At 28.4% G+C, this 288,358-nt stretch overlaps 5 protein-coding genes across 12 annotated transcripts; 3 read left to right on the top strand and 2 right to left on the bottom strand.

Moving 5' to 3' along the window:
• The first annotated feature begins 625 nt into the window (after positions 1-625).
• Positions 626-26,007, top strand: LOC148234253 (cell adhesion molecule DSCAML1-like). The gene is made up of 13 exons (XM_088187901.1): positions 626-837; positions 9,568-9,681; positions 9,762-9,968; positions 14,087-14,238; positions 15,497-15,641; positions 15,749-15,879; positions 16,512-16,671; positions 18,658-18,809; positions 19,336-19,558; positions 20,976-21,197; positions 22,940-23,173; positions 23,875-24,074; positions 24,680-26,007. The coding sequence occupies exons 1-13, from the start codon at positions 627-629 to the stop codon at positions 24,893-24,895; spliced, it is 2,367 nt and encodes a 788-aa protein (XP_088044027.1). The 5' UTR covers position 626; the 3' UTR covers positions 24,896-26,007.
• An 11,352-nt stretch (positions 26,008-37,359) lies between these two features.
• On the bottom strand, positions 37,360-47,730 carry LOC148234252 (uncharacterized). Its single transcript, XM_088188385.1, has 6 exons — positions 47,577-47,730; positions 47,250-47,462; positions 42,522-42,645; positions 40,980-41,104; positions 40,672-40,868; positions 37,360-37,674 (listed from the first exon to the last, which is right to left on the bottom strand). Exons 2-6 carry the CDS (start codon positions 47,452-47,454, stop codon positions 37,360-37,362), a joined length of 966 nt encoding a protein of 321 aa, XP_088044511.1. The 5' UTR covers positions 47,455-47,462; positions 47,577-47,730.
• Positions 47,731-55,970: 8,240 nt separating this feature from the next.
• Glut1 (Glucose transporter 1) lies at positions 55,971-121,467 on the top strand. 7 transcript variants are annotated; one of them, XM_088187945.1, is made up of 18 exons: positions 73,098-73,494; positions 75,679-75,748; positions 75,956-76,040; positions 76,292-76,396; positions 91,584-91,680; positions 100,983-101,148; positions 104,924-105,061; positions 105,129-105,224; positions 105,293-105,453; positions 105,515-105,639; positions 106,721-106,891; positions 107,005-107,141; positions 107,329-107,487; positions 109,202-109,414; positions 112,946-113,170; positions 113,370-113,509; positions 115,470-115,579; positions 121,065-121,467. In XM_088187945.1, the coding sequence occupies exons 4-18, from the start codon at positions 76,309-76,311 to the stop codon at positions 121,169-121,171; spliced, it is 2,133 nt and encodes a 710-aa protein (XP_088044071.1). In that variant the 5' UTR covers positions 73,098-73,494; positions 75,679-75,748; positions 75,956-76,040; positions 76,292-76,308; the 3' UTR covers positions 121,172-121,467. The 7 variants fall into 7 exon arrangements, with proteins under 7 accessions (XP_088044072.1, XP_088044071.1, XP_088044073.1 ...); XM_088187946.1 differs by lacking the exons at positions 73,098-73,494; positions 75,956-76,040 and adding an exon at positions 55,971-56,020; XM_088187947.1 differs by lacking the exon at positions 75,679-75,748.
• A 7,997-nt stretch (positions 121,468-129,464) lies between these two features.
• Positions 129,465-139,839, top strand: LOC148234250 (spermine oxidase). Of its 2 annotated transcripts, XM_088187883.1 has the most exons (11): positions 129,465-129,587; positions 131,596-131,766; positions 131,847-132,074; positions 132,206-132,425; positions 133,147-133,328; positions 133,396-133,770; positions 134,377-134,616; positions 136,522-137,521; positions 137,722-137,915; positions 138,518-138,763; positions 139,427-139,839. In XM_088187883.1, exons 1-11 carry the CDS (start codon positions 129,544-129,546, stop codon positions 139,449-139,451), a joined length of 2,925 nt encoding a protein of 974 aa, XP_088044009.1. In that variant the 5' UTR covers positions 129,465-129,543; the 3' UTR covers positions 139,452-139,839. The 2 variants fall into 2 exon arrangements, with proteins under 2 accessions (XP_088044009.1, XP_088044011.1); XM_088187885.1 differs by lacking the exons at positions 136,522-137,521; positions 137,722-137,915; positions 138,518-138,763; positions 139,427-139,839 and adding an exon at positions 135,072-135,202.
• Positions 139,840-143,552: 3,713 nt separating this feature from the next.
• mfr (ferlin family C2 domain-containing myoferlin misfire) lies at positions 143,553-271,372 on the bottom strand. The gene is made up of 27 exons (XM_088188164.1): positions 271,226-271,372; positions 248,903-248,984; positions 243,188-243,249; positions 224,877-225,065; positions 217,893-218,161; positions 208,637-208,879; positions 200,393-200,582; positions 198,504-198,566; positions 192,424-192,508; positions 189,486-189,642; positions 186,833-187,019; positions 178,760-178,946; positions 176,552-176,675; positions 167,637-167,899; positions 164,242-164,417; positions 161,776-161,952; positions 161,438-161,554; positions 158,061-158,213; positions 156,214-156,414; positions 151,151-152,569; positions 150,040-150,174; positions 148,335-148,777; positions 147,270-147,571; positions 145,509-145,707; positions 144,442-144,680; positions 144,029-144,308; positions 143,553-143,865 (listed from the first exon to the last, which is right to left on the bottom strand). The coding sequence occupies exons 2-27, from the start codon at positions 248,970-248,972 to the stop codon at positions 143,685-143,687; spliced, it is 6,111 nt and encodes a 2,036-aa protein (XP_088044290.1). The 5' UTR covers positions 248,973-248,984; positions 271,226-271,372; the 3' UTR covers positions 143,553-143,684.
• Positions 271,373-288,358: the final 16,986 nt, after the last annotated feature.

Here is a 288,358-nt window from a genome sequence, read left to right as displayed (position 1 = left end):
TGCGAGTTGCACGCGTCATCTGTGAATCTTTGAGGCTTTTTTCTGAACGTGCTTTTTCAGCAGCAGGCTGCTTAGGAACCAAAATCAGATCAAGGCTAAATGATAAAACACTTGATGCTTTGATGTTACTTCGTGAGTTTTATTCAAAATAATGTTTTCAATTAATTGTGTCTATGAATGTACATAAGTATGTACATACATTGTCAAAAGTTCATTTTTTTTCTTCTCAAATAAATATATAAGACCTTCCTTTTTTTATTTTTATTATTTTATTTTCTATTTTAAGTCCAAGACTAAAATTATACGTACTTTATACATTGTACGTCATAAAAAACAGATGTAAAAATATATTGTATTATTAATTTTAAATTATTTTTATCGATAAAATAACATGAAAATTATCCAGGGACTGGTCCCGGGATCCCGGGATCGGCTAATTGCAATACCGAAATCCCGGGATCAAAATTTTGGCCCGGGATTGGAATCCCTAATTCCCATTGATTTATTATTTAAATAACACGATTTGTGTTTTCATGCTATTCATATTTATTTGTATGTAGATATTAATTTATTATTAAGGTGTTGACTAATGAATATTATTAAATTTCAGTTATGACAGTAGAGATATGACAAAGCCGCCGGCACAATGGTACGATCGAGATATGCTAGGTGAAGAAATTTCTTCCATGGGAGATAGCAATGGATTTGGATTAGATGCTGGACCAGCAGCTTTGGTCCTTGATCCACTTCGTCCTAAGCATGCAGGAGAGTTTCGTTGCCGGGTAGACTATAGGGCAGCGCCTACTAGAAATTCTAGGATATTCGTCACAGTCATAGGTATTTATGTGTGAAATTTTATACAATTGCTATTTAAAACCAGCATACCCAAATATACTTGGGTTCAATTTTGATCATTAGTGATTACTATTTCGATACATATCATTTTGACGAATCATCACAAAAAAGGTTTTCCTAAATTTTCCTAATCTCACAGATAAATATCGTGATTAATAATTTAAATCGAGCTAGGTCGTAAAAATATCTAATACTTAGTTATTTAAAGAGATTTTCTATACATGTATAAGAAAAAAAATGTTAATAATTTTATATATTTTTAACTTAAATAATATCACTTTATACTAAATTTTTTTAAGCACACTTTTAAAATATGAAAATATATTTATTATTATTTTCAAGCTGAAGTGTGCATATTTAATAACGTAGCACAGTACTTGAGTTAGGTTGGAATAAGGCAGTTTATTACCTACTATCAATTTCTTAAACAAGACGGTATCTATTATTTTATTGCAAAAAATATTTAATTATTTTTAAAAACGTTATTGAATTGCAGAGACAAAAATGTGGCATCTACTATAAAACAGACTATAATAAAAATATGTACACACATAATTCAATACATTCATGTTTAAATAAACTTGATAAATATACTAACATGTATTTGATTCAGTCTACACTTTAAAACCACACATGAAACCATCAACGAAATGTAAAATAATAAACTTATTTTGTCATTTTGACAATCGTAGAAAAATAAAAAAAATATACACTGATATAACAAACCCAATCTTCATCTGCTTTTGTAGAATGATAACTAAGTAAGATTATAATATTTAGTAGTTAAGACTATGTCGTATGTATAGGCTTATACTTATGTATATATTTTTATGATGTAGGGCCTTCAATGAAATACTGTAGTAATCTAAGAATCGATGTTTAACAGGAAAATAAAAAATATCAAACCCACACACCTAACTCAAAAACTATTTACCAAGGGTATAATATATATCTATATAAACAGTATTTTATCAGGGCTGCAATATACACACACACATATGTATATATATATATATATAAAATACACAATAATTTTTATAGTAGATATGATCCTAAAGTGTTCTGTAAATTTAATTATAAAGGAGCTTTTATGCATTGCTGTTACAAAAACTTAAAAACAACTATTACAGAAATCTTATTTCAACCTCTTGCCATTGTTGTATCATCTGTTTTATGTGATATCAGCATTTAAAAATCATTCGGTTTATTTTCAGGTCACACTGTTACATGTTTATACATACTTACATGGACATGCTAACCAACATACACATAACATAAAAATACGAACTTGCGATACGACATTTTTAGACCCTCATGATTTTATCACAAGGGAGCAATTAGGAATTGATATACATGTTTTTATTAAATACATACAAGAAAAATGTGTAGCAATATATACATACGTATGTTTTAATAATAATTAGACATCAATGTAATGTATTTATATTTTCATAATATTTAGAATGAGTTATTAATATATTGCTATATAATAGAAAAACTCACTCATAATAAAATGCATCATATTAATTTCATTAAAATATTGTATAATTGAAACAATTATTTTTAAAGAATACGCATGTTTATGTATTGCTGACAATCAATTCAATACTTACAATTCAAATACGTGCCAGTAAAAGATCGATACACGCAATATAATTATAAAATTAACAGGATACAGGAAGGCTATACAAAGCTATGAAGTACAACAACGCATCAAGCTTTGTCATTGTTATAATAAAACAATAAGAATGCAGCATTTTTATATATATACGTACATATTTCAAAAGGGTCAATCTGAGGCTCAAAAATTAGAATTGGAAGAATGGAAATTATGTACTTGAGGTCGGTGCAAATACTGCCATATGCATACACAATTAAAATCATAAGTACTATCAAGCGAGCATTTAAAGAGGATTTACATGACCTCCAACGTACAATCGTAATGGACTGAAAATATAAATAACGTGAACATTAATTAGAGATGTAGTTATGGATTATTATTTCAAACAATTTATCAGCAGCTAACATCACTGCAGCTGGTCTAGTTTATTAATATTAATAAAATTATTGATATCAGTCAGTCTTTTTCTTTGCTATTTCAACGTTTACACTGCTAGTAAATAAATTAAATCGTATAGTCAAGACGTAATGGATGTAGGCAATTTTTCGCAATTAAATTTATGATCCGATGCGGGCTGAAGGTAAAGGCACCCACTCACACACACGCACGAGTCCGTTACTGGAGCTGTTATTCTACAGCATCGCAGATACATTGGATTAACGGGCTCACGTAATCCAGATCACACACATACACACAGACCATCCATAGTTGGCCGCGTGAGTTATGTCCGCCATTGCGATGATGGATGAGGCGCAACTTTTTCAATTTGGGCATCTCGTGTCCGAAACGCGGATTAAGCCGATTGTTACGTCGATTTATGACACATGGATGCCGGGGCGCCTGCGGTACTCTCCCACCCCCAGTCGCCCCTTATTTATTGCGCCGGCCCTGAGCGGGCGCAACTCCTGCGAGAGCCCATCGCCGAATTCTTTCCTTGGGCCGTATTTCTTGTTTTACGACCCGCCGCCGTCGTTTCGCCCTTTCATTCGCGGCGACAAATTGCCATTAACTATATGGAGGCAATTCCTAAGTTTCGCCCCTAACCTGACTCTGCTGTCATACTCCGGAGAGCCTGGAGTCGGCTTGTCCATCACGGGATAACGACGCGCTCCGTTATAACATCATTGCGATGGTTCTATGGCAGGGATGGTGAACCTATGCCAAGTCTAAAAAATATAAGCACAAAATGCAAAAACACATATTGCTTTAGAGACAGAAACAAATATTTCGAGGGTTCTAGATAATTTGAACGTGTGCCATTTTAAAACCTTGAGAATCGTAGGCGAGCTACAAAATATATTTTAACAGGTAGTGATTAGTGGCGTGCTGTCATTAAACTAGAGAGACTAGGCTTATAAAATGTTTATGAAACTTAATTTGACAGTTGTGAAACGTCACCTAATGAAAATTCTAAAACTAATTAAAGTTTTAAAACTTTATTTAGATTAAGTCTAAAATACAAACTTAGTCAACTCTCAGCGATAAAAAATTTAGACAGACGTCGCATCTCGCAAATTTTGTATTGTTTATCTACCCTTAGATAATAAACTGTTTTAAAAATAGTATAGCTATACTTACCGATTTATATTACTATGAACTTCTGATATAAAAGGGCTGATCAAAGTATATTTAAACTTAATTTTGCTCAATAGGAGGACGCAAAAATAATTATCACTTCTCAGAAGTAAAAAATTCACGCCAAAAGCAATAAAATTGTGTCGGCGCCGATCTTATTTTATAGTTTAATATCGAAGTACAGACAAACTATTGAGCAACTTGTGTTCTCTTATAGATTAAAATTTAGATGAAGGCTGTCAATTTTTTCCTTGTGCTTCCTTTCGTGTTTCGTTTCATGTTATACTCTTTTAAAATATCTATATATTCACAATATATGAGACAGCATTTTTACCCATTGTGTTGTATGAAAAAATAATCGCTCTTTTTACCACATTAATCGCTCTTATTACCACAAAGATTTTACCACATTAGAAATACTTTTAGCTCGCGGGACATCTATTGCCGACCCCTGTTCTAGGTCTTTAACCCTTTCACCGCGGATGGCTTCTATAGAAGTCATCAAGAAAATCGCCAATACTCATTGGGCACCTACATGTGCTATAAACCTTTGAGCCTAATAATATAGTTATTTAGTATAATGAAAGGCGGTAAATCACTTGAATTTATTGAACCATAACATTAAGGTGCTTTACATATATTAACAAATGGCGCGCAAAAATATTAACCGCGATAAAAGGGTTAAAATAATATATTTTAATTTGTCTCTAAATATTATTTTTTTTGCTTAGATTTAATTTATAAAAGGTTTTCAATCTTATCCTTTTAATTGTAACAAATATTGATTTATTTTTTATCTTATTATTTTATTGTATATAAAAAATACCAAATCTATAAAATGGGTAAAAACCGGTACCGTAAATTTATTATGATGTATATTTGTTCCTCTATTTATATTGGTAAAATAAATATGACGGACTCGACAATATTGGAGAATTTTAATCTAGATATTTTATTAAAGGTCAATCATATGAACTACACAAAGGTTTGCCAGTGAAAAACTGTAAAGGGGCATTAAAACTATTAATTTTTGTACCACAACTAGCGGCCTGCAAATTGTAGTAAAAAAATAATAAAAACTGTAGAGGCAAAAAATACTCGGACTGCAAACAAAAAAGGGTGTTCCCTACATTCATCGTCGATTGCAAATTTGATAGATCGAGTTTGAAAGTTTGTTTTTTTATTACATACGAACAGTTTTTACATTAATTATTGATTGAATATTGTTAATAAATCCAATTAGAAGATTGATTTAAAAATATATAATGCTGTGTATTTTAAGAAATATATATTAACATAATTGCTTGCAATATGAGATCGACGTCTTCTAAATAATTTAAAAAATAATATTATTTTAAAATTACAGACAGAAAAAATGTGGTTTCTTATTATAATAATGCGCAGAAACGTATGCCAATTTAATCCTTACACAAATTTAAATAATTAATTAGAATGGTATCCAATACTCACCATATTCTCTTAAATTGATTTATAAATTATATTCCCAATGAAAACCATCTGAGCAACCTATTTCTGACAATTTTTTAAGCTAGTAATCCATAACAAACCTTATCGAATATCTATTCGAAATATGTATATATGACGTGTAGTTGCATTTCTGCAACATGAGATTTTGTCAATGTTTTAGTAAAGTATAGAAGTTAGTAACAGTGAAACTGGTGGTACAAAACCCATGCTGTTCCACAGTTGTGGTACATATTTGACTCAAAATACTACATCAATGATTTAAATGACCTGTACTACAGCTTTTCTTCGTAGTTCCTTCAAGACCTGTCGAGTGATTGTCATAAGCTGGTGCTTTATTTGGGTTAATATCGGATCTTATCATTTTTTGTACTTCTTTGACTGTGGCTGTAGAAATTATTATTTGTGTCTTGTGGTGAAGCATTGGTGAGCGATTTCTAGTTTTATTCTCCTGGGTTGGGTGTGAAAATGTCAACTAAGTAATCTGCGTAGATATCAGCTTTACTTTGATTTTCTTTGATCCATTTTCCCTGCATACCTTTGAGTATCGGTGGTTGTAGAATGGGACGTTTGATCGATTTCGTAGCTTTCCAAAGCGAGTAATCTGTGCAACGTTAAGTCGACAGTTCGCTTTTAACTGATTTTGCTTTGATATTTCAGATTTATTCATTAGGATTTAGGATAGCATGATTTCACGTCGTTTTGTGGATTGGCACTCGTGTTTGCTGCCATATTTTTCTAGCTTTTTTTTTCTTAGATGAGGTTAATAATTTCACGCGGGTAGTTATTAGCATGGAGCTTTCTTATAATTACGTGTTTAATTAATTTGATTCGGTTTCAACTTGCTCTAAGATTTCAATTGCTGTGTTCAGATCGATTTCTTGTGATAGTTCCATCTTGAAACTTGTCCAGTCTGTTCTAATGAATCTTGAAACTTGTCCAATCTATATATCATACCTAATATATAGGTCAAATATATAATAAATCATATACTCAACACTCTCGTTTATATGCTTTTCTTTAAAGCACATAAGTAATAATTCCATGATAACTAATACTTTCAGCATATATTGTATATCAGTAGACATTTATATTTTAACTTGTTCGTCAATATCCAAAAATATTTTTTTTATGTATGACGGTTGAACGAGTCATGTGATTACCGTTAATGTGCCTATATCCGTTTGTCATTTACAATGTCGTTACGGCCAAGTACGGAAATAAAATATATTTTAGATTGGCTCAAGCGATAAAGCATTACGACAAGAAATTGGTATATGAAAAAAAAACAATTCGGCGGAAAAAAATAATTGTCTTCAATTATTACATTCCATGCAAACGTATTTCCACGCGTTTTCGGTATTCCGATTTTCCCAATTTATTTGAGGCGTTCAAAAGAAAGCCTTCCGTTTGTGATGTGAAAGTTATTTTTAATCAAAAAAAATCTTAATTGTGTTTTTTTTATATACATACATATATTATTCTTTTTAATTTTAAATCTAAAATTTGCCTTTTACTATTAAAAAACGCGTTAATTAAAAAACATCTATAGCATCAATGTGCTCTGCGGTAAAGTGTACTAAAATCTTGTTCGATTTATATATTTTCCGTGTTTATAATTATTTTTTTCACAATTACCTTTTTCGATAACATAAATTAACTTGAACGTACATATTTATATTATAACGTTTTTTTAATATTAAACCAACCTCTTGTTGTTGAACTCTAATATTAAATGATGATTAAAAATATTATATTAAAACTTAAATCTTCTTATGAAAAAGCTGAAAAAAGATATTTTTTCTTAAAAAAAAGATACAGAGTTAACGTAAATATTTATAAAAACAAGCATTTAAAATATGTGGATTACGCCAAAAACGTAGAAACAAGGTCAACCGTAAAAAGTTAACAGCTAAATTTCACAATTCGAACTTCTCGGATATTGTAATGTTTTCCCTCTCTTATTAACTATTTAGATAACCCATGTCAATATTAAAGTTTCCTTTTGCGGTTCGCGCGTCCCAAAATACGGCGCAAGATAAACAAACAAATTAATTATTCAAGACAAATGTGCGGAGGCATTGATATGAACTAATGGAAATAAAATCTGTTTGATGTGGCTTTAATACTAAACTTTGTTGAATATTATCATAAGAAAATATATTTTAATAATATGCCTAAAAATACAGATAGGGGCAAAAAATACTGTTAAATTATTAATTACAATTTGAGTAATAGGTTCATATTATTTAGAGGTTTCATAAATTATTTTATAAAGGATCATAACGTTTTATTATTTTATTTTTATTTTTAAATACAACACTTTTTAACATTTAGGTGCTTAGCATATTACAATATAGATCGGTAATATAAAATTAACTACAATGCTAACTTATTATATCTTAAGGATTTTACAATACACCTCAGTTCTGTAAACGTGCTCCTATTTTAAAACACACACTCACAATTTTTTTAAATACGAATAGTACAAAACCTAAAAATATTCTTATACATAAATGAATAATAAAAAATACACGTTTATTTTTAAAGTTCTAATATCACTGATAGCTTAATAAAATATTTTGCGAAATAGTGACACTACATTTTTATTAAATAGATTCATTGCTCGCACTGCTACAGCTTTACTAGGATGTTGCTTTTTCACAAAATTTTGCAGATATCATTTGAAGTGAGTTCTCAGATTCTTTCTCATCTCCTCTGTAGCCATGTGCTGTTGCTCGCGATCCAGATCTATTAGTTTTTCGGAGCTCAGCTCCTTACTATATTTCTTCACCAACTCTTGAATATTGTACTTATTCACTTTTTTCTCAAGAACATAATTTCATCGATTGCTTCCGTTCGTAATCAAACCCGTCAAAGCAATTAGGTCACAGTTTTCCCCGAAGCTTAATTATGGGTTGTCTTGATCACCTTACCCCATTTTTATCGATCATATCGTAACATTTCACGATTTAGAAATGATTTTTCTAAGAATCTCTGAAGCTAAAATTTGTTTTTTCATTCACTTAGAAGAATTGCTAAAATATTAATTTAGTGTAAAGCTTTTTGAAGTTTAAATGTATTGTGTATTGGGAGGAATAAACTTAATCTGAATGAACTCGAATTACTTCAGTACTCCTCGAACTCTAGAGGATAACCAGGAGCATAATCCATGACCAACAAGAATTTTTTTAATGGGTATGTCTTCACTGCAAAAATAATCATCGGCTCAGTTGAGAAGAAGTGTCGCAATACCTACTGCTCGTATTGCTCAAAATTACGAGAAAAAATATATTTCGTAATGTAAAACACTAATAAACCAAGTTACTCGTAATCCGAAATTATTTTTAATATATATATAAACAACTTTTCAAACGTACACATATTTTTAAGCATTTTCACAATGTACTGAGGAGCATAACGTATAAAAAAAAACAATGCAACCTTTTGAAGACAATTAATTATTATTACTTGGTTGAAGAATGATTAATGAATAATTATCTTGAATATGAAGCATAAAAAAAATGATATCACTCATTAATTTAAAAATATTAATTATTCAGATATGTTTTATTGTGTTGTAATTACATAACTTACATTTGTTGGCTTGGTACGTCATCAATGTCGATATTATAAATGGTAAAACATAATTCCATATTGATGCCATTTCTATCAGAACCCACGTTAAAAATTCTGTTTGTAAGGCTTTAATAATACTAAAAAAAGTATTCTTGTTTGAATGCTATTCGAATATATTGTAGATATATTAGTACATTAGCAGCACGTAAAGTGTTGTATTATATATTTTGTTCTATTTTATTACGCTTATAAGAAAACATTTATACTATTGTTATAATTATTTCTACATATTTAAATTAAATTCACTATTTTTTTATTAGATATTTTTATATTTTATTAAAATACCAATTTTTATGTAATTTTTCAAAAGCTCTTATAACAATAAACTACATTAGTTTAGTAAGAATGAGACTATTATTTTTATACTTTTTTAAAGATTTTTTTTCTTTCAGTGCCTCCTCAGAAACCATTGATCTTCGACGAGCGTGGTAGAGAGGTCCAATTCGACCGTGCCGGACCCTACCCCGAAGGTTCGGATCTTCGTTTGACTTGCATGGTGTCAGAAGGTAAGCTGTTGAATATTCAATACATATTCATTCATTCCGTGTTTGCCGTTCAACGTTTCGCAATTTATTATTTACAAAAGGAATACCCACGCCGACGGTGGAGTGGTGGCGGGACGACATCCTCATCGATTCTTCAGACATGACTAGCGCCTATCCGAGGGTTAAAGCCAACCAACTAGTCATACAAAACCTCCAGAGACACTATAGAGGAGCGACGTACGTGTGCAAAGCTTCTAACACCAATCTATTGCCGCCGATATCAAGCTCCGTCACAATAGACATGTATCGTGAGTATTATTTACATACAAGCATTTATATATATATGTAAAGTGTTGGGAAATTCGTAAAATCAATGCTTCAAAAAATTTAGCGCTTGAAATTGTTAACATCAAATTGAGACTAGCAAGGTTTCGATAAAGTTTATCCGATAGAAACATCTATAGTAAAATAAATGTTATCCTAGTGTATAATCGATGGCAAAATAATAATATTACTATTAAAATTTAAGAATTTTTATATAAAGAAAAAGTTTTAACTTAAAACTAACAACTGGACTATACAATAAACAGTCTACTCTCGATTATATTATATTTGCTCTTGCTCGGTAGAAAGAGCACGTATAATTTAAAAACACAAATAATCTAAGCTATCAATTTTTTATTTGGTTTTAAAACTTGTGTAATATATTTACAACACAGATTATCAATTTTATTATATGGTATCAAAATCTGTGACTCTCGTTTGCTTTTAATAATCTCCATAATTTACGAATATCAATACAAATCTCTTTAATAGTTATTAAATATAGTTAGTTATATTCAAATCACCTTGGGTCGATGTAGTCCAGTAAAGTTGCGATTTCATACCGTCTTGTGACTAATTTAATTGTTAGTATCTTCTTTACTTGTGACAATAAAAACCATAGCCGTATCATTTAAGCTAGGCATTCTGATTTCTAGATGATTTTTATTTCTCGTGAAATGAGAATGCGCGACTTCACTTCCCATATTTCTCAAAAATTCTCGAGATATTTCGATTATTAAAAATATGTATGTATTACATTGTATATAGTAGATAAATTTACCGTTATCGTTTTTTCCTTTTTTTCAATTTAAGCATATCAATCTTATTATTATTATTGTATGTAATTGAAATATAAAACAAATGGAAGAAACTGAAAAGTACAATATTTATAATTTATTATTATTAAATATATATAAATTAATATTAGATATATTTTAATATGTTATTCTTAAAATAACCCTTTAAAAAACACATGCCATCTAAAGTAGAATCAGACATTTTACTGGAAAAATTCTTCTCGTTTTCACTGAAAATTATTTGTTATTTTACAATATATAAAATATTTATTTATTAATCCGTAAGATGTTGGTTTTCTTACACTACTCTCTATAAGGCTGAAATATTTATTTTTTATCTAATTGTTAAGCCAATGATAAATTTTCAATTTATTCGATGGATTCTATAGATTTTATTGATTCAATAAAGTCGCAATGGTCTTTAGAACGTATCGAACCATTAAATAATCTGCGAATAATTTAATTTCTTATTTTACATATTTCTACTTTTGAAGAATAACTAAAGAAGAATTTTTTTTATGATTGATTTTAAAACTCTGGATTCTGCAAATATGTAATTAATAATGACCGTTAAACATTTGAGCTTAGCTAAGATATGATATTTTCCAATTATATATTTTTTTTCAAGCGCCTTAAATTATATAACTTTTTATTTAATTGTGTTAATTTATATATTTTTTTATTTAATAAATTAAAAAATATCACACGTTAAACTTCTAGCTCGCGCAAAAAACCAGAAGTTTGGAATAAATGTCAAAATTTCACCTTTACGCTCAAAATATACACGTAACGTTTTTTTTAATAGCATATGTATTTTGTACCTTTATTTGAGATGTGGAAAGACTTGAAGTTATATCAATTATAATTCTTCTTTCGTGCAGAAGTTTTCGAGTAGTTTCTTTGTGAAATAGGCGAAGAGCTGCAACATTATATATTCTTACAAAATATAATGTATAAAATCACTCACAATATCGAATTATTAAGTATGATGGCATTTTATAATTTAAAATACCACAATGCGGGTGTTTGTAAAACTGTAAAAAAACTCATTTTTCACCTAAATTCTAGGATCTAAATGCATGTTTTTAAATTCTATTTTTCTGTCATCAGGCAACTTCAATGAAGTACTTAGACGCTATTAAAGGCCAAAAAACTTGTTTATTTTAAACGTAAAGATAACATTTGTAGTTTTTGGTATTTTTTCCAATCTTTAGGCTCTTAACGTATGATTTTTTCAATTTTTTTCCGTTGATGGGCATTTTTTTAGCCCGAAATAATTGGAATTCGATGCTTAAAAAAATGTTTTTTGACCCACCCTAGTATGTAGTCGGTCGCTCGTATAAAATTGTGTTCTCCGATTACTGTAAAGTCAAATAAGTAAAAGCAAAACATAAAACGTATCCCGTGAATTATGTTTCGAGTGAAAACTCCCCACGAGTTCCCATGGGAGAGCGGCGTGTTATATTCACTAATTCAAAACCTGCTCTTCGTTTTGCGAAATATATTAATGCATAAAACATGGCAATGTGTGAAATTGCAATATGTATAAATCTCACCGCAATCAAAAAAAATGGTATTCCTTCAGCATAATAAAAAATGTATACGTGCCGTGAAAAAAATCTGTAGTGTATGTAATATTCTCGCGTGGATGCACATAAGCAACGGAAGAATATGTCGAATATTTTTCAAAACGAATTGTGAGATGGTAAAATAGTGTAGTCAATCCGATACCAATGAAGCTGGAGATCACTAAATTAATTCTTTTACAGTATTTAATATTATATATTTAAAGAAGTATCATAGTTTTTTATCTTCATAACTAGTTTTATATAATATTTGTATAGATACATTTTTTTATTAATAAACTATTAAGATTTAATAATTATATATTTTTTTTCATATCTAGATTTTTTTATCAAATTTATATGTTCGGTAATGATAATTATTTTTAAATCATTGTATACCGTCGAATTGCGAACAAACCACGGAGTATTTTACGCGATTTTTACCGAAATATTTTGGTAAATCTGAAGTTTCATTGGGTCTTCATATTGCTTTATAAATTATTAATTTATTTTTAATTAGCTATACGTTTCTACAGTAAAGAAACGAATTTAATTTATATCTAATTATTTTATTCCTTATTTTATGGTAGCTTACCAATCTACAATATATGTTCATTATACAATATAATTTTAGCGTATTCGTGGACAGAGACAGTTTTTATTCTTTCTATGGGAAAACACTACTGCGACTCAGAATTAACAGTGCCTAGTTATTTGTCAAACCATTTTAAAATTATCTATCGCTCTATGGGAATATTTATAAAAGCATAAACAAGCTATAGCTTCAGCGAACATAGCAGTAATATCGTTCATATTCGGTTTAGTTGGGAAGTCGCTCGTAAATATTATATATAAAAAGATAAGACCCTTAAATTCAACATTGGGGGTGCCAGAAGATAATTACTAAGCATCATATAGTGTATAATAAGTTTACTAAATAAGCATAAAAATTTGTATCCGTAATATTGTTTGAAACATGTTAGATGTAAAGTCGATCGTAAAAATTGTAAATATCATGACTCCTAAAATTAAACATTGGGACACGCCAGAAACATTTAACATCAAACATTCTACAGTTCATTAAGTAACTAAGGGTACATAAAAAATACTATAACGCCTTTGTATATGCTGTTAAAAGTGAAAAAAGAGAAAGTTTTTTATGTTAAAATAATAGTCAGGCAAATTATTAAATAATTTTTAAAAACATTACTATCGGTAAGTCCGAAGAATTAATTAGTAACTTATAACAAAAATATGCTTTAATTTTCTTGGTTAAATTGAAATTTATTAGGTTCTTAGAAACTGTGAGTATTCTAATTTTTGTTAATTCTAAAAAGTCCTAATTGTTTTTATGTCAGCTTATTCGCAGTGTAATATTTTTGGCGTATTCCAAAATAAATTGTCTTAGAGTTTAATATCGTTTAATTTATTTACTCATGTTTAATATATATTTATTAACATTTAACTAAAAATAGATTATTTCTATAAATAACATTTAATTAGAAATTAATATTGTAACTGAAGTGTTGACATGGAAAATTGAGTATTTCGTAAAAGAAAATCAAGTAAATCGAGTTCCTTGTTTTAATATTTTAATTTACCTGACAAAGTGCGAGTGGTCGCATGCATTTCAGTGTAGACAAAATAGCTTTAATTAGCTGTATTTTAAGCTATTGTGTCTCAAAATCTTTATGTAAAACTGCTGTATTACAAATTTATATATTTTCTGCTTATTTACAGTACGTCCAACTTCATTGACTATCCTGAATGACAACACACCACTTTCTTCCGGTCGTCGTCACGAGATGAACTGTGAAGTAGTAGGTTCTGACCCTCCGAGCAAAGTCGAATGGTGGTTAGGCGACATGGAACTCAAAGATTTTACGCAGAAGGTGAGGAAGGTTATATTAAAAAAACCCTAGTGACTTACGCGTTAATAACGCAATACACATGTTGTCATCTTTGTTGTTTTCCTAAAGGTACTTACGATTTTAATGGATTAAGAAGCCTTTGTCGTACCATGCTAATTAAGAATCGTTTAACTACCTAATAGGTTATAGCATGCGCGAAAACGCTAACATTAATCCATTTGTAGCAAGAACTACGAACAAATTTATTCACCCACGTACCCGTAATTACTTTTTATTACTTTAAAATCATATTATTTCAAGTAATAAAAATTGGATACGGACTATATAAAATATACATATATGTATATATATTTTGAGCATATATAAGGAGTGCTCGTAGAGTAAAATTATAAGGCTAATACAGATGAAAGCGATTATATGCTAGGTTAACAACATTAGTGGAAATATGGCACAGTTAATTTATAATAGTTGCTTAGAGATTAATTAGTATGCGTGAAAAAAAAACTTTTAATAAAAATATAGTTGTTTTTTCATGACTAATTATTTTTTAAAATCAATAAAAAAATATTGTAGTAGGCGTTGAATGAGCAATTAACTTTTGAAGTGTCTAAACTCTGCGCTTTGGGTGCCAAAAATGAGCCGATACAATACATCTTTGATGTATGACACAAAATACTTATTTTATTTATTTTATATATATTTTAAATATTGTCAAAGTCAGTCACAAAATTAAATGTTTAGGAAATATTTTCTCATTAATTTATCTTTACTTAAAAATTTAATAGTTCCATGAATATAAAAATTAAGGAAATAAAATATAATTTTATTTTTTATTATTTCAAATCGTGTAAGAGAGACAGTATTTTTTATATATTTTAAATTATTGTAAAATAAAATAAAATCTATGTTTTAAAAGGGCAATTCTTCGATATATTAAATATGTTACATTATATGTTTTTATTTACTATATAATTATCTGTTTAAATATATTTTAATAAATAAAATCTTATTCTATATTTTATTTATTAAAATATTCTTATTGTTGTAACTAAACTAATATAAATATATTTAAATATAATAAATATATTATTTTATTTTGGTAGTCATTAATTTGCGGTATATATTCACCGTTAATGATGAGAAGAATTACCGTTTTACTGTTTTGTAAATAGAGGTAATTTGTAACTCTTAAGTACGTACCTATACACATGCGTACATATATCGAAGCGTGTCGTTATTACTCATGATGAGCCACAAAGTTAAATTTTACTAATTCCAGGACTTAGACGGAGGTAATTTCACCATTTCAACTGTGTATTTTACACCGAAAAGAGAAGACGACGGCAAAATGCTCACTTGTCGCGCTAGAAACATACACATTGAAGACGAACACATGGAGTCTTCAATACAAATAGACGTTAACTGTGAGTATTTAACTCGAGGAACAAACGGTTCAAAAGCAATTAACATAATCGGTATACTCAAAGCGAATAAATGTGCCGCGTGATAACGTTGCGTTTATTTTTTACAGATGCTCCCAAAGTTAAATTATATTTAGGAAGCAATCTAAACCCCGATGATATAGAAGAAGGAGACGATGTATATTTTGAATGCAAAGTCATATCGAATCCTGCGGCATACAAAGTCGTTTGGAAGCATAACGTGAGTATATGTTTATTATGGTCTGTTCAAATCTTACAATATCTTAAATACACCCAATTATAAAAGCAGGGTGAGGTTTCGTTTACTACTCAGATGTAAATAAGTATTAATGATCGACTGAATCTTTTGTTTCTGTTATGACGAATTACTAATTCAACTAAAACTTAAGACAATTCTAATTATATTATTTCTCTGCTGTAGTTTGTGTAAAATATTGATTTTTATATTCCACATTACATACATTATAATTATAAGACTCGTGCTTACTATTTTACTTTAGCCAAAGTAAAGTTGAGTGATTTTCCTTGACAATCTTTAAAACACATATTTATTATATTTATTTCCCTAAATAAAATTCAGAGGAGTTGACCAAAAATAAATTTTATTTACATAACCGTAATAAGAAAAAAATTTAAAAGTTGCTCAAGGCGAGTTAATCTTTAACTTTATTTAACTGTCTTAAAGTTTTATAAATTGTATTTTTTAAAAGTAAGTATATAAGAGTATTACAAAACGTTTTCAATGGAATGTTTTAAAATGTATTAATTAAAAATAGTATAATAGCTAAAAATATCCTTCATTAGTAAAATAATATTTATTAAATAAATTTATTATTTATATTATTGTTTCAGAATGAGGTTATTCTTCATAATCAAAAAGCCGGAATTATAACAAGCTCTAGTCATTTGGCCTTGCAAAATATTGTCAAAGGTCAAGCTGGTAATTATTCTTGTTTTGCATCAAACGTTGAAGGCGATGGTCAAAGCAACTGTGTAGATTTAAAAGTTATGTGTAAGTATGACATTTAATTCGCAATTACATTTTTATACCTTATAAAAATGATATATGAGATAATTAATATGTATTACATAACAGCTACTTTAGATATGTTAGTTGTTATATTAGTTGATAGGTTTCTGTAAGACATAAAACTCAAGGTAATGCCTGCACTACACTCTATGGAAGTTGGCCAAGGTTGCCCAAAGACGGAGAATATAGTGGGTTACTTCGGTCGAGTTTGGTTCTGCCCGCTTTAAGATCTCTCGGAAGTTGTCCGAGGTTACCGAGAACGGGAGGTAGAGTGGGGGTAGCTCAATCGACTTGGCCAGCTTCGAGCGCTTCTGAACATTGTCGGCAAACGGACCGAAGTCTAAGGAACCGAAGTCGGAGCTGCTCTTTCGAGCGCAAGTGAGAGAAATAATGATATGGTTTTTTGCAAACTCAGATAGAACAAGTAACTCGGTTCAATTTCAGTATGCGCGTAGGCGTCCTATGGTCAACACGCATGTCGAGCGCTTCATCGTAGTCACGTCGTCAAGTTATAATATCACATGCTAATCGGGGACTTCAACAGACTTACTGACATTTTTTAATATTTTAAGGCACCAGAAGGGATTTATTATATTATTTTAATAGATATCGTTAATATATTTTTTTTGATATAAAATTAAATATTTAAAAAATAATTAGTGGTACTTGATTTTACTAAAAAAAATTATCTAGAATATCCTTATGTATTTTCTTAGATCGGTTTATATAAATGTCACACCATAACGAATTTTTATTTAGAATCGATGGCGACAAATTCTGGGATAGTCACAGATGTAGTGCTCGTATTCTAAAGTATCATTTTTATGCCTTATGGCATTTTGCAAAAGCCGACAAAGATTTTGCGTAAATTGAATATTTACGACCGAAAAGTGTTCACTGATATTGTATTGGTGAGTGCCCACACAAACTTTTATAATTATCAGTACCGTAATTTTATTAATATGACGATTAAAAAATTGCGATTATTTGGCACATTTTTCGATCGCGCGCAAATATTCCAGCTGTACGTGACAGCAGCCGTCGTGCGGACGTCGTTAACTTCCAGAAAGTGTACTGCAGGCATAAGAAAATTTAAGATTTTGAGGCCAGACGGGTGTGACTTTGTAGCAAAATAGACGCTAGAAAAGCTATTTCCAGATTATTTTATAAATACATATAAATTATCATATATATAGTGATATTAATGTGCCGCTATTAGGCGGTAAAGTTGAAATGGCAGTCGGAGAGTTTTCGCTGGCGTGTCGAGTTGTATTATTGTCGACTGTGATTTCGATGAGCATCTGTGATCTGTCGTTAAGTGTTTTCGTTATGCTCTCTGAACAATCCACTTATGTCTCTCTTGACAATACAATACCCTTATTATTTTTGCTACTATGATTGAATGGCGTCTCTCACTCTATGACCAAGTGTAACATATTTTATAATGATGGTTAGAGACACCTTTAGCGAATTGTAGATGAGGATGTTTGCTGGGCTATTGGATCGTTTTTATGACACACATAAGAAATATGTTTACACAATAAAATAAAAACCAAACGGTAGAAAAACAGTAGTATTAAGCCCGGGGTAAAATATATTGTCTAGCGTGCATTTTTAACAAAAAAATAGTAGTTTTTCAACGGTACTTATAGCGGATGTGATAATAAGTGGTCCATGCAATATTTTTCATTATTATCACAATTATTTTATTATAATATCTCTCTTTCAGTACTGTGTATGGACCCATTTGAAAAACGGGTTGATTTATATTTTTGTTCGTTTAAAATGATTGTTAAAATGGCTTTTAAATTATGAAAAATTATACAGGTACAAAATAATCTTAACATATAACATATAACCTTAATACCATCGATAAGTCGTTTTTTATATTTTAATAATTTTTTTGTTATTTAACATTATTTTTTATATATTTTCCATTTAACTAAAATTTTAATTTCATATATTTAGATAAACCATTGTGTCGTTCCGACCAGAAGAGAATTTATGGTCTTGCCCGTGGTGAGAAAGCGTCGATTTACTGCTCTGTAGAGGCCTACCCACCACCTAAGTCTTTCAGGTGGTCTTTCAATAATACAGCTGAGACCAGAGAACTACAAGAGGTAAAGTATACAAACAAATTATTTAAAGATACAAAAAACTATTTGAATATGTGTTTTTTCAATAAAATACTTTATGTATTTATTTAGTTTTAATAAGAAAAATAAAATATTAGTATTGCACTAAAATAGTAAATAAATAGTATATACCTGGCACAGCTAACGTAGAAATGGCAATTAAAACTTGTAACTTACTGTTCAACTATTTAATTATTTAATTATATAAGGTAGAAACAGTTAATATTAACACTACAATAAAAAATGTATGGGGGCTTTCCACAGAACTACGCCATAAAATTTGCCTGTCAGTGAGCTTAAATCTATTATAGTTTTTTTACTAATCCAAAGAAGTGTTTTATCTTTATAAGATTTGAAATAAAATAAATATAAATAGCAACTGTTGATATTTTTTTTTTACGAATCGAATTATTGAATTGTACACTTTTATCTGGTTAAGTCTAAAAAAAGCTTAATAACATTTGATATGATATTTTAGTAATATTCTAAGTTAATAATTTTAAATCCATAGCCTCATCTGGAGGAGCAGGACGGACAATATACGTCAATGTTAAACTACACACCTATGTCCGAGATGGACTACGGTACAATACTATGCTGGGCTTTCAATCTAGCTGGAAGACAACTGGAACCGTGTGTCTTTCACGTGATTGCTGGTGGAAAACCTGATCCTCCATACAATTGCACGTTACACAACCAAACGACAGAATCTTTGGATGTGGACTGCCAAGAAGGTAAACACGTTTGACCGTCAAACCAGTACGTAAGACAATTGGAAATTTATGATATTTAAACATCTTCACTAACTTAAATATTATAATAGCTATTATTATAAGCAATTGCTACATACTAAGGAATACGGCCTTATTAAAATCTCAGTAATTATACTGTAAAAATAAAGACAAATTAAATAACACAAGATAAATATTGGGTATATAAATATAATTCATTTTCAGTATCATATACACAAAACTACGTGCATATTTAAGCTTATACATTTTAAATATAGACACTATTAATTATTGAAAAAGCTTATTTTTAAAAATGTTCACTTTATTCAGAATCAACATTTTTGGTTGTTTTATCTTATTTTTACTTATTTTAAAATAAAAATGTAAAATTAAATTTAGCAAATCAAATTCATATATTAAATAATATTTTTAAAGTATATTTAGGTCAAAATAATAACAATCTATTTTATTATTAAACAATTTTAAAGTTTATTATATCACTTGCCATTTTTTCTGGTTATTTAAAATGTAATTTCAGAAAACTCAACTTTTGAATTACCTTAATTAGGATTATTATTATTACCTTAAATAAAAATTATGCTTTGTGGTTTTATCAGCATTTTTAAAAAAATAAAATTAAACGAGATACGAAATTATATATTTTAAGTTCACAATACTAAGTTAAAAGTTTTATTTAATTTTGCAACCGATAAAATATGTTACAAAAATAAATAATATTTTTTCTATAAAAACTTTAAAAAAAAGTTAAGAATAGTTTTTTTCACAAAGCAGGAATATGCTTAAGGCATTTATATGATCAGCTTAGTTAATTACAAAACAAATTTAAATCCTCTTTGCATTAAAACTAACTAATTAAAAGTTAGGTCTCGAGCTTATAAAAAGTTTGATCACTTGATTTTATATAATATAAATATTATATATTATATTATAAGTATGCCACACTTTTTATAAAAAAATATTTTTACTGTAGTGATGACGGCCTAATATTTAAAAATAATCATAAATTTCCAATAGTTAATTATGGCAAAATTTAATATTTTAAGTGTATAATTTTATTTTTTAACAAAACATGATATCAGCAAAGAGGCCTCCTGGTGTTATTTTGTTCATTAATAAATATATACACTTTAAAATAAAATAGAATAATTATTTTAGTATTAATATTACATATAGATTTTCTAAAAAACATAAAATACATTACATAAGACTTTGGCTATTATTTCTTCTTCAATTTTTGGCGAATTATTAAAAAATAAAAAGTTGCTAGCGATTTTTTTTATATAATTATTGACTTGCTGCGCTCTCTTATATAGTTAAAGCGATGTTGTAACAATATTGTGTTAATTATTTAATGAACTAATTAAAAATATACGTCCATTATGAACTTCTAAATTCTCAGGTTTCGACGGTGGTCAAATTCAAATTTTCATATTGGAAGTTTACGATCAGCAAACCAACGTTTTACAAGCAAATATATCCTCACCGATATCCCATTTTGTCGTAAATGGTCTGATGTCAGGAAAAAGTCTAGTAATGTCGATATATGCAGCTAACACGAGAGGAAGAAGCGAAGCTGCAAACCTCGAGGGCTTTACGCTAAAAAAGGCAGATAAGCAAACTGGTAAGTTCTTATAAAATAATGTATCCCTTTTGAAATTCATTATAAATACGCATATAGACTTTGAGACTTATCAACAAATTTAATAGCTAAAATTATATTTTGGCACAATACAAAACAACGCCCGGACAAAATTGCGTATTGATGTAAGCGCGTATGCCAAATATTCATTAGACAAAAGCGCGTAAGGAATTAAAATAGTCTTTAATAATATTACAAATATACTTATTATATATTTTTTTAAGATTTAAAAAAAATTAACACCTAAAAAAAGTAGTAAAATGTTTTGATGCTACAGGGTTGAAGTACTAAAATAAAAAAAATAATTGAAATAAAAAAAATTTTAGTTATGTCAAAAATTAAAATGCAAATAGTTCCACAGAGTGTAACCATTCAAAAAAGTTAAGTTTAAAGATACATAATATTTTTAAAACTAAAATAACTGCATAAATAAATTAATTAAATAGTACAAAAATCTAAAATATTGTTTATTTTAGGTAATCCGGAAATGAATGTCGTTTTTTTAACAGTTAGTCGTGCTTTGACTATTGATACTAGAGCATAGTTTCTTAACCTTTTTACATCCACGGACCACCAAAAAAATCAAAAAATGTTTTGCGGACCATCAACATTAAAATAAAATAATAAATATTTAAATAATTGATTTTTTTATTCAAAACAAATAATTTTGCAACACAGTATGCTATTATAACCATATTTAAGTATATTAAACCAGTCAGTAACAAGAAATATAATTTAAAAATCCATAAAATACAGCATAAAATTCGATCATAAAAATCTTCGCGGACCACCAGTGGTCCGCGGACCACCGGTTAAGAAACTATGTACTAGAGTACAATTTTCGTTAAATCTGTATTGGTACATAATTTGACTCTGGTTAAATAAGCTATAGAGTATTTGATTAATATTAAAACATATTACCATCTAGTTTGTTTATAATTTTATACTAAAAAGAAAGCTTGGCATCTAAAGGGTTAACCCGTAAATATAAATATAAATTAATAATAAAAGTAAATAAAATTCTTTATACAAAATTTTTATCTTTTACCTACTTTACTCTTTGTATATGATGCGTATTGTATTTATTACGCTTTTTATGTACTAATTTAATTGTCCTTATTTTGTCTAAATGTTTATTTATGTACTTAATTTCATGTTAAAAAGGTTTTGTATTACTTAACTAAATACACTTTATGGTATTTTAAAATTTCAATTTTCTCAAAATTTTTAACTAATAATTAAAATATTTTTTTAAATATAAAATTTTAGACCTGTAATAATATTTAAACCATAAATTTATCATAACATTTCTTTAATTTTTTTAACTTTTATCGCGTATTTGAGTCAGTTATTAATTGCAAAAAATAAGTTTTGTATTCTAATTAACGCCAAAATAGAATTTTTTTGATTTTTTAACTCTTGGCGCGCCTTTGCCCAGTACACTTTTGTCAGTGCGCTCTTTTGGCTGCTTAGTTTTGTCTGTGCGCTTTTATCGTATTGGCGTCAAAATCGATACAAATAAATGAAAATCCGTATGTGCATATTATTGTCTTTGGTGTCTATTTCTATAAGTATATACTAATTAAAAATAAAATGTTTAGGAGATTTTTGCATAATATATCACTACTTTAAAAATATATATTCGTATAATTTTACTAATTAAAACATTTAGCAATAAGTGTATCATTGTTCAACAGTCTTTTTTAATAATAATATTGTTTCAGGAAAAAAATCATCGTTTGAACTCAAGCCGTTTTTATTTATAATTGCCGGCGTAACTTTGACGATTATAATAATTTCATCAATGGCTATAATCATAGTTAAATTAAATAAAATATCGCATTCTTCTAACGAAGCTTTGCAGCCAACGACCAAGAACAAAAGGGAGATGCCGATGAATAGTGAGACTGAAAGTATATACGGTGATAAAAACCCTGATGTCATCAGATTCAATAAGGGTAAATTTGTTTTAAGCTCATAATGACAAAGATCACATTTTATAGCTTATCTTTTTTTTCGTAAACTTTATTTACATTGTTAAAAATATTATTTTATATGCAAAAATATATATTTTATTTAATATTCAACAATAAAGAGCAACTTGCTTGTTTTATTGCTTAAAAAGTATTACAATATTGCTATATATTACTTTAATACATATATACAATAACAGATACAATAAGTAGGGCAAGACTTTTATACTTAATATATATTTATTTTAGATGCTTCTTGAACTTTACTATAAATACTCATGTGTTATACATACATACTGAAAAAATAAATTCAGTTGTATAACAATATTTATTGTACAATAATAATACTAATAAACAATAATTTAAAAGTTAATTTCAAATAAATAATAATTTCCGTATGATAGTTACTTTAAAAGCAATGTTAAAAAATATGCTTCTTGTTTTTAATAATTTAAACTGATTTAGGGGTTGTTAAAAATTTCTAAAAATTATTTATTTTTCATATTTATCATGATATTAAAATTAATGTATCCTTTAACCAGAACTGTAGAAAATTTATAATTATAATTTTGTATATTATTTTTTATAACTAATTTTCTTTTAATTTATATTTTATCCTCTTCTTCATCAACACATCCGAACACATCGTCGGAACATTATTCTACGCCGATTTCTACCGCATGAAGGTACGTTTCATCGTGAACCTGAATTTCTAGAATCGGACTATCAACTCGGAGGGCCTAACGGAGAGCAAATGACTGAAAACGAATGGCCAATGCCGCAAATAGTCACAACTCCAAGCAACCACTGTGTTGCCACTCATTCTCCGAGTGTTTCTCAAGGCTCGAGAATAGTACAAGGACAACAACAGTTTTGCATAAATAATGTGAGTATACTTATTTGTCTAAAAGGCTATCTATTTAATCATGTCTTCTAAATCCTACAAATCCTAAAGTCGTAAGTTTTACGGCCGTAATATAGGGCAAAAATAGAACATAACTATGCTTTGTATAGTTGAATACAAACATATATCTATTCTATCCTTTTACTACCGATCAGCCAATGCAAGGCCTTGTCTTATAAGACAATGCTACTCGTACGTTGTCAGTTGCAAAACCTCAGTCCTCACACTTTACTACAAACAGCTAAAGATAAGTACTTGCCAGCACCATTGAAAGTTGTTTAACGGAATTAATCAAATCTATCTAATATCTATCCTGCAAGACATTTTATATAAACTGCAAACAAAAAATCTGAAAAAATTGTTTTTATGCATATAAGACCATATATGTTCATTAAAAAGTTAATAATTAATAATAGTAACTAACTGCTAACAATAAAAATGCAATTTCGGTCAGTCTAAATTAAAATCTCTATGATATATAATAATAATGCAATAATATACAGCAAATTCTAGTCTTTCAAAGGCAAAAACTATTTTATTTTCCGTAAAAGTAATATAAGGTAATTAAAATTGACTTTCTGTTTTAGATTGAAGAGTTGCCGTTTGACGAGTTTAGCATGAATCAACAAATGAACTATTTACTGGAATCTCAGAACATCAACATCGGCGTATCTCCGCCGACATATAGTAGAATGGACTATGGTAGAAATATAAACTATACATTGCCAATGAAACCAATAAGGGAAATCGTAACAGTACGCACACCCCTAATGTTAAATAATCAACAAGAGAGTTGTGTTTAAATAATTTATATAGCTAATAAATACATATGAATATACTTATATTATCAAAAAAATACTGATAGGTAAATATTTCAATTTATAATATAACACCACACATACATACACACACACCCATACACATACAAATATAAATATATAATCATATATGTACATAAATGCTACGCTAAATCAGTAATTGACCTATTGCACAAAATAGACAAAATATCTACCGATTACGTTTCATAAAATATTCGTAGTAAATAATAGTTAATATTTAAACTAGATAGGCTACTACTGTAAATGGAAACATACTAAATACAGCAAATATCTTAATGAAGTTTTATTAAAAGTATATTACAAAAATATTTAATTTAAATACCATAAAAACAGAACAGAAATATACATATGTATGTTGTACCTAAGATATAATTAGTCCTTTATCCAAATTAACCTAAAATTAGTTATATACAGTTTTTAATAATAAGACTTATTTAAAATAATTTATAAAGTAGTTTAATAAATCATATTACCACTATGAAAACAAGGTCACGTGTTACAGTAGAATAAATACATATATTGTATATGATAAATGTTTTTGTTTATATGGTAAAATGGACATAGGATCATAAATCTCTTAGGTACAGAAATATGTATCATTTTTAGTGTGAAATATTTTTACATATGATAATTTATTCGGTAGATATTTTGCTTATAACCTAATATATCGAAACAGATATCTCTTGATTCATTATATATTTAAAATAAAATTTAAACTGGTGGAATTTTAAAACTGTATATACCACTTGTATACACACAAAACTTTATCAAATAATAGATAATATAATTGATAATTTCGAGAATGTAAAAAATCTTATTTTAATAAAAAATAAAATTAAACAGCATCATGTTATGATGTGATGCAAATATCATAAATTATTGTTATTTTTAAAATTTATTAAAATATCAAGAACAAAATTATCAATGGTACCAGGTAAACCACATATCATTGCTTATTAAATTTTCACAAAAATATCATTGGTGTTGTAAGAAAAATATAAGAGAACAATTTATATTTGAACCATTTATTATAATATTCTCGTTAAAATATGTAGGTGTTTTTTATGTTTAATTAGGATCCAAATAAAGTAAAGTATATCAGTGAATATTAAATAGTATATACAAACTAATAATTTTATACAAATTATTCACATATAAAAATTGTTAAATCTATGTATAATATATTCTTTTTAAATCAGTATCAAAGAAAAACTGTAATATTTAAAATATGGTAACAACTTATTAATTCGTTACATAAATCAATGTTTTAAAATCGTGTAATAGTTACAGACGGTATTTATTAGTAAATGATAAAATAAATTAGTATGTAACTATTTTTTCATATCGTAAGCGAAAATCAAAATATATCGATAACTAAATACATTCTTAATAAAATTATTTACAAATACATACATATTTCGGACAATAATAATGTTGGTATATGTACTGATATATCTATGTATGTATCATATATATTATAATTTTTTTAATGGATTAATATTTGAATTATATATCGACAAATCATTTACAAACCAGCAAGCTTGTATATGTGGGCAGATCCAAAGATATTTTTATATTTCATGTACGAAATATAAAGAAAGTATTATACCATGAGATTTCAGTCAAAATGTACCTATCTTGCATATCCAAATCATTAACTAGGTACTCATTTAAAAAAATAAAGATTAATACACTTACATATATCATATTATTACCTACTATGTGTTTATTAATATAAAACTGAAATAAGAGCCAAAGTTTTTAAGTACTCTTTACATATTATATTTTATATGTGTATGTTACACTGTATTGTTTAATTATATGAAAATTTAATAATAATCATGACTGTCTCATCTTAACAAACATTATATCTGACCAGCTGTGTTTAGCCTATTCTCGAAAAATCGTCAAAATTTTTGTGAAATTATACATATGTGTTTATTATGTGTTCATTAATGTTTTTAACAAAAAAGTCATTGTATATTTGTATATTATAATCACTAATTTTTCGTCGATTACTATTAAAGGTTATATATTATATGTATTTTAAAATTTTGAAGGCGAATAAATTAATTGAAATTGTAGATATGAAAAACAGGGTTTTTTGAAAAATTAAGAAACACTTATAATATATAAATATGGTATAAATGAAAATATAATTAAATCATAGATATATTATATAATAAATGGTACTTTATTACACATATGATGTGTATGCTTGTGTGATTTTATTTAAAAATATATACTTACCTAAAAATATTCAATACGAATATAAATATGGATATAATTAATGATGAATGTTTGAATGTGTAAAATATAAAAATCTCTCAAAAGATGTTTATCATTGGTATTTAACATATTTCTTAAAGTTATCTTTGCTTATTGATAAGACAATATAGAATAACAATTTCAAGTTAGAAAATGTATACAGAATTAAAGACTGTATAAAGCGTTATGTAAAAAACAACAATTTGTCGAGTTGTAAAAGAAGCGAAAAATGAGTATTATTATGAAATGTTCAATTTCTTAAATGATTTCTTAATATTGTATATCAATGTTAATCTTTTCGTTTCACGAATGTTCGAGCAAAAGATGTATTTTAATAGTCTTTTATAAATAATGTAACAATTACGCGTGTATGAATACATATATGTTGAAAACAAATACACGCGCCGATTTTAAATAGATGTATTATTCAAATGGATGTTGAAATTAATCAAATATAATTTAATGTTGTACACCACTCTCACAGTACATTAATCTAAAAAATAAATAAATCTCAAACCATGACACATGGATAGTTTTATTTCCAAGTACCATAAACTTGTTACTAATAATACTGATTCAAGAATCAGTCGTTCTAAAACAAAATGTCATAATTAATGCTATTAAAAGTTGTAAATATGCTGGTGAAAAATGTAGTGATTATATTACTTAATTATAAATAGGTAGGGTATTATTTTATTTTTCCAATCTATTATAGCTGGGGCTTAATAAAAAAATATGTTTGATTAAAGCTTATGAAGAAAGTGATCAACGAAAGGAACAAGTGGACAAATATACTGATATTACTACAAAACAACAACTGTTGTAAGGAACAGTTCTCTTACATTAGTACCTTATATACCTAACGTTAACGGACAATTTATTATCAAGGATGAAGAATAATTGAAAAAATTTAGTATTTACATATCTGAACTAAACTTTTCTAATAACAATACAATAATAAACAATAAAAAGAGAATGTCTTGAATACAAAGAGATATATTTGAAGAAGAACTGCTAGTTTGTTTGCCTATCATAAGACTCAGAATATAAGAAAAATGTAAAAATAAACAACGTTTGGATTCTCATTAAATTATATGATTTAAATTATTTGTAATAAATACCGATAACTTTCTTTGTACAATAATAAAATAATATGAATTTTCTTGCATATAATATATCGTTAGTAAATTTGTACCTTTGTACATAAATATATCGAAATGGTTATAAGATAGTCATATGTTTTCAGGGTTTCTCACTTAAACTAAACTGCTTTGCTGCACTTTACTCAGAAAAAAATCGGAGACACTGTATTATAAGGTTAAGCTAGTTAAAATAAATTTAAATGCTATATAAAAAATTGTTACATTGAATTTACTTTGAACAGTCGTAATAGTGCTCTTTAATCTATTTCCAAAAAGAGCTATAGTATGTAAATTATAGTGAAACAAATTATAAAATCTATGTATTATATATATTTTAATAGTAAGAAGTGTAAAGTCAAAACTTACCGTTTATTCACTTTTTTCAGTTACAACAGGTATAATACAAATTATAGAAAAATATAAAATTTATATTTTTTTGGTAATTTGTTTGAATCCGAAACATTTTTTTTATTACTCTTGACAATTTATTTAATTTTAAATGTTTAAAGGTATATTATAATTTAAAAAAAATCACTTTAATGTTTTGACTATACAATATTCTCAATACCTGTTTATATGTTACTTTTCATATTTCTTATTTTTAAAATTTTACAATTAGTGTTAAAATAAAAATAAAAGGTTTTAAATATATAAATATATATTTTTTAAATAATAATACTTTTCTTTAATATTATTTTATTAAATGAACAATACTATCTTAAAAAATTAATAAACTTTTAAATAAAATATTTATTTTTACAGCATTACATTGTTTACATGTAACCAAAATTAGTTAGCCAAAAATGGTAAATATTAATGATAATATATTATGGTCTGATTCTTGGCTATAATAATTTTCATGGCAATCACTAGATGTCTTTTATAACTTACGGCATAGACGGCTTCTATAAATTATGTCACATGTTTAGGGGGAGAAGGTCAGCGGAATTGTAACAATGTGAAAAAACAGGGATTCGTCACAATGAAATCATAACATAAGAGGGTAAGGAAGGGGGATAAAAATTAACAAAAAACCTGTGGCATAATTTATGGAAGCTCTAATAATAACATTACTTCGATTTTAATTCTTTGAGCAAAGGCTTGTGTGTATTTTATTAACTCTTTATTAACCGTTTCTTTTATTGTTTCTTACGTAAAATTGTACCATTCTATATTTATTGCGAAAACAAACTCAGTAACATTTTGCTTATATCACGAAGGGTGTTTTGCATATTACGTTAACGAAATATAATAAATTCACCGTTACAAATATTTATTTTAAAGTATAAAGCAACCACTGTATTACAGAAAATATTGTAAAAAACAGACATGTTAATCGAATATAATGTTTAGAAAAGAATTCATGACGGAGTAAATAAGTATTAACTGGGTAAGTAAATCAGACAAACATAGTGATATAAATAATTTTCAACTAGTATGTGTAACAATTTTTCAATTGAGGCAGTTTTCTTAATAATAACGCATCTTAACCCGTTCAATGGTGTAACGCCTTATGAACAACGCTATTCTGAATTTTTCGCGTAGTCTGAAATATGTAGCATATTTTACTCATATTGCGAAGTTTTTTCGAAGAGCTTTTGTTCAGCCAGCGCTATTTTTGCATGCTCGTTTTTGTCGTAGCGCGCTTACGATCGCGCGGTTTTGTCCTGCGCGCTTTTATTATGAGGCCATATTTAGAATGAGAATTTTAAAATTGCTTCGGCTAAGCACAAGAACCACATCAATATTGCAAACAACGTTTCAAAATCTATATAATTTCTGCCATTATCATCAGTCGGATTCAGCAAATAAACCAATATTCATATAATCACGATTGGAGGGACTAACTAATATTTCTAAATAATAAAAAAGCCAGTTCGACTTGTGATAATGCGTTTTAACCATCCAAAAATATATTTTCTTTAAAATGGGACACCACCGTGAGAAACCTTTTAACAAGTTAAATCACAAAGTACACTTAAATCAGAAAGCCTTTATCTATCTATATATTCCATTGAAACGGTCGTTCCTAATCTGCTCTAGCGGCCAACAGCAATTTGTTTAAAAAAAACTTGCGACTATAATATAATTGTTCGTCCTACCAAAAACGGTGCTATGAATACGAGCAACCAAGAATCATTTCGTTAGAGAAGTCTTTAGAGCAGTGAACGCCAAGGCTTTCAATTTTAACACACACACATACAAGACGACGCTATCATTCAATATCTTCACGTCTGACGTCTCGTCCAAATCCATTCCTCTCGCCCATAGTACGCCAAATGGCGCTTTAAAAGCAATCCAGAAGAAAGCCAAGGATAAATATTCTCAAAAAATATATTTTCAAACCCACCCAGACTTAAAATTAAAAACACCATAATTCTTTAGTCAACCCAAGTCAAATACCCTAGCCTTACCTTAGACAAAAAAAATACCTGGGGGGGGGGGGCACATCGCAAACATGGCGAGAAAAGCTTCAGCCGCCTACGGAGCCCTAAACCCACTCATAGGACGACGTAGTGTCCTCAGTCTAAAAAACAAAATGTTGCTATACAAAGCCATCATCAGAACAATTCTCACATACGCTTCCCCTATATGGGGCACATCAGCCTTAACCCACATTAAAAAGATGCAAGTATGTTAAAACAAGATCATACGCACCATGGTTCATACGGAACGAACAAAGATGGATAACAACACTATCAAGCAATTAACGGACCTAGACCCAGACACCATCCCCCACAAACACAAACGCCCACAAGGTATCCTAACCCGCCAACTACCAATCACTTTCCCATCCATTACCGTATTACCAGCCCAACCCCATTTATAATCAAACAGGCAATTATCAGACAGATAAAGGTGTAAAAAGAAAAACAACCTAGGAACACCAAAAAACATCAGGATCAAAGATCAAGGAGCGGGACTTCATATTCACGTCTGCCGTGTCTCCTGAGTAACGTAGTATCTGGGTCGCTACAATTCAATAAAGAGATACTATGTATACACAAATCATATATTGTAAAAATAATTGAAATAATAACAATCAATGAATAAAAAGATAAACACAATAAACAGAATATTAAAAGAAACAATAATTTTGTATTTTTAAAAATATTTATATTTTTTTCTTATTATCTTTCAGACTTTTGACAAGTGTAACATACTATCGCAATTTCTCGACGGCACTCATGGAACTGTTGCACTTGGTACACCTGTTGATAAACCTCCTATTCACTCTCCTATAGTAGCTTAAGGTCGGAAGGGTGTATTCCGAAAGGTCTATATTTGTAACCCAGAAGCCGCGAGGTTGAACCACGGCAGAAAACTCGAATTTTGATTTATAGAGATGTGCTTTTATTAAAATCCGGACATAGTTGTAACGTGGCTTCTATTGATTATAAATTATAATACACGTAGTAGTTTATATTTAATTATATATATGTCACATATTCTCAGACTTTCAGTATGGCGGTAAAAACACGTCGAATTGAATTACCCAGTTGGTACAGATTTACTCCGTTGTAACGCATTATAATACAACGGAAGATAAGTAAAAAAATAAAACAAAAAAGTTTACATTATTCAAAGCAATGCTTATTAGTTACACATCATAGAAAGAAAAAGGTTTTTATGTGATATGTTAAATATTTACTATATTGCCGAAATAGAGATTTTAAGAAAAATAATATTTATAAAAAATATTGTTTTTTTTTTTTGATCTTCATAGACATCAGTGAATTGATTGTGATTATTTTCTTCAGAAAATGATTTTGAGAGTTAATATACAATCCTTTTGTGAGGGACTTAGAAATAGCGAGGTGGATTCCGTGAACGATGCTCAATTGGTGTTCTGGTGTGACATGTTTTCCAACGCGTAACATGACGCTTATAATGTCTGTTACACTACAAACTATATCATTACTAAATAAAATACGGTGTTTATTTAGGCTTATCTTAAGTAATTTTATACAAGCAACAAGCTTTTAAACATTTGTACAGTAATATAAAAATAAAATAACCAAAAGTAGGACTATTATATTTAAGTTCAAATCAACAGCATGGTTTTTGTGTATCAAGATTAGTAGCAACAAATCTGCTCTCTTTTTTGATTTTTCTGACAAAAATCTCAATATTTGCTAAAGTTTCCCATGCTTTTTTTTTAAAAAAATTGAATATGTTAGGATTTTAATACAAAATGATCATACTTTACAAATCGTTGTCAATATGTTTATTATGAGCAACAGAAATTGTCAGAATAAATTGTCACATCAGGAATTTTTTAATATTCTAAAATTTGCCTAATAATGTTTTTTTGCATTTATTATTGATATTAATTAGGTTATTTACAATTCCAAATTCTTACTTAACGCCATTGATTTTAAATTATTACTTAAAATAGATTCCATCCTGGATTAAAATAACTTCAATGAAAATATGAAAACCTATCTACGTGGTTACCCGCTAATGGATTACCTACATTTTCCATCAATAAATGTCATTCACTTATATATACAAGAGCTAAAACTCTACTTTAAAATTCAATTATAAAATTGTTAACTTGTTAATTGGTAAGTTGTTTTTATATCAACAGTCATTAGTTCTATCTGGCGGACATTAATACATCTCGACAATCAAATATTCTCAAAGTTATTTAAATTTTCAAGACATACTTGCTACATCCGACGAACATTATTCGATAAATTCTCATTGAGCAAATGACTTAGAATGCTAAGCGATATTTTTGCTTATCATAAAGCTGTGGTGCATGCTTTTTTAAATACAATGAACGACGTAACAATTTAATGCGAAGATTGGCGTTCTTGAACTATGAGACTATCAATATTGACGTTGGTATCACTTAGCTCATTGGCTGCTATACAACGATGTATCGTTGCTCATCATTATATAAAATAATTGCTAACAAAGATCGCTGTTGACGTCATGATGCTCGAAAAAGTAAATAAATATAACTTGTTATTTCGTTAATATTACAATGGCAAGTAACAGGGATAGAAATATGATTTTTTTTAAAAAACACGGTAGCATGCAAGGATAATCACATATAATTTTCGTCAATTAACCTTGTCAAAAAATTTTAATTTATTGAATTTCATCCTTTAAAAAATCTGCTCACACATTTATGTGCTGCCGAATAGGTAAATGCTTTTTCTTGACAATGCGAGTAATATTGTATATTTTTATTCTACCTAATAAAAATTAAAACAATGTAATTAAATTGTGATTCTAGTACTAAATACAAATGTTTCATTGGTATTTTTTCAGGAACATTATTTATATCATCATCATATTGTGAATTAGGAGTCATTGTTTTGGAACTCGACAAACCTTGTATCAAATTGTTTTAATTGTGTCATTAGTTCATATTTATAAAAATATCATAAAATATTTTCATAAGTCGTAACGTAAGAAAATATTAAAAAATTTTTGCTCTCTTATCTGACTTTTCAACAATCCTAATTTATTACGAAAAGCTTTGACATATCCATATTCATGAAGTAATTGTTCTTGTTTTTGCAATTTAAGATTTATATCGCTCATGTATTCGGTAATGCTAAATCACACACCTAATCATTACCTTTTCTTGGCTAATTGTGTTTCTTTTTATATCTATAAAATCTGTAATGTCTTGTCTATGTTCCTTGTCTGTTAAATTTGTTTTGTAGTTGTCCATCAATTTTGTGTTTCTTCAAGCTGTATTCTTTGTTTATGGATACTGATTCATCGCACAGGAAACATACTGGCAAACCTTTATTCAGAATAAAATAATAATCATATATCAACTTCGCTGAGGGCCAGAGGTTGCCCATATGTGTGTAATAGATCGTCGTATGCCAAACGTGGGTCCAAAGTTAATGAAATTCGATTGCAAAAAAATGATACAGAAGTGCTCAGCAATTCACAAAAAAAAATATAAACCTGCTGGGTTCGTAATTGGTGTTTTAAACGCAGCTAATATTATTAAATGGGATGTTCACTATCAGAGGAACTGTAAAATTTGCTCGTTTGACAAAATATCGGCATATCGGTTATTATTTGCAGGAAGTCTCCCTTTTTAAAAGCTCTCAACTGATTAAATTGCGGCGTTATTGAAATACAATTTGATAGTAAATGCAAGCATACACATGCAAATGCTTGTGATATTAAATCAATTATATCATACGGTGAGCGGTTGTTCAATACACAAACTAAATCAAACTAGTTCCAGTGTTTCAATTAAGATTATTACGTTAACAAATAACATAATATTTTAAGTGTTATGAGTCAAATTAATTTTACAGCGACCTTAATGGTTTAAATAAAAAAGTTATATTTATATAATTTAGGCAAAAAGTTGTGTATGCGTTATTATAAAATTATCAGGATTATTTTGAAAATTAGGAATCAGTGATTAATAAAAAACGCAAGGCAATTCAACACATATATTGTTACTATTTAAATTAAGTACATTGCATAACATAACATTCAATACAATAATACATATAACTAATATCTTTATAACTACGTTGTAAATATTGATATATAAATATATAACTACAACACACATATATGTTGTAATACATCATCTTCGCGATGAATTAAATTACAGGAAAAAAAATATATAATACATAACGGCTAAGAGACGAGCGCAGAGTCAAACAAATACCACTTTATATCTCCAAAAATTAAAATTGTAGCTTTAATTACAGTAAGAAATTTTTTTCTTGATACGTTTTGATAATTAAATTACAGATATGATATAAATTTGTTTTCCCAAAAAACCTAGCATACATAGATATTTTACACAATATAAATATTTTTTTTCTTAAAACAGTGGTGTTCGAAACCACTAAAGCACATTTAGAAGCTCATTCGTATTTTTATAAACATTGATATAATTATCAATTGAATTACCTATCCAAAGTATATTGGAATTTAATACACATATTACATAGAATTATTTCATTATTAAAATTGGTACCAGTAATACCTTTTTAGTGATAAAGTACATTCAATAATTTGATTTAAATACATATTAGAGACATATACGCTTTTAAATCATTGTATATAGAGTAGATAATATATTTGTATTAACTATAAATCCACATGTATAAATACATAAATATATTTAGTTTTTTTTGAAGTACTATTTGCCCAATAACGTTATTATCACAGTTCGCTACAGTCGGCTCTTATCATTCTTTCCAGTGAGTATACACTGCGTACTTATCATAGTATCGTATACTATAATTGGCTTTAATATTTTAATTAGAAATTTCATATAAAGATGTTTTTTAAGTAAGATTTCCTGCGGTTTTTAATTAAACTGGAATTAAAAATAACCACTTTATTGTTAAAATTATACTATATAATTATATATTGGTTTATGTTATTAAGTTTTGCAACGTATGTATATTAGACCGATCTCGTATTAGAAGTTATAAAACAGAGTAGTGCGATAGTGGGGTAAAATATATTGAAGGTCAATGGTAAAATATGTCATATGAACAATGTAAGACGAATTTTTTTTTTCGGGTTATATATTATTATTTTATTTTTCAATCTTTGAATATAAAAATGTAATGAAAAAAATATACTAAGGTAAGATTTTTTTCTTTTATATATTCAGAGAGAAATAATTTCGATCCTTTTTTTATTTTCTTTAAACAATACTTTCCCGTGGTGTATTTTAGTTCTACGGCTTCATATTTGTTATCACGGTGGATAGATAAACCTTCAGTATTATTCGTGATTTATTTAACATAATAATATAGTGGGCAATGGTCAAGCTGACGAATAAAATTAATTTAAAAAAGATTTATATTATTCAGATGTATTATATTATTAGAATTATGGATATTAAATACTTTAGCACTTAAACTACTCTCAGCCATTTCCTTATAAAGTAACGGTTTTTCTTTATTCTCTATATTCTCTCTCCTTTATTTTTAAAAAGTATATAAAAATATTTGATATACTTTTAAAAGAGATTCACTTTTTACGTCTAAACCACTGTTTACCGTATTTTTCCTAAATATTTATTTACCCTTTTTAATATTTAATTTAATTTAGCAATATAATTTTACTCGGAAAAACCGATTTACACTTAAATTTTTTTTTGGAATTTATTTCTTTAGCAAGAAATACTTATTAAAGTAGTTTTAAAAGGTAATTACCCTTAATAATTGTAGAATATATCTTTTTATTTATCATATGCCCAGCATTTTATCAAATCAATCAAACTTATTTATAATATTTTAATTTTTCTATAAATTGAAGAAAGACATACTAAGTCATAAATTAAATATATATGTTTATATTTTAATGTGAATTACTCTTACCGTTAGCTGACCGTCACCCACTTTCGGTCACCCAATTGACCTGTCACGAGCTACTATTTTTATTACACGTACGCTGGATCCCTAATTCTCTGTATAAATTTGAAATTTAAGATTGTATAGAACTTTCATGGATATAAATTATGAATACGAGATTAATCATTATACAACATCTATTAAAATTTAAGTGATAGTTTTTTTTTATATTTAAAAGGATATATGGTTAGGAAACATATATAGCAATAAGTTAATATTAAACAACAACTGCATTAATACATATATGTAATTATATGAATGCCCTTAATATTAATTAACTAACATAATTGTTAACAATACTAGAAGTATTACGAAATGTTTTAATTTTAATACTTGCATTCAGTGACGTTTTTAGTGTTAATATACTTGCTATTTTTAGTGACACTATTTAATAAGTTGCTTAAGCTCATCAACACCATACAATTATTCATTAAAATAAAGTTACTCGGGATATTCGGAATGTTAAGATACAAGGCCAATAAAGCTGGATGCGATTTTTTATTAGGGTTCGCATGACGTGTCAAAGTCTATCAGACACAATATGTCTAGTATCTTAAATTATCGAATATCCCTCGTTAATACATATATGATTTATATTTTGCTTCAAATCTGGCGCATTGGTTAATTCATTTTAGGTTCTTGGTGTTTAGAAAAACACGGTCTCCATGATTTCATCAGACTCTGAAGACTCTGGAGACAAGTCATTTTGCGCCATAGGCACCATTGGAAAATCTGTCTGCAGTTCGATGTTTTTAAATCTAGCAGGGTTTTTCAAGGAGTTGCGCAAACCCGGTCTGCGTCCATAAACATTAAAATTAGAAGTACTGGGCTCGAATACGTCAGGAATATATCCGCTGTGGTCCGTGCTAAGAGTACTGAATGTACACATTGGCAGTCCTGGTAAACGGTTAAGTTCCTGGAAGTAAATACGACGTTCCATTTCGGGTGCCGGGCCTAAATTCTGTGGGTAAAAACAAATTATAAAACACAGTTTTACGACTTTAATTTAAAAACATTTAACAATTATAATTTTTCTGAGTTACGATTAAATTGACATGCAAAAGAACATAATAAAATAATAATTGGTAGTGTTAGTAGGTATAAAACATAAAATGTCAGAAACAATAATAAGAAATATGTGGAAAAATGCTACAGATAAAATAGTTACTAAATTATTACAAGACTTTAATAGCTATATACAATATAAATGTATAGTAAATTAGTCCATAACAAAAAATTACAAACACAAATTGTATATATTGACCAGATTATTGCGCAAACAGAAATTGCGAACACAAAAATTGCGAGTTCTATAATTACACAAACACACACACACACATGCACAAACAAATACACACGCGCGCACACACATTATATTATTTTTTAAATTAACGTGTGGTTTTATGTTCTTGTTGATATGTTGTTGAACAAATAGCAAATCACTAGATCGAATCTAAGACCACGCAACTAAAAAGTCAGCAGCGACTGAGATAAGGTCCAGATGATCAAAACATCGGCAAATGAGATGCGAGAAAGAAAAGGCGCGATACGCAAGCCCTCGCATCTCAAAATGCTATTAAATAAATTCGTTAAATTATATTCTTTTAAATTAAAGTTAATAATCAATAAGAAAATATATTTTATATAAAAATATTTGAAAAAAAATAGTGGAATTACTTGGCGTATGAAATGCGCGTGCGTTTTTATTATTTAACTAAGGGACAAAAGCGATAGTATTGGTAGAACCATTATGTAGAGTACACAATAAAATTGATAATGTATTCAATTGAGTACCATATAAATTAAGCAAAAATAATCTCAAGGAATGAATTACACAGAAATAATTTCACCAGTCAATAAAATTCAGCTTAGAAACGGAAAAAAGTTATACGGAATATATCGATAGTTGTAAGTGTAAATTTTCGAGCTCTACCTTTTGGTGAAAATGACAACAATGTAATTGAAATAAACATGCTTAAAAAGTCTCCAAAATAACAAACATTAAACTACTAACTTGAGATATTGTTTTATTTTACAATTGCAATTTTACACTTTTAACTATCGATATGATTAATTTAAAGTATCTTAAAAGTAAATTTTAATAAAACACATGTTAATCATATGCGCATAACTTATTTGATATCGCATTTGATTAATATAATAAATTAATAAATAGAAGCAAAAGTAAATAATAATATACTTAGGTAACAAAAATTGCGTCCGGAATATTCTTTTCGCATACATATGTATAATAAAAATCATATTTATATGTTTATGGATCGTTAATATGGCATATATAAAAAAATTTACATTTTTACAAAGCCGTTCGTAAACATTCCTATTTTTGTATCATATTTGGGAATTATTACTTAATAGTGGGCTTTTGGATGCTGAAATCCGTTTCGAGAAATAACTATGTATTTTATCTAATAAATAATATAATTAAATTAAGTATGTACAATTGAAAGAAAAAATATCATTAGCGATTATTATGTCGAAAATAATTTACCGCAATTTACTAAATTATACACATATTGATCAACGTTACAATACGAGTAATTTCAAAGCTATAAATAATAAGTATAGTACTTATAAGCACATATTATGTACTGTGAACTAATCAAACCATTATTTGCTAAAGACATCTTTTTTTAATGTTGTTTTGTATATTAATGCGTAACCTTACATTATCATAAATGCTTTATATAATTTGTAAATGTATGTCTAGGTATATTCCCGAAAGCTTTGCTGCAAAAGATTACTACTGGTATAAACAGGGCATCTTTTACTTTATTGAAGCAATAATGCGACCTTGATTTGCTTTTAGAAATCTGTTAATATAATCTTTGATGCAAATTGAGCATACATAATAATACATTCGTGAAATTGGTGTAAGACCGAGTGATCTCAGATAATATTGAACAAGTTGGCAAAAAAGTAAATTACAATAAGTGAATGCAACACAATGCAAATATGAAGGAAAATCAGACAAGTCAAATAAATAAACGAGAAATAACTGGCGATTCGTCGTAAAATTTTTATGGTGTGTCTGGTGTATAATCTAATGATATATTATCATTATATTATATACATACTGATGGTTATAATTTTGCATAAAGTATTTTTTCGCTAATGCAAAAAACTATTAGCAACTAGGGCATATACATAATTAATAATGAATTATAGAAAAAAATACCAAGAATTGTTTCTCTCCTAGCTTGAATGTTTTAAACGTATTTTATAAATCTTACAGTCTGCTTTAATTAAAAAGTCTAGGTTACTTATCTACTCAATGCAATTTTTCTGGATATTTAATTTTTCATAATAACGCTTAGTCGCCAATTTACCAGTAGAGAACATTAAAACTTATTTGGCAACGTTGCGGCAATTTGTTAGTAATATTTTGTGAAACTGCCCAAAAATGAATACACACATTGTTTAATTGAATTTTTATTTGTGACACAAGTATTATTGTTAGTGTAATAGATAATTATATAGAAAAAAGCTTCCGACATTTGGACAAATATAAACGGGCTGGAAGAGATAATTAGCAATTTATAAAACAATTTATAAATATTAACAATCCGTAAAAATGTAAGTACCAAAAATATGATTTTTATTATATGCAGCAAAGAATTTCCTGTTGTGATTATGTTATCTTATTATCTAGCTTTGCAATATAAAAATACTCCTTTGAATTTATGAACTACAATACAATAAAACACAATTTGTTTGATTCTATAAAATAATAAGAGTAATCGAATACTCACTATTATTAAATCAATTTAATGCGCGTTATTATTTGGATGAAATTAAAAGTTATTAAATTAGTTAAATTAAAAATCATAATTTAAAGAGCAACGTAAGATAAACACAAGCAAACAGAAAGTATATATTACACACAATACATAATAACATGTAACAATTAAATTGGTTTATATTTAAAAAAATACTTTACTTCTTCTAAGATTAGCATGTGGGTAGTCATAGATAGTCCTATGCCCAATACTGCCATGCAGAAGGCAGAAAGTGCATAATAGAAAGCCAGTCCAAACTTATAAGAACCATAAACTAAGATTCCTGCTAACATATTATCTCTATAAGTTTCAGATAACATATATAAAAATAATAATATTCCGACTCCTAATAGGGTTCCTGAAAAGCGATTACATATTAGTAAAACAGCGTTTTATAAAACATATCTCAGATTAGAAACAATGTGAGATAAATGTTATTTAATTTGATATAATAGTTTGGATAATTCACCGGAAAATACAAAGAAGGCACAAGCAAACATCATGTGGTTTTTGCGATTACAATAGCCGCCGATCGCGAAGAAGGTAGCAATGCCTAAGAATACTAATCCAATGCTTCCCACTGGTAATATTGCTCTTAAAAAATATAAAAAAATTCATATTTTAATTATTGTTTTTATAAAAAAAAACACTAATTATATTAGGACCCTTAGCGTTTAATTTTTAATATATAGTTTTGTGTTTTCTGATATATAATACAAAAGCTTCAAAATATTTTTTATATGTATGTAAAGACTTCGAGTTTGTAACCAATGAGAATTTATTAATATTTAGCGGTTTTTTATGACTTTTTTTATGATTATTATTAGCTGCAATACCCAGTAAAGTTTTAAAAAAAAAATTTAATTTCTATTATGAATTTAACATACTTTATCATCATAATCTTACTATGTGTGTAAGCAATTCGTGGAAAAAAGGATTTTATAAATATTATCGAAGAACGGCTTTTGCATACTAAGTCTAATGTAACGAAGAATATTTGAGAGAATGCAGTAATATGTGACAATAGTACATTTTTAATATAAAACAACTAAGTAAATACGAAACAGAATATTGCTAAAATGTGATAAAAAGAACTACATGTCGTAAAAGTATTAAAATCATAGCTATAAAAATACTAAATAATATGCTTAGGTTTAAATAAATAATTTATCAAGATTCCAAAAGAAACTGACAATTACAAAGCACACTTTCAAATGAAATGTATAGCAATTCTGGTAATCTGTTAATGGCGTAAAGTAAATTATTTTTACATAAAAATTACTGCATAAATCAAATTGCTCTACGTCAAGCTAACCGCATTACAACGTTTTTTAAATAAGAAATATCGGAAGACAGGTTCGACATAAAAATATTAAAAACCGTAACCATGCAGAGGCGCATTCAACAGTATGTTTCTAACAAAAAGTTTTAATGCCCATAACTAACGCAATTTTCCAAGTCGTCCAAAAATAGACAAGGGAGCTTTTCAAAATATTTTGGAATTTTAAAATCACTTCGCCTCAGAGAAAATAACTAATTAATTCAATATGCTAGTTGGATTATTCTTAATATAGTTTTGCTGATATGAAATTATTTACGTTGATTTTTATACTCGTTACATTTAAGATTAACTTCACTACAACTATAATCTATATACAGATTTTTAAACGCAAAGGGTTGAATATTTAACATGTTAATTTCATATATTGTCAATATTGTAAAAAATATCAAAAGCTAACACATTATTTCTTGAATATATACAAAATCATCTAATTGAAATAACAAGACGTATAAAAAATATTAAAACTGTACAACTTGCCATTATTACTTATTTATAATAGGCCAAATCTTAAAATAAATTTCTTTCGCTTCATATACAATGTTCACAAAAGTAATAAACAATAATATAACTTGCATACTGGTTTATTTTAGTCTAACAAGTATAAATACGAATGGTCTGACAAACGCACGCAATAGTTAAAAATGGTAATACAAAAAAAATAGTTCTTACCTCATATTGATGACTATTTTAGGGATGAGATGTAGATTTGTCCACATTTCCGAAAATTGAACATTTTGCACAGTCCACGTCTTGTATGACAAAGGAAGACAATCTAAACTCTTTTTGAAGTAGTCTGAAATAATTTAATAAATAATACGAGCTAACTTAATTCATATTTGCTTGCAAATTGTTAGTAACAATTAATTCGTCTTAAAATATTTTTTACTGTAGGTAAAGTAAATTTTAGTTTTGTTTCCCCAAACTAATACAATGGTTCAGGGTATAATACAAAAAAATCCTGCAGCTAAAATTAATAATAAGGAAATTGAAATTCGTTTTTTAGGATCGCAAATTAAACGAATCTTGATTTTACTTGACATGTATAAGTGCATATAAAAGAAAATGTAAAAAAAAATATCCACAAATTGATTTTGTAAAAAAATTACTTAGAGATCTTTTGTTAAAATATTATTAACTATTGCAATATTAAATAAGTGCAATTAGAAACTTAATTTATATATATATATATATATATATATATATATATATATATATATATATATATATATATATATATATATATATATATTATTTATAATCAGAGTGACTTTATCAAATACTTTCATAACTTCACAGGTACTCTAAATAAATATTTATCTTACTGTAAAAATCGACCACTTAAAATAGAACAACCATTCAAATTTGTAATCCTTTATGTGATCCTTTGGCATCATTATATGCATAATATTATAAATACATTAGTGGCTGCCTGCAATGCTCTTATGATATTTAATGACTCTTTAATTGAATACTACGAAAACTTAAGTTGTTTGCTACTTTGTACAGAAGTACTTTAAATGTTAAAGGACTTATTAACTTTGCTAACTATTAAAATTGCAATCTGTTGTAAATATATGGATTGAATTTATTATTTCTTAAAATATATCATTTTTTTTCTCACTTTATCTGGCAAGCCCTATTAGTAGCTTGACTTTCGTTATTATTTTGCTTAAGATTGTCTTTAGATTTACTTCACAGTATTCTAACGATGCGATGCGCCGTATCAAAACATCTCGTGATAAAAGCGCGCCGTCAAAAAGCACACAAATAATAAAAAAGTCTGAAATATATATTTTAAATTCTTATTCTTTATTATTATATTTATATGATTTTTTTATAAGTTCATCTGGTAATTGTATTTTTAAATCGTCAATAAAATTTATATGTAAATTATATTATCATATTTATTGATTAATTACCATTGTATAAATTTGTTCTGATTTTTTAATTTTTTAAACTGTTTGTATACAATTAGTACATATTGTAAAAAAGATTTGTGTTATTAAATTAAAATACTTATGTACTTAATTTATCTCTAATCAAAACTAAAGTTTATTTTTTTATTCTTTAATATTTTTAATTTCGATACCTCAAAATAATAATAGTAATAGTAACAATATCAATATTTTTAATGTTATAATCACTACTTGTTTATCGTGTATTATAAATATATGTATGTTACTTGCATTTATTTGTTAAAATTTCATTAATATCAGTATAAGATACATTTCAATTACGTTTCCTTGACGGCTCGCTTTTATAAATATTGTATAAAAACCTATATATTGTAAGAATAAAAATACATACGTTTAAAATAAGACGCAAAAGTTAGTTTATAACAATTTATAGCTTAAAGATGAAATTAAAACTGTAAAAAAAGACAAATAGTAAATACAAAAACCTTACACAAAGCACATTTAATAAATATACATCAGTTAATTATTAAACATTTTACGCTTTTTTTTACTTGAAAATAAAATATTTACTTACCTATAGACATGTAGCTTTTAAAAATCAATTTATGTCTCTAAAGCAAAATGTGCTTAAGCATTTTATGTTTATAGTTAAATTAAGGTTTTGTCATATATACCGCTTCTAAAAATCAGTAGATTAGTATTGCTTTCACGTAATACTCTTATAGTATTTTTGGTATGATTATATTCTTTAATTAGTGGTATTAGAATTCTGTCATTAAAAAAGCTTAAAAAGTTTTGGTGGTATTTGAATTCCATTATAAGAGATGTGTTATATATTATTTCTATAATGCTTTAATTGAATTGTTGGTGTTAATCTATACAAGGCCAACTATTTAAAAAGCATAATAAATATATGGTAAATTATGGTTTGAGGATCGCAATTGCAACAAGTTCTTCAAATTTCATAAAGTTTTTGAACGTTAGTATAGGAAGGTGTATTATATATTATTTGTATCTTGAATATTAAAAAAATGAACCAATATTTATTATTTAAAGAGTTCATTATTAAACGAAACAACCTTAGACCTCTCAGGTATGAATTTGTATATATTGTAGTTTAAGCCGTCGGTATCGAATGGTTTTTATTATTTTTTAAATAAATGGGTTTTTAAGCCTAATAATTTTTTTATGCATTATACCCTATGTTGAGACAAGAATTTGTAAAAATATTGCACGCTACTATATACTTCATATATAAGAAAAGTGGCAACGTCACAAATAAGCGCGGACAAATGGGCGTGCGTCAAAAAAGCGCTGAATTATAAGCGCTACGTCATAAGAGCGTTCATCAAAGTAGCGCTGTAACAAAATAACGTACGTCAAATGTGCAGACAGTCATAAGAGCTCTTGTCAAAAGAGAGCGCGTCACAAGAGCGCAAAAATATTTTGAGAAAATCAAGTAATGAATATTTTAGTATTTTATGTGCCAAAGCGTAATGACAATTAAAATGATTAGTCAATAAAAATAATATTATTCATTAATTATTACGTACATACGAAAGTTTGGCTTTCTATCCCCATACGTATAGTATACATATATTTTGTATTAAAAAGAAACACTGATTTTGAATTTATCATTAGATTTGTTTTGAAATGTTTCATTAAATTGTAATAATTATCGACTCGACAATAAATGCGTACAGTTATAGGGCAGGCATATGGCTCGTCAGATTTTTTTTTCATTTATTTTAAACAACTAGACTTTATCATGAATGGCGAAAACAAGCGCAATATAAATTATAAACGCTCTTGTAACGCAGCGCTTATTATGCAGCGCTCATATGACGGCGCTCATATGACGACGCTCTTTTGACCGGCCGCCAAAAAAAGTAGTTAATAGAATATAAGTATCCGGGTTTCGCAAAACCAAACATATATGTATTTGGCAGAATTTTGCATATACATATGTAGTATAAAAAAGCTTAAAAAAAATTAATATTTTATATTGTGACTATAATTTAAAATATAGTTTATGAGTAAAAAATATTTTTAATATGAATATATTAAATTTAACGAGATACCGGTTATTATTAATTGGTAATTTAGTAATATAATTAAGCCACATTTAAATGTAATAATGGTTCACCTAAAACCGATAATGCATACAGAAATCAAATAAGCTTCGTTCCAGGAACGCTCAGAAATTTATTGTGATTAATAATAAATACATTTTATTGTGATTAATAATAAATACATTTTAAACTTGCATAACCTAAGATCAACTGTACCCAAATGGCGCATGTTTCAGAATTGTTAAGAGCAATATATCGATTGAGTTTTTCAGAGAGGGGTTATAAAAAAATATATTTATGCAACCATTGTAAAGCCAAAAAAAAGCCCAATGAATTAAATATAATTATAGCCCAAAAATAAATTAAGCAAAATAAAAGCAATTAGATTGTGTAATATTAAATACAAAAATAGCACCATATAAACACAATACTTCTAATTTTATGTTTTCTTTACTGCAGCTATAATCAGTTTCATTATTACGGTTTTAGAAAAGTATAACAACATCTTGATTGGCTTATAGAAATAAAAAACATTTTTTTTATAAAAATGTCCGCCGACATGTATTTATATAATATAAATCAACAAAAATGGTGCTCCAAAAATATTTTCTTCGTAGCAAATATATTTTAAAAATAACTTATACAAATAGGTAGGAAAAACAATTTTATACCTATTGTATAATATAATATATTATCTTAGAATTTTATTAACGAGTCTACGTTCTAAATAAATCATAGCATGTTTTTATTTAAGTAAAACTGTGTTGTCTTATGAAAAATATGAAATATTTTCAAAGCCAAAATTTTGTGATATGTAATAAGAAAATACTTCCATTGTGATAGTTATATTAATCCGTGAACTATAATTCGTCATTGAAATAAAAATTACATTGATTAGGATTAAGAGCTTAATTATAAAATTCATTACAATTAATAACATAAATAACCGAATCCCGGATTTTATTGTTAACATATTGCCTGTATATTTACGGCTAAAGCAATATTTGCCTTTAAATATATAACAGATTATGATACAATCTAAATCTGAGATTAAATAATTAAAATAACATTTTATGTTTACGAAAACTTTTCGAAGTGCAGTCATGAAAATTATCATAATTACACTAGTTTTGCATTTATTGAATTTGCTGAATATTATCGACAGCCGTAAGTTTACATTGCGTAGCGCCTAGAAGTTATATTAAATTTGTATTGAATTTCAGTTGATCTTCGTATATCTTATTTTATGATAAAATATTGCTATTAAAAAATATTTTTTTATTTTTTCTCATCATAGAATATGCATCATAATTATAAAAAACTAAGTCTAGTAATTTACACTAATAGCATAAAAATCATAAAATCGCATAACTAACGTTATGTATATTAAAAAAATAATTGTAACTCACAGTTGTTGGTGTCGTTGTTCGGGTGGTTAACAGGACAGATGTTGGATGCGCCGATGCTAAACGAAACGATTTTCGTTTTTTGGTTGAACAGAGTAACCCTTTCCCTGCACTGGATCCAGTTGCTAGATCCGAAGAGAGACAGAGACACGAACGTGATGGCAAAAAGTCCTGAGACAATAGCCGCCCTCGATAAAGTTTTAGTCATTTTCAAATCTGTTGATGTTACAAAAAAATAATACTTTAATACATAGTTTGGTAACTCTCTAATAATTATAATAGTATATATAGATAGATACTACATAGTAAAAATGATTTGAAACGCAATACCTGATATGATCACGGCAGAGAGAACTTCGAAACTTGAAAGCTTTGCGTCCAAGCTCGACGAGAACCTAGATCATACTGCTGGGAACTCCGCCGCTGTGTATGGAAATATTACAAGTTTGAAAACTGAATAGATATAGTAGGGGGTGAATTTCCCTCTGCGCAGGACGTAACACATAGGAAAAATCATATGATATATGTATATAAAAGGTTTGTGTTTTCATTTATAATTTTAAATACAATAATTATAAATATTGTTAAATAAATATCAGCGGTTTTAAAATAGACGGCGCGAGCTAATTTAAAGGAACCTGTAATACTTCATAATAAATTCATTCCTGATATTTTCAAAACTTAAAATGTTTTTTAACTGTTCATAAAAAATACACTTATAATAAATATACTGATCCTGAAGTAAATGAGAATAAAACAAGAAAATAAAAATTAAACCAAGGAATACGAGATATCCTATTTATCATTAGGATTCGTAGGTATTATGATAAATAGCTTCGTATAACCAATATCTTTAATCTGTACCAAAGTTTTAGCTAGAGAAACTTATTAGCTATAAAACATGTAAATTCAAATATTAATAAAAACTAAATGACTTTAACAAATAAAAACGAACGTGCAAAAACAGAGCTCTTTTCCTATTAAATGCATATATTATTTATAATTATATACATTTCTTACAGAATCGCGAAATATAAAAAATACACATTCAAAATATGAAAAGATTGCTTTGCCAGCAGCTATTGATTTATTTTTAATACTGTTGCACGAATCAAATGAAATACAGTTGTGACTTATACCTCTTGCTGGTATCTGAAGATCCTTGCGAGCAATTAGTTTCTCGACTGCTTACTCCGAAATTCGCAATACAATTAAATGAGGTAGCATATATAGTTTAAGCTGCTTATTTAATATTTGCATATGTTTAATATGTACAGAAAATAGTATACACGAAGATAGAATATGTATGTAAATTTGCAACCCGATTTCAGAAAAGTACGTGTCTACTGAAATTTTAAAAATAATTTATTATTTTTTATGAGAACGACATAAAGTGGAATAACTGCATTAAATTTATAGTCAACATTAGGACACGCAGCAGATACTTAAACAATATTTAAAAATACTGGATCTGGATGCACTGCGCGCTACACAGAGCAGCTATTTTGTCAAAAAATGTTGGAAATATTTAAGAACAAAATACACGCCATTTTAATACTATTATAAAGTACATTGGATATCACGTGCAATAGTGACCTAAAAAGCTTTCGAACTTAATGGACAAATTGCGATTTGATTTTATGAAAATCGCAAATTTTTTAGTTTTCTTAATTTATTGTTTTTATCAGTAGTTTTTTATATAGACAGGCTGTCACTGAATGAAAATAACTGAGAATGATGATGATGAAAGTTAGAATTAATATGTCTATTTGTATTTGGTTTATTTTCTACGTACGTCTGACAGTACTTTCAAGATAAATTTGAGACGCCCTAGATGATGAACCCCTATGTTTGAGTATTTAGCGAATTTCAATATGTAACTTAGCTTTTGGAGATGGGAGGGATTGTGTGTCGCACATTAATTTTTTTATTGATTTTGCCGTAATGTTGGCGTCATCATTTAGAGCAAAATCTCGATCTTATTTCGGCTGAAGCAGATCTTATAATGCTACCAAAGCGTTCTGGAAATTCATTAACAACAATAAACATAGAAATGCGATCAAATTTTTTTTTATAAAATGAACTACGCGAAACCAATTTTAAATACTTGTTTACCGGTTTTGAAGTAAGTCAAATTTCAATCACTTAAAAATCATTTCAAAAAATTAATGTACTCGTAACACTAACAAGTTACACGAGGATTATAAAATCTGCGACTATAAAATCTACGTCAGTCGAAATAAGATCACCCTAGATGATGTCCCTAACATCGGATTGCGAAACATCGTCAAAGAGGATGAGAGAACAGCCGCAATACGCGACTTCTCAAATCTCTTAAAGCTGAGTAACGTGTTGAAATCCGTTTAAAATTCAACTAATAATAAATATCAATACATCAATACTTTTACCGTATTGTAATTACCCTGCCGAAACAAAATTGGATATGCTAATAAATTTATGTATAACTACTGATGGTATGACAATCACGGAAACGTTTTTGCCGATTTATTTACAAAATATAATGGACTTTTATTGCATCATACATCAGCAGATCTAAGTGAATATGCAGGTTTTAGGTCAACCAAATATATTGTAAGCCTTGAAATAAAAATAGGTAAAATTATACCCGCTCTCCATTTAAATAAATAAACATGTCTGGCATTGGTGTGTCATACATCTCTATCTACTAAATGATGTCGCCGTAATGTGTTAATAACCTATTTTTATAATCACAATAACAATGTTAACAGGTTTGTGTTATTGAGGTAGACAAGTGAGTATCACACGTCAACTAGCGTTATTACAATACTTTGAGTAGAACCCACTCGCTCAGTAAACATCTAATAAAGAAAATATCATTGGAGATAATTCTTAATAATAATCGGTATTTTCTTTGTTTTCATACTTTACTACACTTGATTAGTTGCAAGACATATTTATAATTAAAATGTGGTATCTGCTAATTAAAATCATGAAGTAAGAAAATTGCAATATCACAAGGGTTAATTGAACCAGAAAGTTATACATACATAAATTAATTAATGGCTTTAAACGCAAACCGTGCTAATAACTCGCTGCAGAAAAATACTTATAATATTATTTATTAAAATACATTTTTAAGCAAATTTACTACTTAAAATAAAAAATAGGATTCAAACATTAATAATTTAGTTTCATCATATACGATTGGAAAACCTCTGTTTCTTATAAATTGTACCAAGCTATGGTTGTGTTTGAAATACAAAAGCCACTCATCCAGATCGTAAAATTTTTATAAAAAAACAGACATACGAGACAAATTCATGCAAAGTTTACGTAATAAGCAAATTGTAACAAACAACGATCGAAGTCTTTAAAAATAAAAAAAAAATAGCAAATGATATATCTATAGTTTGTCAAAAAGATTGTGTAGTAAAATATTAGCACCTGTCAAAACACAAAGCACATTGCCTACAAAATGTATCATTGATCAAAATGTTGTTAAATATATCGATTATAAAAATCTAATATCGACTTTAAAGATTTCAATGGATGCATTGTCTCTTTATGAATTATAAAAAGGCATTCATAGTATTTAAAACTAGAATTATACGATTGATTGGAATACCAGAATAACGGTGTTCGGTGTATTGATATTAAAGCCCTCGGTGGAAGGCAGCAGCAGGTTTAAGTATCACATTAATATGATGCTATATTAAGACCTCTATAGACAGCTGTACAATTTAAACGTAAGTAAACTAGAAATAATCCAATCTAATTTTTAAATATTTTACAAATAAATTAAACGACATGAAAAATAAAATAAATAGTTGCTTTTTAACAACAATGTAAGAAAACAAAACTTAAAAATTAGCATTGAATTAAACAATGTTTTAAATTTAAACTTTTTACTAAACCATAAAATATTTTCGTGTTTTGTATTTGACTAAGAATCCAGATGGCAGTAGTATAACGATATCAGTTTCAGCTTAAGTCCCTACTGATTTAAAAGTTTAAAATATAAATTATATACACAAACCAAAGTTCTGTTGTATATTATTTATAGGTTTTTTATAGCATATGCATGGTTATTTAGATTCTATATAGTATATGCATATTTCAAATATTTTGAAATTGAATAGCACCATCTTACGAATTTGACATATACACAAATTTAATCATTTATTTCTCCGCCAGTTTTTTTTTTTAATTTCATTAGCAGAACATATATTTAATGAAGAAACAAATACTAAAGTAAAAACTACAAGAAGAAGGAAACACATAAATTTAAAAAGATAAAAATTAGCAAAGATATTTTGTGCTATATTGTATATATTTCTACATGAAATATTGAATAGTTCATGACGTAGTTGCAACTTGCTACTCTTATCTACTACTCAGCTAAACTTAATCTGACAATTGAAAATGGAAGTCTACTTGGCTGCTAAAGTTCAATTGCCTAAATATCTTATTTTGGACTAAATCATAGTCGTACTGACTTGATGAAGTATTTAATAAATTAAACTTTAATTCAAGTCAGCGAGATATTTTTTTGTGTCACGTAAGTTTTTATGTGTGTATTATTCATTTTCGATATGTACATACGTTATAAAACACAATTATAATCCATAAATTCTGATTATTTAAAATTAAATATACATACTACATATGCAAACAGATAATAAAATACAAACCGATACAGCTGAAAGTCTTACGATAAAGACTAAACATAGGCAAAACGTTAGTAAAAGAAATCTCCCATCTCTAAAAGCTCAGTAGTGTGATGTGTGTAGACTCGCACATTACAGTACTAAGCTTACGCCGTAGAGAACCTTACACAAAGTCATTTTGTAAATCACTCAATAAATTTCGCAAACAACCAGCTGCGTGAAAAATTATGTTGACTCTCTTCTAGGACAAATAAAATAATATTTTTAGTCAACATGCCTAAAGAATATCTAATTTAATGTTTTGTTGCAGCAAAACAATGTTTTGATTCAATCTGATCATTAAACAATTTTAACGATCTAAAACCTGCCTTATTTGCTTTCAAGGATCTATTATCGAGATAATAAGATGCAATAATTTCAAGTGCAAAAAAAATGTATTGTCGTCATGGAGACTACGTCTAAAAATATATCCTTGTCTACCTCTTTGATTAAATAACCTATATTATGATTTTTGCAAAAAACATATAATATTACGATATATGTTACACTAAACTAAAATTAAACACTAAGGAATAACCTTATACATCATAATCCACATGAGATAATTGTGTCATATTATATTAATTTATTTTCACACAATTGCGGTAACGATATATTGTTTACCGACCCTTATCACATTTACAAGACAAATAAAATAAAAATTATAATCATAAGTATTCTCTAATACAATTTAACAAACAATATAGAAGACACATGAACATAACAGATCAATAATAATATAAAAAGCTTCTCTTAATACATTTGTTGCCAACCTTTTCAATCTTAATATCTTATTTACTTAAAAAATAAAAAAAGCATGATAAATAGATTTTGCTAATAAGCTGCTATTTTACGTAACTGGTATTTTAAGTCTAAATGTTGGGCGCGCAGTATAACGTCTTATATTTAATATTTTTATTAAAAGGCTTAAGTATTTTATAATTACTACTTTAGTTATATCTGTAGCTCTTTGTAGCCTATATTAAATAAATCGATGTGCAATGCTAGCGTATTAAGGAGTCGGATGACGATAGCCCAAGGCGAGTCAGCTAATGCAGACGTCCTGGCTCCAATGGACATCGGAAGAAGACGCGATCGAGATTCTAGATCAAATAATTCAGCAAACCGTGTTACAACGCTTCTAACCAAAAAAGTATTTGGTTATTCGGGAATTCTTAATAATATATTTCAATTTAAGAATGCTGCAAACTAAATCGTCATAGAGGACATTAATAACTGACGAATCATCAAAGTGAAACGGGTTCCTCATAACAAAATCACATAATATGGCATATATCGACACTAAATTAAGATGGAATCTTATCTTCATAGAAAATTTTATTCACTATGAAAATTTTTTGACAATTGGCCACTATATGTTACAAACTGTGTACGATCGCTCAAATAAATCAAGAATAACCGAGATTTAGAAAATTTGAAACTAATAACAAATGACAAACCTTGTCGAAGGCCTTTTCAAAATTCGTATATATGATGTTTATTTATATTCGCACATCAGAAGATTATGTCACTATTTTGGTGAAAACCATGAGGTTAGTAACAGTGAAACAATCGGAATGAAACTCATGCTGTTGATCTTACAAAATTTGTCGAAAGCAATTAAAGTTTCAGTATTAAAATTTCAGAAATCAACAAACTATACTTAGAGAAGACAAATATAAAATTAGCACACTTTCATGAATAACATTTTAATAAAAAATCACTTTAATTATTCTTAAGCTATATTTTAAGATCCACTAATTAAATTGAAATAAAATAAATCTTCCAAATGTATAATTATAGTTTCTACTACACAAATAAGATAAAACTTATAAATAAAAATAAATTGTTGTAAGTTATAACTTATTATATAAACCCAACCAAAAATTAAAATTAAAATCGTTATCATACGCATTTAATCAATAGATAATTGAAAAATATCAATAGAAAAACCTAATGCTTAATACTAGAATACATATTATTCGTGCATTGGTGCATTTTTGGTGAATGCGTTTGCGAGCTACTTCCGAACAGTCTTTTCAACAATTCCTTTCCTCAATCCCAACGACTCCAAACTCAGATAACAACGAATCGTAAATACACACACCGAGATGATGATCGATCATTTCACAATTTCTGACCTTCAGTATGATTTTACAAAATTAGCAGGTTCTTATTTCATTCCAAGTTATATGCTTAAAAATCCGCTATTGTTTGTTATATGTATGTACCCATCTTTGAAAACAAATACTTTCCTTAATGAATAGAAAATTACGAAAGCAACTCCCATACAAAGCTAGATAAAGTTTATCTATTGTATTATATAGTATCGAATTCAGCCGGCAATTTTAGTAAGTTATTTAAGGGTAATACTCAGATCTCAGATATGCAAGACATTCAGGCGCTGTCTTCGTCCCACCTTCTTGTGTTTTTTTACACTGGATGGTGTGGTCGAGATTATTCATAAAATTTTCGCTGACTATAAAAATACTGATTTGAAGGATTTCAAGAGTTTAATCGAGTCCCGTATAGTGGTAAATTATGCCTCAACAGACACTAAAACAATTGACGACGATATTAATTTTTTAACAACTGGAATCAAATAGGCTAAAATAATGTATGTATCGACGCGTAAAAATATTCATTAAATAAAAATAAAATAGAAAAGCAGTGACAAAAAACTAAATCTATGCAATTAAAATTTTTAATAAGCAAACTAACTAATGATATTCGCGATAAATTGCTTAAAACTAAACACAGAAATTCCATGGGTAAAAACAAGAAATATCATAGCTGACATGGACCAGAGCAAGGTATAAATGTTAGCTGACTTTTTTATTTTTTTCCCCTAAAATTATAACCAACAACGTTTTATTTTATATTTTTTATCAAATTGCAATTATTAAAAAATTATAAGCATGAAGATAGTTAGCAAATAGTAAGATGTATGGTGTATATATCAAATAATATACAAATTAGCGCTTATGAGAACAGAAGTATTAGACAACTCTCCAAAAGGCACAGCTATCTGAATTTTTAAGCATATGTAGGATAGTATTAATTTGTTTTAATACTGTAACTTTTAGTTCGTTTAAGAATTCTGGTCTACCCATAATTTAATGTAATGGTTTTTGTGATTTTTTTTATGTATTTTGTATATATGTATTATTTTTTTCTTTGTGCTGTAAAGCCCTGCACAAGTATTAAAACAAATATAGTGCATATAATACTATAGGTGTTTAAGTATTATAAATAAAATGTTACGAATCTAATGATATTTACTGAAATTGAATAAGAATAAGATATTTAATGATGCTATGCAAATACAAAACCTCAAATACGCATGTTAATAAAGCACGCAAATACATACATATGAACGCGCAGTTTTACCAGCATTTCATCTATATGCAATAAGCATTGCCTGATGAATTATAGCCCCGATGCTGAAATTTAAAAGGTTAACTTGATACGCGTGTTTGTACATATGTTTGTTCTGCTACACGTTATGCATACAGCGCAAATGCAGATAGGGGGAACGGGTTCTACATCTGCAGTATAATATAATCGGTATAATCCTGTTTACAATTTTTATGCAGCCAGCAAAATATAAATATTAAAAATATAAACTAGAAATTACATTTATTATTTACACAAGAGAGTTCTTCAAAAGGTTAATGCATATAAGCTTCAACGTGTATTCATAAAGTACACGGAAAGTCTCTTTCCGCGATTTCGATTTTTGTCGTTTGCCGACGTTTCGATCACAGATGTTGATCTTGTGTTTTGAATAAACTCGAGATGCGAGTAGAAAGAGGCTCAAATCTTAAACAGCTAAGTAACGTGTGAAATAAATTCAAAAACAAAGTTTTCACGGAAAAATCACATAAAAATGTCACCGACCTAATTGCCACACAGTTAAAAATACACATTAATGAATGACTCATCAGGGGCAAATGGACAATTAATTATAGTTATTAATATTGCCCGACCGAAACGAGTATATATGACAAGATCAAATACTAGAGCGGCAGTTACGGATAATTCGTGATCATGGCTGGAAAATCACAGCCGAAATATAGAAAGAAAGTAAGTGAAAATCGCGATGAATCCCGAGATTTCAAATATATGTAAATAGATATAATAATATATATGTATGTATTTATATATAAAAGATCATAATCACCATGACGGTAATAAATATTGTACTAAAAACACACACATAAAGATAATTATTACCGATATATATTACCGTCAAGTTTGTTATGATATTTTTTTCTTTATTGAATAGTTAAAAGACATTTTAATTAACCGTATCAGATTTCCTTTACTTATAATAATATACTGCTTGTCTATTGATTAATAAGATACAATACATAGTGAAATTGAAGCTGGCTCTTTTACAAATATTACTTATACATTTCATACGTTATACACATTGTGTTAATAGGCGGTGAGAAATTTTAGGATAATTCAATAAAAAAAAATCAATACAAAAAAAGGATACTTATTTTAAGAAATTTGATTAAGATGTTACATTCACGACAACATATATGTAAGCAAAACATAACACACCAACTACTAGCGAGTTATTCACAACACCATATAACCAACAAACGTCTGAACTCGGCCGCGTTATTAGAATAACTAGAATAAGAAACCCCATGAATTGTACTGTTGGAATCATCGAATTATTAATTTTGGTATTCTTATAACTGTATGATATTACAACGTAGCTTGTGTAGATTGTGTAACAAATATATTATTTTATATTTGTTTATAAATATTATTTATGCGGCTGTTAATATATAATACATAGCTAAACGTTGCCGTGGAGATAATTTCTAAAGATACCACTCAATCTCACCGCGTACGGACACAACAGCAGATAAATAAAGACTAGATACTAATATTTACATACAAACACATAATCAGACAAATACATAATAACACACATTTGTAAATATTTACTAATTGTGTTGCTACCGAAATAAGCATTAATAAAAAGAAAATAAGATACATGTTATGATTAAGGACCGACTGAAACTCCCATTTCTGTGTATGTATATAAATCGGCAGCCGGTCAAAAAAACGTGCGTCAAATGAGCGCCGTCATATGAACGCTGCATTATAAGCGCTGCGTCATAAGAGCGTTTACCAAAGTAGCGCTGTAACAAAATAGCGTAATACTACCCTTTTTAGAATGGATGAAGCACGAAATTCACAAAAAAAAGTTTTATCGTAATCGCAAAACATTTAGGTCTCTAGTAATAACACATTAAAACTGAATATCAGACTAATAAAAAAAGTATTTAAGAAAAATTATTAAAATTTATATTGCGCTTGTTTTTGCCATTCACAATAAAGTGTAGTTGTCTAAAATAAATAAAAAAAAGGTCTGGCAGGCCATATACCTGCCCTATAATTGTACGCATTCATTGCAAGTCGAGTCGATAATTATTTGGCAATTTAATGAAACATTACAGAACAAATCTAATGATAAATTCAAAATCAGTGCTTCATTTTAGTAAGAATATATGTAGATCGTACGTATGCGGATGGGGAGCAATACCTTCGTATGTACGTAATAATTAATAAATAATGATGTTTTCATTGGCTAATCATTTTAATCGTCTTTACGCTCTGGCACATAAAACACTAATTTTACCGCCTATATCTCGTGATTTTTTTCTTTTTATATTTCTCACAATATTCATATTCTTTGTATACCTAATTCCTAAAATATTTATTACTTCATTTTCTCCAAGTATTTTTGCGCTTTTATGACGTGTTTTCTTTTGTCAAACGCTCATATGACTGTCTGCGCATTTGACGCACGCTATTTTGTTACAGCGCTACTTTGGTAAACGTTCTTATGACGCAGCGCTTATAAAGCAGCGCTCTTTTGACGCACGCCTATTTGTCCGCGCAAATTTGTGACGTTGCCATATAAATCTATATATACATACATTTATTTATATATGTATAAAAAAAATAATATTAAACATCAGTAAAAAAATGTTCGATAGTTCTCAGAAAAAAGGGATGAGATATTTTTAAACAATGTGTTACAAACATTTTTGACACAGATTTTGCCCGAGGGATGACTTGGGTTGCTCGTGCGGACACGAACGACAAAATTAGTTTCTCCTCCAAGAGAGGTAGCCGAAGTCGTATGTTACTCTAACCATCAAAAGTACCACCTCCATAATGAAAATTAGGACCTCGCACATCATGAAAGGGCGGCAAAAGCAGGTCCCTTAGAGAGCAACACGAGAACACGACATCACAATAACATTGCCAACTACTTTACTATCACTCAGCCGACAATCATAACTCGACATACCAGAAAATACTCCTTGACTTCTAAGAGTCGTATTCCAATACTATGCTAAAATTATAAATGTACAAAATTGTAATTTTTTCTGACGTCAATCGGAGAGCAAAGTCACACCCCTTCAGCATGTAGTTTTTTGATACCCATTTTATAAATAGAAAATACTTTTATGCAGTTACAAAGATGGCGTCTTGAGAACGGAGCAAAAATACGTTTAAGAATAGCAGCGGTACTGACTTAGCAATCTTAAAAATTTAATAGGGAATCAAATCAGGCCCTAAAGAACTTAGAAATCTTTAACTTCTCAAAGCGCTCAGTTTCTTTGATGGTCAATACTGAATACTAAGTACAAGAATAAAGAATCAGCTGAACGAAAGGCGAAAAAGATTTCTCGTACACAGAACGGAAATATTGCGCGCAACCTGTAACATTATGTTTAGAACTGTTCAAAGTTTTTTATGGAAGCTCATAACTTTCAGCATCAACCGAGTAGCGCGATTAGTGTTAATGAATTTCCAGAACGCTTTAGAATTATTTATAATTTAGTCTTAGCTTTTGAGCATATTTTGAGAGATGAATACAATAGTTCCACACTTCTTAGCCACCAACGTCCAGACACCAGTCCAAACCCCAACTCAATTACTCAGCAGCATTAAATTTCACTGCTACTTCAATCGCCAATACAAAAACCCACCCCCGCCTAGAGACGAGATTGCCGATCTCTACTAAAAATCATTTCCGCAAACCCTGGCACCGCTATGGTGACCTAACGGACAAAATTGAAAGAAAATAATCATCAAGAAAGCGTTTCGAGAGTTTCACAATTAACAATTAGATTCAAAACTCAATTCTCTGGCCACTGAAGATAACTTTTTATGGAAACTGGCCGATTCGCTCAAGAAGTCATTTTCCAACATAGGACTAGTAGACTTTCTTTAAGAGAAATTCTCTCCCAACCTTGCCCACAGTAGCGTGTTCATAGAAACGGTAAAATATTTTTTTTACATATTAAAATTAACGCATATATGCTCCGCCAAACTATTAAGTTGAAATATCATCAAGTGATTTCTGCGGAAGCCATCAGCTAGACATTACATTTTCCTAAGAAGGGTGTGAATGACAACCTTTCGATATTTGTTAACATAAAGACGTTACATCGTCATCAAGAACATGACATCAACACTCACGAAACATGACGTCATCACATACAATTTTACGCATGTTAATAATATTACTGACTTTTGGAAGTATAATTTAATTGCTATTCTTAACGAAACACTTATTAAAAACCAATAAATATTTGTTAAAATCGATGCATTGATACAATTTTAATGACTTAAAAAATCACTAAAATATTTACATTGTATCAAAAGATACACACTTTTAACAGCTTACCGCCCGGGGTTTTTTTGCCGAGCTTTGCTTGGTTGCCGGGTGATTTTGCAGAATAATGGCAAACAATTATATTTTTTAGTTAATTCTCTATGACTTGTAAACCAATTATGATAGTTGATTTAAATTTATTATGGAGCTTCCTTATGATTTTTCGCATAAATATATAATATTAAGACATACCTTTTGAAAATTCATGTTAGAGTATATGACCCACTTCGAATTAGGGAATTCCACACAGTATGCACTTTACAATCGAATGAATGCAGTATATTTAGTCACTTGTGAACTATCGACCGAAACGTATCGCGAAAATTGTTCTACTCTCAGTGATATTTTGTGATTGTGTTTTTAAAAAAAAAGAAAGACTGCAGTGAATTTGATCCAACAAGCGATATTTAAGATTTTAAATGTATTCTAGGGGAACAAGTTCTTCCCAATAATAGTAAACGCATCAGACAAGTGGCTAATGTATTTAATGGCGATGATATGTTCGAAATAATAGTTTCGAAAACAAATTAATATCATCGGCAAACATCTCACAAATACAAAATATATAAAAAAAACGCACAATGGTAGTAGTTTAGTTTACTTATTATAATAGTTCATAAGCTTAACAAACCCCATAATCAAGACGCCGATATTTCGAATAACTTTTAACTTTTTTGTATTTCGTTAAAAAGCAACAATTTAAAATAGTACAGATAGGCTGGCGAAAAAAAAACAATTTTTGATTATTATTTAGGAAAATTCAATTATGTTTACAAGTCAAAGAAAAACCTTTCTCTGGATGAGGGAATGATTCCAAGGTTGGGTAGACTTACTTTTCATGTATTCAGTCCTCAACCAAATATGGAATGTTGAATAGAATGGTTTGCGAATCAGATACCGGTTGTATTTGTAATTTAAAAATATACACCGGATATGCAGGAAGATTAGTAAACACGGCGATGAAAATACTAAACCAATTATCTGGACAACTGGCACCGGGTTTATGCTGACAATTTTTAAAATAGCGTTTTACTCGCAAAATATTTATTTTTACGAAAAAGTGTACTTTGCGGAACAATCCGGAAAAATAGAATCTCAAAACTAAAAAAATTTAGGCTTTTATAGATAAAACATGGCAAAGAAGGTAAAACGCTTATCCAAATTTAGAAAACAAATAAGAAAAGAGATTTCAGAATGATATCTACCTTTTATAACAGCCAAATGATAGACACGGGAAAAAAATCAGAACAATATATGAGCCTCAATGTATAATGGACTGTAATAAATATATGAGGTGATGCTCGCATCAATCAATACATAGTTACGTATTATTTTGAAAAACAATAGAATAAACAAAAAATATTGTTTTTTTATTTATTTCAATGCGCATTGTTTTATTCGTTCAGTGTCTATCAAAATTTGAAACGTAACAGCAAAATTAAATTCAGAGATTTTCTTTTGAGTAAGGCTGAACTATGGATGCAGAATTCAGTAGAATCTATCGATTCTGAAGACATTTCACCATCTTGCCGTACTTGTGCTGTCGATCCACCAGAAAGACTTTTGGATAAGCTGAAAAATAAAAAGTGTAACGTGGAATAAAGAAAGATACACTGCACGTGGAATAAGGAAAGATACAGCATGAATGTGCAGAAGTTGTGAAATTCCTCTTATTATTGACGAATAGGTAGCAAAAAATATTGAAATATTGCAGATAAAAAAGTGTAAATAATAAAAGTAAATATAAATAGAGATATAATGTGGTTTATAAGTATCCGTGACAGTTGAAACAGAAACAGGACGCCGAAAAATTTGGTGAGTGCAAATTATATTACATTATAAACGGATATTTTTAATAAATCGTTCATCCAAAAAATTATAGAAGCATTACATTGAACATACATATTATTAAATTATAAATAACTGGTTTATAACCATTGCAACCGTTTTCAATTTACACAAAATATTAGAATGAAAAATACATATATATTAATTCTTGATTTTATTCCTCAGAGATTCTTTTGAGTGCAATGATATTTTTTTTCAATTATTTCAAAATACGCTGATAATTAATCTGAATTGTAGCTTTTTTTCTGGTTTCTTGATCTGTGAATTATTGCGTTTTTCCAAGTGGTGTGGAAATTTCAAAATAACAAACACCCGGTAAAAATGTTCGTAAGTTAATGGATGATATATTTTGGAAGTTCTTTGATTACTGTTGTATTTTATTTATCTTCATTTTTTTTACCAATCGTAAAAAATTTACTTTTTAATTTTGCAATCACATACAGAATTTTAGGTTGAAAAACTTTGTTAATTGATATATTATCAACTAGGATGTTTCGATTTCTTTTGATTATAGTGGTTCTATGTTTACCTAGCCTGACAGTTTGTCCCTGAAATTTATTTTTGTTAAAGACGTGTAAAATAAAATAATATTTTTTATATGAAATAAATGATTATGTTTTATACATTGAATGAAAAAAAAATATGTAGCCCAATATGGCGACGTCTCATTACATTTAGTCGCAATGGGATAAGATGACACTTTTTAAAAAAATTTTAAGTAAATAATAATTTATTTTTTATTTGATAGTACGTAGAAATCGAATACTACTATTTCTGATTATAATATAAAGGCAAACTTGATAGTATCTTAGTATTTTTTTAATAAAAAAAAACGTATGACGCAGGACTCATGCCTGAGTTAACGGCCACTAAACAGTGTTCTTTCAAGACTCTTATACAAGTCCTCGGGCGTTAAGCTGTTAAGTAATCAATGTTCACAATAAAGTGTTTATGTTTTGTCTATTTTGGTAAAATGTCTCTTTTGGTGAAATTCCAGTCGCCTATTCGGCAAACAAACATTTATTTGAGACTAGCTTAGTAATTCTCTGAAGTTAAAAATGTGTCTAGTTTTTATAACGTAATACGCGAAACATCGATTTGAAATATTTTCTTAGTGTCGTTGTTTGAATTCTGATTTTGTTTGAAATTTATACTGCTGATGAACACATAGCAAATTAAAAAAATATATGAGAGCAATTTTCTGTGTGAGCAATACTCCCTAAGTGCAATTTTCCGTGAAAGCAATAGTCACTGAGTGCAATTGTCCGTGAAAGCAATTATCCTGAGAGCAATTGTCCCGAGAAAAATTTTCACCGAACCATAATTTGGCATTGTATACCTACCATGCTGCATCTTAAATACTTTTTTTCAAATACGCCATTGCGTCCTCCAATTGCTTTGTTGTTTTTAACGGGATATTATAGCTATTTTAATAATTTAATTTCTGCACAAATATTTTCCAGTTTGTTCTTTTACTGTGCGAAATTGGTGCGTTAGGTTTTTTATTCAAACTATAAATCAGTGTATTAGAATAAAGGAATGATTAGATAAAAGGTCAAAATTCGATTGAGCCTTAAAGAAAAAATCAGGGATTCCTTTAACTACACCAAAGTCAATTAAGTATGTTTTTTCTGCGGTATGAAGGTCAGTATGTAAGCTCACCTGTTGTTATTGCTTTTAAAGTATTTTATTGGAGTGATAGGTATAATTGTCGGCCTGTAAGGGTGGGGGTTTGTGAATGCGAACCCCAACAAGGATGTTTGGCGTTAACGTCACCTCCGACGAGAATTCTATTTCCCAGTGTCTTGAGAAAATCTGCATATTGTTTTTGCTTTATTTGGTGTTTGGGAGAACTATATATAGCTGTTAAATTTATTGGCCTTATGCTGTTTTCGAAATTGACATTGGTGGCTTAAAGAAAATATTTATCCTATTTTTGTTCGCCGTAGTGTTTTAAAGAAGTTTTTATTATAAAAGCAGTTTCTTATAAAAAACTGCGCAGTGACTGTTTTACTAAATATTGCCCCGTGGAACGCCAACGGTGTATCACAACACAGACAAGAAATAAAAAAAAATCTGGATACTGCATTTATACTACAACATACCCAGACGGAACTGTACATATTAACAAAGCAGCAATACTTAAAACAATTATTAACATTATGAAGAATAAAATTTTTAAGAAAAATAATAAAAGGTAATTAACGTCAAAATTCAAGATCGTTATTCGCCATTAACGCTTTTGCCGTATATTGTCCCCCAAAATACAACAAGAAAAAATAAAACTATTAATTTTTCTGTAGAAAATATGTTCTGGAGGGTATTAAATTGCCAAAAATCCTCTTTAACTCTTAGGAGGAGTTTTGACAATACAAAATATTTGTACGAAGCGGCAGTGAAAAATTAGTTGAGGTGTATATTCACAGGATAAGCAACACACTGGCCAACCGATAAAAAAAAACTACCTGAATGGATTGACTTGAACATTGTAAAAACATAGATGTAAAACAAATTTTAGCTGAATCATGTTTCGAGCTAGCATCAGATCATTCGCCGATACTAGTAAAATTTCAAACGAATTAAATCCACAAACAAGAAACTCGGACTTTATATAATCATAAAACTAATTGGGATTTGTTCAGAAAAAACTTGATTAAATTATCGAATTAAACAATCACTTAAATAGTAAAATAAATAAAACAAATATAGCGTATTTCATGGAAGTAAACAATTGCAAGCGAATTACGACCGTGCATTACCTCGAAAGAAACGATGAATCATCGGGTTGCAAAGATAATTTTCCCATACCTATGACAGAAAGCAAACAATTATAGCATGCATATATTTGCGAGCTAACCAACACACCTATACTAAGGAAATGTTAAATGATAAAGATTGAATTTTCGAGCTTCAATATCCTTCTGACAGAGAAACAAATAAAAATATCGTGTGTCTAACTGAGTCAAAAAATCGCACAAGAATATCACGGAAACTATTTTGCCTCTTTAATCAAAGAAGCGCATTACTTTGGATCCTTCGACTGCAAAATCCGCTTGCCTGCACCGACGAAGAGCGTGATTTTAAGCGAGTCGGGTATATAGCCGCAGTTCTTTGCCTCGACACAGCATTAACGTTATGTTTGTATGCATAAAAGCCTTTAAAAGTAAACTTAAAATTTTTAAGCGAGATGTAAATATTATATATATTTTTATATATTTATATTAAGACGATTTTATTTATTATATTATTTGTATTAAGTATTTTGTTTGAGTAAAAACGTATTTTGAGAAGGCAAGCACCTGTGCAAAATTAAATGGAGTCAATGACAATAAAGTACCAGCATAATTTATACTCGTTAGTTGAGCAGTTCGGCGAATGATTTAATCAATTTAGACTCCTGGAACAGACAAATATGTGTCCGAATGTAGTTGTCTACAGTATTTTGAAATTAAATAGTTTTCAAAAGATGAAATTTGATAATTATGAAATACAACTCAATGAAGCGTAAGACGGCATCTGAGTTCAAGAAATTGTCGACTTAATGTTCAATGAAATTTTCTTAAGATGTCTAATGGTCTTAATAATCTAGAAAGAAATCGTTTGCAGAATAAATAAAGAATACATTTTAAGTGCTTAGATTACCAGAAACTTTTGCATCTTGAAAAAAATAGCGATGGCTTTACTTACAATTTTTAACTCTACATACTTTTGTAAGACTGTATTCTTGGCTATAAATAATAGTACAACCAATAAAAACAGAAACCGACTAACGTTCATAAAATATTAACCTTTAATTACAATGCAATGCAGCAACAACAAAAAATGTCATCAATGTAAATAAATATTCGTTTATTCTTTAAATAATAAATACATCAAAAACTATTTTACAAGATATATGGATATGGACTTTAGTTGAGAAACAAAGTGCAAAAAATGAACATGGACATCATATCACATGGCTAAAACTGGCAAAAGCCACATTGGAGAAACCTTGATAATGTGCCTGGATATACCAGATAAATTAAAAACACTAACCCTGAGTGATACTACCGTTAGGAGAAGAATTTATGAAATGGCAACTAACGTTGAAAGAAAGCTTGCTACTATTCTACAGAACACTTCATTTTCTATACAACTGGATGAGTCTATTAATGTGGATAATAATTTTCTACTGATGGTCTTTGTACGGCACTTATACGGCACGGATAATATTCATGAACTGCAAGAAGAAATGTTATTCACTGTGAATTTAATTATTGACACAAAAGAATTAATATTTAATATTGTGAAATTATACTTTGAAAAAAATATTATATCATTAACCAATGGCATGTGCTACTGATGGAGCACCATCAATGATTAAATGATATTGTGGATTCACTGGACAATCATTTTATGTGTCCATTGTGTGGTACACAAACAATATCTTGTGGCTAAGAATTTAAATGCAAGTCTACACTCATCGTTTACTATTATAACTGAGACGGTTATTAAGATTTAATCTTATTTTTAAAATAACAATTTTGTGCGAGGACAATGATGAACAATTTATAAGGCTACTTTTACGCACAAAAATTCGTTGGCTCTCTAAAGGTGCATGCCTGTCTCGCTTTGTAGCATTATATGACAATATCATGCAGTTTTTAAAGGAAAATCACGAGGAAGATATCTACCAACAATTGAAAACAGTTAAGCATGATGCTTTTTATTTAGCAGATATTTTTAAATGATTTAATGAATATAACTTGCAGCTTCAAGCTGCCACTTATTATTTGTAAAAATAATGTGTCCTTGTTTATCGAAAAACTTGATCTTCTCCATCGTAACCTTCTGAAGAGAGAATTTTATCAATTTCCCGAACCATTATATATAAAGAAAGATATAACATAAGAAGAAGACGAAAGGTTTAGTTGGCATATAAGCTAGAGTATCCAATTACTTGAACCATTAACTACTCGAGTATCGAATATTAAAATTTTAAAATACTCGAGTACTCGAGTACTCTTGAGTATTTATCAAATGTACCAAAATATCTATTATTCAAATTCGTGCACATATAAATAAATAAATAAAAGACTTATAGTAATTTTTACATTTATTTTAACTTTAAGAACATATTTTTTAAAAACAATAATGCATTAAATGTCTCGAATTTAATATTACTGCGAAGTTTTGTTTTTATTATTCCCGTTGTGGAAAAAACCCTTTCCGTTGCTGATAGTCTTATTGTCATCAATGCGTTGAATAAGGCTTCTTTTTATTATTATTATTATTTTATTAATTTATTTAGCTTAATAGCTAATCTTTACATCTAACAAATTTAGTAAACATATATAAAAATATATAAAAAATACATAACAGAAAGATAAAATAAAAATATACAATAATAAAGTCTTAATATTATAATTTATTTCTATATGTACGAAGGTGCTTTTTTATTCCATTTATGAAACCCGTTATATTATTATAGATATCAAATTTTTTGAACTCTCTTTTTATGTTCTCTTCATTCTTTCCCTTCTTTGCTTTTCCCTTATTTCCTTCGACTATTGACAAAATAGCATTTTTTTATTCTTCTTGAATTGATTTGTTTTCTAATAATATATAATCTTCTACTTCCTCTGATTCGTGCAAAGAATTTAAATCTATATCCTTCGAATATGTATTTGGGTGAATCCCCTTTCTCTCTATAGCTAAACGGTTTGCAAAGAACTGATTTTACTTTAAATGCCTTTAAAATACACAATTGTTTTGGTTTATATTTTTAGCTGAAAGATCAGTATAAAAAAATTACAACACTCTACAACTACATAGTCATAAAACCTAAAATGTTTTTTTTTTGATATTTCATATTGTTCGTTGTCATAAATTAGATAAATCGGGACTGTCGGACACAAAACACAAAAGAAATTTCTCCGTCGTACTCACTAGCATAGCTGACGACCGAAACTATGTGAAAAAAGTATTACCTGATAGTAACCGCTCTAGCTCGGGACTTCGGGCATAAACGTCAATTAAAAATAATTTATCATATCATTAACCATTAGATAGTACTGGATTACTGATAATCTCAAGATTGTCAGATTAGTAAGATTCTATTGTATTTTTTTCTATCCTGCTATAAGGAAATTCCAACATATTTTTTGTGAGTAAATATTATCTCCCGTCAGATAATACTGGCTTACTGGAAATACCGAATCTCAGTGACACATTATTTTAGAAAGTGGGAATTATTTCGAGTTATTATTTTTGAATTATTAGCACGATACACATAAAAACTTATGGATGAGAATTAAGTTTAAGTTATACTATCGTGTGAAGTGCATCTGGTTTTCGTGTGCTCGAGTGAATATTCGAAAAATATTACGAACCGTTTATAAAACATAGTTTTTTAGTTAGATACGAGTGTAGAATCTACGTGAAAATAATTACAGTTTATGTTATTTAATATAGTGTTAAATATATATAGATATTCCAAGTGACAATGAAAATTATAGTGATAGTGATTCAGACTCCTCTGTTCATGAAAGAAATCGTCCACATGCTATGATGCTCATGAACAATGAGGAAGATGAACAAGAAAAATATTTAGAAGACACTTTACAAGACACAAAACTTTATTGAAGATGACTTGTTTCCCGTTATTGCAGAAGAAACGAATAGACACCATAATCAACACATCAACAGATACAAACTGCAAATAAAATCTAAAAAATGGGTGGATGTAACGGTACCAGAATTAAAAAATTGGTTTGAGTTGATATTGCTAATGGGCCTGGTAAAAAAAGGCTCATTACACCTGTATTAGACAATAAATCCACTAATAGGAACCTTGATATTTACAAAAACCATGAGTAGAAATAGGTTTTATCAAATATTACGTTACCTGCGTTTTTCCAATAATGAAAATGTTCCTGATAATGTAGGATTACTGTTCAAAGTACAAAAAATAATTGATTATTTCTCCGAAAGATTAAAAAATATGTACAAACCAAGCCAAAACATATCTCTGTATGAGGGTATGATCCCATGGTGTGGAAGATTAAATTTTCACGTATACAACCCCAGTAAGCTCACAAAGTACGGTATAGAGATAAGAATGGTATGTGAATTAGTGTCAGGATACATATCGAAATTTAAAATATATTCAGGACCTGGAATTTCGTTACAAGATTCAATATCACATCTAACATCAGACAATAAATACAAATGGCATCATCTTTATATGGACGATTTTTATAACAGTGTTGAAATAGCAAAAAAAATATATATGAAATAAAAATAGAATCTGTGGTACCATTAGGAAGAATCAGGGTTTACCAGAATATCTGAAAAATGCAAAATTACGAATATTTGAAACCAAATATAAACGATATGGGATAATATTGTTGCAATTGCGAAAAACAGTAAAAAATCGAGACACTTTAAACTTTCATTATATAACTAGTTATTGTGAAAAGTGATTTACACGTGAAAGACAATGTAAATTATCTGTGTTTGTGCCTGGAAAATTTCACATTACGATGGAGTGAATTACAACGGTTAGTGAATATTTTATTTCAAATGAATTATATATCAGTAAACTCGTATTAGTAAAAATGTCACAATACAAAAGAAAAGTTTGCTTGAAAAAAGTTTTTACAAAATTAAAAAAGTTTGAGAACCACTGGTTAGCTCAATTTAAATTATTTTAATTAAAATTTCTAGGTTATTCGTTTTTATAATTTTAAAATCAAGATAATCATTTTAAAAATCTAATTATAAGGAAAAGTAATAATTATTTTTTATTTCCGGCGAACCACATGTTGAGAACCATCTAATAATAACTTGAATTGATGCATTGATACATTTATAACATGTCTAGAAAAATTCAACAAAATATTCGGACCGTATCAAAAGATACATAAATTTAAATAAAAAAGGTAAAATTCGCGAAGTTTTGCGAAAAAGTGCCAGTATTTAGCGTAAGTCTGGTAGTGAAACTGCCGGTCGGTAAAGGTCGGTAAAGTCGGTAAAGCTAATGAAAATTAGCTTTAACTCTTTTCATTTACCAAATGGACTCGCCTCACTTTCATAATCAACGGCTCATCTATTGATTAAAATATTTAATTTAATGGAAAAAGTATTAACAGCTTTGATTAGATCGATGTATTTTCATGTAATTATTGTTCAGTGATCCATGTGTTAATCTAATTTATGTTCTCGAGAGAATGTTCACAGAAGCTTTAAGCTCAACACAACCCCAGATCATTCGAATGCCTCTCGAATGTTGTAAGTCGATTCTTTCGGTTGATTTACTAGTGTGAGACAAAGGATCAACCTTAGACTTTATTGCTGGTATTCTGAGGTGCATTTGAAAATGTGTAGACAGACAGTCGTCTTTTGCTCTGATGGATATAAACACGTTAACGTTAAAAGTACGTGGGCTTTCCGTTTCGTTGACAACGCCTCTCGGGTGAAAAGTCCTTATTGACATTGGAAGCTAGCGTAAATAAGCTCGATGATAAGCTTAGACAGAGATAGAGAAAAATACTTAGTCCAGTGATGCGAGAGTGTAGCAAATAATTTATCTTAACAAAAATATGAAATATCGAAGAGTAAGGTTGATGACCTTCCACATATTTTTCATTTATAATTATTAATAAAACAAAATTACTTACATGCATGGAATTTAAGCAACGAGAAAAGCGGTGAGAGGAGACCATCCCGGGGTCCGTTCTTCTTGAGGAGCCCAACTCTGGAAAAATTCATAACAAGAATATATTTATAAAAAAATTAAATCAGACCTCAAATAATAAATCTGAACTAAACTACAGTTGTTTGAGATGTACCTATATACTAATGTATTTCAGGTATAAGTTCCGTTAGCTTTTTTATATTAATACAAGAAATAAAAAGAGCGGAACATTGCCTTCAAAAACACACACTTTCTTGGTAGTACTTTAGCAATAAATATTGTTATTCGAAGGGACAGATTGTAGTTTTTTGTCGCGACTTCGTTTGTGATACAATTTCTTTACAAATTTTTATTGACTTTATTGAGTTTTCAACGTTTAAAAAATATGAGAGAAAATATTCAACGAATGTAAATTAGTAGCAGTAAATTTGGGTATTCAATATGAAACTTCAGAACAAATACCTAAAGAAGAAGCAAAGAAATAACAAAAAATCAACAACAGCACCAGATGAATTATATAAATTTAATGTTTTTATAGATTGTATAATCGATAATTTGACAACTGGATAAATAAATAATATATTCAGTTTCATTTGTTTATTTTTAAAAGAACATATAGAAAAAAAGAGACTCGTAGCAATACAAAATTTTTTTTTTAAATATGTCATTTCACTAGTAGATATATATTTTTACCAGTAAATATATAAATTATCTGGCAGGTGCTATTAAAATTATATGATTTCAACTTTTCTAAATGTAATAATATTTATATTTACATACTTATCATTATTTATTTACATCCGATGTATAAATGTTACAGCGAAGTTAATTTCCAAATACATTTTCACTAGTAGATATATATTTCTAGTAGTGAAAATATAATTTAACTGAGAAGCGCTAATATGCTGCTTTAAAATGTATATGAAACTCAAGTTGACAGTGGCGAAACGTTCATTTGTTGTTCAAATCTAAACATAATTAAACTATAATTAGTTTTAGAACTTTCATTAGGTCAAGCCAAAAATACAAAATAAGCCAATTCATCTCTCAGGGAAAAATAAGCGTAAAAATAAATACGGACAGACATCGCAACTTACATATTGCTCCATAGTTTGTCTGCATTTCGATATTACACTATGTCTTAAAAATATGATAGCTATTCTTACAATATAACTTCAATCTTTTTATATGAGAGTATTGGTTAAAGTATATTCAAACCGAATTTTGGTCAATAGGAGAGCGTAAAAAACAATTTTTATAACAGTGTTGAAATAGCAAAAAAAATATATATGAAAAAAATAGAATCTGTGGTACCATAAGGAAGAATCGGGTTTTACCAGAATATCTGAAAAATGCAAAATTACGAATATTTGAAACCAAATATAAACGATATGGGGTAATATTGTTGCAATTGCGAAAAACAGTAAAAAATTGAGACACTTTAAACTTTCATTATATAACTAGTTATTGTGAAAAGTGATTTACACGTGAAAGACAATGTAAATTATCTGTGTATGTGCCTGGAAAATTTCACATTACGATGGAGTGAATTACAACGGTTAGTGAATATTTTATTTCAAATGAATTATATATCAGTAAACTCGTATTAGTAAAAATGTCACAATACAAAAGAAAAGTTTGCTTGAAAAAAGTTTTTACAAATTTAAAAAAGTTTGAGAACCGCTGGGTAACTCAATTTAAATTATTTTTATTAAAATATCTAGGTTATTCGTTTTTATAATTTTAAAATCAAGATAATCATTTTAAAAATCTAATAATAAGGAAAAGTAATAATTATTTTTTATTTCCGGCGAACCACATGTTGAGAACCATCTAATAATACCTTGAATTGATGCATTGATACATTTATAACATGTCTAGAAAAATTCAACGAAATATTCGGACCGTATCAAAAGATACATAAATTAAAATAAAAAAGGTAAAATTCGCGAAGTTTTGCGAAAAGGTGCCGGTATTTAGCGTAAGTCTGGTAGTGAAACTGCCGGTCGGTAAAGTGTTAATAAAGTTATTGTTTTTTCTGAAATATTTCAAAATTTTCGAATTTCGAGTATTAATCGAGTAATTTTCAAAATACTCAAAATACACTGAAATTTCATCAATTTAGTATAAATTTTTAGTTTTAAGCATGAAACACGTTTTTGCTCTCACTAACCGCCTTAAAAATCCGTCACGACGTATGGAATAAGTATCTGATTTATTACAAACACATGTTTTATCAATCGAATATTTGCAAAAGCATGTTTCATGTTTCTCAGTTTCATACGTTAGTGGGTAAATGTATGCCACCCAGGCGGGCGAAGTGAGGCCTACGGAAATCTGCAAAGCGCTGATTTTTTTATTTGTCGTCAATTCGGCATGGGTTAGCGTTATCCTAGGGAGCTGAAATTTCACTAATGAATTTTTAGAGTCAAATGTAATAAATTTACAGGATATGCATATCGTATATAGTAACAAAAATGGTTGGCCTGTATAAAGGACATTCTAATGTACATGTTGTGACAACAGTATTATTAAATGTTGCTGGGAACGTGAGACCTAGTTCAATGAGACAAGACTTGTTAAATCTGCGTGTGATTGAGATTCGTTTATGGATGACATATTCAAAACAATTAACTGATATTTGTGGGAAAAGTTATGATCGTTACAGATTGTTTTTGTAGTTAGAATTTGCATGTTTCAGCCTAACTTGGAAAGTTGAAAGATTAACTTCTTTCTAGTCGGTTAGGCTCGAAGTAAATCTAACGTCACTGGGCTAAGGACGTATCTTTTGTTCGAGTGCATGTGAAGATATCGTCAAAGGCTCTCCTTAGGAGTCCTGCGACGCCGCTTCGCCTATAGCGCATCGATTCGGGTCGTCGTAGTCGCCGGATGGGCGTATAGGCGGCCGCGTCAATCGAGCCGGTCCTTCTATCGGCGCCGGGTCGTGTGTGCGAACGGTCGTCCGCGAAGCGGCACGGCACGGCTACGCGCGTCAGGGGATGCAGCGCTGGGCCGGAGCGGGGATCGTAGTCCGTGCAGGTCGCCGGTGGTGAGGTTGTGTGCATATGTGCGGAGGTGGCGTTAGGGGCGTCCGGGCCGAGGTGGCTAGTGCGCGTGTCGGGGCGCAGCTCGCGGCACACAGTATCGATCGGCCGACGCCGACGCTCGGCCGCCGCTCGACCGACGCGCTGGGGCGTCACCTGCAGCCTGTGTGCCGCACACACCACACTGTGTTTACCGCGCGGGGCAGCGTCAGCGTCAGCGCCCGTACAGCCTGCGATGCGCTAGTGGCGGCAGCCGATCATCACCGCTCTTCAGGTATGACCGATCCGCCCTACGCATCGACGCCCTTGCTCAAACCCCATCCCTCACATCGCAAACCGAAAAATCATACATGCTAGTATGTCCCATTTATAACTGTCTCCCATTTTGACCCATATATATTTTAATTGCAACTGCGAGTTTTTAAATCATTTACATTTCAATATATACATACAAATTAATATATAAATATTTATATATATATATATATATATATATATATATATATATATATATATATATATATATATATATATATATATATATATATATATAAAAAATATATATATATATATATATATATATATATATATATATATATATATATATATATATATATATTTATATCTATATATATATATATATATATATGTGTGTGTATGAATGTGTGTATGTGTGGGTGTGTGGGTGTGGGTGTGGGTGTGTGGGTGCGTGTGTATATTCAAAATCATGACACGCCCACTGATTATATGTATGTATGTATCGCTGCATCTAATGATATTTGCGCATATAGCTATGCGTTCTTTATAAATCGGGATTCGAACCTGCATACTCGCACGCCCTTAACCTCGCCATCAGTGGGTCATGTTCGTGTGCGTTACGAATGCATCGATTTTACACTGTCGTATGAGATATTGCGGAAAAAATATGATTACGTAAATCGGAGGTGCTTTGATTAATTTTTAATTTTATTTCGGGATATTGATTGTTGATACGGGTGCGGTATATCTGGCGATTTTTAAAAGTGAAATTATTTTTACACTACGCTACTTTTGGCACACAAACCGGATACGATTGTGGAATAGTGTAAATGCACTTACAGTAAAAACATGTTCTGAATACGAGCTTTATATATTTATAAACATTTATTTGCTGTAACAGTGACACAATACAATTTCGGCGAGAGCTAATTAAATATTATACACTGATCACGTTTCAGTGGTTTCAAGATGGTGGATATCTGTATGTATGTGTCGCGCGATTGCGCAAAAACCATTCTACCGATTTCAATGTGAATTTTTCGGTCAAATTTATTTGAATCTTGATATATATCAAATTTTGTATTGAGTACATATGATTTACTATTAGAATATTTATTGCAATTCAATATTTCTGTTTTGGAATCATAGTTTTGAATTAGTTACCAAACTTCTGATGAAAACTGCAATTAGTACTACTTTATCAACATGTCCTACAAATGCGCCTTAAATTATAAAATTCATAATTTTGGCTCATGTAAAAAAATATCAATAATTTTTTTGTCCTTAATATAATGAAGATAATTGTTGAGATAGGCAATTTACATTTAGTGGCCACTTTATTTTATTGATGTTTCAAAGATCGTATATCTCTTGATTAGAATGTTAACTACAATACCAAATTGTCCAAATTAATTATAATTCCCTAATTAATACGAATGTGATCCGCAAACATCAACAATATGTTAATAAATGAATAATCATAAAAATATAAATAAAAACTTGAAATATCGCTCGTATTTCTTCGCTTATGGGCCGCAAAAGATCCCCTGGTAATTTTCGCAGTTCACGTGTAAGGATCGTAATACAAATTCAGATCGCCACGTTGCTCCCAAAACGCTTTAATAATTCAATTTTATAGCACACTACGTGGGTTAAAAAAATATTTATTTCGGTTTTGCGATTCTTGGTCTACTGTAAAATTGATCTTATTTGTATCTCTAAAACTACTAAAAAAGAAAACAAGTTTTTTTATTTAAAAAAACTATTTAAAAATTTTGGTAAAAAGTAATTTGATGCAATTTTGAAATGATTATTAAAAAATATTATTACATATCTTTAATAGTTTTGGAGACGCCCGAACTTTGACACGCAAGCGAATAAACCCAATATATATATACATATAGTTTTATTTATTTAACGTGTGATTGTATGTCATTGTTTATGCTTTTGCCGAAGTTTTTGGTTTTGGGAGATTGGAGAGCTTGTCTATCGTGTCTTTTTCTCTGATGTTGGGGTTGAAACGTTGGCAAGAAATATGAGAGAGAGGGAGATAAAAATTACAATATGCAAGCCCTCCCATATTCCAATGTACTGTATTAAATTTTTTGAAAAACATAAACAACGGTATAAGTCTACATATGTATTCCACTTCATATGTGTGTAATATTTACATTTTACATTACATTTCTGTTCTTTACAGGTAAATAAGCTCAAGTTTACCTGGAAACTGGGAAGACATCCATTAAACGATGACTGGTGCTCGATTTTTGGTTAGTTAGCATTAAATTATGATTCTTGGAAAATATGTTTTATTATTACTCTTATTATCGTTATGTATATGTATGTATTGTATGATAATGTCTTTCACTACTAAACATATTAAAAATGTTATATTTTTTTTTTACTATCAAAAATTAAAAAGCTGAATATCATACATACATATACGTATTAAATAAATTTATTTTTGTGTTTTAAAGAATAAGTTACAATGAGGGGCATGTGATGGTGGTTGCAAAAAAAAATCAGCATTCGAAGGACACGCCTAAAGCGACGAAATAAAGTGTATGCGAAATTAAAATTTATTCCGTTCGCAATAGAGCTCATTTTGCATTTTTTAGCTTTACAAGTTGAATATCACTCATGAGATTATTTTCGTCGACATTGTTTTTAATTTAGTTTTTGATTTCGTTCCCTCCACGCTCTTATCGCTCCGATCACTGCTCGTACTATGATTTTTATTGTTTATTATTGTCGTTTTAGATATACATCATTACTTTTGTTTGTGTGTGTGTGTATACATGGATTTTTTTCAGGTGGTGTGTAGCCTCCCATGAGACAATCGTGCCATCGCTTGCTAGAACACCAGCAACCCGGCGGGGAAGAGCCTCCCCTTTATTCTCCGTGCGACCAAATTTCAGGTAAATTCCTTTAATGTAGTATAGCTTATTAAGAACACTAAACGATTAATTTCGATTTTTTATAAATCAAAGACACTTATTGTTTATGTATCCCTGTAAGCGAGAAGCACGAAATTTAGAACGCGAAGTGCGTGTTAATGTGCGCAAAGACGCGAGAATATAATGGATAAAATGGGACATACGCCCTGTCCTCTTTTTACGCATTTTTTTCGATGGAACAATTTTTCACATTTATTTCACCTTAAAAATTTCAATTCGGTGCTAGCTGACCCAGTACTAAAAGAAGATGGTTTTCTATTTTTTTTCTTAGACATGATTTTCATAATTTAAAAACGCAAGCTTTTGCTGATATATAAAAAATAAAAAATAAAAATCTGCGCAGGACTATTCCATTAAATAAACCATTGATCAGGATTTTAACGTTGTCTACACCGCTCTTTTCTGGAAAAGACGACCTACTCAAACGCATGTAGCAAAGCCCGAAAATCTATAATGGACAAGCTTCTATAGAACGTGTGACATTTTTGCTTAATTTATTTATTAAAATTAAAAAACGACCATTATGACCATATTGTTTCACGATGGTAAAAAATAATACATTGTATTATTACATTACACAAAAAAAAATAAAGAATACATGATAATAAAAAATATTAAATATTAAAATAAATGGTATAAACCAGACAAGCTGACTACATACATATATCAATATAATGAGCCAGATGGCAATAGTCGTAATCAAATCGGCTCTAATAGGCATCAGAAGAGGAAGCAATTGTGATTGTCAAAGACGTTCTGAAATCCAAAACTCGAATTCTTCGAGAATAGTTTGATTGTCAACAAAACCCTTGAATAGGTTGAATAAATTCTCAGCGACAAAGAACTTGCTGCGAGAACTTAGCGAATTATCCCAAACCTAAAAGAAAGGAGTTTGGTAAAAAGAACGGATCTCAAGAACCGTTTCTAAACTTTTCCGATTAAACAAGGGTATTTTGTCTTTTAAGGATTTCAAATTATAGACCCGATTCAAGAATGCTACAAATTAAAGTGTCATAGAGGACATGAGTTACTGATGGACCGTTAAAGTGTAACGCCTGATTCATAACAAATCTGAGCACCTTGAAAAAATTTCTGCAGACAAAAAATGAAAGGATCATAGTCTAAACAGTTTTATCGAGACTGTAGAAATAGTCTGATAAAAAAATATCGTAATATAGCACTTGCTGACACTAAATGGCTTTCGATTGACAAAAGTTTAACTTAATAATTAATTTAAATAGTCCGTAGCAGATCGAATACATCTATACAATTTGAAATCATCTGCATACAGATGAAAACTTTAATTTAAAACGGCAGTATTTTTGTCAATATAATTAAAGTGAAAAGCTAAAGTCCTAGGATTGACACACAAAGAAACCTCGAAGGAGTGAAATATTCTTTCAGTAATCGACTGACATAGGTTGCGAACTGTGTCCGACTGCCCAAATGACTCATAAGTAGGGATTCCAATCCCGGGATCCCGGGATCCCGAACGATTTTCAGTACCCGATGAGTCCCGGGATTATAAAACATAATCCCGAATTTTTTGGATTGATTGATTTATCAAGCACAATCGAATTATTATTGACAAAATCGTTACATTTCGTATACAAACTTGCGCGAGTTGCACGTGTCATCTGTGAATCTTTGAGGCTGCGAGTCTGAACGTGCTTTTTCAGCTGCAGGCTGCTTAGGAACCAAAATCAGATCAAGGCTAAATGATGAAACGCTTGATGCTTTGATGTTACTTCGTGAGTTTTTTCCAAAATAATGTTTTCCATTAATTGTGTCTATGAATGTACATATGTACATACATTGTCAAAAGTTTATTTTTTATCTTCTCAAATAAATAAACAAGACCTTCCTTTTTTTATTTGTATTATATTATTTTCTATTTTAAGTCCAAGACTAAAATTATACGTACTTTATACATTGTACGTTATAAAAAACGGATGTAAAAAAATATTGTATTATTCATTTTAAATTATTTTTATCGATAAAATAACATGAAAATTATCCCGGGACTGGTCCCGGGATCCCGGGATCGACTAATTGCAATACCGAAATCCCGGGATCAAAATTTTGGCCCGGGATTGGAATCCCTACTCATAAGTAATGATTAAACCACTGCAATCGCGTTCCTATTTTTTTTTGAATGAGTCAATATTTCGCCAAGATTGTCCTAGCATTATCAGGAATTTCCACGTTTTTTAAGTACAATTTTTACACATCGCGCAGGGAAGGATTTTTATTTGCACTTTTTTTATTGGTTTTAATGTTAAAAACACGTTAATTTGAATATTCATTCAAAAAAAAGATGAACGCAAAAAAAAACACGTAAATATTTTTTTTTAAATATATTATCGCGTAAAAAATATAAACAATTTTATAATGATAACAGTAACGTGATATTTATCGTTTTAAACGATCGAACAATTGTAACAATACGACAAGCGATCAAAAAAAAATTTTTAGTATGCTCTTATCCGAGGAGCAGTGAGGGTAATAATATTCAAACTAACGTGTATTCAAGATTAAAAGCAATAAAAAAAGTGTAAAAAAACATAAATATATAATTATATATATAACAAATAATCGAACTTATTTGTATGAAAGCCATTATGACACATTTGGGAAACCTGTCAAGTCATATTTTTAATAAAAAATAAAACATTGTATTAAATTTTATAATAAAAATAACTAATTACTTTCTTAAAATTTCGCAATTTGGGCTCGGAATATAGCACTTCGCTCTAGTAACCCCGCGTTTCTGCTCATTGTATGGCACATCGCGTTCGGAATATCGAGTTTCGTGCTTATAATGCTGATAATATTTTTATTATTGGAACTCAGCATTGGTATACGTGAATATAAACAAAAACGGCTAATATGTAGTAAATATCAACAGCACAGTGCTCTCACACCTATATGATATACTACTAACAATGACCGCTAACTGCGGGACTCGCTAACCATTTATCAACGCGATTTTAAATATTTATTTTGACGCCTTGTTAAGCTTTATCTGTTTTTCCGTATGTTTTGCATTCATGTTCACCCGTTAAATTTGAAAACGTAAAGAAGACAAACGTTCCCCATTTATACGCGGCAAGTGGGTCAGATCACTCTTTGCACGGCGTGCAATCCTAACACAATACTGCAGAAATGACTTCTTTGGCACTCTAATTTCGTAAACAAATAATAGGAACAATTTTTATTGGTGCTACTCTTTATAGAGTTTTTTTAGTTTCTACATCATATTCACTAGTAACTCTGGTATTTAGTTTTATTAAGTCAAATAGCACAATACATAGAGTGCCGGAATATTTTAAAACTATTACGTATATATCAGCACGGTAGTCGATGGCTAAAACTATTTTTAAACTTCTTTTGTGCCTGGAATTAGTGATAATTAATAAATGATACTTCTGATCGATCATCACAGATTGGCTTTTCAGAGATTTTACTGATCTGATATATATTCTGCATAATGATATTTATTAATTTATCACTAATAATAGTTTAAAATTTATAAAATCGTTGAGTTACAGACTATGATTTTAGTCTGGTTTCTCACTACTTACTTAATCTTTTTTTATAGTATTTATCTCGCTGTAACACATTGGACTAACGCCTCTCATATTGCAACGAAAGATTTACTGTAAATAAATAAATATCATTTCTCTTATAACCATATTCTATGTTTATTTCTTAACCGATTTTTAAAATGATCCACCTTTGACATTGCGACATCAAATTGAAGTAAATTATTATCACATTTAGATAAAAAATACGTACGTGTAAGTTTTATATAGTGATTAAAACATCAATATTTGTACATACATCATTTGTAAAAATATCTATAGACGTGGAAGTTTTTGTACGCGAATGTAATTATTTTAGTGATGAAGAGTTCGTACTAATTGCAATATATACAAAATGTGATTATTCGAGCAAGTATTCATTAAAAATTCTGATCGATGTTTGCAATTGATGCAACACTTATGCATAAATGCAATGCTTACTATTGATTAAAAAGGCCCCTAGTGTATCTAACACATTATCGATGGAGTTTCTTTGCTGGCTAGTTGTTGAATAATGGATTTTAGTAGTCCACCGGATCCACAACATTTGACGTCACATTTCTCAAATACATGTTATTTTATTTTTTGTTGTTATGGTTCAAGATTTTATTTCAATGCTGAAAATGTGTATGTATAAATCCTAATACATCTTAATAAAACATATAATGTAATTTAAATAGATAAAATAGTAATCGTAAAATCAAAACTTTCCATACGCATTAAAGCAAGAAAACGTAATTATTCGTAAATCGGGTACAAACCGTAACATTTATTAACTTTTTTGCAGAATAAACTACATAAAGATATTATTATTAATTAAATATAACCCGAATAATAATTTACGTTTAGATGTTTTCACTACCCACTGATCAACTACATCTAGTTGTAAAACATAACAGGGCTTTGTCTACATGGGTATTTTTCTTGCACTTTGCTAAAGCTTTCAATCACGTTAAGCATTCAGGCTTTGTATTGTATATGTATACACTACATTAAATTAATTTAATTTTAGAATCTTTTTAGCTAAATAATTAAGTTCATTTTTTTAAATTATTTAGCAAATCTCATACCCTTATGCAGAGTCGTGCAAAGAAAAAGCTGCGCTCAGTGAAAAGCTTGAATTTGCCATTTAGATATTTATATGAAATTTAAAAAATGTTAGTCGTTGTGTGGATAAAATTAAATTGTCAAGAAAAAGTAAATTTAATTTGAATATGCATCTTCTGATGGATATGCATATTTAAATGTTAGACTTGTATATAAATATGACACGAAAAAGTAGATTTTGTTAATTAAATAATGAGATTGAGCTTTTCATAATTTACCTATTGCAGAGGGCTTTTTGTTACGACTTTATGATTTTTTAATTCAGTATATATATCACTAGAAACTGTAAAATCACCCTTCTCTACAAAATTGTTTTCTTTTCTTTTTACTCTAGAACTAATACTGGGTTATAATGTTCTTTTAATTTTGCCAGCCTTCTGTGGCAAAAATTATATTTTATTTAACAAGTTATCTTTCTTGCCTTTATGAAAGCAAAATCGTTTATAATGCTGTCTATTATCTAATAATTGTGTTACACTGTTTTCAATCAAAAGTATACACAAATTACTCAGTCTGTCAGGAGCTATTGAATATCTTAAATAGTTTAAGTTTACTGAAGAATCTTTCCGCTAGAGAAAACTATATGTGCTGACTATATATATTGTTTATAGTTTGCTGTCAAATGCTTAAATTTATTTAAAACTTTTTTATTGGTTATTTTTTTTTAAATTATCTTCCAAAGGCAGATTTTTTTTTGTACTAATTATATTACATAAAAATGTTCTATTTCATTGCCAGGTCCATAGAATGGCTACTTAAACTGGTTTTATCTAAAAAAATTGTATTTGAATCAGTAAGATAGTCAAGATTTCGCCTTTTAAAGTGTTTTGAAGTTTTTTAATTTTCTAGTTTAATTGCTTTATTTTTGTATCAACAGCGTAACTTATTACAAAATTTCTAAGCTTCATTCAAATTTAAGCGTTGTGTTCACATTGTTTCGAAGATTTTATTTTTTTTTAAATATCGGGTCTACATTAAACGACTATTCTCTGTTATTAAATATAATTATTTTATTTCTTAGATTCTTTATTATCATTACAGTTTTTATCTGATGTATCACACTATGAAAAACTTTTAGTTACTATTTCTTTGCGCTCCTGCTTTTTTATTTTTATCTCATTGCTACAAGATCCTCTTAAATTAAATCTATATCAACTGTTTATTTATTGTTGATACAGATTTTTTTAAATGACCATTGGGTATTGCAATGTTTCTTTAAAGACACCGAATTTTTATCAGCCGAAGACAAATAAATTTTAGACTGTATCGAAAAAGTCATAATGTTTAGCAATACGCTGGCAACGTAACTCCAGTAAGAACATCGTAAAAAATATGTAATTTCACTCACTTCGATAATTTTAGATTTTGCTTTTTTATTTTTCTTAGCTATATTTGTCCCATTGTCAAAACACTAAGCTCCGTAATATTGACTTATCAAAGTTTTCAGCCTGCAATTTGTCAATTTTTTTTCGTGCCAGTTCGTGAAATTTTCATCATTTCCGCACTATGAGCACTCTATAGTACAATCAATAGAAATGGAAGAGTTCTTTGCCTTATGAATTTCATTCAAAATAATTTTCCCCACTTCACCGGCAAGTAGTCATTATTAAAATTTGAATGTTATTAAAAATAAGTTATTTTTCTTTATTGATGAATTAAGGCTCTGACGTGTCAATGTATATCTGGGTTATTAATTAATAAATTAATAGTTTAAAGAATAATGCTGCAATCTGTACTGTCAATATCATTTGACAAGCACCATAGAGTTAAATTATGTTTAACACAGTATGGCGTTCTTCATTTAATTCTTCATTATTTCATTTCTATACAACTTATATTTAAAATTAATATTTGTAATAATAATGATTTTGGCGTCTCCAAATTTTGGCGCCCGGGACTTTGCCCTTATGCTGACTTTCTTCCAGTTTCAATATTTAAACCTTTGCAATTGATAATATGAGTATTTTTCTAACTAAAGCACACAAATTATATAACTGATTTATTTAACCACGACATTATGATTTGGAATAGATAGATATTCACTGCAAGTCCCACTTATTATTAGAATTAAATCTGATAAAAACGCGTTAATAATAATTAAAGGCCTAAAAATAAGCTGCGATTATATATTTAAAATTTATCTCATTGAAAACCTGTTTGGAATTTACATTTTTAGTCCTCTTTTACTTTTAATTTTATATGTAATTTCCATGCTAATTTATTATGAAATAAATTAGCATTAAAATTATTATTACGAACGAATTTATTTGATCATATGATTGTATTTAAAACTCCAGTATATACTACAATATATAATACATACGTTTCATCAATTTATTTTTAGCTTTATCATAAAATACCGCATGAATCTTCAGCGTATGTATTGAGATTATTAACAATCGAAGTCATACATTAGAAACATTTTTAAATATTATTGTATTATATAGGTTATTTACTAAGCAACTAGATAAAATATCTAAAAATATTCGTTGGGCAGATAAATCTTCAAAGGCAATATATCAAAAAAGATATAACTTTAATAAACATATTTTAGCAAGCAACGCTACGGAGATGTGTATTATAAAATATTTTTATTACAATTCTAAGAGAGCATTTTTTTCACGAAAAGCAGTTAATAAAATAGCTAAAATTTTCGCGCTGCTGGGAAAAATTGGTCTCGCTTGTTATTTAATCAAACTTTAACTACATTTACAGTTTAATAATCTGAAAAGCTACTACATAATAAATATATATTTTTATTATAACTACTGCACTTAAAGATTTTTTTAAGTATTTTTATTTTTTATTTGTATTCCAAGCTCATATGTAAATAAAATTATTAAATTTATATTAAACACCCTAAATATTATTTCGTTATAAAAACACGCTGTGTTAAAAAAAGTGTTAAAAGTCAAAAACGCTTATCAAATAAATAAAACCATCTTGCGATGTTAATATAACTGACGCTTTGAGCGAACGTATTTTTGGCGAAAAGAAGGCGTGGCATCAAAGTTCGCAAAGTTCGATCGCACCATAACCTAAAAACGAGAAGCGCGCTTTGGCCATTACTAAATCATGGCTGTGCGGTTTGCCGTATTGTACTATATGTGGCCGAAACAAACGTTTTCGATAACTGACGTTTCTTTTTTCACATTTGGCACATATGTATTTTAATAATTAAGAACATGATAAAATCGGCGCAATATGAAACCGAAGCTTTTCCTCCATTTCCAGATTCCCATATGCTAACTAAATACTTTTTTCGTTTATTATAATTCACACACTTTATTTTGCTTAACAAAAATTTATTTTTAATCATAGAAAAATCTATTTGTAATCGTTTTTTTTTAATTACAAATAAATGTGATTTTCAATCGATTCACAATACTGTTGGATCAACATACACGTTAATAAATTCGATAATAATGCAAGGCTTAATATATTTAAAAAATAAATAAATAAAAGATTTGTTGATATAAATATGTCAAATAATAATAAAAATGCAGAGTTGTCATAACTCTATCACTTTGTACGTTTTTTATAATACCCACATGATAGTGTATTAGTCAAGGCGTGTATTTTTTTATATATCCTTTTTCGCACTTAAAATAAAATAAAAATTTCTATAATAAAATAAATATTAACTACAGATTTATTTGAGCACCAAGTAAGCCCCTAACGACAACATATAAATATGCAAAAAAAGAATGATAAAAAAATTTAAATGTTCATTCATCGTACACCGTGAGATATTAATTTCACTTTGGAATACGGAAAATTTATTTTAATTTCTTGCTTTTTTGTTTTTAAATAATTATTAAGCCATCTTAAAACTATTTCATTTATACCGATATTCTCCCATTTCGTTAACATTGTTTTGAAAACTCTCTTGAAATCCAAGAAAACTGCTCCAATGATTTTATGTATTTGTATCTTTGACCAACAAACAATCATTTATAACTACTTGTAGTGCAGTGTCAGTAGAATGTGTTTTTCTGAATTCCGATTGTTGTTTTCATAGAATGTTATCAGAAATAATGAAATTCTTTAATTGTTTGATTACTATTTCTTTCATCGCGTTTTCAATACAAGAAAACGTCTAAATTGGTCTCATTTCCTCAACCCTTTTTACAATTTTTTTATTTTAGGTATAGGTATAAAAGTAGCAATCTTTAAATTATCATGTATTTCTACTTTGTAGAGTGAATTTTTTTCCTAAATAGTGTAATTTATATAGCTCCTAGTATTTCCCAACTTTTTTTAGTGAAATTTACATCTAATTCATTAGTTTCTTATTTTATTTAATTAAAAATTATTTTGTGAATTTCTTCTACAGATACTAATTTAAATTCACTTTTACATTCAATGTTTCATTATTGTGTTGTGCTAATTTATTAAACTTAAGTATTGACTTCATGATCTCTTCTATACTCTCAATGTATTATGTAATATTTTTTTCTGCTATTATATTAGGATATTCATATACATTTCCATCCAGTTTCATATTAATAATGCCGTTTTTCTGAGTAGGATTAATTAATTTCTTTATTGTTTTACACATATTAATTTATTTTATCTATCGACTTTTCATACTATTTTTTTAGCAATTCTTAATGCTTTGACTGCCATATTTCTATATTATTGGTATGTTTTCTATTTTTATTTAAAACTTTATATTCTACTCGTTTTGTTTCTATAATAACTTTTTATTTTACTATCAATCCATATCAAATCAATATCTCTGTATAAATTCCAATCACATTTTAGTAATTTTTAATTTGGTAAAATCTATTTTTTAATTGTATTTTTATTATTATTTTCTATAATAACATTATGCTTTTCTATATAAATACATACAATAAAATGATTAGTAATTCCTGGAGTTGTTTTCACTTTACATTTGACTCTTTTACTTTTCTTAAAACTAAATCTGTTAATGTGCTCGAGTTATTAATAGTCCTTGTGTTTTTGTTAACACATTGTCGTAAACCAAATAAATTTGCCGATTTTTATATTTTTGAAGTAGTACAAAAATCCTCATATTTGTTCCAAATAAAATTACATTCTCCAATTAAAACGGTATCCAATATTTTATCAGTAATCTATTCTGTACTATTATTTATGAATTCCATAAATGAATTTAGATAACTATTTGGAGATCCATATGCTAAATATAATCTTTATTATTTTTAAATATTGTTTTATGTATTATGATTTATATCAGTATACCATGGTTCTAATTAAATTATATTCGTCAATATATAATTCTTAATTATTAATATAATTTATGATTCTAAAAATATGTAATGTCTCCACAATAGCGTCATAATTATTTAATTGGATTTTTTTATATATTTTATTTCTTAATAATATGCATGTATTTATATTTATATTGTATTCCTGGTATAAGGACTACCGAAAAATTATATCAAACTTTAAACTCACCTAATTTTTGAGTTACCAAAAAAAAAATATTATAATTCTTAATTTTGCGCAAAAAATGACTTAAGTTTTCAGCTGTTTCTCCATTGCTGTGCTAGATGGAGCGTTAAAAATTGCAAATTTTGCAAGAATAAAGAATTGGAAACAAAATCTTATTTAAATATTTTAAAATTTCCGTTTAAATATAGCAAAATTTTGCGTTCGCCGAAAAAAAACATCTGAAAGATAACGCTATAAAATATTATTAACTATAAATATTAACAGGTGTGCCCAGAAAAACCGAATGGTGATTTTTACAACATTGTATTTTTTTTGCATATTGAAGCCTGGTTAAAGGACTACTGAAAAATTATATTAATTTATAGAGCCACAACTTTAAGCTCGCCTAATTTTGAGTTAACCTAAAAAAATATAATTCCTAATTTTGCGAAAAAAATGACACGTTTTTTGCTGTTTTTCGATTGCTGTGCTAGATGGAGCGTTAAAAATTACAGACTTATGCAATTTTCGTTTAAATATTATTATTTATATATATTTGATTATACAATTTTTTAATTAATCATTTTTTAGTTCTTTTGAAATTCCAATTACTTTTATTTTAATTTTTTTTAAATTTTTTATTTATCTCTATTTTTACTACTTTTTCAGAAATTTTTATGCATCCTCTTTAGACTCGCAGGATATAATTAAATCAGTTTTATTTCTGGGTCTTATATTATGAATGGCAACTTTCAATTCTGTTTGTCTTAATAATCTTTTGCAGTCAATTATAGTTTTCTCTGCATTTTATTCCTACATTTTGCCTTTTTTTAACACACACAGAAAAACAGTTTATTGTGGGTTTTTTGAATAATGTTATTTAAATTTAAATTATCTTTTATTAAGTGAACATTTTTATTTGCCTCATTTAATAACTCAATTATTGAACAATAATTTTAAATTTTATTCCTTTCTTAAAAATTATTAGTTTTCAGAATTTATGTTCTATGATTAAACAATATATGCATTATTACTAATATTTATTTTTCAATTAATCAAACATATAATTGACTCTTATTTTTTTCCTTAGCTTCTTTTAAACTAAATTTGTGCGTAATTGAGCACACTAGTGTCACGCCGCTGTCGGTCTCTTTTATTATATGACAGTACTAATAAATGCTCACATTTTACTATTATATTATATATATATTTATTCATACATATTATTAATGCTAACACAAGTTTACTTACATCTGCCGGTTTTCACCTCTAAAGGGTTGGTTACCACAATCTTAGCTAATTTCACGAAATACACAAGCACACACTGCGCACACGATTTTATGAGAAATTATTGCTTAAATAATTATCTGATGAGAAATAATTGCCTAACATAAATACAATAATATATTATTTTTGATAATTTCTATGTTTCTAAGACTGTCAATACATTTTTGATTTATTTCCATACAACACCTACTATGGTGTTAGCTCACAGTAACACGTTAAAATTTTGGTAATAAAAAGTCTGAATATGAATCTATGCGCATGATTACAAGTGCAAAGTGCGATATTCCGAGCCTAAATTGTGAAATCTTGAGAGCGTAGTTTGAGCTATTTTTTTTTATTATTATAAATCTGACTTGATAGGTTTCTCCAAAAAAGTTTTACTTAAAATTTAATATACTTTTCATCATATCTATTTCATATTTATATATGTATTTATACAAACACACGCTTTTCAACAGATTTATTTTTCAAATATTAAAACAAACGACTTTAGTGCACACCATTAATATATGAGTATTATCCTAAATAAATTTGTTTAACTCTTCGTAGCTATTGCTAAAATATTCTTGCGTTTAGCTAGCTTGTTGAGAAGCTGTATGGCTAGTATAACAGGAGCCCTCTTAAGCGCTGACATCCTACATTTTTAAATCTCATATAGCAATATGACATGCGTAAGCCCAATGTGTTATAACGGGGTTAATCAGTATTAACTAGTGACTTGTAAATCAGTGATATCTATATAATTAAATTAAAATTATTATGCGTATGATAATTTACAATTATTATATTTCACTTTGCAGCTAGGGCCAGTTTTTATTAAGAGCGCATTTTATTAAATTCAATTTTTAGTCTTTTGTAGAGGCATGAACCCGTGGCCTCCAAGTAACAAATCTAGACATTACAAACCTTATGCTACTCTGACCTTAAATATAAAACGTGTGCACTCATGCAGACACGGTATATAAAGCTGCAATCACTAGAAGGCGTAGGCGTAGTGACGCAGGCTCTTTGTGTGTGTAAACAGGCCCTCTATGTGCCATTCTGTAGAGTATGCCTCCTGTAGTTGGCTTGATTGGTTGGGAGCAGAGTCCCGACGGTCTTCTGCGGGGTTTGACTGTTTTATAAGATAAAGACAGAACGTCTAAGAACAAATCTCACTTGCTGGACCCGCTGCAGTGTAAGATACGAGCAGCCAAGTGTAAAGCCACATTGGCGGACTCAATTCGGATTAGTCCTTCTCTCTGCGTTTGTTTTTATATGGACGACCATCCAACGGTGGAGCTTTAGCGTTGGAGCGTTGAACATAGTTCTTAATAGAGTTCGTTTATTTTACGTTTCACCTCGACAGCGACTTAGTTGCAATTGTGACTTATTAATTCTTTTCTGCAATTTTTTTAAAAAGTAAACAATTTGTAAGATTTGGATAGTGCCTATTTTTTTCCATTAATGAGTTATCCATTATCTCACCGTGTCAATTAAATTAAATTCTTATTGTTTGTATTAACATGTAGCCGCCAGTTTAAAACTACTATTAGTTTACAATAAGAAGATATTAAATATACGTTATTATATAATTAGTATTTTAATTATCAGTTCAGTTCCGGTTTTCGTTCCAGATAAACTAACGGTATTTTTGGTTTTCGGTTTTTGGTACAGCTCTAAGGGATTAAAATTTAAGACATGTTATTCCTTCTATTGAGAGGTTAATTAAAAGTAAAAGTATGTAATATATGATAATAATATTATTTATTAAAGAAACATTTAATATATGATAATATTATTATTTATTAAAGAAACATTTGTAAACCAAACAAATTTGTATATTCACGGTTGACATTTTTTGCATTTTCGAGTATATTTATTTATTCTGAAAAAATATTAAAGTTACCACTTATTATTAAAATATCTTCCAATGTATTTCAATTTAAACTATTTTTATTGTCTCGTAAAATAAACTTTATACCATGTGTTGCTATAGCTCCTAGAACCACCATTGCAATTTTGTATAAATAAGAATAAAATATTTTTATTCTTTGCAAAAATTATAAAATATGTTTTTTTCCGTCTAATCTTTGTACGTGGTTAAAGTTATTTAATATAAATTAAATATCTTAATTTTTAAAAACAGGCAATCTATGTGTTTCTATTGCCAATTCTTTACTTATAAAAGTCCTTTATATCATCTACCTTCTATCGGACGTTTCACTTGATAATTATGATTATAATTAATTTCTCTAAAAATTGTAATTTGTTCCAAATATTTTTCAAATATTGCACAACTTGCACTTTTTGTGATTTTGTAAGTAAAATTTGATATACTACCACTTTCTAATATCGATTATTTATTACATAAAATATCTGCAAAACATTTTATTTCTTTTTGCAATTTTATTTTAATTAAATTAATAGCAAACCAAAATGGAACGACTTTTTTTCAGTTTTTGTTCCGACCAAAATAACGTTTTTTTTTTTGGTTTTCAGTTTAGTTCTGATTCGAAACCCTGTTATAAATATTTTTTATGTTATTAATGTTCTGATTCGACAGTCTTATACTCAGAGGGTGGCAAGCTATTTAGATTTTAGTGTCATATTTAGTAAATTTAGAACTTTGCCCTCTATTTTAGGCATTTTTCTTGTTTATTATTTTTAGGTAGAGGCGAATTTTTTTTGCGAGTTTTTACTATTATGTACTTGCTTGTGTTTTTTAATTTAGTACATTTAATTGCCTATGAGATAAAATGTTAATTTAATTTAAACATATTTTAGTAATTATATTGCCATTAAACTCAAACAGTAATAACTAGTTTTTTTTCGAGACAAATGGCAAATTAAAAATTCTCATTTTTCGAGAGTTTTCATAGAGTGCAAAATTAATTTTGTGCGAATATTTTAAAATGTTTAACAGCGGCTACCACTGCATAATATAGGGCGAGACCGTGTCAGATATTTAAAAATATATGCATGCTTTCTTGAAAGCTTTGAATAGCAAAAAATTATTGACGATTTTCTCAACTAATCTAATCGACCTTATATTTACTTTAATGCTCAAAGAACTACATTAATTACTAAAAAAACCAATGGGGGCTTTTCACAGAGTTACGCAATAAAATTTGCTTGTCGGCGAATTTTTATCTTGGTTTTTCAATAATCCAAAAAGGTTTTGTATATCTGTGATTCGGATATAAATACGGGAGCACGAAATTCCTTTGTAACTCGGTGCTCTGTAGTCAATCAATGTAGATCGATCCGTTTTGGTCTCTTCATTAAACGTATCAATTATAACAAATCATCATAAAGTTAAAGTTTGTTCTTTTTAATGATTATCCAGTTATCTATTCCTAAGTAATAATTTTCACTATGTATGTACGTACGCACACTTGCAAGTTTCGTTCAACAAACTCTTTTTGAACAAAATTTCCTATAAAAAAAAACAAGGGTAGCTGATTCCACTTTAAATTGCATGTGCTTCTTAAGAGTTATTTTAAAAAATTCCCTGTAATTTTTCGTCGTATTAATCTTACCGGAAATATTTTCTTGAGACTAATGATATTCGATTGTATTATGTAAATATTATTAGAATTATGAAAAGCTTTATCATAGTACTAATAGCCATTTTGAAATTCGGGTGTTGAAAATACGTTTTAGTTAATATACAAATAATATAATAAAAATGTTTTAAAAAGAATTTAGTTTTCTGAAATTTTCACTCAATGAGGGACTCAATTTATGACATATATTGTTTCTTACAGTTGTTCCAGATAATGTTGTTGGAGAGGGCGGCGGCAAGCTGACCCGACATGCGACGCAAGAAGAAGACGAAGCCACTCTCAGGGAGCTGCTTCTTAGGTAAAATTTTTTTTTTAATAAGTATATATATACAAATATATACCTATATACATTTGCCAATATCTTTCTTAGACGCTTACTATACGATATTTCATCATAGACCACTATCAGGACAGTGTCGTCTTACTATTAGGCCCATGTTCATTAGTTGCAGTGACTTTTTCGATTTCCCAAAAAAATGCAATGGAGCCAAAGAACACATCACTTTCACCTTTAGAGCTATAAATATATTCTGATATTAATACTATTTTATTAATAATTGAGAAAGTTACGTGCTCTTTTGCTTTGTCCACACCAAAGATGTTTACAAGAAACTGTGTAGAATCTTCCTATGTGAACAATTACTAAGCCTATATAATTTTTTTATATAATTTGTATCCGTGCGTTTATTATTTCAACAGCTACGATTTTTTTCCTAGGTCGTTTTACTTATGAATTATATCATTATAATATTAATTTTATGTTTAATCATATGAACGCGTTTAACATCACATTCAGCAATCATACTTCACATGAATAACATACAACAGAGGTATAAATTATCTACTCAAACTAGTGATGTCCCCAAAAAATCAAATTATTGGTGAAACTATCATAAATATATAAAAAAATGTTAATCATAGTTCTACACCGACATTTAAATATATTTTTATAGATAATATACAAGCATGAATTTTTTTCCATAATTTTAAATATATTGGTATTAAGCCCATTATCAGCAGCTTAACTCTAAAACATTATAGTATAAATAATTTACTAAATTTAAGTGTTATATCATACGTAATTAATAAGACAAAAAATAGTATAATTTTCTGTATCTAAGTGTAATATATAAAATAATAAAATACCCCTCAAGGTTGCTTGCTGCTTGAAAATTTGGATTTATCAAAACTAAGCAATGGAACGCTGTTACTTGTATCTATTGCAGAAAGTGGGATTGAGGCAGTGATAATGACAGTCACATTTGAAGTAAATATGTTATTTATTTATCAAATCCTAATAATTCATTTCAAGTGACCTTAATTTATCATTAGCCCAGAGTATTAATACAAGTATAGACGTCCAATGTGACAGGAATTCACTTATGGTCAATTGAATGTGATGGACATTTATGAAACTTGTGCTGACAGATCAAATAACATCGCATATTATCAAATAATTAATAATTCAATATAACTGAAAACAAAACGCTTGCTTACCCTAAATTTAGGATTGCCAATCGAATTGAATTCGTGTATAAGACAAGCTCCATTTAGTGCGGTTGAGGTATTTTTCTGTTTCTATGTATCTTTACAACTAAAAATAGTTATTCCAAATCATTTTATTTAAGCCTGTAGAAGTCTAAATATAATTTATTATTCTGGCGAATTTGCTTCTTTATTAATAAATAAATGTCAAGAAACCTGAAACTTCTCAATTATAGATTAGTTACATTTGCTAGCTTATTTATATACATATATAAATATTCAGAGAAACAATTTCAAACATCATATTTTTTTATGCACCGATCTTTCTTTAAAACAACCATTAAAAATTGAAGCAGAATGTTTAATAATTCAGCCAAACGATAATTATGAGGAGACAACGAGAAATAATGTAAAAAACATATTTACATACTCGAACTGCTGATTGCCATCAAGATATTCTCAAAACTTCATCTGTATCTTCCGAAAACTTTTAAGTATAGTATCATCAAAACAATTGTTAAAATAGAATAATAAGTTGAGCTTGTCTGATTTCATTGTTAAAGATTATCACAGCATTTTCCGCCATGTTTGTTTAGTGTTTGGTTGTTTTTCGTGTTCCGCTACATTTTATTTATTTCAATCATAAAATACTACTCACTAACTTGCGAAATTAGGTTTGGTCATTTTTGTTTTCTAGGCCCTCAGCTTCATGCTTCATGTGCCTGAGGCAAGAACTTCACTCGCCTCACCCTTGTCACTGCGCTGACGCGAATTTTCAGCTGTAAAATATTTAAAATTAAAAAAGATGATTTACCACAGTAATGTTATAAGGTAGTGTTAATATTTTTTGAGAAAAATACATAGCCCTCATAATATAATATTTTTGTAACGCCGAAGCTCTATTAATAAAACATATATAAATTTATGAATTTAAGGGGACATCACTACTTTGATAATAAATACATAAAACGCAAAAAATTGCCAAAAAACACTGTTTTGAAAAAATGATCACACTGTATGACAAATTTGATTTTTTGTTACCACAATAACATAAGCTGATTTATATGAAAATACTAAAAAATATTAATAATAATTTAATTGCAAGTAATACAAAAGTATACAAATATCATGAAATATAATAATAACAGCATCTTTTTATATAAAAAAATGTAATATAACTAATGACAGCTTTAAATAAGAACGTCTTAACGTATTATTACATTATATATTAGTAGCATAAAGTTGGTTCAGTGTTGATCATGATCTAAAAATATTTTAACTTCCTTATTGTATGTATACATAATATAAGCCCTCCCAAAGTGCACATGTGACATAATATCTGACTGATTAAATTTTATTACCATCATCCATTAAAATATTCTTACAATGGTTTCAAGGTATTTCGTTAGAAGAAATACAGAATACATAATATTTTAAAAGTTGATATTTCGTGAACACTTAATTTTACGGACGAGAGAAATTTGCATAATTATTTTTCAATTATATCTTACTTAAAAAATATAGTGAAAATAGGCAGAGCATTAAAAAATATGTGTCATGAAATAATATTATATAATTCCAACAGATAAAAACGAAAGTAGATTTAAATTACTTACCATTTTTTTATAATAAATATGAAATAATTTTAATTAAGCATTTAAACCCTTTTTAATAATGTAAATAAATAATTTAAATCAATTGTGAATTTAACAGTTTTTTATGAGCAAAAAATTTATTTTCTGTGCATATAAAAAATATATATTATAATTTGCTATAAATATATTAAATCATATCAATATTGATTTAAAAGTTACTATATATCAACATTTATAATACCTATATTTGGGTCATCATATATGTATAATATAGTGGTATGTGTTTAAGGTAGTTAAATACAACATCTAAATTTTAAATCTATATATGTATACCAGTACTCATAAGATTAATATATTTTGTGCACATTAATATAACTTTAACACTGTTACATTTAAAAACAATACTTTTCTTTTACTACGTGTGTGAGTGAGAGTTAAAATTAATTTATATTATAATAATAAGTCGCGTATGTAAATGTTTGGATTACATGAAAAGGTATTATAATGATATATTACATATATTATGTTCTGACCTAGGGTGTGTTAAAATATTGTTGCCGATTTATTTAACTAGTTACTATTATAATATATACTATAATTTAGCTAGAAAAGCGTATTCAATTTTAGCAATAAATAAGACACATGCATACGGCAAATTTAATATATTCCGAATGTCATCTTCAATTTTTATATTGAAAATGAAATGGGCAACTTTATTTTAAATTACCATATTTTTTTTTTAATTTGTATAGATATATATGTACGTACATAAATAAATACCAATTTAAAAATACATACATTACTAATGTATACAAGATAGCTCAAAATAAAGTTATTAAAAATGGCTACAAAGTTTATTGAAATAATGATATGAAGGAGAACGTTTCTATATTTTTTTGTTGATATTTAGGTTTATAAAAATATTATGATTGAAATTTTGAGTTATCTGTATATATATTCATAAAAATTATATATATGGTTAATATGTTTATACATATATTTTATATACACGCTGCTTAAGCAAAATACTTTATGAATAAAGTGTAATATATGACTCTTTCAAAAAATTGAAAACAATATTACCTGAAAAAAGGCAATTGCTTTAGCTGTCGTAAACTCATCGAATTCACTTCATATATGTATATCATATGTGTATATATAATATTATATATTCATTTATTTATTTTTATACGGATTTTCTTTGTTGATTGTTGTGTATTATATTATTCACGACGTTTCCCCCTAAATGATATTACCTACCTTCAGGTATAGGAACGCGAATTTACGAAGTACCATTTGTATTTTCATCTCACAATGTTTAGTATAAGATATAAAATTGGCTATTTACTGGAAAAGTATAAATCAAAATAATCGAAATTAGTGCAAAACGTCATGATAATTATTAAACGAGCAACAGAGATCCGTAACAAATATTTTTTTAATTTATTAATAATAACTCTTGTTCTCATACACTTATACAGTACTAGGCTTAGCTCATGCGGTTGAATCGGTCTTTTTAAAACTATTTAGAACCGCGTCTTTTTTGGAATTTGAAAAAAAACTCTGCACACACGCACCCCAATTGGCTCATTCGTATCTAAATTTATATTTGCCAGTACCGTAACTACGCTTGTCGTATTTTTAGTAAACTTTGTAAACCGACCTAGATTCATTCAGAACGGGACATGCCAATCGTCGTCGACTTTAGTTACGGTACTGCCGGTTAATTTGTGAAATGACATCCTCCTAAATCCGCCTGAAGGTGACTGAGTGCCCTATGTTTCCGAACTAGGTGGACCGAGGAGCCTCGGAGGAGAATCATAGTCCTCTAAGCGGGAAAGCTGACAAGCCCACCAAGAGTGACGACATACGATACCAAAAGCATCGATTATTGTGAATAAGCAAAATTAATACAATAAAATAAAAATACAAAACAAAAACGAAACGAAAATCTATCTAATAAAGAGCGTGGATTTTTAGGGCTTAGGGATGCTGCAATGGTATTCTGCCACCCAAGGTATCTAACGCTTTTTAGTTTACTTATCATTTATCTCATATTATATACATATATTCAGTATAATGGGCTGACTAAAAAGTATGTTTGTTGACTCTTGTCATTGTGTTTTATTTGTGTTTATTATTTGTTTGCATTTTTTCAATAGAAGATCTTACAAAAAATAACTTGCCATGAATGTTACTAAGGTCAGTAAAACTGGTTGTAAATATTGATTTTAATTATTCAATAAAAAATAATCAGTGTATAACTTTACCGCTAAATTAACCAACATTAGACATATACATATCGATGGCCTTAGTGTAAATATGTATTCAAATTGAGAGAGATCGCGTGTATAATTATCGCAGCGGTATGCTAGAATCATTATATACAAACATACCTTATTGTTATGGCATAAGAAATGATTACTTAATTATTCATTAAGATCACCCAGCTTTTACAATCAAGTTAAATTAACATATAATGATAATGACAATTCATCAACTAACCAATTATAAGATTAAAATATGTGCGGATGGGTATTCAGAAAAAGCAACCTCAGAAACCTAAATTATGTTTTGACAAAATGTAATTGAGCACTTCCCACGCGTCCACGCGTGTTACAACTGTCCTTGACTAAGATGAAACATACCTTTTACAAATTTTGCTTTAACGGAAATAAGCTAAGCTCGATCTCCTCCCACCGGGATCAATTCAAAGAATGTAAAAATTCAGCTCCTGATCGCAAATAAGGCAATCTGAGCTAGTCTGATTCTAGTCATTCCTGACATTATATTATAAGGTTGTAGAGTAAATATTCTTGTTTTTTATACACACTTATCTCTCGAATTACACGGTTTCACTTTTAAGCGGTAAAAAACTATTTTTTATAAATACTCCAAATATATTTGATTCCGCACGTGTAACGCAGCTATGTACAAATGCATTAGTTAACGTACTAACTTCTACACTGAAGATTTTGCTTGTTTCCTTTGTAAATTATACTACACGTGAATACTATTCGATCGTTTCATAACAAATTTCGTTTTATGCCTCGATTTACGTGATATTTCCTAGAACGCATCTACCGAATAAATCATGGGATGAGTGTATATTGAATTTTAAGATTTTCACTAAAAGCTTATCTGTTTCCTAAAATTTATAAATGTATAGAAATCACTATGACAAAATATTTATTTCTGCACCAGCTAAGTGAACCAGCAGCATGGTTTTCGTTTATGTCTTAATTGGTTCACCGTTTTGAATAGATATTCAGCAAAGCTTTTTACTAACTTATTATATTAAAAATAACTACATAATTAGATAGATACACAAGTATTTGCACAAATACAAACACGCTTATTTTAAAATAGTATATGAGGTATTTGTGGAGGTAGTCAATAGACAATCGAAAATAACCAAATAAATCTAGAAAATCCTAATATTTATTTATTTTAATTAAGTTAATAATCATAAATAATTGACACTTAAGGCCATCGATCTAACAAGAATAATCAAAAAGTTATTTACTAATTTAAGGCACCAGATCTTAAGGATTTTTAATAAATTCTATCAGACACTTCGTTGCATAGGTCTAGAAAAGTAACTGTATTATTTAGATAGACGTTTAAGTCTTTTTATTGGCTATTTTTCGTTAAACCATCAAAATATATTATTTTATAATCGTCCATCACTTACCGTCACACTTACTGTCACACTGACCCTCAGTTATATTTAAAACGATGATGCCACTCTAATCAACTTAGTCATAGCTATAACACCAGGAGCGCTTTTAATTTTTCAATTGCCGCCAATTGCGTGCTGCCGAGTTTTTGACAAAATTAAACGCAAATTAAAACATAAAATATCACAAAAAAATTTCTTAAAGATCACATTTGCACAATATAGTGACCCTTAAATAAAATATATTTTTATTATACGCCTATTGAAAATATGCTAAAATATACATTTAATGTTTAAAATAAATTGAAAACACGTGGCACATTGTGAAATCATAAATTAAGGATTGCCATAAAAATAAGCTTGATTCAATATGAAATTACCCGCTGATTCCAAATCTGTTGCCTATATATATTTTCAATGTCTCACTTTTAAATTAACGTCTTTATTATTTTCAATATTTCATAATTATTATGTCACATATTATATAATGTATTTTGTAATTATTTTAAAAGCAGAAAAGTCACAGTATTTTCCTAATTGAATACAATAATATATTTTATAGAGTAAAGATAAATAAACACAACAGTAAAAATAATATGTTGTATTAAAAAATGTAGCAATTTTACTGTATCTCTTTTTTAATTTTTAGCTTAAAAATCTCTCTACAAAATACATATTTTAAAACAATAAATTCTAAAATTTAAGATGCAAAATGTATTTCTTAAATGTAATAATGGCAAATTTTACAAGTATTTCTCATTAAAAAATTAAAGTATGCCGGTTATTTATTGCATGCCTTATATACCCCAAGTTTCCTTTTAATACAAAGGTTTCTTTCAAACTTATTGAATGTTTTGAGAGTTATACAAAAAAATATGTTTTTTTTTTAAATAAGATCTTCTATTATGCAAACCCATACTATTTACCTTGAAAAGAATCATCTTATTGGATATATCATGCATGCCTTTTTTAAGATCAATGTTTAAGAACAAATTTTTTAGACCGCCTAATATATAATTATATGTATGTATATTTATATTATATATGTATGTATGTATATTACATATAGGAATGTATAATACTTACATATATTATATATCACTGAACTGCTGTGACTGTGCACACCTTCATACTTTCAACATCATTTACGTATTATATTATACAATAATATATATTTTCATGAAAGATCCCTCGTTTTACTATTTAATAATATTCACACACATATATAAATATATATAATATATATTATTTATACATATATACAAGGTAGTTAAATATTTGAATGCTCTATATGAATATATTTATATTTTAATCATATTATAATACAATTTTAAAACAGGTGTTTTATATGAAAAATTATTTAAGCGGTGTTGCACGTATTTATTTGAGAATTTAGGGCTTCTTCCTATTACAAATATCTATTAATATAATACAGGGTAACCCAAAAATACATGCACAACTTTAACATGTGAAATATATGTGTATATATATTATATATTCATTTTTTATCTAACAGGTACATGTTTATTAAAAGTTTTGACATTTTTCAAAGAAATACAAAATTTTTAAATATTTTAAATAATACATCTATTATATTTTGCTTCAAAATAAATCCTTTAATTGTTTGTTTGTTGATATTTTATTTATAAAAGATGTCTACAAAATAGTTTATTTTATTAGTATATATAATAGTTATTATTATAATTTTTTTAATGTTTAATAGGTATTATACTGCTGGAACATGATAACTTCATATTATGATTTGCTTTTTGCTGATTAAATATATGTTATTAATTATTTTTTTACGCATCATTTTGATTTTTAAACGATTTTATTAAATGTTAAAATTTATATTACATCAAAGTAGTATTATGTTTTTTTTTTAAAAAACGGTTATTAAAAGCAATGAATTTTTAAAATAATGGATAGATACATGTAGCTGTAAAAATAATTAAATAAACCTTAAAAATAAATATATTTACTATCGAAAGTTTAGCAACAGGAGTATACTAAACATATGCTAAGCAATACTTTTGTAGCTATTTTCATTACAAAATATATTTTTTATTGTTATATTATTGGGAAAAATAAATGAAAGATAGATACTCAATAGCTTAAATTAAGGTGCAAAATATTGTTGTACGGTGTTGTATCTTTTTCAGACACATGTCCTCGATCTAGAGCACAATTATTGGCACGCTGATATGTTCATAGTATTCCTCTCGATTGCATCGTTTTTATAAGAATCTTGTTAGATGTTGTGAAAGGTTTATCATTGCATTTTTGTTCATCAAGATTCCTATTTTTGTTTTCTTCATCATAATTTATTCAAGATAGAAAAAAAATATTTAAATCTTTGCTATCTAAGATATCGTAGCATCTCTCCTTTTAATAGTCGAAAGCTTCTATGTTTGTCTGTGTACAATTTTAATGTTATTCATAAACAGTCTCTCTTAAATTATGTATACATATTTTTGGGTTACTCTGTATACAGTATACTATTTATAATGTTACCATATCAAAGTAAAAGAAAACAATATCGAAGATCGTATTTTTTTTATTAAATTGATATGATTTTGGTAGCCTTGTATGAATATATGCATAAGTGTGTGTGCATTGCATCTATATCCGATTCCATGTAATGAATTTATATTATATATAAGTACTAGAATGTTTACTGTTTATTGATCACACACGATTTGGCATGCGTTTGTATTGAGCGGAATCAGGATGTAGGTGGTCGATGGGTCCCACCCCTTACGGCGGTGCAAATATTTTTTGGTGTGTGTGCCGTTGGGGCGGACGCTTAGGATGTGTATATGTGTGTTTTTTTTGGTACAGCCTGCAGAGGCAGGTGAGCGTGATGAGCATGAACCTGTCCGCCAAGCTGGACGAGTTGCAGAGGGGCGACCGGCAACTAGAGACCACGGTCGCCCTCTGCGAAATCCGCACACAGTTACAGGAGCTCACCAAAAGCGTCGAGTCCTGCCAGTCTGAGGTCTCAGAGGTAAATACTCAAATTTTCTTTACATTCATTTTAACCTATTTGTAACTGTCAAATTGCATATTTCGCATATTATTTACCAGCGCAAAAAAATCTGGGGCTTTACATATTTTCGATATAAAGCTCCTATCGAAATTATAAGTCAGATAAAGTAAATTTTGTAGGGTATTTGTATTCCTCTTATTAATTTTACAATAGTTGAAAATTACAAACCTTTTATGTAACTTTTCTAATTCACAATGTACTTCAAATTATAAAAAATGCATAACAAAAAAAAGCGTACACAAATTAAAATATGCACAACTCATGAAATTTAACTCTACGATATAAAAGTATTGCTTTTATTAAGATATCTGTCGTTATTTTGTGTTTTATGAAATTGAGTGTAGGATTTAGTATTATTAGATCGATTATTCTACATAGAGTGGTCATCTGAAAATTTGAAATCTTTTACTATTTAAAAATATCCATAAATATAAGTATGAAATGTAATATTATAATCCTTATATTAAATGGATAATTTATATAAAATATAAATATATTTTAATAAAAAATATTTAATGTAGGAATTACCCTTATTGAACTATAAAATTTGCTCAAACAAGAAAAGACTAAAACGAGAAAAGTTCAAAAGACGGTATAATTTGGGTTTATGTTTAAAAAAAATAAGCTCCCCAAAACTTTTAAGTAAAATAATCGATATAAACTAGCATTAATTTTATATGATCAACTTTTTTCTATATAATGTTTTACCGTATTATGTTGTTTTTTATATACCAATTATATACACATGTGTTGCTTTGTATCACATTAAATTTATAAAAAGGGTGACAAATTGTATATCAATAAATATAGACCAGTCGCAATTATGTCAGCTTCTTAATTATTCGAGATACTTGTCCATAGATACATTTTGTTGGATCAAAAGCAAGGATTATTTTCGCCCGTTTCACTGTTACTAACCTTGTGTCTCTTACCAAAACAATGACTAAATCTCTTAATGCGGAAATACAAGAAGACGTCGTTTATACGAATTTAGAGAAGGCCTTTGACAAAGTTTGTCATGAATTATTAGTTGTCGGACTAATTCGGTTACTCTCAAGCTATTGGAGAGATTGTAAACACCTATGGCTGCCGATGGTTAAAATAATATTTCATTTTTTTGGGAGTTTCTAAAGGCTCAAAATCTAGGCTCTCAGTTCTTCTCCTTTTTTGTCAAATATATAAATGATTTGAATTCTATATGGAGATCGGCTTCCGTCAACTGTCTACTCTCTAGTCTTTTGTCGCCATCAGATTATACTTACGATCTCAGTACGAACAAGTTGACTAAAAAATTCCAATAAATCTCGAAATCACTTATGGAGTTTCTCTCTACACGTAAATAACGTCTACGAAAAATATTTTATACGCTTGGCACTGATAGTACATTGATATAGTGTTAGCTGGTTTGGTTCGTATATAATCATTTTGATATTTTATAAAAAAAACTATATTTATAGTATGTATTATTTTTGACCATAGTTATGCATTGGAGTACCTTTTATGTTACAATAGTTTTAATTCAAATATAAATATTAGATTACACCAAAAGTAAATATACAACTATTGTAAAAAGATCAAATAGTCTTGCAGTGCGATTTTTTTTTTAGATATTTGACCTATTAAAGCAGTACTTCTGGACAAATTAAAACTTTATTTATAACTCTTATCAAGACTTTATATATATTCTGTAAAATGACATTTTTACTTTATGAAAATATTAAAATATGCCAATATTGTAAAACAAATTAGGCGACAGTTAAAAAAAATCTATTAAAAGATTTGTTTGTATGAATAGCTCGTTAACAATTATTATTAAAAGTAATAACTTATACAAGTATGTTATTTTTGTTATGAAATTAGAACGTTTGTAGATCTGACCAGAAATATCTATTTTATTTTATATTATATCATACTAACGTTTAACGATACATGAGAACCGTTTTAATACAAGTGACGATTACTACAGAAAGTTACTAAATTAATAATTAAATGTACCAAGTTTATTTCAATGAATCAATACAGATTATAGGGTAGGTTATATGACTTCATTGCAAGCAAGTTTATCAGCAGAAAATAAGATTTAAGATTTTCTAAATATTTTTATTAAATATATTCTTAAATTCAGAAATGAACTCAACGGATTTCAATGAAACTTTAGTATAGACTATGCTGAAAGGTTTCCAGTTACACGATTCTATCAGGGAATTTTCCGGGAAACCATGTTGAGTACGCACATAGGAAAATAATAAAAGTGAGCAGTACAGCATTAAAAATTAACCAGAAGTGTCCACTTAAAGGCGTTCTCTAGTGCAAGGCTGCCATTAAATTACGGCTGCAAAATGATATAATTAAAAAAACATGTTTTAAATTCCGCACCCGTGACTTATCAGTTATATATCTCTTGACATCTAAGAGCAACGCTACTTATATTTTTAACAATAAAGTAACAATATTTTCAATAATAAAAATAATTTATAGAAAAAGAGGATGCTATTAAAAAAATATGTTTTCATAATTAGCTAGTTCATGACACAGCTCAAAATAACACATTATCTAAAATATGTATCTAGCTTAACTTATATTAATATATAAGTGATAATCTATAAAAAATAGATCATTGACTTTTTTGGGAGAGTTTTAAATATAAACCACGTTTAATTTTCCTCTGTTAATGTTTCACAGATTATAAAAAGGTGTACTAAATCAAAAGCAGCAGACCTATAGCTATACTTATCCGAATATTTGTTTATTGATTAGATTTACTATATAAATTATTTTTATTTACATCAAATTGAAGCATTGTTCTGGATTAAATTACAATTTTATTATTAGCAACATAATTATTAAATCAAAACTAAATAATTTAGTTCTCTGGCAAGCAATATTTTCAATATTTTTTTATAATTTCTGTTGCGATATTTACATTTTTATATTAAATGTAATAGAATTCGCAGTAAATAGCATTTCGTAAGCTTTTTTAAACTGAAAACTATTACATTCAACAGTGCAATAAAGAATTAACAAAAATATTGTAAGAACATACATTATATCAATTTTATATTTTTAGCAACATTATTCACATATACACTATAAATTTACTTTATCTGTCTTTACGACATGTGCTTAAGAGTAAGTTAAATAAACTGTTTTATATATATGACTAACGTAATGAAAAAAATATTATTTTAAAGAAAGTATCAATTTTATTTATGAAGTGCCATTTTATTATAGTATTTTGTAAAAATAACACAAAATCGATTTTGGGAAAAATAAATAGCTTACTCTTTTCAATGCAAAAATACGGCTTACAGACCTGCGGTGAAATTGTGCTTTCAGTGTGGGATTAAAAAATCCATCTCAATTCTCAATCTCTTGAATATATTGATAGGCGTTTAGTTATCGATTAACTTTGTGGACAATTTTATGTAATTATCGCTTATAAAAACTCACGCGTTGGGTGTCGAAAAAAATGTAGACACAATTCATTGTGATTGTTAAAAACGATTATGAGTGTTCTAAAAGCATTACAAATATTATTTTAATCTCAAAAGCAATTTTGAATTGGTATATTAACTTTTTTTTAGTCCTAATTTCACTTAGCTATTATTTGTTAATACCAATCTGTCTGGAATAGTCGACGTAATTATAGTAACTTATTTTATTTAAGTCAATTTAAAGAAGTTTTATTTTTAAACGTCTTTACAAGAAATTATCAAGCCATGTTTTACGACAGGTTAAAAGGGATATGGTAGCTATAAAACACGAATTAGACACTGTTCAAGCCGTAAAGGAAGAAATCGAAGAATTGAGAGAGTATGTCGACCGTCTCGAAGAGCACTCTCATCGGCGTAAACTGCGACTCCTCGAACAGGTAAAGTGTTGGACCATAATAGTTTGAAATTTACCACCGAAGCGCTTTAGTTACTTTAAAATTTTAGGGTCTTACGTTTTTCTTATCGTATGCAATACTGGCGGCTGTACTTGGAATGTTGCAATTCGGATACAACACGGGAGTTATCAACGCACCAGAACTGGTAGTTAACTAAATCACATTCACGAATTATCAAAATAAACAAATAAATAACTAAAATAATCGTTTTAGAATATTGAAAATTTCATGAAGGACGTTTATAAAGATCGATACGGAAAAGACATTCCCGAGGACTCTGTGAAACAACTATATTCCGTAGCGGTTAGCATATTTGCTATAGGTGGAATGCTGGGAGGTTTCTCGGGTGGAATGATTGCCAATCGGTTTGGCAGGTAGGCGTATTTTTTTTCTTTAATTTTTTTCCATCACAAAAATAATATGTTTTATGTTCAGGAAAGGAGGATTACTGCTCAATAACGTTTTAGGCATTGGAGGAGCCTGTCTAATGGGCTTCACCAAAATTTCACATTCTTATGAAATGCTTTTCTTCGGCCGTTTTATAATTGGCGTTAACTGCGGTAATTATTTAATTTTATCAATAATAAAATTATTCACAATGGACACTTTATAGTTCTAACCAAAAAAATGATGCAATTTTTTTGTTTATTTTGAGTCCACAATATTTACATATTTTCCAGACTTATAAATGACGTTTAACTATTTCCGTTTATCAATTCCTATTATCCCTAAAAATAATATAGTCACTAATGCATCACTTATGAGATGTTTTTATATAAAAGAAGAGGGTTATTTTTTAAATGTAGGTCTTCAACTACTTTTATCCATTTTAATGTATGCTGTAAAACTCACACCATTTCAGTATTTTCAACTCTAAAATAAGCAATAGAAATACATCACTGTACTAAAACTGCATTTGCCAAAACCGTATTTATATGTATATCATTTGCAACTATCAATAACACAGTGATCAAGAGTTGGCTATACTAAGCTCCATCGCCACTTTCCACAAATTAAAGTTCAGAGTTACTTTTTAATTTGATCTAAAATATCAGCCTATATTTTACAATTTGACTTAGATATTTCAGCAGCGTGTTTTCTATGTAAATAATACCTATAAACTTATCTCCGCTTTAATACGAATCTGTCCATACCTCCCTAGAAAGGAAAACGTTACATTTTTAAAAACCCTGCAATATATATATATATATATATATTCTAACATCACATGATTGATATTTATGATTAAGTCATTATCAATATACTTCACATTAATGTGTCATTATATTTCTATACCCAGGCCAAATTGTTATTATAAGTAGAAATATTTTATTATATAAATATAACATATGAAATAATTATACTTATGGAAAATATGTAGACTTAACTTAAATAAAAAATAAAAAGCGATTTTATTATAACGTTGATTCCTAGCATGCAGTATTAACAAAAACTAGATATTTTGGCATGATTTTAATATATTACTGTATAATATAAGACGTGGAGACGTTTAACACATATTCAAAATTGCTTTATTATTTTGCATGCTAGCGGCATATTTTATTAGCAAACGTCGCCCATTCTGAAATTGGTCATTTGCTCCACTCGAGTCTGGTGTCTTAAAACTGACTGTTCTTACAGGATTAAATACATCTTTGGTGCCAATGTATATATCAGAAATAGCCCCTTTAAATTTGCGAGGAGGCTTAGGTACAGTGAACCAACTGGCCGTCACTGTTGGCCTCCTCTTGAGTCAAGTGCTTGGAATTGAACAAATATTGGGCACTGACGACGGATGGCCTCTGTTGCTAGGTGAGTGCCACTTCAAAACTAAAGAAAAAAAATCCCGCATTGCTATAATAATCATCTGCTTTAGACAACTGAATGACTAAACAATTCAAAAACCATCACATGTGTTTGCTTAGGTCTAGCAATATGCCCTGCAGTGTTGCAGTTAGTTTTGCTCCCAGCTTGTCCAGAATCTCCAAGATATCTTCTCATAACACGACAGTGGGAAGAAGAAGCGAGACGTGCTCTAAGACGACTACGTGCAAACAACCAAGTAATTTATAATATCCTCATAATTAGCCATCGGAGAAAAAGTCCGACACAAATTGCTTCTATCAGCGGATTTTTTCTCCGACATGACCCAACTACTTCTCGCTTCTGAATTATCTTAAAGCTGGTGCTTTAAGTTCGTCCAGATTGTATCTCTTGGAATTTTATTTTTTTGTAATGTGTTTCCATAGGTGGAGGAGGACATTGAGGAGATGAGGGCCGAAGAAAGGGCTCAACAAGCCGAAGCTTCCATATCAATGAGGGAACTCCTCTGTTCGCCGACCCTTCGTGCTCCGTTGCTGATCGGAGTCGTAATGCAACTGTCTCAACAGCTAAGCGGAATCAATGCGGTACGACCTAAAACTATTCATCTACTTACAATTTAGTAAAGGTGTAGTAAGATGGACATCTGATTCACTCAAAATAGCAGCGAGTTACCGCTTTGCGAATTAAAAAAATTACTCTTGATGCGAATTCAATACTATTTTAATATATTAAAATTGCGTAGCACATACGTATGCGTGTATACAAAGTGTTGTTTTTTTATTAAAAATTTCACATCGTTAGAAGATACCTGTATTATAGTTTGATTGGAGCATATATGTAGAAATCAAAACAAACTCTGTGGTATATTCTAATAATGTCAACCTCAAACATCATATAACAGAAAGAACTGCAAAAATATTTTAATGGCGCTGTTTAGATAGTCAAATAAAAATTATTTATAATATTTCATAACAGTACACAATAAATCCATATTTTTTAATAACTGTTTATTATCTCAGTGATTTTAGTTTTGATAATGTTGTTAAAAATAATGGACGAGTTGAAATATTTAAATGAATTTGCGCGCACCTTTAGTTAAGGCTCATTTAGATTTATGCTTCAAAACGATACAAATAACAGTACACTATTTTTTGTATTGAGAAACAAAAAGTTTTTTCAATTTAATTACTGATTTATCATATCTTATAACGTAATGACGCTTAACAAGCCTTACAATCAGTGCCTTCTGTTATTCGTTCGCCAATCGTTGCAGCTCTTTGTGTATATACATTCACTTGTGTTGTAGCAAAATTCCAATTATTGTAATTTATTTTTGTCGCATGTCTATTTAAAATATTTAATATTAAAACTTAATAGAATATATATTTATTACTGTTATCATTTAAAAATTTGCGCAAAACTATTTTTATTTCTTGTTGCAATATTTAAGAAATCGTCATTTTTAATATAATGTACACCTCAACTAATCTTTATAAAAGCCTGATTATTATAGCAAAGTTAAAGTCCACTCTTTTTTAAAAAAAAATCTAATTTCAATTTTCTATGATTTTATCCAATAGATGGTGCTACAAATTATTTAGCAATTATACGTTTATTTTATTTATCGTAAATTTAATAAAAATAATTGGAATTCTGCTGCAAAGATAATATTTTTTTCTTATTATTCAAATTAAATTTTGATAATAATTTATGTTAAGAAAAAAATTTTATCTGAAATGTCCGTTTGAAAATGCAGCAATAAAAATATCTTAAAAAAGTTTTTTTATTTTAGACAAATAAAAATAAGCAATCAGAGATAATCGTTTAGTTACAGTATCGGCTTATTACATAATGTATTTGGATTGTTCCTGTGACGTTACTTGTTTTGATGAATGTGAATTCGATTAGTTAATTGTTAACTGCATATATGGTACGATTCTGGTTATGATCAATAAGTTTACACTTTAAAAATTGACAACAAAAATAAATTCTTAATAACGACAAATTGTCACTTTTGACACTCATTAAATCGATAGCGTAGCACCGCGCGCTAACGATAAATATATATTCAGTTGGTGATCAAATTTTACACATAAAATGTGTCCTTAAGAGTCACACAAACTTAGATGTTACGCCACTTAAGAGCATAATAAACCAATAATATAATAGTATTCCAGTTAAACAAAACTTGATTGCGTTTTTAATATGTAGATTCAATACGCGTGTATTGTTACCACCGTAGGTATATTTTGTACACACACGCGTATTTGACAAATACACTGTTCTCTTGTCCACTAGGTGTTTTACTATTCAACCTCGTTATTCACATCGTCTGGCCTGACTGAGGAATCGGCAAAGTTTGCTACGATGGGCATCGGCGCCATCATGGTTGGTATGACGCTGGTCTCCTTGCCACTCATGGACCGCACAGGACGCAGGACACTTCACCTCTACGGCCTCGGCGGAATGTTCATATTCTCCATCTTCATCACAATTTCATTTCTAATCAAGGTAAAATTTTTCCATACAGGCATCACAACCCCGCGCCAAGCTGCGCGTGTTGACTTTTCGCGATGATTCTACTGACGCGTTATATACAAAGAGATCCAAAATTGTAAAACCTTTATTAAAATACTTTATAATAAATAATAAATAATTAGTAAATCGAAAAAATACTTCAATATTAGCTTAAACCCCTGTCACATATTCTATTAAAATTACATAATTACAAATATTTTTATAACCTAAGTATATGAATTTCTTTTCTAGAGCAGTATTTCATATACAATTTAGTCACGGAAATAATTTATATTTCTCAAATATAACGGAACCTCTATAATATTTTAGTTTAACATACAAAATGGATAGCGATTCTCCTCGTTATTACTTGTCACGGGCTATTGAAATTAAAATTCACATCAAGAATTAAATACTTGTACGACTCTTTGCCCTATTTAATCCTTTAAACCCCAGCAACTAATTGATAAGTCTTTTTTATATATCTTAATCAAGCAAATGTAAAAATAGCTTTACTGATAAATGTTGCTAGCAAAATAATCTTTACATTATGAGACTACTTCAAATTTTAGGAGAAAAAAGCGTTGTCACTGATGAGTCAGTGGCAACGCTCTAAATAATAAATAAATAATACTTATATAATAATCTTACATTATTATGCATTTATAGATTTTGATGCGTTTTATTTATAGCGTCAGTAAAAAACAGGCTCACTACTAAATTTTGCTAGTAAAGTAATGCTTACATATTAATATCTTTAAATTTTACGATAAAACCATGGCGCATTGTTTCTATTATTCTTAAAAATAAATAAATCATCACTATAATTATATCTACTAATCGATATTTTTCTCTTGTAGCGCTGGAATCTTTTTTCTTAAAAAATAATGTTTTTTCTACAAATATCTTTATATATTGAAACTGTATTTGTAATAAAAAAATACCGTATTTTTATTGAAAAAATAATATGTATATAATATTCTAAAATTATTATATATATTTATAACTCGAAAATATAAGGTGAATAAAATTATTTTTCAAACAAAGGTCTTACAATTTGGGATATTTTTTCGTATATAAAAATATATTCCGATAATCTAATATATATTTAGCTCGCTCGTATTTTTGTCGAATAAACGCAATAACTCATACTTTAAATTTACAACTAATGCGCGTTATTCACGACAATAAATTTTTGATATCGATAAAATAATTTGAAAGTTATGTTATCTTACGATGATATAAATAAATTATATTTTAATATATTATAAATACAATTAAAAATATATTTATTTACGCATTATACACAACTAGCTGCAGTACCTCACTATAGTATGGGACCGATAGCTAGTTATACATAATGTTATTGTTTAGTATGTCAGACAAAATATAATGCATAAGTAAATATACTGAAATATGTCTCATATTAAAAATGTGCATGATATATTTTTAATTTATTTTGCAATCACTGAGCAAAACTGCCTTTTTTCATTCCCATACTCATGACGTTATATTTATTTTATTTTTTAATATTAATAAACAATATATACTAATAATTTATTTATATATAAATATCCAGTTTATCTTTGAGATATTGCTTAGGTGTTATTGTCATACATCATCTCGTCAAGTCAATTCGAATCTAACTTATCGTATTTTTTCATTTATATTTATATGTTCTTACACTGCCGTAAAAAATATCTTTCACTTCAAAGTGAATATTCGTTATCAGATAAATTTAAACAATCTAGATTAAATTTTAATTAAAACTGAATGTGTGTTGAAATAAACGTGATCCGAATGTAAAATAAAATTAAAGTTAATATTAAATATGTAAATATTAATCAAAGTTAAAAAAATATGTTTTAGCTTATATAAAATAATAATGTAATATATTTCTAAAATACATAAATTATTAATAACGACATAATCACATCCTCAACATATATGAATACCGAATATAAAATAGGCACATTTTGTCATTAACAAAAATATACAATAATATCAATATATCAATTTTTCTTTCAATAATATTTTTTCTGTTACAATTTCACTTACTTACTACATATATACCTACTGATATTAAAATATTTCAATTTAAATCTTCCTGGCGTCAGTGTAAAATAGTATATTATATAAGTATATTATTTAGCACTAACAGCTTATATTATTTTCAATCTTAATACATAAATCAAAAATATAAACTCTAACAGCAAAACGTATATTTGTATATTTGTCTACAAAAGCCTCAACTGCACTCATATTAGTATTGTTTTTTATGAATATTTTATCTTATTTTTTTATTCAATCGCTTCACCGCTTTTTTGCGTCCCCCCTCCCCCCTGAAAGCGACTTTCCCGACTGCGTGCAAAAGGGATTTTTCACTCACACAGCGCACCCCACACACAAAAAAATATACACAACGACACTGTATTAAGCAATTTCGTACAAAAAATATATATCTATTATATATTATTATCATTAATAATATGCGCAGGTGCAACTCTGCGCAGTATGCGGATATGTTATGCACATACACACATACGATATGTTATATATCACACTTGAATATGTAATATATGTATGTATAAGCTCATACTTCAATTTTGTGAAAAATGCAAATTGATTGTTTTGACGGAGGCTTGCCTGTTAGTATACATAAGTACATAGTCATCATAGTCATCTCTCACTTACAGGCAAATCTCCAAGGAACAAGCATTAGGCACATTCTTATTGTTTAAACACCAAATTATGCTGCTTATAAAAAAGTATAATATGTATGTGATAAATGATCATGATAATATAATAAACACAAAGCATAAAATCGAAATAGTATTTATAAATAAACACATAAAAATAATACAATAAATAAAAATTTAAAGTTTACTTAAAAAAATAAAATTATTAATTTTTTAATAACTGAATTTAATATTAGTAGTAAGATTGTCATGACATTTTTATAGAATAAAAATATTCTAAGCTGAAATTTTAAGCATACAAAAAACTTTTATATAATAAAACATTGAGATAATGATGAATTTATTAAGCTGTAGCATTAAAGGTTATCTTAAAAAATATCAATATTAAAATAAATTGAATGCGATACAGTTTAAACGTCAACAGTTAAAATCTAAATCATTATAATTATCTAAATTAATATTATAATTTATTTATTGCGTTATTATGCTCTATCCAATAATAAATAGCTAAATGTATAAGCAGCATAAACGATTATTATCAATTAATAAAAAGCTTTTGTGTAATTAATAAACCATATATAATATTATATACATATGAATATTATATAAATATATATATATATATATATATATATATATATATATATATATATATATATATATATATATATATATATATATATATATATATATATATACATATATAATATTATACTCCCGATTCATCACGTGCCGATGCACTTACACACAAATATCAGACGCAGAAGTGTGAGCAGAAACCCCTTGGACGTATCGGGGAAGAACTGTACATTCTACCGCCTGATAGGAGTTTTTTGGCTATGTACAGGAAATGATAGACTGGATGAGCTACCTGTCGGTGGTGTCCACCCTCAGCTTCGTCGTGTTCTTCGCCGTCGGCCCTGGCTCCATCCCTTGGATGATCACAGCCGAACTGTTTTCGCAGGGGCCGCGACCCAGCGCTATGGCGATAGCTGTACTAGTCAATTGGATGGCCAATTTCGTTGTTGGAATTGGATTCCCCAGCATGAAGGTAATTTTTTACGTTTCATAACATATTTATACGATTATTTTACTTTTTTAATATTCTTTGGATTTAAAAAAAACATTATATATAATTAATAAGAATACAACAAAACTAAACAAATAATTATAATATGCATCTCTCACATTCACATAAAATAAGTATATTAATTTTTACAATATGATATAACGTTTCTTTTGTATTACAGAGCGCTTTGGAGAATTATACATTTCTGCCCTTCAGTGTTCTTCTTGCAATATTTTGGATATTTACTTATAAAAAAGTTCCTGAAACGAAAAACAAAACTTTCGAAGAAATTTTGGCCTTGTTTAGACATTCTAACGGCAGGTAAGTCGCTTTTTTCAACACACATACAATGTAAATCTAGTTACATTGTAATACATAAGAATTTATGACTCAATTAAAATATTAAATTAGTTCTTCGTGCGTATTCAATTCATGTGTATTTTTGCAATAATAATGCAATGTTAGTTATTTTTATCCTACAGGGATCTTCTATTTTCAGTTTATAAAATAACAAAATCTGTTACACAATTTCATAATAAAAAAAACGTTCTATTATTACTTTAATAATATAACATTATTATCTTTTGAAAATATATACCGAGAAAAAATGTGTGGGATCGATGTTTGGGGACAGATATTGACGTCATCCCCTTTCCTCCATATACACAAACAAACACACCCGAGTATTGTTTATTAACCTTGAATGTTTACTTCTAATATATAATAATAGCGGCTGTCTGGGAGCGATTTTTTTTATCCTGTCTGCTTAATAGTAATGTAATCTTATCACTGACAGAATTTCAAATTTTAGATCTCCACCTCCCAAATCTATTATATTACATAACAAGACTAATATGCTTAAAATAGCTTGTCAGACTCATTGTCTGTGATTTAATTAAGCTTTAATTAAAAACAAACAGTTATTTAATTTTAAATTAAAGGAAATGTCAGGACATAATTAATAAATTCTAGACTCATTTTTTTTTATTTATTGAGAAAATCTTTGATTATTTTATTGCTCAAGAGCTGTGAGATAATTTATTTCTCAATAATTTTCGAATGTCAGTACGAATTTTTCTACCACATAATAATAGTAGCATTGATTGCAGCAGGAAGTTACGTTGTAGCGCAAAATTGCGAAACCTTTAATCAAAATCAATGTTTCATGACATATGTTTTGACAAATCTTTATTTTTGGGTTAACCTAATTATTACGAATGATAAATATTTTTCTAATTACATCCGCTGATCAAAATCAATGGTTTTTTAAAGTATTCAATTATTTTATTAAGTAGAATTTTTTAAATTTTTTTAAATTTTAAATTTTCACATTTTTAAAAAAAAAAAAATTTTTAAATTAAAAAGCAACCCATTGTAAGATGAAACAAATAAAGTCTCGCAACAAAGAGATCCTACCTAGAAGTTAAAAATGCAATAGAGTTCTGTTTGAGTACCAATAAAAATGATATTTGCATCATTCAAGCATTGAAAACACGGATCATTTGAATCACGATTAAGCACTCTTTGATAATTCCCTATTGAACATTGTCAAAGCATTTTAAATTTTCTAATAATCTGTATATTTCAGATGTATCATATGCATCCAACAAATGTTACTGACTTTACTTTTTACCAAGATTGTGCTCTTCCATGTACAGCATCCAATATCGTCATTTTTCCCAGAAATTGATCAAGCACGGTAATGATGATTCATTGCTGATTGAATTAAGCTTTAAGTCTTCTATTATATCTTAAACGCAAAATTTTATTTTGCAAACTGTTAAAAATAATGTAAGAATGTAATATTTAAATAGTGTTATATTTGAATTGATGCTAAACTTTGATGCTAGAATCGCTCTCTACACCATTTTTTGAACATTTACAAGCTACCAGACCATATTACAAGCAATTTAGCTACTTCAACGACTAAAATTAGCACCAGCTATCCAACACTCTGACACACTCTGTGCACGATGAAGTTTTCTTAGATTTCCTAATTTTAAATTGCTAAGGTGGATGTGCCTTGTGGGTCAACTGTCGAATACTACAAATACATAATAATAATAAAAACAGTATATTAATATACTAAATATTTCAAATTTAAAAAAATAATTTTGGTAAACAGTTATAATAGGTTTTTTGTTTAATTGAAAAAAGGGAATTGCTATTTCTGCAAAAAGCCGGAAATTTAGAGTTTCGTCACTGAAGCGAACGTCTGCATAATTTTTAAATGCGCACTATTATAAATTGACTATTGATTTATTATTATGTTTTTTTTTAGGGGTAGCCTGCGGGATAGTCGGCTTTACGGTAGCATGCTCAACTGCGTAAACGCTCTAGAGCAGCAATTGCCTGCGCCTCCACCTCCAACCGAAGAGAAACCAGATTCATGTAGGCAAACTTTTACAATTCTATATCTAGATAAAGACATACCTCCTTATAATCATCATCGCTAAAATTATCTACATTTAAATAAACGGTACATTTTCAAATTCATCGTAGTACTTGACCCCTAAATTATATTGGTGTTGCATCAACACGTATGCTCTCAGCGTCACGTATGCTCTTTCATGTTTAGTAAAATAAATTAAATGATAAAAGGTTTAGCAACGACTTGTAATCGAGAATTTATCGTACCACGACGATTATAAAATAAAAACGTTAGTCAGCTGCTATCAATGATTATATAATATAATCTATATAAAAATACTGATAATAACATTTTTTTCATACTATCATAAGATGCAAATGTTGATATTAAATAAAGCCAGGGGATCAGACTTCTGGCAGTTATTGTTTATACTTTTTTATTCTTCATAATGCATTAGAGTAATATACGAGACAGTCGTCGTAAACCTTTTTCTAATAGACTGCAAATATACTTCATACATGAAAAATCATTCGTACAGCATCATTCCATAAATATATTTAATCAAGCGTCCAGTATGTGTCTTCGAAGCCCACTTATCTCCATGTCGACAATTTATATTAAATCAAGTAATGATTGATGTCATGCAGTCATAAATCCATTTGAGAGACACCGATGCCTGACGACTGCGTACACCTTTAGAAGACACTCGGCATACGCGTCCGTTCCTCTGTCAGTCGCCAATGGTAAACGTGAAAACCATTAAATATTGCAATTTTACTAATATCCGATTGACGACCCGACATATTGGTTAGGATTAGAGATAGATTTTGATACATTTTTTACATACAGAATGGGCATTAAAACCGAAATTCTATATTTATTAGTCTTGTCGATTAATAGAGAACACTGCATAATAACTTACGGATCTTAGAAATAATATACAATGTATTGCAGTGGTTTTAAATATCAAGTAAAACTAAACTATGATATACGTTAGTATGCTAAAGTAGTATAACTTAAAAGCTGTTGAAAATATATTTTAATTTTAAATTGAAAAGTAATATCTTACATTTACATAGAAACTAGCGAAAGCACTAAACCTGAAGCAATATGTTTTGATAAAATCTTCGCCAGAATAAGCATTTTTAGAATTATAGGTTTGGCTGAAAATTAAAAATTTTAAAATAACTATATCTCAGTAAATGGTTTTGAAATATTTATGTTACTTACATTAACACTGAAATAAGCATTCAAAAAAATGTTTGGTTTTTGAGCCAATCTGTATGATTAACTTTTCTTTTAAATCTTTTAAATATAGCTGCGAATCTTATTTTTTTATCTTTCTTCTCCATTCTTTTTTGTACACCATATTTCAAATAAACTATAAAATATTAGATTTTTTGCTAATTGACACTGTACATAATTTTTTTTTTTTTTACAAAAATTAAATTTATGTAGTGTCAATTTCTTAAATTTTTTTACTTGATTATGTGTTGTTAAAATTATTAAATTTAATGATAAATCACTGAATTATATATGTATATATAATTGTTATCTAAATAAAATAATTAATATACTATAAGGCAAAAGTGTTAAAAAAGATAAATTCTCAAAAAAGTAAGCGATTGAAAAAATATATCATGCAACTTTGAATAGAAATCGATTTATCTTACTGTTGTCGCAAAACTATTTCTGTTCAATATTATCAAATATTAAAGGTCAATCACTTTACTATAGCATATTTAATTATTATTTTTCCATACATGAAACTATTTAAATGTTATTAGTAGTAGAAAATGGCGCTTCTCATATTAACAAAATAAATTCCTCTCCTTCATAAAATTAGTCTTTCATTTCTATTACCATTAATAATACTTATTTCTTAAGAATAAAAGTCATGAAATTATATCCAATAATTTTTGAGAAATAAGTGATGAAACAAGCATACGCTCTATTCACAACTCACAGTTCGTTTTGATATTACGACAATTTTCTTATCATCAGAAGGTAAATTTTCTGTTGTATTTTAGTTAGTACATAAAAATATTGATTAGGCATTCAACTCATTTAATGAATATAGAATTAGTATAATACAATAACGGTTAATAATACAATTAGATAATTTATTTCATTTACATGTAATTATCATAATTATATCTATTATATAATAATGTATGGTATGGCAATAAGATCTTGAATGTCAAAATTAAGTACAAAACATTGTATATAATCAAGATTCATAACACAATATTGTATAAATGTATTTGTAGGATACCACTTACTTACATGATTATATATAATGTTTGGAATAAAATCAAATATTTTTGGAATAAAATCAGACTATTTTGCTATACCACATAAAATATTTTATGTACTCTTTTTACTAATTCGACATTGAAAATATGTATGAATATATTTTTTTCTTTTTCAGACGATATATATCATTTTTAGTTAAGGAGTTACGATTAAAAATACGTACAGGTATCGCTTTTTTTCGCCCACCAAATATATGTACACCAAATAGATCAAATTAGTTGGAAAGCGCGTCTAAATGCGCGAACCATTTAAAAACATGACATACAATCCATTTTCCAAATTTTAACCAATATGTCGTCACTATCGTCTTGCACCTGAAATCACAAATGATAGAGTACTAAACATATAAAATCACAGCTTCATCACAACACTATTAAATCATTAAGAGTCACACTAGGTTAGTGTTGATTGAACATTTGAACGAACAAATACAAAAGTCAACAGGTGGTACAGCGAAAATTATCTATAATTGATAACAATGATAGTATCAAAGCTATATTGTAAACTGTTATTATAATTTATAATATAAATAAAAGATAGCACCGCTTTCTGAAAAAAAACATGCTTCATAAATATGTATATTATATACATAAATAAATACATTACTATGCACTATATTTTGCGCGTGAAGAGCATTAGACTTTTTCCTACAAAGATACGACAACCTATTTAAATTTGAAATTGTATACTAATTATGAATTATGGTCATCAATTTTGCAGATATTTTTTTAAAATTCATAGTATTAAAATAGGTTTGCTATAAAAATACACGTGTGGCTAATAAAAACTAAATATTGTAATACTGTAATAATTTAATGAAAGTTTGACAAAATTATCTAAAACTTGACTATTAAAAGCTGTATAAAATAGAAAAAACCTATAATATTTATTGACATATAATTTTTTATAATAATCGGAGCATCGTATTTATATAGCAACAAATCTTATAATGTATAATGCGCAAAATATATCCATTTTATATAATATGTACTACATATGAATAATATGCACATAGTATTTGGTAAGTTAATCTAATCAATGTCATAATTTACCCAAATCTCGTAAATACATTGCCCAGATCTCGATAAAAAATAAATAATCTATTTTGTAATTAAAAAAATTCTGTCAAATTATTTAAATTGATTACGTTGCACTCTACACAGTAGATTATTTTGTAAAAAAAAGTCGAGAATTGGGCAAAAATGTTATAATTAAGTTATTCACTCTCACGGTTATATTGTTATATTACTGAGTTCACACGGAAGCAAAACACAGTTACGGTTAAAACTGTTTTCCCATTTTTCAAAATTCTTTACATTTTTGAAATTAATATATTCGGTTTCCACTAATTTATTTATAATAAAACAATAAAATTATCAGATTTTTATCTTAGTTCTAAAATAAAAAATAAAATTTTTGACAAATTATTTAATAAGAACGTAGAGAAAATCTAGCTGTATGAATATTCCAAGTAATTGTTTTTAATGCTATATTTTTAATATGTTTAAGTTTCTTAGTAATACTTAAATAATAATAATATATTAACATTTAACCGACAGTTATTTAGTATTATAATTTGGTTAACAAAAAAAGATTTGCAATTTGATTATCATAAAGTATATAAAAGTTTGCAGCAACTATCTCTTTTGCAACCACCTTTCTTCTGAAAACAATTTGAGAGTGTCAAAGTTACAAAATAATTTCAAACAATTTTTCTTCGTCAGCCTTATCTGTTGCTTCCAATGGATAACGCAGTTTATATAAAAAAAAAACTGTTCAAAGTGTCTCTAAATGCGCTAGTAAACCTTTGTATCTCAGTCATTGCCGCAGCTCCATCTGGAACATAGTATGTAAAATTTTTAATGTAACACTTATAAAATAACGGGTTTTATTTAGCGCCTAAAAAATTGATTCGCCTTTTGTCTATTTAATATACATTAGAGCAAAAGGCTTTTTGTCTACCTTCCTTATTTCTCTGGCACTCTAGACAGTTTTGACGTGTCCCAATTTTTCCATTATTTTTCTGTCTTCCTAAAAACCATGTGGCTCATGATGCTTAAAAAAAATAATATCATATAAAAGATTAAGTGAAAATATTTCTACACTGCTTTAGACCAATCTAAACATACAATTATATCTATTTGGTATATATACAATTCAAGAAATTCTAAACGAATAAAAAAAATATTCATACATGCGACTAAGTTATCAGATGAAGAATCGGTTAACACTTTTTTTTTATTTGAAACATTGTATAACATCACGATTCAAAACACAACAAAAAATATTAAGTTAAATTTACAGTAGTGGCAGTTTTGGGCATAGTAATACAACAGCAGTGTACCCTTATGTTATGAATCACCATATGCGGCATTGAGAATAAAGAGCTAGATATTTTGATGAGAAAACTAAATTAATAGTCCTAATACATGATACTCGTGCAAGTCTACCTATATAAAATCTCTAGTAATTATCAAGCTTCTAAGATTTGAACGTAAAAAAGTTAATTCTGCATTTTGATTATCTAAGTAAATGTGGGCTTCTTAGTTAAAACGGGATACCACGGTGAGAAAACTTTTACCATATTAAGTCACAAAGTATCTGCCATAAATCATAAAAATAAAAAATATCTGTCGCTTTGAGAAAATATTACGGAATGTCATCGGAACTGCTATTCATAAGCTTCTCTAGCAGCTAACGGCAATTAGTTTTAAAAAGTCAGTTTCTTAGTAACACTAAAGTAATAATAAAATATAAACATTTAACTGACAGTTATTTAGTAGTATTATTTGGTTTACAAAAAAAGATTTTAAATTTGATTATTATAAAGTATGTAAAAGTTTGCAGTAACAATCTTTTTTGCCATTCGGAATCCCAAAAAGTCGACGTAAAATATTTCTCAATTGCTGCAAAATAACAAAACTTTGTCGTAACAAAAATAAACCTTTTGATTTTAATGCCAGGATAAAATAAATAGTGACACATTGTTGAGTTCGCCCTTAATATTCTACACGCTTCATATAATACAATATTAGAAACAAAAAATCAATGGATTCCTATGTAATACCACCACCGAATAAATAGCAAAGCATGTTTCGAACACAATACAAACAAAGAGTTGTTGCTTCCGTATGAACCCAATGACGCCGAGGTTCTTAGAATAAAGCTAACTTACTTTTACATTTCTAGCTGTTTCGGAGCACTCGTCCCACGGTGATCAAGGTCGCGGCACCGGCGGTAGGCCTCCGCCCCCGCTGCCGCCCCCACGCTTCCCCAACAGCGGCGGTAATGTCTGACAGTGGGATGGCTATTATCACAACCACGAGGATAGGATCCTCGCAACCCCCCTAGCCATCATCACACATCGCAGCAAGGCGGCTGCCAAGATACTGTGTCAGGGATTCAAGCGCCAAAACGCCCAGCGCTAGTGCCCCTCTAGCCCATACTATGTTCTAAATTTATACATACGTTACGTAAATTATTTAATAGTTAGCAAAGTTCAAATATACATTATACACACAGATATATATATTAACATATGTATGTATGTATATATACACACATATATATATATATATATATATATATATATATATATATATATATATATATATATATATATATATATATATATATATATATATATATATATATATATATATATATATATATATATATATATGCGCCCATTTCAATGCTCAGTAAACTGTAAGATGAAAAATGCTAATAAAACACATGTTTACAAAGTGTTGAATCTTCTGGCTCAAGTAAAGATACTTTAAATAGCCGAAATAAGTACTTCAGATAAAAATTTCTAATGATAATAATTTTTAAAAAATGATACGGTTTCGTCTGGAATTTATTGATAATACCACTTTACGGTAATAAAGAAGTGGATATATATGTATGTATTATATTCACGCTAGAGTATATCATATTTAACTAAACAATGGTTCAAGATTAGTTTGATAAAATATGAAAAGCGTAAGCCTTTTTTTTGTTACATATATTATATACAATATGTTATACTAATAAAGAATATTATACTATCGAGTCTTGAGTTTCAGTAAATATAAATTAATGCGTCAATTCGTTTTATTGTTTATTTTTCATAGTTAAGATTCCAAAACGAATTATTAACAAAAACATTTAATTTATATTCGTTAAATTTAAGAAATGATGAGACTGATTGTCAAATCGAGGTTCAAACGTCATAATATCTCTCTATGTACGAACTGTGAATGTAGAGAGAGACTAAAAAGCGATGCGATGCTGAAGATGGTGCCGAGTGAGCTGTAATAAGCTTTAAATTTTCATATGAAAATTTATAGCTTATCTTCTATAAAGATTGAACATAGCCGAGTCTCATTGTGTACAGAGCTATGACCATAGAAATATAACACACATAAATAAATTTCGTCTCATTCTACCAAAATATGACAAATGGCTAAAAACGTCTTAGCCTTTCCACAACGTACAACAGACCCATTAATTTAGTTGCAAATTTATTCTTACTAGTGCCATTTATACCCAATTTGTTTTATCTATTCACAATACAAATTCCATTGTGAAATCTATAAACGATAGAGACGGTGGGTCCAAACATTTGTTTTAAAAAATCCATTCAATCGATAACTCATTCTCGTGTTACAATGCTGTAGATTGTTTTCAAATATAACATAAAAACTGTTTTTATCGTTTAAAGATATTCCAAAAGAAAAAAATATGGCACTCCTTTTCCAAACGTACTTTTCTACACTCAATATTGGAAGTATACAGTATCTTGTCATTTTTTTTGTATAAGCATGCATCGAGGCGTTCACTATGTTGTGATAACTATGGCTATGACCAAGCTTCTGGAGTCATTGGGAAAAGGGCTTAGGTGAAAATTATTTATATGGACGAATCCTACTTTATGCTATCGATTCGCGAATATTTTATTAATTGACAGGTAACGAATATTTTTTAATCGAAGAGCCGCCGGCCCATGAATGGTATACCATGATCTTTGATTAGAGATAGTTTGTAAATCACTGCCATTATATTTATTATGCGATCGTTAGGGTGTGAGCGGTGGATAAAAAATAATTTTGTTACACTTGTACTTGAACGTGTTATACAACGTGTTATTAACACCAAGATGAAAAAAAATAATATAAAATATTATACATAAACATTATTTGATTTATGCTTCGACCAAACAAAGTTATTCTAAAGTTTCAATGCCAGTTCTGGACCAAATTAAAAAAACACCGTAGTGACGTGAGTACATGCGAGACGCATAAATCAAAAACCATATAGTTATTAAATATCGACGTGCTCTCTCTTTCCCTTTAAAAATTATTCGATTAACAAAAGTAAAGTGTAATGTGTACATTTTCAAGCTTAAGCAAGTGTGTATGTTATTGTCTAACTCGCTCAAGTAGCTTTTAAATAGAGGATATGCGTTAATAATGCAAAGCTCAAATGATAAGATTTTTTCATGGATTCGATTATGAAAATTTATACATAGCAATTTTTATCTGAAGTGTTTAATATACATGGCCGTGCCGATTTAGGTAATCTAGGAAAATGCATCCATTGGTATCTAAAAATGGAAATAATTGTACAATTAAAATTTTACTTCAAAGATATGTAAATAAGTATAAATATTTAATACATGGGACGCCAAAACATTATCTAGCACGTCTCGGCACGGCTCTGTATACATATAAATAAATTTATCTATTATCTTTATATTATATACATAATTACTTTTTAATATTATTTTATAGTTTACAGTTCGCCATATCACATAAAATATTTTGTTTTATTATTATAAATTTATAACAAATTAAAGCAAAGCACTTAAATGTTGTCAATTAAAATGATATTATTGTTGATTCTTAAAATAATTTATGTTGTTATTTTATTTTAACATTATAAATGTTATATATCTGGTATTATTTAAATTGAGATAAAATATAATCTAAGAACTTATAAGTTTAAAATTTGCGTTTTTTTACGTCGGTGACCGTTATGGTTGCTAAAGACTGAATTTTTGTGAGTAAATATATATATATAATATATATATATATATATATATATATATATATATATATATATATATGTATATATATATATATATATATATATATATATATATATATATATATATATATATATATATATATATATATATATATATATATATATATATATATATATATATATATATATATATATATATATATATATATATATATATATTGTTGTGTATATCTGAATGTTTGCATTAGATTATAATTTTTAATTTCATCGACTGAAATTTTTCAATGGAATAAATCTATAATTATTCAAATTGTGTGAAAAAGATTTTAAATTATCGCCAAAACATTGCTTAATTTGCTTATTTTATTTTCATTTTTTATTAACATTGAATATTGTTTTTGGTAGCTTTTTCCGATTACACGAGAACTAAACTATAAACATAATATATAAAATATATTATTATTCTGAATAAATACTAATCTGTACGATGTGCAAAATGAAATATTTTAAATATGTATGTGTGAGTGTGTGTACATATTTGCAGAGCCACGCCGTTCGGTTAGGCGAATGCCTAGGGCGCCTATCGAAAGAGAACACCACTGCGATGCTATTTATTTATTTATTATTTTTTATTTACCAATCACCTTGGGCTTGCTGTTAAGCTTAAGACGCATATATGGTTTTCCTAGGACGTTAGAAATCCTCGGCGCGGCTCTGTCTGTATAATATACGCATGTCCTGTATACATACATATATATGTATGTATGTATGAATGTATGTATGTATGTATATATATATATTTATTTATATATATATATATATTAATACATATATATATATATATTCAATTATATATATCATACATATGTATATATATCCTCTTCTATCTAGTATATTAATTCTCCGAGTATCTCACAGCCGACTAGTATTAGTTCTTCACGATCACAAATGATAAACTGGATTAAATTTGTTAAGGATAATTTTAAGGTTGGGGGCAATGATTCTAAAGTATAATAGAGGAAATTCTAAAAAATTAAAATTAAAAAAAAAATATTTCTGTATAGACTTGTGCCGCGGACACGAACTCTCCATCGAAGGGGTCCGGAGTCTAAAATTAACTGGACCCTAAGCCCTTGTGAGCTATTCCAAGGGAACTGTGATTGTAAATAATAGGAAAAAGGCTTACTGGTGTCAAAATAGAAGAAATTCTGATCGATTATTAGAGATCGGCGATGGACAGGACGGTCATTCATTAAATTACCTTTGTGTCCTTCACCATCAAATTTAGTAAAAAAAAATGTTAACAATAATTTTTATTAGCCCTAAAAAACTAAATTCACTTCATAGTATGTAAAACTATATAAGAATGTATCTTCTGGTGTATATTTACTCATTGGTTCATCTATACATGTATATAGGGCTATCATTAATCCGGGTCTGGTTATCTATCCCAGTCGATCATATATCAGTGGATTCCTTTTGTTTAATAAAAAATATTGGATCCCTATATATTATATTATATATATGTATATGTATATGTATATGTATGTATATATATATATATATATATATATATATATATATATATATATATATATATATATATATATATATATATATATATACATGTATTAATTTGCCCTGAATTTTATTCTTGAATGTTAATTTAATTATTATTAAAATTATTATTATTATTATTAATTTTATTATTATTATTGTTATTGTTATGTATAGTTGAAATGTATCCATTTATATTTTTGCTTGTGTGTATATACGCGTGTTTGTGTTGTATTATACATACATAAGTATATGCGTATGTACATACATATACATACTACATCATGTTTACCATGTGGTTGAATTATGTAATATCGATACGATGGTTGTTGATTGCATCGCTTACAAAAATAATAGAGGAAAATCATGTGATTTCTTCTCAGCCCAAAGTATATAGGTTTACCTATTAAAAATATACTATTAACACAAATTTTATCGAGTCAAATAAATTATGTTATGTTCTATGCTTTGATTTTTCACATTACCCGCAATATCCTTTATACTCCCATATTGATATACTATACAGAGGTAACATATGTAAGAGAAATGATCATGCAGGTGTGTTTTTGTTAATTTGAATTATTTTGGTTAATGTAGTTTATTGATTTCCAACATTCAATTCGCAAAACCATTGTAAAAATTCAAAACATAAAATTTAATATATATCCACTAAAGAAAAAATAGTAAATACAATGTTGATTTTATAAATATATTGTTATGCATATATGTATATTTGTATTAATGCAGCACAGATGATGTCGAAATGTAAGTGTTAAACCTATTTTTTATAGCCTCTAATGCTAAAAATAAATACAGAAATTATTACGGTAAACAAAACATGACAAGATAAATAACTTTATAATTTTGAATAAAAAACTTCTTATTATAAAAAAATTCACTCTGCGATTTATAATACAAGTACTTGTCTGTTATGATTTTATCCGAGTGATAGCAAACCCTTTGAGCTTAATGTGACAAAATTTTGAAAAACCTAGCTTAGCTCGAGTATCGAGTCACATCTAGATATATCCATAATTTTGTGATATTTGCAGCTCTAGCAAAAAAATGGTATATTTTTTGTTTATTTATTTATCAAAGAATAAGTAAGCGCTACTAATTTGATTTCTTAGTCGGATTAATATTTTTATTAAGTTTAATAATATTTAATGCCGAGAATTTGGTCTCACAAAAGTAAAAAAACTTGTTTCATAAATCAGAAAAAGATTCTCTACGATGACCATAAGAGAAATAATTGTAGTAACAATATGTATGGTATTTTTAAAGAATAATTTTTTCTTAAGCTAGCTAAGCTTATTACAGCAAAATCCTATTGTATGGAAATTCAAACCATGCATAGAAAATAAACCATAATATATCCGATTTTGGTGAATAGACTTAACGAAAACTCATACTGCAAAATTATGATTTTAAAGGTTGCCTCATCCCTCATATTCCCTTGACTTTTTATTCTGACCTTATATTCCATTACAGAATATCAAATTTTTAAACATTTATACATATTTCTTTGAAATACGAAATTCAATAATTAGAGTGATATTATAAAAGCCTTTGACAGCTTCACAACCTCTCTTAATAAAGATTTTTATATACAATGGACTTATTCATTGTTAGCTCGTAGGTCAAATATCATTTCTGTAATTAGAGCATATTTTGATTGATACAATTACAGTAAAAACATATAGCGTTTTATATAATATCTCAAAAAAAAAAACGGTTACTTTATTTGTAACAATTTAATATAATAACAAAATTAAACATTTTTTTAAAATCTTATTTAATTTATAATAATATACTATAGTGCACAAGAGTTGACAAACTTTTTTTGTGAAAGACCAGATCGTCAATATATTAGGCATAGAAGCAAACCAGAGGATAATCATATTGAGATAATCATATACAAGAAATACATGTTTTCATATTTAATTAATACATATTTTTCGGACACGCTATTATAGAAACAAGTTAATTTGCGAAAAAATAGTTGAACAATAAATGTAACGTATTAGTTTAAACGTAGTAAACTTTATTATGTAAATAATATAATTGCTTTTTTTGAGATAACATTTGATCCCACCTGGGATCAAAGTTCGTCATTATCTATCGTCCAAATTTATTACAAATGACCATATGTTAATTCTGATCTGATATTATGATTTTATATACTTCATCTGTGAAAATGTCTTTTAACACATGTGCTGCTAAATATAAATATAAATATTCGAGCGTATGATCTTAATTGATTATGTTAGTCGCATGGAAGATATATTTTAAGAATCCTGATAATTTTTTTTTCTATAAATTTGCTTTTTATCATATCATTCCTTTGCAGATCACATATGTACTTCTAATTTAAGGTAAGATGCCAGTTTCTTAAAGATTCGTGAGAGATTCATATCGTCATCGAAATGCCTTTTCCTTTTAGTTTTAAGTTAAATCCGTTAAAAAATCCCATGATATCTGCAACAAAGGCAAATTTTTAAAGTCATTTAATATTCTGTAACAGTAAAAGAAGGTGGATTTTTATCGCTCTTTTGAGTTCAAAACATCTCAATAATCGAATTGTTGTACGATAGGGCAAGTCAGTATATTTGGTTTTATTAGTGTAATAGTAAATAAAGAAGTACCGAAACGCTACCCCTTTTAATGTGATCAACGAGATTTCAGTTAATGTGAACCTGAAGACAATTAACCTGGCTATTTTTTTATTGCGTTGTAGTTTGGTTATGAAGTGTGTTATTTAAAAATGTATTTTCGATGACCACTAAATTAACCTTAAAGAAGATAAAGTACCTGCTGGTGAATCAATGAATAATCAGAGGCATTGAACACCTTAAAGTATAACAAAATTTTAATATATTTAAAATCGATTGCCTTGAAATTTAATTGTATATTTATATTACTCACAATCTGCTTAACCATTCTAGCAACTGTGCTCGCTGAAAGACCGAAGGATATATAATATATAATTTGTGGGCATAATTTTTTCCATGAAATTTTCATGATTGACTCTTTTATTTCAGCCCATTTCAGGCATACATTTTAATCCTCAGCTAGGTTTCGACCAAGAAGCAATGTCAATTGGTTTTTAGAAGGTTTATGCCCAAGGACAACTAATTCTTCTTTAGATAAGAATGTACGACTAGGCATTTTTTCCAAAATAAACCTGTCTCATCTACATTAAATATTTAACTAGAGGAATATTCTCCATCTACAATAATTTTAGATAGTGGAAAAATGATTTTTTTAGCAGCATCTTCATCCGCACCAGCCGATTCTCCAGTAAATTTAATATTATGAAAAGAATACCTCATTTTAAAACTGTTAAACCAATCGTTACTTGCTTGAAAAACCGTGTTAAAATATTCTTTTAACCTTCCAATCTTTGTGCAAACCAAGAGCCTTTGCTTAAATACTTGAAATACTCAGAGGGACATCTTTTTGATGTTGGTCATCGATCCATGATGAAAAAGATTTTTCCATTTTATCCATGTTTTTGGAAAAAATCTTTTAAAATATATTTTCACTATTTTAAACGTATTCCTTAATTTTATTTTTATTTTTCAAAATTGAAGATATCTGTTTGTATCATGCGAATGTTCGATTGAAGCAAAAGATTCACCGCTATCAGAACGTCTAATAAAATCCATCTTTGTCTCGACACTGTGAAGTTTATGAGTCCTTGAAAAATTTTTGTTTGTATCAACACTGAAGTTTTTCCGTTTCTCACTCATGTTTATATTTTTTTTTTATTTTAAAAAACGATTTTTTAAAATGTGCAAAATAGCGAATTGTGCGAAATTTGAGGTTTGCCTGTACTTCTATTCTACCAAGCAATAGCCAAACACACACGCACGGATCTGCCCGTCGGCCAAGCACGACAGATCCGTACGTGTGTGCTTGGCTATTCCGTTATTTTTTAACGATGGCAACGATGGGCGTTTTCGCGACGATATAGCTCTCACTCGCTCGCTCTAGCAGCTCAGTTGCAGACCGGCCGGCGGAACACCGGTCGTCCTGGCCTACCGGCGCACCTCGCCTCTAGCCATTGTCTACGACCAAGATGAGCGACAAAGAGCCTATAACAGAACCGAGCATGAACGAAAGGTGATATAAACTCAATCTATTTTTATTTATCAAAAACTTTAATCGCTAAGCGGGTACTATATTCGGCAAATTTACATGAAAATATAGAATCTATAAATATAAAGTATATGCCCACGTTTCTGTTTGCTGCTTATCTATGCTGCCACACGTGCTAATATGTACATACAAAAATTATACGATTTCCGATGACATCACGGTGTCTCACTGTGCTGTTCTCTACGTGACGACATTAATTTCAGCAATAAGAAGTTTTGTTTTCGTAAATTGTTATAATATTCGACGTGTAAAAAATGTTACCAGCTTGGTCTTTTTTTATATTTTTTATATTACATACTATTAAAATGCATTGTTCTATTGTATAAGTTTATCCCTCGCGCACATAGTATATAGGTAGGTATCGGGGTCGCTGAAACCTGTCTGGCTATGTACCTATCCCGTATCGACAGATTTTACGATGATGTACTCGCATGTCTGCGATTGCGCATAGACCAGCATTAGTCAACCTTTTAATAATTGTGAAAATTATACAATTAATTTTTGACTAAAACTGCTAATCATGCATTAGACATATCAGCATTTTAAGATTATTTATAAAATATATAATCAGATTATGATTATTCAGTACTTTTTTTTATCTATTGTGAGCTATTGATATTATCATTTTGTTTTATACTACAGCTTTATATATTGTATCCGTTTCCAAATTATTGTTTTACTTCTTAAAATGATATAAAATTGAATTTGCTAATATTTCCTTTGTTAAAAAATCCATTCTCATAAAATAATTTACTAATATTTCCTTTGTTAAAAATCCATTCTCATTTTCTTAGCTCCGCGCCTAAAACCTATAATAGTAAGGATACTTTGTAACATCTAATGTTACATAGCAAGTCCCCTACCATCTGAAAACAGATCGCGATGTCGAATTTTTTTTAAGAATATAATTTTGAGAAATACAACAAAAAGGTTGTGCTTCCCTTATGCCATGCACTTTACAGATTTACATAGATGTATGTATGTAGTGCAGTTTCGCTGAAGTGACCCGGGGTAGTTTTTGCGCAAACGCAGTAGCATGGGCCACCATGAAAACCACATCGAAGCGATCAATACATTACATCAAATAGATTTTCATCGAAATTTTATGGCGACTTTTTTGGCGAATCCTATAAATACTTTCCTATATTAGATACGCGTATTGGAGATGCTCGCGACTATTATTTGACAATTCTGAATTCAGAAACCATTTTCAATTTTAAATGCTACATAAGTGTGAAATTATGATCGTCTGCCGTGATAAAGGCAATTTCATTTTATCATTTCAATATCATTTCATTTTAAGCGCCAGATTATATTTGGATTTTTTTTGCATACACTTTAAGGACTAAATGATTAACGATCTCGCCCATCAAAGTTTGTCGCAATATGTGATATATTCTAATAAAATTCTTACTAGTTTCCACCTGCGTCTTACTGGCTGCGAAGTCACACCTCTTAGAGATACAAAACATGAAAATTATATTAGAGTTTTATTTTAACGAATAAAATTGCTGCTAAATTTTATTTGTCGTAATTAAGATTTCAATGTGATCTTTTTTTTTTTTTGGATGCTTGTTGCATACTCATCCCTCGATACGCTCCATGAAATATCGCGTAAATTCAGTCATAAAATGAAATTTGTAATATAATGGTCAAATAGTATGTACGTGTACACGCGTGTACTCCAAAAAGCACTTTAGGACACACTGCATGGGCAGTGTGAGAGGCTCCAGATGTAAGTCAAGTACAAGAAGGGGGTGTTAGACATACAAATTTTATTTAAAAAAAAGGTTATTCTTAACCGCATCAATTTCAAATGTCATAAAACAAGTACCGCGTAAATCGAGGAATGTATATGTAATATTAATATTGAACATACATATAATGTTAAGGCAGAAAGAAAAAATATCAATATAATTTGATTTTTACTATAATATTATTAAAATAAAAATATTTTGTAATTATTTTTCAGGATTATATATGAAGTGATTGTCGTCGGTCTAGGACCCGCTGGAATAGCAGCATTCAGCAAATTGGCTGAAAACAATTTGAAAGTTTTAGGCTTGGAAGCATCTAATAGAACAGGCGGTAGAATCTGTAGTATCAAATTTGGAGATGCTAAGATTGATATGGGAGCTGAATGGTAAATATTTTTGCATAATTATTTTTTTAAGTATATTTAAATCATAATAATATCACTTAAAGATCATTTATTAATTTCAGGTGTCATGGTGAAAATGACAATGTAATCTACGAGATGATAAAAGACTTGAACGTAGTAGAATCGTCCGGTTCTTACGACGTTTTACAAACAACATATTGCGACTCAAAAGGAGAACAACTACCAAATGATTTGGCACTGCTAATTGCCCAACTATGCACAGAAACGATGGATTCGGCAAAGGCTATTATAAAAGAAGAACAATCTCTTGGCGAGATCCTTATTCAAGTGTATGTGTAATGAATATTAAAATATTAAATTAGGAATTACCTTATAAATAACTATACACTGATTAACATTATCCACATTCAAACATAATGGTAATCATTTGCGATAAGCATATGTTTTTTTTACAATACAGGTTTGGAGATTTGCTTAAGAAGCCGCAATATGAAAATATTCCAAAAGATCGAGCTAGCCAAGCTTTGGAGTGGTTACATAAATATGAAAACTCAATTGATTGCTCTGAATCGTGGTTTGAGACGTCCAAAACTACTTTAGAAGAATATTGGCATTGCGAAGGTGATCCTTTACTGCATTGGAAAGGGAATGGTTTTAGTACTATTCTTGACGTAATGATGGTATGTTGCATATTAACTATTTTAATTTTAATTAGTGCTTTTCCGTAGTATTTCTCATCACCGATGAATATAAGATTCTTCATCTTAAGCGCCTGATAATGTCCTACCACCTTTCCCGACACTAAAGTCACCCAGAAAACTGCTACAAATTGTAATCTTCTCTCAAATCAATATAAAATCAAACGCTGCTCATCTAATGTTTGATATCACAATCACAATCGACGCTTAAATATCTCGAATAGACATTGACTTTTAGTAACAGAATCACTGTGATTAAAAAAATTCTTCAACAGAAAATCGGCTAAAACTATATATGGCTCTTCTGCACATCTTGTAATTCTTATTCTTCTTTTTCTTCCTTTTCATTATCTTATTGATGAAGAGCATGGCTCACAGTCACCGATTGACTGGATTTATTTATGATTCTTCTACACTCCCAAAATGTTACCGTTTCTATATTTCCTCTTTTCTAATGAAATATTGCCTCTTTTCCCTTAAGATACACCAAACATCCTTCTCCAGAAGTTCTTAGTTTATTCTTAGATTTCCTCTAGGTCTAGATTTCTGAATCGAATACGAATATCGACAATACCACGGATATAATTAAACGCATTTTTTGTTCACGTCATACGTTTGTATTACTTCAATTCTTTGACAGCTTTGCCATATTGAACGACTGAATTTATCATATAAATATTAAATAATAAGCTTTTACCAATAGAAAACATATCCAAACCCTCATAATCCAGAAGACTTTGAAATACTAATAAACAAAGAGGTTATCAATATATTGTACGAAAACGAAGATATGAAAGACATCGTAAAAGTTCTGTGCACAGATGGCACCATTTATTATGGAAAACACTTGATAATAACAGTCTCATTGGGTGTACTTAAAGATCGGTAAATATTGTAATTTAATATGATGAGATTTGTACATGTCATCATTTGTATTGTATCCTTATTCCAGTCATAATGCTTTATTTAATCCACCGTTGCCGGAGGATAAAGTGAACTGTATTGATAATATAATGTTTGGAACCGTGGACAAGGTTTACCTTCAGTTTGAGAGCAGATGGTGGACCACTGAGTACAGCTGGGTTGGATTTTTGTGGAACGAGGAGGATTTTAAAGATATTCCTCAAGAAGATCAATGGCTGATAAACGTGTTCGGATTCCACAGTAACTTAACCCAACCTAATTTGATGTGCTTGTGGGTCACTGGCTCCAATGCCATATATATGGAGAAGTTGAGCAACGACATTGTAAAAGAAAAACTTTTGGCTCTTTTGGGCAGATTTTTTGGGAAAAATTGTAATATACCACCAGTATTAGATATTGCCAGGTGAGCATGAATAATTAAATTTTATTATCAAAAAAATATCAGCAAGTTGATTCAAATTATTATTTGAATACAAAAAAATAAAAAAATGGGTAGATCACAATGTATTTACCAACTGTGATTTTTTAAGATTTAGTTTGCTAATATTTTAAGCAACCGTTTATTTTCCGTTCTGATTACATGTACTTTTATGCCCTGGAAAATATCGATTGAAGAATATCTCTATACATATTACTTTTTGGGACTTTTTTGTTACTAACAACGTCCTAACATGATTTTTTTTATTACTTTTCTCTGGAACTGATCGAGATGCTTCTTATCATTCATTAACATTGCCTTTATTTCTCATATACATAAGTTGCTATTGATTTATTGAATTGCACTTGTTCAAATATCAACGGAGAGTACATAAAAGTAGTATTAATTAAGAGAAATTGTCGATAACCAGTGACTGATGGAAACTGTTATCAACTTTCAGTATAACAACCAAACCTGTGCAATAAAGATTGTTACTATTTATATGGTCAAGAAACCATACGTCATAGAATGAATATGTTTGATGTTGAACAAAAGTACTGCTGTAGTCATGACCGAAACCTATATTTTCAGATCTCAATGGTACAGTGACCCGTTTTTTAGAGGATCGTATTCTTGCCGCAGTGTAGACTCTGATAAAGCTAACGTTTCATCAGAAAAATTGGGAGAACCGATTTTAGGAGTAAATCAAAAACCATTTTTATGTTTCGCTGGAGAAGCCACTTCTCCTCATTATTACTCGACAGTTCATGGAGCTGTTATGTCTGGACACCGAGAGGCTCAGCGAATTATTGATTATGTCTCATTGAAAAAGTATGTATCTAAATATTAAAAGTAAATACATTATTACTCTTTTTATTTTGTACATTTAACCTTTTGCACTGCAATAATTTACATTATGCTCATGATAAAAAAATTGAAACATTTATTACATATACTTTCAAAAGCAAAAAAATGTAATATTTTATTATTCAATTAATACTCATACAAAAGAGAAATTCTTATTAAAATATCACAGTGCAAGAAGTTAATAAAAAAAGGCAAATATAATATGTGAATTATTAATTTAAATAAAAAAAATTGATCTTTATTTAATTTTTATTTATTTTCTCGTTACTGTGGTTCGTTCTTCATATATGTGATTTGTCTTTATGTTCAAACATGTGTGTGTTTATTTATGTACGTAAGTTTTTCATTTCTTATAAAAATGATAAATTAACAATTCTTCCAATATAGGCAATAATACTTGATATTTCTCTTTATTACAGTATTAAATAATTTAAATTTAAAGTATAACTGCATGGTATATGATGAACTTTACATGGATTTTTTTCTAAATGTCTATAAAAATATTTATTTAAAAAATATATAGCAACATATCTATTAACATATCACCACACACTATAACATTAAAATTATTTTTATATTTAAAAAAATATAATATTGGTTTTAATAATATGTATATTTATTATATGTAAAAATGTAAATATTTTTGAGTTTTTATAGAATATGTATTTATCATAATATGGATTTATTTATTTATTATTGTATTTATTTAAGTAAGATCACATTTATGGATTATAGTTTTATAAAATAAATTAAAAATATATTTATAAATTGTGTTATTTATACATTTATTATAGTGTTATTTATTTAGGTAACTAGTATTACATAACTCATTAGGTCTACTTAAAATCAGAAGGTACCGGGCTCGATTCTCTAAAATATAATCTAATTTTATGATAATTTTTACACTATGCATTATAATATCAGTTTGTGCTTCCAGATACGTACATCAAAGCAAAATATTATTTCTACAATATAATAATTATATATATATCTAATTCCCTCACTTGTTTCCCTTTAACTATGATGTATTTATAATTTAGTAATTTAACTGGTGTAACTTTTTACATCTGCATTATCCGCATTCCCTAAACTCTATTATGAACGTCAGTATGTGAGTGTTTTTTATTTCCTGAGTGCTTGTTATGAAATCTCGAGTTGGAGAGTCAAGTGCTTTAGCTATTAGCACTGAATACATATTTAAAATGTGGCGACAGCACACATCCTTATAAGTGTCACAAATCTTAAGTATAAGATACAGATTAGAGAAAAACAGGTTCTTCCAATAGCTAGTCATTAATCATTTGTCTAAAGTATTAGCGCATTGGGCTCAATGTTGATTTGCAAGGTATTTTTTTTTTATATTCTTTTTGTTATAGTCGGTATGAGATTCTTTCGTCAACATTTGTTAGAAGAAAGAGATGCAAATTCTAAGTCAAGAGATGTGTATATATACTAAAATCACATCATTCTTTTATATATTTGCATAAATATGTCAAACAAACTTTATTACTATAGCTATCAATTCTTGAAACATATTTTATTGTAAATTGCATCTCAACTATGTTTATACGCTACGATTATCAGTAAAACAATAAAATAGCAGAAAAGTGTATGAAATATACTTTCGATCAAGGTTTAACAGTTAAATGTTCTCACCAGTGTTGCCACCAATGTATAGTACAGACTAGGTATTCTGAACAGAGTATTTATATCATTAAATTACAGTTATTTTATTATTTATTTATTAATAAAAAATATAGTATTATAGTATTTTTGTTGTTGTTTAATAAACATAATACAAATCTAGTTCAGTGAATATATAATCTGTATGAATATACGAGTATGTTCACTGTCTATTTATAATTTCAGATCAGACATAATTCCCAATTTTACAACACGCGAATTTTATGACGTGGTCATAGTAGGTGCCGGTGTTGCTGGAATAGGTGCTGCCCAAACCTTGATTTCAAACGGAGTTTTTAACATTAAGGTACTAGAAGCTTCTTCCAGAGTCGGTGGAAGAATAGACACATTCCATATGAACAACGGAGATCTTCTTGAATACGGCGCTCAGTGGATACATGGAAAAAACAATAAATTGGCCAAATATGCTCAGGCTAATGGTTTAGTGTCTGACGCTCTCTCCTATGAAGGTGAAGGAAAGTTCTTTAACGAACATGGTATGGAATATTCCACAAAAGACATAGAAAGAGTTGGCAATTTAGTCAGCACCATTCTGAAGCAATGCGAGTCGTTTGCAGTAGACGACTGCAGTGAATGCGACTTCTCAGTCGGTCACTATCTAAGAAATGAGTTTGAACTGTACATCGGGAAAAATGTCGATGTATCTGAACATAAGAAATGGAGAGATATTTTGCAGTGGAATATGTGCTTCTATCTCATTGATAACGCTTGTGATTCTTTAGATGACCTTTCTGCTAAGTATTGGGGCTTTTACGACTTTGACGGAGAAGACTATCAGATCAGGGTTAATCTCAGAAACGGATTTTCCTCAGTTATAAATAGTCTCCACGATGACTTGCCTAAAGACATTTTCAAAATGTCGACTGCAGTGGAAAAAATATTGTGGAATAAAAGCGGAGGGATTGAAATCCGCTGCCAGGGTGAAACTGTCATAGAAACCAAACACGTCATAGTCACGGTTTCTTTGGGTGTGCTGAAATCTTGTCATAGAGATATGTTCGAACCAATTCTACCATTAAAACACGGCAATGTTGTCGATAACATGGGGTTCGGAATGGTCGGAAAGATATTCTTACAGTTCAATGAATCTTGGTGGGGAGATAATAAAGGATTCCAATTCATATGGACACAAGATATAACCGAAAATAAGACATTCACTAAAGAGGTATACACATATTAATAACACAGCACAGTAAAATGTATCATAGATATAGATTATCTACCATAGTTATAAGAAGTTTTATAAATCTGAATTACTACTTTATTTAATTTGAGTAGTTTACTGTGATGAGATTTTACTGTGAATAATATCATCAATCTTTATTCTTAATATTATAATTGCATAATTGATAATTATTAATTCAGGAACATTGGTTAAAATACATCTCTGGATTTGACGTTCTAACAGTTGGTGCAGCAAACTACCTGCTAGGATGGGTTGCTTCAGATGGTGAACGAAATCTACAGAACGTTTCAGAAGTTACTGTAAAGAATCACTGCCATAAGTTGTTAGAAGTTTTCACTGGTGATTCGGTTCCGATGCCGATGAACGCCTATTGGTATACCTATATTATGTTGAAAATTTTTCAGGAATAATTTTTTTGAAAAATATTCTAAAACCGAGATCTTAAGAATTTTTTTTTTGGGGGGAGTTTTATTCTTATATATTATAATAAGAGCGAAATTAATAAATATGTATATAAAAAACAATATTATTTCAAAAGAAACACATTTTAAATAAAATAGTATAATTTGAAAATTTAAAAAAATTTCTTTATATAATAAAAATATTATTAGAATAAATTTTTTAAAGATATTATAATTGATAGGGATTAATATTCTAATACGAAAATAATTTACATAAAAATCCATCAAATTCTCAAGCTTCATAAATATTTTAAGAAGTATATAAAGCTGTAAAATGATCGATAGGTGTTTTATAATCAAGAAAAAAAATCTCTGCGAATAATACTCCTAAGGATATTTTCGCTGTAATACTATATTATATTATTACAAAAAAATATTTCATTGCAGCGATTTATTTATTTAATAAAATATGCGCGATTTATTTTCTATTAAAAATAAAATTAATATGATTATATTTTTATAACAATTTTTTTTTAATGTGCTGTAATAAATAAATCTCTCGTTGATTTTTAAGGTCTACTTGGAGCGGCAACCCTTACCAACTGGGAGGCTACAGCCACATTACAACCTCCTGTGACAAATCCAAGATAGACCCTTCGATTCTTACTGAGCCGATAGTTAACATAGACGGTAAAATAGAAATCCTGTTTGCTGGCGAGGCATGCCACCAGAAGTTCTTTTCGACCGCTCACGGTGCCTACGAATCTGGTATTGAGCAAGCGGAAAAAGTCTGCAAGCTGTTCAACAAAAAATCCAAACTGTAAATCAAGTTTTCCATTAATAACAAAATAATGAGGTATTCTGTCGATATCGAATACTTTTATGATTATATACATACATACATTTTTTGACTTTGTTATAGTCATCTTGGGTATAGATTGTAAAACTATTTAATATAATGAAGCAACTTAATGAAGATTCTTTCTAAACTCTTACATTTTACAGTATTGTAGATTTTTCGTCGTAGTATTATATGCAAATTAAGGGAAGACCATCTTCAATTTTTTTATATTACTAAAAAAAATATATGACAAGTTTAATCTATAATGTTGTATGTATCTAAGTTTAGGAATTGCCGTCTGATTGACGGACTAGTTATTTTATTAATAAAAAGATATTTATATAGTGCGTCTTTTGAGTCTTATTGTGGCTTAGTATTATTGAGGTACAACACGAAAATTTGTAAAGCCACCGACGTTTTAACATAACTTCTATATTAAAACATTCCAATTGTTAATGATAAACTTTGTGATGTCGACTCAAAGTTAGCTATTCTTTTGAAAACCCACTATAAGCATAATATTACTGTCCGTAAAATCCATTTCTAGCTTGTGTAGAATAGACTGCATCTTACCGATTCATTTTTTGTTTACTAGACTCATAAATTATCCATTTTTAATTTCTGGTAATAATTTGTTTCTAGAAAAGCTGATTATTCTCCTGGTTGAATCCAAGTACGCGGTTAGGCGTTGCACGCGTTTCTCCACGAACAACTCGTGCGCCACCCAGTAATTCATTTTGAGACCCTTATGATCGTCCGTACATGGCGATGCACTGTTGTATGTGTGGATCAAATTATACTATAATATTATACCTATTAAATAACCAAAAATAGATTTAATGTGTCCAATTTTAATAAATACATATTATAATACATATTCATATACAGGTTAACTAAAAAATAATTAACTTTAATATCAATATTATGTGTCTACCTATTTATTAATCGTCAATAATTGTGAAAAAATGTATTCATTGATCAATTAATATAATTATGCGTCTATATACAATATAAAATATTCATAATCTTAATAAACATATATAACTAATACACTTTTACCGAAATTTTATTGTGTCAATATTTTGCTGAATCCAATACCTGTCTATTTCACAAATACAGTCGACCAAACTCCGATCATCGTAATCAAAGACAAATCTTAGAAGAAAAAAACGGTATTGTATGCCAAAACATTAAACTTCTTTCAACAACATACATGAATACAAAATCTTTATTTAAATTTAAACCAAAATACGTTTTTAAAGCGATATAGATAATATATTATTATATTTAGCTTTGATTTCTTACCTATCTGCGCCATTAGTCATTATTTAAAGGTCACCATAATGGCCACTCGAACAAATGAAATCGCACACATCACACGCACAAGAGAAGATGGTCAACAATTAGAAATATTGCACAGACCACCTAATAGCAAATCCGTCCCTGGATATTAACTACCTATTATCAAGTCATCTGAATTGCGTTTTTTCTTAAAACGTGAACACATTTTGTAGGTGTGTTAGAGAAGCGATTCAATTGGTTTGTAAACATCCTCATCTGCGATTCGCCAGAGCTGTCTATAACCATCATTATATGAGCCCTAGGTTACTTGACGCCCCATGAAAAACATAAATTTACACCTCCCCCCCCCTAATAATACTTAATGAACTCATTAAATGAGCTCAATAATATAATTTAAATTAAAGTAATCTATTAATATATTTGACAGCATATTATTTTTTGAAATTGTAGGTATTAAAGAAATTGTAGTTTTTTTTCGTTGCGATTTTAATAATCTAAAGAATACACAGTAAGGTGTATGAAAAAAAGTCATATCAGATTATATTCTTTAATAATATTTTTTGATAATTTTAAGTAAATATTGCGCCTTTTTTGGTATCACGGCGCCCCACAAAATCTAGCGCCCCACGACGACAATATCTGTGACTCCACCAGCTCTCAAATGGACGATTACGGCGTGACGTTTTTCGCGATGAAGGTGAACGTAGCGCAGGTGGTGATGGCCGTAGATGATGCTCTGGGCTCTTGTGGCTGCGTGCGGCGAGTGTCAGGTGTGATATTGAAATCTGTTGGTGAGGGCGCGTAGCTGGTTCCTCTGGATGGCTGCTGAGAGATCTTGGCTCTTTGGTTGTTTGCGTCTGGGCCGCCTCTTGTCTGGTGCCTCAGCCGTATGTCTCAAGTGCCGTGGACCGTCTGCCCTCTCCTCATCGAAGTCCGGGCTTATATCCTATAGGGGGATGCACACTAGTTGACCAATTGCGATTGTGCATCGAACTTCTAGCCAATCGCTTCCGACGCTTCGTAGAGCTCGAGAAATCGGATGTTGTATTTTCGAAAGTGAGTTTTTTGCTCGTCCAGACTTTCGAATTCTTCGGAAAGGGTTTGTGATATGGTGATTAATTAAATACCGTTTTGTCACAAAAAGGGTTCTCTTAACAACTCGTGTTGTGTGGTCAAAAGAAATCTCTCTTGTGCCATGATATATGTCTCATTGTTAATGAATGAACGTTTTTGGTCACGGTCATCAACAATGAGACAATTACTCTTTCAAATCTGGACCTATTTGTGTGGTCGCCACATGTACAACTTGACACCTCTCTGACTCTAGAGCCGCATTTGTGATACTACACTATTTATATGATGCGGTAAACTGCACCTAATAAATAATCTGTTATTAACTTTTCCGGCGTCTATTTGGCTGCAAAGTCACATCCCTTCAGCCTTAAAACTCAAAAGCTTTTTTATTAATACGTATGTTGTTTTTTGATAGTCTAGTTTTGATGTCTCCAATAGATACTTACATTTTTTCCCATCCTTCGACTTGATAAGACCTGCGCACCACCATGCGCGAATCTAAGCTACTGCCTACGCCTTAAGAAACAGATTTCAGAACTTAAGTAGACACGCTGGATTTTATCTTTCTCGACATTCAGTCTACTACAACTACAATACATCAAGAACTTTCACTTCTACCATGAACTTTGGCCCCCTCAAATTTGGTTCAAAATCACTTCCAAGGCACGTCGCGGAACAATCAAATAAAAATCGTTGTTTTTGTAGAACTGTTTTACGTAGAACGCACCTTATTCCCCCGTGAACCAATCGATTGCGACTAAATTTCCAAGGACCACACTCCCGCGCGCTTTCGTCGGCGCGCCCTTCCTTTGCGCGGTTCTCGCTCAAAAGACATAAGTGCAAAAACGTATCGCACATCCTGTATTAAAATGAAACTAAGTATATTAAATAATAATAAAAACAGATATTTTGGGCTAGATATATTATTTTATTTGAAGCTGTGTTTGATTACACACTTATAACATTAATATGAATGAGATTACATTTACGATAATAGTATATTTGATAACCACAATTACGACACTTGACTTGTTTGATATATAATTTTTAAAGTGCTAATATTTATAAGATTATAAATTAAATGTTTACTGAAAATAAATTAATTATTACAATAGTGTAAATTAAATTAATGAATAAATAATATAAAATACATATGTAATAACTAAATAAATAAATAACTTAAAAATTATATTTTAACTAACAATAGTTGAAATTAACATTTTTGCATTATTAAATTGCTGTAAATATATTTATTATTTTATAATTTTTAAACGTTAACGCATATATAGTTAGTTAGATAAATGTTTTTGTTTAAATTTAGTAACTATTTTTTTATATTCTATTTAATGTGTTTTTAATAACTAAACCTTTGTGATCCAACTACTTGAAAAAGTGCTTATGGAATGTTTATTATTTAATATTATATTTTGATACTATAATTATATATTTTGACCTATGAGAATTTTTTTATTATATATTTATAATTGATAAGTTTGATCATTTTAATTAGGACGATAGAATTTGTAATATAATGATTACATATTTGATTTTGATTCTAAAAACGTCATAAACACAAAAAATACCATTTAATTGTTTCTTAATCTTTCGAAAATCAGAATAATTATAATGAATTTTATAGGATAAAAATCAAAACAATAATAGTGACAATTATAGATAATAAATATAATAAGCAATAAATTTTTTTTTAATAATCAGTACACATTAACAATTTTTATGCGTTATAGGTTTTAAAATATAATATATTTTTTCACCAAATAGTAACATATTACAACAAAAATATTTTATTTATATATGAGTATAATGATTTCTCAAAGATATATATATATATTCATAAGATTTATTTTTTACCGTTTTTTAATTGGTCACGTTATTGAAACACGCATAGAAAATACTTTTAGTATTTATATAGTTTTATAAATATACGGTATTATAAATGTAGTATATATGTATGTTCAATTAGTAATTATTGAGCGAATAAATGGTTAACCATTATAAATAGCTTCATATGTTAAAGTTGAATTCAAGGTAAGATTCATATAAAACTATTGATAGTATAGATTTATAAAAAATAATAGTTTGGTTCTTTAATCGATAATAATAATTTAAAATAAACATACGGTATTTTTTAGTGCCCATAGTATTTGTTTCTGCTACAACTTTATCAAGTATGATGTTAAAATGATATTCAAATATTTGGTTTGTATATATGAATATGTTTTAATTTCATAATATAATATGAAGAAGGGGAGTAAATAATATACTCGATATATGTAGATATATTCCATTATATAATTTAATATGTAATATGTTATGAATTTAAAGAAATTCATTAAAGAGATTATGTATACGTATATATAATTCTAAAATCTATTACATATATTTTGAAATACTGATTTTTGATATTCTTTTTAATGACCAACTCTTCAAACAAACCCTCTTAAACATCTCCTCAAATATTATCAAAAATATTTTATATATATTCTTTACCCGAAAGATAAGCACATTAAGCCCCAAGCATACGTTTTACACTGTATCCGGGTATAGCATAGAAGAACAACAGCAGGAGAAGAAATATGCCGATGATAACCAACGCCTTTAAAACTTTCCATTTATAGTTGTGCCAAATGATGTATCTGATAGATTTTAGCGGGTTTAAGAACCACATGAACGATCCGTCCGGGCGACTGAAACAAAAATATAGTTCAAATTTATATGTGGTACGTTTTTGGTGATATTCTTCAAAGACTGTGTAAATAGACTAATTCAATGGACTAATTGGTTTAATTTTTTTGACGGCTTACTAATACTATTCACGTCAACACTAAATATAAGTTGTGCATCACTCACTTTGGTCTATCTAAAGGATCTGGTTCGTTTCTTCCCAAGCCGGCAGGACTTTTCTCAGCTTCTTCCTTGGTCATGAGATGTATTTCTGCTTCTACTTTACCAGTCAATTCCAGTTCGTCGTTCTCCTTTTTGATGTAAAATGGCCACCATCCTTTAACTCGCTTCTGCTTGAATATATTCACAGTGGGCACACTACCGTCCATCTTCAACATATTCAAAGTGCATAACTTTGAAGACTTGGCGCCGCGAGGAAATCGGTTCAAGTCCAGAGTGATTGCACCTAAATAACATAATTAAGATCTAATATACGATTAAAAATGACATAGTCGCTCAAACATAGCGCACAGCATAATAAAAACGCTTCATTCAAAATATCGCAGAATTGCAAACGCTTATACTTCTATAGACGTTACCTAGAAAATCGTCTGCCGAAAAGTGATCGGCGTCCCAGACTTGTAGTTCGAGTCGTGCAGGAATTTTCGATTCAGTTTCATCCCAAGAAAACAGAGACTCTTTTCTTGATATTACTATTTTTTCCTCTGCGACCAGATAGTCAAAGGGGAAAATATATCTCCAATTGAAATTACCCTCTCCAGTCAGGGATCTGTAATGGATATCTGTGCTTTGGCAATCCTCTGGACCTTTTAGCCACCTGTGTACAATATTAATAATATATCATTTTAAATTATTTTACATAATATACTCAAAACGATATTTTTAATACTGTTACAGCTAAAACATTTTTAAGAACACTGCTAAATATTAATTTATGGATAGTTTATTAAAACTAGCCCTTTGGAATTTCAGTTTAATGCCCAACTGCTGATTGATCCAATACTGCCAACATTTAATTTCAGAGTTTAGTTATGAAGTATGGTAGTGAAAATTGGCATTTAAATAGCGATTTGTAAGTGTTATTAATAATTACAAAAATCATATTGGAGAAAAAGAACACCAAACTATAGTTTTAATGAAGACCACAAACAGGATCACCTACAATAGCATAGCATTATAATATAAATTATTATTTTTTTACGCGATAAATATATTTAAAAAAAAAATTATATCATGTTTTTTTTTCGTTTACATACACTTTTTTTTTAATAAAAAATATCCTGATGATGCTAAGAATATCTTGGCGAAATATATAAAGAATGAAACTCAAAAAGAAAAAACGTAATTTCAAACACGTAAATATAATCATTTTTTAAAATATATTTCTTGAAAATGAATAACCTAAAGAAAAACCAGAATGCCTCCTTTTAAGTAATAATATTTATGCGACACTCACATATAAAAAATATTCCTACTTAGCTTGGACCTTAATGCTACCATTATCATATATGACCATATGTTAAATTTGTACAGAGCTCTCAGAGTCGACAGTAAGACGTAAACGATTATTCAACGAAGTGTATAATAATGTATATTATATTAAAACATAATTATTTTTAATTATATAAAAATATGTGGTTTTTACCCTTTGACGTATATGTCGGACATTTTTTCTCCAGTGAAAAATGCATCATCCTCGAGTACAACGTCGTCCGTATTCCAAATTATAATCCTCAATTCATAGGCCCTAGGCTTCCTTGGCGATATATCGATGGGTGGTCCCGGCGGTGGTAAATCCATTGGAAACATGTCAACCCACATTTCCAGCTTTCCTCTTTCGATACCTTAAAAAGTTTTTAAAATAAATATATAATGCATATGGTAGATGTACGAGCTTTGGGTCAAGCTTTCGTTCTTGGAATAATAATTAAATATTTATTTTATTTTCACTCGCGCGGAAAATAATTGTAACGCTATTTGGGCTGCGAGTTTCTAAAACTATAACATTTATTTACCAAAAAGATTTTCACCACGAAGAACTTCGCTCATTTCCTGCGTTGACTTTTCGACTTCCTATATGAATGGTATTGATCTAGTATCAATACCCTTAATATGGGTACGTTACGAACGCAGATTTTTTCCCAGAAGACCAACAATACAGATCGAATTAGAGGGTGAATCTTTTTTTATTATTACCAAAACATACCATAATTGATTATATTTTTTTATTGAATTTTATGTAAATCGTTTTAAGTATGATACGTTAATTTAAATTAGTTATAAAAAATTTACGCGTGCAAAAGTGTAAAATATTATATATGTATGTGCAAAAGCTGTATATTCAACTACATATATTTTATTATTAACTTTTTTACAATTTATCGTTAATCTTAAAATGGGTCACAATAATAATGTCATGTTAGGTAAAATATCCTTAAATTAACAATTAATTTCAGACCGGTCACTGTTCTTTCAGCACTTGCTAAATTGTTAAAAAAAACGTCATTTTTCCTATATACTATATCCGCGATTACAATCGACAAATGCTTGTGCACCAACAACCCGTTTTTTCATTGTCACCGTCACCTTTTGCTTTTCGAAGACGGTGACAAAATCCCTCGATTTTAAACACCAATTCAATGTAGTCTATATCGACTTTCGAAAAGCATTCGATAAATGATCTACTTTTTCGGAAGTTGAGAAGAATGGTTTTGATAGCAATTTTTCGAGTTACTTAAATACGTGAGCTATGGCAATCGTCACTAGTCTAGCAAAGTAATCCTTATTGTTGAAGAGAACTAAAGAAAATTTATTGGATATTCCTACAAAAGGAAGTATGGGTTGTATCCGTATTTGCATCCTAGTGCATTTTTGCTAGGAGCTTTGAAATACAATTCATTTTGTTTTCGGCGTCATATAATTTATTCAATGAAGCTCTTTTCAAAGTTGCTAAAAGACGGTAATATTCTTGCCACTCGCGGTTTGAGAACGCTCCTTTTACACAAGCTTCTTAACGAGCTTTCCAGACACAAGGACGTTTTCGTTGACAACTATAAAGAGCTGGAGCAAAAATATGTGGAATAGTGTTCATCTACTTAAGGTGTTCTCTAAAGTTGTTTTTTTTATATTTTAAATAATATATTTAATGATACAATTTAACATGTCGTGTAAATATTGAATATGTTTTTTAAAGAGCATGTGTATATGAGCGTATTACCTTGAGCTCAAAGACCAGTGATTTGAAGGTTAAATGTTTGTTTAAACTGAGTTTTTGCAGACTATTGAGAATAGTAATAAATAGACACACATAATACTCTTGTGATTAAGTTTTTTTCTGATAATTATAACCTAAATAATCGTTTTAGCTTAAATTAGGTTATTATTTTAAAGTGTAATTTGTACAAACCTGGTTTGTCAGGGTTGTACAACGGTCTCGTCTCAATGTGCTCCGGCACCAAATGACACCCGGCTCTGGGCACCTCTTGCCACCTGTGCAGAGCAATCAAAGCCAGTTTCTCCTCCATCTCTCTGCATCTCCCATTGCTCATGGACCAAGCATCGAAGTCCTCGTCTTCGCTTACAAAAGTTAATTTTCCGATTTTCACTTTACCTGGCTCATACGAGGGCGCCTCTAATTTTCCTTCTTTGCACAGCTTAGCTAATATTTGAGTCGGCTTCATTGCGTCACGCCATCTGTTGTAACCCTGCCTGAAAACATATGTATGAATTACGAAACACACTTAAAAGCATTTATCCTTGCAAAGGAAATGTTCGCATTAACAGGCGCAAACAACAACGTTGATATTAAGAATCTTTACAAACCCTTTCCGATATTCTCAAAGGATATGGATGATATTTGAAATTGAAACATGGTTCGAGCGTATATTTTATAGAAGGTCACGTGACACAAACAGACGTGTTCTTAAGCGAATTCTTCATATTTCTGTAATATTAGTATTGTAACTATTGGTGCAGAAGACATTTCATTCAATTTTCAAAGTTACATTTTAAAAATATTTTCTCTTTTAGCTGCTAAAAACGGTAAATAGTCGACATTATTTATCTTACAGGTGAATGAAATATTACTTTAAAAAATATTTCGCCTTTTAAATATTTATTTTTAATGATTCTACGGGTGGAACGGTTTTCATCATTATCTCATACATTGAAGATAATTTATAAAATATTTTCTCGAATATGTTTAGTAAGTATAAAAATTACATTGTGCTACAAACATGTCTTTATTGCTTACTTTTCTTGTAAACGAACTGTTAAGGCTACTTAAAAAATACAAGGAGAGATGAATATTTGCTTTTTATATTAGTTGTTATTTATTAATATTGATTTTACGCTTTTGGTTTAATGAAAATTAGTACAATAGTTCTTATTGCATTCAACGTAAAAAAACGTAAGACATCGTATGCTCTCTATTATGATTAATACCATTAAATTATCAAATACAAATATTTACTCTTCATATTGCTTCGGAAGGCCGCACGTCGCTCGGTGTCTGCTGTAGAATCTATTCTCTAAATCTATCCTAGTCTCTCCAATGATTTCATCAGAACCGACCAAATCCCAGTCTTGTATCTTCACAACCAGCACTGAGTCCCTGGGGAACGTAGCCTCTACCTCAAAACACTTTCCAAATATCGGATTCAGTTGCTTCGATATGTAGTTTTCCTTGTCGCTGACCTTCTTGGAACCCAGTTGAAGAACCACGTAAGGGTCAGCCTTTCCATTCATATCCATCGGATGCAAGTCGTTTGCTTTAACAATATACACCCTGACCAGAACCCTTATAGGCTCATTCGATGGCATATTTTGAAACACTCCGAATTGGGGATCGTAGCCTAGAGCCGCTCGGTCTTCTGCGCTCAGATTTATTGGCCACTTATACACCTTAATTGCGCCCTGAAAAATCAATATTTGCATATTATATGATATTTACTTATAAAATACGATCAAACAATTTCGGAATTGTTATAACAACTCTGTGTTAATTTGTCATTTACGGTTCATAATAGCATATCAATAAACAGAAACAAGAAATGATCACCAAAAGTTTCGACCCGTAATTTATTGCATTGACTCATAATGCTAGAAATCAAAATGAGCTAGCTACTAGTATGATGCGGACTAAAGCATCATAAAGAGTGCGCAATACTTAAAAAAAATTGTATTTTGATCTGCCGTGCATCTCTGCAAAATACAGGTTGAATTGTCACTGCTTCTTAAAAGTTACACTAACATTCTTAGTGAAGAAAGGCCTGTCTATAATATGTCCACCGATATGGTATGAGCATTCCGCCAGCATCGGGGACTTCAAGAATGAAATTGTGTGACATTTCATGATACATGAAAAGTAATCAGTTATCAAAAGCCCACTTCCATAAAGAATTATCCTCCTGCAAGTCAAGGGAATCCGAAATCAACTGCACTTTCTTAAAAAATTTAAAATATCCGCATATAATAAAAAAATAATGATTCATTGCTCCGGACTCCAATAAAGGTATTATATCGTTCAGAAAATAAGTTTTTTTTACTTGGAGAACTGATATTTGCTAGTCAAATAATTTTGCAATAAGTTTGTGAGAGCTTTAATTTAATTGTTCACTAGTAAATCGCGATTGACTTTATCAAAGGCCTTTTCAAAATCTGTATATATAACGTCTACTTGTACACCAGAGTTTAATGATTTTAAAACAATGGTAAAAACTGGAAATGCGTTGTTTGAAGTTATACGAGGAATTTATTTTATTACATGTCACTACTATTATGTTTCATAAAGATCCTTTTAAATAGATTTAGACAAGAATTACGTTTTCAATATTGGAAAAAATAATAAGACGAGCCTAAGATTGTCGTTTTTTTGCATTTTTTCACGAAGAAAAATATTGATTTATTGGATTTAATTTAAGTTGTACAATAAAATCGGTAACTAAAAACCATTGTTTTAATAACATAATAAAAATATTTTTTTGTTATTGAAAAATCAGTGTACGGAATAATCCTGTAAAATTTTACCTAGATTTGTCTAATAAATTATAATAAAACTCTTATTATTGAACACAATTAAAGGTTAAAAATAGATTTTGCCGATTTATTTATTGTCTATTTTTTAATTTAAATGTAACTACTTATAAAATCACAATATTGTAAATTTATTAAGGTACCTTAAAAGATCCGACAATTCGGTTCTCGTCCTCGGTGTCTTCGCCGGTTTTCTTTCCTCTGTACAAATCAAATGTTAGCAGCCATTCTTTGAATTCTTCGAATTGTGGTTGACTCTCCAACTCGCCTGAATAAATCTGAAAAAAGAAGAGCGATACACATTTTGAATATTTGCAGAAAATATATATTATAAACAAGATTTTACAAGTAAACTAAATATTTCTTATAGAATATTTTTTTAATATTGATTTTAATTACAGTGCTATTATCTAGAGATATTACGTAATTTGGAAAAAAATTAATACTTGAAGTACTATCCAAATCTGAACAATACAATTAAAGTTGATTAATAAATAGTAATATGCACAATATGTGTGAATCATGAAAACCTGATAATTCCACTAGTATTACTCTAAGTTTGTTGAAATATATTATATTTTTTTTTCATAAGTAAGTGTAGTTTTTGTTGCAATGAACAAAGCTTTAGTCAGATGCAATCATTTTATTAATGAAGGTAAAGGTCTAACTTTCATATTAAAAAACAAATAAGGTATTCATATTTGTTACACTGTTATCTCTTTGCTTAGCGAATTATTTCAAGCGGGGAAAAGTCGAAACCACAGGAATTGTTTGAGTTGCAATATAACGCTACGAGATAATTACTGTTTTATATTGTAACATAATATGTTGTAGTTTAGTAAGCAAAGTTTACTGTATTGCGGTTTGAAACTAAGTAATATAATAAATAAGGTGAAATCTCTTTACATATATGTAATTTATTCAAAATACGTTTTAAAAAGAAGCGCATACTTGCATTTTAAAACCAGTCGTAATACCATACTATAATTAATATTAACGATGGTCATAAATATACCGTGGTATTACATTGTTTGAAAAATTTGATAAAGACACTCATGAAATAGCCTTTAAAACATTATATAAAACATTTTGGAATCTTTGTCTTTTTAACTGTAGAATAATTAGTGAATTGGCGATTTTAGAAAACAGTGTGAGCTATTACGTCATAACGAAGACAGTTTTAGAGATTAATTTATGTAGATATATACTACATATATAATTTAATACAATAATAAATTTTATTTATACACATACCTTGCAAAGAACAGACTTTGTTAGATTTTTCTTCTTGTTCTCTTCAGGGCTAACTGTCTTTGAAGCAAACTTGACAGCAGTCGAAACTGATTTGAACTTGCGCTTATCCGAATTTTTCTTCACACTACTCTTTGGCATAAAATTCAATGCCGCGTTATATTCCATGTCAACAAACAAAGATATAGAGTTGTTCTTCGCCTTTTGCATGTCAATCTTAGCTTCTTTTCCGTCTTCTATCATTTTATCGACTGAAGCAAAGTATTTTGTCCACCAATCCTTAGAGCTTTCCTCGTCGTCTATCTCGGCATTGGTTCCACTTCCGCTAGCACCGCTACAGCTAGCGACGTTATTAATCTGCTTTTGCCTTTTCTGATCTTCCAACCTAAAATTTTTTTTGTTCTTGCCTCCCACGTTGGTTCCGTACAACAAAGGCACGTCTTTAAACAACAAAGGGGAGCTTTCCATCTCGTTCTCTATCTGTATTTTAGTCTCGCCCAAGTTGAACTCAACGTTTTCCCCTTCAGAGCTCTGCTGCCTTATAGCCGACTTTCTCCGCTCTTCGGCTTCTCGCTCTTTTACAGTAGGAAAGTTATGCATGTATTTATGTATGGAATTAATAGTGTGAGTTCCTACTAGTGTGAATCTTCCAAAGCTTCTGCAATCGACGACTCGAATAGTCAAAGGAGGTCTATACAACTCTTGCTCCGGTAGTTCAACGTCAAGGAACTTTACAGAACAGCTAAAATTCGGATTCTTCTTAGCGTTTTGTGCTATTGACGAGTACAATATGTTTCCGGCGCATTCGATATCAACCCTAGGTTTGTCCACTGTTAAAAAGTGTATTCGCTTCATATCACGCAATCCCCAAAACAGTACTTCTATTCTATAATAAGACAGAGTGGGTCTTATTGAAATCGGTACCGGAATTATGTCTTCTCCTTCCATCGGAACTAGAGCGGGAACTCCTGGTGGCTGTCCAGGCTCTCCAGTTTCTCCCCGTCCTATTTCTAGGAGCTCGAAAGTCGCTAAAAGTTCACCTGCGTTGTTCAGCCCCCTTGTTATTTCGTACCACTCCAAAGCTGGTGGAAAATGGGGCTTGACGTAAGGGTCCTCCAGAGCTTTAACGCGAGGCTTCGCCATAGCCCTTCCGATAAACTCAGACTTTCCGACTTGGTCTTGGTCGAATATTTCTATTATTATAATTAGCGGATCGGCTTTGATTTGTTCCATCGATCCATAGAGGGATACGTCGTTGAAGACGAATGATTGATCCCAAGTCGGGCTTAATGTTTCATCAATGACCCTTGTGGTCTTGCAGTACTCGCCGGCTATGATCCTGGCAAATGGATCAGATAGACCGGAAGCGTCCGAGCCAATTAAAGACCTAGCCTGGTAAATGTAAGCGCGTAGTTGGAAATTCTAAAATAAAAATTATAAAAATAATTAGAAAATTTAATTTTAAGACATCTAATAAATATTTTGCTCTCTTAAATAGTTGGATTAGATTATATGGACAACGAAAGGTTTAATTATATTAGGAAATCAAGATAAAAATAATAAAACTTAAGCCTTAAATATTATTTAATATATTATTACTTTATGTACATATACAATACCATACTCATATTATGTATGATTGTTATTAGGGTTCTCAATTATATATTTGAATATTTAATTATTCGAATTATTCGACCGATTTTCAGCTATATGAATATTTTAATAGAAGTAGTCGTTTTCTCTCTCAATATACTCGAGTGACTAGTGCCGCTCTAAAATCCATAGTCCTGTTTGCGTTTTTATTTTGTTTCAAAATGCGAGACAGTAACAGTTCCCAACAAATAAAATCTCAAAAACAGGTGTGCGTCGCAAATTTTTGTGTTGTTTTAAGTCGCAAATATTTTATTTTAATCAGTTCAATAATTCGATCGTTGGTAATTTATTTCTAGTTATTAAATTTATATGCAAATCCACACAAAGCAAACGCCGATATGGATCCGATCTTTATGTATGTATGTATTATATATCAAATCTATTATACATACAACCAATTCGACAAAATAATGTATTAAAAATGTTTCTTTAATCGCAGCTTTAATTATGAATTTTAAAAGCTGAAATGACCCCTGATCAAATAATTTGTAAAATAATAAATTAGGCATTTTTTTTGTCGCCCTCATTGATCAGTACAAACAGCATTGTGAAATGCATATTTGATAAAAAATTTAAAATTCTAAGATTATAAAAGTAATTACTGATTAACTAAAATAATATTTATAAACCAATATTTTTTATTTAAATTATATTTAACAGGCAATAAATTAATTTTTTGCACTAATTGCTTAACTTATTTATTATCGGTAAGCACGGAGAAAAAAATTAGGAATATATACTTTATCAATTTTTTTATTTAATATTCGAATAGTTGAAAACTACGAATAATTGAGAACACTAATTGATATCTAGATCTAGTTTAATTGCGATATCGAGTAATTTTTTAATCTTTACTTAGAGTTTTGATAATATTAAAACCAAACTTCTAATTCTTATTGTATCAAAACTATGTTAAATAATCCCTTATTTGTTAACATGTTGATTAAAATCCTCAATATTATAAATAAAAATTATGTGAAAGCAATATTAGTACAAACTGTTAAATTAAGGTGATAATATATAAAAAATATCAATTGTCTAAATACGCTTTTTAATAATTAAAGTTCTTAATAAATTTGCAAAAATAATTTACCGAATGGCACTTTATTTGTTTTTTTTTATTTGGAACATGTAATAGGCACGAGTACTGCTAAATTCAATTTAAATATTAATTACTTTCTTAACAAATATAATAACGTCTTATATAATATTTATAAAGAAATTCAAGAGACTTGAAAAGGTATTTTTTTACATTATATATCATTAATGGTGTTACTTTGTTAGTTAAAATATGAATTATAAAACAGTGATTGCGAGATATTTCGTAAACAAATTTGATAACAAAATTTTGTTGCTAGTATTGTTTATTTTTTAAAACATAAATAATATTAGACAATCCCAAAATTAATGTCGTTGTTTCTTTTCAATTTAAATTTAAACAGTCAGTCTTGAGGTTTATGCCTAAGTACGTATTATGTTATATCTGTGTTGGTGTACATCCAGACTTTACATTCAAATATATATATATATATATATATATATATATATATATATATATATATATATATATATATATATATATATATATATATATATATATATATATATATATATATATGGTTAATATTTCTAGGAGTCGGATTACTCCGCGTACTTTTTTGATTCCGTGTGGAATCATGGTCCCTACGTTTCGGCCAGATTCGCCCGGCCATCCTCAGGGGAAAATTGAGAATATGAACATCCGGTGTGGGCAAAGCCCAGCATGTGGTTGTTCAGATCTGAACAACCACATGCTGGGCTTTGCCCACACCGGATGTTCATATTCTCAATTTTCCCCTGAGGATGGCCGGGCGAATCTGGCCGAAACGTAGGGACCATGATTCCACACGGAATCAAAAAAGTACGCGGAGTAATCCGACTCCTAGAAATATTAACCAAATATTTCTCCGCGAAAACGCATTCAACCACATATATATATATATATATATATATATATATATATATATATATATATATATATATATATATATATATATATATATATATATATATATATATATATATATATATATATATATATATATATATATATATATATATATATATATACAAAAAATGGGCCCCAAAATGTACAATGGCAGAATTTTTACCCAGTGAACAATTTATATACAAAATTGCATGTTATATAAATTTATTCGAAATAAATGGCCTACTACAGCCACTAAAAACATTTGTAAGGTAGAGGGTGATTTATTAAATATACGCAAATGGCAAAGATGATTTAAAAAACTGAAAATTAAGATATCGAGTATAGTCCTGGATGTGGGAGACCACCAAAGAAATGGAAGGAAATCGTACTTAAACTATAATATCATATGGCTAGCTGAGCTAAACTAGTTCGATTGAACAGTGTATAAACATATAAAGAAAGTTGGGAAGGGATGGAGACAAAGTGTATGGATAACATACGAATTGAGCGACGAAAACAAGTAGGCGCGTATACGCATATCCCAAGAGCTACTATACCCTTTTAGTATACATATAAAATGTCAAAAGGGAAACCAAAAATGTACAATTTTCCCTTTAATGTTTTGGTGATGGAGAATAATTATGAATTATAAAAATATTATTTTAAAATATTATACAATAAAATAAATAGTATTTTTTCTGTTTATATGTTTTGTAAATGTGTATTGATAAAAAAAGGGTGTAGGTGTTCGTAATTTTCATTTGCGTAACAATCACCAAATCACAAGTGATGCTTACATAAACACAAATATATTTTTTTATATTTGTATATTGAATTAAAAATAAATTGCAGACTTGAAAAATACATTGGGAAGGTATTATTTTTATTTGTATTTGTTTTTATTATTTTATTTTAATTTCGGAATAACTAGTAAGTTCAAAAGGAATCACTAAAATAATTTTCTAAAATCTTGGCCGAGTATATGTATAATATATTGCATAGTGAGTGTAAATAGTAATACACGTAAAAAATCTCGTAATTGAAATTATAAATTATAAATATTTAGCACCTTAAGTATTTTAAGCAGCTTCTTATGGTAAAAATAAAAATAGTTTGATTTTATATTTAAAAAATAATCTTGAAACGCTTTTATAATCAAGCTATAAAATTTGTTGCTACTGTAATTTTCGCTCACTGTGTCGAGGCTTGAAATTAATATGAATAATTAATCCCAATAGGGATACTTCCTCATGAATTAAAACTATTAGATACTGCAATGAAACGAGTTGATTATTTAGTATCTACATAGTTTAACGACATACAGATTGCGATTAGCACAGCGTTCTAAGATATCGCAAATTAACTAAAATACCATCACATACAACTCATTAAAACTTTATTATGCTAGCTGGAGTAGAAAAGTGGTTTATTTGTTATAACTTACGTGTTGTTCAACATACGAGATAATTGTAGGTGGTAAAACTTCAAGGCGTTCGACAAGTCTGAGCTCCTTGCACATCTGAAACCCTCCTGGCAAACCGTCCGGAAAATGCGCTTTGTGACTTCTCAGACCCAGCCACAGGTAAATAAGTAATTTTGTGGGTATTCCCCATCCTCCAGCGCCGTCGGCCTTTTTACCTGGAAACTTCAAATAGACAAAACATCTAATTAAAATATTTCCTAGAAGCCAATAGCTGATGAAATTATACTCAGCGATGAAACACTTAATATATTTATAAACAATTATTACAACTAATTAGATAATACAATATACACAGCTTCATCTTACAATTATTCACGAGAAATTTTACGAGTTATTATATATAGAAAAAAATATATTGTTAATAACTTTGTTTTTCGGTAAAACTTGTTGACATTGTTCATAAAGTTTATTGATTATAAACAATTGTATTAAACGGGAGTAGTTATAAACCATTATTTTGTATTTAATATGTCTGTATGCATATTTTTAAATAAAACTATTCTCATTTTAGTAGATTTTCATAGAAAATAGAATTAGTTTCATTAAAATTATTAAGAATAAATTTATTGAATGTAAAATTTGTAACGCCATAGTTTGGAAACCGTTGGTATAGAATTAGTGGGATACGAAAATTCGCATCTATTTTATATAACATGATTAAATTCCTTACGTCATACACGTTGAAAAATCAACGCGAGAATCTGTAAAATGAAGAAACTTAAATTAAAAAGTAATTCATATTAAGCGCAGCGGCAATTCAATGGGTTCATCGTCCTAGACATGTGTATATACATATATGCATATTAATGATAGCACTCCACCAATACTAGTGAGCTGTAATGTGTGTGTGTGAAATATCACAGTTCTCTCTATTCTCTGTTCTCTATTCAAGTCATTAAATCGGCAGCTGGTTTTGATTGGCTGCCGATTTAATGAGAAACCATCTCAAGAAACTTTTCTGAACTCTTTTGTTTAAGATGGAGTATTATGTTATTTGGGGATTCTAAATTATAGCTCCCGATTTAAGAATATTGAAAACGGACAAATCTTCGAAGAAAAACGCGTTTCTTATGACAAAGTCGAGCATCTTTAATAAATAACAGCGAGTTAGACCCCGAGGAACCCGGGAATAAATATAATATTCTTTCGGCAATTGACCGTCATAGGTTACGAATTATCTACAATCACTCAAATAGCTCAAGAAGAACCATCTTAATTTATCTGAGCACCTGAAGTCCAGCAATTTTTCAAATAATAACTCATAACAAACTTTACCGAAGGCCTTCTCAAAAACCATATTTACGACGTCTACTTATAAATATATGTAGCGTCTTTTATCAAAATTCATAAATGTCAACGATTAAGTTTAAAATAAGACAACAAATAAAATATATCCTATTTGTTAACTTATAATTTAGTTTTGTGTATATTTGTCTGCATTTGTACAGCTTATGTGAACGTAATTTAAACATAATGTCAACGTTGGACTTTTTTAGCAACTGATATTATTTTATTTTTTCAGCAAGTGATATTATTTTAATGAATTCCAGACAACAATTATAAAGTAATAAAAAGCAAGCACGCTTAAACGGTAATCTATTCAGGTCGTCTTTGGGTTTTATATTACCCTTTAGCAAAATTTATTATTTTTTTAGAACCGTAAAACTGAACGTGCGCTTATTCAGAGGCACGGAAATAAAATACAAAAAATACCTTTAAAGGGAGAAAGAAAGTGGCCGCGCGAAGAGTTCCGGTTCATGGTTTCTAATGAACCTGTTTATACGTGTAATGCGTAATAAAATAATTACCTTCAGGAACATAGTGTGAGGTTTTCCGCAAAGCTTTCCCATCTCTTCTTCGACTGGTGAGTAAATTAGAAATCTAGCTGGCACCCTCTGGTAGGCCAATCTCTTGTCTCCTCCAACCGCCCACACGACCACATCTGGTAACGCTCCTTGGGGCTGTATAATAACATATTATATAAAACATTATGATCAAACTTTAAACGAATCTCCGAATACAAAAAATATATGCAAAAATATATTCAATTAATTTAATAATGCAATACTAAAGAAATTATATATGCTCTGTATTATATATAATGCGCATATGTAAATATTTACTATTCTGCACCTAATAATATATATTGTTACGATAGTCTTATTACTTTAATGAGAAATGATATGTTGCTCTTTCAAATGTGCACACAAATCAAGATGTTATGAAATGCCTTTAGAAAGGAAGCAAAATACCCTAATAAACTTACACATCGTCGTTTATCTGTTAAAAGCTCCATTGCTACTTACGAGCAAAAATGATTTTTTGTATTTAAGCAGGGCTTGGCAAAAATTAATCGTAAATATTTTAAGCTCTAGACAAATCTATTTAAATAGAAAAAAGAACAGGTTTTAACATTTTGCGGACACATTTGAAAAACATCTTTACCGTAATAACTAAATAAATTCCACTTTTTAAAAGAATCTAATTGCTTTATTTTGGGTAGTTGCAAATGGTAATGACCTGCAGTTGTGATTTTATGTCTTTAACCCTTTGAACGCGTGAATCGACTAAAGTAGCCCAATCGATTTTTTTATCTCTTTACGCAAAAAATAGAAAAAAAAGCTTTTAAAAAAAAAACTGTTTTCAGTGAATCAATATAAAAAATAATTGTAAATAAAAAATTTTCTTAAGAATCAGAATATTTAAACACAATTTAATTTGTTATTTATTTTAAAATTTGCATTTTTAAATAAACAATTTATTATTTATTTTTTATTAACGCGTCCAAAGGGTTAAAAATGTTTTTTCACATAGGTGCTGCCAATACAAACAAATCTACAATGAAATGATTTTAATTGACCATAATCGTCACCTGAAAAACATATTTTCTGAATTTTATTAGTTTTTATGAAATGACTTTACCGCAATGTAAATTTGTCAATATGCCAATGCCTAACACTCTGCTTTAAAAGAACAAGAATTAAAGTCCCATAATCTCTATGTTTCTGGACTAATAGTGCTATTTTTAATATGCAATGGTAATAAAGTAAGAACATAATGGAGCACTGTAAGTGCAGCCGAATTGTAACTGCGTAACGTCACAGCAAAATGCGAAGCAATAGGAGCACCACATACGGTCATATCTCGCAACTCCTTAACTTGCGTTTTTTTATAGCGCATATGTATGGAAATATAAAATCTATGTATCGCTCGCGGGCCGTAGTTTTATAGCCCCGTACATTGTTAAGCGTCAACGCTCGGTTAAATGTCCATTAATCAAAACATCACTTACATTTATATGTCACGAGTAATATAAACCTCTAATGCAAATATTTCAAAAAGAGTACAGTAATATTACCATATATGCATATCAACACATATATTTAAATAACATGTTTATTAAATTGAGTCAACGCTAAATCTGTCCGTGTAAAACAAATATTTTTCGAAATGAAACAACATAAAAATATAAAGTCTGATATTCTTATACATATGCCTTGGAATGGATTTATTAAGCGTTGTATCAAATTTACAAATTTTGCTTTAATTTAAAGTGAAACTACAGAACTCCAAATTACCTATGAAACAGACAATCAGTCTAAAGTATGTATAATAATAATATCAAACTTACCCCAGAAATGAATTCAAATATATATACCTAATTTAAAAGCAATAAAATCGTAATAATTATTTTTTACAAATGCAATGCTTGTCAACATTCATGAGGCACCCATCATGTACTAGTTGGGAGACAAGAATTGCTACATTTGCCGACTACTCTAAAATACTGACCTAAAAATTGCTCATTTCGCAAAAGTATAAGCTTAGCGAATCAACATAGTTTCAAGCAATCTGCTAAAATACAATGAAATAACTAAATGTGGACTTATGTTAAAACTAACAAATTAGTTGAATTAACATAAGCAATAACATGACAACTAGCCAGAGTACTACTTTAATAAAAAAAATGTAAAAAGTTTTTTAGTTTTTTTGATTAAAATGTAACTAGCAACGTTTTATTGAATATTTTTACATACAATAAAATGTATTGTATATTAAAATATACATACTTGTAAAATTAATTATCGTTTTAAAATAAACGTTCTATAAAAAAAAGATAATTTTTCATATTACTATGTCGCCATTATGACTAATTTTAGGACTGAATTAAAATAATATTAATGCTATTGAAAATGCGCAATTATCAATAAGTGTTCTAGTGAAACTATGTGAAAATATGACAGATAATATGCGTTCATAAAAAGAAAACGATTTGGTTAATCGCACACTTTTGTAATATAATAATAAGTAAGGTAACCGAAGGTAATAAATAAGGAAACCTTTTAATGTATTTTTAAAGAAAAATACATATATAATGTCTTTATTAATTTTCTTTATATCAAATTTATATTATACTATTGAATAGTCAAATAAAAAATGTAATATGACTAGTTTATAAAGTTCATTTCGAGTGAGAGAGCTTTCTCTAATGTTGTAGAAAAGAAACAACTTTCATAATTTATGAATATAATATTTCATTGCTGCGACAAAGTTAAATAAGCCATTTGCAGTATTTAAATGCAGTGTAATGATATAAAAGCTTTTCCATTAATAAAAATATAAGTTAAGCAATATGGTGTTTTATTTAAAAGTGTCAAGCTCAAATAAAAATCTCATAATACTACGTCTCAATAATTTAAAATAAAGCTTTGCAATCAAACATACAATTTTATCCTATATTGAATACAGCAATATTTTTGCCTAGAAGTAAAGATTAGTTCTAGTATTTAAAATATACGTTGCAAATAAATACAATAGAATACAGGATGTAATTTAAAGGACACGTTCATGATGAAACTTTATTTAGTTTTTCATAATGATGTCAGTTTTTTTATTAAATATAAAGTTAGTAACTACATATATTACGAAACGTGCCGCAATTTTGGACAGAGTTCAAATTATACTTAATCGTTTTTTTGCTAATGAGAGCTTGTTAAGATTTAAGACAATTTGCCCCTTATAAAATGTTTAATTTTATCCTAATTTAGTTGAGCATTAAAGTAGAAATATTTTAAACACGACATTATTCTATTTGAAGTTTATATTATATAAATAAGTCCTAAAATCATATGTAAACAGACGCATTTTGAATTACATGTAAGAAAAATAATGATTGTTTACTTACGTCTTCGATGAGAAACTTGAGCTTGGAAAGAAAAGTTTGGCTTGTCTTGAATCTTTCTTTGAAGGAACTTTTTGTTACGATCGCTTTTAAGTGCCTGCTCTTTGTGCTTAAGGAACTCTGAAAATTGATTAGAAATGTACATGTGTAATATATGTATATTTATTTTGATTGAATAATTAAACTATCCACGGTCCCTTTTCTATTAATATATTTTAAAATGCTTTTTTTTATTTTAAATTTTAATCAACTCTGCTGCTTATTAAAAATGTGCACGATTTTTTTTAGTTCTATACTATTTTTTTACAGCTAAGAATAAAATATTTGATATAACAAATTACGATTTCGCGATGGCACAAGTCTGCTCTTTTCCTGTCCAATTCCGTGCAGGATCCACTAGATCCACGTTTTAATTCCAAATATCGACAGCATCCTTCGTGAAGTTCCGTAAGGGTTGAGCGAAGAACCTTAACCGCTTCGTCGCCGGAAGCTTCTGATGTGCGTTGTAATCCCAATTCCTGCGAAGAGATAGATTTGAGTTGAATTAACTTGCATTTAATAGTAAAATATAATTGCATTAACGGACTGTCGACACCGTCCCTCAGTAACATCAAAAAATACTTCATTGAGAAAACGCTGCACTAATTTTACAATGAAAATTGGTGATCCCTATTGTATAGATATCTCTTGAAAATGAAGGAAATGTAGCCTAGTTAAAATGTTTTTTTTTTACATTTTAAGATCAATTTTTATATTTGGTTGCGTATTTATATGTGTGGTAAAATTTATTTACTACAAACGAACTAAGCCATTTGCAAATGAGATCGGTAAATATTTGTTTTGGGTGCTGAATTTACAAACCATTCTTAATTTAACCAGTAGTTTTAATTTAAGCACATTGGTGCTTATATTGTACTTAATAAATTATCGAATACTACAATACAATTACGTTTACAACTATTAATAATAGTATACATAAAACGAAATTAAAAATAAAGTAATATATATTTTAGTTTTGCAGGTAAACTCGCACGATTGTGCTTTTCAGTTACCGTTTAACGATACAAATGCTTTCAAAACTTTTTCATCGTTAAATATTATACGCTTGAGTAACGTATTAATATGCACAATGTTTTTTCACTTAAATGTTTATGTAAGGATACTATTCAGAATTGTAGCTCACGATATTTTCTCATTGATATTTCTATTTATTTTTGAGAGATATTCGAATTAATTAATTGCTTTACAACAGAAATTGTATCAAGAAAAGGTTGTTTTATGTTCAATTATTGGAACGACATGAGTGGAGCGACATTCTTGGTATTGTTTTCAAATACTATATTCCTAGAATAGTTATGGAAAACATCGAATTAAAGTTCAATTTTACGACCAATTACTTGCTCTCAAACAATGAGCTAGAAGTGGCAGTTAATGGTTATTTTGAGGGACTTGCGAAAGGTCCTTTCAAAATTATAAAAGCACTAGAGTATCGATGAACAAAGTGGGTTAAAGTCGAAATGAAATAGATTGAAATGATTTCATGTTTTATCTGTACTTTTTTATGTTTTTTTTTAATTTTTAGTACCTAATATACGACCTAGCTTTTATAATTATACATTACGATTTCATCCCTGATTATATAATTATTATAAAATATTCACTAAATTTGATCTCCTACATTAAGATTTTAAACTTATACTTAAATAAATATCTGAGATTTGAACAATTAAATTTCAAATTGTTTCAGTTGAATTTCGAATTTTGTCTTTACCTTAGCTTAAACAATATTATTATATTGTTTGATTACAAATACATTATATTAATAAAACTACTTGAATTAAGAATTGCTGTTTTTTTTTTACTTGAACATGCTTTACTATAATAACTTAAAATCATACAATTTGATAATAATATTATTTTTAAATTGTTCTATAGATTAAAATAGAAAAGTAGAAATTAATTCAACAATTAAATCTGTGCTGTAGTTGTTTTTTACAAATTAATTTTGCAATACAAACGTAACGTTAACAAATATATATTTGATGCAATGCAAGCAATTTCGCTCTTTGAGCTTCACTTCAATCAAATAGTTTTGGAATTTATGAAATAGTAATATTTTATTCAAAGCCAGCGCATTTATATTGTATCGAAATAAAAGTTAAAAGTACACGAAACAAATATGGTTTTTATTAATTAATTTTACAATATAATCAGTGCTACGCTATTTTATAATACACCTCTGTAAGCAATTAAAAAATTAATTAAGAAAATTTAGAATTATGAATAATTTTATAAATATCATTAATACACAGAAGAAACATTAAGATTAAAAAATTAAAGAATTCCAGATGTGGCAATATATTTACGTAGATAACGACTTGTGTTATTGAACATATTGAACATATTGACGACGATTTGAAAAGTATGATACAAAAAAATTGATTATTTTGTAAGAAAAACAAACCTATCCATTTTTTAAATCCAGCATGCTAAACATTATTAATAGTCTTTTTAAAATTAGGGTTAATTACATCTACTTAATTTGTTTATATCAAAAAATTATCATAATAAATTATTATGATACTCGTTTTGATTCATAAAAAAACAGTACGATATGGTTTGAAGCGTACTTATGAAGTATGAATTCAAATATTTTGACTTGTGCTGATAAAATCGACATATGTCTACAATTCTTTGTTCTAGTTTTTATGCATAGTTATATTTTTAATTTATTTTTATTTTCAGTTTCTTAATAACATACAATAACAAATGTTTTCGCAGGGTATTTAAATATGTTTTTTACTCACCAGATTTTCGTATATGCGCTCCACAATATTCGACGTGTATAATCTGACCGAATGGTCCGGCCATGTAGATCTGACGTGCATGCAAGGTTTTCTATCCCAATAGGGAAGGAAGTAGTGCGTCCTATCGTGGGACATTGCCTTCATCGGTTGAGTCATACTCTCGCCGTGTTCAATATCTAAGAAAGAACATCGAATTATGAATATTTATGTAGACTCAAAAGTAGATCACGACCCATAGTTATATATAATAGTATGTCGTGAAATATTTACCGCAAAAGTGTTTTGCATATTCCATAACATTTCCAATCAGTTTAAATTATACAAATAAAAAATTAAATTATTAAAACTTGTTTTAAATGAAGTTGTACAAACAGAAATTTACACTGTTTGCTACCTATATATATATATATACATATGTACACAGTGTATCGATCGTATTAAACGCATAAACTTCGCCTGTTACTACTGGCGAATACATATGTTAATTAAACATAATTTACCTATTATACGTACGGTTTTATTTTTATATTACTATTGTGTTTTACTATATTATTCCGCAAATAAGTGAAAGCGTTTCTTAACTTGGTAATAATGGCTAATATTAAACTAGAGTTAAATTTGGCCAATAATAAATCGCAAACTGAAATTTTATTTTTTTAACTTAAATTAAAAGTGAATAATAAATGTATTTAAATTAAAATAAAAAATTGTATAATAGATATAATAAAATATGACGTATTACAGGAAGGCTTCTTGTATTTTTCATAACACGTAGCTGAGCTGCCACGTGACACGCTTAAATGAAACTGAATATTCACACATTTTCGACTTTTCATTTTAAATTAATGAATGGTAGAAAAACCAGTCTCACTAAGAAATTAATTTCTAAGTACAATTTCATATCGATCCAAAAATTCTGTTTTAACTAAGATCCCATAGAAGCTTAAGGAATATTTTTCAGATAACGGACCTCATAGGCATACGCATACTTTTATGAGAATAATATATTTCGTATAAAACCAAACTGATGAACGTCGTTTACTAATCAATGTTGTGTACTTGTCGCAAATCATCTTATGTCGCATGTCAACAACATCAAACGAGGAGCTGACATGTGAAAGGAGATAACTTTAATACTTTCATGTACTACATATATCGCAAATATGGATTCATAAGGTGACATGGATGAGCTTCTTGTCGCAAATGTTATATACTCGTTGGTGTATGTAGAAATAGATATATTTTGAAGAACTAGCTTCTAAATATAATTTTTATTTTGATTTTATTTATTTTATCAAATTGCAAATTCATTATAAAGTGCTTTTGGATCCAATAAGACGTTGTTAATAATAAAGCATTCTACTGCTAAGGCGACCCCAGAAAATTACGTAACACAAAAACAATACGCCTTCCCGACTCCGATTACTCATTTTTATGTGGCAAATGGGCTAACGTCAAACTGTGTTTTGTAAAATTAAATATTTTTTTGAGAAAGTACAAAATGTGCGTGAACGTATAGCCAAGGAACAGACAATGTCCAGAAGGCATTGAAATTTTACGATAATATTCACAAAAAAGATTTGCAAATGAATCCATAAAAAGCATTGGTATCCTACTAGTTTGAGTCAGGAGCACATTTACATTCTAGAATGATATGGCTAGCATAGTTTTTTGACAATGAAATCTATAAAATTTAGACTAGCACAGCTTAAACTTCATCTCACTCGACCCTTTACGTATGTTATGTTATATCCGTTTTCAGATGTGAACAAACATCAGGCCTTTCAGCCTATCATTAATGTCAACTAAAAAAATATAATTTAATGTTTTTTTATTGCATTTTAAAACGTAGTTTTAAAGTCGTTGGTGGTAGTTTTAGCAAATCTGTATATAAATATCCATTCAGTATTAGAAGAGCTACTGCCCTCATCCAGACTTGATTTTGGAGTTACATTCTCCCAAAAAAGCTCACAAAACCTATACTCCCGACCATTTCTAGAGAAATTTGCTAATTTCTCGATAATTTTCAATGAGATTATATAATGTATATTCTTACATGTTTTATTACCACTGCATAAAAAGAGCGAGCCCATGTATGATGTTTGAAAATATTTTTTCTTTCTCGGAGGTTTTTACTAGAGATCAAAAAATGTTTACGATTTTATTAACTAACTCTCTCGGCCTTATATTTGCTTTGTTAATCTAAAAAGTACGGTAATAATCAGTAAAAACGCTCAGCTTGGGAATCAGCAGCTTACAAAAATGTATGGGGCCTTTCCACATAGCTACGCCATAAAAATTTTTAGTCTTTTAATTTAAATCTCGTTTTTTATCTTTATCTTTATATTGTCCGAATTTTGACAAATGTAAAGTAGCAACAACTGTTATATGTAATTTTATCTACGATTTGGGAATAAATACAGGAGCTCTGTAATAAATCATTGTAGATCGATTCGTTCCGATCCTTTGATTATTCACTTTCTTTATTACAAATCATATTTGTATTGAAGTTTTTTCTCTCCAACAACTATTCCGTTATCTGGATAAATATATTTACAATCATATACGTATAATTTTTTATTTATCAAAATTTCTAAAAAAAAAATGAGAATTTGCATTTTTTAACAAATAAGAAAAACATCGGAAAATTAGAATTACTATACTCCGTTTCTTTTAACCGAGTCACTTTGAGGTCTATCCATTTCGTCATTATTCATAAGTGAAAAAGAGATGATAGCTTAGTGTGCATGCCCCACCAATTTTCGATATACTAATCATAAAATTTAGATAAATCAGAAATGTTACTATATTTTTAAAGTTAAAATGGTGAAAAATATAAGCTATCAAAATCAATATCAATTAAGTATACATAGCGATAACAATATGAAGACGTATGTGCAGTATGTAGACGTTCGTGCGCTACGCATATGACAACTTTGTGAAATACGATATAAGCCTCAAAGTGACTCTGTTAAATTAAACGAAGTATAATTGTATTGAATTTGAGATACATATACGTAGTTAGAATACGAGTAATGACAAGTGACAACCCACAATGACGTTGTTTGAACTGACGAGCTTTCCCAGTGTCGGCGTTCTATCATAAATATAATCTAGAAGTCATATATGTATAATATTAAATTTAAAAACGATATAGAATTTATACAAATCTATATTCGTAAAACTGTTTTTTCTAAATAAAGTATGCATCGCGATTGTGCTGCAATGAGAAAGATAAATGAATTAAATTATCCTCCATTACTGGTGTTATATAATAAATGATTTGTTTCAATGCATCATAGAACAAATACAATTTTCGGGTTTTATACATATACAATATATATTTGATAATATTTTTTACATATAAATTTTATTATTAAAAATTTATATCTCACTGTGTGATTCGCCGCTGATCCTAGACGACGGGTTGTAGCCGTCGATCACGTTTCCATTATTGCCGATGCTCAACTCGAAAGAAATCGGTTTCTCTGTCAGCTTCTTGTCTATCATTGATGCATCCAAAATGGTGGCGAACAATAGAAAATCCTGTTCGGCTGCGGAGCAATAGTCCGGTGGTGGCGGACAAGATTCTACTTCTACAGCTGAAGACACCGCGTCAGGATTGTCAGTAAGTTCAGTGCGGATCGATAACAGTAACCTGAACAAAAAATAATGTGTTAGTTATTTACTTTTAAATAGCAACATTTCATACAATATATACAAAACACATCTGTATGCGCTTAAATGGTAATTCTTAAAAAGTATACGTTTTGTAAATTTTGTGAATATTTAGTGATTGACAAATTGAAGTAAAAAATTATAAAAATATAACAATATAACGATATTCCACGAATTATTAATACCAATTTTATTTCCGTCCCGTGTCAAGACAAAAGATTCACTGACTTTTAGTCAACGACTATAGTAGATCAACAATTTTTTTTTAAATAGAACGTGTTATAAATGTAAACATGTTTATTGAGATTATATTTTAGAACATACTTTTTTATATATAAATTAATATTATCATATGAATGCCAATTTTTAACGATCGAAATTAAATTTTAGATATATTATTGTTGTCACAGTGTTGTCACAGTATGTGCTATATGAGGGCATCAAAAAAATATTTTTCCAATGAAAATTTATTTAATAATATTATAGTTTTACATAGTGTCGTCACACTAGTTGAATGTGACTTGCTAAGAAACCATATAAATAGCAGTTATACTAAACACTAGAAGTAATGTAGTTTTGATTTACTAAAACGCAGATTAACTGTAGGGATAGTTGGGAGAGGAGCAGACGTAGGACCAATAAAAGGTGTAACTACGTGATCTACTTGGGTAACAGAATTTGCAGTCAAGTAATTCTGTTAAGTTGTCTCGAGCTCATTTACCAACGATTTATGTATAACTTTTATATAATAAAATTATTTTATTATTTTTTATGATATACTATAATATTGTCCTCACTTGCTTCGATAGAATTATATATGCGAGACCAATCATCAACAGATTATTTTTTTTATAATAAATCTATATATTTTCAAGGTTTAAAAATATGTATTTACCGGTATTGTTATCGGATTCGGCAACTCTCTGTTCATAGGGTCTTTGAAATTTTTTAATATTATTTAAAAATAAACCTTTTCTGAGTAAAAACAATGTTGTTCTGTTTTGTCGTAACCTGTGACGAGATGAGCAATGACTTTTTTTACGAGCTTAACGAAATATTTATTCAACGTTATTAACATGTAAAAAAAACCAAGATTTTAGATCGAAATATGTTAAGAAAATAATTGCAATATTTTTGTATGATTAAATCGCGCAAACTACAGATATCTAGTTAATAAAGTATTAAAATGTATTATGCTACATATTTGCTTTTTGTATAATTAATTGATAAATTTATATATTTAAAAAATATTACTTTAATGCGATTTTTTAGTGTGTGTAGAATGACAACCGTCTAACCTTTTATATATTTTATTTTATTATTTTCAGAAGAACTTCTATTTTTATTTTTACACGTCATATTTAATTATTTTTTTAGGGAAATATACATGTGTATATTATTATATAGAACATCCAGCGTCTTATAGTCAATTTCAGCGAGCGCCTTTCTTATTAAATTTCAACGCAAATTATTAGGGCACATTTTTTTATACTCCTGACATTAAACGGCCTTTAAACGAGTAATCAGTTGCGTGCTAAAATTAAATTAAACCTTGTTCTCGAACAAAGTGGCACCGAGTCGCGAAGGGAAGCTGTGATACTGAATAAAATTAAATTAAAATATGTCGAATGTTCAACGCGATCCAAATGCATCAGTTGCTAAATGAAAAGACTCTGGTAGTCATATTAGATAGTATATGTCAAACATAGCGTATTATCCGAAATAATATTATGGAATCTAAGAAATATATTTGAATATACTATTGTTATACTTTCCGAACTATATTTTGGCTCAGAAACATCTCGTACAATGTTATCTTTTATAAATCTAAAATACTAAGAAATTCGCGTTTAAACAAGACCATTACAGCTCAAAAAAAAATATTTATAGAAATAGATATTCTTCGAATAGTGATTTTAATGTATTGTATATTTTTCCTCGTATATATCCAGAGCCACCCACTCTCTTTATATTATAGGTAGCATATCTATCAAAATGTACTAAAAACAACATATTTAATTAATCATTTCGTTACATATAAATCCCCGGTAATGCCGGATATGCATCGACAGTTGATATCTGTATAAATATTTTATGTTACTCGCAAAAAAAATATATGCAGTTTAGCAACTTTATCAAAAATATATTTTTTATAGCGATAAAACAATAATCGCAATACAAATAAAAAATATATGGTTTTATTTTGACAAGTGTTTCTTTCGGATATTTTTATAAAGTTGCTATCTAAATTTATGTTATTTCGGTACATGCTTAGATATAAGAACTGTATTTACGCCACGAAAAATTAGGCTTATTATACTAGAGGGAAAAAATCTCAGATATTTGTAATTTTGTATGTCTATCGATAAGTTTTTGTATACAATAATTCAATTTATTTTGGACAGTTTATATTTATTTATAATGTATATACATATGTTACATATGTTACATCATGTTGGCGATTTTAAGCACAAACATGCATAAATAAATATAAACTATAATAATTTTTATTAAGAAAAATATCTGCAGTTGCAATATAATCTAGCAATTTCGTTTAATTGCTAGTTTACGCTTCGGTTTCCCATCCACTTGACATAAACTTGCCAGTCAAACAATAACGAGTTTCGCGACGGTTTAGTGTTGTTTGTCTGTTTGCATCAGTTAAATGTACTAGCCCTAAACATCCGAGAATTGCGCTTTAGCATCAGAGTTAAACTGAATTCAATGCATCAAGTTTTACGATTGTTTGTTGTTTACCTTTCTTAAAATGAATCTGAGCAGATATATTTAAATCACTCTATAGATGCATAATCAGTTAGAACATATTATTTTAATACATTAATAAAACCGTTTTTGCTCTCATTAACATGTCAACAGTTTTGTCATTCTGACTATATATAATCTGCTTTAATCTCATGTTAGATATAAATTATTTATGTATAACTGTAATCAATTGGAAACCGTTGCAGTAAATTTGTAAATAGATTTTCTTCTTATTAAAGAAAGTTATTAAGACCTTATAAATCATTCAGCCTTTGAAAGCTGTTTTTGGCGAGTCTGATAAATCGAGAAGTACCGCGTATTAATGACCGACAAAAGACCGACAATAGTAAGAGCCTTAAAGACAAGATCTCTTAAAATTTTTACTTCAATTTTCTCGAATTATTTACGGGTTTTAATAGTATAAGTTTCAATAAGTAGGTATACAAAATTCTTTTGGTGCTTCTTGCTTAGCTTAAAAATTTTATGGTTTGCACCCATATATATTATGAAATGCAATTAATTAGTACGATCTTGTGTTCTCTATTATAATTCCCGCTGATTAATGCAGTCAGAGGGGACTGCTCCGGGTGAAGGGTGGAAACTGGTTAACCAATGTCGATACACGCTCATACATTAAATACAGACCTTATTCATTATTCCTGAAATACGTACCAGAATACGGTTAGGTTTATTAAATATAAAAATAATCATGTTTTCAACGACGTTTATTTTGAATATAGTGAGTAACATCTTATCAACGTATTGATTGATAATTGAAACGCGATATTTTGAACAAAATATACATTGAATTAAAATTAGCCTCGTCAGCACAATTGTTTTTTTTTTCAACGGAAAATTAAATTGAAGTAATTTAGAAATATTAAATATCATCTTGGTGAGTTCTTACATAATATTTAAAGGCATATAAGAAAATTGATATTATTTTTTTGATTGAAAAAAGTTAATGTGGGGGGTTTCAACCCCCTGCACATTTTGTTATAATTTATGTCATTATTATTTTTTTTATTATTTTTATTTATTTATTAAAATTATAACCATCGTGACCTGACAGGCAAACCTAATGCGTCACGATAGTCAAAAGTACTAATACATCATAATACATACAAATATAAACAAGACAAAACAACAGACACAAATCACCTCAACAGGTGTGCATTGTCCCATACGAATTGAACCAAAACTCCATAAGTGCAAGAGAAAATGTCAATATTACTATGGACAGAATTGAGCAGATAAATGGCCTTGGCCAGAGAAGAGTTGGCAAGTGCTCCAGTTCTACACTTAACAGGCAAGAATAGTGGACGCGACCGAGAACTATATCCACCTTCAGGAGCCCACATTTGAAGCTGCTCGAGCACTGAAGGATTGTCTACGATGCCCTTGAGCAATTTCCAGAAGTGTTTAATTACATAAACACTTCTGCGAGTCGACAAAGAAACGTATCCCAGGGCTCCCAAAATAAAAGCACTGGGAAACAAGAACGGATAATACCCGTATTCCTTCAAGTATAAATATCGAAGAAATTTACGTTGTACTTTTTCCAGCTTCAATTCATTACATTGATTCATTACGCCTGGGATCCAAATGATGGAGCTAGTTTCTAGTATGCTGCGGACTAGAGTATCATAAAGAGTGCGCAATACTAAAGTATTCCTGAAGTAACGCGCATTTCTCAAGATAAAACCGAGCATTTTTAAGGATTTGCTATGAGTCTCTGCAATGTGCTGGCTAAATTTCCAACGTTCTTCGAAAGTCACTCCTAAATCCTTAGTTGAAGAAAACCTTTCCAGAAAATATCCGCCTAGATGGTATGAATATTTTGCCGGCGTTAACGACCTTGAAAATGAAATTGTGTGACATTTCTTTACACTGAAAGGCAATTGGTTATAGCAAGCCCATTTCCATATAGAGTTGAGATCCTCCTGTAGGTCGAGGGAATCAGAAATCGAATGCATTTTCTTGTAAATTTTCAAGTCATCTGCATATAATAAAAAATCTGAATGCTCTATTGCTGTTTCTATGTCATTAATGAACAATAAAAACAACAATGGACCCAAATTGGATCCTTGAGGTACTCCAGTAGGGGTCTTATATCGTTCTGAAAAAGAGTTATTATACTTGACGAATTGATATCTATTGGTCAAATAATTTGAGAATAGATTTATGAGATCTTCAGAAAACCCAAAATTAGATAACTTTTTTACAAGTAAAGCATGGTTAACTTTATCAAATGCTTTTTCAAAGTCTGTGTATATGACGTCCACTTGTACATCAGAGTTCAATGATTTTGAAACATAGTTAGACAAAACCATTAGATTAGTGACAGTGGATCGAGATTTACGGAAACCATGTTGTTGGTCGAGAAGCATACACCTGCAATGATTAAAAATGTATTTATGCAAAACAATTTCAAATAATTTTGCAGGTGATGAGATCAAAGCTATTGGCCTGTAATTGTCAATCTGAGATTTGGGACCCTTTTTATGAATCGGAGTGACTTTTGAACATTTCCACAATTCTGGAAAACAAGAGGATCTCAAAATTAAATTAAATATAAATTTTAGAGGCTGTAAAATACCAGACTTGCATCCTTTCAGAATGTAGTCTGGAATAAAATCTGGTCCCGAGGTAAAAATGGACTTTAGTCTGCTAAATCCATATTCCATATCAACCAAACTAAAGGTTTTGATTGATAACAAAAATGACCATGAACGATGAGTCTCATCGTAATTAGAATTAAACTCTAAATGTGACCCATCATTATGGTATACGGTTTGAAAATACCTAACAAATCCATCTGCAATCTCTTCAGAACCTTCAAAATTGATGTTGTTCCAACTCATCGATGACAATAAGGATTGGCCATCGCGTTTTGAGCTAACGAATTTCCAAAATTTTTTCGGATCTAAAATTATCGACTTTTCACAGTCTCCAATATAGTTCCGATGGCAATCGCAAATCATCAATTTTGCACGCGATCGCAGAGTACGAAATTCTTCATAGATGAGAGAATTTCGTGTTCGTTTCCAGATTTTATGTATGACATGTTTCTTTCTAAGAATTGTAATTACCTCATTCGAGAACCATATTGGATAAATTCTACTAGTCGTTGGATATCTTCTGGAAAAACATTCATCAAAAATACCATAAATTAATTTATAAAAAACATCAAGAGCAGAACTAACATCAATTGTTTGATACAATTGTGTCCAATCCGTACGAGACAGCAAACCATTGAGATGGTCAAAATCCAGTTCCCTAAACTTCCATCCATACAGTATATTCTTACATACTTTTTCATTTATAAATGGACGTGAATTTGGCTGTTTGAACCTAATGCCAACTACGAGTGGCGGATGATAATTATCCTCTTTAACGAGGACATAATTACTTCTCGTGACGTCATCGCAATTAGCATATATGTTCGTTAAAATTACATCAAGTTTTTTATTATAAATATTATTGACACAATTAATATCAGATAAATTAAATAATGAACTGGTGAAATCAATCTCCGCACGCAAATATGGGGCGGACGGAATATTGAAATCACCTAAAATGATTATATTTTTGGCAATTAAAAAATCACTGTTAGACATTAAAGTGTGAAAAAAGATTAAAAAAGAAAATTATAACGACCATTTCGAACAAAGATAAAAGAGATCAACATATCTCGGAAGTAAGGCCACTCACAGTATTTCACACAACAATAGAAAATATATCTACTGACCATTTAATACTACATAATGTAATTAAAAAAAATAATCAAATTAGGATTGGATTAAAAAAATGTAACTGGAATGTAGATAACATGGATGTTATATCATATAATAATATTGTAGATAGTAAAATAAGAAGTCAATATTATTTTAAAACAGAATATTATTACAATACAAAACCGTAGTTTAATGCTGATTTTAAAAATGCTTTAAAGAAAATAAATAAATCATAGAAAATATTGCAAATATTAAAAACAAAACGAGTAGAATATAAAGTATTAAATGGAAAATGGAAAACATACCAACAATGTAGAAATATCTAGAAAAAATGGTATAAAAATCGATAGATGAAATAAAAAATGACCCAAATAAGATGTAGAAAACAATTAAACAAGGAATAAGTATTACTAAGAGAAACGACATAATAAATACGACATAAAAAACAGAAAGAAATAATACATACTGTATTGAGATTATAGAACGGATTGTGAGTTTAATACCTCAGTTTATTAATTTAATACAAAGCAATAATGAAACATTAAATGTACAATTTAGTGAATTTAAATCAATACTTTAAAAAAAATAACCAGTACTGGTGAATTAGATGTAAATATAGTTAAAGAAACTTGTGAAATACTGGGAGCTTAATAGTACATAAAGCGCTTTCCGAAAGATATATACCTTATTATTTTAATATTTCTATTGGTATACCTATATCTAAAATAAAAAAATAGTTAAAAGGTTAAGGAAATGAGACCAATTAACATGCTGCCTTGTATGGAAAAGGTGATGGAAGAAGTAGTAAGTAAACACATGAAGGATTTTCTGCGTGAACAACAATCGGGATTTAGAGAAAAATATTCCACTGAGACTGCATTACTGCATATATGTGATAAATTATATATTTAAATATAATAAACTTTTACCAGCTTTTACGGAGTCTATTTGGGTGCATAGTCACACCCCTTTCCCCTTAAAAACCAAAAAAACTCACAAGTAATAACAATAGATTTTGACAAGGGCAAAAATATATGCGCTAATCGAAGAGCCAATTAAAGGAGGAAGATATTTTTTCAAGCGTTATTAATCAAATCTATAAAAGAAATACCATAATTCTCAAAATATTATTTGTATGTAAATAATAACTGTATATTCTAGGGCTCGAAAAAAACAATAAAATGTAAATTTTAAATGCCACCTAGATTAATATCACTTGGAAAATAAACAGATTTATTTACATACAATTAGTATGCATGGATAATATATAAATTTATCGATAAACACGTATCGTATATTATAATAACAATACATAAAGCTTAGGATTGATAAGCTGTTTTCAAGTATATGTGTTACAAACATGGAGTATTATATTTTAAATTGTTTGGAACACATATATCTACGCTCCCAAACGAGTGAGTTGGGTTTTTGACCTTTCATCTCACTTGACTCGTTCCATGTTATGTGGGATAAGCGATATATTCTTCCTTAGAACTTTTTTTAAATTGTCAGACTAAGCATCTACAAATTAGACTCTTAAACTATAACCAAAAAATTAAAGTTTGAATTATTTCCTGTATACGATGCAAATTGACTTTGTATAAAATTAATTTGAGTGTCGTTTTTATAAACATAATAATAAAGTTTCGATAAATTTGTTTTTGAAACTATTATTTCGAACAAATTGGATCCACAGGTTTAGAAAGACTGGTTAAATGACGTATTTATGTGAAAAATCATAAGGAAGCTACATATTATATTTCAATGCAATATCTTAATTGGTTTACAAGTTATAGGGAATTTACTAAAAAATATAATTGTTTGCCATTTTTCCGTGAAATCACCCGGCCACCAAGTAGAGCTCGGCAAATAAACACCGGTCGTTAAGCTGTTAATACGACATATTTGCGAGCTTCAATGGGACAAAATCGTTTTAGTATTTAAAATTTATTAATTTCAAATAAAATATTTATTTTTGCATTACTTCTGTATATTTTTTACCACACTAAAGCGCTTTTAGCGGTAGATAATAATAATGCGAATAAATCACATTTTCAACGAATTAAAGGTGTAAAAAGATATCTGCCTATGCGAGAGGTAAAAACAAATCGGCGTTAAATTGATCCACGTACCTGGCCCTGTAGGACACCCCTTCTCCGAGACCCGCGTTTAGAGCTGCATGCTGATCGAGCAGGGTGTAATCCCTCGGCGATCCATAAAGATACACGAAAGCTGGTCCAAACGTGGGTAGGAATCCTGACAAATCAAAGCACATCATAAATAAACTTACGTTCTCTTGAAACTCACTATGAACATAATAAATTAGTTTGGTTTTAATATTATAATTAAATGTTTTGGGAATTATTACTATAAATAGTTATTATTAATATTAACTCCGCCTAGATTGTGGACATGGTCTGCATTCTTGCCGGTCCCAAGCCTGGATAAAGGAGGAGGGTTTTCATCGTAGGGTTAACCACCTAACATGAAGAAATCCAACTGGTACGAAAAATTCACAAATATATAATAAACCCAGTCCGATTCATAATGACCTAGGCGAACGAAATTTGAATAAACGAATGATCTTTGAAACCTGGAATGTGCAAACAGTGGCGAAAGAAATACTTAAACGCAAGATAGATCTAGTAGCCATGCAATAAATCAGGTGGAAAGAGGCATGGCATATAAACAAACAGAATTACACCATTTACTACAGTGGGTCAATGAAGAAGGCACATCGAGGTATAGGATTCATAGTCACCAGTGAAACTACCAAATAATTTCTAAGATTCTATCTAACCAACCAACAAAAGGGACCATATTCAGTATAACTTTCGTCAATGCATATACTCGGGAGAAGAAGAAAATAAAGATAGATTTTATGAAGAACTTTAAAAGCTTTGTGAAAGTCCCCAAACATAACGCATTATATTATAATTTTAGGATACACAGAAATCTACAAAAAAATAACTAAAGTGGTATGCAAAAAGATAATAACTAATAAAAAAAAAAGAAAAGTTTCTAAAGAGATCAAACAAAATGATTCCAACTACGTCTCAGTGCCTACGAAAATACGGAAGAAAAAATCCAGATAAAAAAATACCAAATTATAAGGAGATGGTATGAGATCCACAAAGTCCTGCAGAGAAGCAAAATTGTAACTGAGAAGCAGCCTACTTTTCAGCAGAGACGAACATTGACGACTCCGTAATTGAAGAAATAAGAACAGCTATCATAAGCTTGAAAAATCACAAAGTACCAGGAAAAGACAAAATAAAATAATATGTAACACCATAAAAAAAACTAAATAATACCAGAAGACTGGATTACGGCTATTATTGTCTCCGTATGGAAAAAGGTGGAGAAATTAAATTGTAATAACTATAAAGGAATCTCACCACTGAGCACCACATACAGAGTATTCTCAAACATTTTATATAGAAGAATAAAAAATATCTCAATGAAATACTGGGAAAATATCAGTGTGGATTTTGAGCCAACGGGTCTACCATAGATCATATCCACACAATGAGACAGACACTGGAAAAAAGTAATTGTATGCTTATGCTATTTGTCAATGGTGTTTTAGAATTATTTCTATTTATGAACTACGTTTTACAAAATTTTTTTGTAATTTATTTTTTTATTTTCAATTCCTGATTAGTGATTTTGTCATTAAGTCTGTTATCTTTTAGTTGTGTTTCTAATATAAGATGATCCTTTGTAAACATAATATAAAATCTATCACGTATATCTTAATATGTTCCCTTTCAAACAATCTATTGTCCGTTTTGTGTCTAGACCCATGAATTACTGCCATAAATTAGTGTGTGTTTGATGAGTGCTTTTGTATATGTTTCAATATGCCATTTTATATTTTTTGTGCTAAATATAGTCTACTTGTTAACTTTCACATAATACACGTTTACTAGAATGTGTTGATTTTATTCTTGAATATACATTTAAATATATTATATACTTTTCTTAAATCGTAAAACAGCGTTTATTTTTTTAATATTATTTAATATTTTCCCAAAACCTTAGAAACTATGTATATTGAAACAGAAAATAATTTATTAAACAGTCACATTTTTCTGAAATCGGCAAAATGTTTGCCATCAATATAAATATATTCATAAAAATAAACCCGTCCTTTTTTATTTTTTCATTGGAAAAATCGTGGTGTACTTTAAAAATGTATTTAATTATAATTTTTAATTTATTATGACTCATTTAAACACAATGTAGTATATTTATTAGAGGTGACGCATATTTTGTATTTATACACATATTTACATTCTAAGGTAATAATAGTAAATAAAATATATTAAAATAATTACCTCTCTCTCCGTCGTTGGCTATCGATTTCAGATCAATATAATGCGTTCCTATAACAGTAGGCTTTACAGGATCATGGTCTCGTAGTTGAATCCTCATCCTTTGACACAATGGTGGAAACATGTCAGTAAACACAATCTGCTCATTCCAAATAGGATTATAGCTGTTTTTTTGAACGCTCGTGTTTCCCTGTAAAATGTTTCTGTTGAGATATTTTCTAGAAAGACTAAATCAAAGTGAGCACATATAACTTATTGAGATATATATTTATAGAAATGAAACAATAATTTATCATGCCTGTATGTCAAATTTAAGCTTATATATATTTATTATTCGCAAACGAATTAAACTATTTTTTATCCGCTGCAAGAAAATATTGTTAAGTGGTTTGTACTGAAACCATATAAAATATTACAGCACATATTAATTACTTTAATATTTTTATTCAGGTCAAGTCAGCTGTTAATTTTTTTATGCTAGCACAGTGCTTCTAAATAAATATGCGCGCCACTTATTATAAATTTATTCTTAATATTTTTAATGGAATGTATTTTTTTTTAACGGGTTAATATAACCACTAATAATGAGTGTACCGATGCTAATACAAAATAGTGAGAATAGTACAAGAAACAATAAAGCAATAAAATAAATCAATGATTAAAGAAAAACAATGTAATTTGTTTGTAAATTGATTTAGTAGTAGTATAAAAGCACAGTTGATAAAAACATTTATAAAAGCATATTTTTTTAATTAGATTAAAAATAATTAACGTACAAAAATATTGTTTCTGTCCTTTCAAAAGTATTCTTCTTCTCAATATGTATAAATTACATGTAATAGTAGCAAAGCTTGTTTTGACAGAAGCTTTTGACCTGGTTAAAATAATGTTTCGCAAATCATATGCAAAACGGAAGCGACATATACCGCTTGTTCATAATACAGTTGGAATAAGAATTGATGATATATTATATAAAGAGCTTTACAATCAGTTAATGTCTAAACTGTATATTTTGTAATACAAATAGATGAGGCAACATATGTAAATAAATATGCTTATTTAATTGCATATTTTCAATATGTTATAAAAAATAATACACAATTCATATACAATTTTAAACATAATTGACATTTCCCTAATAAGAAAGACAAAGTGGAATAACTGAATTGTATTCACAGTAAATGTTAAGACACCAGAAGGGTTTTTAGTATTAGTTTAAATTAAAGCATCTGAAGTTATCATAAGGCATTTTAAGTTTCACAGAGTAGCTCTTGTGTCGTAAAATGTGAGCGATGAACATTTTCAATAAAGTTATAAATCATCATAAAACAGTCCTTTTAAAGCTAAGTCACTAGATCTAAATACACCTAGCTAAACACGAGATCTAAATACACCTAACTTCTATACATTTTTAAAGTGCGTCGGCTATCTCGTGCAATAGTGATTCAAAGGGCTTTCGAACGAAAAGGGGTAATGCGATTTTCCTGAATGAAAATCACAAGGAAGAGGCATATTTATTTAGGAACGATAAATTTATTTTCAAACATAGTTATTTAGTTTTAATTTATAGAAATGTAAGTGATTTAAATAAATCTTATTTGTTAGCAAGGATTACAAATGCATTTAATAATACAAAAAGAAAAATTAAATGCATATATATATCAAAAATTATAACTAGAGAAATCGCATATAACCAACAAATATGTTCGATAAGTTTTGTTTATATAATGACATTTTAAAATATTTTAAAGCACACTTTTACACACGCACAGTTTAATTTTGCACTTTTTACAATATTTCAATTATCTCAATTTCACAAAGTTCACATTGTGCAGAGAAATTTGTCGATGAAAAACATGATGCATTGAGAACTTTCAAAGAAACAAAAAATGAATACTAAATCTTTGGTTTAAGCAAAATGAATAGTTTTTGAAAGACATTATCAAGCAAAACTATACAATTACTGTAGCCATCTGTAAAATATATGAATAATGCAAAACGAGATTTTCTGCAACCACCGCGAATAAGTCAAAATATTGACTCCGTTTTGTAGTAAAAAAATAATCAGGAGTAGGACTATCATCTATGACACCACAATTTAATCAGCTTTGCGTTGAAGACAGCACATTAAAAACAAATAAATTTATAAACATACATATAAGTAAGGCCAGGGCTTTTTTTTGAACAAAATTGTGCCGGAACTCACTCATTGTCAAGCGTTTTACTAAAAAAAAAATGCCACGAAGCACATAAAAAATTAAAAAAAAATTATATGAGATCAAAGTGTATTTAAACCAAATTTTGGTCAATAGGAGGGCGCAAAAACAATTATTACTTCTCAGAAGTCAAAAATTCACGTCAAAAGCAATAAAATCGTGTCGGCGCCGTCGCAGTGCGACGGCGACGGCACAATTTTATTGCTTTTGACGTGGATTTTTGACTTCTGAGAAGGGATAATTATTTTTTGCGCTCTTCAATTGGTCGAAAATCGGTTTAGATGTTTTTCATTTGACAAGCGATTGAGAAGTAACCGAAATTTTCTTTCATTTTTAATCTTGTGGGGAAACTTAAATATAAGTAAAATGAAAATAAGAACGTCATATTTACGTAAAAATAACGAAATGAATAAAAACATATCTTTTCTTTTTAAAAATGTGTTTTTACTTTTTTAAATATAGAGTACAGTAACACAAAGTTTGAAAACCACTTATTTGAAATATCTAATATTATTATTCCCATCGTGGAACAAAGACGATAAATGGCTTACACTCACCGTTTGTGTGGAAAATATTACCTGTGACATTTATACGTAAACAATAAAATTATTTTGCTATGTTTTTTTATAAATAAATAAAAAATCAATTATAAAATATATCAAAACATATAGCAGTTAATGAAAATTGCTACAAATAAGGGTTTTTTAACGTATTTTATTCTAGGTTCATATCAAACTGTAACTGAATTATTTAAATTATTATATATTTTATCATCCCTTATCTCCTATATTTTAATGGCTTAAGAGATAAATAATGATAGGTTATAGAAATAATAAATTTATAAATATAAATATCATATGCACTTCTACACATTTTTATCGTAAATATATTATTTATTTTTATTTGTGATTTATTAAACCTTAATAAAATCATATTGTATATGTAATACAACTTTAAAACGCTAATTTAAATAGCGTTTAAGAGAATGATTATTATTTGAAAATCATATTATAGCATCATAATTTAAACATAGATATTATTAAAACTTTCTAACTAAGCCTTAAATTTCCTTACTGTTTAAACAATAAGTGGTTTATACTTTAGGCACTTAACCGGAGATATTTTACACGAAAGTTGCAAGAATTTTTATTGTAGCGGTAAATATTTGCAATACCGTCTTTTTCATTAGAACGTGACTCGACTAACCGAACGGGTAGGTTTTCGGCGCTTTTGTGTTTATGTTTGTAATTCGCAAAAGATTTTTTTCCTTCCGTATACGAAGCAAAATCGGTTTTATCAGATTATTTGAAAGCATCGTGTTGAGCTTAGCTCAGGATTATTAAAAGCATATTATATATCACAAACATAAATATGCGTGTTTTTTTCTTTAACATGCATAGTGTAAAAAAATATTGTATCAACATACCATAATATTTACTGGTACTAAAATTATATCGTGATGCTTTTCGCACTGTTACAGTTTACAATAATAAATAAGTGCTATATATGTATATAATATAAATAAAAACAGTTATAAAGAATATGGTAAAGACAAACCTAAAACGTTATGTATGTTTGTTGAATATAAAAATACAAAATTGTATATTTTTTATTTACATATATACGCTTCTGCGGAAAAATTGTTTTTAAATAATACTATAAACCTAAAAATTACCATATCATTTTTCAAACTATGGATAATGAATAGAAACTGGGTGCGAAAATATTTTTAAAATATCGAGATGCCGATCGTGATGATATTTTTAGTAGCCCATGGGATTAAGTCTGAAAAGCCTATAATAATATTTAAATGCCAATTCATGTAAAAGCGTATTTATAATTGTATTAAACTATTTTTAATAATAACTAAAAAAATTTTTATACGCAGAAAGAGCTACAAATATTAAAAAATATATGTATGTTTCGCAAAATATTGTCTATAGAACATCAGACTAACAAAGAAAAGCGTAAAATTGTGTGAATAATTTTGTTTTCACATCAGTGATATTACCATTTATATAAAAGCCAGCTAAATGTTAGATAACAAATAATGAAACGTAATACTAATCGAAGAACTTTTGCCGACCCTAATAAATTTTCATTCATAAGAAAAAAAAAATAAAAAACATTCTCATTGCGCGTTTTGTGCTTCAATTTATATAAGTTTAAGACAGATTAATTTTATTTTGTGCTTAAATTCAAGAAAAAGCATATAATATGATTTATTTAATATATATACATGTAAAGAAGTAGCTGAATCAGTACAATGATTCTTTATTTATGTGGCTTTTGAGAATTGTATGAAATTTAAAACAAACCTATGATTACAATTGACAAATTTATTAATACAAATATTGTATTAGAACGGCTCATAAAATAGCTTATAACATATATTCGTCTCTTTATCTTACTGTTTTTATTATCATTAATGCATATTATATGTCATTGCGTTATACTAAATGTCATATATTTTATCTTTTAGGCAAATGAAGTAGCCAGCTGATTATAAGTAAGAATTGATATAATACTGTTTTTCCATGAGTTTAAATATATTAAATTTACAAAATTTTACAATTATAGAGTATATGGTAATTAAATTAAAAAACATGAAAAATACTATATAGTCTAGCAACCAAATCGGACAATTGCTTCTTATAATTTGAACAAATATAATCAGTAATTAGTGGTTTAACTGTAGCAGTTTATAATATAATATTACAATAAAATATACACTTATTATTCCGGTATGATTTAGCGGAAACTGTCAAAAAAATTAAACATACACATTTGGATTGTTTAATTTTTACTCCTCAGTTTAAATTAACTATTAAATTAAATCGAACTCAATAATTATTTTTTACTTCATGAAAAAAAATCGTTGTTGGTATTTTGCTTATTTTTTAAACATTTTTGACTAGTTCACGTCTATAAAAACGGACAAATAAATGTTAAATAATGATTGATTATGACTTTTAAGGCGGCGGTCTTTATTAAAATTACTTACAAATATGTGTTGATCTCATCCGAAATTTAAAGATGTGCTTAGACATTTTATGTTTCTATATTTTATAAAGATATGTGTTGCTTAATTGCAATTAGTTCAAGACCGTCAGAACCATCAAAATATTTGTAAATAAACTAATTGTACCGTAATTATCTATTTCATTGTTTAAGCTATTGGGTTCCGGAAGGGATTTCTCAACATAATGAGGAAAATAATCCCATAGTAATTTAGATATATATTGTTTAATTGAATTAGAGTGGTTTAAGATAAATAGAAATAGAACTTGGTTGTGATCAAACGAAAGACTAGCATGAATTTTTAAAGTAATTATTATAACATAAAGATAATTTTTTTGAAATAACAATATTTAATACATATGAATTTGGAGCTTTTACGTTTAAATCCCCTTTTAGTTATATTTTTGTTTGTCGCTCTGTAGAGCGACAAAACTGTAGTTCAATAGCGGATTTTAGAGTTTAAATCCCACGCCACAAACTTTGGCCTGTTATAATTAAAAAGTTTATTTAAATTTTATAGCTGTGTACTTGGATTTAGGGCAGCGTTAAGCACAGAGATCACTCGAATCCCAGTTGTTTAAACTACTACCTTGATACTTAATTTTAATATATTTTTACTATTGAAAGTAAAATATGTACATTCCAAATAATATTTCATACAAAACATAAAAGTCTTTACAATCATTTGTAGAATTACAATGACAGAATACCATCGTTTTTCTCAAATCCTTTTATTGTATTTAAATGAGCCAATATTTTAAAGCTTTTTTAATTTATACATTGATTATTCAACGGTAAGCTTTTTCCATTGCAATCTTTAATCCATTTAATTTATCAATTTTCAATTCTAGCTACTATTTTACTCGCGCTTGACAAATATGAATATTTTAATAATTATAAAAATGGGCACTCTTATGTTATAAGTTCCAGCACACAATTTATGGCAGAATGACCAAATAATTGACATCAATGGCATTGTAGTTTATTATCGGTCTTTTTTTTAGTGCAAAAGCGTTTTGTTTGCTTTTTTGTGTTATTACTAATACGCTGGGCTAAGCTCTCCACCTCAAAGGCTAACGAGATCAGCCCTTCCTTAATCTGGTCGGCAGAATAAGTCGTGATAAGCCCGCAGATGAAAACGCGTAACGGCTTGTCTTTGAGAAGCGTGAATGAATGAAAGGAAAACTGACTTTCATCTAAAAGATGTTTTGTTAATCTTCAACTTAATAAGGAAATATTTTTGCACACTTTGTCCATTGAACTGACGGAAAAATAGCCATATTTATTTTTGTTTGACGGACAGCTTTAAAGTCTGACGGATTATTTGACATAATTTGTTAAGAGTGCAAGTTTTTTTAAATTTCTGTCGCCCATATGACCGTCGCTAAAATAACCATCGCCCATTTGACCGTCGCCCAATTGTCGCGTACCGGACTTTAGAGCTAAGGACTCGTCTAGGGTGTTGGGGTGTCTCTTTTTGACCGGTAAGTTGCCAACGTGAGGTAGCTTTTTTTACGCGCGTTAGTTACTTCTCTCATATCGAATTTTATAAAATTAGATATGAGAGAAGTAGCAATTTTTAAGGTCGCAGGAATAATTGCTTCTATTGTGGACGCAGATGAGACGGAAGCCATTTTTCAATTTATTATTTAAATATAAATTTAAAGTAATATTTTCTAGGGTTTTCCGTAATTAACACGCGTGATTGCACATAAATGTCGGTTTACTAATTTAATCGTAACGTTGACGTATCACAAACTCCCACCCGCTATTTTGCGGTTACATCACTGAAATAATTAACAACTTCCAATACCATTGTTTTAATTTAATCCAATTTAACAGATAGTTATTTTAATTATGCTGACAATATCAGTACATCACACATTTATGACGTAAACCAATATTTGTGGGAATCATAGTTCCTCAAATTCATATTATATATTTTATTGTTTATTGAAAAAATGTGTATGCTTTATATACCTGTATATATGTAATGTAGTTATGATTAATCGATTTTAGTACGAAACCACCAAAACGTAGCCCTTGAGTGCTCTTGTTATAACGAGGGATGCCTGACAGAATATGCTTCCCACGTAAAACTTTGGTGATCAATCAATGTGATACGAATGCAAAAATTGAATTTAGCATACAAAATGCTTGAAATAAAAAACTTTGATACACCAGACTTACTTTTGTGAGCGAGAAAAAAAATAAAAAAAACATTGAATTATTTAAGAGTTTCACTCCAAGTTATTACCTGGATATTTTACGCATTGAACACGGACTGTTTCCTTGATCTTTAATACCTTGGAGGATGAGTGTGAATAATGTAGCACTGTATATATGATTTTAAGAAATCATGTGATACTCTAGTAAGAGTCAAAACGCAAAGATTTTATTGTATGAAATTTGTATTTTCGGAAAATAAAGATACAAAGGTAATTTTTATTATATCCCTATATTTATTTTTAAATTTACATTTTAAATTTAGTTTCTGATTTTAGTTTTAATTTTTAGGTAACTGTTTTATCTAAGAAAAAAGCAAATTTGAATACTTATTGACGTCGTTAAGCGCCTAATAAAGCAACCATCAGTGACAATGATGAATTTGATTTATTCCTACTAACATAATGACTTTATTTTGACGCATGTTTCTGTTAATACTAGTTATTATTAGGAACAAGTTGCTGATGAATTTCCACAACAAACTCTCAAAAACATCCGAGTTAAAAAATATTTTCTACTAGCTTTGTATCTTTACTATTTATATACCTCACCTTCATACAACTCAATCAAATAAATTCACTTTCTATCGTAAAATAAATATGTAGGTACTTACGCTCAAACCAGCAAAACAAACTTGAACATAAGGATCAACCAAGTCCCTCGCCTCTCCAGTGAAAGCCTTTTTCATATTAGCCATTATGGATAGGTTCATCTTTGGCAGACCGTCAGCTTTGTGTACTTTTACGCTAAACTTGGCACGTTGTCTTTCAGTTGGTACACCGTCGGGCAATAAGAGATTTCTAAAGGACAAAAAATAATATGCAAATCAATATTCATTTAAATTGTATTTTATTAATTTAAATATAATGTTTAGATTGTCCAATGTTTATATTTTGTAGAATAGTTTGTAGAATTAATTATCTTATTGTCTTTTTTATATAAACCGTTTATTTCGATATGATAATTAATTCTAAAAAATATTACGTTCAATACATGTTACTTGTATATGTTACTTTCATGTTCACAATAGCGTAAATTACTACAAAATAAAAAATAAAGCCTTAGTAATTACAATTTAAGAAAGTAAACTAAAAACCTATTATATTTAATTACATTTTGTTAAAAAATTAATACCATTAAAATGTATTCTTTTGCCTTTAACGAAATATGTACTTTACCATTTCGTGCTTATATGTAAATTTTAGTTGTATCTTTCGTAGTTTCTGATACATGAAATTAGTGGGATTAGTATAAAAATGTGTTTTATATATTTTTTATAGCTGTGTTTTGTAGTAATTGATTTTTTTTAAATAAGTATTACTATTGTTACTCCTCACCGAGCAAGCATATGTTTAAACAAACTTATTTTTAGTCTATGGTTTTATTTTGTATAAAATAAAGATATATACTTTTAATTCGATGTGCAACAACTGAGACGTAAATTCCGTGAATGTGTTTCTGAAGTGGGTTTGCTCCTAATTCCGGAAGTGAAGCTGAACCAGTTGATGCGTAGAAAGAAACGGTGACTACCGTGATCTTTACTAGTCTCAAATTGAGTCGACTTTCTTTTGATTGCAGTCTAAGCTGGAGAGCTCTTCTAGTTCGTATGCCTTGTACTCCAAAGTGGATGTTGAAGTGTAGACGCCAGTCGAGTTTAAGAAAATCTCTAAAAGGAGGTCCTCAGATAAGGTATCAATTGACTCCTGGTTGCCCACGTTCTAGTATATCCACGGCTTCTTCTTTTCGGTGGAACATTTTTTTTCAATACGAATAATTACAGAAGGTCAGAAACGGTCGTTTTGAGGATAAACCTTTTCGCACGGATCATCTCTTCTCAAGGCGTCGTATATTTTAATCCTTTCTGATTTATGGTGCGTTCCTTAACCATTATGTTTCATTTTTACGAAGTAACTTATTTTTAAATAACGGTTGAAATGCTCATCATAAGTCGAACTGACCTTTTTATGATTAATAGTATACATTCATTTCTCCAAACGGGAATAAATGAACGGTTCTATTGATAAACACGTATATTCAAATTAATAAGTTTAGCTTGGACATTTTTATTTATCATCGGCGAATGGTTCACAATGGCAGCAAGTGATTTAGAGCGAAGTTCCAAAATATGTATATTAATTTTAACCTAAAGTACAGATTTAAACTAAGGTATCTAATAATAGATTTTCATTCTAGTTCACTACCCTATTCACTTTAAATTAGTAGTAAAGCTTAAATTTATTTTGTGAATATAATTATTTTATTTTAGTAAATTTTACTTTATAACCTCTCGATTGAATTGTCTTAATTAGTATCAAAGTTTTGTTTACATTTCCATTATATATTTTTTGAGGTATTTTTTGAGCCGTTACTCAGATTTGTGTGATTGCAAATAAAGTCCAATAAAATTATATTTTATAGATAAAGAATACATTAATAATATTTGCAACTATAATAATACTAAACTTCAGACTGTAATTAAGTTTTAAAAGTTGGTCGAATCTCAATGTTATAATTAGCTGCATCTAAGGTCGTTATGCTTGAAGCTAAGAATCTTAACTCGTGCATGTATAATATATCTAGTAGTACATTTAGTGTTTCGTGTATTTCTCCTTTTACATTTAATCAAGAATACAAAAAAGTTTTTCCGCAAATCATCATCAACGAAATTTATGTTTTTAATTGTAATAAGTTGACTAGGAGTTAGAAATAAAGTAATTTATTCGACTATAAGTTTTATTCCTTATTTATGGTTTACTTTTAAAATAATTTATCTTTTCAGATAATTCGATAAAGATTGCACTTTTGCATTCCAGAAAACATATTTTATTGATAGCCTGCGTTAAAAAGGAAATAATAGTGATTTTTATTGATAATTATCGTAACGTAAATTTATTCAGTGCCATAATCTAAGGATATCTCGTCGATTTTAACATATTAAACAAAGATCATAATATAAAACTTAAAATACGATTTTACTAATCATGAGTCGGAAGTTAGCTATTTTCACAAACTGTAACTGTATTAATTGCAAAATAATAATAATAATGTGTACACTAATATGCTAGCAATGATATTAATAAAACCATTTAATGTTAGCTTATGATTAAGAGTTATATTATATATAAATTACTGTTGCACACCACATCTAAAGTATTGCTATGAATATTGTTTTAATGATTTTATAAAGAGCATATATTAATCCAGTAAGATATCATTTTAGAATGCTTGCATTACTACAATAAGAAAAAAAGTAATAAATTACTCACGCTTCGATATCATCGTCATCTTTCTCGCTCTTTGGTGGTATGACAATGTTATCCCCTTTTCCTATGACGCTTATATCGCATTTGAGATAACCCTTCGGTCCGGATGCTGGGTCAACAGGATCTGTCAGTACGGCCCATTTGTGATAAAATTGATGATCTAAAATTATTAAAAAATTAAAATATCCACAAAATATGACGATACATTCATGGTGTTATGATATTAAAATAATATTAAAAAAATAGATAAAAATGTTAAGTATTTATTTTGGATAAAAATGTAGTGTAATATAACGTGGCTCATGCAACTGCAGGATTATATAGTTTGATAAATTTATATGTTTCATAAATATTTACCAATCAGTGTTTATAAAGAGCAAAGAGTGAAACAATAAATAACATTGAAGTAAATAATGTCAGCTTAGTTCCAAAACCCACGAATAGCATTTTATTATATAACTTCTAATATAAGTATTTTCTAAATTATTTTAAACATCTATTTTCTAATAAAGTCAAGGTATTTAAAGCTTATTTGTGAAAAAAATCTTAGGTTTGTTTTATTTTTCATCCCTAAACTTAAGTCACTTAGTCTAATTTATTTTATCTCATAATATTCTTTTTTTGTAAATACCAGGCAGTAAATAAGTGCTTATTTGCAAAACGTTTAATATTTATTTACACATTGTCTGATAATATTTTTTTCTAATAATACACACACAAGTAGTTAAATTTTAATCGAATATATAATAGTTACAGTATTGGTTACACATCATAAAAAATTTGTACAAGTTGCTTGTTTTATGTGTTCGCCATAAATAATATTTTTATAAAGGAAACAATAGTAAGAATAGTCATTACTAACCCTAATTAACAAAAAAATGTATTGAACCTTAAATTGAGGACATTAGCAAAAATTATGATGTAAAGCAAAATGTCTTACATCTAAAAATAACTTTATATTAAGTCATTAAGCTATGTTATTAAAATAATAAAATTTGCTTATATACATTGTTATTTACAAAAACCGCGCGAAATTAAATCCTAAATCAATATTTTCATGGGGTTTTGAACTCGGCATACTTTTTATTTATCATAATAGCAAATAATCATGCATATTTTAATATGTAAGTAATTTTTGTATAGCTCATATAAAAGTATGATTATATATTTTTATATATATATATATAACGTTTTTTACTATATTATTTTCATGTATAGTTTTATATTCACAATTACATAAATATTACAAGTACTTACCTTAAAATTGATTTATTTACCGTATTAATAATATTATAATAAATGTAATATATTTAATTTTTATAAATTAAAAATGATAATAATATAAAATATTAATTTTTCTGTTTTAATCGGAGAATTTTCAATCAAAACAGCAAACTTAAAACTCATTTTTTAAGGAAAATCTATGCCTAGAAAAAATGAATTACAACTTCATTGTTGGTCGACGGATATAATTGAATAAAAATGTTATGCTATATAAAATCAGCCAAAAGTCACTTTTGTCTAAATAGATAGATAAACATAGTCAAGACAAAATATTTATTATGGAATATGTGTTGGGATTGAAGCTTTCAAGTTAGTTTTGCGTGTTAAATGTAGTTAATGAATATGCATAAGGCTATTTAAATGTAACGGCTATAACCATTTTTATTAATATATATTTATTTATTATATATTTTGATAAATTTATCATGAACGATATGTTACATAAATCTTATCGACTTTATAACATCAAACATTGTATAATACATTTATACATCTTATACAGCAATGCTTGGAAGGTTTCTCTTCCCAATCATGGATTATAACAAAAAGTAAAATAAAATGCTGATAACAGTTTTATATGAAGTAACCAATATGACAGTAGACAATTAAAATCTTTGGCATCGATGATATCTGACCTCTGATATCGTATATAACCATTCAATATGTTTAAAACAATAGACAATCTGCAGGAATTGATTGATAAATATAAAACATATAGAAATGATTTTAATTTTTATGAATTTGTTCAAAATATAAACAGAAATAATAATAAGTATATCGCACGTATATCCGTATCGTGTGCTTTAGAGCTAATAGTAGGGACGTAAACCAAAAATCTCAAATATGAATAATGATGAAATGGATAGCTCTCGAGCTGACTGTGGTAATTAAAATAAAGTATACACAAAATGCGTATATTATCATTTATGTGATAAGTTTATAAATAATAATATAAAATGTATAGGTTAGACTATATTAATCAAACAAAATATATATTTACTGTACTTAAACTGTATTTCTAATAATACTTATTGTTATTTGGTACTAATTGCGCTAGTACATAGTACATAATAAACATGCTTTAAAGTCAACTTTCTGCAATTTATTATGAATAAAAATCTTTGAAGAAAACATATAAATACAAATATCAGAGTAGACTTTCATTAAGTTAGTTTGTCACAATGTTTTTGTGTTTAATTGTCACATATACCTTTCAGAGAATTATCATAATATTTAAACCGTGAATAGAGGTTGACCCTAGAATTCGTTTTAAAAGTTAATGACCTGAATAAAATAATACCACTGAGTAAAATTAGCCACTTCATATGAAACTATTTTATATAATACAGAGAGAGAGAGAGAGAGTGCAATTGTATTCTATCTCTTGATTTTTTAACACATATGAATAATACGTTCATGATGAGAAGAGCCCTAGACAACTCGGAAGGATGTTTAAAGGGGAGATATAATAAAGGATGTATTGTGTCATCGGAATAAAACATCATGCAATTCATATAATGGGGTGAAGGAAAGCAAGCTGTATGTTAATATGTATGTAGTATATAGCAATAAAACTGTACATTGAGAGCAGATGGTAAGCATTAGTCAGGTCACGGGTGCAAATCCGGAACTGTAATGTACTATGATGCTATTTTACCTGGCTGGGCCCACGCGGTGCCCACATCCAACTTAAAACTTCCCAACATTTTATTCGGTCTGAACATATTCCTGGCTTGCAGCACCTGCGATACCAATGCTCGTTAAAACAACTTCAATTATAGCAGTATACCTATCAATTAGCATTTAAAATAAAAAACACACCCGCTTACCTCAAAGTGTACTTTATAAATAGTCTAAGCGCCAATTTTATACATCTAAGATAATCGATTAGATCAGTATAAAATCTATAATTAAATATATTATTATTACCATAGTTTTTCACTACTTTCAAATTGTAGTACAAAAATAAAAAGTATATGCAATGTTTCTTCTCGAGAATTTCTTGAGAAAAAATTCAAATTGAGTATTCTCATTAAATTGAACAGTTTTTATATAAAATTAAATTTGTAAGAATATTTTTTGCCTTTTTTTATAACGCTGCATAAGTTAAGGCGGGTTCATGCATAATATGTATACTTCTAAGAAGATTTTAATAGTGATCTGGGAATGACAAAAAAAAGTTTACAAATTTTTAACACTCGAACTCGTCTAATTTTTGCAAAAATAATAAAAAATTACACTCAGATAAGAAACCTTTCCGAATGTGCTCGTGCCAGATGTTTAAAAATATGCATACTTTCTCGGAAGATCGAAAGTATTTGAATAACAGATATTTTTTTTTCTATTAGCCGGTTTTACTTTGGCTTTTGTGATCTAAGAACTCGCTCCTAACCTAAATGAATTCGGCAGAATCCAATTCCATTTAGGGCTACTTTTCTTTTTAGATAATAATAATAATACTAGTAAAGTTGCAACAGCTGTTATTGACAATTGTCTCATAATTATTACTGACAGCCGAAATGGTCTTGAAAATTGTTAAGCTAAGCTCGAAATTTCAACGCGCGATTAAAGATAAATTAAATAATCGAAAAAAAACGATATTGACGTTATTGATTAAATGTTCGTAAAATCCAGAATCATTCTCCAGTCAAAAAATAAATTCCATTTAAGTTATTCTTCAAAAGCGTAAATATAAAAAATGAGGATAGAAATTACTCGCAGATTATTTAATGGCTCCACGAATTATAAGGACGATCGCTTCTGCAATAAATCTTTATATTTTCTTGAAAAAATTAGAAAATTATTATTGGCGCAACAATTAGCGAAAGAATTTTTTTTGCATTACAAATAATATTTGCATTACAAAATATCATCTTACGGATTAATGGAGAAGGAATTAAAAATATTTTAATCGACGGGCAGAGAATAAATAATTTACAGTGCATAATAAAGCCTTGTTGTCGAATAAACTAACATCAACACAAAACGAGAGGAATTTATCCATGGCCAAAATTTTTTAACAAAAAAATAACGAGGATGTTCTATTCTACTTTAGATGGCATGTGGTTTTTAAAGGGTTATTTTAATAATAATATGTTATTATGTGTCTGAAATACTTTACTGTATATCACATATTATTTTCGTTTATCAAAATTTCTAGAAAATTCTCGAGAAATTTGAAAAGGAAAGTCGAAAAGGTGATTAAAATCTGTTTATTAATTGCATTATTCACTCGAAAATACTTTGTGGAAAATATCGTCAGCAGTGAATTATATTCGCTCCTATGGACTGATTTTTTAATCAAATATGGTAATCAAATTGACTTGCTCTACTATACAATATTTTAATAACTGAGCCAATGTGAAGTTTTATTGAAATTTTTTGGTACTCAGAAATTTTTCTTAAGAAAAAAATACACTCTCAGCTAATATTATATAATACTAAATGACTTTATGGGATTTATTTAATGATTTAACTTAAAAATACAAGATCAGTAACAGTACTTAATCTAAAAGTTACACTGCGATAAAATCATGTCAACAATTGGCGTTGATTAAGTCAAAAATAATGTCAAGATTTGCTTTGTGTATTTCCAATGGTGTCAAAATATTGAAAATTTGAGGCAGATGTGTTTTTTCAGCTCAAGCTACAGTTATAGCAGCGTTTTTATTATCTTTTGGTTTGGATTTTTGAACAACAAAAAACTTTAATTAAACTTTCAATTAGAAGTGTATTATATACAAAGTCAAGACTTGCTAAAAGGAAAAATCTAAGAAATAAAGTAATTCCCAAATAATTATATAAATGTATTTCACAGGTGACAAATATAGAAGTCGTTTTATATTTGTATTGGACATCACCTACGTGGAAAAACATTTTAGAAGTTAAAATATATTAAATCACAAGATTAGGTCAGATTTAACAAATGACCATTAGCAATACATTTTTGACATATAATGACGGATGAAGTGCTTTCTCAAAAAAAGCAATTACATTTTTGTCATAAGTATAGCTACCTTTCAAGTTATTACGTTATATTATACTATTTGTTCATTTTTTTACAATTTTATCCGTTTATATAATAGTGTGTCCGCAAAATGCGTATAAATAAATATAAAAGTCTGTTTTTTTACTTATCTATATTAATGATCTAGAGTTTGCTTCCTGGCCCGCTGAGCCTAAAATATTTACGTTCTCGCCCTTCACAAATATAGTTTGCGACCCCTAATCTAAGATCAAAATAAAAGTCTACGAAATTCACGAAAATGAATTGGATAACTATAGCACACATTTTCAATGTTTTAAGATTGGGTAATAATCACTGAACACATGTACCTAATTAAATTATTAAAAATTAATAAAATAATTTACAAAAATAAAGCTATTCACCCTCTTGCGTTAAGCGGTTTTGATTACTATTTCGCCATGACAATAATACACAGTGACAAAATATGAACGATTTTTCGTGGTCAGTATACAATACTTAAACGTGTAAAATGGAACGATTTTATTAAGAGCTTAGCATAGATCTTTGTAGTGATTTTGCTCACCTGCACAATTTGTTTTTCGAACAAACAAGAATCGTCCCGAAAATAAAGCCACATACAGTATTTTTCACAATGATAAAAGATAGATTTCATGAGAAACAATAATTGCAGATACCTCTTAATAGCACATCCTTTTCAATACGTTAATTATCCATAAGTACCGAAAAAAATTGAAATAACTTTTTAATTTGTAAGAACGCGCACTAGACAATTCATTCGACCCTGCGCATATTACTATTGTCCTTTTACCCTTTGGTTTCCGATCACCGAAAAGACCATCTGGACCATTCACTTTTTAATCAATAACATATTTCGTGAATGTGACCTAAAGCAAGGCGATTAGCTCGCAAACTTCCTTATTTGCGATTCTAAAAAGATATATGACATTTGGTCACAGAGAAAGAAACGCAGATGACGAACCAAAATAATCCCGATATTACGAATCAAAAATAATCCCACTTGACATTTCAATTCCTCCGCCTGATAGCGGTATTTATATTTTCTATATAATAAGTAATTTATATATAGAAAAAAATATATGTATATTCACATATTTGTCAGCTCTTTTGACTGCAAAGTCAAACCCATTCGGCATCATAACCCGAAACCTTATTAATAAAACAAATGTTTGTAGACACGAGCAGTATATTGATACTACGCAAATTAAAGAGTGATATCGTCGAGTGGAATCGACTAAACAGCATTGAGAGCGACGATAATCTGACAGGTTCCCGATGGAAATTTCGAAACAATAATGATAGAACAGAGGTTAGTCGTGAGAGATCGTCTAATATAAATTAGCGTTTCAGAGAATTATTAATTACATTTGCTTCAGTGAAATAGATTTACTAACTAAACTAACAAATTGACGATGCATAGCAAAATTTGCTTATTGATTCATTTCTCGAAGGCAAGCTTTCAAAACAGAATCGAGCGCTTTTGCAATCAAAAAGACGGGTGGACCTATGAAACACTTAAACAAAAGCTTTATTTATTATAAAAATAAATGTTTGATTTGCTTTACCTAAATGATAACATAATAATGTTCCTGCGGACATACATTAAACTATTTTTTTGGCACTTTGACTATTTTAAGTTAACACTCTTTTAATAAATATTAAATTACTGCATAACTTTTGTCAGAAATACTTAAACATTTTCATAAGAAAATTAGTATTGAGCTTTTATATATATACAGTAATTTTAAGATTATTGTATTGCTTGAAGATAAAGTCGGATTACTTTTTTATATCAAGTAAATAATACGAGAGATATTCGAAAAGTAAAGAAACGTTTTTTTACTATTATTAATAATAAAGTAATACGCCCATAAAACACAACTTAATAAGTGATAACAAATGCCTCTATAGCATTTTGTCATATCGGTTTGTATTTGTCAATAAAAGATCTCGCACATGACAAGTTTAGAAATATATGCGAGTGAGTCCTTAGCAGTTCTATTGTACTATGCGAGAGAAAAAAATTGCTTCCATATTTTCTTTTCGAATACCCTTCGTTTATAGAAATACTTACTTTTCCACCAAACATAAGATATGGTTACAAGAATTATGTTAATATCTACTACTGGTCTGTTTTATGCTAAAGAGCAACTTACTGCAAAATAGTAATCATTTAACCAAATGTCTCTAAATTCCTACTAGATTGCGATACAAAAAGTGTCGATACTGATTATATGATTGATACATTATAACGACGCAGATTTAGTGATAACGTTCGTTTGTCTCGCTAGTTATACAGCTTAGAAATTTATTGTAAATAATAATATCACATAATATTATTAATAATTTTTTTCTGTACCTATTTTTTATATACATACGTACATCGATGCTTACATTAAGTGTTAATTAGCTAAGATCGTTTTTATGTGTATAAAGGTTAAGCAATGCATCTTTTCTTATACAAAATCTAGAATTCAATATTTTATTTTCTTCAAATTTATTTTCAAGTTTCGATTTTTAAAGCATATATCCCGAAATAAATATAGTTTTTTTTTTAAAGTATGCTTCAATTGTCTTGAATATGAGAGTCCAGCAAAAATAGACGATTATGTAGCAGCAGAAATAGAAGTGAATTCTACTCAGATTATTCATCAGCTGATCGAGAAACTAAACAAGTCCGATTCAGTAGTTAATAGACACATTGGGAAGGTTTTGAGAAAAAGGTGTATGGGTACCATACGAAGCAAGTCAGCTTCTGGATATTGTCTTCTGGTCTCTGTTCCTCAATTACTTGATAAACAGCGATGAGAAATAGGTGTTCAAAACAATCGTCGTAGAAGACTCTAATAAAACCCACAAAATTCAAGTATTTAAACCCACCTCAAGACCCGATGCAAAAAAAAATATTTTGTGTGTATAGTTGGATTGAAAATGAATTGTACATCGCAAAAGTTTTAAAACAATGCGTATCCCCTTGAAGAAATTAACTCTTGATTACATCAAGAAACTTGTCCTTGAAGGTTTTATCTTATCCACTTTATTCTCGAGACCTTGCTCCTTCGGACGATCATTTACTTCGATTGTTGCAGCACAAACGCAGACGATGTTAAAGGGCACTATCGGAATATTTTACAGCAAAGCCTCCAAATTTTTATGTTAATAATAAAGGGGTGGGAAAAGGTAATACACTTGAAATAAAATTAAATTTTAAGTCATTAAAATAAAAATTCGAAAGTGATTATTTGTTTCATTAAGAAAACGACATTCATTTCGGGATAACCTAATATATCAGAATAAAGAGAGCATAGTGGTATCGATCAGCCATTTTATATCTAAGATTATAGTTAGGCAATTTACACTTGTAGCCATCGATTTACAAATGTATGTATTACATATATATGTTTATACAAAAACTATTCTGATTTTCCATTGATTTATATGTATGTGATATGTGTTACGATAATCATATGTAATATGATGACTGACTAACTGACTACATGTACTCCTTATCAATAACCTTAATATATATAGATATATATACAAAAATTTTAATTTTAAGTTTTAAACTCAAAACAAAAATGCTTGTAAAAACGACAGAAGATTTACTGTTCGCAAATCTTTAAATCCGACAATGTACATTTACATATATGTACATACAGTCAAAATAATATGCACACTTCTTTAATTTAATATGTGTTATAAAACTAAGATTAAAATAAAATATTACTCACCGAAAGCATGATTATTTTATCAAACAACATTAACGGCGCCATATGAAAGTCGAAGACGAAGTACTAAAATAGCAATATAATAAAATATTAAATGCACCATTAAATTAATTTTTTTATAAAAAAAGGGTGGTCCAATTCGATTTTTCTACTTTGGCAGCACTGTAAATCAGACAGGTGTCAAATGTTAGTTTTGAAGAACAGATTTTGAAGAAATGGATCACCTAACCATCACTCAAAATTTAATTATTCTACCGAAATAACAATTCTATACGAAATATGGATCGAGATTTACGGGAATATTATGTACAATATCATCGTCCTACTAAACGAGCAATTTGCAACGTAATTAAAAAATTGAAAGAGACTAGAAGTGTTGGAGATAGGGTTAGGCTTGTGCATTATCATGGAGCCCTTTCAGTTGAAAATATTGCTGCTGTAAGTGAAATTGTGGCCAAAGACCCGGAATCATCGGTTCGTCGGCGTTCGCAGCTTTTGGGCTTTTCTTATGGCTCCCTTTGGCGGACTTTGCATCTGGACTTACACCTACACCCATATATTTATATAACACAAATACTAAGAGAGCGTTAAAAAAAATCGAAATTGAACCTTTAGTTATTGCTAGCAAGCGCAACCGACATTTCCAGGTATAAAATTTATTTTTACTATTATCTATTCTATGCCTTATATACGAATCAATACGAGAGTAATATAGACTGAATTTTTTCGAAAGATATAATTCAATATGTGCTTTGAAAAATTTCACTAACAAATAAGTTATAACAGTGGTTTTAGTCCACTATTTACTTTAAAGTAGAGAAGAGTTTATAAAAATACATAATATCGCATTTCAAATGATTGGGTTAATCGGAATTTTAATGTTGGAATATTGTTTTTATTGTCACTAAGAAAAGAATAATGTTTTCTAGTGAGAATAGAAGTGAATAAGATACTAAAAATTACATTAGTCACAATTTTGAATATAACGATATAACGATGCTTAGAAATATTCTTAATGATATTTAAAAATTATTGAAAGATTCTCAAAAAAAAACAAGAAATGAACCTAAATATTCTCAGTTTGTAGAGAATCTAAGGTTCGTATACAAAAATTCTTAAAGAAGAATGGCTTATATTTGTATCTTATATAAAAAGTATATATATTTTTTACTTTCACTAATAATTAAAGAGTCCTAACTAATTATACAAAACGCACAGCCTTCCCAAGCTTATAAATTTAATAAAATAGAGCAAATTTTACATCTTGAAAGCCTTACTTTTATATTTTCTAAATGCTGTTGAAATTTTTAATTCACTTGAATCAGATACATAATCAATGTAATGAAGCACATTTATTCCAATTTCATAATCAAATGAGATTTTAAATCTAAAATAGCTGAATCCCAATGTGGTAGTATATTCAGACAACTTGTGTATTTCACATATATATAATGGGAGATTAAGTGATAGTTTCACGAGTAATAAATCTGTTTTAAATATAGTCGATAACATGATATTACAAAACTTTTCATAACAACCATAATTTAAGCATATTTATTTTACAATAATCCTAAATATTTTGGGTGGTATATTCTCCCGATAAATTCGACACTGCTGGACGTTTTTTTGGCGTCAGCTTTTTTATGTATTGGAATATTATTTTAACTTTACATACAAAACATTTATTTCCAACAAAAGGTTGTAAATGGATGCGCGATCAAGTTGCGTTTTTCAGCATACAAATTAAAATTTAATAAGGATCTTAGGATTTGTTTGCCTTCATTTTCACTAAATGAATGCTTTATCTAAAACACATGTATAATAAAGTACAATAAAAAATATTTAATTTGTATTATATTATATGCTTATAGAAAATATAAAAATATACTTACTTCATTGTAGTACGGACAATTTGTGCTCTCTTTAACGCTGGTATACTTTTTTTGATCTCCTACTTGAATACAAACCACTGGATCCATATTCAAACCAGCTAGTTGTCTAGCTTCAATAATTGTAAGACAGACTTGAAAGTCTTGAGCCTTTAAGTGCGACTGGCTCACCGTGTGTAAGTTTGGGATAGGCCTGAAATAAACAAAACAAATATTAAAGCAATATATGTACTATATACATAAAAATATTAAACTGTAACAACTATTTATATTTATAGTTTCAATAAATATCTTATATATTTAGATAAATAATTATTAATAAATTTAAAATATTTAGGTTTTAAACACTTGCACAAATTGTCACTATCGACAATTAAAAAGACAGATTAAAACACAGTATATACACAAAACAATGGAAGAAAGATCTAATAACTAGAAATATTGCACGATTATACGTCAATAAATACCAGCAATAAAGCAACTCTTTGTTTTAAAAGGACGTGTGCTTTATAACAAATTCTACTCTGCGCACATTACTATTGTTATTCGATTCTTTAATTACCGATCGCCTGAGTGCTCATCTGAACCGTTTCTTTTTAAGGCGTAAATGTATACATTATATTACATATCATACAAAATGTTATGCCATACTGTGCCTAGTTTGGCATGATAATATTTTTTTTTTTAAATAAGGTTATATTTTTTCATGTAATCAGATTAATGGCAATTTTATATAAAAACAAGTGCCAATAAAAAGTCAAATCATAAAAATATATTACCCATTCAAAACTGTACGCCCCAAAAGTACATAAGCATTACATATGTGCTTGTTTCCTAAGCATTATTGTAAACAAAAAATAAACTATAACGCATGCAAAAGTTTATAAGGGTCATGGTTCTGATGTTTCATTTCTTAACAGAGGTGAAACCACTAAAACTATATTTTTACAGTGGTGAAAGCACTAATATCAATTAAAAATAAAATATTTACAGACTTAAAACTAAAGTCACAAAACTACAGACATGTTTTAATATATTGAGAGATATCGGCAATAAAAAATCGTTTTGGGTGAAAAAGATCCAAGGGATGGATGAAGGTTAAATAACGTAATCATATGCAACTATAAATCTTAATGAGTTCTTTGCACTGTTTTAGTATATCAATTAAAAATTTAGAATAAAACTTTCTGTGCTTTTTCATTTTATATGTAGCTGTTTATTTCTTAACAAACGAAAGGCGTTGTTTCATAATAAACAATAAATAATATTGTATAACCACAGTATTAATTTTCCAAGATAAATATTATCTATTCATTAAATATAAGAGGATGGACCAAAGTGCTTTTTCAAATATTGTATTGTCTTAAATTTCTGTTTAAAATCATTTAATCTCTTTATGGTGCATCTAATCAATAATCTGGTTTAATTTAAATTTTTATGTTACATTTAAAATTTTGATTGCATTTGTTTTCATAATTTTATTTTCTTATAAACTACTAATTGAAATTAATTGCAGGTTGAATAGCTAGATTTTATATTTAGATACAATATAACCCAATATTTTTGACCTACGTGAGTATAAGCTTAAAGTAAACCAAAATAATCAGATTTAAAATGACAAATTACCGATTCATTATGTTACATAGAAAGAGCGCTGTGAGAAAAAAAAAAAAAATAGTCATTATTTTACCAACAACTATTTATAACACATTGTGATCACAAATTAATTTAACGCAGTATTTCGTATAATAGACCACACATAATAGACCACATTAACACATAATAGACCATAATGTAATATGATAACGGCTGGGAAAATTATTTTACAAAAATATAACTTGATGTTAATAAGTTAATGGCTAATGTATTATTTTTACATATTTGATTTGGCAATTTTTAATTGAACATATTTACATACGTACTATTTTTTAATTTTATAATATTTAAAATAAGTATGATCTTATTATGTTTTAATCTGTTAATTGTTTTAAATTATTGCTTTACTCAGTTTTATAGCATGTCCATTTAAAAATTATTTCAACACACCAGATATAATATCAGCAGCGTATTTAAAAATGTATTACCCCTTATAGTTTATATGTCCTTCAGCATCCAGTATTAAACAAATCGTCCGTTACAAGTTAAATTCTGATATTGTTAAATCCTCTCGACTATACTTCATTTGATTTATAAACCAACATGTATTGTTCAGGTTTTAAGATATCATATTTCATATACCTTTATTTAATAGCATGGATAATATTACTCTCTATTGATTCACATATCAAAAATATGTACATGTCATTTATTAATACAATTACCAAAAATATATTTGCCTCTATAGATATAAAATAATACAATTTATTAAAATTACTAAATAAAATTACTCAATTTATATGAAAAATCGCTTTTTTAATTAAATTTTTAATAACGTATTTATGATTTATTATTTTCTGCAAAAATATGAAAATACAGTAACATTTAAATCTTTGGTTTTGAATAAAATACCATTACGAGTTTTTATCGACAAGATCATATAATATATGCAATATTCCACAAAACCAACGGAGCTTCACTTACTTAGCGTTTTCCGCAAAGATGAGCTTTGAGTGGCTAGCCGGTGAGCATGTACGTAGAAAAATATTAGATATGTGGAGTAGAGCTTTCAACAAATGCACTAGAATATATTTTTACGATAATACAATACACAAAACCATCATGCAAGTAGAAGAAATACAAGAATAATAAATATTAAATTGAATAATTTAGTCGACAAGTTGTAAAACCCACCCTAATCGATATTTATAATATTGGTTGCTTTAAACAGAATTAAAAATTACATATTTTATAACACCTATAATGAAACTTTATAAGAAATAAATAATAATTCTTAAACACAACACCTGGCAATAAAATTTTTTTGTAGTTTACTCAAAACTATGTAGTTTTTGTTTGTGTTAACTATTTAATTTGTGTTGTCAAAATAAAAACAATACGGATGACACAATAATATAGAAAATTGTGTTATAACCTGCACTATCTCGTCGACTATTAACAAATCTTATTTTTTTTTTTTTACTATAAATATTATTTAAACGGTATTTTTCAACATTAACAAATTTCATTTCTCACTATATTATTGTTAAATATATATATGTAGCTAGAAATTTTATTTTAAATTTTATTATTATGTATTTCCTAATCATAATATTAATATGTCGATATTTCACATTATAATGAATATCTATTATTAACATTGTGAGTCGTCTTCTTACACTCGAGCAATTAATTTTAAGGCTAACCAAACGATAATTACAGGAGTATAATTTGACAATTGAGTAATTCAAACAAAGGGTAACCAACGACAAAGATAATAACACAATAGACCGACACCGAACAGACCACCACGGTAAACCCACGTAATGTCCAGAGGAAAAACAACCCTTTTGACATAAACAATGTATCGAAGCACGTCATTATTACCCTCGAAAATACAGAGAATCTATGCTCTTTTGTACATTAGGGCTTACGCAAACAATACGTCATCGGTGACAGAAAAAAAAACCATTGATATTCAACTCTTACATTATTTAAACTTAAACTTCACTCTTTCAAAACGTGGACCTATTTCGTTGGTCGAATAATAAGCGCAACAATTGATTGACTGATCTCTACATTGTTGCGATTAAACGAAGGAGACGCCCCCAATCGTCAGTACAAAAGGCTTGACTTCATTAGAGCCAAAAGACAGATAGCAGGAAAACGGCAATGATACGAATCAGTCAATAAACAGTCCTGTGACTAGAGACCTCAGAGGACCATTCCAAGAACATCATCTCTCCGCGAGCTTCTCTATCAGCGCTCGGGGAAAAGCTCATACAATTCTACAATAGTTTAATTCGGTATTTATATATATGTAAAACTGAATAATTGTTAGCAACTTTCTGACGCATATTTCTGACTTCAAAGTCAAGGCTCACCCATGGGCCCCAAAACCTTAAATCATATTATTTTATTTTAGTATATTGAAAAATTCTTTTAAAATTATAGTATAGACTTGCATCGCGCCATATAAAAAAATATGCACATATACAATATAATACTTATGATCACGGTATAACTATCCAATACATAGTTAAAAATATAAAGAAAATACTTTTATAAATTACAAAAAATCAGATATACTAATTTCTAATTCTCTTTTAAATCAGATCTTTGTTGCTGACATTAAATAGATCAATGTGCAATGCCAGCGTACCGAAGAGCTGGATGGCGAAAGCCATAGGCGAGCAGGATAGTGCAAACATCCTAGCTCTAACAGTGATCAGAAGAGGACGCGATCGTGATTTTCGAAAACGCGTTTTTGAAGCGTCTTTGTCATAAGCAGACATTAGTTTGCGATGGATTTTAGCAAAATTTTATCCCACAAAAGAAGCAAATAATTGACAAAAACTCGCAGTTGGCATTATTTGGGATCTTACAGTACTACTATAAACACTTAAAAACAAAATATTATTGCAACTAAAGCTTAAAATACTTTGCCATTATACCTATATATATATCTTTATTTTCTATTTATATTTCTTAATATGATTTCTTAGTCTTATAACTGCCAGATATTATAAGCAGAAAAGTAATAATAATAAGCTCAAATCATGTGTTATTATTTGGTACAAAGCACAGTCCAGTATAATTGAAGACCAAAGTAAATAATTTATTAAAAAACACCACGGCAAACAAACAAGCAATATTTACTTTGGACACGTTAAACGTGTCCATGAATAAAATTTCTTACAAACAAAAACAGAAAGCAAAGGAAAAGGGTGATGTAGGTTTCTCATGAAAAAAGAAAAGGAAGCTGGACAAGAATCAGCCCCTTATGTATATCATATTATTGTACCACAGAGAGAATCGTAATACCATTGTCATTGTATATTTTAGTTATATTACGACGGTTTAAATTCCATTGTCATTGGATAATGCCGGACGTCTGAATTGTTTATGCTATAAAAATAAAATTAATTTTATTATGTATTTGTAACGTAAATTTATTTTAATGAAAAAAATCAATGTTCAATTTAGCGGTTAGTCTATTCAAAAAATACACTCTTAACCCGTTCACCACAAAAGCCGTTTTCACGTTTATTGCCGGCATCGAAAGCAGAATTATAAAGAGCGAAACCATAAAACACGTTTCCTGGCTGGAGCTTTCCGGATTCGGCTAAAATATTTACAAACAATTTCCAGTTTTCATTTCTCACTCGAGATGGAGTTTTTCGGTCGTTGTTGTTACGCACAAAACGAGAAGAATTTATTTTTGCGCTATTCGAACGACTGGATGAAATAAAAATGAAATATAGGGAGATCCTGAGGGATGGAAAACATTAGATCCCTCAGTCGAGAAAAAGGTCGCGGCTGGATTATTGGATTTTTACGGATTTTGTTTTCTTTAAGCGTAACTAAAAATATAATTAATAAAAATATAAAATTTTATATCATAACGCATACATCTTAAATTAAAATAGTTCTTAAATGCTACTGGTTCTTCGTTTTTTTGTATAACATGTAAAATAATGACTGAGCTGTGTGACTTGATTATTGAAAGAACCGTTAGCCGAATACGGCCCACAGCTAAGGTCTGCCATTTTGAAATCCGACTATATACTGAACTAGTGTACATAAATACTTTGGTGTTAAAACGTAATTAAAACCTGAATAAGTAATATTTAGACAGAAGTGAAGCGGCTTCTTAATTCGTAAAAGCGCTCAAGGAGCTTTTAAATATTAATCGATCTGTGTGACTTCGTCACATTATGCGTAATTGTTATGGTGGCCGTCTCTTCTCGTGATTAATTTATTATACAAAAGGTCATTTCGTGTCGAAAGAATCTCTCGTTGTTTTTGCGTGGTTCTTTAAAAGTTTTACGTGCAAAGTCATTACTCTGCGCCGTGATGTGTAGCCGAGTATCATTTATGAGTTTATTATTGTGATCGTGTCGCAGTAGTTAAAATGTTACAGTATAATCAAAATAAACTGTAAGCGATTTGTGAATATACATTGGCTAGTTTCACTAGACTTTTGATTTTGAATTTGATTTAATGATAGCCTTATCTGCGATTCATTGTAAAAATTTGGGACTTAGGCACAGCAGCAAAGAAGACTGCATCGATACAAATCAGCGAATCGTCTATAAAGCATCACAATACATCTTAATAAATCACAGCCTCTGCAGCATACAATGATACATACAACTCGACACGCCAACGAAGACTCTTCGACTTCCAAGACCCACCATTGCAACTTTACAGCCTGAGAGAGGCATTAACATTCATCTGTATATGTAGTAATAAAAAGTTACTTTTAAGTAAGCTATTTTGGCAGCAAAATCAATCCCTTCGGCCTTAAACCTTAAATAAATATAAAAATAATTTAAAATGTATTGATTTAAATAAAATTAATTGAGATAGTGTACGAGTTTTCAGCAACCTACGGCATTGGTTACAATTTAGTGGTCATTATAACGACCACTTGAACAACTAAAAAATAAATCTTCCACGTTACATAGTAATTATTAAACCAGTTACGAGTTTAATACAATACAAAAAACAGCGTCAATAATAAGAAATATTTTACAGACACCGTACAACCCTTTGTATAAGAAGACGCGCGCCAGACACAATTCATTTTGACTGTACGTCTATTATGACTGTTCTTCGAATTCTCAGTTTACCGAAACGTAAACCACCCATTAACGCCGCTAATAAAAATAATATTTTGTATGAGAAGACGTACGCCAGACAATGCGTTTGACACTGTGTCTATTACCATTGTTATCCGATCACCGAAGAAGCAATCTGAACCGTGTTTTCTATTAAGTTGTGTTGACTTAAACGTGATATACTATATATGTTTTTACTTATCATTTGTGTATAATTAATCGTAAAATATCGATTAAACCGTTTGATTTTTTTATCATATTGTAAAACATTTCTGCTTAGGCATGTGATTGTATACTTTCGATCATTACATATAAGTGTTTATTGTGAGAACAATAAACAATAAACAGCTATTTAGAAAACAATCCGAATATGGTTTAAAGAAATTTGTTTTATCAATATGAATTTTTAAAATAAGCCTCTAGGTAAACAAAAAACCGGTATAAATGAAGAGCAATTGAAGACTATGGTTGTAGCTAATCCACATACGAAAATTCGCGCTCTCGCATGTGGCTTAGAAGTTGTCATGACTGTTTCTAGCCACGTTAAAAAAGGTCGAAAAGCTAAACAAGTGGGTACCGCACGAATTGAGCAAGGATCAAAAACCGAGACGCTTGGAGGCTTGTTCTTTGTTAATGATTTATAACGAAAATATATATTTTTAATCGAATCATTACCTAAGATGCAAAATGGATTCTGCATGATAGCAGAAAATGGTCAAATGCGAATGAAGCTCTAGGAAGATAAGTGTCAATGTTTGGTGAACCGCTAAAAAAAATGGTTCATTATTATTTTTTAAACCAGGAAAATCAATCACATATTATTTATTTCATATTATCGTAAAATTTATGATATGAACAAAAAATTAAAATATAACAGCTAATTTTAATAAACAAATATGGACCAATTAAACTAGACGACAACGCTCGACCGTATACATAGCAAATTATGAAATTTTGCGCATTTTGCGTGACATATTTTTACCTATTTTTTCACTTGAAATTATAATTAATAAATCAACTCGAAATTTCTGTTACAGAAAATTCGTGTTCACAGCCGAAATATAAAAAAAAGTGAAAATCGCGATATATATTATATACATATAATATATATTTATTATACAACTGTATATTATAAGAAACTCTTTTGAAATAATGTAAACAACATGAAAATTATAAAATGTGTACCTGTGAATTCTATTACTCAAATTTAGCGTCCTACGCTACAAAATTAAACACAAATTAGTACCCGCGCCTTGTCAAGCAACTTTTTTTTAATGTCATCTGTTTTATATGTAAAGTTCCCAGATGTATTATTCACCTTAATCAAAAATTTCAGTTTACATGAATGCCTTGAATATTTTAGATAAATGATTTATTTAAAGATGAAAGAACAGTTTTTTCGAAAGCAGTATTGAAATTCTAAATAGTTTCTTTGCTATAATCTTAGTTCGTTAAGTAACAATCGATTCTTACTTAACAGTTTAATACTACAATATGTATTAAAATAAAAGTAATATTTATTATTTACCTTCTTGGTAGTGAATTTTGACCACCGGTCACCGATGCAGACGTCGCGCTTTGCCTGTCTGGAGATTGTGGAAAAGATGATTCATTTTGTGAATCACATATCATTGATACGGCTCCTGTCGGTGACAAAACAAGAGCTTTGCATTCATCGTCAGTGCTATCGCTGAATGCCGAAGGTCTCCTCTTTCCTAATTTCATGAGATTCTTGACAGTCCTGAGGGTTGACACTCGTTTACTGTCATTTCTGTGAATGAAAGAAAAAAACATATTAATAAATCTGGAAAATATTGCTATTTTGTTCTTAATATAAAAAAAAATTTAGTAACAATATCATAAAAAAATTGCCATAGAATAATCACATATGATACCATAATTATTCTCCCATCGTTACATCAAATGCTCATTATTAATAATTCCACAGATGACCGGAATACCAAACTGTTTAATTAAAAGGGATATGTGAAGATTAATGTATAAGTCATTATTAAATGGTTAAATTTTGAGTTACCATTTACATTCACAGTAACATCGGAGCTTAAAACGGATCGTTAACTTTAATCACCTATGTAACAGTATGTATACAAAATAATCCCCCTTGCTCTTTCAGCTATTATCTCGGAAATAGACAAAAGTATTATGCAGACCGCAGGGTTTCTGTTCCTCGACCTAATGTATAAAATTAATAATCTTACTAAATCGTAAATTTAACTGACACATATTAGTTATTACTCACGTAAAGATAATGCAAAAAAATAAATCGTTACTTTGATGAAATAAACAGTAATTTATAAAATTATAATTTAAACCTATCAATTCTCGAAATGGTATAGTTTGTTAGTTGAACCAATGTGGACTATCAAGTTTGTCTAATTTAAACTTCACGCGTAATACAAATTTTTATTAAAAATAAAATAAGAATATTTGTGAAAATCTCTCCAACTATAGTTGATTCCCTTTTTTTTAATTAAATTTACTTTTACTGTAGTTTTTTATTTAAATTAATATTTAATACATTATAGTTATTATGTAACATAAGTTGGAAAAAATATACGTAATCATATTTAATCCTTTAACTATATTAATTCTACCCATTTATTACTAACTAATATTTATTATAAACTTTTGGTAACATAAATTCAAAACAATCAAAATACAGTGGCCATTGTTCATTATCAAATTTATATATAATTTCTTCTACTCGTCTGATCACTAGAGTCTCCAATTCGAGTAATCGAGTACTCGATACTCTAGTATTTTTGTCTATTTTTCAAGTACTTGATAATCGAGTATTTTGAAAATTACTCGATTAATACTCGAAATTAATTTTTTTTTAAATATTTCAGAAACAAAAATAACTTTAACTCGGTCCGGTAAAGGTTAACGTCTTGCTTTTATTTGGCGTTTAGGCCCGAAGTCCCGAGCTAGAGCGGTTACTATCAGGTATAATTTTTTCATAGTTCCATAGTTGCATAGTTCCGGTCGTCGGCTATGTTAGTGGGTACGACGGAGAAATTTCTTTTGTGTTTTCTGTTCGACAGTCCCGACTTATCTAATTTATGGCAATGAACAATATGAAATATCAACAAAAAATTGTTTTAGGTTTTATGACTATGCAGTTGAAGCGTAAAGTGTTGTAAATTGTTTATACTGATCCCTCAGCTTAAAATATAAATCAAAACAATTGTGTATTTTAAAGGCATTTAAAGTAAAGTCAGTTCTTTGCGAACCGTTTAGCTCTAGAGTGAAAGGGATTCACCCAAATACATCTTCGAAGGATATAGATTTAAATTCTTCGCATTAATCAAAAGGAGTAGAATATTGTATATTGTTAAGAAAAAAAATCTATTCAAGAAGAATTACGAAATACTATTTTGTCAATAGTCGAAGGAAATAAGAGAAAAGCAGAGAAGGGAATGAAAGAAGAGAACATAAAAAGAGAGTTCAAAAAATTTTATATCTATAAAAAGCGAACAGATATAAATTAGAAGCCTTATCCAACGCGTTAATGACAATAAGACCAACATCAACAGCAACGGAAAGGGTTTTTTCCATAACGGGAATAATAAAACCAAAGGTTAGCAGTAATATTAAATTCGAGACACTTTTTGCATTATTGTTTTTAAAAAGTATGTTCGTGAAGTTAAAATATTTGTAAAAATTAACATACTAAGTATTTTATTTATTTATTTATATGTGCACGAATTTGAATAATAGCTTTTTTGGTACATTTGGTAAATACTCGAAAGTACTCGAGTACTCGAGTATTTTAAAATTTTAATATTCGATACTCGAGTAGTTGATGGTTCGAGTAATTGGAGACTCTACTGATCACTTATAGAAAATATTTTATAACTACATAACCTCTACGTTCTTTATACTACTGTCTGCAGAATATTTTTATATTTTAATTTATCGTAAGATAAAAATAAAACGATTTCAGAATCATGGTATTATAAATAATAGATATTCAAAAACCATTGATAGATTCGCAAAAGCAAAGGAGAATTACAGATTTTCCTTAAAAATAAATAAATTGAAAATCTGTGTGCTAAATATATATATGACATACCTAATTATATATAATATATTTTAAAATGTTTTAAATTTAGTAATTGTAATTTTCTGCATCTAGCTTATTTGAAAGTATTCTTTGTAGTGTGTATTACTAATCTTATGACAAATTAGAGATTGTAGAAATGGTGTATTTTTTAACAACATACATATAAGTATGAACTATATTGAAAAAATGGAAATGGACTCTTAGTATGAAAACAGATAATATGTTAATACCGTTATAATACTAGTACCATTGCCATATATATGACTTCATTTGAATTTGGATCTCTTTAATAGCCAGCAATATATTAGATTAAAAAGGATTAATGTTATTTCAATTTATCACGAGGGCGAATTGACCATATGGGCTATTTATCAAGCAATATAATATTTTTTTTTATTTATAGGTTTAATTTACAAAAAAATATGCTTATAAATGAAGCATATATTTTATCATCGACTCTTTAAATAATAAAAATATTTATTACGCCATGTAAAACATTATTCTAAATTGTTACTAGTTTAAAATGTCGGACTTTATTGCTCCCATCAGTCCTGTCTCAATCGATCGTCCCATTCCGATAATGTAGGACACATAACATTGTAATCGCCTAGTGAATATTTGCATTTGGAATTCAAATCGTATAATATTATTTCCTATTTCGAATATCAATAAGGTTATTTTTCATACCGACGTGACTTGTGTACATATGTGTATATAAGATAAAGTTTAAGAATATATAATGTTAAGGTTTTAATCAGGCTTATAAATATAAATCACAATACTATAATATATTTTTAAATCTTACAAAAAACTACTACAGAATTTGTCAAGACCACATATAACTGTTTAGTAAAAATATTTTGTCGCTAACTATACGAAACTCAAATAGTTGAAAACTCTTAATAAGACCCGTAAGATAAACATATTACAAATAAAGACATCAATACATCGAAACAAATAGTGGATCAAAGAATTTCTCAATTTACATTAAGTGCCACGCAAAAAACCCATTAATGTATTTAAAGTTTTTAATTAATTATGCAAAATTTTAATAAATTATAAAAATAAAAAGGTAAATTATTTAATAAATAATATATGATAAACAAATAAATAACACTGGAGGTACATTGAAAAAGCTTGCACCTTTGTGCGTTTAGGTTACAGTAAAACACTCAGACATGATTAATAGCATAAGGTTTAGGTTACTGAAGACTTTTGTTAAAGGAATATTTCAATATTTTAATGTAATTTTCAATTCATTAAAAAAATATTCTCCATCCGCATAAATATATACGAAAGGTGGAGATCAATTTTATACAGAAAAATGAGTGAGAAAATTATTCAATCTAATATTTATTTCTTTCCTCGCTCTTATTTATTTTGACTTAAAAAAATCATAAATGAAACTTAATAGTTTTCAACAAAAGGTTACAACGTATATCTAATGTTGCTTTATAAGCAACATGCTACAAAGTACCACCGTAAATTATTTGCTACTTATATTCCTGCTCTTTTGGCGCTATCAGAATATTTGATTAAATAATATGAATCAATTGTGGTGTTCTTTAATTTACATTGTTTTGTAATTAATAAAATTATATGATAAATGTATAAAATATTTCATATGATATATTTTTTTCAATATCACAAAGATAATCTAAAAGTATATGCTTTATTAGTTTTTCTATTATTTCACATATATAATGTATTTTTTTATAAATGTTTATAAAAAAACTTTCCCGTCAACTTTACCAACGCTTATTTTGGCTTTTAAGTCACACTTTTTCGGCTTCAAAGCAAACATAATTAAAAAAAAAATTGTCAAAATTATATTAACATATTACATAAATTAATTAAAAGTTTTTGCCATACGACATGTTATTGATTTCCTTTTCTAGATGACGTCACGCGTTTTATATCTAGCTTTTTCTGATAGTTTATAGAAATATATATCTGATTACTCACTGCATTTAAAATGGCTTTTTTTTTAATTGACGCAATGCTTTCCTAATGAAAGATATACATATGTGCCTCGTAACTCTTTTGGTGCTACACTTTTCCGAATGTGTTTTGAAGGTTGGTTACGACGCTAACCAATACTAATGTAGCATTTCTTTATCAATTTTTAATAAGAATTTCTTATTTATATGAATATCGTACAACGATAAAAGTGTAAATTATAAACTAATAAAAAATATTCTAGACTGCATTTTTTAATTTTGAACATCTGTCGTGAAAATTTACATTAAAACAACGAGGTTTATTTGCACCAATTAGTCAAAAATACTGTATAATAAAAGCCAAAAATATGTTTAAGTGAAAATGGACGCTCACAAAGCGTTCAACTAAAAGTCACACGAGAACAATATTCTTGGTAATGGAATACGCTGGTGTGCTTTAAAGAGACTGTAAACTCTAATGAAAATGTTACATTTTTTTGTCAAGGCTATATATTCAGATTTATATTTCTGGACTTTAATTAAAGAGTAAATGAAATGTTTTTTGGTACAGTGAACGAATAATTTAGAATTACTATAACACAACTATTATATTAACTACTATTATTTAAGGCTAGTCTGTAAAATTCTTCCCCCACAAACAATGCGCATTTAATTCATCACATCACGCGTTTAGAGTAAGAAAACCCCTCAAGTTATAACCCGAAGGGATCACCGAATTTTAAGTATGAGAAAACTAAAAACATATCTAACCCAGTCAGAAAATATGCATCACCACTCTCTACTGGATTGATATGTGGTTCATAAAAGTGATGCAGATATAAATTATAAATCTTAACCCTATTTGAAAATCCAGTAGCTTATTCCCTGAAAGCTGTAGAGTTCTTGAATTAAAGGCACATATATACACAACATTTACATGCGTTAGTCAAACTCGCTTTGGCTTTCTATGAATGACGGTAGTTGTCACGTGTTATAATTTTTATATTATTGTAATTTTACGAACACCTAATATTTCTCAACTTTAGTGAAGATCTTTATCGCATCTTAATATAGCAAGAAATCAGAAAAACTAATCACGCATTATATACCAATAAATAGTATTGGAAGTAGTTTATTGATACTATATAAGTGACTATATTTAAAGTACTCAATATGTTAGCATATAAATGACTTACATAATACAATAGTACAATACGTTATTTGACACCAGTGAGAGCTGTAATGTAACTTTTAATAACAAAACTCATAGTAAAGTCTATCTTGCGCTATTATAATAGTCGAACGTTGCTGTTGCTCGGCGAGCATCGGCTTACAGTATGAAAGTTATGTATATTAGATTCACTGCAAAATACATATACATATGTATATATAAAAATGTTAAAAAAATATTGATTTTTCGACGATTATTAAGAGACTCGCGTTCAGATATTTGATCTTTCTGGGAGAGATTCCAATAATATTAATACTAGCTAACCTGTAAAAAACCAATACGATTTCACTACGGGTATAATTTTTTTTCACGAACGATGTGGCTATCATTAGGATTATTATAAGCTGATTAGGATGATTCGTTAGTCTTAATATTTTATGTTTGTCTTGTATATCTCTTCATTCAATATTGCCATAATCAGGTCCCGGTGGATGACATTGCTTGCGTAAATATGTGTCCATTTATTCTTGATTATCCAGAATTAAAACCATTTTTAAAATATATTAAGATGTTTCTGTATAAGTCTAGATGCCTTGTTTGGATCTTCATATGGTCATAACGACCGTATCATCTGCAAAAGTAGCAACAAAAGTTTCGCTAGTTCTCAACTTCCTTTTTCTCTATTTTTTTCTTTTGCCAACAGTAAAATATTGCATTTGACATTTTGCTGTGCCTGTGATATAAGAGACAGCTTGATTTATTTCTTCTTTCCTTTTTAATGATAATAATATATCAGATCATTTCCTAAACTAGACATCTGAATTTCTCTCAATTCGTTTTTGGCTTGCAAGGATCACTGGTTTAGACATTGTCAAAACTTGCGTCCCCAGGGTAACACTATTATTATATTTGATGATAGGTCTTGGAAGAATTTAGCTTTTATGTAGTCAATGAGATCTGGGTTTTTCGTGTTTTTCTCTTGTTGAGAGCTTTATTCATTGCTTTGAGAAGCTCTCTACCGCTTGGAATAATCAGTCTGGAGCTCCACTGTGTGTGTTTAGCATTGTAGTCCCCTGCAGCAATGCATCTATCTCTAAGAGTGTGGTAAAAGCCTTCGAAATCTTTTGTTTTGATGTTGTGCTTTGGAAGACAGTATACTGCATTTATTTTAGTGGTTCTATGTATTTCTGCAATTTCTACCTTTGTAACTTGTATGTGTCCGTTTCGATATTTACGAAATTCGTGGTACTTGATTGATTTTTTTTATATATTAACGGGGTTCTTCCAGATGTTTTGTGTTATATATATATAGCATAGTTTGTAAAATAAGTTTCATTTATAAGCATAATTTTTTTATAAACATATTTACTTCCTGGCTTTGTTGTGCTAGGCCAGGGTTTCCCAAACTTTTTCAGCGACGGAACACTTGGCAAATCCGAAAATTTTGGCGGAATACTTAGCTTATTTTTTAAGATGGGTAATTCATAATAAAATAAAACATGTTATTAAAGAAATGTTATTAAATTTATTTAATAAACATAAAAATACAAATAAATAAAACTCATATTGACTGATGTATTTGGGTTTTTAAATAACAATTTTTTTATATCCGGCACAATTTTGGTTAGTTGTATTTTCATATCTGCGTGGCGTGGAGTCTATTTCTGTATTTTTTTTTGTTGCAATATACTTAAAAAATCCCACTTCGCATAAATACGTCGTGAAAAACGGAAGTAAACAAACCAGAACTTGTTTTGACACCTTGGGGAACTCTTCAGTCAGACTCGCCCAGAAATTATTTAATGGCTGATATTTTTGTTTCAAATGAGAGTCATTAATTAAATTCTCATAATCCCTTAAGCCCACTGGTTTTACTGTTACGGAAAATGGATTCCGAACCCAGGAATTGTCCTTACTAGTTTTCGGAAAATATTCCGAAAGAGTTATTTTCAAGTAATATAGGTGTTCTAAAAATACTTGTGAAACTTTTTTATCTACTTGAAAATTCAATTCATTTAAACATTCATATCCAAGACAGGAAAACAATCAGAGTTATTAGATTCAACCGATAAAATCTGAAATTGTAATTTTTTATCAAAAGATTCAATTTTATCTCATATTAAAAATTGTAATATTTTTTTCTTGTAATTATAAGTTAACATCATTTCACTTTGTAAAAATATCCGCCAGATATGCAGATGTATCAACCAGGAAGGATTTGTTAAAAAAATTATAAAATGATGTTGCAAATTATTTTGTGCTTTCAAGAAGACTAATAATTCATTTCGAAGTTCATAAAGTCTTAATAGCACTTTTCCTCTGGATAGCCATCTCACTTCAGTATGTAATAAAAGTGCTTCATGTTGACTACCCATTTCATCGCACAAAATTTTAAATAATCTGGATTGAAGTGGTCTAGATTTTACATAGTTTATCATTTTCACGGATACTTCATAACATTTTTTAAATTTGTGGAAATTTTTTTAGTCAACAGTGCATGCCTATGCAAAATACAGTGACTGCTAGTAGCATATGTAATCACATAAATAAAATTCGTATAACAAGCACTAATATCGTGTGATTAATTAAAAAAAAAAATATTGTTTAAATACGATCAAATTTTAAAGTTAAAAAAAACAACACCGACTTATGAAACTTTTCCCTCCAGATTTTATACACATCAATGTTGAATATTTAACACATATTTTCAAGCTTTTTTATCAGATTTATGAACAATTTTTATGTATTAGCAAGACTTACAATTTTTTAATCTACTCTAAATTTTTGTGAAATATCTATTTAGGCTCCGCGGAACACCTATTTTGGATCCGCGGAACACTGGTGTTCCGCGGAACATAGTTTGGGAAACCATGTGCTAGGCTATTGGCAATATACAACATTGCAAAATATAATATTTTCTAATAAACTACAAGAATGTGTGAATGTATGAATATTTCACGCCATGAAAAACGTTCGTGTCATAATGACTCCATATGTGAGGATGCTTTAGTGAGCCATTTGCAAAAGTGTGAAAGAAATAACTGCTAAGTTGTCTTTGTATATGAAATTTATGCTATTATATAAATATATGATATGCTGCTGTGAATTTATAGTAAAATGAAGTAAATTAGTAGAAGGGCATCCGTTGTCTTTGATATATTGCTTTTGCCAATTGATTATATAGATGTAAGGTTTTGATAAATATTTTAACTTTGACTTAAAATTCTAAAAGTTATCCTTCTCGCTTATATTAATAAAATCGTCTATAATCCTGCTTTGTGCCAGTCCCTCTCAAGTATCTGTATTGATTCAATAAAATCAATGAACCATTCCTCGATGGATATATCTCTATAGTACAATTGCAAGAAGTGGAAAGGTACGTTACCTTATGAATTTCATTTAAAATAATTCTTTTAACTTTACTGGCAAGTAGAGTTACTTATATTGAAAGGTAAATTTGTAATGAAAATTTCGCTTGACTCTCTATAGAACTATGAATTACTATAAAGTATTATTTAAGACTAACCTATATAGATCTAATTATAAAAATTACTCTTAACATTAAATTAAAAACATCACAACTAACCTCAATGATTTAGAAGAAGAGCTGCTCTGTTGCTGGACCTTAGTGATTTGCAGTTCGCGGCTGCTTCCAGCCATCCCTTGTTCAATTCTGTCTATATTCTTCTTCACGTCCAATAACAGCTCGTCTTCTGACATTCTTTCTCCTTCTGATACTTCAGACATCCTCTCTCCTTCCGATTGCGGAATATCTTCGGCTGAGTAGTTCTCTGGACCCAGAAACAATGGGCACATCTCCGGAGCGGTGTACTCCAATTCCATAACAACCGAAGCCTGGTAAAAATAAATATATAGCAAGATTAAAGTGTGATCAAGAACACATACATAATTTACAAGAGAAACTTAGATAATATGAAACACCAAGAAGATTATTCAAAGCATACTAAGAAACAATCAAGCCGGTGAAATTGCATCGCTTAAATATAAATCCTTGCAATTACAACTTGTATAAAGTACTTATTATATAATAATAATACTACGTTTATTTTTAAAGTGTAGTAAAGTGTAATAAACTGACCAAAGAGCGCTTTGTAAAATTTGTAACAATCAACAATCTGTAATATGTACAAATGTACGTACGTACATAAACTTTTCTAATTTAATTTGTTTATCTAAAAATTGGCCTCCAGGAATAAAACAAAATATTAGGACAATACAACTCTACGAAGTAATCTTTCAGATTTTAGGTAAATAAAATAAATGATTAAATAAATACTACATATTCGAGAGGTAAAAAGATAAAATATAAAGCAAGAGGGTTAACCGGTCAATTTAGCCGTAAACGCTTTTCCGCAGACCTATCGGTCCAGGTATCGTATTTCCAACCCCTCCAGCATCACCTGAGTGATAAATAAGTGAGTGAGTTTGCGTAGCCCCAGTATACACCTTTGTTCTGAATGGGTTGAGTTCGGGGGGAAATGTGACGTCAGAAGCCAAACGTTTCTATGTTTTTGACTAACAAACACGTATAGGTGTATATGTATGTACATACAATGTTTTTGTTTGTACGAGTATTTACTGTCTATATAAAATATATCAGTTCTTAACACTAGCTTATGTCAATATTTAATGTATACCCACATTTTTGATATTAACTTTGTTAAGAAGATAAACGAATAATATTAAATAGTTTACCTTTTTTCTTAAATAAAAAAATAAAATTCCTGTATATCGATGTTGTATACTCAGAATTCTCAACCATTTGTTAATTAATATTACAATCTCTAAATAGAATAATCGTCACTTTTATGTATTATAATATATAATATATTTCTAGTAATATGTGTATTTTCATTGCAGTTTCTAAATATATAATTAATTTGCATAAATAACAACATGCAATCTAACTTATAAACACTAACACATCCTTCTCGCACTCATCTTATTAATTTATTCCAATTCCCATCTCACCTTAATATATTCATTACATTATAAAATCTCTCTCATCACTTTATTTCGCAACAATTACTACTAACTAATTGCGAATTCCGCAATTTAAATAAAATTATTGCACAAACCCACAAGTTAGTCATAAATAATTAGATTAGTTCACTTACTAGATATGTGCAACATATTAAATTAACATTAATTATTTATAAATACATTTTTTTCATATAAACTAATATTAGGTTTATATGATAATATTAATGAATTGGGCAAAATATTGAAAATTGCTTCATTTCATTATTTGTGAAATATATAACGACATAAATAATTTACCTTAAAGTTGTTTTACTTAGACACTTCTTTTATAAATTATATGGTGTATCGAACTATAGTTTTAATTGCACGTTTTATGTCAAGGGACACTGCAGCAATTATAATGTTTTATAGTATCGCAATTCGCATTCTATTCAATATCACTAATTGGATTGCAGTCTCAGTTAAGTATTGTTCTTAAAATACTAAAAAATATTTATGAATAAAATACTTGTGTAAGTTTTATTGTCTATTAGAATTATTTGGTAACTGATTTTTGAGCTGGTGTATATTTTGGATTTTCAAATATTCCCTTACAGAGTGAAATAATTTATCTTTGTGATATATTTTTCTCTCATTAGTGCTATCTTCATAGCTTATACTTATTTTTTTAATTAAAAATAAAAATACTTTCTTACGCTTGTTAGGTATTCTTTTAATTTACAATTCATAACCTTATATAATTTATTGTTACATATTTAACTAAAAATGCTTTTAGAAATATTTATAAAAAGTCAGTTTATATTAAAAAAAAAGACCGTATAGACTAGATTATTATTCATGTTTGAAATAAATTCATTATTGTAATTAATATCAACCTGAAATGGCTTGTTATTAGACAGACCTAGCTCGATTTTAATAAATCATCACAGTATTCATTTATGATAATACGAAAATCTAAATAAACCTAATCAGTGATGATCAATAGAGACTATAATTATATAATAATTACTAGCTCTGATCTCCCAGTTACTATACAAACGTCCATATAGGATTCGAACCCAGGTTTTTCAGGTCAATAGTCAGTGAATTATACAGCTCGTCTATCGTTCTGGTTACAATTTAAACTATAATGTAGCTGTTCTCAATTTGGTTAATTATAAATATGATTAAAAGTTATTTTATTACTTTGCTAAGCTTACATTGTTTTTATTATTGCATTTACAATACACCCTTACGGCTTACAGATAATTTTCAGAAACTGAGAAATATGAAATACGTTTGTGTATAGCCAACAATAAAAACATGACGTATTGTCTCAGCTTAACATTGCCTTTGGACTTTGGAACAAAAAGTAATTATTCATGCACTCTAGAGAATAAATACCAATATGTTTTGTTAAAGGATCACATGCATTTTAATTATTTACCTTAACTTTAAATTCAAACTCATGTACATATTACACTTTCATAGTTAGCCTAACCATGAAAGTCTACTGTTTGTTTGGTTGTCACTTTAAAATTGCATTTATGAATTATAAATAGGAATATTTGCAGAGCTATAACTGTGTATGTAAATATTTTTATTTGATTAAAATTTTTTTTCAGAAGTAATGGGAACATAAAATGATACATAAAAAAATGATTTCCGGTTGAAGTCGCTGTTTGAAAGTATTATTATTCTAAAAAACACACTCAATTTTTCTTTGAGTATTTATCCTGAATTTGACTGTTCTGTATAAAAAATGATCATATAGAACAAAATAACGTCGAGATTTTACTTTTATGCTTTGGAACAAAAAATAAGGCACTTCAAAATATATAGGCTATCAATTATTTTAGGTCTACAATCAAAGCCGTTTCTAAGGTAACATCCGAGAAAAATACTAATGTATTATATAAGCTGGTCAATATTGGCTGAGATATTGAGTTGTCGCTATGAACGGAACAACGAAAGGGAATATTTTTTCGATGCAATATTGAACTTTTCTTTAGTTTATTTACCTAACTTTATACAAAAATTTACTTTCTACCCTTAATATTATCACTAAAGAGCACGACGTTAATATAAAAAAGCGCCAGCGCCAGCCAATTATAAGAGTCAATTAAAATATTTGCGTATTTGCCAAATTATTACATCATATCATTGTATTTTTTTGTGGGAATGTTGTGTTTAAGTTTAAATCATTTTACATAGTTCTTATTATTCATAATTATTTTTTTAAACCAGGATGAAACGATATAATGCACATCTGACAATTTATTCACTACAAAACCGTCTGCTTTTAAATCATTAACACGCAATTGCCATTAAATATAACATCCTGAATAGCAAAATATAAAATACATAATTGAATCGTTAATATGGTTTAATAAACGTTCATTTTCAATCCTTGTACATTCTAAGTAAATATTACATTTTCGCGGTTTAAACGTATTTGGTTTATTTGCAATGCAAATAATTATATTAAGTCAAATCTAACTAATATGCGCGCTTAATAAAACGAAACGAAACGATAACTCTCATTTTTTTAAATCAAATTTTTTTTTAATTAGTCGTAATTGCTCAGAACAAAAACGTCAGAAAAACCATATTCGATAATAGGTTTTATTTAATCTGTTTTAATATGTAAATATAAAGTATAAGCGTCTTAGAAAAATTACGTATGAAATCAAATTAGATTGCCAGTAAACTTATAAAATGAATCTTAACAAAAAAGTTAATTTTAATAAAAAAAATCTTTCTGTTGGTTATTATAACCAAAAAGGAGTATGGATAGATAGAGATATCTTCGAAGATTGGTTCAAAAGCAAATGAGATTATTTTAAAATAAAGGGTTGCCTCATAAAACAGCATTATTAATAGATAATTCGTACTCATATTTGAAAATTATTAAGAGAATCTTAAAAGCAAACGATGTTTTACAGATTATCTAATTAATTAAAAAATAATTATCTGTATTGTAAATATATTAAACATATATACCAAATAAAAATTGAATAATACGTGTTTTTCCATTATCTGTGCCCTACAAATAATCAATAGTATACTGTATTATAATATTTTTTCTAATTTGCGTTAAATACTTTTCACAATTTACCAGACAGACGAACCAAATCGTTTTAGTTGTAAGACAATTTATACTTAATATGATAAAAAGCAAGTCAGTATTTAAAATAAAATATTCGTATGGTTAATTTAGCTTAAATTTATTATATTGTAGATTATATATATTCGAGAGAGAGAAAATTCTAAATTTATTAAGAACTAAGGGAATTTATTCTGTATTTTATTTTATAATAAAAATATATGGAAAATAGTTTCAGTGCTACTATTAAAAAAAGATATAATGCAAAGATACAATGTTTTTTCTGAATTTCATATTATTTCATATGTATAAACTTGTGAAAAATATTTAAACCAATGTTATAATATATCTGAAAATATATTTTCTCTACATCATTTTTTAATATAATATATTCTTTCGCTAAGATTATTTTTATAAACATAAATTCTAGATAACGTACATTAAATTATCTTCGTAAGAAATATTATTATTATTCCCAAAAAACAAATAAAAATATAATACATATGCTTTAATATATAATGAAAATATGCAAATATACAATGATAATTTTAGACTACGTTATAATTTTATGGAGATATTATATTTAGCGGATAAAATTTGCTTCTTAGAGATGAATAGGTTTTTAAGTTCCACAAAAAAAAAACGAAAAATTTCGATATATGAGTGTTTCTCGTAAACCGAGGTTCCACTATATTTTAGAATTAGTAGTTAGCCAACATACAATTAAGGATACATTTTTATGCAAATCAACGAATCACTACTATCTAGTTTATATTACAAATGTTACACCTTAACGATTTTTTTACCTCCCGATTATGTATTATGTAACTGATTTTTTTTATTTTTGAAGTCGCACTGCGGCCCACAAAAAACTGAAAGTATACTTGTTGCCCACATTCAAGTTTTAGTAGGGACCGCTGATTTAGATGAATATGCACGCATAACAACACTCAAATGCCGTGTATTTTCGCAGGAGAGCTTTAGAAAAAAGTTAATGAAAATTTAAAGTTTCGAGCCATTTTTTGTTGATATGTGTGCAGTATTCTGCATTATTACACATGTTTTTCAGTATTGATACAATGCGGTTAATATAGATTACATTAACATGAAAACATATTCTAACTTTGCATTTCTCAATTTTAATTCTAAATACATATGTACGTATATGAATGATCAAAGTTAGACGTAAATAATACGCGGTAACAATGTAAATGTCAAATTAGTATAACTTTTGTTTAGCAACAACAAATAAAAGTTATAGAATGCATATGCAAAAATTATATTTACTCAAATAATTATTTTCTAATATTTTAGTCACTAACCTAGCCTACATAGAACTTAAAATTATGCTTATATCAATATTAATTAATTTAATATTTATATCATGCACACATCATATTTACCTTGGTTTTATAAAATAAGAAAAGATATTTAAGCGGTGTAATAATACCTCGTTACATACTCAAAATAACAAAAAGGTCGTTCACGTAGCGAAAGGTAATAAAACTGTATTACGCTACTCACATATAAAAGATTTTCATAAACAAAACACATTAAGTCTGCTGATGAGTAAACGTCAAATTAAACTTATAAATTATATTCATAAGTCAGACACTAGTTTAGTGGTAATAATTATTTATCTATCTTAAATTAAATTTATTAGAGCCCCAAACTTTATATGTATATTTAGTATCATATATACAACAGAATACAAAATATAAACATCTCCAACCATTATTTACTTAGGTCGTGTTAGAAGATATGCAAATATTGCAGTAATAAAAGTAAAATTTTCTAAGCATTATGTAGTTTAATTTTAAAGACAATAATAAATATCGCACTTGTATAAATACGTTGCTAAATAAACCTATGCCACGTCTGATGAATGTCCCTTATTTAGTATTTCTCCCATATATGGATAAAATAATATTTCGGAAGGATGTGACTTTGCAGCCAAATAGAGCCCGGAAAATCTTGAAATAGTTTATTTTATAAACATGTATAAATTACCACATATATAGGAAAATGTAAATGCCGCTAACAGGCGGTGAAGTTAAAATTTGGGTTTACGCTGACATGTCGAGTTGTATTATTGCCGGTTGTGATTTTGGCAGAGCGGCTGGGGTGTTGTGTTCTCGAAATAATACTGTGTGTGCTCCTTGAGGCGTGTTTTAATTTATTTAAAATAGTAAAATGATTATTAATGTGGTTATTAGAAAATGCCGATAAGAGTAGTTGATATTTACCACATTCCTATTGAAAATGATATATTTGGCTCCTATTTAAACTAATAATAGTAAACTTAATATTAGTCGTTGTTGAGAAATGTGCTTATTTAAAAGAGCATATAAACTTTTATATTACAAAATCACTTTTTCGATTAAAAATATGTTTCCATGTTAAGCTAGTATTACATTACGAAATTAAAATAATGTGTATTGTAAATTTAAAAAAAATTTAGATAATATATTATAATCTTACGTCTAAATGTCTCCTGCGATGGTCTATTAGTTGAACAGATAGCAGTTGCCTCTTCCCAGGTGCATTAGCAACCCCTTGCATAGAAAGTTGTAGTCGAGCAGCAGACCTTCTTGCCCATCTACCTCCATAAACATCGACGCATAGAACTTCATCGCACTTGAGAGCCGAGGCCAGCAACCATTGAAGTTTCTGTGTAAAAAAAATACAATTTAGCACACTTGTGAAATTGTATAAAATATTCCGATACCTGTATTAAAAGCTATATTAAAATAAAATCAAAATAAAGGTATATTGAAATTAAAAAACACATAAATTAAATTAACGTAAAATGTATATATAAAGAAAAATAAAAATCACTGTTGCTGGCAAGGAATTTAAAACAGTTTTATTTTTAATACCAAGGCTACTAATAATTAATCATTTTTAATCACAACATAGAAGGTATGTAGTCGTTAAAGTACTTTGTATTAGCACTTTGTTTATTATTTCGACGAAACAAGCTTTTAAAAATAAATAATCTGCAAAAAAAGGATGAGTGATATATGAAGGACGAAATATCTCAATTCGATTAATTTTAAGAAAATTGCCAATTGCGAAATGCAAACACTTTATAATTTATTTGAAAAATATTTATTCTGTTAAATAAGAAATAAGTGGTAATAAACTTTTTTAATTATAATTTGCTTTTATGCTTATTACTATTTTTAAGGCGTTTATTACACACTTTAGAAATAGTTAATAAAAATAGTTTTGCCAAAAAATATGATGTCTAAATAAAACATGGCGATAACAATTTTATCAAAGCATTTTTATATGTTTGTAGATAATTTAACCTAAGTTTAGATTTAGACATGTTATTAAATAGTGATGAATTATATGTTAATAATAATAGTTTTTGCTGCAATTTAATTTTTTTTTTTGCTGCAATAATGGTTTTAACTTATGTTATATGTGTATACAAAAACTTACTTACAAAAATGTAAAAATTTACTGACTTTTCAGGACAAATATAAAAGTAATTAAAAAGTTAAAATATTTTCATCTTCGCCATATTATTATGTCATATCATTGTCAGTTCTAAGTATAGTGTTATTTTTTAGAAGCCATGAGCGAGCAATACACAAAAATGGAACCAATTTTTTTTAGCTAAATAACCGACAGCATTACAATTCTTGTCATGTGATCTTCGTGAAAGATAGTATCCCCAAATATCAATAAAAAAAATACGTTTTATTAGCATTTATACGGTTTTATCAACATTAACCTAAATTTGCATACGTACTATATATATTACATGTTCACATTTAAAATGAACCTGGTTTATTTGCAACTCCAGTAATTAAATTCAGGTATATGTGCATTAAATCAGAAGGAATGATAATGTTTATGTATTGTAAAAGGAAAAACTCACTTTTCGGCCTCGGAACATAAAATTTGTAGACTTCAACACGAAGATTGCTTTATGACTGTTTATATAGTTTAACTATGTATTCTTTTAATCCTCACATACATTGTGTATATATGTAATTTTCATTGTTATAAGACACCCAGTTAATTTGCAATCCGAATATTTTTATTCAGTCAAATGAAACAACGCACATAACGAATTAATGAAAATTATAGTCGCATAGCAATATTTTACTAATAAATAATTAGTATTTAAAACTGTTGTCACGTTACTGTTGGCCATCTTGTTTTATATTTGAATGCTTATTTTTCATTGGTCGAAACAACAGAATAAATTACCGGTGGGTGAAAATTATTAGAGTAAGTTCTATTTTTATTTTTAATATTATAATTATAATTAAATATATTTCCTTTGTTTATATGTAACATTATATACACCGTTCAAACAAAGCGATAGCCGCTTAGAATAATTATATTTAAGATGATGGGTACAAGTACGTTTCTGTCGGGTAATAGTTTAGGCTTTTGACGCCCAAGTCAAATTGGCGCTGCAAACGGCTTAAATTTTTATATGCGTATTTGTACGCAACGGCTGTTCCATGTATTCTTTATTCTGTGGAGAAATCGCACATTATTGCAATACAGCGCAGAGACAAATCGTCGTTGATTTTTTTACAACTTGATGAATCGACTTTGCCAAGCAATGAGTCTTTATTTATAGCATACTTTAGCTTCATTAAAGAATAAAAAAATTGTCAAGAAATATTATTCGCAAGAAAATAAAAATAAAGGATAATCTATATTTGAAGTATTGGAACACTATTTTAAAGAAAAGGTGTTCCTCTGAAAAATATCCTGTTCGCTGCAGCAGGTGATGCTCCAGCAATTTTTACACGATACCGTGGGTTTATTTCATATGTGAAAATGGCGGTACCAAATGTAATCGCCATGTTTTATGTAATTCACTGACAATATTTGGATGCAAAAAATCTTAGTCAACCATTCTTCATCGTTTGCTACAGTATGTTATTACACCAGTTAACAAGATGAAAGCTTTGTAATGAAAATAAAAAAGACTTTAAATTTCAAAGCTCATAGGCTGTCAAAGGGTACGTGTCTAAAATGATTTTATGAACTCTTTGATTCAGTTATAAAGTATTTTGAAAACAAAGATAATTTGTTAAAAGAGAATTTATTGAAATTTAAGAACGGTTTTAATGAAATGATTTAAATTTGATCAAAACAAAGGCAAGTATTTCTGCTTTCGTTTCAAAGCTTTTGGGTTGAAGACAATTATATAAGTTTCCAAATCTTTCCTTGGTAGAAACAACTGATAACGACATGCTGGTTTACAGCCAGCATTTAAGAGCACTGAAAAAAGATTTTAGGCAAATAAATTGAATTATTTCCTTAACATAATAACTTCTGAATGGATCCTAAAATCTTCCTAAAACCTACAAAGCGCGGAATTATCACTGCATAAGAAGTTGATCGAATTGTCAAAAAAAAAAAAATATGTATCAAAAATTTTCAATATTGTATCCAGCCTTGTGGACAGTAGCGAAAAAGTTTTTTTGTTGCATTCTCATTATCATATTCATCCACAACGATATTTAATGTAGTCGATTATCAATAGTGGAATGCAGCGATTTAAGATTTCTGATGACAAAAATAAATATCGACAACTTAGTGTCATCTCATTAAGCTTTCTCACTAACATTATTAATAATAAATATTTCTTAATCATATTACAAGCAATGCATTAATATTGCTAATATTTTTTAATAAAATATATTTTTTAATTTGTGTTTGTTTTTTAATATAACGGGCACTATTGAATCACTCTTAATAAAGTGGGCTCTGGCCCAAAAATAGTAAGGAACCCGTAGAAGAGTTCCGCCAGACAAAGGTTTTTTCAGAATTCTTTCAAGTGGACTTAATAAAGCCCTTTACGCTCGAGGTGATTTAATTAACGTTTTACAACAATATATGTAAATGCCAATAACCAGCTATATATTAGGCGCAAAATGTTTACACAACACATTATTAAATTTTCAAGAATGAGTAAAATTTACGAAAATATTTTCTTACTTTGCGGAAAATTGTTTAAAATTGCAATTTATGAATAAAATATTGATAGCAAGACTAAATTTGTCGAAAGGACTTTATAAAAACGAATTTATTTATGACTTTCTAAGAAAAGTTTTTCTAGTTGTAATAAAACAGACATCTCATTTATTAAGCAATGTGATGTCCGTTTTATTACGTCCGAATTGTACCGTTCTAAATTAAAAGCGTATATACAAAGAAATGCCTGCATCACACAATATCTATAAAAATATCATTATAAAAATAATATGCTTAAGTAAAGTTAGTTATTATGTTTCACAAAAATATTGTGAGCGATAAATTGTTTGTTTTAAAAAAATACTAATAAAATAAAATTTATGAATATATATTCCCGTTCGACGCCACTGTTTCAGTCGAAGGAATAGTACAGGCGCGTCCACTATTTTTTTTCATTTATGAAAAGAGTACAATCCTCGAAAGTCTTTCCTTGCACCATGACAAAGATATCATAAAAGTTTTGCAGCTGAGACCTTAGTAAAATTCTCATTTCGAAACAATTATTTATATAATAGATAAGCTTAAACAATGTTTCTCAATTACTGTTTATTAACATCATTGATCCTAGAGGTTTATTTTCTATATTAATATTACCCGTACCAATCTAATATAACCATCCCTGAACCTGTGACTAGCAGTACCGCCATGAAAGCTCAAATTGATATTTCTTGTGGCTTCTACAGCGTTCCGCTTCAAGTTATTCAGTACATAATTTATGAATATTTTTCTGCCAATCGTATTTAAAAACAACAAAACTAATATATTTAATACGTCTAACTCCAACCGTGGTCCGATTTTTTGCCATGGGATAGTATAATACAAACTTGAAACATCAAGAAAGATATTATTTATTTTATAATATTATATATAATTTTTCAATGCTATGATTGCGTTAAAAGCCCCTATTCATCTCCAATCACATTTCGATTGTTCCGGCGTTTTCAAAAGCGTTTTATACTTTCATATATAACTCAGATAACAACAGCCCGCCTAATTACTCTTATCGATTAACAAAAGCCTTTATACGTACTTATCGCAGTAATTGATGCGAAATTACAGCGGTTATTATGCTTATCTGTGTATATAAATCTTGGTGTAATTTTATCTTAGGTATATACGCATGACAAATCGAGTGTTATCCATTTAATGATATGATTTATATAAGCCAGTAAACATTATGACCAATTAGTGAAACATACATTTGTAGTTTACAAGATTAAATTTATTTCGGTCCAGTTAATTCATGTAGCTTTGATATATTATTCCGTAACTGGGTCAGTGTAGGAAGTGCACATGCACAAGACTATATAACAAAAAATGTATAATTTATACTAGTGGTTTGTATTTTTTAAAGAAAGCACATATATTATAAATTAATAATTCGGCCATTCTGTTTTTTTTATACTACGATAATAAATCTTAATAAGACCTTTTTAATGTTACTTGACATGTTTCCTGGTACAAGTTGATCATTAAAGACTAATGTAATAATATTGTCGTTGTTCACAATTTTATGAAGTTGAAAAAGTTTAAGAACGATTGCAAGCTATCAAATCCGACAGCTGTAATAAGTGCAAAAAGTTTGCTATGGCAAATTAATTATAGATAAATCTGTTCATATTCCGTTATAATAAATAAATAAAATTCAATGATTTTTTTTTTATATGCATTACGTTGTACTTTACACTTTTTTTAAAAATAACGATACAATGGATTATATTTCCTAATAAACCTAATAGAATAAGAAAAATGAAAATAGGTCAAACAACACAAGACATAAAAAAATTACATATTTTCAGGGGCTTAGACATTATTAAAAAAAATAACGATATAAGTATTTTTAGAATACTTATATCATTAATCGACACTAAACTGTAAATTATGACTTTTTATTTTATTCTCCGAATATTAAAATTGCTCTTCAAATTATTTACACTCTTCATATTTATGCTGCTTCGTATGAGAGGAGTTTTAAAAAGTTTAAATTAGTTTATATTTTTAATCATAAAGAACGGTTGTTTTATCTAGAAGTATGATTTTTTTTCTAATGTAAAATTTCGTTCCTTTAATGATTACTAAAGCAATTTTTTGATAGTTTGCTTTATAAAACATTAAAATTAAATATTTCTGCATTACATATAGTATCACAGAACATAGCAATTTTTGTTAATTAATTCGGGTTTATATCGTCTGTGGCTACGTAATGGAAACATCACTAATTTAGTATTCCTGTTGCTAGCATGTACAACATAGATGCCTTATGTATACTGCAATATTATTATACTTACATAGATATATAAACGTATGTACGTTGAATTTCCCCACTCGTTCTTGATTATTTAATACTGCTCCTGGTCTCATACTTCATCACGTCATTATAAATAAAATATTTTAATATATTTATACACAACAATTTTATCATAGAACCGGTGTGATAATGTGATATAATTACCTCAGTAGTAATATTTGGTTTGTTGTTACATTAACCTCTTTTCAGACCATACATAAAGTTGTTTAATGTTCAAACATCATTAAGCGTTGTTAATAGGTAATTTCATTCTTTAGTCTCCGTAGCACATGAGCATCATATTTCATATCCTTCAACACACGATGCGTTATTTTTATTACTTTTCTCTGTCAACACATACATATATATTTCAAAATCTCTGTGTGCATTATTGTAACATAAAATTCACCTTGATAAAACCATTCTTCCCTCTATTAAATTTATGACATAAATCGACGTTCTTTTGTGCTTATTAATATATGATACTATGATTTAGCTGTATTAGAAAATATTTGATAATAAATATGACGATTTATTGCTATGGTAAAAAAGTGAAGGACAACCTTAAAAATTAAAGTATAGATGTAAATCCATATATGTAAAGTTATTTATTTTTATAAACATATTATCAATATTCTTTCTCTTTCTATTTATACATGGTGTATGTATATTTTTCTAATGCAAAACTATCTCATATTGATATATGTATTTTATAGGAATTCAGTTTCAAATGTATGTTTTATGCTTTTGTATGCTTCAATATATTTATCGAATTCAATAGACATAAATTCGTCTGTCCTAGCACGTGCGAGTAAAGGGGTCTGAAGCAATTTTATAAAAAAAAAAGAATTTCTAAACGACGTACGTCGTTTTCGTAACCGTAAATGTAAGTATTGAATGTGGATATATCATACGGATTATTTTATACCTAAAATGGGAAAAAATGATTTTTTGCTTATTTTATTATACGATGTACATTATTGCCTATAGTGCTTTATATAACTCTTGAATAGGCAACCCTAAAATTCTCTCACAGTAGCTATTTTTTTAGAAAAGCACATTATTATTCAATCATTTTATGAAAATTTGACTATACAAACAAAACCAAATATAAGGATATAAATTTTTAATTTAAAATTTACCATTTTTATAAGAATAATATTTATAAATCAATATTTATAGCAAATTTTATTTATTAATTTGTTAAAAACCTATTTTACTTTTAAAGCTATAGTTAAACGGTTGCTGAAACAAAGAAAATAGAATACTGGAAATGATGAATGAATATAATACAAGAACTAACCATGTTTAAAATAAATACATAATAAGGTATATTTGCGATATAACTGTTGTATGAATAAAACTCATTTATCTTAAAAACAATTCATAGCAGTAAAAAATTAAACATACGTGACAATGTCAATCAAAGTCATAAATTAAGAAAACAATCAAAATGTCGATTTAGAGTAAATTAAAAAAATATTTATATATCCTGTTGCTTCTTTGTGATTTAAGCAAAAATACTTCTGTTGATGACTTAGTAGTGATCTTTGAGTAGGGATGAAGATTTTTATGCACATCGCCAACGTTTGCCATAAGGCGTCAAGGATGCTCGGCTTCTCTATCTTAGCATTCTATACTATTTTAGTATTTTAGTGCCTTTTGGCTTGAAGTGTTCAGATACAATTCATTCCATTCTTAGCGTAGTATCTACTCAAGGATGGTGTCGACAACCCGCAATAATCGTTGACTAGACTGCGAGCTTTCGAGTGCCCTAGAAAGTCGCGATAGCGTTCCTTATTTTTGATAACGCTCCTCTCTCATGAGCCATCTAGCTTTTTAATGAGCTTGTCAAGCACAAGGATGTTTTCGGTGATAGTTAAGATAAGCTGGAAAATTTGTGTGCGTATTTTAGGTGGCATCATAACTATATTTTATTTTTTTTTATTGATTATTATTGCTTGAATAATATGCTTATGTGTGGAATTTCTAGCCAGAAGAATCTTTTCTAAGTACATGAAGTCAATTATGTCACCATGTTTAAATTAAAACAAATTAAATTAAGATTTAATAATATGTATCCCTGTATGAAGCAACTAAAAACACAATTAGGTAACCCTTACATTACAGGACACGATAAAAAATACATAAACATCTGTGTAAATATAATAAATTGCTTCTATTTTTATCATTACTTTATGAAAATTCCTAGCTCTTTGTATTGCTACATTCATTACCATTTTCACGCTGGTAACATTTTGATAGTTAATGAGTTAATGTGCATTGTGACAACACATAATAACAAATATGTATAAATATATCTCGATCATATAATTAACTACATATAAATTAAACAACCACCTTTAGCGAAGAAATTAGGCTGTCTATAATGCGTGACCGGTAAAGGGGAGTGGTAGTGTTGCTCACGCATGTACTATAATTCTACGACCTACTACGGCTACTACCACCTGACGCCGTTGTTTGCGTTGATGGTGAAACGCTACGAGAAGTTACACCCCTAGTGGCGCTCTCTAGGGGTCTATAGTACCCCATTGTTTCAAATTTTACGACGGCAGAGATGCGTATAACTGTAAACTGCAGGGCGTTTGTTGATGTGAACAAAAGGTATAAAATATTTGCCGTATTAACTATCTCGGTAGTAAATCTTAATATTATATATTCGAATAGTTATATAATATAAGGACCGGTTGTACAATAAGTTTCATATATGGCCGATACTGTTTATCAAAGATATACGTGCAGATCTTATCTTGTATATATATATACAATTTATTGTATACATATACATGTACAATGTATTGAAGAGGTGAAATAAATGTGTATGCGGGCAAAAGGTGGAACACCAGGGATGTATTTTCTAAGACTTTTTTTACATTATTATTGCTTAAAAAATGCACGTTTTTCCCTAGTTTGGGGTTTCTGATTAGCTGTCAAAAATTTTCGGATACAATAGTGAAGTATCACTAAGCGCTTGATGGTACAGAAGATAATATTTTTAGTGAAAAAATACAAAAAAAATACATTACTATTACTTGCATTAGATATGTCATTCTTTGATTTTAAGTTTAATATACGATTTAGTATTATTATTCCTTATAATGTTAATATTTAATAAGGGTTGCGTCTTGTAATTAAATAAATATTATACACTATTATAAGCAAAGTAAATATGGTAATCGTTAATCGTGAAATTTACAACTGAGCTACTTCATTACGCCGAATGAGATTATAATTCATGGTACATAAAAGGTAATCCCGAAATAAATGTCGTTTTGTTTAATTTCGTGCTTTGACTATAAATACCTGAGTAGGTCTTTTGTTATGTGTTGATGCGCATTTGAACTCCAAATAAGAATTTTAACAAAAAAAATAGGCCGCAAAATTTACGATGGCAGAACTGTTACCAATGTTACATAAATTTATTAAAAAATTCGGCAACTACGGCCTCTAAAAACATTTGTAGAGTAGTTGGTAATTTATTAAATATCCGTAAATATCCAAGATGGTTGCAAAAAGTTCTAGCGGAAACAATTCAATGCCTCCAAAATAAGTGGGAGCTATTTCTTTAAAAGTAAAGTATATTTTGAATTATTAAAATATAAATTTAAAATTGATTTTTTAATTTAGAGGTAGTCTAATATTACAATGGTTTATAGATTACAATTTTTTATTGGTAATAAATCGGTAAAATCAAATATACGAATTTACAAAAGTTTTCAAGAAGACATCCATTGAATTTAACTGACACATGCAATATAATCGATATTTGAGACCATGTTACAAAGATAAGTAGTGCTATAAGAATTGCTGACTTCACTGATATGGATTGTGTGGTACATGCGTGATGCATTATTTTTAATTAATAATTATTTAATTAATTATGAAAGTTAGCCATTCACAAACCAAGAATATATATTCCTGAAATACTGCATAGTTTATTTTATTGATATATGAACTGTGTGGTACATGCGTGATATAACTTTTTTTAATAAAATATTTAGTCGATTATGAAAGTAAGCCATTTAGCTTGAATATTCAAGGATATGCATATATCATGATAGTTTTAAAAATACCATTGCAAATGTGTTACATGAAATATAAATGTGAGCAGGATCTGATTAATAATTAAATAGAGCCTAGATTACAACGTACTGCTGATATATTCTGTTTCGAACAAAAAAGAAGAGGGTTATTTCTAATAAAGATATCACTGCACTTTTTTTGTTTTATTATGATTTATAAATAGAATTATCCTACTCAGTTACGCGTGAACATTATCGACAAATGTCTAACGTAAGACGAGAAGAGAAAAATCGATGACCTTAGCACCAGCTGAGTCTATATTTGGTCCATTGTGATCAGCTACGGTTTTAACCTTATTTCTTAAAGCATCTACTTAATAACGGTTCAGTGTTAAAATTTTCTCAAGTTACCGCTAAATCTGAGCTTATGAAAATTAATCGATACTTGAAACTTCAAGAGTTCAAACAGAATTAATAATTACTTTTATATAAGCGTTTCGCAAAGTTTCAATTTAAAAGGTAGAAAACTTTTTAAAATGTTGAAAATAATATAAAAAATGTTAAACATGCTGTACATATTATATCTTACATTGTTATTATTAATAGCTTTTGTTAATTAAAATTTCAGTCGCTACAAAAGAGATACACTCTTACTATTATAATTTAACAAAAAAATGTAATTATAATATATTAAAGTGAAGCCTTAAAATAAAAAACGTTCATATTTTTTATTTACTTTTTACTTTATTTACATAACAAATCTGGTGCAGAAAGCAACTGAAAACTACTACAAATTCACTGCATCGTCATTAAAAAAAAGTTCTATTTTGCTGATAACAATTAATCAAATAAATATCTGCTAGAGCAGCGGTTTTTAAAGAAAATTAAATAATAAAAAAACATTTTATGAATAGAAATAGTAAGATAAGTCACAGATTACATCCATACAAAACATGTCTTAATCAAATATTGGTTAAAATAGTCCTTATTTTAATATATTTTTTGCAAATATTTTTTATTTAATTGTTTCGTTGAAACCAGAACAGCAATATCGGATTCAATATTGGAAAATTTGTCTTGATGGCTTGATACAGATTTACCCCGTTGTAACACATTTGGCTTGTGCCTGTAAAATATATGTAAACATAAACAGAAAATAAATAAGACTGGTAACAATATTTTTTTAATTTATATAACATATAAATATTAAAACATTCATCTTTAATATTTCTTAAATATTCAATCATTCCAATCTATCAATCACACTTCAACAACTAGTAAATTTATTTGTATTTAAGACTGCTCTCATTGCCCTATTTTGACATTTTCGCAACATTAATTTATCTCATTTATTAAATATATCTAATATTGTTGCACAATAATTGAAATGGAGCAGTATTATAAAAAAAATGTGTTTATACTCACGTATTTTGTATTCTGGTGAACACAATTATTTTTCTACTATTTTTTTCAATGTATTTTTTTACTCTCGAACGATGACGACGACGATAGACAGCACACCGAAGCTTTTGTCGATATATTGCTACAAAATATGATTATACACTTTTACAATGTAGCAGTATATGTAGCATATTTGTTACGTATTATATTTCTCACAGACAAATCAACACAAAATTTTACGAAAACGGCTTAACTAGTTATATATACATATATTAGAAATAAAATAAACAAAAACACTTTTGCAAGTTTTAGCTCGCCTTATTTTATTCATACTTTACGTGACGAGTCATCGTATTCATAAAGTTGCACGAACGACAGCAATATCGTCATCACGCACATCCACTCGTATGCAAATTATGTACAATTTATCTCGAAAAAAACCAGTTGCGTTTATGGAAAAAAATTCTACTTGGCAAAATGTGCACATGAACATATAAATGGTTGCGTAGATTTCAAACTGGATAACAGTACCTACTTTCATTGTGTATCAACACTACTTAGTAACATAGTGGGAGTTGCACTACTGTTTATTAGTAATGAATAAAAATAAAGCTTTAGTGGGTTTGTCATAAAATAATTCAAAGATTATCTTTTATTTTACTATTTTTATCAATTATGATATAATAATACAGTCGTTTGTCGACCCTATTAATTGTCCAACTCTCCGAACTATATGTCAACACAGGTCTAATCAATGTTTTGTATATAAGTATCTTCGTGCGACAAGATAGTGTCCACGATTTGCTTCGATTTACTAGACCGGAATAAAACTTATTTGCTGACACGATTTGTTATTTGATCATCTCACTGGTGTTTTTTTTTGGCTGTTACCAGACTTCCTAGGTATATAAAACTGTTGGCACACTCGAAAGAATACTCATGTATTTAAACATTTACAAGATGCTCTCCCCGTTGAGCCATAACTGGCAAGTATTTCATTTTCAACTCGTAAATGATTAGGTCTATATTTATCGAATCATATGCAGCTTTAAAATTAATAAATGTCTCGATGTTAAATTCCTTAATCTTTCCTTGTATCAAATTTGGTCTATTGTTGATTTTCCTGTTCTGAATCAATCCACAGTGGTATTTACTTATAATTATGTCTCCATAGGGATGCATGCGGCACGCTATAATATTAGATAATATTTAATAATGTTATAACTCTGTAATTGAAAATTATCAAATGGTCAACATTATGTATTAAACATATAATTTTTTATTTTATTCAGAGGATATGTTTTCATTTTGTCAAATATTTTTAGTTATCTGTCACCAACTCCTTTTAGCGTCTCTGCATTAATATTGTCTGTACTGTAGTAATATATTCTGGGATTCATCACCACTTGAAATATTTGTTTGTGTCTCTTCGGGGTAGTAATTTTCTAGTTCTAATCACTTATTAGGTCATCAATCTAAGATCTTTGGTTTTTCAGCTATGATCTTTCTATAACCTCACGCGTGTAGTTCCTTGGTTTAAACTCTCAAAGTAGGTAAACTTTACAATAAAAGAATCTACTATTATTGCTCTCTCTAAGCTGTTCAGAACGTGTTTTTCGTTTTGTCGCCTGGAGCTTAAAACTATAATATAATAACATACACAAAAACTCTTAACTGCTTGCACAACAAATAATAACAACAAATTATGTCTAAAACAATAAACACACCTGATCTCATGGATATTAAAAACTAAGATATTGCTTTGCACAGACAAATAAATCTTGGCAGTATACAACGATATATTGTGAACGGACTATTGCTCACATGACAACTGGTCACACGAATATTGGTCACAAGAAGCAGATTATTGCTCGCATGAAAAATGATCGCTCACAAGGCGATTGCTCATACAAATATTGCTCACACGTAACACTATAATGTAAGTTATTTAATTGCCTATAAATTATTGAGTCATTCATGATGGGGTGACGAATGTTGCAATATGTACTACATATTTTGTATAAGTTTGTTAAAAATATTTGTTCATGTTTACAAATACTTTTTTAGAATATATATTTAAGAAATAATAAAATTATTTATTGTATGAATATTTATTAATTTATTATTTCGATCATTTTTTAATACTTGTGTCCTGTTAATTTTAAAATTAATATACGTGGAAAACGTGATTTTTTACTTTTACGATTTAGTTATAACCATTGAATATTTTCTAAAATGATTAATATAAATAAATTATTAAATAATTATAATAACGATTAATATAATAGTTAATAAGTGTTTTATTTTAAATTAATTTATTACATCATCACATTTTTTCTTCTTCACAATGTCTTGTAACGTTTGTTCTGTTGTTTATTTAATTATTTATAAATTTAGGCAAATTATTTATTTACTTGTATTTGAGCATTGCAAATAGAACAATATGCGCATAAGAAATAAAAGGATTGCGCTGAAACACTTTTTAGAGTAGTTGTGAATTATTTATTATGACAGGAGTTAAAAAAACATTTCTTATATAATATTTAAATACATTTCATTAATTAGCTTTTAACGATCAGCTATTATATAATTATTTTTATATTTAACACCGTTCATTAATATATTTACGTTAATAAATCAGCAGTTTTCATACCGTTTTTATAATTAAAATTATCCATATGATTAAGATTTTCAAATCAAAAATACCTAATTGCCATATTATTATTTAAGTTGGAGATTTTTCTTGTAAAACCAGATAAAACTATTGAAAATATAGTGTATGAATATTTATTAATATCTTATGTGAATCAACTGATTTTTTTATTGCAATAATATCGGAGTTTTCAATACCGGTATTACCCAGAGAGAAAATTGTCAATACCGGAATAAATAGTATTGCTATTATTATTATTGTTGGTACAAGAAAAAAGCTGTTTTTTAAAAAACATACATTTCTAGATTTTTTTTCAAATTAGTTTTGCATTTAAATACAATTTTTAAGAGTTACTTATTACTTATACTTAACACCAGTGTTTAGTAAAGTATAGTGGATTATTTTGGTAAAAATATATCTGAATGAAGATAAAAATGTACAAATAGTAAAAATAATTACGTGTATGCAATACCTGCTTTTGTTTTCACTTCGCCAGCTATCCCTATCTTGAAAAATGTACTTCTCTGTTACATAACAAAACTACTGGTAGCTGCTTAGTATCGTTAGATATGCCTAAAATAAAGCAAATGTATTCCTTTCATGTTGACATATACAAAATACAAAAAATATCGAACGTGAAAAATCGGCTAATGGGATTTCTAAATATTAATTATAGTTTAATCGAAACACTGTATTATATTGTAGTTTGTGAAAAAATTTTAATTTAACACAATATTGGTACGTTACATATAGTTTAAGGCATTGTCATTTTATTATTGTTAAGCCAGCGATAAATCTGTCTAACGTCACGGACGAGGGATCTTTAATTTAATTTTTGTCCCCTATTTTCTCGTCATGTGTTTTGTGCTTTGAGTTTGAAAGCTCTTGCTGTTTTCTTCAACCGCGAAAACTTTTTTTTTTCACTCCAAGTTCATAACAGTACTTATCCTCATTAATAGTCTCGCAGCGTTTCTGAAAAAGGAATAATAAATTATACCCTTTTTAGACAACCGCGCTGAAACCAAAAATATTTTCTTCCGTCTTATTAAAATACACATTTAATCTTATAAAAAGCTCGATTAATTGTTTACCAACTTAAAGGTCGTGGGTGCGAGTGCGCATCAGAAGATCAGAAATAATTATAATTTATAAAATAAATTTAATTCCGACTGATCACATATTACAATGAAATTGATTGTTAAATATAATACGATAAATAATGCTAAATTACTACTAGTAATATGTAAATCTATTGTGTGTTGTATATTGACATTTTTTTTATCCATTTAACTATAATGACAATTATAATACCGTTTTAATCCAGGCGCTAAATATTATTATGCAAATCATGAACTGATTTTACCTTTGAGAATTATTTTACCAAAATCGGACCTTCGTCATATTCAGTAAATAAAGAGCAGGATTAATGCGTTAAAGTGCAAATATTATACCTATATATTTGTTATACGTATGTGAAATTTTATATTATAATTAATTACACAAGCACACGACGAAGTTTCAAAAAGTTCGAAGAAGTGACACGTAAGTGGCGTAGTAGAGAGTTTCAATTAGTTTGTTTTTGTATTAGCAATCTTCGTTAGCGTCTTGTCAAAATTTGAGTTTGAAACATCTCTTGATTTAGTTAAAAGCGGTGTTTGGCGATATTAATAAAATGGATAATTTGCAACATCGTGCAGCGTCACGCGTCATTATCTTTCTGAAAATGAATATAAAAAACTTGGTTTACTGATAGATGAAGCTAGTACAATTATCTTAACGAATTAATTATTTCTTTTTAAACTATTAATCAACAAGTAATTCACTAGCGTTTGAGTGGTTTACGCTTGCTTATTTTTTGGGTATTTCTCAACTATTTGGAAAACCGCTAAAATTTTTCCTATAAAAACAAATCCGATTAGCTATCGCCTCATTATTATTAAAATATTAAAAAAAATAATCCTTGCATGCTTTGAATTAAATGGCTTATGCCTAGGTTCTAAGGCTATATTTATTCAACACATTTTGGAAATTTGCTCTAAATGAGCTTGCCGTCACTGCGTCTTTAGACCAATATTTAATAGAAAGAGCGCACTTACTACAAAAAATAAAATCTTTATAAACAAATAAATAATCAGTCCTATTTTATTATATGCTTACTCAGTGTGTAGTAATATTATTTTTATAAAATTGCAAGTCCGCAAAAATAAATCCATAAACATTGTCATTTTAATAGTTAAAATATTTCGTGTAACCCACTAATCTTGTGTATGAAGCCTACAATAAAAATATTCTTAAATATAAATATAAGCACAAAATACTATAACACGTATAGCTTCAAAAGTTAAAGAACACATATCAATATTTCTAGAGCATTAGCTAAATGTACTTAAGCTATCACTAAATCATTGTTTTTTATCTTATTTATTATTTCACTTTGATTGTAACAGATTTTATAGTTTTTTTATCTAAAATTATAACTACGAACGTGATCTTTTTTTATTATACTGTAGCTTGTAACGAAATTGTAAATATGAAAATGGTTATAAACCAGTAACATGTATTGTTTATAAAGATATGTTCCAGTATGTTAAAGTAATATAATAATAAAGGCTTAAATTTTTAGTGACGCTCAGAAACTTGTTGGTGGATTATTTTGTTAGGAAAACAATTAACACAGATTATTTATTTCCCTTTTTTACGTAAATTACAAGCTACTGTTGATGAATATCTCTTCTAAGATTGCCAAACCAAAATTTCCTATACTTAGGATTCGAATAAAAAAAATATTAGGTGCACAATATGGCGCATAAGAGGTGAAAGTCATCACGAGAAACGACCTGGACGGGTAGACCGTCGCGATTTAGCTACCGATGGTCTCCGGCATCACTATCCTTATTAAAGACGGAGGTTGGATAAAGGAAATGGGGAGGAGGGGCACATAATAAGTATGCCATAAATCTTAAAATAGTCCAGCAATGTGGTTTCAATAATACACCAGCCAATTCACAGATCCCTTGTGGTTTTTGCCTTACGCTAAATGAAATCTTGTTTGTATACTTATTTGCAAGCAAATAATCACATAGCGTAGATATTAGATTAAATATGCAAAATAATAATGTTTTACCAATATTTGCTTACCGCTAATATAGATTAAATACGCAGTTATATATATAGAATGTATAGCGCTCTTCCGTATATGCTAATTTAAAATTGAAACCGAATGCAATATAAACAACAGCGTATTAGGGAAGTCGACCGAATATCGAATAATCACTGGAACAGGCCGAATAGTCAATATAATTAATACAAACTCAATTTAGAAATTAAAGGCCTATGTAAACGCTAAGTCAAAATGTTACTGTTACTAGAAAAATTGCAATTTTGCTTTAAAATGTATATGCTTCGAATAAACTGTATCGAGATATGTCTCAAATCCAATTATTAAATATTTTTTTATTTTCATCTGAGTAATAAAAATTGTTAAGTGCTTTATAACATGCTAATCAAATTTTGATTGAAGCATCGCCGTAACATGTTACTAAGGAAACCCTTATGCATGTACTTTCTAAGTCCGTAATTGTTAGCAATAACGTTCAGATGTAATATATATTTCAATTGGACTCCAAGCTCATATTTAATAACATTTTGGAACCTTTAAATGTCTTGTTGCCATTGCGGCCCATAGATTATATATATATATATATATATATATATATTATTAGTTAGATACAATATTATTTTTTTTAATAAAATAAAACATGTTTTGTAAATACATATAATACGTAAAGCATAACATGGCAACAAAGGGCAATAATGTGTTTGAAAAAATACATTATTGCCCTTTACCTCTTACTTACATAATAAAAAATATTAATACCTATGACATTTATTTATTTGAATATTATTATATATTCAATATATGTTTTATTCTACTTTATCTTATATATTTTCAAATATTGGATATATTTGATCCTTTTTCCAAGAATAAATTAGAAAAGTAATATTAATAAAAAAATATATTTTATCTTTTGATAAAAGATTTAGCTTAAATGTCATTTTTCATAAATATTTACACTGTAAATAAATAAATATCATAATTTTATTTATTGCAATGCTCATCAAAATATGAAAACACTGAAAGTAATTTGAGGCGTATTTAATTTCCATTATTATTTTTCTCAAAATATGTATGATGTTTTTATTATTTTTTCATAAAAATATACAGCCATTAACAGCGATGGAAATTACTTTGAAGCTAAGTAGATAGTACATATTTTTTATTTTATCGTTGCTCTATCAAAATATTAGCTTCAATAAAATTAGTTTAAATATATTTATTTCTATCAAAACGTCAATCATTATTTCAATGGTTGTAAACAAGTATTAAACTCACCTCCTGCAAGTCGTTAGAATTAACCTCATCGTTGGTTAGAACCCTTGTATAGTAACGAACACCTGGAAAAAAAATTACAATTATATTTAAAAATCAATATGCACAAAAATAATATTAAATATGCTTTAAGACATAAATTTTCCGATTTTAGTAATTAAAAAATAAATTGCCATACTCTTAATAAATACGACAAATATTTAAATTATATAAGGAATTGATTAGCAATTAAAATAGCATGAGTGCAAATGAAATATGTCTTAAGCTCCTCGAGTACGAAAAATCCCATTAATTTTATAATATAAGTAAATAGTTTCGCTAAAATATGGAAAATCAAATTTCAATTTAATAAGATTTGTCTTAAACACATTTAACCACTATTTTAGAAAACAACACAATAATTAGTCTGTCCGTCAAAGCTGGTAAACAAAAAGGACAAAAGTAAGATCTGAAAATTAATCGAAAAAAGTTTGCAAAGTGACTTTTTGTATTTATTATACTTTGGTGAATAAACTTTGCGCAATTTTAACATTCCTTTTAATTTTTCGACTTGTTTACATCATACGGGATCGATATATTTAAGTATACGTTTTAAAGTATTTTCCCAAATAACAATAAAGGGTAAGTGAGAGAAAGCTTTCTTAATATAAGAACACTCAATGCTTCTTAAATGCTTTTACATTTATTGTATAAAGTTTTAACAGGTATCATAAAAAACCTTATATTAATATTCTTGCAATAATATATATATATATATCGCATTAAAGCCTTTTTAAATAATTGTTTACCGAAAAATGCTAAGGAATTCGTAAACGAAATTTTACTTAATCGTACTTTTTAGAGTCGATCATAAAACTTTTATTGTCAAATAATGTTTTAAAATTATTCGAAAATCTGTGTCCTTCTCCAAAGCTCTGAATTAACCTGATTAATATAAGTTTTGATCTTGAAAATTAGCTACAGCAGCTTTTAACCTTTAAAAAATATTTCTATAAATTTAATTTTAATTAAGAGCAACTTTATAATAATTTTTAAGTCTTCGAGAAACTAAAAAGCATAATTTTGCATTTTTTTTTTGAGAAGAGGCTAAATTGGGAGTATTAGAAATTCACTTAACAATGTGTCATTTTTATTTTATAAAAATAAATTAAGACTTGCAAGAATATCACATATTTCAATAAATTCATAAAAGCCTATAAAATTACAGTAATCGACAATTTACAAAAATTTAGGCGAAATAAAACGTGTGATATTTCATACTTTTATAACGAACCGATCAAGATAGATTAAAAATTCAGGCTATTTTGCTAATAAGTTAAAGTCAATTCCCTCTAAATTTACGATTATTTAGATGGTCCTTGATACCCGGCAGCTTCTCGTATTATCTAATCTGCGTATCTCATTTTTTAATTAATTGCTTATACTTTTTTATTTAATATACACTACCAAACGAGAAGATAAAAGTTAGAAACTTCGCGGGATTCAGAGAAAGACATGGACTAACCGAATCTGCAACTGGCTTGAACAAGTTTTGATTGGGAAATACCAAAGTTAACTTTGGGATCGAATCGAAAATTAATATTTAAGCAACATCCAACAAAGGAAACTTTGCTTGCGTGAATTTATTATCTACGAATAAAATATTCAGGATTCAGACTAAACGTTACGCTTTATAGGACGAACATAATTTCAAGTTCACTATTCTGTAAAGTTATCGACAACATAATTACTTGTAACAATACAAATCTCTCAGTATTGTAGACTTCTCGCATTATCTTAAACTTGACTTTTGAAATGTCGAGTGCTATTTTTATACACCTCTGACCCACGAGCATTCTGCAATGTCTTAGCGCGAAAGCTCTGAAATTAATCTTCGTCAGCGTAAATAAATGTATGTAAATTCTACTCTGTCATTTCAAATGTGCGAAATATGTAATATACACAATCTATGTTTAATTTACAAGAAATATTCAGAAAGTGAAATTACAAAGTGCATAAAACATTACCAAATATTTTTAATATGTTTTAATATATATTATACTAATAAAACGCCTCTTTATATTGTTCATTATGAACCTCAATGAATTTGCTGAGCGATTTTATTGATTCCTATCTTTATTCATGATAGGCTAGAATCTAATCTATTTATTGACACGTATCAAACGCAGAGGTTTTATTTATTTAATATAATAAAAGGTTTATTTATTATATCGAATTAAAACAGCGCACTGGAGAGAAACTGGCACAATAAATTTTGAACAAATTGTAGACTCACAACTATGATATTTAATATTTAAGACCTTGTTGTTATAACAATGGCTAGGAAATATTATATAAAGGAGTGCATTATAAAATTATTAAAGTTAATGAATTTGCGTATTATTTCAGTCCAAAATTTATTTGCTTTTTCTTCTCTTCGTCAGATGGAAAACACTTGTCAAAATGTTGAATTTACCCATGTCTTTAAAGAAACATTGCAATACTTCAAATATCTGTATCCACATAGTACAAACAGTTGTGTAACATTTGAGTGTACATATTCTAATAAATTAATACCAGTATTACTTTTAATTTATTTATTGAAAAAATGCAGCGATTTTATTTATGTGCATATGTAAAATGTCTCAAAGATGATATTAACCCAAACTTGCAACGAGCTTTTCTGCTTACGTTTCATGGCAATGAAAATTGTATATGCTACATTATTAATTAACGTGGAAGTCTGTGAATAGAGGTAATAGGATTTGTTAGAAGTAAATTATTTTTATATTTAAGCTTCTTACAGACGAAGGAAAATGTTCAATTATATGATTCAAGTAATAATATAGCAATATTAATAAAACAAATTACTATACTATTTGTTTTATTATATAATTGCAATTGCTATGAAAGTGTTCTATATCGTATTATATGATATTAAGAAAACCATTGTTTCAAGTAAATTTCATGTGTTCAAATAAATCATAGAAAAAAATACTAAATCCTTGAAAATTACCAATTTATTTATTCTCCGAGCTTAGGGTCGGTGCCTGAATTCACAGTCATATTTTGATAGTATTTCTACCTTATTTATGTCTTATTAAATTATATGTAGTATATCCCATAGTTGTACAAAATACACAACTCCCGCTTTTAAGATTCAAAATTATTTATATATATACTTATATATGTATTTATGAATTATACTACGATACGCATGTCTGAAAATACAACCATACAAATTTGCAGTAAATGGGTTTCTTGCAAAATGTATATATTGAATAGTAAACAAGAACTGTTTACAAGTTTATTGAGCGCTATACGCAAATTCAATAGACTCCTCTTTGTAGTTACGTTATGTATATATTTGGTACAGTTTTGTGTTAACTTTTTCGATTTTAATTTGAAAACATCTGTATTTCATGCTTATTAAGAACATATGTGCAACCATTCTCTTAATTTTGTAGATTAGTCCAGGGTTCATTCTTTGTAAAAAGCCTGAGTTATTAGAGGACTAATCCAATCTATGGACCTCCTCTATCAAACAATAATATAAACCAATAAGCTGTTATTTTCTGTATGCATATTATATAAATATAAGACTAATTTTATCATATTCTGACTGTATTTTAGTAAGTTAGTTTAACGCAAACCTTTTTGTATCATATAACATATTTATTTATAAAACATACACATGTAAATTATGTATAAATACAATAAAACACTAATCCTACAAATAAATATCAAATTTAAATTCGTATTGTATAATACAATGCTTTGACGACAAACTTAAGTAAAAAATAAATATTTCAAACAAATATTATTCCATTTGTCAAGATTAAAAAAGTAATATTTAAAAAGTCCTAAATACGTCGTAAAGAAAGTTTAATTTGATTATTAAAATATTAAAAGCTCTATAATAAAAGAAATTTTAAAAGCTAGCATTCGGTTTCTGTGAAAATTCAGTAATTAGATTTGTACGGAAATATTTAACAGTACATTATAAATTGAAAGGCAAACGCATTCTATATTCTATTGGGACTCCTTAATATTTTATTCGTAGTAATATACTATTGAAAATGTATAAAAGTTCAGTGGAGTGTAATGTAGTATTTATTATTTACAGTTAATGTTTGTGTAAATACATTAATTAACAAATATTGTTGGTTCATATTAAATTTAGCCATAATATTTGTTTTAAAATGTATAGACAATCCTTTATATCCCTAACAATGTAGTATTTATTAAAATGTTTTTTAATCTTTCTGTGTACCTCATTTTCAAACTATGGTTTGCCGAAGCATAAATCTAAAATATACAACTCCAGAGATAATTAACGGTAAATATGTACCGCTGTCAAAAATAAACCAATTTTAAATTTAAATTGCATAATATTTATAAGATAATATATATGCGCGGGTATAACATACATGCCTTAAGACTTTAAAGGTTTAAAAATCATGCATGCAAATGTTCGCAGATTGATAAATCACATGCTTGCTATTTTACATAATACTTCAAATTAAAAAAATTGTCTAGTTGAATTATAATTAAAATTAAAGACAATTAATTATTAAACAGTCATAAAAAATATACATACATCGTCGTATTTGCTATCAAAATACCATTACGAGTCAAATATTTTTATTCCCGCATATATTTAAATCAGAAGCAAGATACATCTTATTGCAATGAATATCTTACAATGAAAATATAATATTAATTATATAAGCGTTATATAAATTCATTAACACTCAATCGACTGAGCAGCAGTCGACGCCGAAAGTGATGAACTTAAATAGAAAAACTTCGGATGGTTCCCAAAGTATTTCCGACGGTTTCGCACGATATTTCCAGACTGTTTTTTCGCCCTTTGAACTTTTGTTTTTTCGCCTTTGAACCTTCTTATGAATAACCCTTATTCATAAGAAGGGTAATAAATTCTGCATAAAGCACTATACACTAGTCGCAATGTTGTCAGCTCCTGCTAAATTGTTCAAATTAATTATCCACAGATACGTCTTAAATAAATATTCGCAAGTTTTATAAGACCAACTGAAAATGTATCATGTACATTTTGTCTTTCACCAAAACGGTGACAGAATCTTTTGATGTGGGAATACACGAATTTTGATAAGGTTTGCTGTAATTATTATTTTTTTTAATTCGAACCTCACTTGCTCAGATGATTTAAATCGATTATTTTAGAGTTTGTATGTAGTGGCCAATTGTCCAAAAAGTATTTCACTCCTTCCTTCGTTAATGAGAATAATACATTAGTATGCAGATGATTTAGATCTGTTGCGGACTTTTATATGGTAATTTTGATTCTCTATGGAATTATTCTAGTCCATCAAAAATACCATATTGTTTTCGGCAAAAATGTATTATTAGGATTTCAGTTACGTTTTGGCTAGAAAAACTTCCACTAATGTTCTCGGAATCACTTTTGCGAGCAAGTGAAGGTTTGGGTTAACCTGTTTAGTCACTTAATTTAAATAAATAAATAAAAATCAAATATGTAGTATGTGTCAAGTAGGGATATTTATAAATATAGATATGTAAAATCTTTTAAAACGGGGTGGTTGAATCAAGACAATTTATGTTGTATAATAGAACTGAACTTTAAAAATCAATTTAAATATAATAAAAAAATCTAAATTTAGCAATTTATTATAATACATATAGTACAAAAATTGAAGATGTATACTATATATAAATATAAAAACTTATAAATACCTCTGAACTGAACTCTAGCCCTCCTCGCTCCTGGAATACCAAACGATTTAATTTGAACTTCCAGGGACATTTTATGTCGGACCTGTAAAAGATAATAATATAACATGTTAATTTAAATAACTATAAGTAAAGCACAATATTAGTAACATTACATACATAATTAATAGCATCATCTTTTTAAAATTCAATATAATTACATTAATTATAAACTTTTCTATAAAGGATGAAAAGATAAACGTCACAGAAAGAAATTTGATATTTAAACGCCGCGAGATTCTAACGAGAAGCTAACAAAGGTACCTTATTGTTCTTTCTTTCAAATACCTAATAAATTTATTTATTTAAAATAATATTTCAATCTAAATTTCTCTTAAAATAATCACTAAAAAGGCATTTTTCCGTAAAATATAATGCTATTAAGTATAATTAAAAAATTGATTACACAATATTATTATAATAATTGTCTTATAAGCCATAATAAATACATCTTTAAATAATTACTTATAGCATATGAATCTAATTTAAATTTTCCCTGTAAAAAGGTATTTATTTGCTCTAAATGATATTTTTTAATATAGACAGCAATATAAGTTTTATGGGTAGTCGCGTTTATTCTCAATGGAACAATAAAAATACTTTCCAAATGCTACATAAAAAAATATAAAAATATAATACGTTATCATATCTATCACTTTGCATTTTTATAGCCCTCTTGTAATGTACTTATTTTGTTTATATGTATATATTTATATATTTAAATGTAATCAGCAGTTGTCCTATTAGAACCAAATCACTATCAAAATCAACATTGTGTGGTCATTGTAACGCTAAAAAAGTGTCTTTATAAATTGTAAGATCAAACTATATTTTTTTTTGCTATAATTTATACACAAATCTAAAGGATTTAAATCTGATTGGATATTTAATTTAGGATAGATGCAATCTGAAAGCAACTGTATATTAGTCGAAGCTGTAATATATCGATTTTCAGTAATAGTCCAGCCACATCCATTAATATTATTCTCCTGAAAAGTATCTTGTAGTTAACTGTAATAAATGTCATTTTGAGATCGAAAAATATTGTGACTGTGTGTCAATTGCACAATTAAGCACAATTTTAAATCACCCTAAGGATGAGTACCACTTCACTGTTTAAATGAATAAGAAATGTAATCTACTTTAAAAAATGTGAAAAGAGGTACGATCACTATAACATAATACTTTACAATGACAATAAAAGTAATTTAATCTATTTTAATGGTTGAATTATTTGTAATTTATTTATGTATTTATTTACGTTGTAATGTATTATATTTTTTACAAAATAGAAATTGTGTAGTATTGTTTTCTGAAAGTACAAATTAAATGCTTTGCTGTCTTTTATTAAAATAATTTTGAATTGTATTGCAGTTATTATATTTTATAAAATAATTAACTCTTATAGTGTTCTTTTACTTATAGACAGCAAGGCATTTCATGGCAATATTTAATTCTGTGATAGTTAAAACAAATAAATTTTTTGGCAGTAGCACATGAATAGAAAAATAAGACCTAATCAAGGTATACACCTGGACTCCAGACTAAAATTGGTATACACCTGGACTCCAGACTAAAATTCAATAAACATATAACTGAACTCCGGTCGAAAGGGCTCGGCGCCATTGCGGCTCTAAAATCAATATTTAATAGAAAAAGTGCACTTACAATAAAAAATAAAATTCTAGTCTATAGACAATTAATCTGACCTGTTTTAACTTATGCTTGTTCAGTGTGGAGTAACGCGAGTAATAGTAATTTTAATAAACTTCAAGTAATCCAAAATAAAGCCATAAAAATAATTTATAATACACCGTTTTATACTAACCTTAAAAAACTCCACACCAAACATTTAATTCCTACCATTAAAGAATACTGTTATTATCAAACCGAAAAATACTATAAAAAAATCTCGCGAAACCACGCAAACCCACTAATTTCAAGAATCGGTGAAAACGACAAAGCAAAACTTAAATTTAAATACAAACATAAAATGTCTAAGCACATATTGCTTTGATGCAGTTAAGCTCATCGCAGTGTCATCAGTTTCAGGTCTACAGGGCTTGATTTATTTACCTTTGAATGTGTTTTATTTTGTATATTATATATTATTTTGCTTAATTTCTTTTTCTCATCTGCTTCATTCTTTTCCAAAATTTTTTTTTTTTTTTGGATTTTTTTTTAAATTTTTAAAAGGTTTTGTGTATTTTTCCTTTAATTTAGTATACTCACGTATAATTTATTTTTTCTTTTTATGTTATTGTATAACTTCACAAATTGTAAACAATGTAAATGGTTATGAACCAGTATTGTGCATTTATTATATCTGTATGCTATTATACCAATGTCTATTTAAGAAATAAACTTTTATAAAAAAAAGACCTAATCAAAATATGTAAATTCTTAAAGACGTAAATAAATAAATATCTACAATATTTAAACGTACCAATGAGTTCTTATAAACATTTTAGATAAATATATACATACGCACTATCATATGGCTTCGCCAACTTAACTATAATACTGAATTTAGTACAAAATTTTATAATTAATAAAGAATTTTATAAATATATTGTGAAACACGCTGGAATATAGAAAAGTATGCAATATTAAGTATAAGGGGTGTCATTATATGCAATATAAAGTATACTGGGTGTCATTCAAATGTATTGACATTTACACATTAAATTTGTGTATATACATACAATATATGTTTGTTTCAGTATGTGACACTCGCTATAGAAAATATGGTGTAATTTTTACTCAAACATTCACTGTCACGTTGACACGAATGAACTTTGGCATTGACATAAATGAAGATTTATAACTTACAATATATAGGATGAATAAAGAGTTACTTTTTAAAAATGAATTTAAAAAAACTAACCATAATATATTTTTATATACATATTTACTAATAAGAAAATTAATACAAATATGTACGTCGTTAAAATGTCAACAAGATAAAAATATTTGTCGACATATATCGCGTGAAATCCTCTCAATTTTCGTAAGGAAATTGTCCTGTAAGAATCTAGCGGTATTAAATTTCGAATCCTATAAGACCGATTTTCTGAAAATATATATTTCACACTTCCTTTCAGTATTTATTCATACATAATATTTTCAGTGCTATGGCACTTTTTAGCGGTGCTTTGGGCGAAAGCGATTTTCCATAAAGTCAACATTTAACTGGCCTCTCTTTATCGAAAATATTTATTTTAGGTATGTATGTAGGTGCTCTTCGTGACTTTGACTCTTGAAAAAATAATATTCGACAGTCAATCTTAAATAGGTATATATTCATATTACCTTTCTAAGACGTCTCTCACGCAAAACAATAGAAACAAAAAAGGTTCTGATTTAACACAATTATTTATATAAGATCCTTTAGAACACCAAACAGAGTTAGTGGTTTGTTTAAGTGTCGAATCATTGTCACATCTGTTCTTAATATCTGTTTTTTGTAAAAACAACAATGCTTATTGACTCTAAGATACTTCATCAAAAAAACATAAATCATGAAAGATCATCCTCAATTTACTCATAATGGCAATTTATTTTAAACAATAGTGTCAATAACACTATTAATTTGCATTACCAATTATTTTGTTTATTCTGCTTATGAAAATACAAACTCTATTTACTATATTCCTTTATCCAATGGTCTCTAATTATTATTGTGGAATATATAAACCGCTAAATAATCCTTAACATATGGCGTAACCAATCTTAAAAATATTCTTCAAAATTTTACTACAAATTTATTTATTAAATATTGCTTTAATTAAAATAGTATACAATGAAGAGCTTAATGCGTTGAAATTCTAATAAACAAAGGAAGGCCACACACAGCTTTTTTACAACAATGGAAGAGATATCTCTTGAACAAACAAATACTGTAAATACCACCTAAAAACACATTTGTACCGATACGCTTTATCACCCATAAGTACCGCCGAAACAATGTGCGTGGGACAAGTTATCTTACCCGGTGCATAAGACTATTGTTCTTCTACCCTTTTGTTACTGATCGCTGAAGTGGCCATCTGGACCGTTTCTATTTTTTAGCGTGAAAATATTTTGCGGGTGTATTCAAGCAGCGCTGCAATTGACCCGCAAACATCCTCAACTATGATTCGCCAAACCAGCATTATAAAAATGCAAAAGGGAGACAACACGGATAAGCCATGGAGAAGTAGCGGATCATCTAGAAGACATCCAAGCTGAAAATTCTCTCCAACTTTTACCGCCTAATAGAGGCATTCACATTTCTTTATATAAGTTATAAAATAAACTATTACCAGCTTTTCTAGCGTCTATTTAGTCGCGCCCATTTAGCCTCATACACTGAACTAAGCTAATAGGCAAACTGGCAAGCAAAAATATAATGACTGATCATCGTATCAATGAATAAAGTTGTTTGCTCTTTAAAATTAATAATAGCTGATTAAACAAGATTTTGAGCTAATATGTTATTAAATGCTATTATTTAAAAGTGATGTTTGAAACGCCTGACATTTTATCACAATAGTATCAATTTGATAGTGGTAGCGTTAAAACGTAGCAAGCAAATTAAATTATCATAGTATTCATCTCAATTAATATTATATTTAATAGCAGTGGCGGTATAGCGGCGGTTAATGGTAACTATCTAATATTTTGAAACCATACGTAAATATGTGTATAACATATCTTGATTTCTTCATTAGTATATTAATCTAAATAATATTGTTAAAAGAGTTATTAATTTATTTTCTAAATATATTTTAGAATTTTCTAGTTTTACTATATAAGAATAAAAAAAATATAACATACATCTCGTGATACGTTGAACAATTATAAAAACTAGTAATAATGAAAAATCTATAATTATTGTAAACAAAAAGTTACATTTTACCTATTATATAGTGTTTTTTACAGTTAATTTTAAAAGGCAATGAGAGATATAATAACATTTACGTATGGCAAACAATTAATATATGACATATTGCGAAAATTTTGAAGAATTTGAAGAGATGCCAATCTACGTGTTTAATCCTCTACAGTAACTTCTGTCAATTTTGTTCTTCGGTTGTCGTTTAGATTTAATTTATGGATTATATTAGTAGTAATAATGTGTTCAATGTTTACTATTGATAAAGGTCGTATTGTTTTTAATAATTTTTCAATAGCAATGATGAAACAATTTGATGACCTTTATGGTTACAACGTAGAATTGGTATATATAAACAAAGATTGAATCTTCTCATGTTAAAGTCACTGTCAACAAGTATTATCTTTTTATAAAGAACATACTACATAAGTTTGATGTAACTGAATATCTTGAATTTGGCTATTCCGAAAGAATAATGATGACACAGAACAATAATTGAATCAAAACCATGACGTATACATATTTTGTCACATCAGAATTAAAAATAACCCACTCTTAAATATTTTGGCTATCGATTATTCCAGGTATGTAATCACATATTTGTAATCATTATAAAATGTCGTTTATTAGATAACATCCAGGAAACTACATATTTATAAGCTGTCCGTTGGTTGATATATATAGCGTTCCCACTGCGACAGCGCCGATTTGATCCACATTAACTTTCAATCCTCATACATTCTAAGGATATATTACACGTTCATGTTTAAAACGTACCTGGTTTATTTGCAATTTTTAAAATCTAACGTATATGCGCATTAAATCGGAAGCAATGATAATGTTTATGTAATATAAAAGAAAAAACTCACTTTTCGGCCTCGGAGCCCGGCAACGAAAATTCAAAATTTGAAGATTTCATTACGAAATTTGTTTTATGATTATTTATATAATTTTTTCAATGTATTCTTCTTATCCTAAACATATTATGTATGTATTTAATTTTCATAGTTATAACCAACTTAGTTAATTTGTAATTCGATTATTTATAAAAAGAAAAACTCACTTTTCGTCCTCGGAGCCCGTCGCAGGGAATTCAAAATTTGAAGATTTCATTACAAAGATTGTTTTATGATTGCTTATCCAGTGTATTCAATGTTTTCTTCTAATCCTCAACACAGTATGTATATATTCAATTTTTATAGTTATAACACACCTAGTTAATTTGCAATCCGATTATTTATATTCAGTCAAATCGAACAATTCACATGACGAATTAATGAAAAATTATTGTCGCATAGCAAAATTTTATTTATATAAATATTAATTATTTCAAGCCGTTGTCACGTTTATGTCGGCCATCTTGATTTATATTTGAATGCTTGTTTTTCATTGGTCGAAACAATCGAATGCATTACCAGCGGTTCAAAAATTAATCAGAGCTAATTTAATTTTTATTTTTATTATTATAATTAAATATATTTCCTTTGTTTACGTGTATATTATACACCATTCATACAAAGCGATACGATTTACAGAGTAGAGAATTAAACGGAAAATTTTATGTTTTAAGTTATGCTCGTCCGGAAGCGAAAGCGGCTTAGAACAATTATATAAAAATAATATCCATAAAATTGCAGCTTCCAAATATTAAGCATGTTATTTATGTTCATCTCTAAACTTGAATAAATAGAGACCGTATAACATATATTATTTAGGTTTCAATCAACGCTAAAGCACACGATAAGCACATACGTTCAATACACTTATCATTACTCTGATTGATTGATAAATATAAAAAATATAATAATAATTTCAAATTCTATAAATTTGTTTAAAATATAAACAGTAATAATGATATTTATATCTAACGTATATCCGTATAGTGTGCTTTAGGCGTAATATTATGGGCGTAAACACAAACTGATGAATAATGAATAGCGCTCTAACTGACTGTGTTAACGCAAATAGAGTATAGATTTTAATTTATTTCGTAACGCCATTAGGTAAATATTAAGGTTTCTATAATTTACATTGGATTTATATTTTTATATTAGGGTATGGAAAAATAGTAATGGAAAAATGTAAATGTAAAAATCGCTTGCGGAAACTTGAAGCTGTTTGCTTGTTAAAGGTGAAGTGCACATTAAAATTATCTCGAATTCATCATTATAAAGTTATGTATGTATATAAATTAGCAAAAAAATCTATCAGACATAATTTATCTAAATATACAGTTTAATTGTGATAAAAGATTAAGCTTTTTACACTATGTCAAAAAATCCCCGGCACCCCGATAATGCCCTCTAGTAGTATCCCAGATATACAAAAATCGTTTATTGCGTTTATTTTGTGCCTATTCATATAAAACACAACATAATATGTAGCTTTAAAATATCGCAACAAGGTTTTTCTGTAATATGTTTAGATATATTTCAGAGAATTTTTATAATTTTATTATGTTACTACATTAACTTTATAGCCTCAATATGTTGTAAAATTAACTTTCTTGCTAAAGTATGTAGCTTTTAAGTAATAATAATTTAACGTAAATTAAATTTATAAGCTTATACAAATAATTTTGTAGCTTACTGTATTTGCTAGCTTTGATAACATTTCCTATTCACAACAATTATGTAATTAAAAGTATCTGTTATTATATCTACAAATATTCTAATGTAGAGCTTTATTCACTATTTTGGATACTTTCATCTAAATATATCACTCTGTAGAACTGGGTTTATTGAGAAGAACGACATTTTTAAAACTTCTATGTAAGAAAATTTACGGCAAATACGTGAGAGCTTTTCGCTGGAATCGACGTTTATCTTAATAATTTTGCTACGTAACCTAAATCCATATGGTAAAGTATAAAAATGCTTATTGTTTATTTGGTACGTATCGTCTTCACTTATTGAATACGTATATTATTATTTGACCTAGTTTTAAATTAATTGGTGAACTAGAAGGTGTATAAAACGTCAATTAATACATATAGGGACACTAAAAAATTTTTATGTCAGTAAATATACTTTTAATGTTCGCTATACATATACTTAGCTTAAAATTTAATTTAAACGCTTTTACTCTAACAAAATATACAAAAATCATATATAGTTATTTTTAATTGGTTAATTATGTTGTGGTGAATATAGTAATGATAATTATATTTTTAAGATGAAAATTTTACTTTACGGTTTAAAAACGCTATAAAAAAAATGTTCTATTCTATTTTCCATGATGTTTATTATTCTTGTTTTATTAATAATATATTTCTGTGTTTATATTTATGATAATACGTCTTTATTATTATTTTTAAAATTAATTGTGCTGTAAAAGGAACATAAATTTTAATATTCCGGTATTTTTATAGTGTGTTAATAAAGCACGCGCATTTAATGGCATATGTTGCAATAATAAATCCTACTTATAATCAATAATAAAATATGTTTAATGCAATCTAAAATTGTTATATTTCAAGTTAATTCGATTTTAACATTTTTACCACAATCTACTTATTATAAAAAAATATGGCGTTTTCTTAGGTCTGATATACAATAGTTCCCGATTTAATTTTGAAAGGTTAGTCAGTCTCGCTGCATTCAACCTGTTGCGGACTGTTGATATATTGTAGATTCTCTATGTAAGAAAGTGTCATAAGCACTGTTAATAATATATATGTATACACAATTGTTATAAGGAAGCCGTTTTATTTTGACGGTCCGTCAGTTATCCGTGTCTTACACTTTAGTTTACATCAATCTTGAACCTGGATCTATAAGTTCGCACTGTTTAATTTTTATGTATATTTTTTACATAGTTGTTTTATATTTTTTGTGTATTAATTTAACTTAAATAAATATTGAACATTTTCACTGTCGAACTTTATTTTCATACATAGAAGAAAAATATTATTGAAAGGCAATATTTACCATTTAAACCGATTATATTATATAAGGGAAATAAAAATACATGAATAACAGTATTGTATACAGTTTTCATTTATGAGAAAGTTGTTGATATTTAACGCGTTGTATATAATACGTTATATATTATTTGTAATCATTGAAAAGTACGCTTTTTTCGCATTTTAAGATCGATAAACAGGTATATCGCTTCCAAACTTGGCCCAGAGGTCCTTTGGGAATTCGTAAATTTATTTCCCGACGTGACAATGGAGGTTTACGGTTTTAGTGGTTTAGTTTTGTATAATACGACAACCCGTTTAATATCAACTAGGTAATGAATATATTCTTAAAAAGCATTGAATAAAGCTAATTAAAAAATATTTATAATTTTCTCTTAAAATTCACTCTGTTTAATTGAAGAAAATAAAATAGCTTAAATCGATTTTAAAAGCCATAAATCAATAATATAAATACGATTAAATATCATTTACAATAAAAATAATAATGTCATTAATAAATATCGTTTAATCGCAGTGAATCAAATAAAATTACAACTCTAATAATATTGCTTGATTTAATATTATTTTCAATATTTTGCCTTTACGTTCGTATACTTCTATTCTTGTTTGAACTCTTGTATGGAATGAGATTATCTAGATTTATTATTCAATTAAAAATCTAAGTTTGTTAGGCAGAAAAACACACTAGAGGTTATACTGTATCGAAAAGTTTACGATCAATGTAATCAAAGTTTCATGTATGCAGGCCAAATAGGAGTCTCAGGTGAGAACGTTACAGGATAGTGTGTGTAAAGAAATGTGTATGAATTTATATTTTATTACAAAGCGTGGTCCGTTCCACATTTTTTTTTAATAATCTGGTTTTTGTATAAAAAAAATATTAGGCCCTAAATATTTTTTTAAATATGTTGTATTAAAAAATTATATGCTAAAAATTTAAAAGATATAATTTACTTTAACATATACTATTTATTTACTTTTTTGATAAGTACAGATGTACTCATATGTGCCATCACATATTTTAAATATCTTTATAATAAATTAGTAACAACTTAAAATATAAATTAATTTTTACGCTCTTTCGTACTAATCTAATTTAATTATTATTGTACACTTTAAAATCGCTTCCATTGCTATTTAATTGATTATAATACAGTATATGTAAATGACTAAACAAAATTGCTTTTAATACTAGTATTTGGACTTATACTATATAAATAGCAGCATAGTGTGATATTTATAATAACTTAATATGACAAAATTATTCTTTGCCCTTCGTGAATCTAATGCTTTATATTGATTGTTTGGTCAACCTAGGTCTACTTTATATAATATTTCAAGTATAGATAATAATAAATACCATTTGCTGGCACTCCTAAAATAAAATATATAAATAGTTTATGAGACGCGAGAGACTATATCAGGATTAGTAAATATTATATGTATACTAATGTATATTATATATTATTATAATACGATTAATTTATATCACCCATTGATTATGACATTAAACTCTATAGAAATGTGTTACATATTATTTATATTTTTTATAATTATGTAATATCAAGCTATTGTCTAAGTCAGCTTAAATGTATATATTATATATATATATACATATATCCAAAAGGATTCATACGCAATGCTATTGTAAAAACTAGTAACGGAAAAGTCATTAATCAACTAAATAAAATTCACACAATGTAATATTATAAAATAATTGACCTAGCTGTCAGCTGGTTTTATTGAGTTACAAATTATTATTATTGTTTGTGTTTTACGTGATGTTCTTGTAGCCTTGTTTTCGTATGTAAAATGCAGTTGCGTGTTTAATTCTGGATTTTGTAGCTGCACCAGGGTTGACGCTAAGAGAGAAGCGGCTGCTTTGCGGTCTTTGTATATTATGGCGCTGCTTCACTCGATTTATCCGATTAACTCCCCTGTGTTCAAGTTGCAAAGCGCAGTAGAAGCTAAACATAAGTTTAGATTTAAGCGCTATGTATTTTCTTTTATACGTTTGATTCGCCCAATGAAGATTTTGTCTCGGTCTATATTTGGTGTAGCTTTGCTTGATGAGAATTCGCCTAAAATCTTGTGTGTTTTAAGTCGGGAGTAACTGATTTTTAGTGAAGATTTTTGAAAAAAAATTGTATGAATGTTCAATAATATGCGCTACATTAAATATAATATTACAAGAAAGATAAGGCAAAAATTAATACTGGCAGAAAAATAAATAATTAAAATATGAATATATTTACAAACTAGAAATGATTCCGTAACTAATTAATATTTTTATTATACACTAAAAAACGCAGAAATATCTAGATATTAAAAAACCTTACCTTAAAAACTTATTTTCTGATATTAAATATTTAAATTCTTCGTAGGATTCGCCATAAGTTTTTATATTTTGGAAATTTCAATAAAAAAAACTACAGGTCGTTTGATAATGAATATTAGTTGATATATCACTGAAAAAACACAATTAGGATAATAATGTATTAAAAATGATGTTGTATAAATGTCTACCATCCCACCGCTGGCATTCCTCGAATTTGGCACCTATGTTTTGAAACACTCTATGACACCAAATGCGAAGGATGATCTCTTGACGTATATTCGCTTTAAATTAGGTTATTGTGGCTGGTTTATTCAAGTAAACATGACTTGCTATAACCCCATAAAAAAATCAAGAGGGAGCAAATCTGGGCTGGGGGGGAGGACATTAAATGTCACCTCTACGCGATATCAGTTTGTTATGAAATATTTTCTTTACCATCGGTATAGTCACATTGGATGTATTTAGATACTTTAATTTCTCTATGACTTTCATTTCTCTATAATGCTAGTTTTCTTACACTAATCTATGTAAAACTGAAAGAAATTGCTCACAATTTTTTTAATGAATTCTAATGATTTAATGGAGTCGTGAGGGTCCTTAAAAGAAGCCATTAAATAATCTGCAAAGAATTTCTTCCCCCATTTGTTATAGTTCGGCTTTTGAAGAATAGTTAAAGAAGTCATTATTTTTTTTAATGAAATTTTGAAATTTCGTGCTTAACTTAGATTTGATAATTTCTAATTGTTTTAACAAAAATGCTAAGCACATTCCGGCGGAAAATAATAATCGTGAGGCAATTTTCAATAACAGCTACTTTACAAAAACAATATAAAAAAAAAACTGTTTGGCTCATCTAAAAAGAAAAATATTCCTAGCGTTCTGCCGATTTCCATTCGTAATTTCTTTCTATTGGAACAGGTTTTTAAATCACCAAAGCAAAGATGGTAATTTAAATACTTTCGATCTTTCGAGAAAGTAGGCATATTTTCAAACATCTAGCACGTGCACATTCGGAAAGTTTCTTATCTGAGTGTCTTATTTTATTACTTAAACGAAAATAAGACGAGTTCGAGTGTTTTGTAAATAATTTTTTGTCATTCCCAGACCCCTATAAAAACCTCCCAAGAAGTATGCATATTAGGCATGAATCAGCCTTTACTTATGCAGCATTATAAAAAAGGCAGTGGTTATAAACCTTTTAAAAGAATTCGTACAGATTTAATTTTATATAATATTAAATACTTTCTCTTGAAATGAGAATTTTTTATTTGACATTTTTCTCGAGAAATTCTTGAGAGAAGATACACTAGATGTATGTCAAGTTGCCCCATCTTGTACCAATTTGATCTTATATAATTGTAGTTTTAGGTACAGTTTCAAAATTCACTAAAATTAGCAATCTTTTTGTACAAACTTGTTAACTTGCGCGACATTTTCTTCGCTTGTCCTACTCCGTGGTCGCCCAGTTATCTTATTATCTAGTATTGAACCGGTCTCCTTAAACTTCTTGGGTCACAATTTAACTTAAATAACACTCATTGATTAACACTGTACAATCAATAATGAGCGCAAAACAGAAGATTAACAATCACATAAGAATCGTTGTTTTCGTAAACTGACTTGTGCAGTAAAGCAATTCATAGCGGCTTAATTTCCAAGGACCAAACTCCTTTGCACGGTTCTTGCTTAGACGCTATTTAAAAAGTGCAAAAATTTATGGCGCAACCTGTACAATCTTTTTATTTTTCTCTGAAATGGATAGAGTGAAATGTATTCATATAGCATCATTGATCTTAAGATATGACCCAATTAATTACTTGTAGGATATCACGCGCAGTTAAATTCTGTGTATTGCATTAAAAGCTTTAAACTTTTACGTATTTTTGGTATTATTTTATTGTAACCGGACATACCAATGCGATACAAAAGGGTAAATCAATAACAACTGTCCTAATGTAAATCAATCAGACATAAATAATACTTACAAGTAAGTATCAAAGTCTGTAAATCGATTCAATTTATATATTATAATAAAATAATAAGTAAATTATAGTTTAAAATCAATATACGTCACTTTGTAGCTGTGCAAAGTTTTTAATAATAGCTAATTTTTATTAATTGAAATTCAAATCTACTGCAGGGACCTAAGCTTGTGGCCTCTGTGTCTCATAAACTACGCTATTATAACATCATATATAATATATTTTTATTATATTAAATAAATTTTGTCACGCTGATAGATTATATAGATGAATAATACATAAAACAAAAATTGGTAAAGGTAATTTTCAATTTAAAACCTACTATTGGAGACAAAGGTGAGAAAAATACCGTTCCAATTAATCAAATCCTGCCTTAAATAAAAAAATTTAATCTCAAAGCTCATGTTTTTGTTTTCCATGAAATTTTTTTCGAAACATATTTCTCGTAACTTCCCTCCTTGTAAAGTTATTCATTGTAAATTAGTTTATATATAAACTTTTTTGCATAGTCTATTGACACACATTTCGTCCTATGCTTTGCTTTATTTGTTTGTTTTATGCATCATACAATTCAATCAGCACCAAAATATATTCAATTAAATCAATAAATAATTGCAAACAGCAAAACTATTAAAATGCTGTTCAGATGATAAACTTATATTCTCAATATTGTATTTACTGACAAGATATATAACTACACTAGCCTAAAGAATGCATTTTCAATTAAACCTCCGTCAAAAATTTTAATTAAATCTCCAACGGTTATCTTTTCTATAATGTCAAAAATAACAAAACTTGCCTTTGAAGTAGCTGTTCCCTACTTTGTGCCGCAGACATAGTTCCTTGCGAAGACAAGTTAATTATACTGCATGTTTTACTTTAAAATCAGCTCTATATTGGTAATGTAGTATATTTTGATGTTATACTCTTTTACACCGATATACTGTCTTGAATTCCACAAAGGAAGCAAATTACCTTGTTATATAAATATGTAAGAACATACATAATTACAATCTTTATATATTTTGTGTAATACATATACATATTTATTATTTGAAGTGGCATTTTGGCTACATTAGGTTTTCACAATATTTTTATAATAATCATTAAATAATAAAAAATACTTGGCGAACCGTAATTTTCTTAGGGCTGCCACAAAGTTTCTCGTGGTCATTCAAACTCGCATTGCTCAATAATGGCAAGTTAAGAATATGTTACCAACATTTTTTAATTAGCCAAATATATTATACAAAGCATGAATTTGTTAAATTATCGGTGTCTTTAAACTTTTTGGACCGTAGATCACTTCATATATTTCTCGAATTTCTATAGATGCCAAAAAAACTTGTTTATCCATATAACATAAAAACTACTATATAATTACACATTATGAAATGCATCATAATAAGAATTTTATTAAAAACATTTTTTTAATATTCTCTAAGAGTGAAAAAAATAAAAATAAAAATAAAAGATTTTAAATGCCGAGTGATTTATGCCATGTATAAATTTAAAATGCTTAAAGCAATATTTTTCTAAGCTTTACTTAACTCTTTTCAATCGACTGCTAACGACGTTATATCAACCCTTATACTACAAAAATATAGTGAACATTAAAATTTGAATACTCGTGCTATTTTTAAATTACATGATTTCAAAACTTAGCAATTAATTTATAATAAATTTTATTTTACGATGTTATAAAACAGCGTCATTTGAATTTATTTACTTTTCCAATTGACTTCTTCTCCCATTAAACAGAAGATATTACAGAATTAGTCAACTATAATTTTAGATAAAACTCTAGATAGTAATTCTATATATATATATATATATATATATATATATATATATATATATATATATATATATATATATATATATATATATATATATATATATATATATATATATATATATATATATATATATATATATATATATATATATATATATATATATATATATATATATATATATATATATATATATATATATATATATATATATATATATATATATATATATATATATTTATATATATATATATATATATATATATATATATATATATACATATATATATATATATATATATATATATATATATATATATATATATATATAAATATATATATATATTATATATATATATATATATAAAATTCAATGTTGAATATTTGTCAATCTGCAAATCTCAAAGCTTGTCTTGGGTTACTACACAACACTAATATATTATTTGTTATACTTATTAGTAAAATAGAAATCTACCCTATATTTGAAACGATTCTTAAATTCCATACCCTCACCTGAGGTTGGGATATAATATCGTGCTACTCACTCGTGATAAGATAAATATAATCAACATATTCTTAAAAAATGTATGTATGTATATAGTACATTTTTTTGGAAGAAATATATATATATATATATATATATATATATATATATATATATATATATATATATATATATATATATATATATAAGGACCTTTCGCACTTTAGTCTACGCGTAGCTTCTGAATAATACACGCGAATTGATCGCACAATATTTTAAACTGTAATATTACTTTTAGACATATTATACATAAAGTGTTACTAAAATAATTGTTGACATATGGACAGAAAATAAACTTTATATTGAAATTAAATTGAAAAGAGAAATGCAAATAATGCAGTATTTATTTACCACCCTGTGTGTAGGTATATATTCATCATACACGCAAGTGTGCAAAATTGAACAGGTACGAACAAAGAGGTGGAGCAACAAGATAAATTGAAACCGAGTTGAACCGATTTCGCGCAATGCTTTCTAATGATGATTATATTTATAATTTCGTCATAAATCGAATCCAAGAGTGTTAAATTTATAATTTAAAAAATAAGCGTTAAAAATTGCGAGCTTACACAATGACTGACCTTTTGTTCTTGCTCGATTGTGTGCGTACGTTACATGGTCTCCTTCTTCTCCCGGGGATGTTCGCGCGCGATTTCACGTGAAAGTGTTCCGGGAGCAAAGCAACAAGTAACACGAGCGATCTCGGTGAGGACCGAACGCTCAATGCCTCTTCGGTGTCGGCGCAATGACGGGTGGGGTGGAGTGGGGTGGAGAACCTCACCCCTTGGATCACTGCCACCTCACCACGGCAGCAACACCCCAGGCAGCGGAGCTGCGTTCAGGGTCGCGGTCCAAATGAGAACCGGGAATTATTCGACATTGACTCAGATCGAAAGGTGTTGGGTATAAAATTACGGATTCTCATTGGATTGTCGTCAGATCGTCGTAAATCAATTAGGGATTGTTGATTAAATTCAATGTAGATATGTACTGTTCGCAACTATGTATCGCCCTTAGAGACAAATATAGGATTTGTGCCAACTGACGGGGCTCCGCCCTTGGTCAGCTGAATCCTAATAAAGCCTTAAAAATATACAAACAATGAATCAGACCTATTTTCAAACATGCTTTGTTAGTATTACCAGTATTTATTTTGACCACAAGGTTTTTCTTTATTCACCCAAGATATATTTTATTTTTATTTTTAATTATTTAAAAAATATAAATATTTTTAAAAAATTGCTTTCTATACAATACATGCTACTAGTTTATAATTATTTTTATGTTAAAATTTTTACTAGCTAAAATTAAAAATATATATAAAATAAAACGTTAGCAATTATAATTTAAAGGAAAAAATTATAAAACCTTTAACAATTAAAGTTAAATAAAGATATACGAAAAATATCGATAAATCAAGATTTATTTTATTACATTTAGCTTAAGATCTGGAAACATTAATATGTTATCTTCAACCTCTAAAGTAATATGTGCTTTGGCATTTTGTGCTTATATGTATATACATTTATTTGTAGTTACCGATACCAGTAGTACCGAAAATATTTTTTTTTATTATTTATTTATTGAAAACTAAATCTCCATGACTCAGAACTAAAAAACTGCGATGCCAAAAAAAGTGGAGATTAAAATGATGCTCACTGTATTGGTTAAGATGAAGTATGGTATTAATATAGAATAATAATATCCCTTTTACTCGCTCCAGTCGATATGTCTGCCTAAATTTTTAAAATTTAATTTAACATGTTCGATATTTTTGAATGATTTTCGCAATGTCTCAACATAAAAGGTATACATTTGCTTATTTCAGGATGTCTAGCAGTACCTAACAGTTCCCAGTAATTATATCATGTAACAGAGAAATGACCCGTCGACCTCTTTTTATGATAAGGATGACTGGCGAAGTGAAAATAAAAGCATGTTTTTACTATTTGTACATGTTCATCTCCATTTAGACATATTTTTACCCAAATAACCTATGGAATATGCTTCACTATGCATTGATGTTAAATATTAGCAATTAGTAAGTCTCACTATTTATATTTAAATAAAAAAGTATTCGAAGAATTTGCGTGAAATGTATGTTTTTTAAAAAAAAACTTTTATATCGGAAAATAATGCAATATTATATTATTTTTACTAACTAAAGATAGGTTACACTAGATGATAATATTAAAATAAGTAATTATTAAAATGTGTTGACGAGTGATTTTTTAATCACACTTGATTTATATTTTATTTTTTAAATAAATAATATTAAAAAATAATTTTTTTTATTGTTTACAAAATTTTTTTAATTTTTAAAACACATACATATGTTTAACATAATTTTTTTTATTTATTACAATTTTTTAAGAAATCGTAACATTAATATTTTTATATTTACATTCATCCCAAATAAAAATAATATTTCCTGAAAAAGTAAAGCCGCTGGATAGAACGTCATTATATTTATTTCGTGGTTTTTAAAATATTTTTAAATCATTTATTTAGAAGATTGAAATCAGTAGTTGTAAACAATATAAATGATTCTGGATTAATATTAATTTTAGTAAACTAAGTAAACAGGATGTAGCGCAACCTTTTGATTTAGTATCAGATCACGTCTAGAATTTAAACTTCGGAAACTACTGTCTAAATTATACACCCAATACTATTTGCATATCTCTGACCGGCGCTTTCTAATGAGATTTGAAGACGCATATTTGAATTTCAAAAAATCCGATTATTACATTTTTAGGTCCATTGAGTATAGGAGTATAACTTAGAAGAAAAATATTTTTTTCGAAATGTAGTGAACTTGATTAAGTGCTTTGCTTTTAAATCAAAATTTTATTTAAAAAAGAAAAGCGGCGAAAGAAATGAGAAATAGTTGTAGGTAATGGTAAAAACCATATTTTATAGCTATGTGTCCAAATTAAAAATTTCATCTTTTTTTATAAAATATGCATATTTTCAAATACCACAAATATGATTGAAAGCAAATCCTAAAGCTGACATAAATAAATGGGTTTCAGATAAATCTAATGCAGAAATTAATATATTCAAGTTTTAAATTCCTGTTTTGTTCTGTTTATATAATCATTTTAATTTCGATTTTTTAACAACATAATGATTTTTTAAAAGTAACTGTGAATAACATTTATTAAAAGGGCAAAAGGTCAAATTACTCATTTGGATTATTAAAAGCAGCATCAACTATACAAGCATTTGATATCTTTTTAATATGATTTTATATATAATTATTCTCAGAGCTAATTAAATCACTATTCTTCCTTTGTAACGCTAAGATAAAAACAAGGTCGTAAGCAACACATTTTTATTGCATAGTCTAATGTTTACTTTGCAATAAGTAGTTTAATTAACCGAACCATATTATAATCACTAATAAAACTCAAATTTCTGTTAGAGTTTATTTTCATTTAAAATGTTTATTTACTCTTCTAGACCATTAGATTTGTTAAACAAGCTTTTAATTTATTAACACATTGAAAATATTATATTTGGAAAGTAAACAACAACTGTATAAAACAACGATTAAAAAAAATACACATGTATAAAATACATATTTCTCACAAAATTATATTTTCTAGTACGCAGGTATTGTCTGTTTATAGGAAATGAATCGATTTTTGGTTCCAAGCAATTTATTTTGATATAATTTATAACAATTAAATGATATCCTGTTTATGTAACCATCGCATATATTATAATAGCTATACAATGTATTATATAATATAAAATAACCGTTTTGCTATTATTAACTATAATAAAATAAATTGTTGCTAATTGTCATACTTTTTTAATAAATCTGTTTGTCATAACGTATATTGAATCATTATATGCCAGCTCGATATTTCCTACTTATTCGAAAAACTTATCATTAAAAATTATGTAATCTCTGAAATCAGTTGATAGTATTAACTTTAATGTGGTAAAATATTAAACCATGGTATCAGAGGCAATGTATTAAATCATCGTTTAACTGTAATTGAAAAACAGTAAATAAAAATAATGCTAATTAATAAAATTTAGCTAATCTGAATGTAATCTTACTAGTAAATATGTAAAAATGTAACCATAATGCCAAACCTTTGAATGTCCATATTCAGTGAAAAATTACTTCCCGTATTATTTAAATCTGTGGTTGAAATCCGAATACAAATCTGTATACTTCAATTAATCCATTAATTAATTACCTGAAGCGTATTCTATTTAATTAAATTTCAAGGAAATTGATAAATTAAATATATATTAGAAAGTGGCTGGATTTATTACGGCTTTATTATTTAAAGCAAGGACGAGATAAAATATATTATATTTTTTAATTTAAATCAATGCGTGAATTGTTTATGTATGTATTATACAATATCGTTGTTTACAAGATTGCAATATATTGATTTATTTAGATAAAAATATATATTACAAAAAAGTATACCATGTCTTATATAATATTTTATTTTGTAAAATCCGAAAGCAAAAGTATTCTGTGAATTGGTATTCATAATATTTTTTATTATTTTTGTTTTAATATTATATTTTATTCAATTTTAAAATAAGTTAAAACCTGTTTTTCATAAATAAATAATAATTAAAATAGTGATATATAAATCTCTATAATATTTAAATGTTGATTTTTTTCTGTGGTAGTTACATTGTTATATGATTTATCTAATAAACTATCCTACCTCTCAGCAACTCAGTTGCTGCGTAATTTTTTTGTTTCTATTGTAAGTCGTCCCTTGTAACATGACAGGCGTTAGTCCAATACGTTACAGCAGAGTTACCACAAACACAATCAACACCTACTAGTATTAGTGATATATATTTAAATAATTATATACTGTTATTACAACTTACAATCAATAGATGTTACTATAAATGACTTTAATCACATGAGATCAGTAAAATCTATAAAAACATAATCCGTGAAATTTGATGGAAATTATAATTATAAAATAATCACTAATTCTGGTTTCTCAGAAGACATAAAAATTATAAAATACAAAGGTTCATATGAGAATCAAACCCAGGCCGTCATTGTTTTATTATACTTGGTAAACTATATCTGTATATATGTTTATAAATATCTATTCTTACTAGTACATTTGTATGTATTGTGATGGCTTTCAATTACCTGCGCCTGTCACAATAATTTAGAGGTTACCATAACGACCACTTTAACAACACAAAGACTTAACATGCTGGCATATATTTTGGTAAGTATGTAGAGGGATTATACAAAACAAGTATAAAAACTAATATCAAAAGGAGGGGGGGAACAAAATTTCTATGGCGATAAAAGCACAATAAAGAATAGTGCAGACTTGTCATAAATCAAAATGATTAAGCCAATTTATCGATAGCATATTGGCAAATATTTTCCAGTTATATTGACTAAACGTGTCTTTAAAGACCGAATTATCATAATTATAGAACGCAATCAAGAACTGCTTTTAACCATCAAACAAAAAAAGAAAGTACATAGATATCTTGGTTGCGAAACATACACCTATGGATGGGGATGACAACAATAGGTGTTTCGTGTAGCCAAGGACCGGAAGAGATACTTGAAACTTATTAACAAGGTAATCAGAGTCAAGAATTATAAATTACACCAAAAAATAATAATTTAAAAGCAAAAGACTACGAAGTTGCCCCATAGCGATTCTTTCAAATTTTACAGGCCGCTAAATACCTGTTTATACAAAACGTAAAAATCTGTAAAAGTCTAACAAGATTAACAAAACAATTTTACCCCCAACATTTGTAATTGGCCATCGCAGTGAAAAGCGGGCGAGCCCTAAGCCTTTCGTAAGCAAACCATGTTTTACAATATCGCCCAAATAAATAACAATAGCACATTTATAAGTATATCAACAATTTTCTGACTCACTGATTTTAAAAATAAACAAACTTAAAACAAATAAAAGATGCCAGCCATCGACCGCTGAATAAGATAGAAAAAGTCTCAGCTTCTCTCTTCACGTCAAATCTGGCCCAGCTCGACATCCGAAATACAGAGTTCATCCCGCAAAGACGCAGACACGAAAGAACTTGGCGAATATATAAACACAAATCAAACATTGTTATCTTGTATTAAAAATTAATAAATAACTAACGCGCTTCATTCCATAATTCCTTATTTTGTTGACAAACTATTTAAACTTCACAAATTATTTAGTTGACACTTTTTTTGACTATTGTCAAATTACTAAGATTTTGTTGCTAAAAATTTTTAACAATGTCTAACTTTAAAAGTAAAACAATGAATCGCTGTTTCTGATATAAATTGTTAACTCGTCATAATTTTTTCATAAAAAATAAATCTTTATGGGATACGGTATTTTATATTACACTTTATACCATATGCTTATGTTTATTATTATTACTATTAATATATTATTTATTATTTAAATATCAAAGTGTTTATTTATAGTACGCGTAGATAGGTTTCTTAAAATGTTTTTATAGTCCTTCCACAATTGTATCGGATGTGATTAATCAAAATTATTGTCGTTGTAACCTATTTGTTAGTAACTAATTTGCAGTCAGTGTGGAATTCAGATTATATATCAAGTTATCTCTTCATTGTAGAAATATAAAGTTCAATACTGGTGTACAATGTAATTTGCTATTCCTACAATTATTTATGTATAATAAACAGATGCCTGAATGTATATACGTATGTGTATATCACACGTTCTCGGAGTTTGCATTGCATCAAAACTAATATATAATATAAAGCTGAAGCTCATAATATAAGCATATAGAAGATATACTGCATATATTACAAAAAAAAACATACCGCACGTTTTCATCATGGCGCCTTGCAAAAATATCATTCGCGCTGGTATTCAATTACGAGCACTTTTTCCCGACATTTTTTACATTCTTTAATTAACGACGCTGTTCGTTACAACCCGACACGTTCGTCTATAAAAACGTATTGTATGGAAAATGTTAATATATTTTAAAACATCGACGGTAGTGTGGTGCCTTTGATGGCGGATGTGGTTTACGAATCGCGTCCGTGATCTACTCAAGGTTTGCAGATTTTTATTATATATAAATAAATATTATCAACAAATATTATTATCGCATAATACAGAGTGATACGTTAAGAAGTTGAATTTTAAATATGTATATATGTAAAGAGTGATCTTACCTCAGTTTCTGAACTTTAAAAAAAAACACAAATTTATTGATATCTTCGGATTTTTTTAATAATCAAACATTTGATGAATTTCATTAATTATGAAAAACATCAATTTTTATTTATTTATTTACATAATTTTGCATGATTAAGAAATGACTCATTCTGCGGTTACAATTAAATACATTAAAATTATAAGTTGCAAACTAACATTGGACACTTTGAACACGCTTGATTATTGACAGCTGTCATATTACAGTGCTACCAACATAGGACATTCGAATTGTGTACACTATATATTTACTAACATCGAACCTTCTTGAATACACCCCTAAAATGTATTAACGTCTTAAGATAAAAAAAAACTGTTCAGATAGCTACTTTAGCGATCGAAAAATTGAACCAATTAGCTGGCTCGCGTCTTCTCATGCAAAAAGTAGTTTTTATTGCCAATAAAAATGGGTGACTTACTTCTCGGGACTGATTGTGCTATTAATATAGATGGTGGTGCAATATTTTATATTTTTGACGTTTTGACGCTGTTATTTTGTGGTATAGATATCTTTCTTCCATCGTGTGTTGAGTGAGATCTTTAAATTTCGTAAATGGGTAACAATTATGTAGCGTAAGAGATTTCTGTTTTTGTTGTTTAAGGGGTTCTTATGATGACCTCCAAATTAATAATTATGGCGCATAATAGTATGATGCTACTCAAGGCGAGTCCGTAGGACAAACTGCACAAGCAGTCCCTTAGAATGTTTAACAACAAAATAAAAATGTTCAAGCAATATTGCTAAATTATCTGAAATAAAAACGTGTTGATATAATATAACACGATAAGAAACCACTGAATACATACATACGCAAAAATGTACGGAAATGCGCGGTGTAATAAAATAGGAGAGATCGAAAACATTTCCCAGATTTATAAAAAATCGTTATTTTACCGCAGATATATAAATATTTATTCGATTTGTGAATAAGAAAAATATTTTGATTTTATCGTAGTTATTTTTTTGTGTTTGCGAAGTATACATTTTTTTAATTTATATTTTTGATTACAAATTAAACTATTTAGACCAATGCGTCATGATGGCCATTAAATCATACAAAAAAAATTATTTATACATACACATACATCAACTGAATCATATAAATACGTATCTATACACACACTCTTTAATATACATATTATTAATCATTCATAAAAATTATTCCAAAAATTAAAAAAAAAAATCAGTTATGGTGCACACCTAAAATAGCACTATCCCATAAGACAAGGAGATAATAGCACCATCTCACATACATTTTTCCAACTCGGCTTGGCAAGAAGCAACTCTAGAAAAAATCATAGCAAGAATATATTCATAAAAAAAGTAAAAACCCTCCTTAAATAATTAATCTAAATGAAGCTATAGTTATTTGAGATGTACCAATATACTGATGTATTTCAGATATAAGTTCCTTTACCCCATTTATATACATACAGCGGAACATTGCCTTCAAAAGCAACCATTTGCTAGGTAGTAATTTCACAATAAACATTATTATTCAAAGGGAGAGATTGTAGTTTTTTGACGCGCCTCTGTTTGTAATAAAATTTTATTGCAAATTATTGTTGACTTGATTGCTTTTTAAACGTTTAAAAAATATTAGACATGAGAGGAAACATTCAACGAATGTAAAATTGTCAAATATGTCCCTTTGATTGTATAATCAAATTTTAAGAAAATATAATTAGAGATGGAAATATGTTATAAATAGTTTATTTGCTACTTTACACGTTAATCCATCGATATGTCCCTTTGATTATATAACAAAATTTTGAGAAAATAAAATTAAAGATGGAAATATGTTCGAAATAGTTTATTTGCATCTTTAATAAAAAAATATAAATAAATATAGTAATAACAATGAATCAAATAATATTGTTTTTAATACAATAAATTTAATAACTAATATTGATAATTTATTAAATAATATTTTTATCTATAAATATCCTATTAGTGAAAATTACTTATTAATGTAATAAACAATAAAATTAATATTAATATATGTCTTGCGTCTGGGGGTTAACAAGTAAATTTAAAATAAAATCACTTCAGGTGATTCAAAATAGTGCCATAAAAAAATTATTGAATTTGCCGTTTGAAACTCACACAAAAGACATATATATGAAAACAAAAATTTTACCTATAACTATTCTTCCAAAATACGAATTAATAATGATATCAAAAAAAATGTTAGAGGGAAAATCAATTATAAATACTAATATATATATATATATATATATATATATATATATATATATAAATATTTATATATATATATGTATGTATGTATGTATGTATATGTGTATATGCATTTTTTTTTTAATTTGTTATACTTATTATTTTGGTAAGAGTTTAAACATGTAGATTATACTTTCAAATGTATACGTCTTTATTTTTCATCTTTAACATAAAATTGTATTAAAATGTAACCGTAGAATGAGTAATTTTATACTCATGCGGTATTACGTTAATAAATAAATAAAAAAAAATAAAAAAATATCCCCCAAATCGAAAGGTTGATGATCCGGTTACATGGCCTATTCCCCTTAATACGTATATTCGAGATAGTATCCTCTCCGCAACTGTTAATCACGAAAATATGTATGTATATGTATATATATATACGCATGATGAAGACAATTACTCTTTTACAAATAATATGTTATCAGAAATCAGGTCATGAAGCATAATGAATTGTGTGGTACGTTAGGTCGAAAAAAAAAATTAAGAAAAATTAAAACAGCATATTATAAGAAGCATATCCTAACGTCTATTTATATTATAGATAGTGTAACCACAGGTCCAATTTATTTTTCTAGGCCCATTGAACAACGGCTTACTATCAAAAAACATTTAAATAATGATGATTTTTTAATTTATTTAACTTTATAAACATAATAAAGTATAGCGTTTTAATTAAAGAATATTAAGTAGTATTAAAAAATTATTAATTTTTTTAAATTTTCATATCCATTTTTTTTTTAACCCTATTGTGTATTAAAAACACATACTCCATTTTAATTTCTAAATAAAGAACACGCTTGCGCACTACGTTAAAATGACCTACAAATTTCAACTTATGCTGAAGCATATGTGCCGCACAACACATAATAGTGAAGTCAACAATATATGTAGCATTATGTAAATATATTAACGCACTGCGAAATTGGTTGTTAATCCAATATCGTATTGTTACATTTCACTGACTTGTTTGTCAAATAAGCTCATTAACGATATTTTTCACAAGACAGCGACGACTGGTTTGTGACCGACCAGCGAGTGTCTCATAATATGAGGAAGAGGGTTGAAAAAAATCTTCTAAAACATGGCTTCACATTACGTATATGTCGATATTATTTTCAAACCCTAACATAATTAAATTTTGAACATTAAGTAAAATTTAGTGCAATATCCTTAAAATATATCATTAAAATAATTAATTTATATAGACACATTTTTATTTGTACGGTTTTCGCCATCCCGATTTTCTCTTTAGCTCGAGCTCATATACACCATAATCCATCAGAAGTTAATAAGTCAGGCTGCTACTGACTCATCATTGATCACCACTCATCAAATAGTCGTATCAAGAGAATAATAAAGGAGATTCGCGGCGGAAATAATAAAATATATACATAGAGCTACATATTTTTCTAATGAGTGAAATTATTGTGAATTTTTGCGATTCGTTTCTGCGGTCTTCTAGTCATGTATTAAACGCTAAAGCAACTATAAAAAGCTGCGGATGACTCTATTTAGTACAATACCTTATGATATTTAAGGTCTAAAGGTCTTGTTTTAAACCGTAAGAGACGTTTCTTGTACCCTTAATATGTATATAGATCTACATATATTTTTTTAGTAAGTGAAATTATTGTGAATTTTCGCGATCTTTTACTCGTTTCTCAAACCCTAAAATGACCATTAAAAGCAGTATACTACTATACATTTTGCAATAAGTGATGATATTTAAGGTCTTCTAATCGTGTTTTTAACCCTAAAACACGTGTTTTGTGCCCTAAGATAATAATTAAAGCTAGAGATATATATTCCAATTACCTTCTAGTTTTCTTTGCGGTCTTCTAGTTGTGTTTCAAACCCTAACACAACAATAAAAGAGTTATTTATGAGAATCAACAGTAATTTAACTATGTAATAAAATATTCAGCGTATTGATATTATTTAAGGTTAAAAAATACGTTATATAGGGTCTAAAACACGTGTTATAACTCTTCTATATAAGAAATAATTGTATCGAGAATATATATTTAAAGCTTTTTATGGTTATATTTGGGTCTAAAATACGTAAGAAAGTCCTCAAATATAATCAAATGTTTCACTAAGTATAAAACCATTCAGCTTATTGTCGATATTTAGGGTCCAAAAACAAATTATTAGGGGTTTAAACAAGTATAATATACCTTGAATATCATCACTTGTACTCAGATTATATATTTTTAGTTTTTATGGTCGTTTTTGAATCTAAAATACGTATAGAGGACCTAAAAATTTACAATAATTTCTCTTAATCAAAAAGAATATTTAGCTTATATTACAGATTAAGGGTTACAAAATACGTTATTTTCGACCTTACGCACGTGTGTAAGCCCATCAATAGTACTAAAAATAAATATATACGGCTTTTAATAGTCGTTTTTTTGTCTAAAACACGTTTAAGGACCCTAAAAAATTAAGAATAATTTGACTATGTAATAAATTATTCAGCGTATTGTAAATATTCAAGGTCACAAAATAAGTTATATAGGGTCTAAAACACGTGTTGTAGCTCTTAATTATCACCAACAATCGTACTGAGAATATATTTTAGCATCTATTTATGGTCGTAATTTGATCTAAAATACGTACAAAAGACTTCAAAAATAAACAAATATTTCACTAAGTATATAAATATTCAGCTTATTGTATATATTTAAGGTCAAGAAACACGCTTTTTAGGGTCCTCAACACGTATTATATAACTAAAATATCATCACTTCTTGTACTTTGATAAAATATTTTAAGCTTTAATGGTTGTTTATAAATCTAAATGTCGTAAAAAAGAACTAAATGACTAAATATTTTTTCTTTATAAAAAATAATATTTAGCTTATGGTTAATATTTCGGGTCACAAAATACGTTATTTTAGACCTTAAACACGTGTAAAAGACCATCATTAATACTAAAAAAATATCTACAGCTTTTAATGGTCGTTTTACGGTCTAAAACACGTAAAAGGACCCTAAAAAATCATCAATATTTTCACTATGTAATAAAATATTCAGCGTAGTGTAAATCTTGAAGGTCACAAAATACGTTATAAAAGGTCTAAAACACGTGTTATTGCTCCTAATTATCATCAATAATTTTACTTAAAATATATATTTGCAGCTTTTTATGGTCGTAATTGGGTCTAAAATACGCACAATAGACCTCCTTAATGCACGATTATTTCACTAAGTATAAAAATATTCAGCTTACTGTCGATATTTTTGGTCAAAAAACACACTTTTCAGGGTCCTAAAACGTATTATATATCTTTAATATCATAACTTCTTGTACTTAGATAAAATATTTTCAGCTTTAATGGTTGTTTATGAATCTAAATGTCGTAAAAAAGAACTAAATTACTAGAAATATTTTTTTTTTTTTTAAATTATATTTAGCTTATGGTATATATTAAGGTTAAATAAATACGTTATTTAGGATCCTATACACGCAAAAAAGACCATCAATAGTACTAAAAAAAAATATCTACAGCTTTTGATGGTCGTTTTACGGTCTAAAACACGTAAAAAGACCCTAAAAAATCATCATGTTTTCACTATGTAATAAAATATTCAGCGTAGTGTAAATCATCAAGGTCACAAAATACGTTATATAGGGTCTAAAACACGTGTTATAGCTCGTAATTATCATCAATAATTTTACTTAAAATATATATTTGCAGCTTTTAATGGTCGTATTTGGGTCTAAAATACGCACAATAGACCTCAAAAATGCACGAATATTTCACTAAGTATAAAAATATTCAGCTTATTATCAATATTTGAGGTCAAAATTCACACTTTTTAGGGTGCTCAACACAGAGTATATATCTTGAATATCATATCTTCTTGTACTTAGAGAAAATATTTTCAGCTTTAATGGTTGTTTACGAATCTAAATGTCGTAAACTCTCGAATAATTTATTATTCTTTTTTATGATATTGTATAACTTAACAATTTGTAAACAATGTAAATGGTTATGAACCAGTATTGTGCATTTAATATATCTGTATGCTATTTTACCTATGTCAATATTAAGAAATAAACTTTTATAAAAAATAAAATGTCGTAAAAAAGAACTAAATGACTAGAAATAATTTTTTTTAATGAATATTTAAGGTCAAGAAACACGCTTTTTAGGGTCCTCAACACGTATTATATAACTAAAATATCATCACTTCTTGTACTTTGATAAAATATTTTAAGCTTTAATGGTTGTTTATAAATCTAAATGTCGTAAAAAAGAACTAAATGACTAAATATTTTTTCTTTATAAAAAATAATATTTAGCTTATGGTAAATATTAAGGTTCAAAAATTACGTTATTTAGGACCTTAAGCACGCGTAAAAGACCATCAATAGTGCTAAAAAATAATATCTACAGCTTGAAAAAATATCTACGGCAAAATTTTGCGTTCGCAGAAAAAAACAGCTGAAAAATAACGCTATAAAATATTATTAACTATAAATGTTTAAAGGTGTGGCCATAAAAACCGAATGGTGATTTTTGCAACATTGCAATTTTTTTGCATATGGAAGCCTAGTTAAAGTTCTATCGGAAAAAAATTTAAATTTATAAATTTTAAACTTTCAACTCGTTTAAATTTTGACTTTACCTAAAAAAAATAAAAAAATTTTATCGTAATTTTGCGAAAAAAATCACTTACGTTTTCAGCTGTATCTCGGTTCGTGTGCTAGATAGAGCGTTTAAAATGGCGAATTCTGCAAGATTGAACAATTAGCAACAAAACCTGATTCAAAGATTTTGCAATTTAGGTTTGTATATAGCAAAAATTGGCGTTCGCAGAAAAAAACAGCTGAAAAATAACGCTATAAAATATTATTAACTATAAATGTTTAAAGGTGTGGCCATAAGAACCGAATGGTGATTTTTGCACCATTGCAATTTTTTTGCATATGGAAGCCTAGTTAAAGTTCTATCGGAAAAAAATATAAATTTATAAATTTTAAACTTTCAACTCGTTTAAATTTTGACTTAACCTAAAAAAAATAAAAAAAATTTATCGTAATTTTGCGAAAAAAATCACTTACGTTTTCAGCTGTATCTCGGTTCGTGTGCTAGATGGAGCGTTAAAAATGGCGAATTCTGCAAGATAGAACAATTGGCAACAAAACCTAATTCAAAGATTTTGCAATTTAGGTTTGTATATAGCAAAAATTAAAAAATAACGCTATAAAATATTATTAACTATAAATGTTTAAAGGTGTGGCCATAAAAACCGAATGGTGATTTTTGCAACATTGCAATTTTTTTTGCATATGGAAGCCTAGTTAAAGTACTATCGGAAAAAAATATAAATTTATAAATTTTAAACTTTCAACTCGTTTAAATTTTGACTTAACCTAAAAAAAATAAAAAAATTTTATCGTAATTTTGCGAAAAAAATCACTTACGTTTTCAGCTGTATCTCGGTTCGTGTGCTAGATGGAGCGTTAAAAATGGCGAATTCTGCAAGATTGAACAATTGGCAACAAAACCTGATTCAAAGATTTTGCAATTAAGGTTTGTGTATAGCAAAAATTGGCGTTCGCAGAAAAAAACAGCTGAAAAATAACGCTATAAAATATTATTAACTATAAATGTTTAAAGGTGTGGCCATAAAAACCGAATGGTGATTTTTGCAACATTGCAATTTTTTTTGCATATGGAAGCCTAGTTAAAATACTATCGGAAAAAAATATAAATTCATAAATTTTAAACTTTCAACTCGTTTAAATTTTGACTTAACCTAAAAAAAATAAAAAAATTTTATCGTAATTTTGCGAAAAAAATTACTTACGTTTTCAGCTGTATCTCGGTTCGTGTGCTAGATGGAGCGTTAAAAATGGCGAATTCTGCAAGATTGAACAATTGGCAACAAAACCTGATTCAAAGATTTTGCAATTTAGGTTTGTGTATAGCAAAAATTGGCATTCGCAGAAAAAAACAGCTGAAAAATAACGCTATAAAATATTATTAACTATAAATGTTTAAAGGTGTGGCCATAAAAACCGAATGGTGATTTTTGCAACATTGCAATTTTTTTTGCATATGGAAGCCTAGTTAAAGTACTATCGGAAAAAAATATAAATTTATAAATTTTAAACTTTCAACTCGTTTAAATTTTGACTTAACCTAAAAAAAATAAAAAAATTTTATCGTAATTTTGCGAAAAAAATCACTTACGTTTTCAGCTGTATCTCGGTTCGTGTGCTAGATGGAGCGTTAAAAATGGCGAATTCTGCAAGATTGAACAATTGGCAACAAAACCTGATTCAAAGATTTTGCAATTTAGGTTTGTGTATAGCAAAAATTGGCGTTCGCAGAAAAAAACAGCTGAAAAATAACGCTATAAAATATTATTAACTATAAATGTTTAAAGGTGTGGCCATAAAAACCGAATGGTGATTTTTGCAACATTGCAATTTTTTTTGCATATGGAAGCCTAGTTAAAGTACTATCGGAAAAAAATATAAATTTATAAATTTTAAACTTTCAACTCGTTTAAATTTTGACTTAACCTAAAAAAAATAAAAAAATTTTATCGTAATTTTGCGAAAAAAATCACTTACGTTTTCAGCTGTATCTCGGTTCGTGTGCTAGATGGAGCGTTAAAAATGGCGAATTCTGCAAGATTAAACAATTGGCAACAAAACCTGATTCAAAGATTTTGCAATTTAGGTTTGTGTATAGCAAAAATTTGCGTTCGCAGAAAAAAACAGCTGAAAAATAACGCTATAAAATATTATTAACTATAAATGTTTAAAGGTGTGGCCATAAAAACCGAATGGTGATTTTTGCAACATTGCAATTTTTTTGCATATGGAAGCCTAGTTAAAGTACTATCACAAAAAAATATAAATTTATAAATTTTAAACTTTCAACTCGTTTAAATTTTGACTTAACCTAAAAAAAATAAAAAAATTTTATCGTAATTTTGCGAAAAAAATCACTTACGTTTTCAGCTGTATCTCGGTTCGTGTGCTAGATGGAGCGTTAAAAATGGCGAATTCTGCAAGATTGAACAATTGGCAACAAAACCTGATTCAAAGATTTTGCAATTTAGGTTTGTGTATAGCAAAAATTGGCGTTCGCAGAAAAAAACAGCTGAAAAATAACGCTATAAAATATTATTAACTATAAATGTTTAAAGGTGTGGCCATAAAAACCGAATGGTGATTTTTGCAACATTGCAATTTTTTTTGCATATGGAAGCCTAGTTAAAGTACTATCGGAAAAAAATATAAATTTATAAATTTTAAACTTTCAACTCGTTTAAATTTTGACTTAACCTAAAAAAAATAAAAAAATTTTATCGTAATTTTGCGAAAAAAATCACTTACGTTTTCAGCTGTATCTCGGTTCGTGTGCTAGATGGAGCGTTAAAAATGGCGAATTCTGCAAGATTAAACAATTGGCAACAAAACCTGATTCAAAGATTTTGCAATTTAGGTTTGTGTATAGCAAAAATTTGCGTTCGCAGAAAAAAACAGCTGAAAAATAACGCTATAAAATATTATTAACTATAAATGTTTAAAGGTGTGGCCATAAAAACCGAATGGTGATTTTTGCAACATTGCAATTTTTTTGCATATGGAAGCCTAGTTAAAGTACTATCACAAAAAAATATAAATTTATAAATTTTAAACTTTCAACTCGTTTAAATTTTGACTTAACCTAAAAAAAATAAAAAAATTTTATCGTAATTTTGCGAAAAAAATCACTTACGTTTTCAGCTGTATCTCGGTTCGTGTGCTAGATGGAGCGTTAAAAATGGCGAATTCTGCAAGATTAAACAATTGGCAACAAAACCTGATTCAAAGATTTTGCAATTTAGGTTTGTGTATAGCAAAAATTTGCGTTCGCAGAAAAAAACAGCTGAAAAATAACGCTATAAAATATTATTAACTATAAATGTTTAAAGGTGTGGCCATAAAAACCGAATGGTGATTTTTGCAACATTGCAATTTTTTTTGCATATGGAAGCCTAGTTAAAGTACTATCTGAAAAAAATATAAATTTATAAATTTTAAACTTTCAACTCGTTTAAATTTTGACTTAACCTAAAAAAAATAAAAAAATTTTATCGTAATTTTGCGAAAAAAATCACTTACGTTTTCAGCTGTATCTCGGTTCGTGTGCTAGATGGAGCGTTAAAAATGGCGAATTCTGCAAGATTAAACAATTGGCAACAAAACCTGATTCAAAGATTTTGCAATTTAGGTTTGTATATAGCAAAAATTGGCGTTCGCAGAAAAAAACAGCTGAAAAATAACGCTATAAAATATTATTAACTATAAATGTTTAAAGGTGTGGCCATAAAAACCGAATGGTGATTTTTGCAACATTGCAATTTTTTTGCATATGGAAGCCTAGTTAAAGTACTATCACAAAAAAATATAAATTTATAAATTTTAAACTTTCAACTCGTTTAAATTTTGACTTAACCTAAAAAAAATAAAAAAATTTTATCGTAATTTTGCGAAAAAAATCACTTACGTTTTCAGCTGTATCTCGGTTCGTGTGCTAGATGAAGCGTTAAAAATGGCGAATTCTGCAAGATTAAACAATTGGCAACAAAACCTGATTCAAAGATTTTGCAATTTAGGTTTGTGTATAGCAAAAATTTGCGTTCGCAGAAAAAAACAGCTGAAAAATAACGCTATAAAATATTATTAACTATAAATGTTTAAAGGTGTGGCCATAAAAACCGAATGGTGATTTTTGCAACATTGCAATTTTTTTGCATATGGAAGCCTAGTTAAAGTACTATCACAAAAAATATAAATTTATAAATTTTAAACTTTCAACTCGTTTAAATTTTGACTTAACCTAAAAAAAATAAAAAAATTTTATCGTAATTTTGCGAAAAAAATCACTTACGTTTTCAGCTGTATCTCGGTTCGTGTGCTAGATGGAGCGTTAAAAATGGCGAATTCTGCAAGATTAAACAATTGGCAACAAAACCTGATTCAAAGATTTTGCAATTTAGGTTTGTGTATAGCAAAAATTTGCGTTCGCAGAAAAAAACAGCTGAAAAATAACGCTATAAAATATTATTAACTATAAATGTTTAAAGGTGTGGCCATAAAAACCGAATGGTGATTTTTGCAACATTGCAATTTTTTTTGCATATGGAAGCCTAGTTAAAGTACTATCGGAAAAAAATATAAATTTATAAATTTTAAACATTCAACTCGTTTAAATTTTGACTTAACCTAAAAAAAATAAAAAAATTTTATCGTAATTTTGCGAAAAAAATCACTTACGTTTTCAGCTGTATCTCGGTTCGTGTGCTAGTTGGAGCGTTAAAAATGGCGAATTCTGCAAGATTAAACAATTGGCAACAAAACCTGATTCAAAGATTTTGCAATTTAGGTTTGTGTATAGCAAAAATTTGCGTTCGCAGAAAAAAACAGCTGAAAAATAACGCTATAAAATATTATTAACTATAAATGTTTAAAGGTGTGGCCATAAAAACCGAATGGTGATTTTTGCAACATTGCAATTTTTTTTGCATATGGAAGCCTAGTTAAAGTACTATCGGAAAAAAATATAAATTTATAAATTTTAAACTTTCAACTCGTTTAAATTTTGACTTAACCTAAAAAAAATAAAAAAATTTTATCGTAATTTTGCGAAAAAAATCACTTACGTTTTCAGCTGTATCTCGGTTCGTGTGCTAGATGGAGCGTTAAAAATGGCGAATTCTGCAAGATTGAACAATTGGCAACAAAACCTGATTCAAAGATTTTGCAATTTAGGTTTGTGTATAGCAAAAATTGGCGTTCGCAGAAAAAAACAGCTGAAAAATAACGCTATAAAATATTATTAACTATAAATGTTTAAAGGTGTGGCCATAAAAACCGAATGGTGATTTTTGCAACATTGCAATTTTTTTTGCATATGGAAGCCTAGTTAAAGTACTATCGGAAAAAAATATAAATTTATAAATTTTAAACTTTCAACTCGTTTAAATTTTGACTTAACCTAAAAAAAATAAAAAAATGTTATCGTAATTTTGCGAAAAAAATCACTTACGTTTTCAGCTGTATCTCGGTTCGTGTGCTAGATGGAGCGTTAAAAATGGCGAATTCTGCAAGATTGAACAATTGGCAACAAAACCTGATTCAAAGATTTTGCAATTTAGGTTTGTGTATAGCAAAAATTGGCGTTCGCAGAAAAAAACAGCTGAAAAATAACGCTATAAAATATTATTAACTATAAATGTTTAAAGGTGTGGCCATAAAAACCGAATGGTGATTTTTGCAACATTGCAATGTTTTTGCATATGGAAGCCTAGTTAAAGTACTATCGGAAAAAAATATAAATTTATAAATTTTAAACTTTCAACTCGTTTAAATTTTGACTTAACCTAAAAAAAATAAAAAAATTTTATCGTAATTTTGCGAAAAAAATCACTTACGTTTTCAGCTGTATCTCGGTTCGTGTGCTAGATGGAGCGTTAAAAATGGCGAATTCTGCAAGATTGAACAATTGGCAACAAAACCTGATTCAAAGATTTTGCAATTTAGGTTTGTGTATAGCAAAAATTGGCGTTCGCAGAAAAAAACAGCTGAAAAATAACGCTATAAAATATTATTAACTATAAATGTTTAAAGGTGTGGCCATAAAAACCGAATGGTGATTTTTGCAACATTGCAATTTTTTTTGCATATGGAAGCCTAGTTAAAGTACTATCGGAAAAAAATATAAATTTATAAATTTTAAACTTTCAACTCGTTTAAATTTTGACTTAACCTAAAAAAAATAAAAAAATTTTATCGTAATTTTGCGAAAAAAATCACTTACGTTTTCAGCTGTATCTCGGTTCGTGTGCTAGATGGAGCGTTAAAAATGGCGAATTCTGCAAGATTGAACAATTGGCAACAAAACCTGATTCAAAGATTTTGCAATTTAGGTTTGTGTATAGCAAAAATTGGCGTTCGCAGAAAAAAACAGCTGAAAAATAACGCTATAAAATATTATTAACTATAAATGTTTAAAGGTGTGGCCATAAAAACCGAATGGTGATTTTTGCAACATTGCAATTTTTTTTGCATATGGAAGCCTAGTTAAAGTACTATCGGAAAAAAATATAAATTTATAAATTTTAAACTTTCAACTCGTTTAAATTTTGACTTAACCTAAAAAAAATAAAAAAATGTTATCGTAATTTTGCGAAAAAAATCACTTACGTTTTCAGCTGTATCTCGGTTCGTGTGCTAGATGGAGCGTTAAAAATGGCGAATTCTGCAAGATTGAACAATTGGCAACAAAACCTGATTCAAAGATTTTGCAATTTAGGTTTGTGTATAGCAAAAATTGGCGTTCGCAGAAAAAAACAGCTGAAAAATAACGCTATAAAATATTATTAACTATAAATGTTTAAAGGTGTGGCCATAAAAACCGAATGGTGATTTTTGCAACATTGCAATGTTTTTGCATATGGAAGCCTAGTTAAAGTACTATCGGAAAAAAATATAAATTTATAAATTTTAAACTTTCAACTCGTTTAAATTTTGACTTAACCTAAAAAAAATAAAAAAATTTTATCGTAATTTTGCGAAAAAAATCACTTACGTTTTCAGCTGTATCTCGGTTCGTGTGCTAGATGGAGCGTTAAAAATGGCGAATTCTGCAAGATTGAACAATTGGCAACAAAACCTGATTCAAAGATTTTGCAATTTAGGTTTGTGTATAGCAAAAATTGGCGTTCGCAGAAAAAAACAGCTGAAAAATAACGCTATAAAATATTATTAACTATAAATGTTTAAAGGTGTGGCCATAAAAACCGAATGGTGATTTTTGCAACATTGCAATTTTTTTTGCATATGGAAGCCTAGTTAAAGTACTATCGGAAAAAAATATAAATTTATAAATTTTAAACTTTCAACTCGTTTAAATTTTGACTTAACCTAAAAAAAATAAAAAAATTTTATCGTAATTTTGCGAAAAAAATCACTTACGTTTTCAGCTGTATCTCGGTTCGTGTGCTAGATGGAGCGTTAAAAATGGCGAATTCTGCAAGATTGAACAATTGGCAACAAAACCTGATTCAAAGATTTTGCAATTTAGGTTTGTGTATAGCAAAAATTGGCGTTCGCAGAAAAAAACAGCTGAAAAATAACGCTATAAAATATTATTAACTATAAATGTTTAAAGGTGTGGCCATAAAAACCGAATGGTGATTTTTGCAACATTGCAATGTTTTTGCATATGGAAGCCTAGTTAAAGTACTATCGGAATAAAATATAAATTTATAAATTTTAAACTTTCAACTCGTTTAGATTTTGACTTAACCTAAAAAAAATAAAAAAATTTTATCGTAATTTTGCGAAAAAAATTACTTACGTTTTCAGCTGTATCTCGGTTCGTGTGCTAGATGGAGCGTTAAAAATGGCGAATTCTGCAAGATTGAACAATTGGCAACAAAACCTGATTCAAGGATTTTGCAATTTAGGTTTGTGTATAGCAAAAATTGGCGTTCGCAGAAAAAAACAGCTGAAAAATAACGCTATAAAATATTATTAACTATAAATGTTTAAAGGTGTGGCCATAAAAACCGAATGGTGATTTTTGCAACATTGCAATTTTTTTGCATATGGAAGCATAGTTAAAGTACTATCGGAAAAAAATATAAATTTATAAATTTTAAACTTTCAACTCGTTTAAATTTTGACTTAACCTAAAAAAAATAAAAAAATTTTATCGTAATTTTGCGAAAAAAATCACTTACGTTTTCAGCTGTATCTCGGTTCGTGTGCTAGATGGAGCGTTAAAAATGGCGAATTCTGCAAGATTAAACAATTGGCAACAAAACCTGATTCAAAGATTTTGCAATTTAGGTTTGTGTATAGCAAAAATTTGCGTTCGCAGAAAAAAACAGCTGAAAAATAACGCTATAAAATATTATTAACTATAAAAAGAAGCCTAGTTAAAGTACTATCGGAAAAAAATATAAATTTATAAATTTTAAACTTTCAACTCGTTTAAATTTTGACTTAACCTAAAAAAAATAAAAAAATTTTATCGTAATTTTGCGAAAAAAATCACTTACGTTTTCAGCTGTATCTCGGTTCGTGTGCTAGATGGAGCGTTAAAAATGGCGAATTCTGCAAGATTAAACAATTGGCAACAAAACCTGATTCAAAGATTTTGCAATTTAGGTTTGTGTATAGCAAAAATTTGCGTTCGCAGAAAAAAACAGCTGAAAAATAACGCTATAAAATATTATTAACTATAAATGTTTAAAGGTGTGGCCATAAAAACCGAATGGTGATTTTTGCAACATTGCAATTTTTTTTGCATATGGAAGCCTAGTTAAAGTACTATCGGAAAAAAATATAAATTTATAAATTTTAAACTTTCAACTCGTTTAAATTTTGACTTAACCTAAAAAAAATAAAAAAATTTTATCGTAATTTTGCGAAAAAAATCACTTACGTTTTCAGCTGTATCTCGGTTCGTGTGCTAGATGGAGCGTTAAAAATGGCGAATTCTGCAAGATTGAACAATTGGCAACAAAACCTGATTCAAAGATTTTGCAATTTAGGTTTGTGTATAGCAAAAATTGGCGTTCGCAGAAAAAAACAGCTGAAAAATAACGCTATAAAATATTATTAACTATAAATGTTTAAAGGTGTGGCCATAAAAACCGAATGGTGATTTTTGCAACATTGCAATTTTTTTTGCATATGGAAGCCTAGTTAAAGTACTATCGGAAAAAAATATAAATTTATAAATTTTAAACTTTCAACTCGTTTAAATTTTGACTTAACCTAAAAAAAATAAAAAAATTTTATCGTAATTTTGCGAAAAAAATCACTTACGTTTTCAGCTGTATCTCGGTTCGTGTGCTAGATGGAGCGTTAAAAATGGCGAATTCTGCAAGATTAAACAATTGGCAACAAAACCTGATTCAAAGATTTTGCAATTTAGGTTTGTGTATAGCAAAAATTTGCGTTCGCAGAAAAAAACAGCTGAAAAATAACGCTATAAAATATTATTAACTATAAATGTTTAAAGGTGTGGCCATAAAAACCGAATGGTGATTTTTGCAACATTGCAATTTTTTTGCATATGGAAGCCTAGTTAAAGTACTATCACAAAAAAATATAAATTTATAAATTTTAAACTTTCAACTCGTTTAAATTTTGACTTAACCTAAAAAAAATAAAAAAATTTTATCGTAATTTTGCGAAAAAAATCACTTACGTTTTCAGCTGTATCTCGGTTCGTGTGCTAGATGGAGCGTTAAAAATGGCGAATTCTGCAAGATTAAACAATTGGCAACAAAACCTGATTCAAAGATTTTGCAATTTAGGTTTGTGTATAGCAAAAATTTGCGTTCGCAGAAAAAAACAGCTGAAAAATAACGCTATAAAATATTATTAACTATAAATGTTTAAAGGTGTGGCCATAAAAACCGAATGGTGATTTTTGCAACATTGCAATTTTTTTTG

Source organism: Plectrocnemia conspersa, unplaced genomic scaffold, assembly GCF_051122295.1.
Source record: "Plectrocnemia conspersa isolate PC_06_02 unplaced genomic scaffold, ASM5112229v1 ptg000006l, whole genome shotgun sequence".
In the NCBI taxonomy this organism is placed as follows: Eukaryota; Metazoa; Arthropoda; class Insecta; order Trichoptera; family Polycentropodidae; genus Plectrocnemia; species Plectrocnemia conspersa.
The sequence above is the reverse complement of the archived record's forward strand: the minus strand, read 5'-3'. Positions and strand labels throughout refer to the sequence as shown.

Coding starts and splice junctions, on each gene's coding strand:
- LOC148234253 (XM_088187901.1), top strand. CDS start 627: ATGACAAAGCCGCCGGCACAATGGTACGATCGAGATATGCTAGGTGAA. Junction 21,198..22,939: donor AAAGGCAGATAAGCAAACTG/GTAAGTTCTTAT, acceptor ATATTGTTTCAG/GAAAAAAATCATCGTTTGAA. Junction 24,075..24,679: donor AACAGTTTTGCATAAATAAT/GTGAGTATACTT, acceptor TTTCTGTTTTAG/ATTGAAGAGTTGCCGTTTGA.
- LOC148234252 (XM_088188385.1), bottom strand. CDS start 47,454: ATGACTAAAACTTTATCGAGGGCGGCTATTGTCTCAGGACTTTTTGCC. Junction 41,105..42,521: donor AAAATAGTCATCAATATGAG/GTAAGAACTATT, acceptor ATATTTTTTAAG/AGCAATATTACCAGTGGGAA. Junction 40,869..40,979: donor TGCCTTCTTTGTATTTTCCG/GTGAATTATCCA, acceptor ATCGCTTTTCAG/GAACCCTATTAGGAGTCGGA.
- Glut1 (XM_088187946.1), top strand. CDS start 76,309: ATGAGACAATCGTGCCATCGCTTGCTAGAACACCAGCAACCCGGCGGG. Junction 113,171..113,369: donor TTGGATTCCCCAGCATGAAG/GTAATTTTTTAC, acceptor TTTGTATTACAG/AGCGCTTTGGAGAATTATAC. Junction 113,510..115,469: donor TTTAGACATTCTAACGGCAG/GTAAGTCGCTTT, acceptor GTTTTTTTTTAG/GGGTAGCCTGCGGGATAGTC.
- LOC148234250 (XM_088187883.1), top strand. CDS start 129,544: ATGAGCGACAAAGAGCCTATAACAGAACCGAGCATGAACGAAAG. Junction 132,426..133,146: donor CTATTCTTGACGTAATGATG/GTATGTTGCATA, acceptor TTTTACCAATAG/AAAACATATCCAAACCCTCA. Junction 138,764..139,426: donor TTCAACAAAAAATCCAAACT/GTAAATCAAGTT, acceptor ATTTGTTTCTAG/AAAAGCTGATTATTCTCCTG.
- mfr (XM_088188164.1), bottom strand. CDS start 248,972: ATGTCCCTGGAAGTTCAAATTAAATCGTTTGGTATTCCAGGAGCGAGG. Junction 161,555..161,775: donor ACTTGTGCCATCGCGAAATC/GTAATTTGTTAT, acceptor ATCAATTTTCAG/AGTTCCTTAAGCACAAAGAG. Junction 144,681..145,508: donor TCCGACATATACGTCAAAGG/GTAAAAACCACA, acceptor TATTGTACACAG/GTGGCTAAAAGGTCCAGAGG.